Raw genomic sequence first — 288358 nt, 5'->3', positions numbered from 1 at the left:
CCAGCTCCTGTCCCATAAACAAGAATCAGGAAGCAAGAGCTTTCTGGTTCCTGTACATGAGTGCACAGGCCTGAATGTGGGTGCTGAAATGTCCTGCTCCAGTCTGCTGTCTGTATGTGCAAGGAGGTGCAGGAGCAACACCACACATGAAGTTCCCCAGCCACCATTTCCAATGAGCTATGCAAGGCTGATGGAGCAACAAGCACCAGCCTTGCATGGCTCAGTGAGCATGTCTGTTTGGGTAACTGACTGTCAAAGGAAAACAGCGTTTCCCTTTGACAATTGAGCTAGCCCAATAGCACTCCCTCAGCTGAAGCAATCAGCTGAGGGAGCGCTCAGTGTTTCACTGGGCTGGCTCCTCAGCTCCTCCATAATGAGTGTGGGGGCAACTGGGTCCATGCCCCCTCGCCCATTAGGGATGAGCCACACCTAAAAGAAAAATGTAAACACAATTTTTTGTACATTTCAGGCTGGGGTCTCCCCCTCCCCCCACTGGTAATGCAGGCATGCCCCACAGTTTGAATAACTCTACCCTAGATCAACATATTTGGCCTCATTATAAGTTGGGTGGTGCAGTAATAGTTCAGTGGTAATACTGTTACCGTCACATTAGCACACTGCCCAAATTCGAGTTTGGATGTAAGGCAGAGGAAAATCTTCCAGCAAGAAGCTGGATGTAATTCTGGCACCTAACGAGCCAAAATCCTCCAATTCGGTGGTATTACCACCGGCAGTAATACCGCTGAATTCCCCCATGGGGTCCTATAGGCTCCAATTAATGGGGATTAACACTGCCTACCTCCACTTGTAATCCAGAAGTAATGCCGCCGGACTAAGTGGCAGTGCCGGTAATACAGTTTAGTAAGGATATTTGGCGTGTTACAGCACAGAGTACAGCACTACTGCACAGGTAGCAACATTTTTTTTATGCAGCACCAAATGCCTATGGTGCATTGCTATATGTGTTACCAGATTAACATGGAAAGACAAGCTATTGAGTCAAAAACGATTTTAACATATAAGATGCAAATCTATTTTTACAGTTAAAAGCACACGTGCACACTCAAAAATGCACACTATTTTTCACCTGAAATGCCTATGGTGCAAGAGACACATTTGAACATTAATAACTAACACTATTCATAACTAACCTGACTAATAAAACTGAATTTAACATAACCCACTAATAAAAATGTGTCTCCACTGCAGAATTAGGCCTATTCTGAAAGTGAACTTTTAAACGCACATCCTTTTTTTTTTCTGTTTTCTCTGCTGCCCTGTCCACATAACTACAGGAAGCAAATGGGCTCGAAAGAACAGGAAATCGGTTGGTTACAAAGTATTACTATAAAAATGAGCCATTGTGTAGAGAAGGAGGAGATGGCATGATTAATTCTGATTGGAGCAGCGTCATAGCAAGTATCAAGCTAGAGGGAGTGATTAGGGTTTTGCTGGGGGGAGTTTGAGGAGGAAGGAGGACAGTCAAGATTTGGCAGAGCTGGAAGAAGGACCTTTTTCCTGGCTGAGGCATTCCTATCTGCAAAAGCTGAGAATTCCAGATAATAACCCCGGTTTGAGAACGAAAGGCGTTCGTTTTCACTGGGGTTAATCTTCAAGGGAGCCACATTCAGAAAGAGAACAGCTGAAGAGATAAGGTAATTACAGAAGTGTGGGAGATGAGTGTGTACGAGAATATTCAGTCAGTGTAGGAAAGGAGATTCCTGTGCCTTAATCAAATGTTAATGTTGCAAATTGAGTTCTGTTCTCCGCCACTCTCTTTGCAGTGTGTCACAGACAATGCTTTTACTGTGCTATTTTATTTATTTCTGTAAAGAATGAGATCGTGTTTAAATGCAACTTTATAATACAGAAAAATATTTGAAAGCAGACGGGTGGTGTGTTTAATATTTACCAATACAGTGCTGATGATGTGGGGAGATTTTTAAACAGTGCAATTGTCATTTTAAGACAGATGTGTGCATGTCAGATTCAGTATGAACAGTTGTGAGTGACTGTAGCATAGCTCGTTGGAGGTACATGAGCCAACGGGAAGAGAGACTCTCTGGACATAGTTCCCTACCATATATAAGGTAGTGGAAATTACCACAAAATTACCACATATAGCTCTCTGTCGTAAATAAGTCAGTGAGATTGCCCATGGTGGCACACTAACACTAACACTGAAAATGTGGTATTCCTGAAATGTAGGCCTGAGGTCTCTCTAGTGATTACACGAAAAATCTAAGCAAAGATAAGGGATTCTGGACATTGGGGCCACCAACAAAACAAGGGAATAATGCTCACCAAAATACCACTAACAACGCCTACCAACCACGCATACCAAATATGCATGTCTGGGTGCTGAAATAATGCATGTCCACTGTATTAGTGTTGTACATGGCCAATCTGAATACAAGGAGTGATTGTTGCTAAGTTATATTTCGGCGGTAAGAAAATACCGTCAGGCCCCAAATCTCCACAAAATACCCTACATATTTATGGTGCGTTGCAGGCCGGGAAAGTGATCATAGAGTACCTACTGGGCGTGGCAAGCGTGTCTCACACTGCCATTTGCACATTAAAGGGAACCCATTTTATAATAGCAGTGTGCCACTAAAAACGAATTTCAGAATGTCACAAAGGGAAACCACATTCTCAGATCTAGTGCAATATTTAGAGGCAAAGTTGTTTGCACATGGGAATTGGTCGTCGAATAGCACGTTAGAATGGAGTAACCGCATTCAGGGTGAGGTGCAGAAAGAAAAACTAGACAATATTTTTGCAGAAGGCAGCATAATTCAGGTCTGCCTTACAAGATTATTGAATGCAGCCGATAAAAGTGCAGAGAAAGACTGTTTAATACGGCTATGCGGCAAAATATGGTTTATTTTAAACAAGTCCCTGCGGATGCAAGAGAATGATACTCAGCTAATTAACAGGTTAAAGACTGAATTAGATGGGGCAAGTAAAAATCAGGAAATGTTGAGAGCAGAATTGGATTTATGCCAAAAAGACATGCAATTAAAATGCAGAGACTTTGATACTCAGTTATCCAAAAGCAAGAAACAATTTGAAGATAGTGAGCAAGAATTGGCACACTTAAAAGCCTTTGTGGATCACATTAGACAGGATAAAGATGAGGTTGTTTCAGAGATGCAGATTTTACAAAAAGAACATTGTGAAAAAGACTGTGATCTCCAGAGTGCAGAACAAGAAATGATTAAAATGATTCAAGAAAGAGACAAGAGAAATAAAGAGTTCAATGAATGCCAAATGCAAATGTGCGACATGCAGGAGGTGATTAATAAGATGAGTGATGAAAATAACTATTTGCAAAATGAAGCAACCAGACTCCTTAAAAAGTGTAAGGACTTAGAACAGCAAATGTGCATTCCCAGGTCCCAGGAGAGGCGGCAGGGTACCACATTCAATGGAGTGGAGGTGAATTCTAGCTCTGCCCAAAGAGCTAGTGCTACAGTGGCTGGGCCGGTGACTGAACTTGGTTGCAGCGCCCTTGGGGGATTTGATACTCCCATTGGGGGCAGCCACCAATCTCATACACCTGAAAACAGGATTGAATCACAAAATAGTGCAATTCCATGCATTGCAACAAGTAGCCCCATAAAAATAATGAAATCCATTAAAGCCCTGATCAAACCATTTAAAAAGGGAGGTGAATGCTGCATTGAGGATCACTTAGAAGCGGTGCATGATATTTTTAAAGCACTCCAGATACCTAAGGAACAGTACAGACAATATTTTCATTTAACTTTAGATGCCCCGACGACCAGCATCATAAGGGGATTAAATGAACAGCAGAATATGACCTGGTTGGAGTTTGAAAAAGAAATTAGGCGTCATTTTTCTCCTTTTCAGTCATTGCAGGAGGCAAAGAAAGTCGCGTACACGATTACTGCTGGACCTAATACATCCCCTCACCAATTTTTACAAGACTTAAAAAGAGCATTTTCTCGCTTTGACGTATCTTTTGACTCAAATTCCAATGAGCTTAAAACTGCATACTTCTATGGGCTACAGAAAGACATCATATCCCAATTGGTCCGTGAATTTGACCGTGACAAGTCCCTTGAATGGATTGTACATCAAAGCACAAAACTATATGAGGTACTCTATTGTCAGGGTAGAGAAAGTGATAAAATGAAAGATACTAGACCTAAGTCTAAAGAACCCTCAGCCACAGTAATGGAAATCAGGTCAGCCAAAATGTCCCTTGAGTCTGCTCAAAGCCAAGGTAAAAGTAATGTGACACCTGAACAAAGGGGTAATCAACAAAGATCGCCATTTCCTGTACCAATGTTCCAATCACATGATCCTAGTAATAGAGAGAGCTACATCAGCCCTAGGTATTTAGGGGACAGAACCCGGGTAGGATATCGGCCTGATATGGCAGGTATGAACAATAACCAGAGACAAAATCAAGATCAAAGAAAGGATGGTCCCTACCAGTCATTGGGGACACAGAGCAGATTTGATCCCAACACCATGATATATGGTAATCAGGATAGGCCCTGATATGTGGATCGATTTACTGATAATGGAAATCAACATAGGGGCCAGTACCCACAATCTGAGAGACAGGACATGAGGCAAAACGTGAACTACAATCCACGCCAGTACAATGATTCCCCACCAGGGGACTATAATCAAAGGATGGGTGCAACCCGCTCCCCTCCACAAATGAATCAAGAGTTCAGAAACCATCCCAACCGACATCAATCACCTGAGACGTATCAGAATAGATCCAATCAGGGGGAAAACAACCAATATCGACCTAGGCCACAGAAAGAGGATCCTAGAGAGATGGAAAGGTTCCAGTGCCTTGAGGCCCAAGTGAAAATGTTATCTGAGCAAATAGGAAAGCTCTATACAGCGCAAAAACAACCTTCCAAAGAGGGGGCTGATGGCCATAGCAATGACCGGGGGGCTTCCGAAAAGTGACTAAGTACTCATGATAACTGCAGTGCCAAAATGACAGATTGCTCTGATATAACTTTGCATAACGACTCTGAGATGCCTAATGGATTAAAAATGAAAGTACCAGTAAATGAAATTGTGACAGAAAGTGCAAATACTTCTAAAAAAGAGGTACGGTTTAACTTAGAGCTAAATAAAACAGAAAAGATGTGTACAAATGAAAAGGAAACATTAGGAATTCCAAAAGAACAAAGGGACAGATTTAAGAAAAATGACTCATGCATGGGGAATACCAGTGAACAGGGAGTAAGTGGGGATGCTATAGCTCCTTCCCTGGGCAAGCATAACAATGACCAAACACAGGCAGAAAAAGGAAATACTCAAGAGGAGGGTACAAGTCAATCACCTGAAGAATTCTTTGAGCCACATATTTTTGAAGAGGCTCAAAGGGCTGGTATGACACTAAATGATTACAAATGCACAGAATTAAAAAATGACAAATTGCTGAATGATGTTGTTACACATGTTCAGTTGGAGGATTGTAATGTGGTCTCTGATGTTACCCAGATGGATGGGCGAACAGTGGCCACACTCCAAAAAACCTCTGATCATGGAGAAATGAATAAAGTCTCTCGCGCAGAAATGGGTAAGAAGGAGGGAAAAATGTCTTTCCATTTACCAATGTGCTTAGCCAGAAGTGAAAAGGATCTGAGAAAGGTGAGCCCTGAAATCAGTAAGAATTCACATTTCTTATGTGTATTAGAGGAAGTTGAGGACAGATATTATGCACCCATCACTGTAGAAGAAAAATGTCACACCTTTGCTATGATTGACACTGGCGCGCAGGCCACAATTATGTCCAAGGATCTAGTAAAAAGTATCAATGAAGGGAGACCCCCACAGAGTCAGATCACAGTGAAGGAAAATCAAGGCCCAGTGCATATCTTTAATGGGGAGGAGGTGCCCATCATAGGTGTAACTGAGGTTGACATAAAAATAGGAAAGCACAGAATGAAACAAGAGGTATTGATCACATCTATTTGTGAAATTCCATTTCTGATGGGGACAGATTGCCTGAAAAGATTGTCTCCTCTCATAGATGGGGTGAATGGAGTGCTGTGGTCCTTAACCAAAAAACCATTGAGGCCTAAGAAACTAAAATCACAAAACAGCAATATAAAAGAATGTCACACCGTTGCCAAAACAAATGATGCTGTGGAGGTATATCTCCAGAATAGCTGCATACCTAGTGTCACTGTTATATTAATATGTCAAGACAAAATGCAGAGCGACAATGAAAAACTACCTGTACAAATATACTTGGACCCAAGGAAAGATTGGCAGACTGCCATAGATGAGCACACATTACGTTTTTATTTGAAAGAGAAAACATGCAAACAGAATATTGCTCCTAAAACAGATTCAGAAAAACACATTACCACTCTGGCAGAAATACACATGGAAGATGAGCAACCATGGGTTCATGTTGGTATAAATGACTATTTTAAAACAATAAAAACCACTTTAGCGCTTGGACATGAAAGGAGCTTCATTAATGAGAAATTGTTGCAAAAAATAATGGAGAGGGAAGAAATCCCGAAATTTAGGATTAAAAACCAACATGTTTCTGGGTTGGACAATCCAGACTTTGAAAACCGAATTGCAGGCAGATGCATGCTTAAAATTAGCATTGGGCAGAAAACAATTTACCATAATGTATGGATAGTGAGTGGAGCACAAAATGAATTTTACATGGGCAATGACATCATGCACAGAATGTGTATGGTGTTAGATTTCCTTAATCAAAAAATATGGTCACGCCTAGGTGGTCCGGCACCTGAATTTGAAGACAAAAGAAGGGCTTATCATTGTGCACAACTGGTTCCTTATGCAATCGAATTACAAATGAGGAAATATACTATTATTCCTGCATTTACAAAACAGTTTGCAATAACACTGAAATGCAAAAATGGACAGTAGATGAAAGGCTCTGATGCATTTGTATGCCTGAATGAATCCATAAAACAGCAAGGCCTGTATTATGAATACATTCCATTGGTAGACATTGGTGAAGGATCTGTAAAAATCATGGTAAATAATAAAGGTTGTCAGGATATTCATTTAGAGGAAAACTCCCCATTAGGAATGGCCATACAAAAATCGCATTATACGGCAGATTTAACTAACATGGTGATTGGGAATATTCCTGAAAATTATGTAGATGCCAAGGGCGAGTTGCCAGAACACCTGGACTCTCAGCCCAAAGGAATATTTAAAATTCATTCTGTGTATCCTTATGATTCAAATGAGACAGTGTGCTGCCATCAAGAGGATTGCCTAATATTTAATTTAAATGAAAATGAAACAGAAAATCAGCCCATTGAAGTGGAAGCTGATATGCCAAAATATTTAAAAGTGGCAGCTTTACAAAAAGACACAGCCACACAGTTAGAGGAAAGCACCGAGATTCCCTTACCAGAAGATTTTCCAGAATTGTCCAAAATGGTAGAAGAGCAGATCTCCTTAGCGGATGCATGTGAAAGCAATAAGGATGGGGACAATTTGAGGGAGATATTTATGGAGTTTAAGGATGTATTTGCAAAAGATGCTTATGATTGTGGTTTAACTGATTTACATGTGGCCACACTACCAGAAGGTTGTAGCAGAAATCCAGTGTTTGTACGCCAGTATAGACTACCGCTGGCATGTTTAGAATCATTGGCAGAGATTATTAAAAATTTGGAATCGCGGGGAATCATCAGGCCCATTCATAGCACATCCAATACACCTATTTTAGGTGTGTTAAAGCCAAATGGTCAATGGCGGCTGTGTGCAGACTTGAGAGAGTTAAATAAAAGAGTACCAATATCTAGATGGCCACTGCCATTCATTGATCAGGGCCTAGCTCAGATACATGGTTCAAATGTATTTACCACATTAGATCTCACCTCTGGATATTGGTGCGTGCCATTGGCAGAGGAGATACAACATTTATTTTCCTTTACATTTGACAGGACTCAATATGCCTGGCTTAGAGCTCCGTTCGGGTACATCAATAGTGGGAGTGAATTTGGCATATTTTTGAGAAAGGCCATGCCGGATGCAGCGGAAAGAGGAACAATAGTTTATGTGGATGATGTCCTGATAAAAAATGAAAGCCTGAAAAGCCATTTTGATGAAATAAGACATGTACTTGGCCAATTGCAGAAAGCAGGCGCCAAAGTATCTTTGCAAAAAGCACAATGGTGCAAGAAAAAAGTGAACTTTCTAGGGCATGAAGTGACTGAACATGGGCTAAATCCACAAAAGAAGAAAATAGAGGCCATACAAAGATTAAAAGATCCTAAAAATGTGAAAGAAGTAAAAAGTTTATTAGGGATGACAGGCTATAACAGAAAGTTCATTGAGAATTATGCAGAAATCACTCAACCATTGACTAAACTGCTTAAACTGAATACTCCCTGGAAATGGGAAAAAGAGCAGTCTGATGCAGTGGCTAAATTAAAGGAATGTCTTGTAAAGGCACCATGTTTAGCATACCCCATAAAGGACAGGGATTTCTTTATAGAAATAGGCTTTTCTGAACATTGTATGTCAGCAGTGTTATCACAAAAACACGATTTGAATCACAAAACCATTGCCTATGCAAGTAAGGCATTTTCCCAAGTTGAAATGAAATTTAATGAATGTGAAAAGGCCCTATTAACCACTGTGTGGGTGCTACAACATTTCCGCCCCATTGTTCAGGGAGAAAAGGTGATTATTGAAACAAATCATCAACCTTTGCAATTTTTAGAGAGTAAAAGAATTAGATCAGGCAATCTAGCGCAATCCAGAATCACTTCATGGACGCTGGCATTAGAAGGTTTTCCTGTAGAAGTGAGATATGGACAAAATAAAAAGAGCCCAATTACTCAAGGGTTAGCTGACTTACATGACTGTGCAGCTGAACAACTACCAAATGAAATGGAAGTGGAAACTAGTTTGCAGGAATTTGAACAATCACCACACAAAGCTTTTGATGAAAAAACATGCAAGGATTTGCCAACTGTATATGTGGATGGTTGTGCTTTTCACATTGAAAATGACAGTAATAAACAGTTAGTGGCAGGAATAGGAAATGTCTGGTTGAAATGCGAAGGTGTCCCCAGTATAGGGATGAGGATTGGAGATAAGAGCAGTCAGGTGGCAGAATTGGCAGCCATTTATAAAGCAATTGCTAGTGCAGTTGATAAAAAGTTCAGTGAAATTGTCCTGGTGACTGATTCTGACTATGCACGGAATAGTTTGTGGAGTATTTGCCTGGCTGGAAAGCAAGAGGCATGGTTACATATAACAAAAAGCCACTTAAGCATGGAAAAATGATACAAGCCATAGACAAATTGGTGTCAGAGAATAAGTTAACAATATACTGGAGAAAAATTTGTGGGCATTTAAAAACACCAGGAGAGGATAAGGAGGGAAATGATAAGGCAGACCACCTGGCTAAGATTGGGGCTGTGATGGGAGAATTGCTACCTATTGATTATTTAATGGGTGAAATACAAATTGATGCAGTAACACGTTCTAAAGCACCAAAGGAGGTAGATCAACCGGTGGTGCAGTGGAGTCATGACACGCCAGACCAAGATTTGATTGAGGCACAAAAGAATGATCAAATTTTGGGAATCTATTATAATCATTTGATAAATCCTGAACAAAATCCTTTAACAGAAAAAGATTGTAGGGGAAAAGAAGAGTTGAGGGTGCTATTAAAGAACAAAACATGAATTAGATTACAGGATGGACTCATGGTTAGAGAGTCCATAACAGGGCAAATACAGTGGGTAGTACCCCTTTCATTCAGAGGGCTAATGCTACACCATGCACATGATGCCATAACTGCAGGCCATAGAGGTTCACAAAAAACATTAGAAATACTAAAAGATTATGCTTACTGGCCACATATGTCCCAAGATGTGGAATTATATATTAGAGGATGTCTAGTATGCGCCCAATTTAAACCTGCTTCACCAATGCATAGAGCACCATTGATGAAAAGAGGCCTAACTCTCCCATGGTCAGATTTACAAATAGACTATGTAGGTCCTTTAAAAAGGTCGAGCAGGGGACACCGTTATATTTTGAGTGTGGTATGTTTGATGTCGAAGTGGATTGAATGCATTCCTGCACCAGATTGTAGTGTGCAAACAGCAGCCACATTGCTGGTGAACCATGTGTTCTAAAGGTTTGGGTTGCCACAAAGAATTGAGTCAGACAGAGGAAGTCATTTCACAAGTACTCTAATGAGTAAGGTATGGCAAATACTAGGTGTGAAAAGGAAACTACATATCGCATAGCGGGCGGCGTCTTCAGGTACAGTTGAAAGAAGCAATAGGTCTGTTGTGGATATTTTAAAGAAATGTGTGGCAGAAGCAGGTTCCAGCTGGGATTTACGTTTACCGTTGGTTTTGATGGCAATCAGGTCGACTCCTGCCAAAGCAACAGGTGTTAGCCCCCATGAGGTCTTGACAGGTAGGAAAATGGTGTTACCACAACACCTACTATACAGAACACATGAGCAAACCCTTGTGAGTGCATCCACAGTTCATGAATATATTGATGAACTGAGGAGGCATTTGCAACATGCATTTGCTTTTGTGCAGAGAAATCTGGAAAGAGCTGCTGACAGTGCAAAATCTTATTATGACAAAAAGACATCAGTAAGGGAATACAGTGTAGGGGATCAGGTGTACAAGTTTCATTTTGGAAAAAGTAAACAGAAAAATTCTAAATTTCTAGCAGCCTGGCAGGGGCCATTTCGAATTATAGATAAGGTCTCTCCCGTAGTTTATAAAATTTTGAACAATGAAGGTGAAACGGCAATAGAGCAGTTTGCCCATCCCAGACATGAGATCAGGCAGCTTGAGCATGTAGAAACAGATAAAGTCCCTTAAACACAAAAAGAGAAAATAAATGGGTACAATCAGGAGGCAGTGACAAAGGAGTTAAAAAGTTGATTGTTATGATGGCACATAAACACTGTAATATATGTAAAAATATATAAATAAATAAATAAATAAATAAATGCACATATAATGGGAGCTCATGGTTGGTGTGCAGAGAGAAAATGTATTAAATATTGAATGCTGTTTTATATGTGCTTGTTTTCTTTTAACTTGTGTTTAATTTCAGAAAAAAATAAATATATATATATTTTTACCAAGCATGTTTTATTTTTGGCAAAAGGGTGAAGTTAGTATTGTGCTATGTACTTAATTTGTTTATTTTCTATTTGATTTAGAAAATTAACATTATTTGGTCGGAGGTTCCGGGATCAGAGCCCACGGGAGACGATGGAGTCCTGGAGTCCCCTGGATGAAGACCAAAAGATGCCTGCCTCCAGGTGGAGGTGAAGACAAGATAACCAGAATGCTGAAAAAAGATGACTCCTATGGATCTAAGATTGCCAAGATGAAAGTGTACTCGAATGAACCGAATAACATCGCTGGTCGGGACATATCAGCAGCAGACAAGAGTCCTGACATATGGAGTTCCACGTATTTATTATTTTAATTATTTATTTTGATTTGTTATATTAATTATTTGTTTTAGTTAGTTGTTTTATTTCATTGTTTTTAATTGAATTGTAAAATCTAAACTTACAGTAATGCCACTTCCACTGAGAAGGCAAAGGTAGAACATTTTGTAAACTATTGGACTCAGATGAATACTGTGTTGATTGCAAATTTTTCATTGATGCACATGAATATTCATTTTGTTGGATTGCTATATTGTAAAAGAAAAAAAGAGAGAACAAGTTGTTTTTAGGAATTGGCTTGGATCGTAGCCAAATTCTAAAAACAAAAGGAGGGTATGTAAGGATATTTGGCGTGTTACAGCACAGAGTACAGCACTACTGCACAGGTAGCAACATTTTTTTTTATGCAGCACCAAATGCCTATTGTGCATTGCTATATGTGTTACCAGATTAACATGGAAAGACAGGCTATTCAGTCAAAAACGATTTTAACATATAAGATGCAAATCTATTTTTACAGTTAAAAGCACACGTGCACACTCAAAAATGCACACTATTTTTCACCTGAAATGCCTATGGTGCAAGAGACACATTTGAACATTAATAATTAACACTATTCATAACTAACCTGACTAATAAAACTGAATTTAACATAACCCACTAATAGAAATGTGTCTCCACTGCAGAATTAGGCCTATTCTGAAAGTGAACTTTTAAACGCACATCCATTTTTTTTTTCTGTTTTCTCTGCTGCCCTGTCCACATAACTACAGGAAGCAAATGGGCTCGAAAGAACAGGAAATCGGTTGGTTACAAAGTATTACTATAAAAATGAGCCATTGTGTAGAGAAGGAGGAGATGGCATGATTAATTCTGATTGGAGCAGCGTCATAGCAAGTATCATGCTAGAGGGAGTGATTAGGGTTTTGCTGGGGGGAGTTTGAGGAGGAAGGAGGACAGTCAAGATTTGGCAGAGCTGGAAGAAGGACCTTTTTCCTGGCTGAGGCATTCCTATCTGCAAAAGCTGAGAATTCCAGATAATAACCCCGGTTTGAGAACGAAAGGTGTTCGTTTTCACTGGGGTTAATCTTCAAGGGAGCCACATTCAGAAAGAGAACAGCTGAAGAGATAAGGTAATTACAGAAGTGTGGGAGCTGAGTGTGTACGAGAATATTCAGTCAGTGTAGGAAAGGAGATTCCTGTGCCTTAATCAAATGTTAATGTTGCAAATTGAGTTCTGTTCTCCGCCACTCTCTTTGCAGTGTGTCACAGACAATGCTTTTACTGTGCTATTTTATTTATTTCTGTAAAGAATGAGATCGTGTTTAAATGCAACTTTATAATACAGAAAAATATTTGAAAGCAGACGGGTGGTGTGTTTAATATTTACCAATACAGTGCTGATGATGTGGGGAGATTTTTAAACAGTGCAATTGTCATTTTAAGACAGATGTGTGCATGTCAGATTCAGTATGAACAGTTGTGAGTGACTGTAGCATAGCTCGTTGGAGGTACATGAGCCAACGGGAAGAGAGACTCTCTGGACATAGTTCCCTACCATATATAAGGTAGTGGAAATTACCACAAAATTACCACATATAGCTCTCTGTCGTAAATAAGTCAGTGAGATTGCCCATGGTGGCACACTAACACTAACACTGAAAATGTGGTATTCCTGAAATGTAGGCCTGAGGTCTCTCTAGTGATTACACGAAAAATCTAAGCAAAGATAAGGGATTCTGGACATTGGGGCCACCAATAAAACAAGGGAATAATGCTCACCAAAATACCACCAACCACGCCTACCAACCACGCATACCAAATATGCATGTCTGGGTGCTGAAATAATGCATGTCCACTGTATTAGTGTTGTACATGGCCCAATCTGAATACAAGGAGTGATTGTTGCTAAGTTATATTTCGGCGGTAAGAAAATACCATCAGGCCCCAAATCTACACAAAATACCCTACACCACCGGCAGTAATACCGCTGAATTCCCCCATGGGGTCCTATAGGCTCCAATTAATGGGGATTAACACTGCCTACCTCCACTTGTAATCCAGAAGTAATGCCGCCGGACTAAGTGGCAGTGCCGGTAATACAGTTTAGTGGTATCTCAGCAGATTGTCTGCAAAGATACCACCAAATTTGTGATTAGGCTCATTGAAAACATAATATGTTTTGTGTGCCTCATCCAAGAAGAGTGAGAAGAAAAGGTTTTCTCTCCTTATGATTGGAATTTAAACAGTGTTCTGGGTTATAGAGAAATATATTTGTCACAAGCAGAGGCTCAGAGTACAGAGAGGATTATCTTGCCCTTCAAAGGGGAATTTGTAGTTCACCACTTTGATTTTTCTTTGAAACTAACATATTCTGCAGACAAAATATTTGTCCAGGCTTCTGTGAAGGAAAAGAAAACATGTTCCTTTGAAAAATAAAATACTCTAGGCCAACATACTAGTTGTGGGAGATTGTAATAATTGTATTCATCAGAAGTCCTCGACTGCCAGTGTTTGCAGCTTTTAGCCATGTTAATTCTCCATTTAAAAGATTCTCCTCAGTTAATATTTCTCAGTAGTAAGATGATAGCACAGTGGGCCTCATTGTAAGATTGGCAGTGTGGGAAGAAAGTGGTGGTAAATATGTTACTGTCAGTTTTTCTGGCAGTAAGGAATGATCTCCCCATTTACTTCACTATCAGACTAGGGGTTTGGCCTTGAAGCAGAGGATTTACTGCCAGCATCAGAGTGGGGATAAATCCCATACTTGCAAGTAAGAAAATCAGCTGAATTGCTGCAGCATATGGTCATTCCACTAAAATCCCCAAGAAGTCCAAAAAAGTGGATTAACTCTGCCCTTTCACCACTGGTGGTTCTATGGTAAACACACAAGTGGTGGTAACGTAAATCAGTTTGGCTGCAATTTAGCATATTTGCCACCAAATTAGCACAACACTCGTAGTCAGGCCCAGCTGTCTGATAATGAGTTTGGCAGCATTACCTCTGATTATGCGCCAAGCGGTATTCACAGGGATTTGTCGATCTTTCTGTTCTTCCCCATTTTGAAGTTAATGATTTGATAGGTTATTTATAACACGCTTAATACCCAGAGCTTTTTAAGCACGGACCCGGGGATCGAACCTGTGGTGCTCTGTGTCGTCTTGCTTCCAAGGCAAGCGCGTTGCCCCTGAGCTATCCTCCCAAGAAAATGGAGTCTGGTAATCATTGCAGGTGTAATTAACACAAATACAGGACTGCTTTTGTGTGGAGTCGAGTACCCTCACTCAAAAGCAGGTGGAAACATGAATTTCAAAAATCAAACTCAAACTTGGTGGAGTGGTAAAACACCCAATAATGGTAATTGCCAAATACTTCTACCTTTCCTCACCTTCCCTGAGAAGCTCAATGTGTCCAGAGTCCTGGTTCTCTCCAGGCAGGACTACTGCAATAGCCTCTTCCTCAACCTATCTCTTTCCTCCCTTCGTACCTTCAGCTAATCCAGAATAGGACTGCAAGACTTATCTTTGGCCTCATGCCCAGGGAATGCATCTGTCCAGCCCTAAAATCTTGCCACTGGCTCCGGGTGACAGCAAGGATCAAATTCAAGACCCTTTGCATCATCCTCAAGGCTACCTGGGACCTCTTAACATCCAGCTTTCCATCTCTAAATACCTCCCAGCCTTCGGTCTTCTGGCTCCAACTCTCTGCAGATCAAATGTTTCGAGAGTGGGAGGTAGATCCCTTTCCTCAGCTCGCTCCTCCCTCTGGAACGGCCTCCCTCACCTCACATTTAAGCCGGATCTTCTTAAGTTCTGGAAACTTCTCAAGACTTTCCTTTTCTCCTCTTTCTTCACTCAAACCCTCCCATGCTAACTCTCCATCTGCCAATGGGACTGGGGCCTGGTTCATTCAGAGTCATACAGGGGCCAGACCACCACTTACCAGTCCCCCTAGCATCCTCTCTCAGCACTTGCCCTTGGGCCCCTTTGCCAGACTACCCCATCTTGGTCCTCCCTGTCCACTGCACTCATCTTCCCTCCCCCTCGTTCCCAAGGCCCTTGCTGCCTTGACCGGCACGGCATTTGCCGGCCCCCACCCTTGGAGGTACCCCACTCCTGCACTTCTCTCTGCTACCCTCCCACCTTGTCATGCACTTGCACGGTAGGATTGTCACAAGGCCAATATAACAATTTTTGTTGTTCTACTTTTTTGATCCGCATGCCCTCCCCCCGTCCTCCTTCTTGTCTTGTGGCGACTGGAAAAAGCTGTGTATAGGTGCCATACAAATGCCCAATAAACACCTAAATAAATAAGTAAATAAATAAATACATACTTTGACACTACTGCTGTAGAAATGGTGCTCCGTTAGGGTGTCGTTCTTGGTGATCATTGACTCCGCCCCTCAGAGACCACGCTTCTTCTAACAATGCTGAACATCTGACAGTTTTTGCATTCACTTCGAGACATTGGGCCTCATTATAAGTTTGCCGGTCCAGTAACAAAGGTATCATTGCATATTATACAATTAACAGTGACGCTAACAGTGAATAGGTCTGACGACGATTCTACAGTTTTACCAAGTGCATGAATGCACCACCATGCAGGGCGTGAGGACAGGGTGGAACAGACAGATGATCTACGGGCATGGTGCAATCAGATCAAGTAAGTGCACAGACGTCTAGAGGGGAGTGTTAAGTGGAGGGCGGGAACAGGTTTTGTAGGGGTCTAAGGGTATCCAGTTGGTGGAGGCTGGGGTAAGTGCAGAGAGATGCAATTCTCTAGGGTCATTGACCAAGTGCAGTAATGATGAGGTGAGTGCATGGCCCGTAGGCAAGAGTACAAAACACTGCTGGGGGTGCCAGGGAGCGGTGCAACCCTGAGGTACATCAGGCAGCCAGTCAGCGAGCTGTACGGAAAAAAAGGAGGGAGAGAGAGATAGAGCATATGGATAGGTTAGCAGGGAAGATGGAGTGAGAAGGAAGAGTACAAGAGGAAAGTGTTGCAGAGGTTCTGGAATTTTAGGAGATCAGGCTCCAGACAGAGGGTGGCAGGGAGGCTATTCCACAGGGAGGCCCATGCTGAGGATAAAGATCTCCCTCAAAATCTCTGCTTAGGGAACTGGCTCGCTCGAAGAATGTTGGAGGTACATGAGGTGAGGGTTCGGGAGGGACAGTATTTAGGCAGGCATTGTTAGGTAGGTCCCAGGCCCCAGAAAGACTTGTGGACAATGCAGAGGGTCTTAAATTTGACCCTTGTCACCACAGGGAGCCAGTGGAGGGATTTCTGTGAAAGAGAGATGCGGTCCCTGTTCTTGAGGCCAAGGATACGTCTTGTGGTTATGTTCTGGATGAGTTATAGAGGGTGCAGATTAGAAACAGGGAGGCTGAGGAAGAGGCTGTTGAAGTAGTCCAGCCTATAGAGAACCAGGGCTCTGGAGACAGTGAGCTGCTGGGAGAAAGTGAGAAAAGGTAGAGTATCTCTGACGAGGTATAACTGATAGTTGTACTTTTTGATATGTCCAAAATGTAACATGAGAAGGAGAGAGTTGAGTAGAAGATGACCCCAAGGTTTTTTAGCCTTGTAGGTGGGTGCGGCTGCCGGGACAAGGGTGTCTGGCCAGGGTGAAAGTGGTAAAGCTGTAGCAGGGATCCCAATGCAAACGATCTCCTAATGAGGTACAGGAGGGACAGTGCCTGGGCACATGGGTAGTCCAGCACCGAAATGCTATGGCAATTCCTCTCTGAACAAGAGTACCAACAGCACCCCTCTACACGTGTTTCAGCCTTGTTGGGCCTCATCAGTGAGGTGAAGCTGTGCCTCTCTGATAGTTCCCATCTGTGAAAGGTACAGTGAGCAAATAGCGTGTGCTGCAAACTCTCATCTCAGAACAGGTTATCATGCCATTTTCTTTCTGGAGAGGAGCGCCTGCTACCTTTTTTGAAATATTTGCAAGGAACTTGGGCTTGGCCATCCTGAGTTACCTGGGGGCAACCAGACGTGGACTCCCTTCTCATTGTGCTCAGAGAGGCACAGCTTCACCTCACTGATGAGGCCCAACAAGGCTGAAACACTTGTATGGGGTTGCTGTTGGTACTCTTGTTCAGAGAGGAATTGCCATAGCATTTCGGTGCTGGACTTCCCATGTGGGCGGGACAAAAACTGATATGCAAATAGTTAGTTCCCATCTGTGAAAGGTACAGTGAGCAAAAGCGTGTGCTGCAAACTCTCATCTCAGAAAAGGTTATCATGCCATATTCTTTCTGGAGAGGAGCGCCTGCTACCTTTTTTGAAATATTTGCAAGGAACTTGGGGTTGGTCACCCTGAGTTACCTAGGGGCAACCAGACGTGGACTCCCTGCTCACTGTGCTCAGAGAGGCACAGCTTCACCTCACTGATGAGGCCCAACAAAGCTGAAACATGTGTATGGGTTTGCTGTTTGTACTCTTGTTCAGCGAGGAATTGCCATAGCATTTCAGTGCTGGACTGCCCATGTGGGCGGAACAAAGACTGATATGCAAATGGATAGTTCCCATCTGTGAAAGGTACAGTGAGCAAAAAGCGTGTGCTGCAAACTCTCATCTCAGAACAGGTTATCATGCCATGTTATTTCTGGAGAGGAGCGTCTGCTACCTTTTTTGAAATAGGTAGACACACATATTCAAATACAAGTACGCATCCATCACATGCCTCGTATTGAACTGGCACACAGACTGCACAAAATGGGCATATGCGGAAGTGTGGAAAAAGAGAAACAGTCCCAGTTGAAGTATGACTACTAATTAAGTGCAGTTGGAGATCGGAAGAAGGGACAGTGACCGAAAGGAGGGACAGGGGCATGGACCGATGGCGTTTGTGGTGAGTGTGGGAGGGGAACAGGGATCAGTCCTCACAACAATTTGACACCGGAGTCATTGCCATAGCTGCATAAGGGATGTCCACAGTCTAGAAATATGTGCTGTCACTCATGGCACGCTCTGAGGTGGGTTGGTAGTCTTCTTAAGTTCTCTGTAGCATGGAAACACCTACATACATTTGTGAATAGACAATCTACACCATGCAGTGCATGAAGTGTAACTTGTGCTTCAGACAAAAGCACATGTCTAGCAGAGCAGAGTCACTGACATCACTGATGCAACTAACTAGATGTCATGTTGTGGTAGCATGTTGCAGATTTTGGTTGGGTATGCTAGTGGATATGATATGATATTTTATTCATATTGCGCTAGTACACAAGTGTTTCAGAGCGCGACTGTACTAGGGGATGAGTACTGTCACACGGCCATGTGCAACGGATGTACAACACATAGGTTGTATCCACTCTTGAGGACACGAGTCAGTACACCATGACATTGTTCACCCAGGACAGTCATTAAAATACATGCAGAAGCACAACACAATCATACATCTTTGTTATATTTCCATACACGTACTCAGGATGCACAATCTTGGTCCCTCACCGGACGTGCCCTTGTAATCTGGCAGGCCTCCCACGCCTTGCACCTGATCCAGTAGAATTAATTGACTCATAGCCTGTTCATATGTGGTGAGCTCCTCCTCCTCTGGGGAACCCCTCTCAAGATGCCATAGCAGAGGCGAGGTTGGCACCCATCTTGGAATTGGTGCGATAGTTGAGGTCATTCCAACACTTCATGACCTGAGCAGCAGTGCGCTTCTCATATCCTAAGGCATTTATCTCATCCATGACATACTGCCAATGCACCATACGCTGAGCAGGTGTATGTGTGCTCCCCAATTGCAGGCACATGTCATGGTGGTTATCGGTCACGTAGTCCATGAGGATCTGGAGTTCTTCATCATTGAAGTTCCTCTTCCACAATGCTCCGGTGTCCTGAGCCATGCCATGGGGTTGAGCCTGTTCCTGCTGTGCAGCCTTTGCCTTCTTGGCACATGGTGTTGTTGTTGACCCTGTGTGGCTGGGACCACTCAGGGCCCCAGATGCCAGACCACTAGTGACCTGTGACATTTGATCACCCACTGGTGCCGGAACAGCAGCTTCCACTGCACATCTCTTACCCTTCGGGGCTGGGGCAGCAGCTTCCACTGCACGTCCCTTACCTGTAGAGAGCTAAATACCTGCACCTCAGCCACTTCGCCCATATTGCCTATATGGTAGGAACCAGAGTGTGAGACACGTGCGGTACCAGTGAAAATACTGATATCGAGGAGAATCCTGGAGACAAGGTTCCCATTGAGGAAACAAGATAGTATGATAGCCATTTGAATGAAATCCCGGAAGAAGTAGGACCAATGAAGTGCAAAGAAGAATGGTGATGTCATGCAGAGCTGAGCTGACATACATGGAAGAGATGCAGAGACTAGAGAATGCAGATATTCTATAAGGCATCAAGAAAGTGTCAAAGAGATCAAGATGAAGAAACTTATGCTGCAGAACTGATGAAGATGTTAAGTCAGTTTACCCCTGGACAGATGCAAAGAAACACAAGCAGATGAAGTATTCTTGAAGCTAGCTAAGTAGTGAATAGATTGAAGCATGCGCCAACAGATAGATTAAACGGCCTGCGGTAGCGGGCGTGTAGTTATGGTTAAGTTGTTAAACTCATAGGAAGACCACTTTTTCAGCAGCTTGTAACTTTGATCCCCCTGGAGGAATCCTCACCAAACTTTGCAAAAAAAAGTATATGGGCCGCTCTGAATTTTCCGGCAAGATTGGTGAGTGTTCGTGCAGGGGGGGAAAGTTATAGGAGGGATCCCACATTTGTTTTAGACTGAATGGGCGAAAAATGTATGCACGCCTGTAGGCCGAACGGATTTGCACCAAATTTGTGGCAGGAGCTTGGGTCAGAAAGCATGCTTTTGTTTGTTTGGTGGAAATGCGAACATGACTTTTGTTGCAAGAACTGAAATGTACATCTAAAAAAATGTGTGATATCTGGCTCCGCTCCGCACACCCATTTCCCTGTTCGCTCCACGGACAGAAGGCTTATTGGCTTGTAGTACACCGTGCAGTCGATGAACTTTGGATGCGGCCGGTAGTTGGCTGGAGAGAAACATGCTGTACATCAAAGTTTTTGGCAAACGCCACCATGGTGTATCAGAGGACAGTGCGCCACTGAAAGGGACTGACAAGCATAATGTACGGCATGTGGTGGTGGGAAGAGGGGATGGAAAGGGTGGGGGAGAGAGAAGTGGTACATCAGAGATATGTGATTATTAGGTGGACGAAAACAGTGGTGTGCCTGCAGTATCCGTGCATACTGTGCCAGACCCTGCACAGGCCCCAACCATGTGTGGTGAATGCAGGCAGCCTTTGTTACGACACGATAGCTTCTGCCGCAACCTCTTACCATGCTGACTGGTGGTACCCGAATAGCATACGGGGAGTGCATTGCAAAACATATATATTACGCCATGTGGTGGTAGGAAGAAGGAATGGAAAAGATGGGGGAGTGAGAAGTGAATCATCTGAGATGTGTCAATAGGTGGACAAAGACATTGATGGGCCTGCAGTGTCCTTGCGTACAGCACCAATTTGCGGGTCTCTGCACAGCTGCCTGGCAGGCAAAGATGTAGAGACACACTGTTTTGATAGTCAGCAATGCCTTTGTGGAAGATCTGTGTTCCAGTATGCTGTTGAAAAAAGGCTTTCATTGCAGTTTCGATTTGGAGGGAGTAGAGGCTGTGTGGTGCTGTGGCAATGTGGGCAGTTTTGGCGCTGTGCTTGCAGTATGTCGACGAGTGGCCACTTTAGCTACTGTACATGGTGTGGTTGTGCAGAAGTTGATGAAAGCAGTGAAGTGCATTTTTCCCACGGCCAAAGTGCTTTTCTCATGTATACCATTGAGAATAGTATGGGACTTTTCTAATGATTCCTGTCGCCAGCCAGAGGTCGGAAGGGGTCTCATCAACAGAAGCATGTGTGACTTCTTGAGTGCTGCCGGGATATTCTCCTGTTAGAATTAGAACATTGGTTCTCGATATATACACCTTTTCAAAGCAAATGGCATGTCTTTGCCGACCAGTGGCAATTATATTTTGTTTCACAATCTACAGGCTGCACTGACGATCCTATTGTAAGAATGTGAGCTGATGTACAAAACACAAAAATACTTCAGTGATATCACCAACAACATTTGAGATGCAATCTTTGATGTCATGGGTGTTAGTCTTAGCAGTGCACAGTGGTGGCGTGAGTTATGGTTGTTTGGCTTACCATAACTGGTGAATTTCTGGGGGTTTTCGGTTTTACTTACAATCATACTATGGATAGGTTGTTGTTAGTGCAAAGTAACTGTAACGTTCCAGTAACAAAAGTTTTTGCCCTGAATTTGCTAGATTGTTCTTAGGGCAACTGAAGCATAACGTCCCTTCACCAATGTTGTTTCACTGAATGTGATAGGTTTTTAGTAGGCCACTGTAACCAGACCCTTCCTTTAGCATAGTTTGTTCATTAAAGGGGATAGGTTTGTAGAAGTGCAACTTAACCATAATATTGCTTTAACAATGTTTTTTGTTAGTAATATACATATAAGTGAGTAAAGAATAGATGTGTCCACTAAGTGTTATAGCAGACCTGGGCTCAAGAATGAATGCTTATTTTCCAGTGTGTCGCAGTTGAAAAACAAGTGAATTACAAAGTGAATCTCAGAAAGGCGAGACTAGATGAGCCAAGAAGCCACGGTCTTATCAGGCTGGAGTGAGCAGACATCAGATAAAAATCGTGTGAAAGAACAGAGCTCCTGTTCAGAAGGCATGGACAAAAACAAGAAGATGTCAGAGATCTATTAGAAAATAGTATTTTAAATACACTAGGGCTCGATTGTGTGGTCTTCAGTCACGTGGAAGGATGAAGTTGGACGAACATGATGGTCACACCTACGCATAAGGGCAGAGCGTGCCTTCACTCCCCTGAATTCTCCAGAGCTAAGAACACTCCCAAGGACAAGTTCAATGCCCTAATTGACAGCAGACCACTGAGGTGATGATAGATGAATATGCTAATTGGTGGGAAGCTATGTTTGAAGACTAGTTCACCAGCACCTGGAAGCCCAGTCTGTGTGCTGCTAACATAGGTGGAAAAGTACTGACGGAGGTTAGAGTGCCCCCCAATGGCACGGGGCCGCATGATTATTAAGGGTCCTATCGTTTGTGTAGCCAATGGACGTTGTGTATTTAGTGACGTTCATAGTGACCTGTTTAAGGGGAGGTCTTAGTTGCCCCACCTGATGTTAAGAAGCCTATCACTATTCTTCACTCCTGTGGATGAGTATGGATCGTATACTTAGAGGTTCCTTAAGAACCAATCACTTTCTTCACTAGGTTTTTGTAGTTTGCCACACAGGATAACGTTAGTAATACGTAGGTTGACGTCACCTATGAAAATTGTTTGGTGTAAAAGAATGCTTTTTTAAGATGCATTGAAAGATCTTATGCTGAAATGTCCGTTAATGTCCGTTCTTCTCCCTGTTCTAGATAATTGATATTAAAACAGTTATGTTTTTGCCAACTACCTGAGTCATTTCGATTATTGATGTTTGAGTAACTTCTGCATCCCCATCCTTCTCAAGGGTATTGCTACCTCATCTTAAAGGGCGGGAAGACTCCAGTTCACGTGGTAGCTGAGAGGATGGTTAGATATCCATCCAGAGAGTAGGCTGTGCGTTCCCGGAAATATCGCACAACCGCTGCCATTTGGCTGAAAGGACGTGAAACTCCCTGTAGATAGAAGTATCCATTTTTAAAATTTAGAATTGCAAGCAAGGGCGAGAGGGGTCCCCTGGTTTCCACAGAATCCCCTCCCGGCCTCTACAGGAAGCTGAACACACAGAAGGTTGAGGAGGCGTATGATCCCGAGAGTCGGATTTTGAAACACGAACGGTGAGTAAAATTGAGTGAGATGGCAAAAGTGTGAATGGGCAGTGGGTGAAGAAAGTGATAAGGGGAAAACAAGTAAAGGAGTACGAACTCGGTTAAAGACGAGTTTAAAAAGGGCAATTTACATCCCATATCAGGGTATTTTTATGGGCAAGATAAGTATTAAAGAGAAGACTGTGTGATATATGTGGGCAGTCGAGTATGTCTGTTTGTTTGTTTTATGTGACTGTATATAGTGAAGAAAAAAAAAGAAAGAAAAAAAACAATAGAGGAATTGGTAGATGGAAAAAAGAAAACACGTGATTTGAGAATTAATTATTTATTTGTTGTTATTGAACTAATGGTGTTTAGTGACAACATAGAGTAAAGTCAAAAACATGATATAGAGGGTTTGGAGCCTGCAACGATTGGTGCACGCTCATATTGTTTTGTTTTTCTGAAATATACTTTTTAAATCTGCAAAGTGTAAAGGTGAGTATTGGCAGTCAATAGTGACGTGTCAAAATGGAGGATATTGCTCACACTTATACACCTCTGCAAGCAGTTACCAAGCATGCACCCAAGCTTAGACAGTACAGTGCAGAGTGGGTTAAGGGTACAGCAGACAACATTTTCATGCCATGGCCACAAGGGGGATCATTATCGAAGGAAGTTTTGCAGCATATGATGACATATTTGCATGCTGCATATACAGGAAAAAGGTTAGAAAAGCGACAAGCGAGCTTAGAGCTCTGGAAAATGTACCAGGAGGAGAGAGAAGAGCCACCTCCTGTAGATTGGATACTCAATGCATGCACAGAGGGGGGTGAGGAGCCTTTCACTCCACCCGCCTCTCCTGGAGCAGACAGCGATAGTAAAAAAGATGATGGGTTGTACCCACTGCGGGAACCTAAAGCAGCAGCAGAGTATAGCTACCCAGCATATGAGTTGCCTGCGCAAAGCAGCGACGAGGGCTCAGAGAAAATACTTAGAGAGATGTAATCTCTAGGGTCCCAAGGGACAAGGATATATGTGATAAAGAGAGCATTGAACAACCAAGTATTTCCTTAGATATAAGACGAGAAATAAGGAGATGAAAAGGAGAGAAAGATAATACTGATGAGTTAGCGTTTATACAGAACAAATGGGTGGGTGGTCAGATTTTGCTCAAACTTGATGGTTAGAGCATCGAGGACATAAGGAAAAGTGAAGATCGAGATGAGCAAGATAAAAAGGATACGGAAAGAAAGGAAAGATTGAAAGAAGATGGGACGAAAAGGATAGACAAAGACGGGAAACGTTTTATCAAGATGAGCAACTGAGAAAGCAAGAAAGAACAGAGAAACAAAGAAAATATTACAGCAGACAAAGGGTAATCGAAGAACAAGAAAGAATAGAAAGGAAAAGAATGGAAAAAGAGGGACAGAAATGAGGGGATAAGAGAATGCAAAGATGTAGAGATAAAGAAATACAAAGGGCAAATGATAGAAGGGACATGAAGAGAAAAGAGGAAGAAAGGATGAGAGAGGATGCAAGAAGGCAAAGAGAATTTGATGATGAGCTAGAACAAAAGAGAAGGGAAAGAGCATGCAACATTGATTTATGGAAAAAAAAGTAATGGATCCTAATCCAGTAGTATCATGCGAAGACATAAAAGAGTTCTTCCCAGCACATTAGCCGACTAGAGCAATTCTAGAGGATGAGTTTTACTCGAGAAGCATTGGGGACGCAATCGATAAAGTCTATCATGATATGAGGACTAAGAAAGTGTTGCAAGGGAAGGGCAAAAATTATCGACTCGAAAGAACGCAGCTGTATGACAAAGAGGGGGCCTCATGTAGTTTTGAGCCAAAGGAGCTGTCTTTAGATAGACTGACTCTGAATAGAGACAAAGAGGAGAGAAGTCACACGAGTTGGGGACAGGATATGTCAGATGAAGACAGAGCAACCTTCCGTGGGGAAGAGGAAGGTGACTCATGTGACCCTGAAGAGTGTTTTACAATGGATAAGGATGTAAAATGGTCAGATCTAGACCAATAATACACCAAAGAGGTAAGGGGAAACCACAGGTAGCGACACTAATTACTCTCTACTATGGATCTAGACCAACCCAAATCTCTGGCGTCAGAATCATCGACACGGCTGGGTCGAACTAAAGGGAAACCCCATGGTGAGAGGGGGGAACTCGCCACCTTATGTGAGTAGGTTAAGGTTGCTGCCAGGTAGAAGGTGGAGTGGAACCATTGTCCTTGCTATGGATAGACAACCGATGGGTGACAAATGTGAGTTTGGGGTTTCACAGTTTCCTTTGTTAGAAAAGGGAGGAGCTAGGCCACAGTATATACCTTGGCCACAGATGGATAAGGATAATTTAAGGTGTAAACTCCAGAGTTTAACTTCTGGTGCTGGGAAATTGATACATGAGTTAGAGAAAATGACAGGAGGAAGACGTTAGCTATAGGGGACATTAAAGGTCTCCTGATTGCTATCCTTGGGGAGAGGGCTGATGACGTTTGGCAAGAGCAGGGTATTCTGGTGTTACCATGATAAACACTGCTCACAATGGGCACCGTTCAATAACTGTAGGGCGGTAGGCTAGAAAGCGCTTAGAGTACTATATCGGGACATGTCAGATATGGGAGCTATATTGGCAAAAAGATTCAGGAAGGGGAGGATCCTCTTGTTCATATTAGAATTTCCAAGAGCAGTGGGCCTTGGAGACACAGGCATCTTGGGGGAAATGTATACATGTATTGTATCATATATTGTGCCAAGGGTTGCCAGAATCAGTACAGAAGCAGCTCAAGAAATTGGTGGGCATGGAAGCGAAGCAGTGGTCAGAAATACAGTTGATCATTGCACATTATTGCAAGCTGTTGCAAGAGAAGAATGAAAAGAAAGACGATGTTAGGAAAAGTGAAGAGGCAAAGTTAGTGCAAAAGAAACTGTCAAAGGACGCAATTGAAGGGGCGATATTGACTAGTGGAGATGGGTCAGGTTCACAGCAAGCAGCGAACATGAATAATCAAAGGCAGTTTGATCAAAATAATAGTGGATTTGCATTACGGGGAAGAGGAGGCTTTCGAGGTAGGGGCTTCCAGAATAATCAGTGAAACTTCTAGAATCAAAGTGGATTTCAAAACTCACAGAATGATAGGCAAGACATGCAGGAGAGGAAAATTAGGAGACCTCCTCCTGTATGCTGGACATGTGGTATGGCAGGGCACTTTTCTTGCATGTAGACGTCAAGGATTTGAGCAGAATGGGCAGTTCTCTAGAGGGGGGACTACATACCCGCCTGTATATTTTCAGCAGAGTGGAGATGGGTTTGCTCAGACACAAGTGCCGAGAGTGCAGCAAGATTTCCAAGCACAGCAGGCACTAATGAATCCACCACAAGTGCAGTCACAGCAGTCACCCATGCAGATAGAGCAGAGTACAAGTACGGGTCAATTAATGACTCCTAGAATAGGGGGTGTCACTGTTGATGGAGGGAATCATTTCACAGGTATGGGGATGAGAATGTATCCACAATAGGACAGCTCACTGATGTTTTCGATACTATCTGTGATGCCTAATCCTCAAGAGGAACAAAGGGTTGACGTTAATATAGAATGCAAATCTTTTTCGTTTTTAGTAGACACGGTTGCAACACGCTCATGTATACAAGAGGGGACATTTTCGATGTCTGTAAATGCCACAGAATACTCAAGGTTTCACAGGGGATATAACCAGAGTTCCTTTTACTGACGCATTGCCAGCCTCTATAGGAGCGTGTGACATGTCTGCACCATTGTTATGTTCAAGGCAGACTCCTGTCAATATATTAGGTTGAGGTTTAACGAGCAAGTGGAATGTGACAATTTTGTTCACTGATGAAGGCATAGTGTGTTCAACACCAGGAATGCATTATTTAAATGTGAGTGAATTGATTATGGCATTCGCAGGACAAGTGGTCATGCAAGGAGTACCATTAGAACCAGACGTTTTTCATTATAGGGTACGCTTACGGATAACATGGCTGCCAGGCTTAGTGGGCGGGGCTATGAGAATTTGTGATCAATATTTGTTTAGGCCAACAATACCTATGGATGAAGAGGAATAGCAAATCTTTCCTTTAGAATTACAAACAGCCATACTGCGAGGAGAAATGGTTTGGCTTGATGGAAATGATCATGACGGCACACAATGGTGCACAGTGATTGCCATTGGGGAAGGTTACAAATTGACTGATATTACTGATGAGGATATGTTTGGAGACCATCCATCAGATGACAAAGTAATATTTGAGATGAGTATTATTTATTGGGTGAGACCAATTAAACGTGAGGATCCTCAGGCAATGATGCTAGCATGAAAGTGTTCCGAATATTTTGATGACGACATGGCAAAGGTGCCAGTCTCATTATGGACAAAAGGCCCCTATGAGGTATGCCTATTGAAGGGAGCTGGAGAAGTGAAGATTAAATTGAAACCAGGAGCAATTTTACCTCAAGCACAACAGTATCCCATGTCTCGAGAGGCAGATGAAGGTATTTTTTTAAGATGATATCTGCTATGATGCAACATGGCATCCTAGTGACATCAGAGTCACTGTGTAATACCGCAATGTATCCGATTAAAAAAGGGAAAGGAGGGTTGTGGCTTTTAATTCAAGATTTAGGCACAAATAACATGGTTGTAAAGGCTGAGTTCTGTCTAGTTCCTAATCCGTTGACAATCTTACGTGATATTCCTGTTAAGGCACAATATTTCACTGTGATTGACTTGAAAAATGCGTTTTTCTCAATCCCATAGCATAAACACTTGCAATATTTGACGTCATTTACGTTCAGACAAAGTCGACTGAAAAGTACTCGTTTACCCCAGGGGTACTATGAGTCTCCATTGATTTTTAATAGAGTCCTGCATATGGACTTAAGCAATGTTGATTTAGAAAATGTTGTGTTACAGTACGTGGATGACATATTGGTCTATAGCACCTCAGCGGAAGAGTGCAGACACGATTCTCTCCAGCTAATGATCATTCTTGCAGAAAAGGGATATAAAGTAGACAAGAAGAAGTTGCAGTACTGTCAAGAGGAAGTTACTCCTTATAGGGCTGAGGCTATTTTTAAAACAACAAAGCCACTTACCATAAAGCACATGTAGAAATGTTTGGGTTTGTGTAACTATTTAAGAGCATGGGTCTTTGATTACAGTTCATACATAAGGCTCTTGTTGTAAGATCGGAAGAAAGCACAGGTAAATCAGGAAATAATAGTTTGGACTCAGGAAATGGAAGAAGGGTTTGATAAGTTGAAAAAAGGCGCAACATGGCATCCTAGTGACATCAGAGTCACTGTGTAATACCGCAATGTATCTGATTAAAAAAGGGAAAGGAGGGTTGTGGCTTTTAATTCAAGATTTAGGCACAAATAACATGGTTGTAAAGGCTGAGTTCTGTCTAGTTCCTAATCCGTTGACAATCTTACTTGATATTCCTGTTAAGGCACAATATTTCACTGTGATTGACTTGAAAAATGCGTTTTTCTCAATCCCATGGCATAAACACTTGCAATATTTGACGTCATTTACGTTCAGACAAAGTCGACTGAAAAGTACTCGTTTACCCCAGGGGTACTATGAGTCTCCATTGATTTTTAATAGAGTCCTGCATATGGACTTAAGCAATGCTGATTTAGAAAATGTTGTGTTACAGTACGTGGATAACATATTGGTCTATAGCACCTCAGCGGAAGAGTGCAGACACGATTCTCTCCAGCTAATGATCATTCTTGCAGAAAAGGGATATAAAGTAGACAAGAAGAAGTTGCAGTACTGTCAAGAGGAAGTTACTCTTTATAGGGCTGAGGCTATTTTTAAAACAACAAAGCCACTTACCATAAAGCACATGTAGAAATGTTTGGGTTTGTGTAACTATTTAAGAGCATGGGTCTTTGATTACAGTTCATACATAAGGCTCTTGTTGTAAGATCGGAAGAAAGCACAGGTAAATCAGGAAATAATAGTTTGGACTCAGGAAATGGAAGAAGGGTTTGATAAGTTGAAAAAAGGTAATTTGCACAGCTCCAGTTTTAGGGATTCTCAATTATGCTGAGGAATTCTATTTGATCTTGCAAATGAATGGCAGAGGACCACGTTGGGGTACAAGCCCCTTGCATATTAAAGTGGGATCCTACACCCAATGAGAGGTCACTTTCCGTGTGAACAGTCTTTGGCTGCCGCCTTGTTCGCCATTGAGAAGGCTGCTAGCATAGTGATGGGGTGTTCTATGACATTATTTGTTGAACATGCATTATTTGCCATTTTGGAAAAGTCTATAGGCACGTTGATATCTCAAAGGTCTTCTGCCTATAAGGGAGTCATATTGAATCCGACAATTAAAATAGTCAGATGCAGAAGGGTGAATCCTGCCATATTTGTAACAGAACCACTGGCAGAGGACGAGCATGGACATGATTGCTCGAATTATGAGGAATTCTAGGATGAACTCCCGAGGGTGAAGGAAAATGTGGTGGCAGCTGGGGATATTCTTTTTATTGATGGTTCTTCCAGAATCGATCAAAATGACAGACAAAGATATACAGGTGCCACTGTGGAGAAGCACATGGCCAATGGGGAGTTTGAAGTATTGATAAGTGCACGGCTAGCGTCTCACTTTTTGGCACAAGCTGCAGAATTAGTGGTGCTGATTATCGCACTTGAGAGACACGCAGACCAGGAAGTAACGGTGTACAGTGACTCCGCCTATGTGACGTCGACAGTGCACACAGGGCTAGCATGTTGGAAAAGGAGGGGCTACCTCTGAGCGGACGCCACTCCAGTGCAACGCTCAGCCTTATTGGACAGACTCATTAAAGCACTTCAACTCCCAGTAGCCATCACAGTAGTTAAATGTGCAGCGCACACTAAGAGAGCAGATTGTATCTCACATGAAAATAAAAAAGCAGTTGAGGAAGCCAAGCAAATTGCATGTTCAGAAACTACCATGTCATTTTGATATGCCTGATGTGAATGAAAGCATGGTGGTGATGATGAGTGTGTCTGAATGTTATAATAACTTGTCTATGACTCAACTACAGAGATCCAAGGGGAAACACCTCAAGATGAGAAAAACTTGTGGACGTGGAGAGGATGTTCTTTAAACTCCTCTGAAGCATTGTGGCGACAAGACAGCAGAGGTAAACCGGTGATGCCTGTAGCCTTATTAAGGGTGGCGTTGGACCAGAGCCTCACCACAACAATAGCAGAGAATTGGTTTGTTCCAAATATGGAACACGTTGCATTTTATGTAGTAAATTATATCATATGTCAAAGGTTTACTGCACGGCACACATTGCGTGCAATTAGAGGAGTTATTCCAAGACCCAGTGGACCCTTTCAGCATTTGCATATTTACATATGATTGTAGTGGTATGTGCTTTTTCGAGGTGGATTGAAGCTGGACCATGTACACACCCAGATTCCACCTGTGTTCCACCTGTGCAGCTACATTTTTAGTATGAGAAGTGTTTCCTCGATGGGGAGTATGTGAGGTATTGAGATCAGATAATGGCCCTCATTTTGTTAACGAAGTCTTTGAGCAAATAAGCATGTTGCTTAGTATAAAGCACAAGTTTTCACCGGCGTATCTCTGCAAGCGAATGGGGTCTGTTAGAGATTCAACGGCTTGCTTAAAGAGAGAATAGCCAAATTGAAGCTTACCCTGAAGAAAGGATGGTTGCATTGTCTACCACTGGCATTGTATGCATTGAGAAATAAGCCAGGTTCAGACCACAATCTTACCCCCCTTGAGATAGTGACAGGGAGGTGAATGAGGACACCTTTGACACCTCCGTCTATGAGTGATGCCCAGACAACAGCAGCATTGCTAGGAAAGGAATTATGTAATTATCTTACATGCATGACTTCAAGTATCTCTGTCATTTCAGATGAGCTCATGCGGAAGGGATGTGGGGCAACTCAGAGCACAGAAGGAGATGTTACAGCAAACAGAATTAAAGCACTATGTCTTCCCAAACGTTTTCCCAGAGATGCAGTCCTAATACACAACTTCACTATAAGGTGGCACAAGCCTCGTTTCATGGCCCCTTCATAGTGGAGGACGTGACACCATCTGCAGTCAAGGACAAGGCAGACGTGCTTGGATATTTCTGAAAGACGTGAAGATCTATGCTGGAGAACCCCCTTCAACCCCACCCCCATCAGAAGTAAGCATCGGGAAAGAACCACAGCAAATGCAGACTAGGTCTATGATGAGGAAGAAGGACGGCAAAACAGCTGAGTAAAGATAAAGAATATAATGGACTGTGGCTTATTTCAGGACACTCTTTTCAGTCACTAAAAAAGGAGTTAAGGGAATATATGTGTGCTTGAGCCACAGGAGTATGTTGACATTGGACTGTGGCATGCTTAAGCCTTGATTGAAAAACACAGACATGCCAGATCTGGAGTTTTTCGATGACTGAAAGAGGGAGCAGTTCCCCCGATTCCTTTCTCACTGAATTTCTTTTCGGAGGGGCCTATGGTGGTGCCCAATGACAACGTTTCATCGATCGTTCTTGCAGTTTTTCTGTTCATTTTGAGTACTTATCCTGCACTTGTGATGAGAACTACTAGCGTTCATCTGTTCTTGCAAGATCCTAAGAATGGTCCAATCGTGAGGAGACTGCTTGCAGCTATCATTGAGCAATTTATTCAGCTTCCTGAGTTCAGTGGGTCAAACGCAAATGCCCCTGTCACCGAATAATGTGCATAGACTGGTCAGTTTGGTCTTCTACTACCTGATTGAGGAATGCCTGCATCTTGTTGTGAGACAAACTTATGTCAGAACCTTCCTGAGATATCCGAGGAACAATGCAGCACTCAATGAAATATTGAGAGACATCATAATGCAAGTGAAAGGGTACTCTGATAGAACACTGAGAACTGAATGAGACTTTCAAGGGAGAAGATCCAAAAGTCTAATGATTGAGGAACTTTGTTTCATGCTGATGGAGAATCTTCATGTCGCCTGGTAAAAGGCCAATTCTTGGTCTCCACTGGGAAATTTTTATCATTATCGTATAAGCCAGCTGTAGCTGATCGAGGATCTTGTGGAGCCAATTCAGCATTTTCCAGAAGTAGTGAATGATGTTGCCTGATTAAATATTTGTTTTTCCTTCCTTGAACGTAAAATGGGCAGCATCAATAGAAACTTAATTATGGCAGATAACGAGAGATGTCCATGATGTGCAAACAGTTATTGCTGCCAATGTTCTTATCTGTATATAATTCACACTTGTATCCTGTTCATAGTAATACTGCTCTCATTTACAGTACGCACTGCTTACTATATAGATGCAAGTGGAGCAAAGACTCCTGTGTATCCTCCCATACAAGAGAAGGGTACAGATGTGGCAACTACTAGGCATCCAAGACCCTATGTACTCATTCCTATTCCAGTAGATGGTGTAAAATTGCCTGGGTCTATGACAAATGTTACCAGACATAGCAGGTTCAAATCCTGGCAAGGCCAACTCAGCCTTTCATCCTTCCGAGGTCGATAAATGAGTACCAATTTCGGTTGGGTGATATTGTGTGTAAATATGTGCTCTGTAAAGCGCTTTGGATAAAGGTACTATATAAATAACACATCATTAGCATTTAAAGCACCCAGTCCACTGACAAATGTTCCTATGATTGGTCAAATACGGAAGAGTTATGCTGACATACTTCATGAAATTATTATAGAGGCTGATAAGAAAATAACAAGATCTAAGAGAAGTGATAGGGAGAGGCTCATGAGCTGAATGATTTCCTCGATGGTACAGCACACTTGGGAATAACATATGGTATCAGCATATGAAAGAAGTGGGAAGGAGAACCTTAAAGGAGGTCTGCTTTGTATGTGCACTTCTGCCTTATAGCATTGGCAAGTCTAAGATATTCATAGTCATTGAAATACACATCCAAACAGCATGAACTGGAGACTTCTAGCACTTTAAGATGAGTAGCAATACCCTTGAGATGGATGGGGATGCACATTTTAATCAAACATCAATAATTCAGATGACACAAATAGCTTGGCAAAAAGTTCATCTGTGTTAATGTAAGTAAGTAAAACATGGAGTACACCAAACATCAGCAATCGCTCGATACTCAACTCTCTCCTTATTTAAGAAAAAACATATTTTTTATAGACCAAATGTGTCACTACTGACGTGAAGACCTGCGTCATTACCAACGACATCCTACGTGGCAAACTTCTAAAACCTATCGGGAAGTGGGACTGGCTCTAAGTGAACTACTAAGTATAGGTGTAATATCTGTATGGAGTAACAGGGAGAAATAATTGGATAGTCAACAACAAGTGGGACAACTAAGCCCTTCTTCAAAATGGCCGCTATGAATGTCACTAAATGTATGATGTCCCATTGGCTACACAAACTATAGGACCCCCAACTACGTGGTCCCCTACAATTAATTGGCTTCTAACTCCCGTCAATAACATTCCACCTGCGTGAGCAGCATGCAGACTGAACAACCAGGTGCTGGTGAGCTTGTCTTGATACCAGCTTCCCACCAATTAAAAAGGACACTCCATCATCCCCTCAATGTTTCAGTGTCAATTAGTGTCTGAAGATGGCCTTGAGTCTGTACTCTTCTCTGGATTTTTTAAGGCGTAAGGGTACTGTCTGGCTTCCGTGCGTAGGTGTGATCTCCTCGTGCATCCAACTTTCTTCCATCATGTGACTGGACACCATGAATTGAGCCTTTCTCTTGTATTTAACTGTATTTTCCAATAGTCCTCTGACGTCTTTGTTTATACTTGACCTTCTTGAACAGGAGCGTCTGTTCTTTCATGTTATTTGTATCTAATGTCAGCAAATTCCAGTTCTGATAAGACCTTGGCTTCCGTGGCTCATCCAACTCCTTAGCTGAAGTATATTCTGTTTAATTCAATTGCTTTTGTAACTGCAAGACTGAATGTGAGGCCTTCCTCATTGTTCAAGACTGCTATACATGTAGTGTAAACTTCATTCTTTATTCAATCCATATATATCAAAGAGGTATATATGTATATGTTGGCACTTGCCGCAATCTATTTACTATAAGCATTTGGCTAGCTTCTTGATTGCTTTGCTGCTTGTGTTTCATTGCATCTGTACATATTTAAAATATCTAAATATCTTCAACACATTTGTGCATAAGTTTCTTCATTGTGATCCCAATATGTCACTTATCCTTAGTACTACTCATTGCTTCATAAATCGTCAGCCTCTCAGGTCTGATTATCTTTTATCTATGGAATCGATTCAGTTTCGTATGACGTCACCATTCATCCTGGTCATTCAATGTCTTTGTTTCATCGGGAATCACATTCAAATGGATGTAGGTATGGTTTCCTTAATGGATACTTTACTTCCTATATTCTCTTAGGTATAGGCATTCTTATGGGTACTGCACAGAGACGTTGCTCTTCTTCTTACCTTCTGATTGGTGTAGTATATGTTACAAAATTTGGTTCATACTTCTCAGGTAATGTAGGCGGGGTAGGTGGAGTAGGGGTACATGGCTCCACCTCTACATTCCCCCCCTCTTGGCGATTTATTGACCACTCTCACATCTTCTTCCATATCCATACCTCCTAGTCTGAAAAAGTGGCTCTTAGGGATCCATATTTTTATGACTCCCTTCAGGCAACCAGCTGAATTCACATGCTCATCTTTTTTCCATGTCATGAGCGTTCATTGTCCACTTGGACTGCAGTAGATGTATCTTCCCACATATTTCTTCTGGTCCTTTGGATACAGGAACTTTGTTCCCTCAGGTGCATGGATGCTACACTTCACAAAGTTTCTGATCTCTTCATCAGTCAAGTCTTTAGGCTTCCATCCTGGTTCAACATCAATCATGAACTTCATCCATATGGCTTTCTTTGCTGTCTTTTTACATTGCGAGATTATTATCTTGATCACGCAGAACCCAAGCATCACTAGCAATAGCAACGGTCCAAAAAATTTGAACATATCTGCCATCCATTGTGGAACCCATGAGAAGAGATTTCCAAACCAGCTTTCATCTGCAATATCTTCTACTTCTTCTATCATCTGACCATGAAGTTTCGGCAGCATGTTTATGGCCTCTGTCAATGTTCCATTTTCGTCATCGTAAGAAGGTATAAATGTGCAACAAAATTCTTCGATTTTGGCACAAATACCTCTATCCATGGCTGTAATCATGTCCAGGACATATCTGTTCTGGTGAGCCATTAGTCTTACAGCTGTCAGTTCTTCTCTGATTGCATTGAATCCTTTTATAGTTGTGTTAATTGTCTGCAGCAATTCCCATCCGGTGATTTGTAACCACTTTGTTTTTGCTCCTATCTGGATTCTTGGCATAAAGATCATTGTGAACACTGATGAGGTCTGGCTGAACAGCCTGTGTTCATACGGAAAGGCATCAAATGCTTCTATTGATTTAGCAGAGAAATAGGTATTTCTCTTTGTTCGATTTATCAGCTCCACAGATCTCCTCCTCCTTAGATGAGCATCTGCTTTTGGAAAACTGTCAATGTTCAGGTCACCTTTAGGAATCACCAATGCAGGAACATGGATGTTCACCATTGTGCAAATTCCTCCCCAGTCTTTAGGCAGTCTGATGTAGGCTTTTGATCCACATTCCCAATAATGATAAATTATTACTGCTGTTGGTGCATCGAATATTCGTCTACAGTTCTGATACTCTCCCATTTTTCTTGTACCATTGTTCCTAAAGCAGAACTTAGAACTTTCTAATGGTACTATCCGCAATGGTCCTCCCCTGTCTTTGACCCATGTCAGTAGTTTTGCAATTCTTGACCATAATGGCTTGCATTCCTTCTGCACTATGTCAATAGTAGGGTGATAACAGCCAATAACTGCCCATGCTCTGCAGAACACCACTCCTTTTTCCCATCTGTCTGGTGATAATACTGTCCCCAAATGTTCATTTGTCCTCTGTTCTTCCATCTGCAAGCTTCTTCTGCAGTTTTTCCTTTGACATCACGTTTTTTTTATTGACTTCTGTTCGGATTTCTGCTCCTTTTACTCCAGGTTTCTCATATCTGATCACGATATACTTTGTTTTGGCATTGTTTCTTGTCCTTATATCTTGTATGTAGTCATCTTCATCTGGATCTGTCTTTTCAGTTGCCATTTAAGAGAAGCATCACTTCACATAAATTGACCTCTTGTCTTACAATGTGCTATGTGCGATAGGCAATGTGCTGTCTGGGCATCAATTTCAATTGCTATAAAGATCTTTGACTTCCCCATGCAGTATGGCAGGAGTGCACATACGAAGCAGCAGGGACGTAATTTCACCAAAATGCCAGGGGTAGCGGAAGTGACATCAGACGACCCTTGACCCCCTGATGACATCACAGGACGTGCCTTCTTTTAATTCTCAAAGTCTTTTTGTATTTTGCTATAACCACATCTCTGAACACATTGGTATAGCTTCTTCTGGCTGGTTGATTTGCAGGAACATCCATCCAGGTTTCCTGAGTAGTAGAAAGTTCAACAGGTCTTTCTTTATCCCTCTGTCTCTTTCTGGCAGTGACTATTAACGGCCATATTGATTCTGCTATTATCTCTGCAAGTGATTGTCTTGTGAGACTTGTGCTTAGGCTTTTTGTCAATGGATCAGGTGTGTCTGCATGCATTATCTGTGTGGGCCCAACCGTTGTCAATCCCTTATTTTTCTAGGGATGTACATGTCTACAAATTGCCTGGGTTGTGTTGTAGTTGCCAGGTTTACTTTTTCTTTCTGCTCAGACACTTATATAGGAACTTTTGCATCATTTGCTCCTGTGTAGAAAGCAGTTCTAACTGTCAGTGAAAGTAGTATTAGTATGAATACAATACATATGTAAACAATACAATGATATGTTAGCTTGCAGCACCTTCTTCTAGGGCAGTGCGACCATCTGTCCTCTTGTGGCAGCATGCAGTTGCTGCTCTGGTTGCCCATCTCGATCATTTGATGCTAAGGAAGGAACAATATTTTTACTGACACTGCCTTTTTAGATTTGTTTCTGGAACCTTGTTGTCTTCAATAATATTTGTCCTCTATTAGCTCTGCTGCTTTCTAGAACCAATTTTTTCAACAGTTGTGGTGTAATGTTCCTGTATCATGAAAAAAGATGATTCATACCTGATGACATTGTATCTTCTCTGTCAGCATGAACAAGGTTTTTGAAGTTTTTTTTTTTACTTTCTCGATCTGTCCCTCGGGAGAAAAGTTTTTATACAGCACTGTGGTTTCTTTCAGAATAGATCGCCACCTGGATTATTATGCCCTCCAGGATCACGTTCAAATTTGTAGTATTCCTTGGGTCCTTTAGAAATGACACCAAATCTGTGTGCCTTCCAACGAGATGCAGGTAGTCTTCAATTAAATGAAAGAACACCACACTGACCAACCTATGTGCTGCGTCGGGTGATAGGGGAATTTGTGTTCTCTTCACTGAACTCAGGCAATTTCACGAATTCTTCTGTGATGATTATAAGCAGTCGTCTAACAATTTTTTTGTTGTCAGTATTACCAAGAAAATCTGGTATGCAACAGGTTCTCCCCACCAGTCACGGATGAATACACAATGCCAACTAAAGGTACATAAGTATGTGCGTAGAAAGGTCATCACTGGGTAACCCCATGAGTAATTTCGAACAAGAGCTCTGTATGGAAAGAATCTGGATACTGTATTCTTTTCCAATTGCTGTGTCCAAAATCAAAGTTTGGGAAATCCTTATTCTTTATGAAGGCTTAAATGTTCCTCAGTACAAAGTTAATAACCTTTTTCACTCTTCTTTTCAAGGCTTTAAGCATGCCTCAGTCCAAAATTAATAATCTACTGTGGCTCTCAATAAAGCAGATCTTCCCTTAACCTTGCAACTAAGATGCACAGAGTATTCAAATGTGTCCTTTTACCCTTTTATTTTTAGCTACAAAGGGAGTGTCCAAATTAAGCCACCGTCCAACTAAAAGTTCTTCTTTCTTTCCACTTGATAGGTTATGCGTCCTTCTTCCTCGTCATGGATCTCGTCTGCACCTACTGTGGTTCTTCCCCGATGATTGTAGCTTCTTCAAGGTGGGGTGCAAGCAGAGGTGTCCATCCGGTGTAGATCTTTGCATCGCCCAGGAAGATCCAAGCTCGCCTACCCTGCACTTGGATAGCAGATGGCATGACGTCGTCGACAATGAAAGGACTGTGAAAGCAGGGCTTGTCCCACTTTTTCCTTGTATGATTATGGATCAGTATTTTGTCACCTGGGTAAATTCTTGGATGTAGAAATTCGGGAGATTGGATTGTTGAAGCATCTCCTTCTGTGTTCTCTACTGCTGTACAGCCTTGTCTCTGCAACTTTCCTGAAATAACAGAAAAAATAGATGATAAACAGTTCAAGTAGTTTTGCAATTGTAGTCCTCACACTCTGATGTTGGCTGAAAATCACTTCTAACTCGGGATGGAGGCATAAAAGGAGTTATCATTCTCCTGGCAGTCATAATCTCGTTCGGCGTAAAATGGTGGTCAGAACCTGGTTGGTTCCTTAATGTATACAAAGCCAGTGGTAGGCAGTGCAACCAACCTTTTTTCAAAGTAAGCTTCAATTTAGCTATTCTTTCTTTTAACAGGCCATTAAGCTTTTCACAGATACCATTTCCTAGCGGATGATAAGCCGAAGAAAACTTATGTTTTATTCGGAGCCGCGTAGTGATCTGCTCGAAAACTGTATTAACAAAATGTGGTCCATTATCCGATCACATTACTTCACAAACACCCCATCTGGGAAACTCTTCCCGTACCAAAAACATGGCTGCACAGGTAGAGTCTGGGTGTGTACATGGACCTGCCTCTATCCATCTGAAGAAAGGACATACTACAACTAAAAGGTATCTGTGTCCATTACAAACTTGTATCATGTCAACATAGTCGATATGCAAGTGCTGAAAAGCACCATTGGGTCTTGGGATCACCCCCCTCACTATGCGTAGGGTATGCCCAGATGTGAACTGCTGGCAAATAATACCTTTACCATAAACAATGCAATATGTTCCATTAGGTGTGTCACAAACCAAACCTCAGCAATGGTTACAGCAAGATTCTCCCTTGTTGTATGTGCTGTATAGTGTAATTGTTCTAGCACTATTTTTAATAAGGTTATAGGCAATACTGGTTTACCAGTGCTGTCTTTTCACCACAATGCTTCAGAGGGGTTTAAAGAACACCTTCTTCACTTCCATATTTTCTTTTCTTCTTGCAGTACCTCCCTTTGGAGTTCTACTATTTGTGTTGTAGGCATGTGATCATATCTTCTGTCCATGTTTAATAATACAGTCATTCTTTCATTTACATCACTGGTTTGAACATTCATCATTTCTATATCTGTATTTGCTACGTGTTTGGCTTCAGCGACTGCTGCTTGATTTCTGCGCAAGATAAGATCTGTCCCTTTTGTGGAAGCTGTGCATTTAATGACTGCTATGCCCACTGGGAGTTGTAGTGCCTTAATAAGCCTATCCAATAAGTCTGCGTGCTGCAATGGCGTGCCGTCTGCTCGGAGGTAGTCCCTCCTTTTCCAGCGTGCTAATCCTGCGTGCACCATCTGTGAAAACAGAAAAAGAATATCGAGGCTGAGTACCCCAAAAGGAAATACACCAGACACGGGTTACAAAGGAACATACAAAGTACTTTATTCTATACTGAATCCAATTACAAAAACAGAGCAAAATCAGATAGCTATCGGCCCTCAGTACAACACAACAAACTCCAGCATGGTTCAGTGTGTTCAGTGAGAGACACTGTACATTAGAATGCATTTGCTTTTTATACATTTTGTGGGCGCGATGTCCAGCCCCACTTTGGGTTAATATTCCTTTTTAATATATCATCAATGTAGGGTGTGTGCCAAGTCTCAAATAACCGCATGTAACTGGTTTGCCTTTAATACATGTATCAACAAGCGTATGCAATAGGTATGTATTTTAAAGTTTTCCATGCAGGCCTTCTTAAACATTAATCCAATGTAGTTAAACAGATGTTCTTTGTTCAGTATTTGAATACATTGTCTCGACATATGCTCGTGGATTAGTTTTCATTGCACAAGTAATCCATCTACACATAGGTCAGTGAAGGACAAGGTCTCAGTTCATGACCTCAACAAGTGGCCTGCAGGCAGATTACACATTAGCTATGTACAGAGGTCAAGATGGCCATGTTGTATTTTGCAATGACATTGTCCACCATTTTAGCTTACAGGGTGACTTTTACACAACGAATCCTAAAATGGTGGTTTGACCTAAAATGGCGGCCTACATGGATTTAAGGTCAGGACCTTGCAACACAGATTTCTTTCGCAAGCGCCTTTTGAGCAGCTTGGCGTAGGCCAATATTAAATATATTTATTACAATAGGAGGCACGATATACTTTCTATTTCGACACATCAACGTCACATAGGCAGAGTCATTGTATACTGTCACTTCCTGGTCTGCATGATTCTCGACTGCGAGTATCAACCCAATAATTCTGCAGCTTGCGCTCAATAATGAGATGGTAATTGACTACTCACAAGCACTTGTAATTCGCCATATCCCAAATGTTTCACTACCTCGGTGCCTGTATATTTGCTTGTCATTTTGATCGATTCTGGAAGACTGTCAGTGAAGAAGACTGTCAAGTGCATTCTCTTTTACTCTAGGGAGTTCATCACATAACTCTTCATAAGTTGCACAATCATGTATAAGCTCTCCTTCTGTGATTGGCTCAGCTATAAATATAGCTGGATTCACTATTTTACATCAGACTATTTTAATTGTTGATATGATTACCTCATAGGCATAAGCCCTTTGAGTAGTCAACATGCCTTTTGGTTTTTCTAAAATTGCGAATAATGCATGTTCAACAAATAACATCATGGAACATCCAATCACTATGTTTGTTGATTTCTCTATAGCGAACGCGGCAGCTCCTAAACTTTGTTTGCATGGAAAGTGACCTCTCATTACTGGGTCCAAAATTCCACTGTAATATGCAAGGGGTTTGTATCCCAATGTAGTTATCTGTGTATGCACTACAGTCATGAAAGTACCATCCGTGTGCGAGAATAAAAATAATTCTTTTGCATAATTAGGAATCCCTAAAACTGGAACCATGCAAATGGCTTTTTTCAGTTTGTCAAACCCTTTCTCCATTGCCTCAGTCCACACAATTTTTTCTTTCGTAGCCTGTGCTTTCTTTAATGCCTGCAAAAGGGGCCTAGTGTAGGCGCTGTAGTCAAAGATCCATGCTCAAACATAATCGCATTTGTTTTATTGTGTGTGGCTTGGCTGTTTTTAAAATGGCCTCAGCTCTTTCAGGAGTACTTTCTTTCCCTCATGTGAAATCAATTGGCCTATGTACAACACTTCTTGTTGACAATATTGTAACTTTTTCTTGTCAACCTTATATCCTTTGTCAGCAAGTATAATCATCAGCTGAATAGAATCATGTCTGCACTCTTCCTCTGTGGTGCTGCAAACTAAAATGTCATCTACGTATTGTAGCACAATGTCCTCTAAAGCAATATTGCTCAAGTCCATCTGGTGGACTCTGTTAAAAATCGCTGGGGACTCTCAGTACCTCTGGGGCAGCCTTGTGCTTTTGAATCATAATTGTCTGAAAGTGAACAATGTCAAATCGTGTGAGTCTTTATGCAATGGGATTGAGAAAAATGCATTTTTCAAGTCAATCACTGTGAAATATTGTGCATCAACCATTATATTACATAGATTCATAGACGGGTTAGGGACTAGAGGGAACTCTGCCTCTACAATCTTGTTTATTGGTTGAAGGTCTTGGATTAAACGCCACAACCACCCCTTTCATTTTTTCTTAGGATAAACTGACGTATTACATGGTGACTCTGACATCACTAAGATAGCTTGGTCCATCATGGCGGAAATTGTCTTGAAAATTCCTTCATCTGCCTCTCGAGACATGGGATATTATCGTGCTCAAGGTAAAATTGCTCCTGATTTCAATTTAATCTTCACTTCCCCCAACTCCTTTCAGAAAGCCTACATCAGAGGGTCCTGTAGTCCACAATGAGATTGCCACTTTCACCATATTTCATCAAAATATTCAGGACGCTTCTTTGCTAGCATCATTCTCTGCGGGACCTTTCTCTTAATTGCTTTGACACAATAATGAATGCACATTTCAAATATCATGAAATCTTCAGATTTGTTATCTCCAAACAAATCTTCACCAGCGACGTCAGTCACTCTGTGACCTTCCTCAATGTCAATTACTGTGCACCATCGTCTACATTTTTTATCAGTTGAATCAAGCAAAGCCATATTTCCTCGGACTATTCTCTTGGTTGTGCCTACTTAACCTGGCAGCCATGATAACAAAATGTGTACCCATAATGTAATCATTTGGGTTCCAATGGTATTATTCTAGGTGCTATTTGTCCTGCGTATGCCCTGATCATTTTGCACCCGTTTAAATAATGCATTCTTGGTGTTGAGCATACTATGCCATCTTCTGTAAACAAAATGGTCATATTAATTTTTGTCATTAAACCTCGTCCTAATATGTTGACAGGCGTTTGCTTTAAATAAAGCAGGGGCACCTTCATATCACACTCTCCTATGGAGACTGGTAATTCTTCTGTAAAAGGATCATGACTCATAGTTCCTGAAAAGCCCTGAGTATTCATCGCATCGATATTGATAATTACGTCTATTCTCGGCTCCTCATGAGGATTCAGCATAAAAGATAGGACTGAACACATCAGGTCCACCAGTGAGCTGTCCTTTTGTAGGTATAGCCTCACTCCATCACTCATGAATGGATTTCCTCCATCAATAGTGACACTTCCAATTCTACGCGTCATAGGCTGCTTTGTGTTTGTGTTTTGCTGAAGTTGCATAGGAGATTGCTGCGATTATCCTTGCGGTTGATTACCTGTCACTTGCTGTAGTTGCAAGTCTTGCTGCACTCTTAGCCTTTGCTGCTGCACTGCTTGATCTTGCGCAAGTCCATTTCCACTCTGCTGTGAATATGCAGGTAGATTTGGCATTCCCTGTCTTATAAACTGAGCATTCTGTACCATCCTTTGGCTTCTGCTCATACAAGCTATATGCCCTGTCATTCCACACGTCCAACACACAAGCGGTTGTCTTCTCATCTGCCCATTTTGCATGTTTTGATTACCATTTCGAAAATTCTGAAACCTTTGTTGGTTGTTCCCGAAAACGCCCTTAATTATTCTGCCAATATCCTTGATTACCTTGCCAACCTCTCCCTTGATATCCCCTTCCTCTTGGAGCATTCCCATTATTTGTCTTATCAAACTGTCTTTGTTTATTTATTTGCACCATAGGTACTGCTTCCTGTGGGTTTGATCTGCCCACGTTAGTTAACATTGCTTCTTTAAGAGCATGTTTGGATAACTTTTTCGGCACTAACTTTGCTTCTTCACCTTTTCGTGCATCGTCCTTTTTGCGATTTTTATCCTGTAAGTGTCTGCAATAATGTGAGATGGTCAACTGAATTTCCAACCATGGTTTAGCTTCTATCCCCACTAATTTCTTGAGCTGTTTCTGCACTTGCTCTGGCAGTCCTTGGCATAATATATGGTAAAACACAGGTATAGACTTCCCCGAAGAATCCCTTGTTTCAAGCGCCCACGCGTCTTGAAAATTTTGAATATAAAGCAACGGATCCTCTCCTTCTTTCATCTTTCTTGTCAGTATAGCTCCCATATCAGACGTGTCTGGATATAGCACTCAAAGCGCTTTCCAAATCGCTGCTCTACAGTTATTAAACGACGCTCCATCATGGGCAGTGTTGACTGTAGTTACACCAGGGTAACCTGCTCGTGTCCATACGTCATCAGCTCTTTCACCAAGTATGGCGATTAGAAGATCTTTAATATCTCCTATAGCTAATGTATTCCCTGCCGTCATTTTTTCTAACACATGTATCCATTTTCCCGCTCCAGAAGTTAATTTCAGAAGCTTACATTTTATGTTTTCTCTGTCCGTTTGGGGCCATGGTATATACTGTGATCTGGCTCCTCCTTTTTCTAGCAAGGGGAACTGCGATGTTCCAAACTCATTCACATCTCTCATCATTTGTCTATCTACCGCTGAAGTAATATTCCCACATCGCTGTCTATCTGGCAATGACCTTAGCCTGCTTACATAGGGTGGAGATTCCCCCCTCTGACCATGGGGTTGACCCTTATGTCGGTCTGACTGTGTCAGTGGCTCTAATGCTTTAGACATAGATCATTTTTAATCTGACCATCTTACTTCTTTATCCAAAGGCCGATGTTCTTATAGCTCACATTTAAAACTCCTAACTTCCCTCGAGCAGTTATCCCTTTCTTTGTCTGATACTTATTTTGCCCAACTTGTGCAACTCCTCTCATCATTATCTGTATTTATTGTTAACCTGTCTAAAGACAGCTCCTTTTGTTTCGTACTACAGGAGGCTTCCTCTGTGTCATACAACTGTGCACTCTCAAGACGCTCATTTTTTCCCTTCCATTGTGCTTCTTTCTGGGCTTGCATTTCGTGATATACGTTATCGATCTCATCAGTTTGATCTTTATTTCCCTTCCATCTCTTTATTTCTCCCCTTATGTCAAGAGATGTACTTGCTTGATCACTTCTCTCCTTATCGCATCTCTCCTTGTCCCTCGGGACTTTGGAGGTGATATCTTTGGAGGTGATATCTTTCTTCGTGTCTTTCTCTGGGCCCTCGTCAGTACTTTGCGTAGGTGATTCGTATGGCGGATTGCTATATCCCGTTGCTGCTTTAAGTTCTCTTAATGGGTATAATCCTTCATCTTTCTTAGTCTTGTCTTTCATTTCAGAGGGGGCGGGCAGAGCAGAAAGATCTTCACCCCCCTCCTGACATATGTTGAGTATCCAATCTAAAGGAGGCTCCTCCTCCTTCTCATGTTCATTCATTTTCCAAAGATCTATATTCGCTAGGCACTTTCCAAACTTTTTTCCTGTGTATGCAGCATGCAAATATGACATCATATGCTGTCGAACTGTTCTTGATAACGACCCGCCTTGGGGCCACAGCATAAATATGTTATCTGTGGTCCCTTTAACCCATTCTGCATTGTACTGTTTAAATTTAAGCGTGTGCTTTGGTAGCTGTTTGCAAAGATGCACTAATGGCGTAACTTCTTCCATTTCTAACTTTTACTTTTCCTTTTATTACCACGTCACTTATGTTGTAGTTACAGTTTTCAATTTTATATTTCGATCAACATACACTCATGAGTGAGCACCAACCGTCGCAAGCTCCAATCCCGTCACAATGCAATAATTTGTTACTTTAATCTTGCTAAAAACCAACCATCAAAGTTTAATCTTAAAACAATCTCTTTTCCCATCGTAACCTTCACGTTTCTTTATCACTAAAAACATTTATTTTTCTAAACAGTGACGTCACCACACTTCACAGCTACATAAAAAAAAAACAGACAGACTTGACAGGTCACATATACATGCTGCTCACGATACTTTCCTTAGTACTCGTCTTACACTCTACAATTCTTGTTCTGACTGAAACTTAATCCAATTCCCTTAAGAAAGTCTTTAAACTTGTCTTGTCTCCTATATGTTCCTCACAAAAGTGGGCTCTGAAGTAAGGCTTCTGCTAGCATTCTTTAAAATCTAGTAACAGGGTGTATCCTTATAGCGTGGCTACACCTCCCGACTATTTTCCTCAAATATTACTTGCCAACGCTCAAGTCAATGGGCCTCATTACGACTCCGGCGGTAGCATGCCAGAAAAACCGGTAGGCTGCAGCCGGACTGGTAATACCATTCCGCCGCTATGATTGCCGAAATCACTGGGGCATTACAACCCGGTGACCCGGTAATTCTGGAGGCGTAATTCTGGAAATCCACATTCCCACGGAGTCCCATAGGACTCCATGGGATGGGGACAATGGAAACTCTGGTTACGTCTATGACAGGGGGGGTTTTTCCATGTTCGCACTGCAGGCGGGTGGTGTTACTCCTGCCAGGTCAGACCTGGCGGGAGTGGCACCTCCCGCCTGCAGGACTCGGAATCAGCCGGTCCGGAAACAACGGTGGTGGCGGATTTACCGCCACCATTGTTTCCAGACCGGCTGACTTGTAATGAGGCCCAATATCTCTGCCCATATACAAATATTTGATGCTCTTACTTTTGCATTATATTTTATCCCACCTCCCTCCATTACTCTCCATTATTTATTACACATGCATCTCTTTTGCCACACTCTTTGATCTTTCACTCACCATTCATCTTATCAATCCCTCTATGTCTCCTGGCTCACCTCTGTAAAACGCTCCTACTACTCAAACCGTCTTCATTCCCAAGCTTCCCACCCCCGTCGTATCTTCCAAACTCTCTCTCGTCTTCTCTCTCCCCCAACCCCTGATCCCTCAACCTCCTCCCCCTTTCTCCCTCTGACTTCGCAAACTTCTTCTCCTCCAAGATTCTTGCCCTATGAAAAAAAATCTATTCCTCTTCATTCCCATCCTGCGAATATCTCCTCGTTAAACTTTCCCTCTCCCCATCGCTCTCTCACAGCTTCCTAATAATCTACAGGCCCCCTGGCTACGATAGACAATTTGCAAACAACCTTTGTGACTCAATCGCCACCCTCCAACTAAACCATCCCAACCTCACCCTCCTTGGTGACTTCAACACATGGCTCGACATCCCCACCAACCCTATGACACACTCCCTGGTTGACGGTTTAGATGCAATTAATCTCCAACCCCACATAAACGGCCCGACTCACCACAAAGGACACACTCTTGATGCCATCTTTAGGTCCAACACCCTGATTCATTTAAAGCCCCCACCCCAATCATCTGGTCCGATCACTTTATTCTCTTGTTCGCCATCCACTTACCCGACCCCCTTCCCGTACTTGCATCTGAACCTCCGAATTTACGCAAATGCTGGAAAAAACTAATGATCACCCCGGACCTAGCCGAGGCACTCCTCCGATTTCCACCACCCACCTGCCATCCCAACAACCAACTAACCACTGAGGCCTTAGACTCATGGCTCAACGCATCTCTCCTGCGACTCACCCCCCCATGCAATCCATCAACCCGCCGGGGCCCTTTCCCCAGATTGTTCACTCCTGAGTTGAAGACCACTAAACGACTTTACAAATACCTAGAACGCAAATAGCAGAAAGAGAAAACCCACAAGAGCAGGACCACTTTGGCCCGACACCTATATCAATACAAGGCCGAAATCCGGAAAGCAAAAAAAAAGCCCACTACAACACCCGAATCCTAAACTGCAAAAACCCAGCAAAGAACTCCACAAAATCATCTCAGAATTCACCAATCCAACTTGTAATACAACCGTCCCGACTGCCTCACAATCACTGTGCGACTCACTCTCCCTCCACTTTTACAACACGGCTATTGAAAGAACAAAAACTCTCAAACTTCTATCTGCCCGCAAACCATCTGGATCACCACTGGACCCCTGCCCAGCCACAACCCTTAAAGAAATGTTTTGCTTCCACCTGCGCAGGAGAACACGCAAGATCTATCATAAATTCCTCCCTCTCCTCCGGTATCTTTCCCGACGCATTCAAAATGGTGCACGTCAAACCTCTAATTAAAAAACTTTCGCTCGACCCTCTCGAGCCCAAAAACTACCACCCAATCTCAAACACCAGGTTCCTTGCCAAACTCATTGACCGAACCGCCTACTCCCAACTAAATGCCTTTGTCGAAACCAACAACCTCCTAGACCCCGCCCAATCAGGTTTCAGATCACGTCACAGAACTGAAACCACCCTAACCTCGATCTGGGATGACCTTAAAATGACAGCAGACTCCGAGGGATGCGACGCACTAATCCTCCTCGACCTATCGGCCGCCTTTGAGACGATCAATCACTCAATTCTCCTAGACCGACTCCACTCCCTAGGAATTCATGGAACCGCCCTTAAATGGATAGCTTCATTCCTCAAAGACAGGCACCAAATAACGACACTCTCCAGCTTTGCCTCACAAGCCTGACCAGTCGACACAGGAGTCCCTCAAGGAGCATGTCTATCCACCCTCCTGTTCAATCTCTACCTGATCACCCTCCCACCAATAATTTGTTCACACAACATCCTGTGTTACATCTACGCCGACGACACTCAACTAATTCTAAAATTCCTGAACTCAAAACCTGACTCCCGACCTGACCTGGCATCCTGCCTCCATAACATAAAACTCTGGATGACCCAAAGCCACCTCCTATTAAACCCATCCAAAACAGAAATCATGGTCTGCGGCAACTCCGATCTTCTTCCGCACTCACTACTCTGGCCACCCGCCATGGGCAACTTACCGACACCCTCCAACACAGTGAAAAATCTTGGATGCACCCTGGACACCGACCAAAATCCTGCCACTACGACCTCAAAAACCTGAGGCGCATCCTTCCATACCTCTCATTTCCCAACAGAGTCTCCGCGGTCCAATCAATCGTCATATCAAGACTGGACTACGGAAACCCCCTATACCTCGGAATTCATGCTTACCAACTAAACAAACTCCAAAGAGCACAAAACGCGGCAGCCAAAATGCTACTTGTGCTCGGTCCAAGAGACCATGTATCCCCAGCCCTTAAGACACTGCACTGGCTTCCAGTAGCCCGTAGGGTGGCTTTCAAAACCTTATGCCTCTCCCATCGAGCACTGCATAAAACTGGACCGCAATATCTTCAAGACAAGCTAATACCTTATCACCCCACTCGCACCCTAAGATCAAGCTCAGCCGGCCTCCTAGTAATTCCTAAAACAAACTCAGTCAGGTTAGGCGGATCATCATTCTCAGCCCAGGCCCCAACCCTGTGGAACTCGCTCCGACCCCACATCCGCCTAACTGAAGACTTAACGGCCTTCCGCAAACTACTGAAAACCTGGCTCTTCCCCTAAAACTAACCAGTTCCAAACTAGCTTCATCACAATAACACCGACCCAGCAATCAACCTGAAGCAAGATATTACAACTCCCAACCACCTTGCCAACACCTGTCACATATGCCTCAAAAACACTATTGATATGGTTTCCCCACTAAACTCAAATGTAAACTATAAAGACAAACAGTACTAAACGAGTAATGTAGATCAAAACAGTGAAGTGGATAATAGGAATAAATCATCGGGAAACTAGGAGATCTGAATCAATGAAATGGACAAAATGAATGAGGAGGGAACGTAATGAATGACATAGATGAAATATTTAGAATGGATGAAGCGTATAGAACAGATGAACACACTAAGTGAAAGGGTGCGAGAGTGGAAGAACAGACAACTAGAAAGATCAAATGAATATAGAAATCAGAGGAAATAGATGAACATACTAGAGCCAATGAGTATGCAGAGTGGTTGTGTGTGTAGAGTGGACAAGCGTGTATAGTTGACGAGTACGTGTAGAGTTGACGAGAACGCAAAAACAGAAAAGCGAACAGAACACAGGAGGGTGTAGAACAGTCGACTAATCTGAACGGACAAACGTATAGACTGGATGGACATCTGACCAGACAAACGTGTAAGAGCAAACGAGCATGTAGAGAGGATGAGCGTGGAGAGCGGATGAGCACTTAGAGCGGATGAGCGCGGAGAGCAGATGAGCATGGAGAGCAGATGAGCGTGGAGAGCGGATGAGTATGGAGAGCGGATGGGTGTGGAGCGTGGAGAGTGGATGAGCATGGAGAGCGGATGAGTATGGAGAGCGGATTGGTATGGAGAGCGGATAAGTCTGGAAAACGTATGAGTGTAGAGAGCGGATGAGTGTGGAGAGCGGATGAGTGTGGAGAGTGGATGAGTGTGGAGAGCGGAGGAGTGTGGAGAGCGGAGGAGTGTGGAGAGCGGAGGAGTGTGGAGCGGATGAGTGTGGAGAGCGGATGAGCGTGGAGAGCGGATGAGTATTGGAGAGCGGATGGGTGTGGAGCGTGGAGAGCGGATGAGTATGGAGAGCGGATGGGTGTGGAGACCGGATGAGTCTGGAAAACTTATGAGTGTGGAGAGCGGATGAGTGTGGAGAGCGGATGAGTGTGGAGAGCGGATGAGTGTGGAGAGCTGATGAGTGTGGAGAGCGGATGAGTGTGGAGAGCGGAGGAGTGTGGAGAGCAGATGAGTGTGGAAAGCGGATGAATATGGAAGGAGGATGAGTGTGGAGAGCGAGAACGGATGAGTGTGGAGAGCGAATGACTGTGGACGAGTGTCGAGGATGAATGCAGTTAGCGGATGAGTGTGGGGGGCCGATAAGTGTGGAGGGCGGATGAGTGTGGAGGGCGGATGAGTGTGGAGGAGCAGCTGAGTGTGGAGGAGCGGCTGAGTACATAGAGCAGATGAGTATGTGAAGCGTATGAATGCGTGGAGCGTATGAGTAGGTGGAGCAGATGATTATGCGGAAAAAAATAAAATAATACAAAATAGATACGTCTTTGGTGCGGATGAATGTTCGGAGCGAATGAGTGTGTGAAGCGGACGAGTGAGTGGTGCGGATGAGTATGTGAATCGGACGAGTGTCTGGTGCGGATGTGTATGTGAAATAGATGAATGTATGGAGCGGATAAATACATAGAACTGATGAGTGTGTGGAAAGGATAGATACGTAGAGCAGACGAGTAGTATTGTCAGGGTGGACCGGTTGAGTGTTATTGACCGCATGAGTGGGTAGACTAGACGAGTGGGTAGACTGGACGAATGAGCAGATTGGACGAGTTTGTAGATTGGACGGGTGTGTAGATTGGACGAGTGTGTAGATTGGACGTATGTGTGGAGCGGACGTATGTGTGGAGCGGACGAGTGTGTGGAACGGACGAGTTTGTGGAGCGAACGATTGTTCACGGAACGGACAAGTGTACGTGGAGCAGATGAGTATAAGTGGAGCGGATGATTGTATATGGAGCAAATGATTGTATATGGAGCGAATGATTATATATGGAGCGGACGAGTGTGTGGAGCGGATGAAAACAGAGCAGATGAGTGGCAGATGAGTGTGTGGAGCAGATGAACACATGGAACGAACGAGTGTATGGAGCGAATGGGTATGTAGAGCAGATGAGTCTGACGAACGGATGAGTACGTAGAGTGAAAAAATAGTGCATAAAGCGGATGAGTATGTTGACCGGATGTGTGTAGACCGGATGAGTGTGTAGATCAGAGTGCATGCGTATGGAATACCGGAGAACACACGCGGAGCACACTAGAGAATGAAGCATAGACTTGAACACGCATGGTGAACCAGAGCGCGTGAGTGTGTAGTGCAATCTTGAATGCCTGAAATGACCAAAAATGCATAGAACGGACCTGACCGCTCAGAATTGCGTGACGTACATAGTATGCCTTGGAATGCATGGAACCTTTGAAAGAACATACTTCATATCACACCCAACGCTTACTCTCTCCTTACACCACCACTCAACTAGAACACAGAGATACTATGACACCATTCAGTATAACTGTTCTCATATCAACATCTGCCGCTCACTCCCCATCACTCTAAGTAAACATTGCTGGTATCACACCCCCAGCCAGGCGTTCTCCTCAGGCCTAACGCTGCCACACTCGGTCTGGATAATTCCGGCCAGAGCGAACACATACTCCTGATCTCTCAACCACCACACCTACCGCTAAGAAGCAGCTACCACATGAACTCCGCACCAGCTGCACACATACCAGGTGCGCACACGCACCTTTGGACTCTCTCTAATCTCTCTACTGACCCGAACTTCGGTTCCCAAGGGCGTTCAACCTACGAGCACCTTCAGACCATACCAACGGTATATAAGGCGCTATATAAATGCAAAATAACATAACATAACATTCTCCACCCCTCCCCCTTCTCCCTCCTCACCCTCTACTTGCATGACTGTATTCTTCCCAGTCTCCCCTTCTGACGTTTCTATCCTCCTCTCCAAAGCCCCTCCCTCGTCTGCCCCATCTCTCCCTGTGCCCTCCCTTCTTATTCCTAAGATCTTCCCTCTTCTTATTCCCTACCTAACCTCCTTCTTCAATATCTTTCTTTCCACTGCCTCCTTCCCTTCTGCTTTCAAGCATGCCACCATCATTCCGATTCTGAAAAAACCTACTGCTGATCCCCTGCTCACCTCTAACTTCCGCCCTATCTCACTTCTCCCTTTTCTCTCTAAAATTCTTGAGCGCCTTGCCTGCTCACAGTTCTCATCCTTTGTCACAAATCTCTTTCTCCTTCCCCCCCTCTCAATCTGGATTTCACCCCAAACACTCTCCTGAAACTGCCTGCACGTACATCCTTAACTCCTCCTCTATGCCCGACACTCTAAGCAATCCTCTGTCCTTATTCTTCTTGATCTCTCGGCTGCTTTCGACACTGTCGATCACCCCCTTCTTCTCAACACTCTCTCCTCCTTTGGTTTCAAAAGCTCTTTACTCAACTGGCTATCCTCTTACCTATCCTCCTGCTCTTTTACTGTTTCCTGGGGAGGCCGCTCCTCTCACTCCGACCCTCTTGAATACGGAGTTCCCCAAGGCTCAGTGCTTGGTCCTGTCCTACTCTCACTATACACCTCCCTCCTTGCCCCTGTGATCTCCTCTTTTGGCATCTCTCACCATTTCTATGCCGATGACACGCAGTTCTTTCTTTCCTTCTCTTCCTTCTCTCTTGACCTCCACCTTAAACTTTCCTCCTGTCATACTGCTATTAACAACTGGATGGCTTCTCGCTTTCTTTCCCTTAACTCTGACAAAACTGAAGTAGTTTTCTTCCCTTCCAACTCCCTTCCCCCTCTCTCTCCTCCCCCTTTCATTTATTTTCCTCCCTCTAATCTTACTTTCTCCCCCCGTGCTCGTAACCTAGGCTTTCACTTCGACTCTTCTCTCACTTTTTCCCACCATATCTCACTCACCTCTCCTGCCTGTCGCTACCACTCTACAATATTTGCAAAGATCGCCCCTCCCTTATTTTCCATGCTACTAAACTCTTAATCTCCTCCCTTATCTTTTCTCGCCTCTTCTACTGCTCCTCCTTACTTTTTGGTCTTCCCACTTCACATCTTGCCCCCCTCAAATCTATCTATCACTCTGCCATCCGTACCTTCTGTCTCCTCTCCCCCCGAGATTCCATCTCTGCTTCCCTATCCTCCATTGGCTGGCTCCCCTTTCACTCCTAACTTAAATTTCACTTCCTCTGCCTGGTCTTCAAATCTCTCCACAACACAATCTTGCTCCCCCTATCTCTTTTCCCATCTCTCTTTCTACACTCCCTCTCATCCCCTTTGTTCTGCAGACCACTTCCTCCTCACTGTTCCTCCCTCACCTTTGCCTCCTCCCATTTCCGCTCCTTCCAACTCCTGGCCCCCTCCACTGGAACTCCTTGCCTCTTTCTATCCGCTCAACTCCTACTTTTTCCTCTTTCCGCACGTCCCTTAAATCTCTCCTTTTCCATTCCCCGCCATCACACCCCCCACCTCTCACTCCCCCTCTCCCACCCCTTTTCCTTCTTCCCCCCTTAGCCTCTCCCCACACTTTCCCCCACCCCATCCTCACCCCACCCCTTCCTTTCCCTCCTCCTCCTACCCTCCCTCCCTCTTCCACCTAGCCCTCCCCCTCCTCTCCCGTTGCCCCTCTGTCTAATTGCTCTACATACTGTTTTTTGGTGACTGATTCATGATTGTAATTTGCTTCGGTTGTTACTGTTTTTTGTTATGTTAAATGTACCCTGTTGTTGTGAATGTGCAGTGCTTTGGTATAAAGCGCTATATGAGACTAATAAATACAAATACAAAATACAAATTTGCGTATTTTCATCTTCAGACCCTTGGCATCACCACCTTTGTTACCACCTCTTAGAGCTGCTTTCCGATTCGCTTCTCGTCGATGTGGGTGGGGGGTTCTATACAAACTAGGGATCCCATCACTCCCAACTTGCAAGTTTTGGGTCCTATTTCTAACCTCAATCTACGGGGAGCTTCACATTCTCTCAGCCGAATGGCTAAGGTTGTGCGATATTTACTTATGTAGACTGCCGATGATATCTTATCAAACCATCAATCTCTGCTACCAAGTGAACTGGAGACTTCCAGCCTTTTAAGATGAGCAGCAATACCCTTGAGATGGATGGGGATGCAGATTTTAATCAATCATCAATAATTCAGATGACACAAATAACTTGGCAAAAAGTTAATCTGTATTAATGTAAGTAAGTAAAACAGGGAGTGCAACGAACATCAACAATCACTCGATACTCATCTCTCTCCTCATTTAAGAAAAAAAATATTTTTTATAGACCAAATTTGTCACTACTGACGTGTAGACCTGTGTCATTACCAATGTCATCCTACGTGGCAAGCTTCTAAAACCTATCGAAAAGCGGGATTGGTTCTAAGTGAACTACTAAGTATAGGTGTAATATCTGTATGGAGTACCAGAGAGAAATAATTGGATAGTCAACAACAGGTGGGACAACTAAGCCCTTCCTTCAAAATGCCCGCTATAAATGTCACTAAATGTACAATGTCCCATTGGCTACACAAACTATAGGACCCCCAACTACTTGTTACCCTACAATTGGTTGGCTTCTTACCCCCGTCAATAACTTTCCACCTACGTGAGCAGCATGCAGATTGAACAACCAAGTGCGGGTGAGCTTGTCTCGATACCATCTTCCCACCAATTAAAAAGGACACTCCATTATCACCTCAATGTTTCAGTGTCAATTAGTGTCTGAAGTTGGCTTTGAGTCTGTACTCTTCTCTGGGATTTTTTAAGTATGGGTACTGTCTGGCTGCCGTGCGTAGGTGAGATCTCCTTGTGTGTACAACTTTCTCCCATCAAGTAACTGGACACCATGAATTGAGCCTTTCTCGTGTATTTAACTGTATTTTCCAATAGTCCTCTGACATCTTGGTTTATACTTGACCTTCTTGAACAGGAGCGTCTGTTCTTTCACATTAATTGTATCTAATGTCAGCCAATTCCAGTTCTGATAAGACCTTGGCTTCTGTGGCTCATCCAACTCCTTAGATGAAGTATATTCTGTTTAATTCAATTGCTTTTGTAACTGCAACACTGATTTAAGGCCTTCTTCGTTGTTCGAGACTGCTATATACGTAGTGGAAACTTAATTCTTCATTCAATATATTTGTATCTATGAGGTATATAGGTATATGTTGGTGCTTGCCGCGATCTATTTACTATAAGTATTTGGCTAGCTTTGAGATTGCTTTGCTGCTTGCGTTCCATTGCATCTGTACACATTTAAACTATCTGAATATCTTCATCACATGTGTGGCATACGTTTCTTCATCTTGATCCCAAAATGTAACTTATTCTTAGTACTACTTCATTCTTCATAAATCATCTGCCTCTCAGGTCTGATTATCTTTTATCTATGGAATCGATTCAGTTTAGTATGACATCACCATTCATCCTGGTCACTCAATTTCTTTGTATCATCAAGAATCACATTCAAATGACCATCATATTGTCTTGGATGTAGGTATGGTTTCTTTAATGGATACTTTACTTCCCATATTCTCTTAGGGATAGGCATTCTTATAGGTATTGCACAGAGTCGTTGCTCTTCTTCTTGCCTTATGATTGGTGTAGTATACGTCACATACTGCCTCATAGTGCCCAGTTAATGTAGTCGGGGTAGGAGGAGTAGAGATGCTTGGCTCCTCCTCTACAAGCACATTGTCTTTCACACAAAGCTTTCTGACGTACAAGAGGTCAGTTCATGGGCCGAGATGCCTATTTCAAATGGGTAATTGAATGGACAGGTCCAGATGAAGATGACTATGTCCAGGATACAAAGACAAGGCTAAAAGATCATACGAAGAATCATGTGATCAGATACAAACAGCCTGGAGTAAAAGGAGCTGGAATCAGACGGGAAGTAGACAGAAGACTTGAGAGTCCAGGAAAATCTGCTGAAGAAATTCGAATTTGGAAAAACAGAGGCCAGATGGAGATTTGGGGATCAGTGTTATCACCAGATGGCTGGGAAGAAGGAGTGGTTATCTGCAGAGCCTGGATGGTAATTGATCATCCTGAGCCAACTATTTGGAATGCACAAGTGCTGTGCAAGCCATTATGGCCAAAACATGCTAAACTACTGACCTGGGTATAAGACAGAGAAGGACCTTTGCAGATAGTGCCTTTGGAGAGTGCAAAGCTGTGTTTCAGAAACAATGGCACAAGAAAAGTTGGAGAGAATCAGAACTGTGATCGAATCTTTGAGGTATTAGCAATGAACATTGGGACAGCAGCGATCAAGGATCACTATTAGGTATGTGGATCTAAAGCTTATATAAAGTTACTCAAAGATTGGGGAGGAATATGCACACTGGTGAATGTTCATATTCCAGCATTGCTGATTCCTAAAAGTGATTTGAACCTTGACAGTTTCCCGAAAGCAAATGCTCACCTGAGGAAGAAGAGATCTGTGGAGCTGATTAATCGAATGAAGAGGGAGACATATTTATCTGCCAAGTCAATAGAGGCTTTTGACTCCATTCCTTATGAGCATGGACTGTTCAGCCAGATTTCATCAGTATTTACGTTGATCTTCATGCCAAGAATCCAGGTTGGAGCAAATACCAATTGGCTGCAGATTACCAGATGGGAATTGCTGCAGGCGATCAACACAACCATAAAGGGATTCAATGCTATCAGAGAAGAGATGAGAGCCATACGACTGATGACTCTGCAGAATAGATACGTTCTGGGCATGATCTCAGCTATGGATGGAAGTGTTTGTTCAAAAATCAGAGAATCATGTTTCATGTTCATACCTTCTCATGACAATGAGAATGGCACCTTGATAGAGGCCATAGAGATACTAATGAAGCTACATGTCCAGATGATAGAGGAAGTGGAAGATATTGCTGATGACAACTGGTTTGGATCACTCTTTACTTGGGTTCCACAATGGATGGAAGACATGTTCAAGTTCTGTGGAGCCCTGATCATGTTGATGTTGCTACGATTTTGTGTGATCAAGATAATATTCACACAATGAAGAAGAGAGCAAAGAAAGCAATAGGGATGAAAATCATGATCGATGTTGAGTCAGAGTGGAAGGCCAGAGCAACATTCCTGTATCCAACGAATCATAAGAAGTATGTGGGAATATGGATCCTTTAGAGTCCAAGGTGACAGTGCATGCTCATGACTTGGAACAAGGATGAACATGTGAAATCAGCTGGATGCCTGAAGGGGGTCATAAAGATATGGATCCCAAAGAAGCATCTCTGCAGACAAGGATGTCTAGATATGAAGTCTAGAATACTGTGTCACCTCGGGCCGCCTCACACATACACACACGCATGCATTCAAAGAAGAACTCGGAGACACGTCAGGTGCTGTTGAGGTCCCGGTGGCAACTGCCATTCCAGGCGGCACATGCATGAGCCCAACCGAGGCTTGTGCATGTGTACACGCTTATCCCACTGTAACATCTCTCCTTTTCTTTAAACAGTTTTCAGTGAAAATACTGTTATCGAGGAGAATCCTGGAGGCAAGGTTCCCATTGAGGAAACAATACTTGCATAGGAGACAGTACAATGGCCATTTGAATAAAATCTTGGAAGAAGCAGGACCAATGAATAGCAAAGAAGAATGGTGATGTCATGCAGAGCCAAGCTGACGTACATGGAAGAGATGCAGAGACTGCAGAGACTAGAGAATGCAGATATTCTCTAGTCTCTGCATCTCTTTTCCACCTACGTTAGCAGCACATTCTTCTTTGCCATTCATTGGTTCTGCTTCGTCCAAGATTTTATTCAAATGGCCATTGTACTGTCTCCTATGCAAGTATTGTTTCCTCAATGGGAACCTTGCCTCCAGGATTCTCCTTGATATCAGTATTTTCACTGGTACCACATGTGTCTCACACTCTGGTCTATAAGGCATCAGGAAAGTGTCAAAGATAAGTGACATATTGGAATCCAGATGAAGAAACTTATGCTACATGATTGATGAAGATGTTATGTCAGTTTACACATGTACAGATGCAAGGAAATGCAACCAGATGAAGTATTCTTGTGGCTACCTAAGTTGTAAATAGATTGTGGCATGCACCAACATATACATATACATACAAGTGAGTAAAGAATGGATGTTTCCACTACGTATTATAGCAGAGTTGGGTTAAAGAAGGAAGGCCTCTTTTCCAGTGTGTGAAGGTTGAAAAACAAGTGAATTACAAAGTGAATCTCAGAAAGGTGAGACTGGATGAGTCAAGAAGCCAAGGTCTTATCAGGCTGGAGTGAGCAGACATTGGATACAAATCGTGTGAAAGAACAGAGCTCCTGTTCAGAAGGCATGGACAAAAACAAGAAGACATCAGAGGTCTATTAGAAAATAGTATATTAAATACACTAGGGCTTGATTTTGTGATCTTCAGTCACGTGGAAGGATGAAGTTGGACGAACATGATGTTCACACCTACGCATGAGGGCAGAGAGTGCCTTCACTCCCCTGAATCTCCAGAGCTAAGAACACTCCCAAGGACAAGTTCAAAGCCCTACTTGACAGGAGACCACTGAGGTGATGATAGATGAATATGCTAATTGGAAGCCCAGTCTGTGTGCTGCTAACGTAGGTGGAAAAGTACTGACAGAGGTTAGAGTGCCACCCAATGGTAGGGGGTTGTGTGATTAAGGGTCCTATAGTTTGTGTAGCCAATGAGACATTGTGTATTTGTTGACGTTCTAAGTGACATGTTTAAGGGGAAGCCCTAGTTGCCCCACCTGATGTTATGCAGCCTATCACTATTCTTCAGTACTGTAGACGAGTATGGATCATATACTTAGAGGTTCCTTAAGAACCAATCGCTTTCTTCAGTAGGTTTTTGTAGTTTGCTACGTAGGATGACATTAGTAATATGTAGATTGACATCACCTATGACGATTTGTTGCTATAAAAGAATGCATTTTTTAAGATGCATTGAGAGATCTTATGGTGAGACGTAAGTTGATGGCCGTTATACTCCCTGGCGGTAGCCGTGCCGGTAAATACTGGAGTAATTAATTTACCGGCACACAGCAATGGGGACTTACCAGGGCATTACAGCCCCGGCGGATCTGGTAAATCCTCATTGCCAGGTGTCAGAAATTATTATTCCCTATTCCCATTTGAGTCCCATTGGACTCAATGGGAATGCGGAGGCAGGATGCACCGGCACCATTCATCAATGGTGCCGGTGCATCCGTCGAGGTCTGCTCGCGGCTGTCGGTCCACCTGCCACCTGCTTCCACTGCAGATCCTGGAACCCTTTGGGCTGGGACAGCTGCGTCCACTGCACGTCCCTAACCCTTCGGGCTGGGACAGCTGCTTCCAAAGCATGTCCCGGGACACTTGGGGCTGGGACAGCAGCTTCCACTGCAGGTCCTGGAACCTTTTGGGCTGGAACAGAAACTTCCACTGCACTACCCTGATCCCGACCCCGGCCACCTCTGCCACCTTTCCCTCTTGTGGCCTTTCCACTCATGTTACAGGTGTAATTGAACAATGGAAGGCACACCAAGCAATTGTCTTGGGCAATTCTTGTGAGGGGGCAGTGTACGTGATGGAAACTGTACTTCTGTGGTCCACCAAGGCTCAAAAGTACCTCAGGTGACAACAATGCAGAATGCGTAACACACAGGCACCCAAAAATAAAAAAATAAAATGCGTCCATGAGACCTTGATAGCTTTCGTGAGAAGAAAAAGTGTTACACAATATGCAGTGGCACCCAGCAACACAAAAAATGTGTACGCGAACCACAGAAAGCTACTGCAAAGGTAAGAATAGAGGTACACGATACACAGGGGCACCCACAGCATGTAAAATGCATGCGCAACTCACCGTTAGCCTCTGAAAATTCTAAAGTTGACGTGCGTATGCACAGAGGCAAATCTCCCACCAAAATAAGAAGTTTGTACGGTCCCTGAAGTGAACAAATTGTGTGGCACCACAAAATCGCAGTATTCCACTCGTCCGTCTACTCCCATTGGCATGCACAGTCGGATTTGCTTCTATGCATACTTATGAATCCCTGATTCTGGCGTGCTCAACGACACTCAGTTTCTGACTGCCCATGCATTAATACACGGAAGACAGATGCTCCTGCTTCTGAGCCATTTAACATTCCTCCTACTGCCCTGAGGTGCCTCCTACCGAACTATCTGCTGCTGCCTGCCCAGTGTGTGTGCCTGCTGCCCACCTGCTCTGCGTTTTGAGTGCCTGCTGTCCAGCCAGTGGTCCTGTCCTTTGCCCTCTGACCACCTCAGCTGCTTCACGGTACACCCAGTGTGCCATATCACCACCACCGCTCCACAGCCCATCTCCAGGACCACCTTGCCCATCCACACTTGCCTCGGGGTTTGCCATATGAGCACCATCATCCTCAGACCAAAGTGGCAACCTGATGGCAGCGAGGCAGAGGGCTGCCAACTTCACTGCCAGGGAAGTTGCTATCCTGGTGGAGAGGTCCTGGAGAATTTTGATGCCCTCTTCAACCCACCACTGCAATGCATCAAGGAAGGACATCAGCGGATCTGGGATGGGTTAATGGATGCCATCAATGTGGAGGGGGTGGCATCCTGGACCTTCATGACCATGCAAAAGTGTTTGGAGGACCTGAACTCCAGGACCAACAGCAAGGCCCTGCGCTTCCTCGAGGCCGGTGCCACCACAGGTGCCGGCTGTCGATTACCAACATGCGGGTCCTTGAGAAGATTTACCCGGCCCTGCAGACCCAGGTCTGCAAGTTGATTCAATGTCTGGAGTCAAATGGTGAGTATCCTTGTGTTGCTATGCTCTACGGTGCATGTGCATGTTGCTGCATGTTGGTAGTGAGCCCATTAGACTTTCAGCAAATATACATCTGAGATGGATGTCTACGTGCATGCCTCAGTGATTGCTATCCATGTGTGCATTGGACCATATACAATTTGAATGAGATATCACTTGCATTGTGTGTTGTACTGCTGCTTTTCAGAACGTGCACATGTTTTGCTACTTGTGTCTGAGACGTGCCGGTGTGACAAGTGTGACAGTTGAGGTAGTGTTGCCCTCATTATGTGCATGCATGATGTTCATGTGTATGTGGCAAAGATGGGAATGTGTGACTGGCCATCACTCACGCCTGGATGTAAAACATGCAATTCAATGTCTGACATAGTCATGTAGCGGGATTACATTTAATGGGACTCTGATGTGATTGCTCATCACACTGTTTGTGGACTCTTTGTTGCTGTGTGTGCATGACCTGTGTATGTGCACATTTTGCATGTGTGTGTAGCATACACAATTTACTGGTCGTGAGAGTGGCAGATAGCCTGATGTGAATGTCTGCAGTGATGGGCTCGCATTTATCTGCATGGATGTGGATTGCATATTCACGTGCGTGGGGGTGCAGGATGATGGTTGTTCCCTTGACTAATCACATTCATGTGAATATTGGTATTGCCACACACACATTGGTGCATACACTGATGTTTCTGTTCTGTGTCTCCTTTTTCACAGTTGCATCTGATGAAGAGGGCAGAAGCAGTGCTGTGGAACATGGCAGCAGAGATGCCTCCACCAGGCAGAGACGCAGGGCCCAGCCACGCTCCCATGAGAGCACATCTTCAGGGAGTGAGGTGGCTCAGGCTGCGCGGGTACTATCGGGCAATGCTGCTGGGGGTAGGTACAAGAAGGCAAAGTTAGGAGTGGACTCCTCAGCAGCGGGGGGGACAGGTGATGCCACACAGGGCTTATCCATTGCGGAAGACGCCCCAGAGTCATCCATATTGGCGGGGGAGGTGGAGAAGCTTTCCATTGAAGCACAAGCCCATGGGGTCAGGTGGAGGTGTTGAGGCGGGCATGCCTACTGCAGTCCTGTCCCTGGAGGTGCCTGTGCAAATTCTTGTCCACGGGCCAGCGGATGCAGTTGTATGCACCTGCCAGGAGGCCTCAAACTAGACCAAGACCCTGGTGTTGGCTGTGTACACACAGACTGACACCCCTTGACCATATGCTGTTGCCATTCAGGGCTATGTGCTACTCCTGCAGGCCGGGGTGGTGAGGCGTATAGCGGTCATGCATGATGATATGCAGGCTACACGTAGACTGCTCGCACATCATCACAAGGAGGTATGCCGCCTCATCAGTTGGCTTGCAACATGCCTGTTCCGGTTTGTGCTGCATGGGCTGTTCACTAATAGGACCTCCTCCTCGTCTTCCTCCTCTTTGTGCCAGTCATCGGGGTGCCTTCCAGCCCCCTGTGTACCAGTCCCACCCACATTGCCCAGTGTGGTGCAGCCAACATTCCTGTCTGAGTTGGGAGTAGAAGGTTAATTGGCTGAGGTGGTAACTGTGCCTACCCAGGCACCGACAGGGTCACCAGCATTGGAGGGACCGCAGGCTCCCAGAAGCAGGGCATAGGCCGTACATCCCTAGGTATCATCATCAGCTCAGAGGACGTACACACAAAGCAGGCACCGGGCACAATGGCAGCAGCTGGCATTAAGGTGGAGGCTACATTTCTCACGCACAACATCGAAAGGGGGCAAGTGCAAGATGTGAGGAGGCAGGAACACGTGGTCCTCAGGCAAAGGATGTCTTCCGTGTTCCAGCAATATGGGCAGCAAATCGGAGCAGAGACAGCAGGCTCAGGAAGCAATTACTATGATGGCCAAGGCTGCAATCCTGGAAGCCACTTGCAGAGAAGCCGAGGTGATAGAGACACATATGCTGGAGGCCCTGCAATCCCTCCAGGCAACAACACAGGCCTGCCTGGGGGATGAGGACATGGCGCTGGACTCAGCCCTGGTGTTTTGTTATGTTACATATATTTGGAAAGCTCACATATGTTGAGGGCATCTTGGCGTTAAGCAGCAGAGGTGAGGCGGTATAAAGAAAAGGGGGAGCCTAGAACAGAAAGTTTTCAAGGAATGTTGAAAAGCAAGATGGTCAACAGTAGCTCGGAGAGCCCAAGGTAAATCATTCCATGCCCTAGCAGCTGCCAAAGAAAAGGCGTGACCACCAATCCGCGACAATCAAACACGGGGAGCATACAGCAGAAGGGCAGACTGTGAGCGGAGGTTGCGAGCAGGCACATAATGAGAAAATATATCCTGTAAATATACCACCCCCAGTTTGTAGAATGGCCCGACGAACAAGGCACATTGATTTGAATAGGATCCGTTTCTCAATCGGGAGCCAATTAAATTGTCTTAGAAGTGGCGATAAGTGTGCTCGGGGTGGCAGGCACAGGATTTCTCAGACGGCCGCACACTGGAGCATCTGGAACGGATTTATAAGGTATCACAGCTGACCAAAAAAAGTGAGTTGCAGTAGTTGGTCGTGCTAAGAACAAGAGCCACTACCACGGGGGCGTGGAATTGGCAAGGGTTGAAAGTAAGAACTTTCCGCAAAGTATGCAGTTTGAAATGGCTCAATTTAAACACCACAACCACCTGCTCTGCCATCGATAGAGAGGACAAGAACTTCATTCCCAGGTTTTTAACTGAAGGAATGGCAGGGCAAAAGGGCCCAAAGAAAAAGGCCAGAAATCAGGGGCTCAGAAGGAGAGTGAAATGGCCGTGCCGACAATAAGAACCTCTGTCTTATTGCAATTTAGTTTTAACCAGTTGACAGACATCCATGCTCTCAGATCCTCAAGGCACCTCCTAACCCGGGACGCAGTGTCGGGGCGAGCAAGATCCAGACGAAACCAGGATCTGCAAGTTGTCAGAATAGGAATAGCACCTGAAACCGTGTGACAAAATAAGAAGAAGAGACTGGATATAAATATTAAACAAAATAGGCGAGAGATCGGATCCCTGAGGAACCCTGCAAGACAGTAACACAGATTTCGAGCAAAAAGGGGGCCAGAGACTGACGGAGACCGATCAGCCAGGAAGGCAGAGAACCCGTTAAGAACTTGGCCCCCGATGCCCACGTCCGATAACTGGGTGATCAGAGTGGAATGATCAACCATGTTGAACGTGGTTGACAGATATAATAAGAGAAGTGCTCCCACCACACCCTGTTCGACTAGGCGTTTCAAGACGTCCAGCACAGAGTTAAGCATGCATTCAGTGCCCATTCCTTGCTGAAAGACAGACTGAAAGACATCAAAAAACCCAGAATATTCTAGGAAAGACAAGAGAAGGGGGACACAAGAGCTTCCAAAACCTTCATTGAAAATTGGGCCTATAACCTGAACAATTGAGGGTCCAGATGACTCCGTCAGCCAGGTCTCCATTAAGAACAAGAGATCAAGCTGAGAATTGGCCACAAGATTGTAGCAGTCCAGGGCATGCACCACCAACGAGCGAGTATTAAGTAAGCCACACTGAAGGGATACAGTGGCAGGTGTAATAGCCAGTATGGAAGCGTTATCAAAGCCAAATGGCCGGATGGTCTCAGCGGGGGCAGAAGGGAACAGAAAGCATTGAGCGAGGATGCCAGCATGCAGCCCATGCACGGACGGGCACAGACAGGCTTGCCTTAAGCGCACCTTTGCTGCGCTAACAGTGCACCTGCTGCGCCCGTCTTCTGTGCGGGCGGTTGAACCAGCACATATGATGTCGTAGAAGAATGTGAGTGAGGCAGAGACTGTTCACTCAGGAAGTAGAAAAGGGAGTGACCGCAACCACAGTGTCCTCAATGGATAATTAGGAGAAAGCACCCGCAATGTTTAAAAAGCAACAATTCATAATCATAGGCACACAGTAAATGCAAGCAAGTTAAAATAAAGTCCTAAAATGAATGCTACAAGGGGCTTTAAACTGACAGTCCCAAGAAGGACAAACCTCACCTCTCCTATGAGGTGCAGAGCCTGAGTGACATTGGGGATGAGGAGATGGACTAGCCCGTTACCTGTGTAAATAGTTATTTAGATGTAGGTTTCCTTTCTTTCTTTATTATTTTCTCCAGGCTTTTCTAACATTCCTTCCCCTTTTTTACTGTATATAGTTATTTAGGTGTAAGGATTGTATTGTTTTTACAGATTGTACCAGGACAACTTTAAGCTTCATTTGAACATTTTTCCTGTACATATTTATTAAATATGTATCTTTGTCTTTTTAAACTTCAATGCTTGGTGCAGTTCATGTGTGTGTCGGCCTGTTTGCTAGTTCCATTTTGAGCCAGTGCATCTCTCTATTGCAAGGCATGTGTCCTGTTGCGTGTATGCTTGTGTATTTTTGTTGCTAGGATGGTTGCAGATGGCAGGGTACACATGTGCCTGATATGTGGTGGTGTGTCAATCAAATGATTGTGCTCTTTCAATTTGGATTTGCATTGACCTGTGCTACATCACTCTGTGTTTGGCATCACTGTGGTTGGGGTGGAGGGAAGTGGGCTCACTGTGGGGGTGTTCCATGGGCACTGTCATAGCACTTTACTTTGTTATTGCTGTGTAAAACACATGTTGTGCATACAACTTCACCTGCATGTATCACACAATGCCTTCCATCATGTGTTGGTCGACCTCTGCCACTGGAATGCAGTAGTGGCACATATTTGATATTCCAGAGTGGATGCACAATTCACTAGTCTCTGTGACTCATGCTCTCTCTCACTGGCCTACTATTACCCCTGCATAGACCCGTCATGTGATAGTTCCCTGACAGGTATTTTGGCACCCAGCTCACACATGCTCAGGCTGGGACATGTCTGCCCATTGTTTGTGGATCTTGCAACAAGTTTGGGTATGTTTGCTTCTAATGTGGGCGCACATTCTAACACTGTGATTTGAAGCCATGGCAATGTGGCATGGGCAGCACGCACATGTTTTTGCACTCACTTGTCAAATGTGTATGTTGAAGGATGATTAAGGGCTGGAAGGGTGTGTGAGCAGATGCTCCACTCATGGATGGTACGGCGGTGCTGCAGTTATTTGGATTTGCAGGGTACATGGTCATGTAAAACTCATGGTGCTGTCACACCACATAAGTTCAGGTGAGCAACAGACATGCATTGCACTGGTGATGTGTGAGACTGTCAGGGTACTGCCTGTGGGTGGTCTCTCCTTGTGGAGGGGGCTCTCTGTGGGGGTTGTCCCTTTTGAATTGGGCTGCCTCTGGGGGGTTTTCTGTCTGGAGGGGGCTGTCTGTGGGGGGGTGTCCCATCTGGAGGGGGCTGCCTGCGGTGGTGTAACAGGTGAGGGGGTCTTTGGGTGGTGTCCCGACAGGAGGGGGCTGCCTGTGGGGGGTTTAACAGGTGAGGGGGCTGCGAGGTGGTGTCCCATCTGAAGGTGGCTACCTTTGGGTGTTGTCCCTTCTGGAGGGGGCTGCCTGTCAGGGTTGCCCTGTTAAGAGGTGGCCGCCTTTGGGTGAGGTCACATCTGTAGGGGGCTGCCTGTGAGGGGTGTCCTTCTGGAGGGGGGTGTTTCATTTGAGGGGGGCTGGGGGTCGTGTCTAGTTTGAAGGGGGCTGCCTGTGGGGGGTGGCCCATCTGGAGGGAGCTGTCTGTGGGGGCTGTCATAGGTGAGGGGGGCTGGGTGGTGTCCTGTCTGGAGGGGGCTGCCGGTGGGGGTGTTCCATCTGGAGGGGGCTGCCTGTAGGAGGTGTCACAGGTGAGGGGCTCTGGGGGTTGATGTCCCAGCTGGAGGCAGCTGCCTGTGGGGGGTGTCACAGATGAGGGGTCATAGGGGGCGTCCTGTCTGGAGGTGTCTGTCTGTGGGGGGGTGTCACAGGTGAGGGGGATGGGGGTGTTCGGTCTGGTGGGGCCTGTCTGTGAGGGGTGTCTTTTTGGAGGGGGCTGTCTGTGGGGGTGTCACAAGTGAGGGGAGCTGGGGTAGTGTCCCGTCTGGAGGGGGCTGCTTGTAGGGTGTGCCCCTTCTGGAGGGGGCTGCCTGTAGGGGGTGTCCCATCTGGAGGGGGCTACCTGTGGGGGGTGGCCCATCTAGAGGGGGCTTCCTGTGGGGGGTGGCCCATCTAGAGGGGGCTGTCTGTGGGGGCTGTCACAGCTGAGGGGGGTTGGGGGTGGTGTCCCGTTTGAAGGGGCTGCCTGTGGGGGGTGGCCCATCTGGAGGGGGCTGTCTGTGGGGGTTATCATAGGTGAGGGGGGCTGGGGTGGTGTCCTGTCTGGAGGGGGCTGCCGGTGGGGGTGTCCCTTCTGGAGGGGGCTGCCTGTAGGAGGTGTCACAGGTGAGGGGGTCTGGGGGTTGGTGTCCCATCTGGAGGGGGCTGTCTGTGGGGGTAGTCATAGTCGAGGGGGTCTGGGGTGGTGTCCTATCTGGAGGGGGCTGCCCGTGGGGTGTCCCTTCTGGAGGGGGCCACCTGTAGGAGGTGTCACAGGTGAGGGGGTCTGGGGGTTGGCATCCCATCTGGAGACAGCTGCCTGTGGGGGGGTGTCACAGGTGAGGGGGGATGGAGGTGTTCTGTCTGGAGGGGGCTGTCTGTGGGGGGTGTCTTTCTGGAGGGGGCTGCCTGTGGGGGGTGTAACAGGTGAGGGGGCAGGGAGGTGGTGTCCCGTCTGAAGGTGGCTGCCTGTGGGGGTTGTCCCTTCTGGAGGGGGCTGCGTGTCAGGGTTGCCCTGTTTAGAGGGGGCTGCCTTTGGGTGGGGTCACATCTGTAGTGGGCTGCCTGTGGGGGGTGTCCTTCTGGAGGGGGCTGTCTGTGGGGGGTGTCTTTCTGGAGGGGGCTGTCTGTGGGGGTGTCACAAGTGAGGGGAGCTGGGGTAGTGTCCCATCTGGAGGGGGCTGCTTGTAGGGTGTGTCTCTTCTGGAGGGGGCTGCCTGTGGGGGGTGTAACAGGTGAGGGGGCAGGGAGGTGGTGTCCAGTCTGAAGGTGGCTGCCTGTGGGGGTTGTCCCTTCTGGAGGGGGCTGCGTGTCAGGGTTGCCCTGTTTAGAGGGGGCTGCCTTTGGGTGGGGTCACATCTGTAGTGGGCTGCCTGTGGGGGGTGTCCTTCTGGAGGGGGCTGTCTGTGGGGGGTGTCTTTCTGGAGGGGGCTGTCTGTTGGGGTGTCACAAGTGAGGGGAGCTGGGGTAGTGTCCCATCTGGAGGGGGCTGCTTGTAGGGTGTGTCTCTTCTGGAGGGGGGCTGCCTGTGCGGGGTGTCACAGGTGATGTGGGCTGGGAGTGGTGTCCCGTCTGAAGGGGCCGGTCTGTGGGGGGTGTCCCTTCTGGGGGGGCTGCCTGTGGGGGGTGTCCCATCTGGAGGGGGCTGCCTGTGGGGGGTGTCACAGTTGCGGGCGGCTGGGTGTGGTGTCCCGTTTGAAGGGGGCTGCCTGTGGGGGTGGCCCATCTGGAGGGGTCTGTCTGTGGGGGCTGTCACAGGTGAGGGCGGCTGGGTTGGTGTCCTGTCTGGAGGGGGCTGCCTGTAGGAGGTGTCACAAGTGAGGGGGTCTGGTGGTTGGTGTACCATCTGGAGGCAGCTACCTGTGGGGGGTGTCACAGATGAGGGGGGATGGGGGTGTCCTGTCAGGAGGTGGCTGCCTGTGGGTGGTGTCACAGGTGAGGAGGTTTGGGGGTGGTGTCCTGTCTGGCGGGGGCTGCCAGTGGGGGTGTCCCTTCTGGAGGGGGCTTCTTGTGGGGGGTGTCCCGTCTGGAGGGGCTGCCTGTGGGGGGTGTCCTTTCTGGAAGGGGGCTTCCTGTGGGGGGTGTCACAGGTGAGGGGGGCAGGAGGTGGTGTCCACTTTGGAGGTGGCTGCCTATGGGGGGTGTCACAGGTGAGGGGGCTGGAGGGTGGTGTCCCATCTGTAGGGGGCTGCTTGTGGCGGTGTCCCTTCTGGAGGGGGCTTCTTGTGGGGGTGTCTCGTCTGGAGGGGGCTGCCTGTGGGGTGGTCTCACAGGTGAGGGAGGCTAGTGTGTGGACTACAGTGGTTCTTGTGCAGTAGGGGGATATGTGGACAGGATGGGTGCAGAGGGTGTAGAGGGGTCTCACGTTTTTGTAAGGGGTGTAGCCTACACTCAAGAGGGGGTGTGCGGTTTATCTGGGGTACGGGCTGTGCTTGCGAGGGAGGGCACGTGTTTTCTCTGGGGTGCGGACTGGTATTGCGAGGTTTTGTCGCACGATTTTGCTGGGGTACTTCCTGGGTTTGAGAGGATTTGTCGTGTAATTTTGCTGGGGTACGGTCTGGGCTTGCGAGGGAAGGCACCCGTTTTGTCTGGGGTGCGGCCAGGGAGTGCAATATTTTGTCACATGTTTTTTCTGGGGTGCGGCCTGGCATTGTATGCTTTTGTCGCGTGATTTTGCTGGGGTATGGCCTGGGATTGAAAGGTGTGGTTACGCGTTTTCTCTGCGGTGCTGGATGCTGGGCCACGGATGGCACAGAGGCTTGCAACGTGTTAGTCCTTTAACTTGCTGTTTGGCCTGCGAGGGGGCGTGTTGGGGGCATTACTCAAGCAGCTTGTTGTTACTTGCGCGATGGATAGTAATGTTTCTTGAAATCCATGAATACGCGTGGTGCATATTTTTTTTCAGCGCCACAGCTCGCACAGGGTCCTTCTCGCCGCGCACCCATTGTGCCATTTCTGCGCCCCATTCAATGAATCGGCCCCTTTGTATTTTATTAGGTTTTTAAGTAGTACAAATTGCACAGTAAGCTGGTACAATAGTGGTTGAAACGATGAACATATGAAAACGCTGCATATTGGAGCATGTAGGAAGGGTCACTTCCCAGCAGATGGATTTGCCAGGGTTAAGGGAGGCTGACAATGAGACAATTATACCACCTGCCCATGCACAGCGGGGTGACACCCACTTGGGCATGTCCTAGGCGCTATTACCAGCGGGCATGATTACAGTTCACCAAGGGAGGCGGGACATATTAGAAGCGCGGGCCATACATGTTTTAAACATCAGCTTTAAACATGTTCATTTTCAAAAGGTTTTACAGCACCTTACACCATGTTTGGGTTTAGGGCGGCATGCCAGGAATTCGCTTGCAGCTATTCGACATTCTGCCAATCAATTCCTAGTGATGAACAGTGCCAACATACTGGAACGCTTCCCCGGCCGACTCCATCATCAGAAGTGAGAGTCACATCACGCGCACTGCAGAAAACAAGAAAAATATGTCTTTCCTGAGCAATGAAGGGTTTCAGCCCCCACTTGCTCTCCGAGGACCATGCTGCGCGCGAATACAAAACAAAAAAAAGAAAAAGAAAAAGGGTCCAGAATGTTCTGGATAATTCAGCGTAGCTGCTCCGCTCTCCATAGGCAGCTGATAGATGGCTTTAATGCGGGGCCTCCCTGCTGGGGGGTCTAATGATCGCTGCGCTCACGACATCTGCAGTCTGGTGCGCTGGCGCAACGCGGCGCGCCTCTGCGGGGGGCGGGGAGGAGGGGCGCGCAAGCCGCTGAACGGAACATCTCAGAAAGTACAGAGGGGAGGCCTCCATTTTATTATAAGATTAATAGTGTATCTGCAACGCAATTAATGCATTTCAGTAACGAGCTGACTTCAAACTGTTCCAATAATGCAGAGTAATAAACCTAATTATATCAGGGGAGAAGTTATTTTTTAATACAGCCATTAGGCCTGGTGCATAAGCACATTCAATAGTTCATGTACAGTTGTCAGGAAAAGGCATAGGACAATCTGGAGAGTGCTGTCTTCGAGTGCCCATTGATTTTCACTGACCTGGAGGAAGCACATAGAATTGTGTCCAGTGGTGCAAGGGGTGGCGTCAACGCGCTGCCCTCACTGTCAAAGTTTAATCGCAATGCATTCTGGTCATTGTAGTCGTACAATTTGGGTTGGCCTTGCACCAATGCATGTTGACTGGATGCCACTGGTGGGCTTGGATTCTACCTTTGATCCTAGGGCACACCATAACATGTTTGCATTGTATGTTTTATATGTAAATGAGCATGCATACAATTACGTGACTTGGACCGAAAATGAAATGACATAGGTCATATAGACGTAGGACACCGAATGATGCTAGAAATCTCATCTGTGGCACTCCTTACCCAGCCAGTCAGGGGGGCACAGAGGGGACAGAGACGGGGACTAGTGGGATGAGCCAAGGCAGTTGGCGTGACGGGGATGCAGAAGAACCAGGAGTAGCGAGGGAGGGTGGGGGGGGAGGAAGATGTGGGGACATACAGAACCAGCCAGGAAGGATCAGCGCCCGAGGGTGCAAACAGGACCAGCCAAGTCTTAGGGTTGATGCCCCTTAATAGGGAGGCTGGCATAGCACAAGGGGTGGGAGAGAGAAGCACACAGGTGGTACCCTTCTTTGATGCTGGAAATGCATTGGAGGGACAGGGCCTCTGTATTCTTGTCCTTTACTGTTTTTTATTGTGTGTTCTGTCATGTTTTCCACGCAGGAGTTCATGTGGGACTCTTGGTGGTGCAGGTCACTCTTTTGGTTTGGTGTACAGACCCATGGGATACCCTTATGGCACCCATTGGTGGGGGTACAACCCTGTGCCCCTAGTGTATGTTTAGGGCACCTGTGAGTGGCCCACAGAGCAGGGTACGGGCTGGTGGCAGCTCTGTGCTGAATTGACTAGTGCCCTGAGCGTCTTCCATTTTGGGATGCCCAGGCCCTGTCATTGGAATCAATAGATTCCTGATTGAAACATGATGGCCCCTGTGGTCTCTTGCCTTCCATCACCTGTTACCTTGGTTTTCCCGAAGTCCCGGGAAGCCCTGCCTCTGTCCCTTCCCCCTGACTGGCTCTTGGGTGGAAGTTCCATAAATGGTAGTGTGGGGAAGTGCTGACCAGACTGGCTGGAGCCTTCCCAACAACCGTATGTTGTGGATACAACTGTGGGTGGGACCTGGGTGAATGGAGTGTGTGACAAATATACACTTCTTTTTGCGGATGTCTGGTATCTTGTGTTTGACAGAATGACTGAGACAGCCCTGCCCGAAACGGGTATGAATGCAGTGTGTAGTGTTGAATGGCGTAGTACTTGTCCCAATACACATTCTGTGTTATGAGTGTCTGAATGAAGAATGGCCTGAATGCACTGTGCGCCTAATTGGCTGACTGACTGCTGAATGCCCTTCTGAGTGATTGGTTGCTTGTGTGTGACCATGCAGAATGAATGGGAGATCAACTAGTACATCTGGGGGCCTCTCACTGCTAGAAATCGTTCAGAAGCTGAAGAGAAACTGGAGTTGAAACTGAAGCTTGACCTTGAAGCCCTGCTGGAAGAGAAGAATCGTTGTTGATCTACTTCACCGATCTAAAAGCAGTGTGTCTCTAAGAACTGATCCAAGAGAGGACCTGGTAAGGAGACCTCTCCCCGAGCTACGAGGAACCATTGTGCACCAGCTGATCTTTGCCAAAGCTCCTGGTAGACAGACCTACGAAAGGCTGCCGACCAGAGACGGGGACTGCTGCGGAATCCCAAGGAGAAGCATCAGGACCGTTGTCCTTCACCGTTGACGACCGCCATCGCCGACCGGAGTCGCAGTGCTCACATTGCCTAAGAAACTTTTTGATCCAAGGACGCTCTCGTCTGCACCGTCGACCACTTTGTCCCACCGGAGAAAGTTGAGGCAGTCGACGCGCCGAGGAGCATCCGCCAGTGGGTTTCCTGCCACATAAAGACCACAGAGACGCCGGACGACTCGACACCCTTGCTGGGCTACAGTTCTACAAACTTTTTGCGGTCCTGCACTAGCGTCGTTGAGGTGCCCCGCACAGCTCTTCCTTCCAGGATGTCTACGCTCCGTCATCGACGAGCACTGTTAGTAACGAAGCTGCCACTTCCCTGCCGTAGTTCACCCTGTTCATCGCCGGACGTTCGACGACCCGTGGCACCTGCCTTAAACGGAGTGCACTCAAGAAGGGCTGTCGATTTCCCCATGAGGAAATCTACAACACCAGGTACTTTGGAGTTGCCGAACTATTGGAAAGACTATTGTGAACAATATATGGACTGGGCTTGTGATATAGCTTTATTCTACAGGTTGCCCAGTTGGGGGGATCTCCACACAAAACTAGCGGTAGGGGCCAGTATTCTGCCAATTGTTCTAAACCAACTGCTTTCCTCTTATATCTATTGTTGGTTTCCTTTACAAACTGATTTGTATGACATTTAACCATACATTTGATGCACTTTAAAGAGATCGAATAGTGATTGTGGTACCACGAAGAACTGTATAGATTTGCCATTGTAGATAACCGAGTACAGAGTGAGTTATCGTGATATTGTACATAACCGTGAACTTAATTATATAAGGACTGTGTTTTAACTAATACAGTGTGCGGACATTCCTTTGTGGGTGCTTGGGGACTACACTGTACTTAAGAACCAGCCCGCATCACCTCCTGAGAAGCTAGGCCCTGATTGCTCGTCCATTGCTACGAACAATAGAGAATCCTGGCTGGGGTCCTCTGTGCCTCTCCTCTACCATATAGAGAGCAGAAGTACAGACCACCCTCCAGTCTTTACACCTTGAACACGCGCCCAATTTCAAGCTGCTTGCTATAGACACGTTGAGGCTGTGATATACCCCATGGAGGAGGCCAACATGGGATGCAACCCCTTCCTGCAGTAGGTATTACAGGGTGCACTCCAGAGTCACATCTGGGCCTCGAGACTTTTCGGAAAATGAACATAAAGGAATGTGTTACCCTCGAAAATGTTCTTTTGTCTTATAGGGCAGCGCTTCATTATACATTGTGTCATAAACCCAAGACATACACCTCTCAAAGATGCAGACAACCACATAAACATGTCTCTCTTACTAGAGATCATAGGTTCCTTCATGGTTACACCTGCTTCGATCTATAGTGGTCTCCTATTTTTGGGCGACCATAACCCCGGATCATAGAAGTGGTCCAATCTGACATCCTTTTGATTGGAGGATAGGGGCATGTTTAGCAAACATCAACACTGTTATTGTGGGTTTAAAAACGTGTGAAAAAAATAATAATTTCAGGAGCAAAGGTACGGGTTTGAGCAAATGTGCAAACACACAATGCACTGCACAGTGGCTCTTAATGGACAATTCTGCTTGGACAAGTGGTTCTCAACGTACAACTCAAATTACAACATTGTAAACTTCATTAAAACAAGCATTTAACTAATGTCAACATTCTTCAAAGGACAAAGAACTTTTGTAATGACCAAGTTCAACTTTAATTAATTATTAGATGTATCCCACTTTATTTTACACAATCCGCGTCTTTCAAACATACTAAAATAGTTTGAGAACATTTCAAGAAAAAACTCCAACCTTTTTGAAATACATTTAAAAAAAAAATAGTTTTAGTAAGAAATTATTATTAAAAAAAATGGTCAATGCATCATGAAGCATAAAATAAGCTGTTAAAATGAGCATTGAGGCGTGAGCTGCATTGCATAGCTTTTTACGGTATGCCGTTGTTTCCATGAAGTAAACTACTTCGTTGTAATATAGTTGGTGGCTATTATTTCAAACTTCTTAGAATTTGTATATGTATTTGTGCGTTAAGTGGAAAAGGGGGTGTGGAGGGGGTTGGAGTGGGAGTGGTAGCGAAGGGAAAGAGGTACATGGGGGAGATCCCCACACAAATCAAAATAACATTTCATAGTAATAGCCACGAAGTAAATTACAATGAAGTAATTGAATTTGTTTAAATGACATGGAACTCTTTTAACAACGTTGCAGAACAGATGTGGTAAGGTGAGTATGCATTTTTCTTCCCCAACTCCACTTTTTTTCTGCAAGGTAATTACAATCGTTGTTGTGGCATTGTAGCTTACACTTTTGTTCTAATTGTAACCACATTTTAACCAAACTTAACATAAACATCGTGAAATTATAGCCCGAAAAAAACGATTGAAAAAAGTCCCAAATTATTAATTGGTGGGACATTGATTTTGGTCTAAACTATGTTTAAGAACTCACATATTTCAGGAAAATATAGCGCTTCATCAGGACTCCTATGTATAGTTGTCTGTGATTACAATTGTTGTCAGTTTACTTTTTGATGTTCCTTTTAATACAAGGTGCAGAATGACACTTTAGGAAAGTACAGGGATTCATTTGAAGGTGCAGTATACTACTGTCTGCACGCTGATACTGCAGCATAAAGGTTGAAATGGAAATATATTTTAGGAGGGGAGAGTGTGCTGCAGAAGGACAGCCTGTGCTCTATTGATGTGGTGCGTCTTAAGTGTTTTAGGAAGGTAATACATTCGAAGGGAGGATGTGTTATGTAGGCGGGCAGCACTGTAACAGAGGGGCTAAATTGTGGGGTGGGAGAGTATGGTACGTTGACAACATTTTTGGTGATGAAGTTACAATTTAAAGGTTTAAATGATTAGCGACTGATTACATTGCCAGGGAAGTGGTGGATGGCGGCGGACACACAGCAGGGGGATCTCATTTAGGATGAGGGGTAGAGTGTGTGGCGTGGAACATTTAGGTGGGAAAATGCACTGGTGCAGAGAGGGTGCATTACAGGATGGTAAGTGCATGCTGGAGGGAGATGCATTAAAAGAGGAGAGAGCACATTGCAGCAAGTTGATGTAACCTATTGAACTGATGTGGTGAAGTAAAATGAGAAGTAGCTTGTAAATATTGGAGTACACAGTAGAGTAGAAAGACGCATTGGATAAGCGGGGCTTCCCTGTGGGGGTAAGTATTGTAAAAAATAGAGTATCTTATATAAAGTGTAGTACAAAGAAGAAAGCCACATTGGATAAGCGGCGTTTCCCAGTGGGGGTGGGCACTGTAAACATGTGGAGTATCTTTTATCAAGTGGAAATGACAGTAGACAGCACCATTGAGAAGTGGGGCTTCCTTGTGGGGGTGGGCACTGTGAAATGTGTCTTGTAGAAAGTGGAGTACACAGTATACAGACACATTGGAGAAGCCAAGATTCCCTGTGGGGGTGGGCACTGTGAAAAGTATCTTGCTGCAAGTGGAGTACACAGTAGACAGACACATTGGAGAAACAGGTTTCCCTGTGAGGTTGGGCAATGTGAAATGCATCTTGTAGCAAGTGGAGAACACAATAAACAGGCACATTGGAGAAGCCAAGCTACGCTGTCGGGGTGGGAACTGTGAAATGCAACTTTTTGCAAGTGGCGTACACATTAGACAGATACATTAGAGACACAGGGTTTCCCTGTGAGGGTGAGCAATGTGAAAAGTATATTGTAGCAAGTGGAGTACAAAATAGAAAGACACATTGGAGAAGCGGGGCTTCTCTGTGGGGGGTGGGTCCTGTAAACATTTGGAATATCTTTTATCAAATGGAGATCACAGTACATTGGAAAAGTGGGGCTTCTAATTGGGGGGTGGGCACTGTGAAATGTTTCTTGTAGCAAGTGGAGTACACAGTAGACAGACACAATGGAGAAACATGGTTTACCTGATGGGGTGGGAAATGTGAAATGTATCTTGTAGCAAGTGGAGTACACAGTAGACAGACACATTGGAGAGGTGGGGTTTCCCTGTGGGGGTGAAAAATGTGAAATATGTCTTATAGAAAGTGGAGTACACAGTAGAAAGACACAATGGAGAAGCAGGGCTTCCCTGTGGGGGTGGACATTGTGAAATTGTGTGTATTTTATAATAAGTGGAGATCACCGTATACAGCACATTGGAGAAGCGGGGCTTACCTGTGCGGGTGGGCACTGTGAAATGTATCTTGTAGCAAGTGGAGTACACAGTAGACAGACACATTGGAGAAGTGTTTTTTTTGTGGGTGTGGGCACTGTGAAATGTGAATAATCTTGTAGTAAGCAGAGTACACAGTAGACAGACACATTAGAGAAGCAGGGTGTTTCCTGTGGGGGTGGTCAGTGTGAAATGTGGAGTATCTTGTAGCAAGTGGAGTACACAGTAGACAGAAACATTGGAGAAGCAGGGTTTCCCTGTGGGGGCGAGTACTGTGAAATGTATCTTTTAGCAAGTGAAGTACATAGTAGCCAGACACATTGGAGAAGCAGGGCTTCCCTGTGTGGATGGGCAATGTGAAATGTGGATCATCTCGTAGCAAGTGGAGTACATAGTAGAAAGACACATTGGAGAAACGGGGCTTCCCTGTGTGGGTGGGCAATGTGAAATGTGTATCATCTTGTAACAAATGGAGTACATTATATACACAGTATACAGTATACAGTTACATGGGAGAAGCTGGGTTTCCCTGTGGGGTGGCCAATGTGTAATGTGGAGTATCTTGTAGTCAACCAAGTACATAGTAGACAGAAACATTGGACAAGCAGGGTTTCTCTGTGAGGGTGGGCAATGTGAAATGTATCTTGTTGCAAGTGGAGTACACAAATGAAAGACACATTGGAGAAGCGGGTTTTCCCTATGGCGGTGGGCAATGTGAAAAGTATCTTGTAGCAAGTGGAGTACACAGTAGAAAAACATATTGGAGATGTGGGGCTACCCTGTGGGGGTGGGTACTGTGGAATGTATCTTGTAGCAAGTGGAGTACACTGTAGACAGACACATTGGAGAAGCAGGGTATCCCTGTAGGGACGGATAATGTGAAATGTGAATAATCTCGTAGCAAGTGGAATACACAGTAGAAAGACACCTTGGAGTTGTAGGCTTTCCCTGTGGGGGTGGCCAATGTGAAATGTGGATCATCTTGTAGCAAGTGGAATAGAAGCAGGTGGAGACCTTTGGGGGTGGGCAATGTGAAATGTATCTTGTAGCAAGTGGAGTACACAGTAGACCGGCACATCAGAGAAGCAGGGTTTCCCTGTGGGGGTGGGCACTGTAAAATGTGGAGTATCTTGTTGCAAGTTGAGTGCACACCAGACAGACACATTGGAGAAGCAAAGGTTTGCCTGTGGAGGTGGGCACTGTGAAATGTGGGGTATCTTGTAGCAAATGGATTACAGAGTAGCCAGACACATTGGAGAATCAGGTTTTTTTTTGTGGTGGTGGGCAATGTGAAATGTGGATAATCTCATAGCAAGTGGAGTAGAAGCAGGGGGTGACCTAAGGGGGTGGGCAATGTGAAAGGTATCTTGTAGCAAGTGGAGTACACAGTAGACAGACACATTGGAGAAGCAGGGTTCCCCTGTGGGGGTAGGCAATGTGAAATGTGGATCATCTTGTAGCAAGTGGAGCATACATCAGACAAACATATTGGAGAAGCTGGGTTTCTCTGTGGGTGTGGCCAACGTGAAATGTGGAGTATATTGTAGTCAACCGAGTACATAGTAGACATACACATTGGACAAGCAGGGTTTCTCTGTGTGGTTGGGCAATGCAAAATATATCTTGTTGCAAGTGGATTACATAGTAGAAAGACACACACATTAGAGAAGTCGGGCATCCCTGTGGGGTTGGGCATAGTAAAACGCGTGAAGTATCGTATATCAAGTGGAGATCACAGTAGACAGCACTTTGGAGAACCAGGGCTTCCCTCTGGGGGTGGGCGCTGTGAAATGTATCTTGTAGCAAGTGGAGTACCCAGTAGACAGGCACATTGGAAAGCAGGGTTTCCCTATGGGGGTGGGCAATGTTTATTTGTTTTTATTATTTATATTGCACACCAGACTCAAGGGTATTAGGGTGCAAAAGCATAAAGAGGGTTGCTAAGCTTATGTTACATTGGTACACAGGATTAAAGTACAGCTATGGTTACAACGCTGTATGCATGAACAACAGGCAGAACGAAAGTTATACAGAGGTAAGTATGCACTGCTGTAGGACAAATATATACAATAAATGCAGAGAATTACTGCAAGACACATATATACAATAAATGCAGAGGTGGACACATTCATACAATAAATGCTAGAAGGTTGCAAGTGATGTAGGGTCAGATGTCTTGTTCCTTAAGCCAGTGGATGAGATTAGATCTAAATTGCGGGTAAGGTAGATCTTCCTTTAAGGAAGGGGCAGGGAGTACCAGTATTGTGCCGCTTTAACAGGGAAGCTGCCCCCGTACTTAGTACGTTTAAATCTAGGTGCTAATCGAAGGTTAGAATTGACTTTTCTTAGAGGGCGAGTGGCTACTTGTCTAGGAAATCTGGCTGTGAGGTATTGTGGGGCAGGTTGGTTAAGACATTTGTGTGTCAAAGATGCAGTTTTAAGGAGAATCATGTCTTTCATAGAAAGCCAATTGACAGATCTTCTAAGGTCAGATATGTGAGCATTTTTTGGGAAGCTTAGGGCGGTTCTTAAGGCATTTTTTGAAGGGTCTGAATCTTGGACGTAATGTATTTATTGCTGCCTACATAGAGGGCATTGCAATAGTCCAATTTGGACAAGATCAGGGCTCTCACTAAAATAATGCAGTTGTTAGGTGAAAGGAAGGGCTTAGCTGCTCTGATTAGCTTGCAGGTGTAGGAGGTGGCCGAGGCCATAGCATTTAACTGTTTACCGAAGGTCAGCGTGGAGTCTATGTAGAAGCCAAGGGTTTTGACTGTACAGTAATGTTGTTGTTGTCAATTTTGAAGGATGAATAGTTTTGGCCTAATTTATTAATATTGGATGGGGTGCCTAGAATGAGGAGATCTGTTTTGTCATCATTCAGGCATAGCCCGTGAGATACCACCCATGGCTGGATGATGAGGTAAACTCTGTTCACAAAGGCCAAATCCTTGTCATAATCCCCCGTCAACGGGATGAGGATCTGTGTATCATCAGCGTAATTTGTGTAGGTGATACCTAGACCATCTAGATCATCGAAAATAGGCTTTGTGAAGATGTTGGACAGAAGGAGATACACAGGAGCCCTGAGGCACACCTCAAGATATGGGTGCAGGGTCAGCGGCTGCTAGAGGAGAGAAAACTCGCATTGTCCTGTTATCAAGGAAGGACTGGATCCAGGCGACTGCCTCCTGAGAGAAGTGAGCCGCGGAATCCAAGTGGTTGCAGAGAATCTTGTGATCTACCAAATCAAATGCAGCTAAGAGATCAAGGAGTAGCAGGAGTGCCGTGTTGCCTTCGTGCCTTGAGGTCTATGAGCGCAGTCTCAGTACCGTGTTGAGGTCTGAAACCAGACTGTCAAACTCCTAGAAGGTGGTTTTGTTCCAGGTGATGCTGGATTTGCAGATACGCTATTTTATCAAGGATATTGAGTAGGAATGGCACTGTGGTGATTGGGCGGTAGTTAGTCGGGATGGATGGGTCAAGGGTTTGTTTTTAGAGGAGGGGGAGGACCCAGGAGTTTTTCAGGTTGTTCGGTATGGTTCCTGATGTGAAGGAAGCGTTTATAAGTTTAGTGATGAAAAGGGAAAGTTCACGGGCAGCATCTTTTATGATTTGAGCTGGGCATGGATCACCATGACAACTGGACGGTTTGTGGGTGAGGATCACTTTTTCAACTTCTTTGATTGATACTTTGTGAAAGTAGAAAAAGGGAATCGGTTGTGTGGGTGGAATCTGGATGGTCTGAGGTTCTGGTGTGGCATTAGTGCAAGTCTAAGAGGCAGTGAGAGTGCCTGTTTTGTTGTTAATCTTGGCCTGAAGAGTTGTTATCCTGTTGGCCAGGGCATTTTGTATGCTCGTGCACCAATTCTTGTCCTTGGGACAAGAGTCAGGAACTTGAATTGGTGATTCTATCTCTTTGAAGATAGTGAACAGTTCTTTAGTATTCGATTTGGCTTGGTTGATTCGGAGGTTGTAAGATGTTTGTTTGGCTAGGATGATTTATTTTTTATAAAGAACGCCTACTTTATTCAGGTTATTCTTATTGAGATCAGAGGGGTCTAATCTCCAGATTTTTCGCTTAGACCTTTCTCTTGTCTAATTGCTTTTAGATGGGGCAAAAACCATGTGTTTAAATGTTGACGGGGTTTACTCTTTCTAATTTTCAGTGGTGCTATAATGTCTAGAGATGCAAGCATCACTTTATTGTACATGTCTGCCATGGTAGAAGAGTCGGTCTGGTCTGAGATAGAATTTAGTGTGGGAAGAATAAGGGGGGATACGTTTTTCGGGAGTAATATTTCTTTTATTTCTGGTAGGAACAGCGGGTGCTATGCTACCGGTATTGGTTGGAGATGTGGCCTCTAGCGTAAAGTATATCAGGTAATGGTCAGACCAGGGCTGAGGCAGTATAGAAGTGACAGTAGTTGGGCAATTATGTTCATCAATCCAATCAAGGGTCCTTCCTTTAAAGTGGTGTGACTTTTTGGGTGAATCCTAATTCCTCTAAGGAGTTGTTAATCTGTGAGGTGTTGGGATCTAGGGGGACACTGAAACCAAGGTTGAAGCCTCCTAAAATGAGGCATTGTGATGAGTTCTTGACGTTGTCCGATAGTATGTTCATAAGGTCTTCCTCAAAGGAACCCAGAGGGTCTGGCGGTCTATATATCAAGTGAATGGTGATAGTCTGAATATTGGAGATGGTAAATTTGGCGGTGAGGGATTCACAGGAGTTTGTATTATGGGGTGTGGAGAGTCTGAGGGTTAGATTGTTCTTAACAATTATGGCAAGACCTCCACCTCTGGAGGTGGTGCGATCTAGTCTTATAAGAGTGTAATTGTCCGGGATGGCTAGCATAATTGCGGGACCTGCTGCAGAGTGAAGCCAAGATTCAGCAATGGCCAGGAGGTTGATGTTTTCATTATGGATTAGGTCAGCTATATCTGTGGCATGGGCCACCATGGAGCGGGCGTTTATTAGTGCGCCTTTTATGCCAATTTGAGTGGGTTGAACAGATAAGAGTCGGCAGTTGAGCTGAAGTGGGTGTTGGCCGTTGGTATCTTTGTAGGAGGAGTTGTTGGTAGTGGGCTGAGCGTCCCATGGAAGTTTAGTGGTGAGGTGGACATTAGTTAGGGGATCATAAATTCCTGGGAGTCTAGCGCAGAGTTTGAGGTTTCTCTGTTAGAGGCAGCAGGGTTTGGTGGTCATGTCAGCCTGCTTAGGAGGTGTGAGCACATGCATTAGTTGGACTGTGGGATGGGGCATGTTTTGGTCTTGTAAGGTGATTATGTAGAGGATGGTTCTTATTAGAACAGTGTAGAATGGTGGCAGATACATAGTGTGCACGTGTGGGCAGGTACGTAGTAGTGGCCTGAGTGATTAAAGGGCATCTGGCTAAGGTGACTGTGAGTGCAAGTGGGTTAGCGAGATTGGGTAGCTTGCTAAAAAGGTTGGGCATAGATCACCATACATTCATAGGAAATGCAGTAGGGCACCTGATCACATTGCATGCACGTAGTTGGTCTAGAGTAGAGATGCAGAATACATTCAGTAATGCCTTACAGGACAAATCAGGCTAACCAAGACAGAGCAAGGCTAATCAGGGCAAAGCAAGCTAGTCAGGACAAAGCAAGGCTAATCAGGACAAAGCAGGCTATCAGAACAGATACCAGATTCTTGTATAGGCATAGGCTCACATAAAAGTTGGATATGCTGTGCAATAATTGTGAAATGCTGCGACACAAATGCAATAAGAGGATGCAGTGTACATATATGGTAGTACGCGTTATATAGAGCAACGGTAGTTTTCATTACAAAGCAAAATCGATGCCAAAAAAAAGCTTGTGTTTTATAGCTTTGCTAGGGCCAGTTCGCATAGTAAGAGGCACATGCGGCACCAAGGAGGGCATAGCGGGAGTCCCAGGCGAGTCCGCAAAAGTTAGGCATATGGCGTTCGGAAGGTGGGAGGCGCTTGTGTTACGGGAGCGGGCATACGGAAATGCTAAAGCAGGTTCATGTGTGACTGATCTCTGGGCAATGCTAGTTTCGGCTGAATGGGCAGGATCAGTGTTACCTTTGGGTGGAGGTCGTAGGGAGTTGCTCACAGTTCGCAGCGCGATGAGGTGAAGTCAGACTGTCCTACCAGTGGCTTTGCGACTTTCAACGCCGGCACGCTCGGTCAGCTCAGCCAGAGGTGGGCCTTCTCTCTAGGCCTTACCGCGTTGGCTGGCTCTCACCTGCCGGCGATTCGTGGAGGGAAAGATAGGGTGCCTCAGCCAATCGGTTGGCTTCTCCAGGCACATGCAGACAGGCACACGATGCGGACAGGGTCAGGCACGGAGTACCCATGGTGCAGCGGCCATCTTAAAATCATACACCTCAATGGAAATTCAAACGTGACAATAATTCACGGCCAGAATAATGTAGACCAGCAGCAGCTCTGTACTTGGGCTGATCTCAGGGTGGTACAGTTAGGATGAATCAAAATAATTTCTAAATTACGAGGCTGAGTGCGGGGATGCTCGGAGGGGCTCTTAGGCAGCTGCAAATATGCCTAAGGCTTACCTCGGCATCTCGGCTCGGGAAGGGAGTACTGCTCCTGCAGCACACAACAGGGCTATTGAATGTGAAATGTATCTTGTAGCAAGTAAAGTACACAGTAGAAAGACACATTAGAGAAGAGGGGTTCCCAGTTGGGGTTGGTAATGTGAAATGTATCTTGTAGCAAGTGGAGTACACAGTAGAAAGACACACTGGAGAAGCGGGGCCTCCCTGTGGGGGTGGGCAATGTGAAATGTGCAGTATTTTATATCAAGTGGAGATCACAGGTGTAGAGCACATTGGAGAAGCTGGGCTTCCCTGTGGTGGTGGGCACTGTGAAATGTATTTTATATCAAGTGGATATAACAGTAGACAGCACATTGGAGAATTGGGGCTTACCTGGGGGGTGTGCACTGTTTGTTTGTTTGTGTGTTTGTTTATTTGTATAGCGCTCTTGACCCAGGGGTATATGTGCGCTTTGAGCATCAGGTTACAGGCAACAGTAGGGAACAATAGTACAACAGTAATGAGGCAAAAGTAAAGGTTGTCAAGCAGACATTTAGTGCATAGATGATAATAGGCAAAACATAATAAACATTTGTACATTAGGTATGCATACATACATGGTTGGTTATTTGTTGAGTAACCAAGTGATGACCTTAGTTCTGAAGGGTTGGAAGGTGGGTGTGGATTTGATATCCAGTGGAACAGTGTTCCAAAGTTGTGAGGCCAGAGTTGAGAAGCTCGATCCACCCGCTCTTTTGAGGGAGTATTTGGGCACCGTCAGTTGTAGTGTGTTAGAGTATCTAGTGGTTCTGGTGTTCTGTCTTAATGTAAATTTGTTAGTGAGATAGGGTGGGGCTAGATGGTTAAGAGCTTTGTATGTGAGGCATAAGGTTTTTAGGTCTATTTTTTGTTGGATGGAGAGCCAATTGCATGCTATTCTTGTAGCGGAAATATGTTCTCTTCTGGGAATATTTAGGGCGGCACGGAGTGCGTTATTTTGTAAAACTTGCAATTTGTTGATTACTGTTTTGTTGGCACCTACATAGAGGCTGTTACAGTAGTCCAATTTGGATTGAATGAGTGCTCTGGCTAAAGTGAGGCAGTTGTTAGGGGAGATCAATGGTCTGCAGGCCCTGATTAATTTACCAGTGTAGGCAGTGGCTGAGGCAGTCATATTAATTTGTTTGGCTAGGTTGGTATTTGTGTCTAAATAGAAACTGAGGGTTTTTACACTCTTGGCGATGGGTATGGTGTTACCGTCAATGGTAAAGCTGGTGTAGCTGGGACAGCGTATCCGGATGGTATTGGGTGAGCCGACAAGAAGCAATTCGGTCTTATCATCATTTAGGCAGAGGCCATGTGTGGCCATCCATGCCTGAATGATGGAGAAGACTTCATTGATCCATTTGGCGTCCGCGTTGTAATTACCGGATAGGGTGAGGAATGTGAAATGTATCTTGTAGCAAGTGGAGTACACAGTCAGACAGACACATTTGAATAACAGGGATTTCCCTGTGGGAGTGGGCAATGTGAAATGTGGAACATCTTGTAGTAAGCAGAGTACCCAGTAGACAGACACATTGGAGAAGCAGGGGGTTCGCTGTGGGGGTGAGCAATGTTAAATATATTGTGTAGCAAGTGGGAGTACACGGTAGAAAGATACATTGGATATGTGGGGCTTCCCTGTGTGGGTGGGCACTGTAAACATGTGGACCATCTTATATGAAGTGGAGATCACACTAGACAGCACATTGCAGAAGCAGGATTTCCCTGTGGGGGAGGGTAATCTTGTAGCAAGTGGAGTACACAGTAGAAAGACAAATTGGAGAACTGGGGCTTCCATGTGCGGGTGGGCACTGTAAAAATGTGGAGTATCTTCAAGTGGAGATCAGAGTAGACAGACACATTGGAGAAGCAGGGTTTCCCTGTGGGGGTGGACATTGTGAAATGTATCTTGTAGCAAGAGGAGCACACAGTAGAAAGACACATTGGATAAGTAGGGTTCGCTGTTGGGGTGGGCAATGTGACATTTTCTTGTAGCATGTGGAGTACACAGTAGAAAGACACATTGGAGAAGCAGGGCTTCCCTGTGGGGGTGGCAATGTGAAATGTGCAGTATCTTATATCAAGTGGAGACAACAGTAGACAGCACATTGGAGAATTGGGGCTTACCTGGGGGCGGGAGGTGGGCACTGTGAAACGTATCTTGTAGCAAGTGGAGTACACAGTAGACAGAGGCATTGGAGAAACAGGGATTTCCCTGTGGGAGTGGGACATGTTAAATGTGGATCATCTTGTAGTAAGTGGTGTACACAGTAGATAGAAACATTGGAGAAGCAGGGGGTTCGCTGTGGGGGTGGGCAATGTAAAATGTATTGTGTAGCAAGTGGAGTACACAGTAGACAGACACATTTGTGAAGTGGGGTGTCCCTGTGGGGGTGGGCACTGTAAAATGTGGAGTATCTTGTTGCAAGTCGAGTGCACACCAGACAGACACATTGGAGAAGCAAAGGTTTGCCTGTGGAGGTGGGCACTGTGAAATGTGGGGTATCTTGTAGCAAGTGGAGTACACAGTAGACAGACACATTGGAGAAGCAGGGTTTCCTTGTGGGGGTGGGCACTGTGAAATGTATCTTATAGCAAGTGGATTACACACTAGCCAGACACATTGGAGAATCAGGGTTTTTTGTGGTGGTGGGCAATGTGAAATGTGGATAATCTCATAGCAAGTGGAGTACACAGTAGAAAGACACATTGGAGAAACAGAGTTTCCCTGTGGGGTTGGCCAATGAGAAATGTGCATCATCTTGTAGCAAGTGGAGTAGAATCAGGCGGTGACCTATGGGGGTGGGCAATGTGAAATGTATCTTGTAGCAGGTGGAGTACACAGTAGAAAGACAGATTAGAGAAGCGCGGCTTCCCTGTGTGGGTGGGCAATGTGAAATGTGGATCGTCTTGTAGCAAGTGCAGCATACATCAGACAAAAACATTGGAGAAGCTGGGTTTCCCTGTGGGGGTGGCCAATGTGAAATGTGGTGTATATTGTAGTCAACCGAGTACATAGTAGACAGACACATTGGACAAGCAGGGTTTCTCTGTGTGGGTGGGCAATGCAAAATGTATCTTGTTGCAAGTGTATTACACAGTAGAAAGACACACTCATTAGAGAAGTGGGGCTTACCTGTGCGGTTGGGCATAGTAAAAATGTGAAGTATCTTATGCCAAGTGGAGATCACAGTAGACAGCACATTGGAGAAGCAGGGCTTCCCTCTGGGGGGCGGGCACTGTGAAATGTATCTTGAAGCAAGTGGACAGATATACAGCAGAAGCAGGATTTCCCTGTGGGGGTGGGCAATCTTGCTGCAAGTGGAGTACACAGAAGAACAACACATTGGAGAAGTAGGGCTTCCCTTTGCGGGTGGGTCTGTAAAAATGTGTAGTATCGTATATCCAGTGGAGATCACAGTGTACAGCACTTTGGAGAAGTAGGGCTTCCCTGTGGGGGTGGGCACTGTGAAATGTATCTTGTAGCAAGTGGAGTACCCAGTAGACAGACACATTGGAGAAGCAGGGTTTCCACACGGGGGTGGGCATTGTGAAGTGTATCTTGTAGCAAGTGGACTACACTGTAGAAAGACACACTGGAGAAGCAGGGCTTCCCTGTGGGGATGGGCAATGTGAAATGTGGAGTATCTTATATCAAGTGGAGATCACAGTGTACAGCACATTGGAGAAGTTGGGTGTCCCTGTGGTGGGGGGCACTGTGAAATGTATCATATATCAAGTGGAGATAACAGTAGACAGCACATTGGAGAATTGGGGCTTACCTGTGGGGAGGGCATTGTGAAATGTATCTTGCAGCAAGTGGAGTACACAGTCCGAAGACACATTTGAGAAACAGGGATTTCCCTGGGGGAGTGGGCAATGTGAAATGTGGAACATCTTGTAGTAAGCGGAGTACACAGTAGACAGACACATTGGAGAAGCAGGGGGTTCGCTGTGGGGGTGGGTAATGTGAAATGTTTTGTGTAGCAAGTGAAATACACATTAGAAAGACACATTGGATATGTGGGGCTTCCCTGTGCAGGTGTGCACTGTAAACATGTGGACTATCTTATATGAAGTGAAGATCACACTAGACAGCACATTGCAGAAGCAGGATTTCCCTGTGGGGGAGGGCAATCTTGTAGCAAGTGGAGTACACAGTAGAAAGATACATTGGAGACGTGGGGCTTCCCTGTGCGGGTGGGCACTGTAGCAATGTGGAGTATCTTATATAAAGTGGAGATCACTTTAGACAGACACATTGGAGAAGCAGGGTTTCCCTGTGGGGGCGGACAATGTGAAATGTATCTTGTAGCAAGAGGAGTACACAGTAGAAATACACATCGGATAAGTAGGGTTCCCTGTTGGGGTGGGCAATGTGAAATTGTCTTGTAGCATGTGGAGTACACAGTAGAAAGACACATTGGAGAAGCTGGGCTTCCCTGTGGGGGTGGGCACTTCGAAATGTATCTTATATCAAGTGGAGATAACAGTAGACAGCACATTGGAGAATTGGGGCTTACTTGTGGGCGGGGGGTGGGCACTGTGAAACGTATCTTGTAGCAAGTGGAGTACACAGTAGACAGACGCATTGGAGAAACAGGGATTTCCCTGTGGGAGTGGGCAATGTGAAATGTGGATCATCTTATAGTAAGTGGCATACACAGTAGACAGACACATTGGAGAATCAGGGGGTTCACTGTGGTTGTGGGCAATGTGAAATGTATTGTGTAGCAAGGTGAGTACACAGTAGAAAGACACATTTGAGAAGTGGGGTTTCCCTGTGGGTGTGGGCACTGTGAAATGTGGAGTATCTTGTAGCAAGCGGAGTACACAGTAGACAGACACATTGGAAAAAAGGGGTTTCCTTGTGGGGGTGGGCATTGTGAAATGTATCTTATAGCAGGTGTATTACACAGTAGCCAGACACATTGTAGAATCAGGGTTTTGTTGTGGTGGTGGGCAATGTGAAATGTGGATAATCTCGTAGCAAGTGGAGTCCAGAGTAGAAAGACAAATTGGAGAAGCAGGGTTTCCCTGTGGGGTTGGCCAATGTGAAATGTGAATCATCTTGTAGCAAGTGGAGTACACAGTAGCCAGACTCACGGGAGAAGCAGGGGATTCCCTGTTGGTGTGGCCAATGGTAAATGTGGAGTATCTTCTAATAGGCAGAGTACACAATAGACAGACAAATCGTAGAAACAGGGCTTCCCTTTGGGGGTGGGCAATATGAAATGAGGAGTATCTTTGTAGCGAGTTGAGTACACTGTAGACTAGATGTAGATTGAAGAAGCTGGGCATTCCTTTGGGGTTGGGTGTAGTAGGTTGTTCCATGAAGCGTGTATATTAAGAGTGGGAAGCCTGTGCTTCTGAGGACTTGTCCGACAATGGGAGGTTGGCCTTTCATTTCTGGCATGTGATCAGAGGAGTTGAAATGAGAGAGCCGGCACACTAAAAGAAGAGGACAAGGAAAGATATATTGGAGAAGCTGAGGATGAAATCTCACAGGCGAGTGTGTGCTGGTCGTTTGGAAGAAGGAGTAGGCTGAGGCTGGAGGACAGAGAGACCTGTAGGCAAAGGAGTGCGACAGTGAGCGATGTGGTAGGGTAGGGAGAGTCACAGGAGAGTTTGCAAGTGTGTCCTTCAATGTTGGATAGTTATTCGTGGAATAAGGGGTCAAGTCCTCAGCCTAATGAGCAGAGTGAGTTGAAAGGGTCATTGTTTGTATTCTTGATTGATTGGCTGAACACTCTTCTAAATCGGATTGCATGTTGCATTATGAATTACTTTCCATTCGTCTCCCGTTAGCAAGCTACAGGGCTGCTTGTTGTGCATCCATAACTGGCCTTCCTCTGTGCAACCCTGGTTATGCACCAGCGACTGATGGACCTGAGCCCTGCTTCGGCCACGTTTGCCCTCATTCACTCTGCATGAGTACCTAACATGTGTATCTCATGCTTCTTGCATCTGAATGCCTGTCAACTTTAGTTGTTTCTGAAATAATAGCACAGGCTCCGTCTTTCCTTGCCACCTAGGGTATACCCAACTTTTCAGGGAGCAACTGGACTAATGTTACCCATAATTTATCTTACATGCTTCTGTTTCATTTGAGAAGGCACCAATGCCAGCATGCCTTCTCCTCTTTCAAAGCACTCCTTCACTTACCTAGATCAAAGCCCCCTGCGCTGCTGACACCCTCGCATGATATTAGATTGGACGAAAATGAGGCTAAACTCCCCCTGTTGGAACTCTATGCTCTACTGTGGCTGGACACGTTTAGACACAAGCAGGTTGCCCCCATTGACAAATTCACTCCATTAAGGAGGGTTTGGCCAAAGGCTACCAGGGTTTGCACCCAGGCTGGATTCTTTCCAATGAACCTGGAGTAGTTCCAGAACCTGCCATCATGAGCCATATTTGGGCTTGTTGACAAGTTGGCTGAGGTGAAGGATATGGTTGGCAATCCCAGGCCAACATGACAAATGAGTGCTCTGTGCAGTCATTGGATAGAAACGTTATTTACATTGCAGAGACAGCTTTTAAGTTGTACAGATCCACACACTGTGAAGTAACTACAACTCACCAAGTCTTATATATGCTAATATATGTTGCCTTCAATGGATCACCATAGTTGCCTCAGAAAAGGCTGCAATATGCTTGGATACACAGCAGGGGGGTGTAACACTCCTAAAGCAGCAGCCCCAACCCTGGCCCCGGGTAGTATCATCATCGTCATTATGCAAGATCACCTTACCCCATTGATTGCCAAAACCACAGGCCTGGCGTGCAAGAATTCTGAACCAACCCCTCACGGTGGCTTTCCTTGAAGCAGTACAGGACGTGTTGTTGCCCATCTTTCCTCAAAATACAAGAAATAGCTGAATGTAATTGAATGCACAGTTAACGTTTACTCTTTCTCGCGCACATTAAAAGGCAAATCATTGGGGAACCTTCAAGAACAGTCTGTGGTCAGACTTGCCCTCGAGGAAAGAGTGCCTTTGATGGACGGGAACAATCACTTCTCAAACAGCTCTCATGCAAATTCAAATGAAATGCACCCTTCAAATGCAAGACGAAGGACGGCGTGAAGGAAGAAAGGCATCCAGTCTCTTAACCAGAAGGCGACTAGATTTCTGGGACTAACAGGAGCTAGACAGTCACACACTCTTAGCCACGGACTTATCAGAATTATGATTTATTTATTTATGTTGACACTTATATAGCGCACCGAACCCTGAGGCATCTGGGCGCTTATCTTGCTAAAACACACTGGGGGCCTCATTACGACCCTGGCGGTAAGGGGTTTGCGCCAGCGTTAACTGTGCCGACCCCTTCCGCCTTACTACGAGTTCCCTTAGCGCCATGGTGATTTTAACGCCTGCTTTTTGCAGGCGTTAAAATCCATGGCGCTAAGGGACCTTGGTGTTAATTACGCCACCGTAATTTACAGTGGCGTAATTAACGCCTTCCCCACTCCCATTATGCCCTATGGGGCAAGAATGGGAATGGGGAAGGGTAAAATGGGGATTGGGTACTTACCGCCCCGCCAACCTCGGAATGGGGCGGTAAGTCCGCAATCCGCCATGGCGGAATTGCACCCTTTGCGGCAAGGACCATGGTGCTGATAGCACCATGGTCCTCCGCCAAGGTCGTAATGAGGGCCACTGGCTTCATCGCAAATTCGGCGGTGCGGGGAAAATGTGGTAATAATTCTGTTGCTGTCACTTTTTCGGCCGCTAACAGAATTGCCGCCACTTTTACCACGTTGGCAGTTAATACATTTCAAGGTAACATGGAGGAGCAACACGCTGGAGGTTAATTCACCATTTGACCTCCAAAAATCAGCTGCAATAAATCCTCTGGCGGTGACTCCACTAAAAATCCCTATATAGACCACAAATGGGGAATTACGATGCCCTGCCACCAATAGAATTGTGGTAAACCCATCGGATCAAATGGTGGTAACAGTATTCAAGTTTGCAAGTAATGCAGATTATTAACTGCTGAATTACCACCAAGCTCATAATGAGGCCCATGGGTTTGTAAATGTGTTATAAAAAAAAAAGGTGGAGGCAATGGGATTACTATCACGCTTGCCGCACCACAAAAAGGTAGAATTTCAAATTGAAAATCAGCAAAAACAGCCTGTTTATTTTTGGAGGAAATTTCCTCCACAGAAAGAATGATGACATATGGTAATTGACTCAGGGCGTAATTACTGTATGGAGTAATACATAATCCCCAAGGAATCCTAAGGGATACCAACATGTGAAATACTTAAGGGAGGAGTTGACTCTTGATGTGCACCTTTCCCCTTACAGCATGTGGTAATCGTATTTGAGTTGAGTGGCAGTATTTCCAATACTTTTCTGTGTGGATTATTGTAAAGACTTTTCCTCGGTACGTTTTCATTGCCTGAAATCAGCCATGTTATTGTAAATGAGTTAACACAGTTCCCATCAGAAGTGTTTGCTCACTCGGGGTAGGTGTTAAAGTTGGCAGGGCACACCACTTTGGAGGGGCGCAGGGTGATCAAAATACAAGTGTAGCCTTTGGACTGCATTATTAGTTTGGCATTAATTTGGGTGTAAATCCATCGAATTACCGCCAAACTCAATTACCGTTACCACCACAAGTGGTGGTAGTTCCCCATGTTTGGAGTCCTTATGGAGATTTTTGGTAGATTTACCGATGGCGGAATTACAGTGCAGTAAATCCACTCAAAATGATTATTTGGCAGTGCGAGAAAAGTGGTAGTAATGGAATTAGCACCACTTCTTGCCCATACCCCCAAACTCGGTATGAAGTCCTTTGTCACTTTCAATAAAAAATCCACACACAGATATATTAACAATAACTTTCTATATGTTTCACGGGTACATGAAAACAAATGCACAACAGCAGTTAAGTAAATGCACCTGAGCAGTCTCCAGTGTATAGTGGGGAGCAGTCTTTCCCGGTTAATTAGGGACAAGCTTAAAACAAAGTTCCAACGGGGCCTTAAGACAAAATAATACAGTCATGTTTATGGTCTGCAGGGACAGCTCTTAACCAAGCTGTGTTCAGTCCCAGTACCCTGCATCATTTGAAATGTGGAGAAGCTGGCTCTCTGATTGGTCTTGCAGGATACAGGTACTGATGCTGAGGTCCCCCAAATGTTATGGATGGGCCAGATGTAAGAGATCTGCCCATTGTTATTGATAGAGAACTCACGGTTGGGTCGAGATTCTTTCTCCATTTCTGTCCACATGTAGACAGCACTCAGATCCCCAGAAGGCATAGCCAGGTATTCTGTGCTGGGGTTCCTGGTCTTCCAGTGGCCAGTGTAGGGCCTGTCAGGGTTAGGAGAAGATACTGGACAACTGAGAGCATACAGAAGATGGAAGATTTTGGAAGTAAAGCAGAAGATTGACCTCCAGCTATCTTTGAATTAGTTGTAGTGATGCTGAGTATCTTGGAAAATAGATGTCTGCTTCATAATCTAGGTTATAGTTAACATGAGAGTGGATGTTTCCCAATTCGAGCATCACCATTGAGAGGAGCAGGTGGAGGCCTCTTCTCTATCCCCCGCCCCTTCACCACCGGCCTATTGCAGTAGCAGACAAAGGGCTACCATGTGATGTCATACACAAGTTTGTGTGACATGTCCATATCAAGGTGAATGTACGAAGGATGATATGCACTCAGACAGCCATTCAGAAGATATCCTCATGTTGACTCAATGGAGTGAAGATATCAAGAAGGATGTTAATTGCCTAAATACAAGAAAGCAGCTCTAAGAATCTTGGATGGACGCTAAACAAAATTCTGATGATGGTGATATGATGTCATTAAGAAGACATATAAGCCTAAACCGTAACTATATGAAAACACTTAAGACTGACGATGTAACAGAAGCACTAAATGAAACATATACAAAAAAATAAAGTAATGTGCTGACCAACAACTGTAAATGTACTGTAACTCAAGGTAGAATAAGCATAAAGAAGCATGCTAAAAAGAGGTATATATATATATATATATATATATATATATATATAATGTTTAGGACGACCATTGGAAGAAAATGGATGACGTCTCGTGATAAAGAATAAACCCTGCTACCTCAAAAACAAGTTTAGTATCACAAATTGAAGCGTTGATGATGCCATTTGTATAGGGGTGCTAGACCCCTCTCCCCCATCAACTGAGTACAGCTAACATGATATGGAGATCAATGGTTCTAATATTGCAGAGATCAGAATTATAGTGCCTTTATTTTTAGGTAGAAAAGTGCACGTGGCGTGACACATATTTGAGTTAGAATGACCCAGCAAGTGAAGAGTGCTTCAAGTATTACACACATATCATACATATGTAAAAATATATCATGGAACAGATATACAAATGTAAGAAATGAAATATTGACTCACAGTTGGGTAGCACAGTAGGCAGATTGGGATACTTTTTAGAATGGATGATCGAACACAAAATTGTGTCTTAAGGGCTGGTGTGGAATTCCTGACTCATGCTGATAAATGAATGATTTTTGGCAACATCTCACTGTGAAATAATTATATCTGGGAGGTTAATCTTGAAATGTGGCAGGAAAAACCAGACAAGAGTCATAATGGGGAGGGCATGGCATACTTTTGAAGACCAGTTTGACAGAACCAGATGAATTACTTGGCATCAAACAAATGAACTTATTTGTTTTTTCCAAGGTATGAGACACTGACTAAACTTGTCAGAACCTCGAAGAGTAGGTAAGAATTGACAAGTGAGGTGACTATAATTGTATTTGGCAGAAGATGAAGAATATGTAATTGTGTCCAGTCAGGTTTAAAATAGACTATCAGTCTGTGTGTCAGACAGCAAGTGTTTGCCAACTATGAACTAATGTGGGCTTGGTGAGTAACAGATAACCCACCCAATCACAAGATAGGGATGGCTTTTCTCTGGCTAAAAGGAACTATCCGATATATGATCAGACAAGGTAGTAATTTGCATGAGGGGCTGCATCATTCAACTAGGCCTATGTAAGCAAGGGAAGGCAGAAGGATTGTGTGTGTTTTCCAGAGTATCTTGTAACCTGTAATAATGATGGCTGTGAAACTCACGCGGGTGTCCGTTCCTTGATTCCTGTCTCTGAGTCAGAATTCACAGATGCCAGAGAGCTTGATGGGATGGAAAAGGACCCTCCCGTACACGTTGTTTTTATGTGCAGAATAGGGGAGTACATTGACCTGACGTCAAGGAGGCTATTTTGAGAGATGGGCGCAAGGCACAGAGAGTGGCGAAAGAAAAGACCATGTGTAGGAGTCATATTTCTGCTAAGATTAGGATGGCAAGGATATTTGCTGATGCCAAGTATTGAAGAACACAAAGGAAAAATCTTATGTGAGGTGGAGTGAGCAAGTCTCTGAAGGCCAGAGAGGGCAATGAAACCCTGGCTAATTAAATCAAATATAATGAAATAAGACACAGAAAAGGACCCAATCGTGGTCTTCTGACACGTGATGAAGAATGCAAAAAAAGGCTATTCATTGGTGCTTCGAGTAAAGATAGTGGTGTGCTCACAATCCCTCAAATGTCCCAGAACACTGAGCAGACTACGAGGTCAATTACAAATGATAGACCTTGGCTAAGGATCAGGTAGATGACATATAATGGATGAATTGGGAAAACAAGAACAAGTTGATACAGCTTGAACACCTAGGTTTCACTTTGTTCACATGCTGCAAAATGATCCAAAAGTCCAAGGTTGGATAGGGTTGACAACCAATCAAAAGGCCTATCAAGCACATTCATATACAATGTTGCAGTTATTAGCCCTCTGCCATATTCTCTTCTATAATCAGTATGTGACATGTGTAGAAAAAGCTCAGGGCGTGTCCTACAGACAAGGGACAGCCAATGAGATATTAACACTTATTTTATTCGATAAGTAGATATGTTCTCCTAATCCAATCCATCCCAGTGTTAGGTTTTTCTGATATTCCACATAGTGACATATGCAAAGATATTTAAACTCTGAGCAAGCAAACTTTAGTGTGAAAAATGGAGCATCTACTTTAATAGCTGTATTTCTCCCTGCTTTTTTCACTGAGATTAAAGCAGCGTTTTCCCATCTTCCTTTGGTCTGTCCGATTATTTTGTCTGTGATCATTATTGGCAATCCCATCTAGCACAAATAATATGCTTCAAGGTGCTAGAGCACACCTGTGTCCGGGTAGATGGTGGGATTAAAGGGCTGTTTGCTTTAGTGACAACATTTCTGTGTTTTAATTTTTTTGTATTATTTTGATTTTTTTCTTTATTAGTGCTTCCTTTGTTGAGCATTTCCTAAACTCAACAAATGAGCAACTAATTCAGAAAGCAAACCAAACAAATGACTGACCATTACTGCTACCATCTACCCATATGTGTGCAAACTGGGACTCACCCAGCCTAGAGTGAGCATTTGGGCTTGTGAACACCATGCATCTTACAAGACCCTTCATATTAAGTTTTACAACTTAATAGAGGATCACATTCCTTCCCAGCTTACAGACACATAAAGTAGCGACCAGTTGGAGGTTCATACCAAGACATGAGTATTGCAGTAGCAATGTCAGGAAGGATTAACATTTTAAACATGCCCAGATGCATGGGGGCAGAGTTTACTTGCTTGTATATTTTTTTTTTCATTTCAAACTTATGTGCAGTGCTGGCCCTATCCAGAGATTTTTGAAGCATCTTCCATGATAGTATAATATCGTTGTCATCGATGCTGTTGATTGAATTGTGCTTTAAAGGCAATGGGTAGTCATTGCCAATTCCCCTCCTGCATATCACAGTTACTATATTTTTGTTGTATATGGTCAGGTTTCCTTAAATCTCCTTCTTTCTTATTTGTAGCCATATTGGCTTTTTCATTATTTGTTTGCTCTTACTGCTACTTTGTGTTTTTATTCTAAGTTATTTCACATGTTTCCACATTACTGGGTTGAAAGATCTATTCTAATATCGACACATTAGCAAACCACACTTTCGCGGTCACTATTGCAGTGGATACCAATTGGTCGACTATTCTCAGGTCATTCATTAGTCGTTATCATTCTCAATGGTGCAATTGCGTGGCATAGATGAAGTATGCATGATCTGTTAAAGAGAATATTACTTTTGTTCTGATCACTTATTTGGAATAGCAATGCTCGTGTTTGGGGTTTGTTCTTTATGCCTAATTGCATTATCTCTGTTGATGCCAAAACCAAAATGACCTTGTGCATTCTATTTTTAGACACCCTAAACATTTGAGTGCTTCTAAGAGGCACTTTACATTTTATCTTAATAAGGATAACTTTATAGTTTCAGTCTCCAGGATGTGAATATTGACTGCTTCTCAAAAATACAGATAAACTTAATCCAACATATAGAGAAAATAATAGATGCACGCGACACAGAATGGCAGCACCATCAATGGTTTTCCCTAATCACACTATGGGCCTCATCACGAGTTGGGCGGTATCCCAGGTGGGATACCGCCCAACTTTATTTGCATTCACGGCCACCCGTCCGGCTTAATTACTGCTGTATCACAGGTTGGGCGGTAAATGGTATTCCATAATGGACTCAATGGGTAGTTTTCGGTGCAGTTACCGGCGGCAGTATTATGATGCGGTAATTGCACTGAAAACCAACATTTTCCCAACGTGTTTACCCCCAGCTGTGAGCTGGTGGTAAACACGCCATACTCATGATTGGGCGGACCCTTAGATGTGGTGGTGACCCCGTTGCCACCGCATTTCAGGGCTCCTGCCCAACTCGTGATGAGGGCCATTGTGCGGTGCGTTCCATGCCACAGCATCCTTATGATTTTTGAGGGCGCCTAAAAGCAACGAGGGAAGACTGCATGTAAAATATCTAATGCAATTTAGCTTTCTCCACCCAAATTGCAGTTCCTCATTAATACTGTGAACATTTGCATAACAACTCAATTTGTGTTGCATATAAATCCAGAGCAATCTGGCTTCCTGGTCCCGGTAGATTTCTCTGTCCTTCAGATGGTGACTCTACATTAGTTTTACAATAACACATTATGTTTCTGATGAAAAAGAACAAGCTGGGTTTGAAGCACAATTCAAGAGTTGAGACTAAAGCTTTTCAATTAAGGCCTGGCCTCATTGTCCATTAAATACCATTAACACAGTATCCCCCGGTGGAATTATGTGTGTGGTATCGTCTGAAAGGACCTTAGTCACTCAAATCCTGATGTAGTGTATATTGTACACAACATGCAATATCACACGAAGTGCATTGAACGTGCACAGACCATCCAGCCATCTGCTTAACCTGGGTTAGGGCCGCCTGTAAGTGTTTGCATTGTCTGTGTTTTTCTTTTGGGACTGACGTTCTGGCATTCAGAGAGTTAATCGCTTCCCTTCTCCTGACTTTTAGGGGTAGCATGTCAGTAGTGAAGCTTATTGGTCAGTTGTATCACCTGCTATGTGGCATTCATTTCTGTAGGGGGCGGTACTAGTCGCTGTAGTGTTATGCAACATGGGAGGTGTAATGTGCACTGTCAGGTGATAGTTTTTTACAGTGCTTTTGAAAGGTTTTTGGGCCTCATTACAAGTTTGGTGGTATTTCAGCAGAAAATCAGCTGAAATACCACCAAACATATTTTTCATTACCGCCACTTGGTCCGGAGGAATTACTACCGGATTACAAATGGTGGTAGGTGGTGTTAGCTCCCAGTTATTGGAGTTTTAAGACTCACTTTGAATTTTATGTAATTCCACGAGTAGTAATTCAGCTGAAATTGACTGTTTTGGAGTGTACAGCAGAGGAATTACCTCTAGCATTCTGATGGAAGTCTGTACTCAACCCATAGTTTGGCGGTGCAGTAATGCAGCGATAATGCACTGCATTACCACGGTTTATTTGCCATACCGCAGAACTCATATTGAGGCATTTGTTTGTGAGGATTAGTCGAAAGGTGCTCTGCACAGTGGGTCCCAACAAAATCAGAACGACTCAGGACTGGAACATTTAAATTCTAAAAATCCTATTGGATCCCCCCTCATACGTAAGAGGAACGAGTCCCGCCACATGCAAAAGAAGGCACAACCAGTATCTCGCATTGTACGGCTCACTGATGATTAGGATACTCCTTCAAGGTGAAGAATGCTCCTGTAATAAAGCACTGAGCACTGCCCTCACCCTAGTGATCTTCAGGTGGTTAGAAGGATGACTAGCGACTGCGTAGCACCTGTTTAAAATGTAAAATGCAGGTGTTATGAGGTAAAGACGCTACCTGTGGCATAATTTCCTAGCCTTTACCTGCTGAGGAACATCCTTGTGCATTGGCTTTAAGGATGCCTTAGCCAGCTCCTGTTTTGACGGTTCACCCTCCAATGAAGTAAGCAAGGCCAGGAAGTCTAGCAAAGGCCCACAGTTGGTCTCTTAGGTGTGACTTGCTTAAGAGATTCAGGGCATGATTTACAAAACGTTTTTCAATGGGATTGCACCAAAAATGCACATGTAAATCAGGCCCTGTATGTCCTGTTTCAGGGTTTGCACCAATGGTACGTGGAGGGCTTCCTTTCATATGCTCGCATGTCTTTATCTTTCCCCCTCTGAGAAAACACAACATTAGGTGTTTTAACTGGAAAAATAGTGATATGACTAGGAGTGAAACTGCATAGCACTGGGTGAGCCCTACAAGTTCACCTGCAGGGTGATGGTGGTGAGTATTTCAGCATGTACGCGTGCTCCACACATGTGGGAAGTAAGAGATTAGCATTTTTAGTATGGCAATTTCATGATCTCTGGACCCCTGATGTAACTGCAGTGTAGTGTTTCTTATGCCTCATGCTCATCTTGTAAACTGGTGTGGGAGTCATTTTGGCACCAGCAGCCTTTGCCATGTCTTTTTGTGTTTGTGCATCTCTACATCTGTTTGAAAAATAAATGTCATAGGGGCCCATCACGAGTTGGGCGGTATCTGGGCTGTAATACCACCCAACTTTATTGCCGTTACCGGTCCAGCGGTATTAGCGCCAGATCACGGGTTGAGCGCTAACTGTGAGTCGCAAAATTTTCAGTGCAATTACCGCGCTCATAACCGCTGGCAGTAATTGTTCCGAAAAATAGACATTTTTTCAGCATGTTGCGGGTAAACACACCAGACTCGTGATATGGGCAGCCCTTAAATATGGTGGTAATACCGTTACCACCACGTTTAAGTGCTACCACCCAACTCGTTATGTGGCCCAGAGTCTGACATGGAACATTAGCACTCACAGACCTCTGGGAGGTTTGAGGGCAGGGCGTTTAAAGCGCTGGAAAGTCTTGGGTTGGGATGAGTCTGGTAACAGAACATTGTCTCAGAGATGCTGGTGGGATTGAGGATGTGTCAGTCAGCTGTCAGTGAGGCGCTACTTGAAATATTACAGGAAATCACAGGTCTATCTGTTCTGACCTTTGGTTCTCTATAGGTGCAAAGAGTGGGAATTTGTCAAGTTAGTGACTCATGAAGCTGCAGTGATTGTTCAAACCATCTTGCAGTTATCAAAAATCTACATGCATTTGCATCCATATGTGTTTCTAAACCTCCTTTCAGCACTGGGATTTTAAAGTTATTAAGAGGGTGATTGTGTTCCAAAAAAGTGATCATTGATGGATGTGACTGTCCTCCTCATCTAACACTTTGCCTGTGGAGATTCATTCCCTTATGTAGTTGCTGGTCAGGTTCCCCAAAATAGTAGCCTCCCCGGGGCATTTCAAACATATCCCCCATCAATATTCAAGAGAAGAAATAGAAATAGTCTATGCAGATTTGTGTCATGAATAATAATGAGGAGTATCCTGAAAACCTGACATGTTTCCGGCTCTCGAGGCCGGAGTTTTACAACTCTGTTCTAGAGGTAGAAGTCCAACAGGTAGATATTGTTGCCTCTACCAGTCTCACTATGGGATCAACCAGACAAATAACTTGCTCTCTTTCAGTCTGACAAGCCTTTTAAAGGCAATGCTGACATTGTGACCAACAGCCTGAAAAACATTTGAAACAAACACAATTGCCCAACATATGAATGAATGTGTTGCCTCTCCCCAGCTCAATAGTCAATAGGCATGGTGGACAACAGGCTATGCCGAATGGACACACCACCTGGTGCAGTAGCTTTGCACAAGCCATGCTGCCACTAACCAATGCCTTCACACCAATCTGAGAGTAGCCCAGCAACTCTCATGTTGCTGGAGCCTAGCGCCACGGCAGTCCCTCATGTCCTGAGCAAGCTAGGCCATTGTACAGACATGATTTGTACCAAAAGGGGGTTGGAAGCATTGCACTAGATCAGAGGTCTGCAACATTTGGCTCTGCAGAGGTTTTGGACTAGAAATCCCATCAGCCCTAGCCAGTATAGTCAATGGTGAGGGATCACGGGAACTGTAGTCTAAATAATCTGTAGAGATCGGCACTAGATGTAAACTAAGAGTTCCTGGGAGAGAGACCTAGAAGTCGCGTGAATGGAGTGCTTGGTTCCCATGGCTAAATGGGAATGGTGACCGCATTCCTGATGCCGATGATAACAGACACTTTTTCTGCTATGCCTGCACCCCGACTTGCAACACTGCTGGTTCAAAATTCACTATGTACTTTTGAAATCGCATACATACATACATACATACACAACTATGTAATGATTGTTTACACATGGAGCTAATTGCCTTAAGCTCCCAGCGAACAGGTCGTGATGATATCAAATATCAATCGCAGTCATTACTATTAACGGTTATTTTTCATTGAAGTGAAGCAGGAACAAGACATACAAGAGTATCAAGGTTCTAAACAACAGTGAAACATACGAGCAAAATGTTGATAGTAACTTCATTAAGGCAACTAAAAACCCAGCATAGTCAGAGATTCTCCTACACTTGATGCAGATTAAGAGACATAGGGCCTCCTTAGAAGTCCAGCAGTAACCTTGCCGGAGCTACCAGCGGGTTGCCGACAGACTTGCAATATTTACCGCCGCCTGGCTTGCCGGTAACTCCATGGTATTACAACCCCGGCATTCTGGGAAATCAGGCGCCGGTAAAGTGTAAATCCCTATTCCCATTGAGTCGCATAGGGCTCAAAGGGAATAGCGACCACGGAAGCACCTGCAGCATTAATAACGGTGCCGGTGCTTCCGTGAAACTCTGAATATTTAGTGGATTTGTTACCAGACCGGCACAGTCGTAATGAGGCCCCTACGTCGGTTCAAAGTAATTGTATTACATGAATCAAGGCAGGAACCCAAAAGAACCTACATGATATTCTGGACGTAGTAATTGTTTATTCATAACACGCTAAATACCCAGAGGTTTCTAAGCGCAGACCCAGGAAGAGAACCTGTGTTGCTCTGCGTCGTCTTGCTTCCAAGGCGAGCGCATTGCCCCTGAGCTATCCTCCCAAGCTGTTGGTAAATGGAATATGTGGCTTGATGGGATATATAGAGTGAAACTGATAGCTAGAGTCTACCAGACACGCACTCTGCTGATGACGCACACCATCCTCATTGCCTAGCCATGTAAAATATAACCGGACCATGAGCCATGACTCAAATGATACCATCTGGAGGACACCTACAAGCCAGTGGGATTATGTAGCATAGAGCTGTGGGCCACAGTTCGTATCATAATGGTTTCAATAAAGATTTCCCATGAGACAAGCCTTCATTTCTGAATGTGATCTTGCATTTTGGGATAACACATGTGATCTGACAGGTTATGACTTATATCCCAGAAACACCTAATCATTAACAGAGCGTGTCTGTGTCTGAGGACTCAGAAGTGAAGTCGTCTGAGGCAAGCAATTGCAGGAGCGAGGAGGTGGGGAAGAAGCTATCATCATTGAATAGGGACTCAGTCCTCTATGCACCTGCTTGAAACAAACCCTTAGGGTCATGTACATGCTAATGGGAGGATAGTCACCTCTGTGTGTGAGCAGGCAATGGTGACCCAAGAACCTTAGAGGGTAGCATGTACCCATTCTATGCCTTTTTTTGACAAACCATCATGAAAGTGGTGGTTACTTCCCATTTCATCCAAGAACACCCACACATGTCAACTCTTTGGGCCCCATTGCAAATGTGCCGGTCTGGTAACAATCCCACTAAATATTCTGGTCATTCCATCTCTGGCATTTTTACCAGACCAGCACACTTCAAGATTGCCGGTCGAGGCCACGGATCTCCCAGCACGCCTGACCTGCCGGGAGTTCAGGCACCTACCGGCAAACAAATATCCAAATCACCGGCACCGCAACTAACGGTTCAAATGATTCAGTAAATCCTGTCTTATGGGACTCCATGCGAAAGGGAACTTACTGTCACTCTGCTGTCTGTAATATCCCAGTAGCACCAGGATATCGGGCGACGGAGACAGTAATGCAGGGTTGCCGATATCCCGCCAGAATTACCGGCGGGAAACCTGCATTCCTGCAATGAGCCTATTTATCTCGTTATTCCTGAACTGTAAAATCTTCTTCCCAAGATATCTATTCTTGCACTTCTGACATCTTTGTATGTTCCTCTAAGGCAGAGGTTTGCAACCTTTGGCACGCTGCATTTTTTTGGACTGTAACTCCCATCAACCCTCCCCAGCAGAGTCAATGGTGAGGGATCATGGGAGTCATAGCGGAAAACCTCTGCAGAGATACAGGTTGCAGACCCCTTAATCTCTTGTCAAAGATATGCATGATCACTGCCCTGCTTCACTTAGTCAATTCCTCTACCAATATTTCGTAAGCTTCTTTTAACTGCATGTTGTGCATGGCTGTTTTGGAATTGCAATAGATTGAAATAAATGAATGCAAAGGGTTAAGACTACCTGTACTCGAAGGGCCCCCAAGAAAGGTTATTTACTCCAGGGGCTGCTTTAGCCCCCATCTCAAAAGCGTTGGTTAAGAAGGCACGCGCCTACACTGCATACACTCGCAAGCAGAATGGAATGTATTTAATTGAAATATTTAATTTGATGAGACTTTTTTTTAAAACACAGATTCCACTGATAGTGAAGGCCAGCGGGTGAATGGAGACAGGCTAATTGTACCTTTTGCAGGATGTGAATGCTGAAATAACTCTGTTGCAAATCTCATGGCAAAATACATCTGAATTTAATCATCTTGAAGATTGTATCACTCAAAGGTAGGCCTAGAGAAGTATGTGGATACTGTGGGGGAGGGGCTACCATTCAGCTCTGAAATCTACTCAATTAAAGCCAAATGTTTCTGGGGTCAGGAAGACCAGTGCGTACTCTGTGTGTCTTTTTCTCTTAGAATGGAACACTCTATGCCGAATGGAGGACCGTGGCAAAGTATATTCTGTACTCATGTTTTTACTGAGTGGACCCACCTACACAATAACAGACCGGCGGGAACAGGCCGGCCTATCTGAGAACCGCTGAAGGACATGGGAGGCGGTGTGGTGTAGCCCAGGCTTCATCTTCCATATACCATTAGAATTTCTTTTCAAACAAGGGCTTTTTCAAAAACCCAGCATGGCATATTTTGAGAGACACGGCTTGTGAGCACATCCATTGCCCTGGCTCGAGCAAGAATCCTTCAAACCACATCTCAAACCTCAACTAGAGCCACCTGCCTCTTCACCACCCACCCCTGTTTAATGGCTAAATTCAGGGACGTCATTTCACCAAAATGCCATGGATAGCGGAAGTGACATTACACGGCCCTTGACCTCTGATGACATCACAGGAAGTGATGTCATTTGACCCCACCCCGAAGGGATATCGCGGGAAGCGATGGAACACAACCTTTCACCCATTGACAAAACAGGAAGTTGCATCACATAGCATTGTTCACTACGAAAAATATGTTTACGATATCACTATAATGCGATGTACCTTTCATACAAGAATGTATCGCCATAGTTGAGATCAGTTTGTATAGGCCCATATTACCAAATTACTGTGAATGCAAGCAGACGTCCATGACCAAAGGATAATGATGTGTTATCATATAACACTTAAGCTTAAGCGCTTTATATAAAAAAAATATACACCCAATATCACCCAACCTGTGTTGGTACTCACTTATCGACCTCAGAAGGATGAAAGGCTGAGTTGAGGCATTTAAGACCAGGCTAAATCAGTGACTCACCCCCTCAAGTGTGCCTGAAATAAACCGTTAATGAGTCTAGCAATTATTGTATAGAATTCCAGAAAGACACATTATTTGGTATTCATATTCCTTCTTATTTAGGCTCAGTGTTGAAAGTGTTAGACGTCTGGCACTCCTTTTCTTATTTTTCTTCTTTTTTTTTAAGGGCCTGAATAAGAAAGCCAGACAGTCCAGAAGTAAAGAGCCACATGGTGCTGGCCACAGCCCAGGAGATTGCATTACAAACATTTTTCTAGTGGTCACAAGGGAGACCACAGAGGTCGCAAGGGAGACCTCAGAGGTCGCAGTTGCTACCTCTGGTGACCCCTAAATGACGTCCCTGGGTAAATTGAAACTGGTGGCAAATGTAACGGCTGGGAGAAAAAACAAATATTCTCTCTCTCAACCCACCCACATAGGGTCAGAAATATAAAGCAGAAAACCATAGGATTTACATAATTACAAAAAATCACCATTTCATAAAACTCTAACATAGTCATTGGCTACTGTAATCAATACCCTATAGTACCCTATACATTGCAATCTACCATTGGCTAATCCACTATCTTCAGAACCACTCAAGGTCAAGCCACCAGCTATACAGGGTAATTCATGAAATAAATGTGCGCCAAAATGTGTGGCGAAAGCGTGAAAAAGCCAGCAAACACATGCAATACACACGCAAGCGAATCATGGGAGACTGTGCGCGTGGCTTTCCCGGGAGCTGTTCCAAATCCATGCTTAACCTACACATCACTGCGACTATCCAAACGCTGTGCTTGAGACGCACAGCGAAAGTGCACAACTCCTAGAGCACACACCTAAAAAGGATGCGGAACACGCAGAATGGGGAACAGCGCATGAAAATGTGGGTGTAACGGGAGAAGTACCGCTGGGAAATACACACAACGGCCTCACGCTCGCAAACAACACCTATTCATGCAATCGAATAGGGAAAACCCACGCACGCCAAAAGACACGCACACGCGTAAATACATCTGCCACACAAAAGCAGGCGGAAGTGCCCCCTCCCGTGCAGTATAAAAGTGCGTGCAAACAACAAACAAGCATATACAGCTACAATGAATGTCCTATTTCTCGCAGCAGTGATCGTGGGACACCGCAGGAGGAGGAGAATAGCCAGGCACCACATTTTTTTGCCCAGGACCAGCCTTTTTGGGATGACTGATGATCAGGCCTATGGCAGGTATAGGTTCCCACCTCATATCATCCTAGACCTGGTCACTGAGTGGGAGGATGACCTCACATCACCCACCTTGTGCTCCCAAGCACTGAGCCCCTTGGAAAAGGGGCTCAATGTACCGCATTTTTTGGCCACTGGGTCATTTCAACAGACAATTGCCATAGTCAGGAGTGTCTCACAGCCCATGCAGTCACGCTGCCTACACCAGGTGTTGGCAATCATGACTGCGCGACCCTCAGTGCGCAAGCACATATACATGCCCAGAACACCTGCAGAAAGGCAGGCCATGGTCCAGGACTTCTACAGGGTGGCACACTTCCCCAAAGTGCTCAGTGCCATAGGTTGCACCCATGTGGCCCTACGTCCACCTAGGGCCACTGAGAACATATACCGCAACCGCAAGCATTGGAATTCCATCAACGTGCAGGTTGTATGCGATGCCAAGGGAATCATCATCTCTGTCTATGGAAACTATCCAGGGTCCACCCATGACAGTTTCATATACAGAATGTCCACCCTGAGCCCTGACCTAGAAGCTGGGAAGCATGGCAACACATGTACTGTGGTGAGTACAAATGCCTGTGCACATGCACGCATGTCACACACAGACAAATACACCAGCCCAACTAATGACAACCATTATCACCTCCCCAGGGGACAGTGCCAACCCTCGGAGCACCTACATGATGATGCCAATACGGAACGCCACCACACCAGGTAAGACAAAATGCAGACCATATTGCAACCAGGGCCATAGTGGAGCGCACATTCGGAGTGCTCAAGTCATTCTTCCGCTCCCTTGATCACTCTGGCGGCCAGCTACTATATGCACCCCCAGTAGTGTGCAGGATAATTGTGGCAGCATGTATCCTGCACAATGTTACAACATGGCGGGTGTACCGGTGTACATAGTGGTGCCCCCACATCCCCAACCACATGCACAGGCGCTGTGCATGGGAGGAGAAAGGGCACGTGGAGAGGCAGACCATACCTAGCTTGTGGCCACATTCTTCCCGTAAACTCCAACCCCAGTGGAGTGCACACACGCCTGGCACATACCAGGTGACAATTGATGATGTCAAAGGGACAGTCAGCTGTCACAACCTTACCACCCTGAGAATGTGTCCACAGAAGTGCTACATTGTGTGCATCCCTAGCTACTTAAACATAACCAATCATGTGTGACCAAAAGGAACACATGCAAGGTGCATATCCCACCACCCCCCTGCAAACAGGGCATGACAATACTGGTATGCCACCTAAACCCTCCCAACCCCCATGATCCCCCGTCCGCCACACCATGCCACGGCGTGCAACGGCAAAACAGCAAACCAAATGCACAACACATGACACATTTAGCATGAAGTGCCATGTGAGAAAAGTAAACAGGCAGTAGACAATTACACCTGACATGGAATATGAGGAAATGAAAGACCAAAACCTCCCACCCATAATAAGTGTGGCACAAATGCATACCACCAGCGGTACTAGCAACAAAAGTCAAAATGCCTGTTGCCATGCACATTGGCCAATATAAATTTGCCAATAGAAACACTGTGTGCTGTTTTTGTGTCTCCTGCAACACACCGCTCACCAGACAGCACAGTGAGTCTGCTGCGCGTTGGTGAAAGCCCTTGAGCATCATGAAAAATAAGTACAATCAACCAAAATTGCCCTGTGATGCAAGTACACGATCAAGGAATTGAAAGTGATCATGCACTGCATGGAAACAGCATACCTGAGAAGGCAATATGGGTGCATGTGTGTGCATGTAGTTGTTGTTGGTGGGGGGGTGTGTTGTCTAAGTGTATGTGACAGTAGGAACATGCACTGAATACATGCATGTTAAAAGAAGTGATCCTCAGTGTTCTGTACACAGCACATGTGAACATTGCCACCGTGGACACCCCAATGTGTTAAACCACACCAATCCCCTGACACCTCAAAAGCAAACACAACACAGGATCATCCATTGACCAGCAGAACACATCATGTACAGAGTACTCCACATCGACAATGTCAGACCGTGACCAATCACTGTAGCCCAAGTGTCCCAATGTGACATTGTCACCACACAAACACTTCCCATCATCAGTGTGTGTTGCACAGCCAAAGGGTGCACGGTACCGCCTACATCAGGAAGTGTATCAACAACATAGACAGGCAAGTCATAAAAAACATTGCAAGCAACATGATGAAATGCATAGTCAACAAAATAATCACCAAAAGTGCTGACATGCATTGGAGAAACTATCTGGAATACCCACTAGGGGTGTATACACAAGTAGGACTGCAGACTGGCCACAGATATGGCGGAAGCCCAATGCCCCTGTGTAAGGTGCTGTCACACCGAGCCATCCTTGCAATCTCATGGAAAGGGGAAGCAGGAGTGGCATATGTGTCAGGACCCCGAGCCACAAACACATACATGAGACAAGTCTGTATGGGCCCAGCTGGAACACACAGTGGATGTTTCAAATGCCACAAAGCACCACACTGTCACATGAATGCACAATAGACAAACAATAGAACACCAAAATAAAAATGGGCACATACGACCCAGTGGAGTGTGGAGGGCACCCAGGAGGGTGAGGTACAGTGTGCACCTCTACACCCACATATGTTGATGTTGAGATTACAAAAATAAAATCCTCCATGGGCTGAACGCCTGCACGGCCGACCTGTGTGAGAGTTAAGTCATCATTGTCGTCACCCTCTGGATGTAAATCAGAAGGTGGACATGGCACAGTTGCCTCAACACACCTATCTGCAGCAAGCATGCAGGTCTGGTAAACCCGGTCCTGCATGGCTATGGCACGTAGGTCTGCATACATCACATCACGTGATACACGTGCTTCCCCCTGCAAGGTCTCACGTGTATGACAGAGTTCTGCCTGCATGGCCTCACATGACATACGGAGCTCCTCCCGGGTTGCATGGAGTTCAGTTGAGATGGTGTTTTCAAGCAGCTCCATCCTCTCTTCTGACCGCATCCTCTGGGTCATCATGAGCACACCCAGAGTACATCTGAGGGATTGGTGTTCTTCCCTCAGGGCCTCCCTGTGTGCCTCTGCCTGATCAGCAATTACTTGGCACAGAGCCACGATTTCAGCCCGGCATGCCCTGTCGGATGCCGCCATGACCAGCCTGAGTGAGCAGCACGTGGACCATGTTGCCAGCTGCTGGAGCTGCACCTGCCTCGCAGGGGTGAGAATGGAACGGGCCACACTTTCCATGCCTTGAGTCATCATCTCAACTGCTCCCCCTGTTGCTGCGTGATGGCATATATGGAATTCACCCACTCAGTGGTCCCCGGTGGCACACGGCCACCGTGTTGCTGCCGTGCCCAAGGAGCCATGGTATTTGCTTGGTTGGCTCTGCCCGCGGCTGCAGGACTGCATCCCTCGGTCAACCTGATGCCCCAGGAACATGAGCAACTGGTGTGTGACCGTGCACCCGTAACCACCACAGGTGGACGTTCCAACACTGCCTCACCCCTCACTGCAGGTTTTGCGGACAGAAGATCATCCACTGCAGGATCACTTACCGGAGATGACACATCATGATGCACATCCAACTGAACATTGTGGTCAGAGAGTTCATAAGAGCTTGACTCATGGTCAGCCCTGGACACGATGGCCTGGAGCAAAAATGGGTTTTCATGGTCTACCACCCCACGACCACCACTGGTGCTAGGTTGGTGACTTAAACCCACCCTTGTGTCTGGAATCACATCCAAATCCTCTGCCTCCAGTGCCTCATCACCTGTAACGTAAACAAAAGAAAGATGAGCACACATGTCAGCAGCACATACCACACACATAGACATCACAACACATGAAGCAGACATGTCACTCAAACTCTGACATGCATCCAGTGGCATTGCAATGCAAGGGTATCCCAAAAGCAGAAATGGATGTGTGTAAAATGTGAAGCCTACACATGTACTGCATGTTGCATCTCACCTGCATCACACACAACCTCTGGCAGGCACAGATCCAAGCCAGAAATGAGAGATGGCAACAAAGAGATGGCACGTAGCATAAGCATGGCAGAGCACCCAAAAATCCACAGCTGCAAGTGAAACCAAACACATCATGACACATGTAATATGCATGTTGACATGCAGCACTCAACAACCATCACCAATACAGAGTACATGTGTCACAGGATGCACCTACACAAGTGTGTTTCAATACAGTCAAGGGATGAACATGGGAACATACATGCCAGGTCACTTTGACATATCAGCATTGCGTAGGCATGTTGAAGGCCGGAACATGGTACAAAAGTGGGTGGGGGCAGTGCAGTGCATGTGTACCGCCTCAACTTCCAACATCAACAAGTATATATTGATGTCAGTCTCTAAACATGACGGCAGTGTAAGGGCAAGTGCAGCCATCATGTGCAAAGTGCATGCACTGGGTTGCATGGATATAGTGAACCCCCCACTCTTTGGGAATTGCAGGGAGGCAGTGCATGGCAATGAAAGGTTGACCAGAGAAAAGTGCATAGGTAGACAGTGTTGGCATGTGTCAATTGCATATCGTCAGTCAAATTACACTACAGCAGATGAGAAGTGGACATGAAGCAGGACACATGAGGAACCATCAGTAGTACACCCATGCAGGCAAAAGCCACGACACCAGTTGAACAGAGGCAGGGGTCCTGTAACAGGGTGAGGCCTGTGCACGACACTGACAAGGAGACCCTAAACATGTGCATGATGAGGAACTGAACAAGAGTGAGCATCAAATGGATGACCAAATACCATGACACCTAAATAATCCTGGAGACGTACCACGATGACCAGCCTGTCAAGGACCCATAAGGGCATACAAGGAATGCACATGGAGCATGAATTGGCACTCATGTCCACGGGGAGCCACTGCCATCTGCACAGTCTGAGTGATACACACTGCACCAAGGAAAAAGTATGTACACCACAGTATGTGTTTTGCTGGTCTGCAGAGGGAAGTGTGCATGTACACAGGAATGGAGAACAGGCAATGGCAGTAGTCCAAAATGTAACTCACCAGTGCCATGTTGAAATTGAGCGGCAGGGGGTTTGAGAGGCAAGGAAGCGTGCCCGTGAGAAGGACCACCTTGCAGGCTGTCCACACATAAACGGCATCATGTGGTCAGATAGGCTGAGTGCTGAATGCAACAACACCACAGGCCACATGCAGACATGTGAGTGAGCAGGAACATGATATGACATGAAATAATAATTAATTCATATCGCTCTCGTACACAGGTGTTTCAGAGCTCAACCAGGCAAAGGGACGGGAACAGGGGAGAAAACAGAAACAACGATCTTACTGGGTCCAGTGACATTGAGAACGCGCAAATGCGTTGGGTCGTGAAAGGGGGGAATGTGCATGGGAGGGGGGACACATTGGAGAGTACAAAGCATAAGAGAGGACAAGATAAATAATGAGTAATTAAACAATTACATATGGTGATCCAAAACAGTCAAAGTACAGACTGTGAGTGGCAAAAGTGCAAGGTTAGTCAGAAAGGGAGTTTCTGATAAGTGCAGAAGAAGAGGGGGGCTGTATTGGTACAGATACATGCCCCAGTGTGAGGGGTGGCCAGGAGGCAGTGCAGGAGGGTGGCAGGGTGAGCAGGTACCCAGGTCTGAAGGGCAGAAGGTGGCCAGGTGCAGCATTTCTAAGAGAGAAAGCAGATCAGCAGGGGAGAAGAGGGGCAGTGAAAAGGGTTTTAAATGTAATCCTTGCAACCACAGGGAGACAATGAAGGGATTACAGAGGCAGAGCGATACAATGCCAAGGCTTGAGGCCCAGGACAAGTCTCCCAGTCCTGTTCTGGATTAGTTGTAAAGGGCGGTGAGTGGAGAAAGGTAGATTTAGAATGAGGCTGTTAGTGCAGTCCAACCTCGAGAGAAACTGAGCTTGGGAGACAAGGAGTTTATGTGGGAAAGAGAGGAAAGGAAGAGTGCCTTTAAGGAGGTGCAGTAAGAAGTTTGACTTTTTGGTGACATCCTAGATGGTTGCGGATAAGGAAAGTGTGGAGTCAAAGAAGATCATGAGGTCCTTAGCTTCGCTGTTAGGGGCAGAAGGAGGGCCAAGGTAGGCCGGCCAGAGAGTGATGGGAAAGAATGGAGGTGGTGTACCAATGAGGGGGATCTCAGTCTTGTTGGCGTTTAAACAAGGATCATTTGTGGAACACCAATTATGAATGTCGATTAAGCAGTCATAGATGACGGAAGGAAAGGAGGTGGCTGAGGGAAACCTGAACATGATTTGGGTGTCATCAGCATAGTACTGGAAATTTGAGCAGAAAATGGAAATGCAGTAGGCGAGAGTTGCCCTTTATTGAGTGAAAAGTCAGAGTGAGAGGTTAGACCCCTGGGGAACACTGCAGGTAAGGAGGGAGATAGAGGATAGGATGGACCCAAGTTGTACCTGGGAGGTTCGATCAGAGTGAAAAGAGGTCAGCCAGGCCAGAGCCTGATCGGTGATGCCCAAGTTGTCACAGAGACGATTTAGCAGGGTAGAATGGTTGACCATGTCAAAAGCAGAGGATAGAACAAGTAGGATGAGGACAGAGGGAGTGTAAAAGTCAAGGTTGGAGAGCAGAACATGTACCAGAGGTACAGCCGAGTGACTTGCATGTGAGTAGGGTGCATGTGTGGTCATGAGGACAGTCCCTGTGTGCATCACATATTCAGCATGCATCAAAACAGGAACGCATCAGTGAAGCATTGCAAGACTCACACATGACAACCATGTATATATATCATGTAGTGGCAGTCAAGCACAACACATCACACAAGCCAAACACACATGTTCTGGACAAACACACATCGACACTCACCGGACGATGCATCATAATCCATCCTCTCTCCCACTCTCCGGATTAGTTCTGCCTCGATGAACTCTGCAGCGATCTTCTCGTACTGAGTGAGTGCATCCTCCTCTGCTGCTGGCCCACTGCCAGTCACCTGATTCATGGCATAATTGGAGGCACGCTTTTGTTTTGCACAGCGTCGGAGGTCATTCCAATGCTTTTAGTAGTCTTGAGCTGCACGCACCTAAAATCCCATGGCATTCACACCATCCGCTGTATACTGCCAGTGGACCCAACGCTGGGCAGGCGTAGTATGGCACCGTGGGCCCACCGGTATATTGCGTTTGTGTGCCAAAACGTAGCCCATAAGGAAGTCCAGTTCCTGCTTGTTGAAAGACTTCTTCCTCGATGCACCGGAGGCTGGAGCTGTGGCTGAGGTCTCAGCCTCTTACGCAGGCGTACGCTTCCTCCTCTTGAGTGGTGGTTCAGACCCCGAGTGTCCAATGTCACCCTGATCAGTAGGGGCAGTGGCGCTGGTGGACTGGACCAAGGGAGTGGATGGTGGAACCAGGACGAAAGGCCTGGCTTGAGTCACTAGCTGATGGGTGCTGTTGCCAGGACCCAGTGCCACATCTGGCAGAGTGCCAAGGTCTGTGACCGACACAGTCCTGGGTGGCATACTCACAGCCGGGGTGGTGTTGGCTGCATCTGCCCCTATAGTTACCATCACCTGGCTGCTTGGGGCAGCAGATATCACCACTCCCCTAGATATGTGTGCCTCAGTCACAGCAAACCTAGACACACGTGGCCTGTGCTTCCTGGCCACCTGGGATTCTGTCTGGGAGTCCTCAGGTTCCAACGCATCATGCACTGGCCGTCCCTGAGCCTGGGTGGTGGTCGCTACAGCTGCACCTGCAGCTACCACAACCGGTGGCCCCATGACAGCAGATCTTACTAACTGTCAGGTCATATGGGCACCTGGGTTGGATGCAACTGCTGCATCTCCCGGAGCCACAGGGGGTGGTGGCATGGCTGCACCAACACGTGGCTGGACATCCTGCCCCAGTGGTGCACCCCTGCCTCTTCCCCCTCTGCGGCCACCTTGGACTCCCTGTACCCCCTGGTCAGCCCGGCCACATCCCTGACCACACACAACACTGAGAGGACGCCCGAATTTTCCACCCTGTACCTTTGGTAGCCTCCCAACCATGGCACAGGTGGTATATTGCCAATGGGAGGTCCACTCAACAATTGTCCTGGGCAATTGGGGTATAGGGGACAGGGTATGTGATGTTAGACGCACCCATGTGCTCCTGCAAGGCTGTTTGTGATCCCTGGTGATAAATGACGGGTCACGCAATGCTCAGGCACCCCAAAAATGATGACAAACGTGCATGCAACCCCTGGTAGCCCACATTTGTGGAATAAACCTCCTGCAGTACGCTGTGGCACCCAGGTACACAAAAAACGTGTATGCGTGGAACGCGCAGGCTACTATGACCTCGAAAATGGGTACGCAATACACAGGGGCACCAGCAGGGGGGAAAAATAGCATGCGCGACTGACCGTCTGCCTTGCGTGGAAAATAAAAACACACGCACTTCTGCACCTAGTCAACACCCTCGCAAAAAGAAGAAGTACAAACTATATCCGCTGTGAAGTAATCGCGTGTGCAACCACAAGAAGTGTAAACACATGCGTTGGTCTCCACGAAAAGCATGTACAGCAAACTGCTGCCCGTGCTCACCTTTAACCCGTGCCGAGGGAATCACCCACGTGCGTAACATCACTCGCACGCTTACACGCAAAGAGCCTTTCCTCGGTTTTCATGCAATCTCACGCTGACGTGCTGTTTTTGCATGTGCTGATTTACTTTACATCAAGCTGGCCACGCGACAACACACGGAAGACCACACTCCTGCCCAGAAGGCCATTTACCTTCCCTCCAGAGCCCCGGAGAGCCTCCTACGAGCCATATGCTGCTGCCTGCCTGCTGCCAATGTTCCCTGCTATTTGCTGCCTGCATGTCAGACATCACCAGGGGTCCTGTTGCTGTGACCACCCCTGCTGGAACAGAAGACTCCCGATTGGTGTTCCACTGCTCCACAGCCCAGCCCCAGGACCCAGTTGCCCACCCACACTTGCCTCAGGTGTTGCCATGTCGGGCCAAACACCATCTGGGACCAGTGGCGACCCACAGGCAGGGAGGCAGAGGGCTGCCAGCTTCACTGGAAAAGAAGTTGGCATCCTGGTGGACCAAGTCCTGGGGTATTATGATGCCCTCTTGGACAAGCATGCGGCGACAAGGATGGATGGGAGAGGGTCTGGTTGAACATTGTGGGTGCCATCAACGCAGAGGGGGTGGCACCACACGTCTTCAAACACATCTGTAAGCACTCGGAGGACTTCAAGTCCAGGAACCTCAGGAAGGCCCGGCGCCTCTTGGATGCAGCGGATGCAGTGGGGCACCGGGTCCTGCTTAACACTGACCAGATGAGGGTCTTGGAGCGCATTCGCCCAGTGCTTCTCCTCCAGGTCCTCGAGAGACAGACCCGTCTGGAGTCGAGCGGTAAGTGTCCATGCGTACTCAATCGATACAGTGCATGTTAAGGTGTGGCAGGAGTGTGCAGCTTGGACATATGTCTGACATGGTGCATGTATGGATGTGTATGTGCAGGGACATGATCGTGCTGCATGTGATGTGTGCTGCACATCAATGGTGTATGTCTTCTGATGCATGATGCACAACTGAATGTGAAGATGCACACGTTTGCATGCCTGTGTGTGGACTCAGCCATGTTTGTGGCATATGGATGCTCATCCCTCCTTCATGTACATGCACGGTGTACATGTGCGTGTGTCTGTTTGGTCTGTGTGTGTGACTGTGAGATGCCATGGATGCATGTGACATGGACATGTAGGTACCCGATTGGCAGATGTGACATAGTGGACCATGATTACACTGTGACAGGAGGTAGAGATGGCCAGATGCATGTCTGTCTGGTGGCGTGTGTGCACATGAATGGCATGTTCCATGATGCTTGTGATGTTATGCCACCCTTAGGATGTTCATGCAGTTCCTTGTGAAGGGATGCAGATGCCTGTTGCACGTTACCTGCTTGTTTGTGCATGTGTGTGGGTTCAATTGACCTGAGTGATGGGGAGTGTGATGCCGTCTGTGATGTTTGACACTCCCACTCATGTGCTATAGTCATGTGTCTAGCAGACCATTGTACGGTGTCCTGATGCCTGTGTTCTGTGTCTCCCTGTCTGCAGCATCGACTGATGAAGAGGGCAGAGACGGCACTGTGGAGCCCAGCGGCAGGGATGCCACCGCCATTCGGAGACGCAAGGCCCTGCCTCCCTCTCAGGTAATAATATCTTCTGGGAGTGAGGGGACTGGTGCCGCATCCATGGCCTCAGCTGCTGAGGGGAGGTCCAAGAGGCCAAGGTTGGATGTGGACTCCTCGGCAGATGAAGGAGCAGGTGAGCACACACAGGGGCATACTACGGAAGGTGGCACAGAGTCATCCAGGTTGGTTGGGGGTGTGGTTGAGGAGGAGGCCGTATCAGACCCACGCATGGGACCTTGAGGGGGTGGTTTCACTGGTGCAAGTGGTGCAGTCCAGGGGCAGGAGGCAGCACAGGTTGCCGTGGAGGTGCCTGTGTGTAATCCTGTCCCTGATCCTGTGACTGCATCATCTTGCACCAGCAGGGATGCCTCTTTCCAGGCCTGTTCGCAGGTAGGGGATGTGTCTGCATCAACAGACCGTCCTCTACCTGTAGACGAGGCAATCCGTGACAGGGTTGAGCCTGTCCTAGTCGGTGTTGTGTTGCGCCCACAGGTAATTCGGGATGATGTTTGTTGTTCCAGGCAGGACAACGCACATCATTTCCGACACCTGTGTGGCCACATCGACTTGCTAGGACAGGTCATTGGCACAGGGTTCCTCCGTGTGCTGGACGCTCTTGCAACCCCCTCCTCATCTGCACACTCTATGCGCCAGTCGTCCTCCGTGTCATCTTCCTGCCCATGTCTGACCTGGGCACCCTGTGGACCTGCCCCATCCACCATGGCCAGGTTGGTGGAGAACACATCCCTGCCACAGTCGGGAGTCGGAGGACCAGCAGAGGGGGTCACCCCAACAACTGGACCCCTGCCAATGGAGGATGTGCAGGCACCTCCGATCAGGGCACGAGCACGGCAGCACCATGGGATTCCATTGTCCCGGAGGGCGTCGTGGTTGCAGAGGCAGTTGGCATTAAGACGGTGCAGGCTCGAGGTGGGAGGCGTCAGGCCACGGGGCCATCTACATCACAGGGGCAGGCATCGGCCGATGGGCAGGAGGACCCTGGACTACTTGTGTCTTACGTGTGGCAGCGGTTGGGCCAGCAGATAGATGTAGAGCAGCGGCGGGCAGAGAGGGCATGGCTCATGATTGTCAGGGCAGAGAACTCCATGCACCGGGCATTGAGGCAGGCAGCATTCCTTGAGGAGACTCGCAGAGAGTTGGTGGAGACCATGGCGACGTCCCTGCGAGCCCTCGAGGACACATCCCAGGCCTGCCTACGGGACATCAACATGGAGTTCAATGATGCCCTGGCCAAAGACATTAACATCAAGAAGTGAGCCATAGGACTAGCCCCCACCACTGCAAATAGTTCCTTAGTGTTAAGTTTCATTTCTATTTTCTTTAATTTTTTTGGGAGGTCATGGACATTGCTCCACTCTTGTGTACATAGTGCATTTTAGTAGGTAGTTTTTTGGAGAGGGCTGCAGTTTGGGATCATGGACCCTTTTAAATGTTTTGTACATAGTTGGACTTGTGTGGATTGTTTTTAAAAAAAAAAATGTATTTTATCTTTCCGATGGAGTAATGGGTTTCCTTTTATTTTATTACTATTTGGAACTGACTGCATTTATTTTGTGGAAGTGCATTTTCATCATTTACTTGGATACTTTTGATTTTCTACTTCACTTGGATTTGCCATTTCATTTGATTTCAGTTCAATGCATTCTTATTTGCATTTTTGATTTTTGTAAGGTGTAGTTTCTGATTTCATAATACATTTTTATTTGGTCCAATCAAAGTGTTGTGTGCTTACATTTGTTTGTTGCATGTGTCCTTCGACACTAGCTCAGGCATGTGTCAGTGTTGTTTGACTATGTTGTGCATTTATATGCATGAATGCATGTCTGCTTTTGGTTATGGCATGCCAAGGGGCCAGCACTGTGAGGTGGGGGCAATGGATGGGTATGGAGTAGCATGGGCGGCAGTGGGTGGAGCCATTTTTGGGGATAATTGATACATGGTTTTATGTAAATATGGGTTTGGTGGGGGGCATCAGTCGGGGCCTGCCTTCAGGTTGCTGTCACTGGGGGTGGGGGCCACATGAGTCAGGGCCTGCTGACAGGTTGCTGTCACTGGGGGTGGAAGCCACATGAGTCGGGGCATGCTGCTAGGTTGCCGTCACTGGGGTGGGGTGGGGGCCACAAATTGGGTCCTGCTGGCAGGTTGCTGTCACTGGGGGTGGGGTGAGGGCCACATGAGTCGGCGCCTGCTGGCAGGTTGCCATCACTGAGGGTGGTTGGTGGCCACATGAGTCGGGGCCTGCTGGCAGGTTGCCGTTGCTGGGGGGGGATTCTTCGAGGTATGCCTGCTGCCATGGTCACGGGTGGTTGGGGGTGTCCATTGTGGTGTGGGCTGCCTTCTGCCATGGTCACAGGTGTTGGGAGGGTCCGTTGTCATGTGGGCTGCCTGCTGGCATGTCCACAGGTGTTGGGGGTGTCTGTTGTGTTGTGGGCTGCCTGCTGGCATGTGCACGGGTACTTGGGGGGTTCTGTTGTGGTGTAGGCTGCCTGCTGGCATGTACACGGGTGGTTGGGGTGGTCTGTTGTGGTGTGGGCTGCCTGCTGCCATGGTCATGGGTGTTGGGGGTGTCTGTTGTGTTGTGGGATGCCTGCTGGCATGTGCAAGTGGTGGTTGGGGGGATCCGTTGTAGTGTGGGCTGGGCTGCTGCCATGTACACTGGTGGTTGGGGTGGTCCGTTGTTGGCTGGTGCGAGCGGGGAATGCGTATTCCGAGGGGTGCGCGAAGAATACCTACCCCACTTGTGCCAGCCAAATCGCATGTAAAACTTCTCGTGCACCCCTCGGAATACGCGTACCCCACTCGTGCCAGCTAAATCACGTGTACAACTTCTCGCACACCCCTTAGAATACGCGTACCCCGCTTGCGGCAGCCAAATTGCATGTAAAACTCCTCGCGCAGCCCTTGGAATACGCATATCCCACTCATGCCAGCCAAATCCTGTATAAAAATTCTTTGCGCCCACCTCGGAATACGTGTACCCCACTCATGTCAGCCAAATCCTGTATAAAAATTCCTTGGGCACCCCTCGGAATACGCGTCCCTGTATTCTGAGGGGTGCGCAAGGAGTTTTACACGCGATTTGGCTGGCGCGAGCGAGTCGCAAGCTTTTTTAGCGCAATTTCGTTGTTGAGGTCTGTATGCTGGTCTACTGGCCTTTGTGCCATATTCTGGATGTGTTTGGCTGTTTTTGGCACAAGGGCCGGTGTTAGGGGTGTAACTGACACTGCTGGATGTTCACTGCGCCACGGCTGTAAATGGCTTGGGAAATCCATGAATACGGGGTGCGTGTAAATGGGATTTAGCGCACGTGACTGGCGCACGCTGGCGCATGATCCCTCTCTGCGCTAGCCACGTGCGCTACTTCTACACCAGAATCTATGAATTACTCCGATAATGTCATCACCATGAGCATCATTAACTCACAATTTGTTTGGCTCGCAGGTTTCATACTGACAGTGATATTTGAAGTTATTGGTTGGCACTCTTTGGGGTGGCCTTGGATGTTGATTCCCTCCGAGACAGCCACATTAGCAATGAATGTGAACAGAGAGATTGCAACTTAGCTTCAGGAAAAAACAGATACTCCTATGTTTGGGACCCAATGATCCCAGACTGTTCCCTAACCTTAAATGGTCAATTCTGCAATTACAGTCTTGATACATGATGCCATGGCAAGTGGACAGTCTTCTAATTAGGTAATGGGATAAATAGCTGTTTTAGAAAAAACATAGTGATGGCTCAGTGTGACGAAAATAATTTCTCCTATTTATTGGTCTCACCAATGCATTCTACCACAGGTGCAATAGCACCAACTTGTCATTGGGACCACTGTGTATACAGCTTAACTTTGTATCTTTGGCAATGTTACTACGTGGATCCTCCTTTACCTGGGTATCAAAGCGTGGTGTATACATCTAGTTATTGTTGAGATGTACGCGCCGTTTCCATGCATGGCCAAATAATTCAACCGAAGGTAAATCTATTAGCGGGTGAGAAAGTGAGGGTGCACGTCAGCAAACGCGTGGGGAGCGCAATTGGGAGCTGGTAATATGATTAGGTTGCATATGAAAATATTGAATTAGCAACACATGCATCTTTAATGGAGTTATACAGACTTAGGTAGGCCCGGGTAAAGGGCATGAGTGATATTTTGTAGCAGTAGTGAAATGTGCAATGATGATGGTGCAGATACAGGGCCGGGCTGTGGCAAATAGTGAAGCATTGCCATATTGGAAGTGAAGCTTAGCATTTTGCATTCCCTGCTGGAAGCGCAATAGTATTGCATAATGAAGAGTTCACATTATTTTTCCTTTCCCAAGCCCCAAGAGTGAAGGTGAGAATAGTGGCACTCATGTTGTAGAGATAATGGCTGTATTGTATACAGCTGTAGGCCGTGGAACAAGATTGGAATGTGAATGGCAGAGCGAGGGTAGGGCTGTGGGCTGATAGTCATGTTGGAAGTCACCGGCAGCCAACATGCTTGGTTTGGATTTAGGGCACTAGCATCTCTGGGAAAATGGCTGTCCTATTTGAACTACCAGACGGCTGGAAAATATAGTACATACATTAATCAGAATTGGGCTGATTAATTTGCTCTTCGAGCAAGGAGATGTACCACAAGTGGGCAACTGAGAAGAGGGGAGCGAGGAGCAGAACATCCTGTGATTTGTGATACAAAGAGCAAGAGGTGATGTCAACAAATCTAGGCCAGAGCTGGGCAGGCATTTCTAGGGCACCTGCGTGTCTGCTATCAAGAGGAGTGCACTATTATTTCAAAGGGCCAATCTGACCTCAACATTGTCCAATGAGCTCATGCTAACGACCAGGTGCACACTACATGACAAGGCTGATGGGGCGGGTAATATCCCAGGTAACTCGCCAATCCAGTAGCTAGGAATTATAGTGACAGTATAGGGGGTCCATGTGTTAGAGGGTAGGGGTATATTACGATGTGGACAATCGGTCAAGGGACTATAGGGGACTGGTAGTACATGCTTTGAACTAACAGAGAGCTCTGTGTCAGTTTGGTTCTATGGAACCTTCTGATACGTTTTACTTTTTGAATTCAAATTAAATATTTTCCTGGCAATGAGTCTAGCAGAATTAGCAGGGTCAAATGCGCATACGGCCCACATGCCTAGCCTGCAAGACGAAGGGACAAGCGAAGAGAGGTGGGGACCCATCGAGGACTATAATTTATGATGCAGAAACACAACCCACAGCCCAAAGACCAAGCGGCGTAACTCACTAGCAATAGCCGACCAAGTAATCAAAGATCTTGTGGCACTAAATGCAAAGAGGGCATTGACAACGATGACAAGCAGACCATCACAAGAGGAGGCCTTAGAGGCACTTTTGAAGAAAACCCGACCGGACATCAGTGTCTCATTGAGCCTAGGCAATTCAACCATGAGCGATCCACCTAGAAGATCACCGGAAGGAGGAGGAAAGCTAACGCACACACGGCAAAGAAACGAAAAAAGCTCAGAGAGCGAATTTTGCATCTCTCAAAACGGACTTCAAAGTACACGTTTGCGTGAAAGGCTTGACCCCAATGACTCTGAAGAGAGAAGGCCTTTCCCCATAATGATACTGAACCAGCGCTTAGGCGAGGAGTCATCCTCAATATCTCATTCCGAATTAAGCAGCCCAATATCCCCAAAATGGATACCTCAAGCCAAAAAATTCCAGAAAGGAAGAACTGAAGGGACTACCTCCAATCGCAGTAATAATCGAAAAAGTGATTAATGAACTGCGTCCAAATTGTATGTCAGCCACATCAATTGCAGTTGCACCTCTAACGAAACTGTTTGAACAAATGAATGAGAATTACAGGGAACAGAATACCCTGCTAGCACTACTGAACTCGAAAATAGTAAAACTTGAATCCGACTTGGTTGACATGACGGCGCATCACAGTGTCACGCAGAGGGCACGACAAGTCGTTGTCAGTGCTGAAAGAAGCACTAAAAAACAACTTAGAGGACAAAAGATTACTGCCCGAAGTAACCAAACAGGCCCTCACAATATTACAAAGGAAACATGAAGGATGAGACCTGCTTAATAGAGCACAAGAAGGCTCGGAGACAAATCAAAAAGTACATCAATACACTCATTGGGGGTCTAAATGCCAAAGCCAAAGTGATTTGCAGAGCCGTTCCTATCACGACATAGAATACGACCAGGTGAAATCACCTACACAAAATAAAAAATAAAAACTACAGGACTGAGCAGTGTCCTTAGCCCAGTAAAGAAAGGCAAGACCACTGAGCCTGTTCTCATTGGCGGCCAAAATTCAAGTGATGACGTGACCCACATAAGATCAACAGTAACCTCTCCTGTGGCCAATGACTTACAGATGAGTCCCCTCCAGGAGAAAGAAGTTCACCTGACACAAATGCTGACATCAATTGCCTCAACCTCAGAGGGGCCGAAGGAGGGGCAAAACCCTGAAACTATGAAAGAGGTGACCCCTTCAGTATCAACCAATCAAAAAGAAACAGAATGGTTCGAATTATTCTATAAGACACAGATGTAAAAGAAAAACACTGAGACAACAGGGTGAACGACGTTGAGTCGAACCACAAGAAATGCACACAAAAAAAAAACATGCCGCTTCAAAAGAATAGAAATGCAAAAAATGCATAAAACTTTATCAGAAACATCAAGGCCTTGAACGTCACGATTAATAACGCAGAAATAAATAATGAAGCAATACAGACAAATGGAGCTGAAAGAATAAAAACCTCCAGATCCTCTAATAAGACCAAGACAATTGAGTTTGATGGAACAAAAAATGTTACCATTGAAAGCAGCGAGGAGGTGAGCTCCAACAAGGATCTGGTGAACATATCCACATAAAGTATCTCAGAGGATGAAAGCGAGGTCAAGGTCACTAACGAAAAAGACGTACAGCCAGTCACAAAGATCCCACGAGTCAATGTAGGTGAGCCACCTGAAGAGAGGAAAGGACCACAGACCAAGAATCAGAAAAGATCCGACCAAGATGTGCCGACCCGAAAACGGGTGATAACCATGATGCTATCACCCGAAAAACTTAATGAAACAAAAACAGGAGCTGACTTGGAGAATAGTAGTTCAAAGACATTTCTTACCATTGAAGAGAAATGAAAGCGAAGCATTCATCTGAACTACCTGGCACAACTCGTGGTCAAGACCAAATTGAAATCGAAAATAAACTCAGGCAAAAGCCCCTTAAGAATGACAATGACAAACAAGAGCCAAAGTCCACCCAAGTAAAATAGTTGAAAGCTCTTGGGCAAGGTGAGTTGAGCCAAGCTCAGCCACAACAAAGTAAACAAAACAAACCAGACCCTCGCTTCCAGGAGCAGTCGTGCATGAAAAAAATGTATAGAATATTGGTCGAACACCAGGAGGCAGGAAAAGGCGATTTGCCATTAAACATAAATCTAGTTCTACAGCTCTTCCACTTCATTCCAGCATATTGCTTCAGAGCAATAAAAAGTGGAGAAATAAAACACATGGAATTCCTGGATGACCCTAAGCACGATAGGATCCTCTTACACACCGATGACATAAAACTAGTACAGCTTGTAATGATGTGCAAGAGACAGCTGATGGAGGCTGGATTTCAAGTCTATGACGTTGACAACGCACTACCTAGCCCCGGAGAAATTGAAGGACCTCAATCAACTGTAAAACCAAAGGACCCGAGTTTAAACAAGTCCTCAAACATTAACTCCACAGCTAAGGCCACAACCTGCAGTCTTAGTCAAGAAGCCGTGGATGAGGTAAACAATTCACCAGACCAAGTAGCCGAGTTGCAGGCCGAATTGAAAAGGAAAAAAAATGTAAATCACAGTCGAGAATGAAAGAGAGAAGCATGCCACCACTGGTGGGACAGTAAATCCCGACCCACAGACAAACAAAGTGAGTAGTTGGGCCTAGGTAGCAAAATCATTGAATCAAACACATGAAAGCTAATGCCAAGACTGCCCTAAGTAGATAGGGCTGGCCACCTGGAATACTCGAGGCTTCATGCATTTAGTAACATTGCCACCAAAAGAATTAAGGATGCTCGACATAATATGCCTCCAAGAATCCTGGCTGACCAAATGCCCTTGCATTGAGGGCTTTGAAGTCGCCTTCAACCCAGCCATCATTCAAACAAAAGGGAGGCCGATGTCAGGCCAACTCATTCTGGTGAACCGAAAAAGCAGGTTTACCATAAAAACAACACAAAATGACTCAGCATATATACCATATGTGTGCTTAGAGGCAATAGATAGCAGGACACAAAACAAAAGAACAGTTTGCGTTATAAACGTATACTGGAATCACCAAGCAGTAGAGCAACAAAAGATTGAGGAAGATCTGCCAGACTTTATTCACAACATTATGGTCGAAGACACCGGTCCACACATAGTACTGTGCAGTGATCTGAATATAAAACTCATTGAACCATTGTCACATAAGAATAAAAGGAAGAAAGGAGTAGATCAAATCGAGATTCAAAATAATAAAATTTGGCTAGATGAGATGAACGATCAAAACAATGTTGAATGGGATCAGAGACGGAGACATGCTCACGGTAGAAACATGGGAAAGAGGAAATCAAAAGTCAATATTAGACTACTTCTTTATATCAGAAGACATGGCACAAGAGATGGTGTCTCTAAAGGTAATAAAGACCCCCAAAGTGACCACAACATGGTGACTATAGTATGGAAACAAAGAAACCTGATCTCAAATGAGAAATGGCAACAAGAGATATGTCTCGAACCCGGGCGCAATCGCCCTCGAATGAAGAACAGTGATATAAATGCTCTAGCCGAGCATATAAGACCGAAAAATGTAAAACAAAAGAAAGATTTGATAGAATATCAAGACTTCATGGAAGTATATAAAACCAAAATAATTGAACACAAGAAATCAGTACATCGGAAACATAACTTCGACCAGCAAGTCTGACTAAGAAAAAAATTATTGAGAAAAGGAACAAGAAGAATTAACATAGCAAATAATCAGAATCAAAAAGAGGAGAAAAGGAAACTAACAAATTCCTACAAAAATTGGCTAAAAGCCCATAAACCTGTAATAGAACAAAGAGATGCAGAAGCCATATTGAAATCTCTGACACAAAGAAATTCAAGAGACTTCTGGTCACTATTAAATAAGTTAGAGAACCCCCAGAAGGCATCACTAATGAACATGTTTAACGAAAACCAATAGATGGATCACTACAGTCAATTTTTTGGGGAAAAAAAGAACAGAACTGGCCAACAACTTATGTCAATCCATCCATGGGAGTTAATCACGGAGTGTGAAGACATTTGGAAATGTATCCAAAGAATTAGCTCATCAAGAGCAGCTAGCCCTGTTCAAAGCAAATGTTAAAAAATAATTATTAAGAGTGGACAGACTTTTGCGATATGATATTCCAAAACATCATAAAGGAAGGCAGAATCCCCTCCACACGGAAACCAGGAATTATTGTCCCGATTTACAAAAAGGGCTGTCGCACAAATCCATCAAACTACCGGCCAATAGCCCTTTTGGACGTCATAGGTAAAATCTTTGCAAGTCTTCTACTAAGCCAACTATCAAAATGGATAAGCAAAATCAAAGTCCTCGACGTAAGACAAACGGGATTCGTTAAAGGAGTAGGGTGTAGCTTAAACCTACTCATCCTGATCTGGCTGCAAAGTATATCTGGCATTCAGTGTTTTAGCCCACGCATTTGATGGTGTCGACTGTGAAACATTATGGTCCAAAGTAAAAGTCAGAGGATGTCCCCACAGTTTGATACACACCATAAAAGAACTCTATTCAGACACATATGTTCAGATACGTCTAGATAATGAAGGAAATCTGTCAAAGCCCATATAAACAGCCCAGGGAGTCAAACAAGGGTGCCCACTGGGAGCAACACTCTTTAACTTTTACATCTTGGAGGTGGGGACAGCATTAGATGGAGTAAAGTTGTTTCCCCAAAGCTGAATGGGAACCACATCAGTTGAATTCTATATGCCGACGATATGGTCCTTTTAGACTTAACACCCATCGGACTACAACGAAAGTTGAACGCTATGAACACCTATATAGAGGACATTGACCAGAGATAAACGCAGCCAAATCGTAAATATTGGTACTAGAAAATCAAAAAGGACAGCAAGCTAAAAATCTGAACTACAAATGGACATTGGGAGTGGACCACCTGAAACAAGTACCATGCAGTCAATACCTCAGAACCCTGATAAACCGAAGTATGAATGACGATCCGATGGAAAGAATAATTGCAAGTAAATGCAAGCAACTGACGGCTCAAGGGACCATCATACAAAGAAAGTATGGAAAAGGTTCATATAAACCTATCATAAACTTTTATAAGAGCAAGGTGGTCCCATCTCTAGTCTTCAGAGCTGAGAACATGTTTGGCTGTTCAAGTCAGATTTGGTCCAGGTGCAAAAGCATCTTTTGGAGAAAAAAATTTACCGCAAGGATTCCCTACCACATGTGTACTGTATGAAATAATGTGACACATGTTCACTCTATGCAGTAAGACGATGGAAGATGCCAACTTGCCCCAATTTGAAGTAATGATTGAACAGAGAAAGCAGGAGAACAAGACACTACTTCAAAATTGGAGACAAAAATGCAAAGGCACATTGAAACAACTTAACACGGATGAAAAAACCTTGAGAAGTAATCTGAATGCTGTAAAAAGAAATGTTCCAACTATATTGGATCGAAACAACAGAGAAGAGATCTATGCACAAATGCATGAAAAACACCCCCATAGAAGCCAAGAGCCTTAACAGCATACAATCCTACATGGAAATATTCCTGTGTGAACGTCCAAGGAAGGTCTTCTTGAAATTCAGACTGAACTTATTCTAAACCAAAGAAATCCAAAAACAAAGATAAAAAATAGGTGTCAAAGACTTGAAATGATGATTTTGGCACGATTAAGAGGAAATCTTAAAACATCTGGTCCTCTTCTGTTCGCACTTAAGAACTTTAAGAACAAACTACCTAGGAAAGGAGCTGAGCTATGGCACGTCCTACAGCGCAGAAGACTGGTGGAGGAGAATGCATAGCAGCGACCTAAAAAGATTGCCATTGGCACTCATCTTGTTTCTTGAACAAATGCAAATGAAGATGAAAGAAGCAGAGTGGACAACACTGAAAACAAAATGACTGAATTGAAATAGCAGGACACGTTACAGTAATAGAAAATGGAGCAGTGAATCCTTCTATTCAGTAGAATTGTAAATAATATGAGTCCGGAATAGTATGGTGTTTCTGTTTTCAAACGTTTGTAATAAACTACCTTAAAAAAAATTAAAAAAAATATTTTTCTTGCAATGCGGTGTGCCAAGCCTTTTTCCCTAGAGGAGTTTTTTTTTTATTGCCGGGTTGTCTGGAGGTCTTGCTTTAGAAATGTGTTGATCCTGATTTGTTCCCAGACCCTCTGCGGTGCCAGGGGATTCCTGGCTGCTAATCCAGAGAAGCCACACCCACCTGCAGAGACCAGTCCCCTGTGCACAAACTGAAGAGATTTACAGGAGCTGTGTTGTCTGAATTCCTGTCTGCTCTTTGGAGTGGGGCTCTGCTCCTGGATTGTGCTGGCCATTGATGGATCCCCATGACGGAGGACCTCGGGAGAGCACATAGATATAAGTGCACCTTTGCGGGATTAAACAATAAGGGGAAGGGGTGTGGGATTGTTGAAGACTGAGTGTTTGTGTGTGCTGATGGTGAAGTGTATGTGGAGTGTAAAGGACACATTGCATTATATATGTATTTTTTTATATGGATTATGTCATGATATATAAGAAGTAAAAGGATGATACGTGTGTATTGGAATGCTCTTTGATTGGGCAATTGGGGGTAGAAGGTAGCCCTGCAGAAACAAGGAGAGGACTAATGGTAAGAGTTCCTGTATAAATAGAGGGCCTGCAATCCCTCCACCCGATATAAAGGGGGTGTGAGAATGAATAGTAGTTCCTTTGGTGTTTTTGTTGTGTCGGTAAGGACTGAGGAGGTGTCCATCTTTGTTGTATATAATTCATAATTGGTTATTTATAATGTGCTTAATACCCAGACATTTCTAAGCACAGAGCTGGCGCTGGAACCTGTGTTGCTCCACATCGTCTTGCTTCCCAGACAAGCACGTTGCCCGTGAGCTATTCTCCCGAGGCAATATATATATGTATTTGTGTAATGGCAGTAAAATGTGCATAGTTGGTGTTAGAGTATGTGTATTAGTGTAGCGAAATGAGGTCTGAGTTTGAAGAGTGACGAGTTTGGTGCAGAAACAGGAAGGGGTAAGGAAGGGGTGTTAAGGCTCCGCTGAATTGGTGCCTCGGTTGATTAAAGACATTACGAGCAAGTAGGTGCCCCCAAAATCGAGCTGTTAGAGTATAAGTGTACAGCCTTTGTTTCAGGAGAGAATTATGAAATATCATAAGGAATGGGTGGCCAAGAAGAGAGGAGACATGTATAAACCATGGCCACAGCAGGGAACACATAATACGGTTTTGGCCATATGTACACATTCATTTGTGGCGAAGTAAATGAAGAAAATAAATTAAAGAACAAGAAGGGGGTTCAGGAACTGTGGTGTGGGTGGCACATTTGGAGGATACACCGCCAGGCTCCATGAAAGTAGAGATGCCACCATCATCTCCTTTTGCCTCTAGCATCCAGGGGTGTCCTGTCCATCCGTGCACAGTACACACAGTGCTGCTTCCCCCAGTAGGGTGTTATCCCACATGTGCAGTGGAAGGGCACACACATCCTTTGTATGTACCACTGCCCACACTGCCCCCCTTCAGCACCTGCTACTGGTATGTATATGCACACACCAAAATATATTGGGATTAATAAATGTATAGCCTAGGTTGAAGTACAAAATCACTTAGGGTGCAGTGGAGGAAAACAGACTCTGACACAGGGTCTGTAATACACAATGCACAAACATAGTGTCCAAAACTTGAGACACTCCCATCCTCTGTACATCATATAAACTGAATTAAGCAGTAAAACTATTTATATCAAGTATTGAATTTTAACTTTTACTTGTGATATGTTGTGGTATACAGAATCACATAATAATAATCATCATACAAATTCATGCAAAGCCAATCAACAAACATAATTTTATAACATAAACAAGTTTTTATCGCATAACAATTTGACGCCTATAACTGGTGAAGTAAATCTTGATATCACAGATTTTGAAGCTCAACGCATTATGGGGTGATTACCCCTTCTTCAGGAGAAAATTGTTCTGTAAAAATGCATACAAGAAAGATGAATCAGGTTGCTGTTTACATCAAATTAATCACAGAATATCCGACAGTGTCAGAGACATATATGCCACATTGCATACATTTAGACATTTCTGCCCATATATCTGGTATGGAAATAAAAATCCTAACATTCATCAAAAATGGATAAAGCATGTTCACTTGGCCACGGTAAATACCCCAGTAAATCCAGTAAATTTACTGAACATGGTGCACAGGCCAGTGGACCAGCATACAGCCCCCCAACCACGAAAATGCGTGTAAAACTCCCCACGCACCCCTCGAAATACACGTACCCCGCTCACGCTAGGCCAATCGCGTGTATAACTCCCCGCGCACCCCTCGGAATACACGTACCCCGCTCGCGCTAGGCCAATTCATTGTAAAACTCCCCGCGCACCTCTCACAATACACGTACCCCGCTCGCTATACGCCAATCGCATGTAAATCTCCCCGCGCACCCCTCGGAATACACGTACCCCGCTTGCGCTAGGCCAATCGCGTGTAAAACTGCACGCGCACCCCTCGGAATACACGTACCCCGCTCATTCGCGGGAAGTTTCAAACGTGATAGGCCTAGTGCGAGCGGGGCACGTGTATTTCTGGAGTTCGCGGGGAGTTTCACACGCGGTAGGCCCTGTGTGAGCGGGGTACGTGTATTACTGGGGTTCGTGGGGAGTTTCACACACGGTAGGCCCTGTGCGAGCGGGACACGTGTATTTCTGGGGTTCGCAGGGAGTTTCACACGCGGTAGGCCCTGTGCGAGCGGGGTACATGTATTACTGGGGTTCGTGGGAAGTTACGCACGCGATAGGCCTTGGGCGAGCGGGGCACGTGTATTTCTGGGGTTCGCAAAGAGTTTCACACGCGGTAGGCCCTTTGCAAGCAGGACACGTGTATTTCTGGGGTTCGCTGGGAGTTTAACACGCGGTAGACGCTCTGCGAGCAGGGTACGTGTATTACTGGGGTTCGCAGGAAGTTTCACACGCGATAGGCCTTGGGCGAGTGGGGCACATGTATTACTGGGATTCGCAGGGAGTTTCACACGCGGGGCACGTGTATTTCTGGGGTGCCCAAACAAATTGGCAGTGTGTGTCCTCCCAGGTGTGCCCTCACACCCCTACCCAGGGCCTGCAGGCAGATCACAACACAGGTGAACACACTGCACCCCTGGCCATGCCCCACAGGCAGCCCATCCACCCTGGCAAAGCTCCCCAGCCAGCCCACATGTTTCCACGCACAAGTGAGCACCGACTCATGTCCCCCCCAAACAGCAGTGAAGGGCACCTGCCAGCAGGTCCCCACTCATGTCCCCCCACCCAAACACCCACCCACCCGTGAAGTGCACCTGCCAGCAGGCCCCTACTCATGTCCCCCCACCCACCCAGCAATGAAGGGCACCTGCCAGCAGGCCCCCACTCATGTCCCCCCACCCATCCACCGACCCAGCAGTGAAGGGCACCTGCCAGCATGCCACCACTAGTGTCCCAACACCCAGACCCGTGAAGGGCACCTGCCAGCAGGCCCCCACTCATGTCCCCCCACCCACCCATCCATCCGTGAAGGGCACCGGCCAGCAGGCCCCCACTAATGTCCCCCCACCCACTCACCCACCCAACAGTGAAGGGCACCTGCCAGCATGCCCCCACTCATGTCCCCCCACCCACCCACCCACCCGTGAAGGGCACCTGCCAGCAGGCCCCCACTCATGTCACCCCACCCACCCACCCACCCACCCAGCTGTGAAGGGCACCTGCCAGCAGGCCCCACTCATGTAAATCTCCCCGCGCACCCCTCGGAATACACGTACCCCGCTTGCGCTAGGCCAATCGCGTGTAAAACTGCACGCGCACCCCTCGGAATACACGTACCCCGCTCATTCGCGGGAAGTTTCAAACGTGATAGGCCTAGTGCGAGCGGGGCACGTGTATTTCTGGAGTTCGCGGGGAGTTTCACACGCGGTAGGCCCTGTGTGAGCGGGGTACGTGTATTACTGGGGTTCGTGGGGAGTTTCACACACGGTAGGCCCTGTGCGAGCGGGACACGTGTATTTCTGGGGTTCGCAGGGAGTTTCACACGCGGTAGGCCCTGTGCGAGCAGGGTACATGTATTACTGGGGTTCGTGGGAAGTTACGCACGCGATAGGCCTTGGGCGAGCGGGGCACGTGTATTTCTGGGGTTCGCAAAGAGTTTCACACGCGGTAGGCCCTTTGCAAGCAGGACACGTGTATTTCTGGGGTTCGCTGGGGAGTTTAACACGCGGTAGACGCTCTGCGAGCAGGGTACGTGTATTACTGGGGTTCGCAGGAAGTTTCACACGCGATAGGCCTTGGGCGAGTGGGGCACATGTATTACTGGGATTCGCAGGGAGTTTCACACGCGGGGCACGTGTATTTCTGGGGTGCCCAAACAAATTGGCAGTGTGTGTCCTCCCAGGTGTGCCCTCACACCCCTACCCAGGGCCTGCAGGCAGATCACAACACAGGTGAACACACTGCACCCCTGGCCATGCCCCACAGGCAGCCCATCCACCCTGGCAAAGCTCCCCAGCCAGCCCACATGTTTCCACGCACAAGTGAGCACCGACTCATGTCCCCCCCAAACAGCAGTGAAGGGCACCTGCCAGCAGGTCCCCACTCATGTCCCCCCACCCAAACACCCACCCACCCGTGAAGTGCACCTGCCAGCAGGCCCCTACTCATGTCCCCCCACCCACCCAGCAATGAAGGGCACCTGCCATCAGGCCCCCACTCATGTCCCCCCACCCACCCAGCAGTAAAGGGCACCTGCCAGCAGGCCCCCACTCATGCCCCCCCCAACACATCAACATGACCCACAATCATGGCCTTCATGGCCACCCAAATCCCACCGCACGCCACCCCTGCCCAAATAACCAACCAAGCATAACATACCCCCCACATTGAAATGGACATTACATGAAACAACCCAATTGGCATGTATGTACATCAACACATGTCCGTCACACACACACAATGGGTGCCAGTGAATGTGAAAACCCACATTGTGACATGCATGAAACCAATGAGAGAATATCAAACATTGAAGTACGGGAAAAAATGTATTGAACAAAAAATGTGGTGAAACAAATTTAAACACCAAACAATGGACATAAGGAAAAAAATGCAGACTGTCACATAATGATAAAAAAAGGAAATCAGAATCCAAAATATATGAAATCAAAAATGTCTCCAAAGTTTCCCTCCAACAAATCAAATCCAAACAGAAATGAAAAAGTAAAATCCATTGCTCCATGGAAAAATCCCAAAAGAAAATGCCAACAAATCCACACTCCAACTATTTACAAGGATGAAATTCTTGGTCCATGAGCCCAATTGTCCAAATGAAACCTACAAAAATACACTAACTAATGAAGAACTATATACAAAAATGTGGGGTATTGTCCAAGCGCCCCAAAAAAAATGAAAACAGAAATGAAACCTAACACTAACTAACTAACTAACTAACTAACTATTTACAATGGCAGCTGGCTAGTCCGACGGCTCACTTTTTTATGTCCCGGGACAGGGTATCATCGAACTCCTGCTCAATGTCCTGGAGGCGGTCCTCTTCGATGGCCCGAGGGTTCGCAGGGATGATGACATGTTGACCTCCAACTCCCTGCGAATTGCCTCGAGGCACTCGGCCTGCCTCAGTGCCCTCCGCATGGAGTTCTCCGCCCTGACCATTGTGAGCCGTGCCTCTTCCGCCCGCTACCGCTCCGCATCTCTGGCGTGGCCCAACCGCTGCCACACGGAAGACACTTGTAATCCTGGGTCCTACTGCCCTCTGGCCGATGCCTGCCCCTCCGATGTTGAAGGCCCTGAGCCATCATTGCTCCCACCATGTTGCTGCTGCTACTGTGCCTGTGCCTGCGCCCTGGCTCTTGCTGCCTGCACGTCCTCCTCCGGCTGGGGTGCAGTTGTCGTGGTGGCCACCCCTGCTGGACGTCCAACTCCCGACTGTGGCAGGGATGTGTCCTCCACCAGCCTGGCCGCAGGGTCAGAGGCAGCTCCACAGGGTACCCAGGTGATACATGGGTGGGAAGATGGCATGGAGGACGACTGGCGTGTAGGGGGTTTAGGTGAGGAGGGGGTTGCAAGAAGGTCCAGTACACGATCCCAGTAGGTCAACCCGGTCAAAGAGGCATTCGAGATGACGTGCAGTGCCTTCACAAAAACACTGCAGGTCACCTCGCATGCCCCCTTGACGTAACGCTATCCCAGCCAGGACAAGCTCAACCCGGTCCCGGATAGCGACGTCCGCAGGGAGAGGAAGGCCATTTGTTGTGTGCCCATCCCCTCCCTGAAAACTGGTCTGGACGCAGGCATCCCTGCTGGTGCCGGATGATGCAGTACAGGATCAGGGACAGGATTACACACAGGCACCTCCATGGTGGTCTGTGCTGTCTCCTGTCCCTGCCCCTGCACTGCACCACTAGGACCAGTGGAATCCCCACCTCCAGACCCCGTGTGTGTCCCTTCCACAGCCTCCTCCTCCACCAAACCCCCCACCAACCTGGATGACTCCATGCCATCTTCCTCCGTCGGACCCTGTGGGGTCTCAGCTGCCCCTTCTGCTGCTGAGGAGTCCATCTCCGGCCTCCGCCTCTTGGACCTACCCTTGGCAGCTGCGGCCTGGGACGCGGCACCAGACTCCTCATTCCCTGAAGAGATGACAATCTGGGAGGGGAGCCGGGTCTTGCATCTCCAGCTGGTGGTGTGATCCCTGCCGCTTAGCACCCTCTCTGCCCTCTTCATCAGTTGACGCTGCACACAGGGAGAGATAGAACACAGGAATCAGGGCACTGTACAATGGACTGATACACACATGACAGTTGTACATGAGTGGCAGTGTCAAACTTCAGACATGGCATCACACTCCCTAACACACATGTCATTTCTACTCACACACATGAGCAATTCCACAGCAATATTGCACCAGGCAGCACCATCCATACACATACAACAGCATCAGCATCCGAAGGTGAGCCTGACGTCACATGAAACACGGGGAGTGCACAACACATGCACACACACCAACACACTTACATGCATGTGTACATGTCCACCAACTGTCACAGTGATAAGATCGCCATCCATATCACATCTGGCATTCAGCCTTCTACATGTCAGTGCCACATGCATCCATGTTGCATCACAGTTGCACACTTGTCAAATACACACACATGCACACAGTGCAGATACATGCAGCTCGAACCACCATCCATGTGTGACACCACAACCATGCCAACATACATACACAGCAATGCAAACTTGTGTGCTCCCACACCTGCATTTGGCCTGCATGCTTGCCAACACATACACCATCCATGTGTCTCACACATGAGAGGACTCACATGTGTCAGCCTCACTGCACACTACTGGCACACCACAACACGCACAGCGTCCAATCAGTATGCATGTACACTTACTGCTCGACTCCAGACGGGTCTGCCTCTCAAGGACCTGGACGTGGAGCGCTGGGCGTATGCATTCCAGGACCCTCATTTGGTGGTCTGACAGCTGGCCCCGGCACCCCTTGGCATCTGCTGCCTTCAAGAGGTGCTGGGCCTTGTCGAGGGTCCTGGACCTGAAGTCCTCCCAGCGCTTCCGGAAATGTTTGATGTCGCGGACTGCCACCCCCTCCTCGTTGATGGCAGTCACGATGTCCATCCAGATCCTGGTCTGTCCTTCATTGTCGGCGCGCAAACTTCCAAAGAGGGCATCATACTGCCCCAGGACTTGCTCCACCAGGACACCAACTTCCCTGGCACTGAAGCTGGTGGCCCTCTGCCTCTCTGGCTGGGGGTTGCCAATGGTGCCAGATGGTGTTGGGCCCGACATGGCAACCCCAGAGGCAGGTGTGTGTGGGCAACTGGGTCCTGGGGCTTGGCTGTGGAGCGATGTATTCCAATCGGGAGTCTTCGGTTCCAGCAGGGGTGGTCACAGCAACTGCACCCCTGGCTGATGTGCAGGCAGCAAATAGCAGGGCACGTGGGCAGCAGGCAGGTAGGCTGCAGCAGATGGCAGGTGGGTGCGTGCTCGGGGCTCTTGGGGGCAGTAATTCGGCCTTCTGGGCAGGAGCGTGGTCTTCTGTGTGTTGTGGCATGGCCAGCTTGATACAGAGTGATTTGGCATGTGAAAAAATTGCACGTCAGCGTGTAATTCGAGGAAAGGCCCTTAGCACGTAAGCGCATCTGTGACGTTACATGCGAGGGTGTTTCCCTCGTGACGGGTGCATAGTGAATCAGCACGTGAAGACACAGCACCTACACAAATTCATTGGACCAAAGGCCCTAAGCGCGTAAGTGCATCTGTGACGTGATGCGCAAGGGCATTTCCCTCAACACGGGTGCAAGTTCATTGTAGACGTGCAAAAACTGCACATCCAAGTGTCAGCTCGTGTAATTGGAGGAAAGGGCCTTAGCGCGTACACGCGTAAGTGACGTTGTATGTGTGGGCCGGTTGAAAAGGTATGTGTAGGACGGCATTTTCTGATACGTTCTTTTCGTGGAGAGCGAGTGGGTGACTTTTGTACTTCTAGTCGGTTCACACGTGATTACTTCACAACGGTTCAAGTTTGTACTCCCTGTTACCTCTGACAGCATTCAATTATTATTTTGGCCTGTTTCCTCAAACAGCGTTCACTTCTTCTTTTGTCCTGTTTCCTCAGACAGCGTACACTTCTTCTTTTGGCGGGGGTGTTGCCAGCGCGCACACGCGCGTCTTTTTCACGTTCTTTTTCCAGGCATATGGTGAGTCGTGCACGTATTTACCAACTGTGCTTGCCCCGTGTGTCGCGTACCCCTTCAGAGGTCATTGTAGGCTGCCTTTATTACGCATACGCTTATTTTTGTGTTTCTGGGTGGCACAGCGTAGTGCGGGTTCATTTTTCCACGCACGTGGTCTACGAGGGGTTGAGTGCACGTTAATTTTTGTTTTCGGGGTGCCTGTGCGTTGCGTGACCCGTCATCTTCCCCCAGGGGTCACAGAGAGCCTTGCTAGAGAACTAGGGTACGAATTCCATCTAGTACCCTACCCCTTTCAACCCCAATAGCCCAAGACAATAGCTTACTGCTACTCCCATACGCACAACAACATCAGTGCCATGGTTGGGAGGAGACCAAGCGGTAAGGGAGGCAAAGGTGGCCGACCTTCAAAATGTGGGCGTGGTGGGCACGGTAGGGGACGTGGCCAAGATTTGTAGGGTGCCCCTAGACCCCCGTGTGTGGAGGACCAATCAGGGACACCCATGCCCCCCCCCATGGTTGTGGGAAATGTAGCTGACACCATCCCAGCTCAGCCCTTGTTGGACCAACCCATTTTGGCACCTGAACCAGCACAGGATGACTCCCAGGCTGACTTCCAGGTCAGCAAGTCTAAGCCACGTGTGGCAGTGCAAGTTGCTGTCACCAGGACACGTGGATCTGGGGCAGCAATGTCATCTGCTGCCCCAAGTAGGCAGGGTGGGGAGGTTGCAGGGGCAGCTGCAGCTCTATCCACCCCATCTCTGAGTCTCCCAGCCGGGACAGTGTCGGTCCAGGTCCATCAAACCGACATTGGCCCTGCCAACATCACCCTGCAGCCAATGCCTGCACCAAGACCTATGGTCATTGTGCATTTGCACACTCCTATTACCCAGTCCACCTGTGCTTCGGCCCCTACTGACCAGAGCGGTGTAAGCCACTCAGGATCCAAACCACCTTTGAAAAAGAAGAAGGAGGGTGCTCTGGCACTACAGGCTGAGACCCCAGACACGGCTACACACTCCGGCACATCAAGAAAGCCTAGCTTTAATGACGCCGATCTTGATGCACTTGTGGCCTATGTGTCGGCACATAGCAGCGAAATGGTGGTGACTGCAGGGTGCAAGACCACACCTGGTCAACGTAAGGCACACTCGCAGTCCATCGCGGACATCATTAGTGCCCTTGGATTTGTGAGGCGCACAGCTGATGAATGCTACAAGCGGTGGAATTACTTTAAACGCACAGCAAAGAACAAGCTGGCCTCAAATCATGCCTCTACTCTGGTGACTGGCATTGGGTCTCCAGCAGAGGACAACCAACTCACTGAAGATGAGTCTGTTGCTGGAACCTTCATCACAGAGGAACAGATCCAAGGCATGGGAGACCTACCAGATTACGACGCATTGTCCGGTGAGTGCCCATGCATGTGTGTGTAATCCATGTGTATGTTCTTTGGGTGATGGGTTCTGATTGAGTGCCAGGTGAGGGTGTGTACTCCTGAGTGGTATGGGTCACCCATGTGCTTCCTCCAAAACATTCGCCGGCCTTGAATTTGGGTGTGACAGTATCCTTTCTGCCCACAGTAGCCAATTAGCGCAACATTACTGCAGTTGCCCTTGAACTGTCATCTTGCAACAACATTGTTCAGAATTTTTCAGGGTTCATTCAGGCTGATTGTTTCAATTCTCCCATTTTGCAAAACATTTATCAGCCCTAATGCCACATATGTGACATGCTTCTGTCTGTTACGCTCACCTGGTTCCCACAGGGGTGTCGAGCGGAACTGCACAGCCACGGTCTCCACCAACGTGATGCGTAGTGCAGAGATGACTGACTGGACTGGTCCACCTAGCTTTGTCTGCTTGACCCATAGAAGTAGTCTCCTAAAGATGGGGAAAGGGAATTAGCCACCTATGGATTTGAGTAGTAACACCTCACTGTGTCCCCACTTATCACTTCTGACATTCCCTTTCAACAAGCTCACTTTATAGTTTTGTATGATGAGGTCTCCATCCTGCGAAGAATGCAGGGGCGCGTTGATGACCAGTTACTTCACTGGCTTGAGGGTATTGGAATAGTTCTGGACAAATCTTGGCTCCAAACCTCCAGGCGAAAGGCCGTAAGTATATAGTTCTAAAGAGTTCAAAATGTCAGAATAATCACTCTTTTCCAATTCCTTGTTTCTTTTGCAGCTTAGACCCAAAAGATGATCATCTTGTGGCAGCTGAAAGCGTTCAGGTAAGAGTCTGTGTTTTGTAACACGGAAAATGATGCCAAGGTTTAACTCGCTGCTTTCTCTTTTCTTGCAGGTGCAGCGTAGGAAGATTTGGCATGCTGGTGGATAATACCTGCGGTAAAATCAGGTAAGCATATGGTGGCAAGAGATTGTCCTTGTTTGTTCCCTTGGCTCACCATGTTGTTTTCTTGTCCCCCTTAGGTGCTGGAATGCGGCAACCTGGTGATGGAGACAGCACCGGATAGTAGAGACGCTGCGAGGAACGGTGACTACGGCGCGGCGCTGCTGCTGGCGATGCAACGCTTTTAAAATGAAGTCTGTTTCTGGTTCGAAGATGCGCTGAATCCGAAATCAGGTAAGAAATCCAGTTAAGTTCTTGTTCTAACCTTTCTTCTTCTTTCCCTTCTTTTTAGGCACTCTGGACTCGAGGCGGGCGTGGCAGGATGCTGGATGCTGACTGCAGACACGGTGAGCGTTACGCTGCTGGATGCAGAATAACGCAAAGCATGTGCTGCTCTTCGGGCGTGGTTAAAATAGCCTTCAAAGTAGTCCCAGGTAAGTATTTCTCCACAACCACACCCGAGTAACAAAATAGTTCCTAAGATAAAATAGTCCCTTCAAGCCTGGTCGAGGAGATGGTGCAGACCCAGGAGGAATCTCAGGCATGACTGGGCACCAGTGGGGGACGTGGTGTGGTGGTGGGTGAAAACCCAATCTTACTGCAGACCATACTGTCCAGGGGTGTCTCTGGGTGCACCTCACCAGACCTCTATTCAGGTGCTGAATCGGATGATGAGACTTATGTGCAGTTGCAGGTGAGTATTTCTGGCAGGGATTCTGCTCTGTCCAACCCACCTGCACCAGGGATAGAACCCTCTATGGGGATGTCAGTGTTGGTAAGTCCGCCTTTGGCGGTTACGGATGCAGGATCACACTCCACAACATCTGATCCTGTTCCAGGGCCAGCAGATCAGAGGGGGAATGCAGTCCTGCGGCCTCAGGAAGTGCCAGCACAGCAAGGTGCAGATCTCCTTGCCCCGAACAGGTGTGGTGCCCGCCAACGCGGTGGTCGTACGCCACCAGGCAATACTGTATGGGAAAACTCCATTTACAGTATAGCAGCCCAACAGGGAGCATCGGCTGAAATGATGGCTCAGGCAATGGAGAGGGTGGCCACTTCCATTCTCTCCCCTGAAAGGCAGATGGAGCAACAACAGCAGGCAACAGACTCCATTTGCCAATCACATAGAGAAGACATGTTGGCGTACAACAGGGACCGACGGGCGGCACTGGAGACTCTGCGCAAAGCCATATCTATAGAGTCACAGAGCCACAGGGAAGCCCTGAGGATAGAACTCCATAACCTCAGGGAGACTCTGGGTGAACTTGAGGCTTCCTGGAATTTAAGGTCAGAACAGCAGCTGGAGCAGCTCACACGTTCGCTCTCAGCTGAGCTGCAGGAAACTCGGGAGGAGATCCGGGCATCACAGGAGGCCATGCGTGCAGAAAGGCAGGCAACCCGTCAGGTGCTGCATGGGGATCTCCGTACTATCATCCTCCAGAACAAGACCTTCCACACCTGCATGCTTGCTGCCATGGAGGACCATACCAGGGCTTTGCATGTGCTGCCTCCCATAGAACCACCACCTCCTGATGCAGCAGCGGAGGGTGATGAGAGCGACAGCAGTACTCCTCCCACACTAGCGTAGACGTGCAGGCCATGAGCCCATGGAGGTATTATTTTTTTCGCAACATCCACGGTGGTGGCTGTTGGTGTGCACCCTGTTCTCAAACCTCCTGGGTGCCCCCCCCCCCTTGGGTTAGATGCTTGGGTTCCTGACACACACACCCCTCCTGCTTCCCGTTTCCATGGGCTTGCAAAGTGTGTGACCAAGTGACAGTGACTTACACAGTGACATTGGTCTCCCATGAGCTGTGTGAGCAATCTGTAGTCATAACTGTGTGGACATCCCTAGTGGGGTTTGTTTTTGTATTGAACACTGAATGGTGTATTGATATGTGCTTGTGCATCCATGTCTTTCTCCTTATTTGCAGGTACCTTCTTCATGTCTTCACAAGGCCGTCTCCTTTGCAGATGCAGTTCATGATATATGCAGTACACTGACACATTTGCCTGACAGCAACACTCTGCAGTTGGAAGGGGTGGATGTGCTGGATTATTCAGGTTGTCAGACTTGCACTACTTTGAGTTTGCACTGTCATATTTGGGCAATGTTTCATGCTGTGTTGCTGTATTGTTTTGCTGGTAAGTATTTGGTCATGTGTGCTGTTTGTTATTGATTACTGGGAGCATATTGTCTGTGGCCTCTTTCCATTTGGGACAGTGCACTTTGTGACACTTGTGTCATCTGTTGTGCATTCCTTTGTTTGCTTTCACATTGCATGACATGCCATGGTGTGTTGGGTGGCGGACATGGGGAGGGGTTGGGTGACATGACACTATTTTCATGTTGTATTTTGCAAGGGGGTAGTCATTCATGCAGCATAAATGTGTGTCTTTTTGTGACACAGCATTGGTTGTCTTTCGGTAGGTAGGGATGCACACAATGTAACACTTTCAGGTGACCAGTCTCAGGCTGGTATGGTTGTGACAGTTGACTGTCCCTTATGTCATCATCATTGATTGTCAACTGGTATCTGCCAGGGCTGTGTGTACTCCACAGGGGTGTGATTTTAGGTGAAGTAATTAGCCACCAGCTGCGTACGGGCTGCCTCACCACACGCCCTTTCCCCTCCCATGCGCAGCAGCTGTGCATGTGGTTGGGGATGTGGGGGGACCACCCTGTCCACCTGCAGGCCCCAGCGGGTTGCAACATTGTGCAGGACACATGCTGCCACGATGATCCTGCACACTACTGAGGGCGCGTATAGCGCTGCCCACCAGAGCAGTCAAGGGAGCGGAAGCATGACTTGAGCACTCCGAATGTGCGCTCCACTATGCCCCGGGTTGCAATTTGGGCTGTGTTGTATCTTACCTCGGGTGGTGTGGTGGGGTTCCGAATTGGCGTCATCATGTGGGTGCTCAGAGGGTAGGCACTGTCCCCTGGGGAGGTGATGATGGGTATCATTAGTGGGATTGTGACATTACTCAGTATCTGACATGCATGCATGTGCAGCAGCATTTATACTCACCAAGCAGCCATGTTTTGCATGCCGCCCAGCTTCTAGGTCCCGGTTTAGGGTTGACATTCTGTAGATGAAACTGTCATGGGTCGACCCTGGATAGTTGGCATATACTGAGGTGATGATTCCCTTGGCATCACATGCTACCTGCACGTTGATGGAATGCCAGTGCTTGTGGTTTCTATAGATATGCTCAGTTGCCCTGGGAGGACGTAGCACCACATGGGAGCAATCAATGGCACCTAGCACTTTGGGGAAGTGTGACACTCCGTAAAAATCCTGGATGGCAGTCTGCCTTTCTGCAGGTGTTCTGGGCAGGTATATGTGCCTGCGGACTGATGGGCATGCAGTCATGATGGCCAACACCTGGTGCAGGCAGCGTGACTGCGTGGCCTGTGACACACACCCCCCCCACTATGGCACTTGTCCGCTAAAATGAACCAGTGGCCAAGAAGTGCAGTACATTGAGCACCTTTTCCAAGGGGCTCAGTGCTTGGGAGCACGGAGTGGGTGATGTGAGGTCATCCTCCCACTCACTCACAAGGTTGAGTATTATGTGAGGTGGAAACCTGTACCTCCCATACACCTGGTCATCAGGCATCCCAAAAAGGCTGGTCCTGGGTGTAAAAATTCTGGCCCTGACTATCCTCCTCCTCCTGCGGTGTCCCACGACCACTGCTGCGAGGAACGTTATATTCATCGTAGCGTCTGAGCTTGTTTGTTGTTTGCGCGCACTTTTATGGTGCGCGGGTCTGCGTACGCCTGCTTCCTGCTGGCGTACGTGTTTCCGGATTAGCGCATCTTTTTTGGCACACGCGTTTGCCCTGTTCGATTCCATGAATACGTGTTGTAGGTGCACGTGTGGGCGTTCCGCGCATCTGCCTCCTGTACTTCCCCGTAATGCCCACAATTTCACACGTTGTTCCCTATTCCACGTGTTACACCCCGTGTTACGCCTACTTTTGTTGTGTGCGCCACGCTATGTGTGCTTTCGCTGTGCGTGCAGCGCACGCTGTTTGATGACATGTGCACCCACGTGCGCCACGCAGAATTTTAGAGCACATCCCAGAATTTACACGCGCACAGACTTCCATGAATCGATGTGCGTGGATTTCGCACGCTTGCACTGGGATTTTCGCACTTGCGCTGCGATTCGCCCGATTTCACACGCTTGCACAGAGATTTTCGGTGCACATTTGTTCCATGAATTGGCCTGTGAATATCTAGAATGCAAAGAGCAATAGTAGAACTGGATGCCCCCCTCACTCATTGCATAGGGAAATTTGGGTGCACCGCTGATCTCCCTAGCGTATTCCCATATCACCCCAATATTCCGTTCCTAAGTAGCATGATTGTCTCTATTAGACATACCCCCAGGTGGACACCAGGCGTGTTGCATACAGTCCTGTGCCACACAGGGACCGCGCAATGCTACCCCTACATGTGTTCCAGGCAGAGACCGATTAATTTTGCACTCGCTGCAAAAGCCTATACAATCCCGTCGCCAAGGGTGGCACACATCACATAGCCGCAGCGAGCCTTTGAGGGAAAATGGAAATCTTTTCATTTAAAACAATTTGCACTTCAGTGGCTGAATAATCCAGGCTCGGTAATATATTTTTTTTTTTGTGTGTGTGCCTGCTGGCCGAAAATAAATCAAACCCCGTATTTCAGAAGAGGCAATTTAAAGCTGGGAGGACTCCACTTTCAAAATGCTGAAAGTCACCGAGTAATGTGTCCATGTATCTTTGGCATTTCAAGTTGCATATTTCAATTTTTGGAACTTTTTCTTAGAGGATTGAGCACAGGGCTTATCTGACTTCATTCAAATTGTCCTTTAAAGCGACTTCCTGCTGGGCTGCTTGATGGTTCGAATTGTGTGTCAGAGAGTTGGCATTCAGCGTTTTACCTCTGTGCCCTAGATTCAGTTTCCGCTCAGGGTGGCAAGACTTACAATCCCTGGGATCCCGAGAGCTCTGCAGCACCAGCGAGGGACTGGATTGTGGGGGTAAGCATTGCGGTAACAAACAAAGGAAAGGTGTTTCTATCCCTGCTCCTCTGCAACACTGCAGTAACTACCAAGACAACATGTGTCCATGCCCACCGTTCTGCAGCACTGCAGCAACTACCCAAGGCACAGTGATTTCATGCCAGCCCTTCTACAACACTGTGTTAACAACCAAAGAAAAGGTGTTTCTATCCCTTCTCCTCTGCAACACTGCACTAACTACCCAAGGCAAGGTGTTTCTACCCCTGCACCTCTGCAACACTGCAGTAACTACCCAAGGCAAGGCTGTGTCCATGCCCACCACTCTGCAGCACTGCAGTAACTACCCAAGGCAAAGTGTTTCTATCCCTGCTCCTCTGCAACACTGCAGTAACTACCAAAGTCAAGGTGTCTCTATCCCTGCTCCTCTGCAACACTGCACTAACTACCCTAGGCACGTTGTTTCTATCCCGGCTCCTCTGCAACACTGCAGTAACTACCCAAGACAAGATGTGCCCATGTCCACCGCTCTGCCCAACTACAGCAACTACCCAAGGCAAGGTGATTTCATACCATCCCTTCTACAGCACTGCAGTAACAACCAAAGAAAATGTGTTTCCATCCCTGCTCTTCTGCAACACTGCACTAACTACCCAAGGTAAGGTGTTTCTATCCCAGCTCCTCTACAACACTGCACTAACTACCCAAGGCAAAGTGTTTCTATCCCTGCTCCTCTGCAACATTGAAGTAACTACCAACGTCAAAGTGTTTCTAGCCCTGCTCCTCTGCAACACTGCACTAACTACCCAAGGCAAAGTGTTTCTATCCCTGCTCCTCTGTACATTGCAGTAACTCCCCAAGACAAGATGTGCCCATGCCCACGCTCTGCCCCACTGCAGCAACTACCCAAGGCAAGGTGATTGCATACCATCCCTTCTACAACACTGCACTAACAACCAAAGAGAAGGTGTTTCTATCCCTGCTCCTCTGCAACACTGCAGTAACTACCAAAGTCAAGGTGTTTCTATCCCTGCTCCTCTGTAACACTGCACTAACTACCCAAGGCAAGTTCTTTCTATCCCTGCTCCCCTGCAACACTGCAGTAACTGCCCAAGACAAGATGTGTCCATGGCCACCACTGTGGAGCACTGCAGCAACTACCCAAGGCAAGGTGATTTCATACCAACCCTTCTACAGCACTGCAGTAACAACCAAAGAAAAGGTGCTTCTATCCCTTCTCCTCTGCAACACTGCACTAACTACCCAAGGCAAGGTGTTTCTATCCCTGCTCCTCTGCAACACTGCAGTAACTACCCAAGGCAAGGTGTTTCCATGCCCACCGATATGCAGCACTGCAGTACTGCAGTAACTACCCATGGTTAGGTGTTCCATGCCACCCCTCTGCAACACTGCAGTAACAAACCAAGGAAAGGTGTTTCTATTGCTGCTACTCTGCAACACTGCAGTACTAGCCAAGGCAAGGTGTGTCCATGCCCACCACTTTGCAGCACTGCTTAAACTACCCAAGGCAAGGTGATTTCATACCAACCCTTCTACAGCACTGCAGTAACAACCAAATAAAAGGTTGGTCTATCCCTGCTCCTCTGCAACACTGCAGTAACTACCCAGGGCAAGGTGTTTCTAACCCTGCGCCTCTGCAACATTGCAGTAACTACCCAAGGCAAGGTGTGTCCATGTGCACTGCTCTGCAGCACTGCTTTAACTACCCAAGCAAGGTGATTTCAAACCAACCCTTCTACAGCACTGCACTAACAACCAAAGAAAAGGTGTTTCTATCCCTGCTCCTCTGCAACACTGCAGTAACTGCTCATGGCAAGGTGTTTCTATCCCTGCTCCTCTGCAGCACTGCAGTAACTGCCCAAGACAAGGCAATTTCATACCAACCCTTCAACGGCACTGCAGTAACAACCAAAGGAAAGGAGATTCTATCCCTGCTCCTCTGCAACAATGCACTAACTACCCAGAGCAAGGTGTTTGTATCCCTGATCCTCCGAAACACTGCAGTAACTACCCAGGGCAAGGTGTGTCAATGTGCACTGCTCTGCAGCACTGCTTTAACTACCCAAGCAAGGGGATTTCATACCAACCCTTCTACAGCACTGCATTAACAACCAAAGAAAATGTGTTTCTATCCCAGCTCCTCTGCAACACTGCAGTAACTGTCCAAGACAAGATGCGTCCATGGCCACCACTGTGGAGCACTGCAACAACTACCCAAGGCAAGGTGATTTCATACCAACCCTTCTACAGCACTGCAGTATCAACCAAAGAAAAGGTGTTTCTATCCCTTCTCCTCTGCAACACTGCACTAACTACCCAAGGCAAGGTGTTTCTATCCCTGCTCCTCTGCAACACTGCAGTAACTACCCAAGGCAAGGTGTTTCCATGCTCACCGATATGCAGCACTGCAGTGCTGCAGTAACTACCCATGGTTAGGTGTTTCCATGCCACCCCTCTGCAACACAGCAGTAACAAACAAAGGAAGGTGTTTCTATCCCTGCTCCTCTGCAACACTGCAGTAACTACCCAAGGCAAGTTTTTTCTCTTCCTGATCCTCTGCAACACTGTAGTAACTACCCAAGACAAGATGTGTCCATGCCCACTGCTCTGCAGCACTGCAGCAACTACCCAAGGCAAGGTGATTTCATACCAACCCTTCTACAACACTGCAGCAACAACCAAAGGAAAGGTGTTTCTATCCCTGCTCCTCTGCAATACTGCAGTAATTACCCAAGGCAAGGTGTTTCTATTCCTGCTACTCTGCAACACTGGAGTACTACCCAAGGCAAGGTGTGTCCATGCCCACCACTTTGCGGCACTGCTTTAACTACCCAAGGCAATGTGATTTCATACCAAACCTTCTAAAGCACTGCAGTAACAACCAAATAAAACGTTTTTCTATCCCTGCTCCTCTGCAACACTGCAGTAACTACCCAGGGCAAGTTGTTTATAACCCTGCGCCTCTGCAACATTGCAGTAACTACCCAATGCAAGGTGTGTCAATGCGCACTGGTCTGCAGCACTGCTTTAACGACCCAAGCAAGGTGATTTCATACCAACCCTTCTACAGCACTGCATTAACAACCAAAGAAAAGGTGTTTCTATCCCTGCTCCTCTGCAACACTGCAGTAACTGCCCATGGCAAAGTGTTTCTATCCCTGCTCCTCTGCAGCACTGCAGTAACTGCCCAAGACAAGGTGTGTCCATAAGGGGGCGTGTCTTGAAGGCCATGTGAAGAGACGTGCCATTGGGAGAGCTCCCAGAGATCCTTAATTCATCCTAAGAAAAAGTGCAGTTGCAGGAACCTTTAGAAGCTAGGCACATAAGCATCTGCTTATGAAGACACTGGGAACATTTACTGAAGACACGGGACCCACGCAGCCCAGGGAAAGGCAGATGTAAGAGGGTGAGGCCCCCGGGGCCACGGATTGGTGTAGGCAAAATGGTGGCTGCGTGGAACAAAGGAGCTTGATTGCTGCCGGCGCTCTGTGGGCGGATGGCCACGAGCGGGCCGGGTGGGCACCCGCGAGCCTCTGGGGAGACATTGCTGTGTAGGGCTGTGCCTCCGGTAGCCTCCGCTGTCTTGTGCGGGCTCGGAGAGCAGCCCGTGAGACTGAGCGGCTGGCCCTGGGCCTCGGCCGTGCTGGCGAGTGCGGCGGCCCTTGCAACGAAACCCGCAGAACTGTAAATTGATGCGGAGCGGGCCGTGTGGGTGCCCACGTCCCTCTGGGGAGACATCGCCGGGAGGGCTGCATCTCCGGTGGCCTCCGCTGTCTTGTGCGGGCTAGGAGAACAGCCCGTGAGGCTGAGAGGCCGGCACTAGGGCCCGGCCGTGCTAGTGAGCGGGGCAGACCTAGCAGCGACATCAAGGTAACGCCTCACTTTCTTCGGGCTGGCAGGAGCGGGCGGTGAGCGCTGGGCCTGAGCGGGCGCTGAGGAAGGTGAACTGCAGAGTAGCAGCAGCTGCTCTGCATATGAATCTCTAAGCCTGCGGAAGCGGGTGCACAGAAGAGGCCCGGAGGAGAGGTGTACAAAGCCATGGTCCGCAACTGGAAACAAGACGATTCAGTTAAATAAAGACTAACATTACATTGTAGCAACCCGCTACACTCATCACTTATGGAATAAACAGCACAGACTATTGTGCTGAGGCACTGCAAGCATTCAAGCACCGCCTCTAACAGGAGGAAGGAGAAAGTGGACTGGCAGGCTACTGCAGACTGCCTCTGAGAGTATAAGGAAATAGTGGATGGGACAGTGAATTGATAGTGCCCCCTTGCCTGGGTATCACGATAAGCGGCTGTGCCAAACAAATAAGCAGAGTGCCCTATACAGCTTGCGAGGAAGCGTGGAGAAGAGGCTCACGCGGCTACGTGAGTGGACACAATCCATTCTTGCACCCAGGGGGTAGCTTTGGGGTGCTCCTGGGCGGCCCCCCTGGTCCAGGGCAATAGCAAAAGTTTGCCTCCCGCTGGGGTCGGAAGCCACAGGTTTTGGGGCCACCTCAGAGAATCCTGGTTGCAGCGCCATGTCAAACAAACTTCCAAGACTGAAGGGCAAGCAGCCCACGCTAGATGAGTATGCCAGGACACCCCCCGGCCCGGAAGGGGCCAGGAGCAAGGACAGGGCCCCCGTTGGGAGCGTGGCCACCATGAGCATGAACCAGGAGGTCCTTGCTGCAATCGCTGACCTGAAGATAGCCTGGGAGACCAAGCTTGAACTGGCTGTGACAGAACTTAAAACAGCACTGGAGCTCAAAGTCGGGGCGGTGCAAGAGGACGTGAATCTTCTCCGACAAGATGTCAGGTCTTTTGCGGAGCGTACTGAGAGCCTGGAGAAGGAAGTGGGCCCGAACACAGCGGACTGTGTTACACATAAATCGGAACTTCACGCCCTAGTGCAGCACGTGGGCAAATTAGAGAACAGGGCGGAGGAAGCGGAAGGACGTGCCCGGAAGAACAATATCCGCATCGTCGTCTTGCCGGAGGGAGCAGAGGGACACAATCCAACAGAGTTTATCGAATCGATGCTGCTGCAGGAGATAGCTGGAGGAGTCTTGTCCCAGGGATTCTCAGTGGAAAGGGCGCATAGGGCTTTAAGGAGGAAGCCGCTGCCGGGCAACCCATCCAGGCCGGTGATTGCTAAGATCCTCAACTATCGGGATCGAGATAGAATCCTGGAACATTTCCGGAAGGGTGGAAGGATACAAAGAGGGACAGCAAAGATAACTGCATACCCGGATTATACCCTGATGGTACAGCGGAGTCGTATGAACTTTGGGACGGTCAAGTCAAGAGGAGACTACGAGAGGCGGGCCACAAGTACATTTTGCTATACCCGGCGAAGCTGAAGATTTTCCACAAGAACAGGACCTTCTTCTTTGAAACTCCGGAAGACGCTATGGGATGGCTCGACACGCAGGGTTGCCCCCAAGAGATGGACACCCGGAAGGGAGAAGGAGGAGGAGAAGATAAGTGGCGAACAAGGGGGGTACCGGGGGGTGTCAGAACTTAAGACTATGGGACTCGATTATAGTGACTGCAGTAGCCAGTTGATTGGTATTGCCAGACCGGGGGGAAGACATGATCCGTGAGCACTGAGACTATTGCTTCGTTAGGGAGCCTTGCAGGGCCAATCTTCATACCCCCATATAGAATTTAGTTAGGTCGCCGATAGTGTGGTGACACCCTGCTGAGGTCTTAGCCTGGGAATCCAGGGTAGGCCCAAACGCGGGGGAGCCTGAGATCCAGGGATGGAGCTGGGCCGTTGTTGGGGTTGGGGAAGGGTGGGGAGGGGGAGGGAAGGGGTTGTGTACAGTGGTGTGTTGTAGTTGGGTTAAGTTTGAACATGAGCCTATATAGAAGAGTTGGATGGTTGAATCTGTATCACGCGGGAGGGTGGGATCTGTTAGAGGTGGAGAAGAGGGGTGGTAATGAGCCATGGGGGATCTTAAAATAATCACGTGAAATGTCAGGGGACTTAACAGCTATTTGAAAAGGAATAAGGTCATGCTGTATCTAAGAAGGCAAAAGATAGATATTGTGCTATTGCAGGAAACGCATCTGACACGGGAAAAGATGAGTTGGTTGTTAAGAAATGGAAAGGGGTGGTGGTGGGCTCGACATACTCTGCCTAGGCCAGAGTAGTACTAATCTGGGTGGCGCCGCACGTCCCGTTTCAAATATTACGGGAGGTAGCATAGACGGATGGGAGGATGGTCATGCTGAGAGGGCTGGTGGAGAATAAGGAGATAAGCATTGTAAATACATATGCCCCCAATCAGAACACGGCAGCATATTTCAGGACTCTGTGTGCCAACCTCAGCATATGTGTGGGTAGCGTGGTGATCTGGGGAGGAGACTTTAATTGTGTACTGAACCCCAACGTAGATAGGTCAGATGGCAAGATTGATAGCCCTACCCCAGCGGCGAAAGCATTACAGACACTGCTAGATGACTTTCGTCTGGCGGATGTGTGGAGAACGAAACACCCCCAAGAGAGGCAATAGTCGCACTATTCCACCCCGCAGCAGCTACATACGATATGTCTTTGCCATGTTGGATGTGATAACAGAGATCACTCAGGTAGAATATAAGGCGAGGGTCCTCTCGGATCACTCGCCACTGGTTCTCGGGTGGCAATACCATCCCCCGAGGGCACGGATTCCGACATGCCGCCTCCGAGCAGAGGCGCTCAAGGACCCAGTGTTTAGAGAAGATATAAGGGAGGAGATTGCTAATTACTTTCAGGAGAATACGGGTAGCATTGACTCGGCAAGTACATTATGGGAAGCCTTTAAGGTAATAATGCGAGGGGTTGCCATAGCACAATCAAAAGGCCTGCAGGGCGGGGTCCTGGCTGACCTACAAAGAACAGAAGAGGAACTAGAGGGAGCATTAAAGGGTGGATGCGAAGACATGGAGCGGGTACTTAGGCTGCAGCAGAAATGTGCGGAACACTGGGAAAGGCTCTGCAACCTCAGCTACAAAAAGTACATTGAGAGACAGCATGCGGGAGGGGATACAACAGGACGGCTTTTAGCATGGCTATACAAGAACGAGGCTCCCAGACCCACGATTAGAACGATAATGAGAGAAGATGGCAGTGTAGTGGACACCCAAGAAGGGGTCAACAAAGAGTTTGCAGAATATTACAAGGTTCTATATACAGACGAGAAGGGAGGCAGCCAAGAGGAAATAATAGAAACGCTAGAAGACATAGGACTACCCATGATAAGCAAGGAGCAAAGGGGGGAGCTAGATGCACCAATCACCCTGGAGGAGTTAGAAGAAGTGGTGAGGCAGATGGGTTGTTGAATGGGGTAGTAAGACTGAAGGCAAAATGGCGATTGTGTCCTTAGATGCGGTCAAAGCTTTCTACTCGGTCAAGTGGCCATGGCTGCCGGCGGCCTTGGAGAGGTATGGTATGGGGCCTAGTTACATGAGGTGGGCGAAGATGCTATATAGTGAACCACTGGCCAGGGTTAGAACGGGATCAGTAATTTCGGAGAGGTGGCAACTTAGTAGAGGCACTAGGCAAGGGTGCCTTTGGTCCCCGATGCTTTATATATTAGCCCTGGAGCCCCTAGCAATATACCTCAGACAACAATATGATACGATAGGTATTGAGGTGGGCGGAGATGACACCTGATATCCTTATATGCAGATGATTTGTTGCTATAGTTAAGGTATCCAGAGGAAAATCTCCAGTACACACTGGAGGTGATGGCGAGGTATGCAGGGCTGTCTGGGATAGCGGTGAATCCGCAAAAATCTAATATGTTTCCACTAGGCAGCTATAAAGGAACCCCTGAGAGATGGCTACCGGTGTTACAAATACCATGGGCGGTGATTTCTTTCCGGTACCTTGGGATAGACGTGTACCACACGATGGAGGAGGAGCATAGGCACAACACCGAGGTGGCAATTGTGAAAATTGAGAAGTGTATGCAATTCTGGGTGAAGTTGCCCCTAGCAATGATGGGCCGGGGTGCAATGGTAAAAATGGTGGTCCTGCCTAGGCTCCTGCATTATTTTAGTAATATTCCATACATGATACCTAAGAAGTTCTTTGCCAAACTGAACAGTATGTGTAGGGATTTCTTGTGGCATGGTACCCGAAACAGAGTGGCGCTATGGAAGCTGCAAAACTTTTATGAAAAAGGAGGGATAAAACTGCCCAATTTTGAGGTTTATTATGTAGCAAGCCAGCTGCAATATGTGGCTAAGTGGCTCTCAGATGAAGCGACCCCTGAACTTAGGCTATTTGGACATGATTGCGCCCCATTTCACTTAAGAGAGATCATCTGGCTGCCCAAGTCCGAAATGACAGAGCGCCCTAGCATGATGATGCTTCGGTGGCAGATGTGGCGTTGGGCATGCCGGATGATGGAGAACCCATTCCCATGCTCCCCGCAGGTACCGCTGGTCGCATTGTCAGGGGAAGATATGCAGTTAAGGGCAATAATCAGGACCCACTGGGAATCGGTGGGGTTGGTAACGTTAGGAGACGTCTGGCAAGAGGGGACCATTTTGGATTTTGAAGTTCTTGGGGAGGAAACGGGATTGCATATGGGCCAGTACATCACATATCACAGAATGGTGCAGAGAATTCGGAAAACATGGCGTGAAACAGTATTGGAAGAAGAACCAGATGCTATCATAGAGGCAATATATGATATATCAGATGGGGGGCATGAGATTTCTAGACTGTATGAGATGATGATGTCTAAGTTCGGGAAGGACTTGACACAATTGAGACTAGATTGGGAAGCAGAAGTAGGAACCCCGATAGAGGATGGGGTGTGGGAACGTTCCCTGGGATACCACAAGAAGGTGTCAAGAAATGCGAGACTAAAACAGATACAACTATATATAACACACAGAGCATATATGACACCTATGAGGATATCCAGGTTTGAAAACGCTGGACAACAAGCGTGTCCCAAGTGTCACGAGGAAAAAGCTGACATGACACACATGTTTTGGTCATGCTCAGTAATTGAGCGTTTCTGGGGAGAAGTGGCACAAAAACTAGCGGAAAAGGGGGTCACGATAATCATAGATACAGCATGGGCCTGCTTGCGGGGAGGGTTCCCCAGATCATCAAAACTTAAACATGTTGGTAAATTGAAAGCTTTAGCATATGTGCTTGCTAAATGAAGGATTGCCATGGGATGGAAGACTTGTCACAGGCCACGGGTGGAGGTGTGGTGGAAAGAGTTACAGAAATGGGCAGAGGCAGAAACAATGGTATGGCAAGAGGCAAGCACTGTAGGGGGGGAGGAAGAGACAGGTACCATGATGGCATGGAAATCATTAATAGCGGAATTGTTTGGAGCAATACAAGATCGGACAGAATCTACGGGAAGCGAGACCCCGCCACGTGCGGCAGATACAAAGAACCAACAGGCTCATGAAGGGGGGTAGGAGAGGGGGAGCAGTGACCAAGATTGATTATTGAACAATTGTATTGTTGTAAAATGCACTGCGTGTTTGGGTGTATTGTTGTTTGGTTTGATTAAAATTAATAAATCCTTTAAAAAAAAAAGGTGTGTCCATGCCCACCGCTCTGCAGCACTGCAGTAACTACCCAAGGCAAGGCAATTTCATACCAATCCTTCAACGGCACTGCAGTAACAACCAAAGGAAAGCTGATTCTATCCCTGCTCCTCTGCAACAATGCACTAACTACACAGAGCAAGGTGTTTCTATCCCTGATCCTCTGAGACACTGCAGTAACTACCCAGGGCAAGGTGCGTCCATGCCCACCGCTCTGCAACACTGCAGCATCTGCCCAACGCAAGGTGATTTCATACTAACCCTTCTACAGAACTGCAGTAATTACCAAAGAAAAGGTGTTTCTATCCCTGCTCCTCTTCAACACTGCACTAACTACCCAAAGCAAGGTGTTTCTATCCCTGCTTCTCTGAAACACTGCAGTAACTACCCAAGGCAAGGTGTGCCCATGCCCACCGCTCTGCAGCACTGCAGTAACTACCCAAGGCAAGGTGTTTCCATGCCACCCATCTGCAAAACTGCAGTAACAACCCAAGAAAAGAGGTTTCGATCCCTGCTCCTCTGCAACACTGCACCCCCAGATATAATGGCTGTCGTTGCATTTGCTGTTGAGCTTGTACCATAGCAAGTACAAAAATGTTAGGAATGGTGCCCAATCCCTTGACAAAGCCCGACTGGAATGGGTCTAGTAATGATTTCCCTTCAACCCAAGCATTTAGTTCCTTAAGTAGAATTCTGCAAAAGATGATCCCAGGGGCGTCCAGTAGCGAAATTTTTATAGATCGGGACCGTTATTGCTTGAGTCCATGTTGGCGGGAGTCTTTGGCTGTGATTGATTGCAGTGAAGATGTTGAACAATATAGAAGCCCATAGTTCTGGGTGCCTTTGCATAACAAAGTTGGACAAGCCATCGGGCCGACTGCTTTCGACTTACAAGCAGTTTTTATAAGTTGAAGAATTTCGGTCTCATCAAATGACAAGTTAAAGGGAGTCAAAGCGTTTGATATGTGTCAGAGCAAACTGCTTACCGGGGCAGCATAGAGTTCAAATGTATGTGTGTCAACAGCAGAAGACTGAGCACAAATCTGATGTTGACCCAAAAGCTTGGTTCAGTGCAGCCCACATCTTAGAAATATTCCCGCTAGCAAGTCTGTTTAACATTTCTGCTCCATCTTTCTGATAGAGCAGTACCCGGTGTCCCTTTACCCAGTTTGTATAGGTGTTGTGTAGCTTTCTTGACAGAGTCGTTCTAACAGCAGGAGGATGCATAGCGAGTTTCCTTAATTCCGCCCGATAGGCAGTTTTTCTTAGACGTACCAAGTTGTCAAAAATGTGCAAATGACGTTGCGTGTTGGCAATTATTTTAGTTTGCCGGAATGCTTGAAGTGTGTTGCTATATATGATGCCAACATTATCTGGCACATTACCATTTCTCGAATTTGACTCTTTAAGGAGTTTGTTGAAGTGTATCAAAGCATCCGCCGACCATCAGAGACGACACCTGCCTGAGTTCACCACCAAACAACCCTTAACAGGTTCCCTTCCGTCAGAGTCACATTTCATCTGGACACCAAGTTCGGTCAGCAGCATGTTATGATCACTGGCCTCAGAAGTGATAACAGTACATTTTTGCACAGTTGGCCACAGAGCTGCATTTACATAAATATAATCAATAACTGATGGCATAGTGCCTTTGTGCCAAGTCGGAGCCGGTGGTATGTCAGTTGCAAATGCACCATTCAAAACATGCAGACCTCTATGTTGGACTAGGGCTCTCCAGCATAGATGCCTTTGGCTAGTTTGCCTATTCACGCTCTCTATACACCTTAGATTTAAGTCGCCAGCGAGAATTAAGAATCTAGTATGTTGATCATTAGTCATCATATCCAATAGGCTGTTTAGATCTCTAAAGAAACAATCATCGCTTATTGCAGTGGGATTCCAATATAAGTTTAACACAGCATAAACATCAACAGAAGTGCTAACTCTAACCAGCATCATGAATTCATTAGGTATGGCCCACAGCTGCAAAGAAAGATCATTACTCTTCTTGACTGTCATGATAAGTTCCTATTGTGCAAAAATTCCACCAATGCTAAATCCGCAGATACAATATCTCCTAGCTGTTGGATGTCAGAAAATATTGCCATCTCAGCCCTTCGGTTTAGATCATATTGGATAGATGGGAAAGGTTTACAGGCCAGAATTAAAGAATGTGGAGCTGGTTTCACCTTAATGGAGATGTTTTTCTCTGTCAAAGCCTTTTTACTAGGTTTTTTAACTTCTGCTGCCTCTTTCACCGAAATGGAGGTGGGTTGCAGATTCCCCAGTGCACTCTCAAGTAGGCGAATGATAGCACCAGACAGGTCATTCATGGGGGGCAAGTCACTCACTCGTATGTCAGCTGAACGTGCTGAAGAGCATTCATTCGGGCAGGGCTCACCATTTCCTATTTTCGGTGTCTCATGAGCTACTTTAGAGAGATGTGTAGGTGTGCTCATCTTGTCTATCATTAAAGGTGGATCCTGTTCATATATTGGATCAATGTTTACCGGGTCTCGAGTGCCTGTTTTATTCTGGGCACATTCAAAAGCTTTCTTGGGCATCTCTATTTGAGGCCGAGTGTGATCAGACATGTATGCATGGACCGCCTTTCTTATTTCGGTTCTATCGTTATCAACACTTAGGGCCTCATCACGAGTTTGGCGGTAACCCTTAAATGCGGCGGTAGTGCTATTACCGCCAAATCACGGGTTTGGCAGATTTCCCCTCAGCTCTGAGCTGGGGAAATCCGCCAAAATTTCATGCTATTACCGCCGACGGGAAATCCGCCGGCGGTAAGAGCGTGAAAATTCCCCATTGAGCCCAATGGGCCATGGGGAATTCCCGAATGGGCTCAGTGGGGAATGGGCAATACCCGTTCCACCAAACCCATGATACCGCGCTATTAGCGGTGGGGGGTTTGGCGGTAGGGCTATTAACGCCGGCGCTAATAGCGCCAGCGTTTCCGCCCAACTCGTGATGAGTCCCTTAGTGCTTTCTCTGTTTTCGAATTCTTGCCCGAATTTGGTTCTTGTCTATTGGAGTCTACAGAGCCGCAAGGTATGGAGGAGCAGGTTGTTTTTTGTGATCTTATCACCTGTAGAAGCTCATTCAGGGGAGGATAATTTAATGCATGTGCAGGTTGGAAGTTTGGTACATCCATTATCTCCTTGATATACATTTGCTGGGCATACTTTTTTTTGATAGCCTGAGAGGCAAGCATATGTTTCTTTTTTGGGAGCGAGATTGCTTTCAAAAACTGTTTGGTTGAGGAGCCTCCCGTATGTTTTGCAGAGGCTTTGTTTTCGGATAATTTTAGGTATGGTTTTCTAGTATTCTTGATTCCCTTACCCAAAGATTGTTGTGCTATCACGGCACTGGGAGTAATTGTTTTTGTATTTTGTTTTGTTTTTGGGAGCCGGGGACCACCTGAGAGAACATGGGATACAGTGCAACTTGAGGAGTTGCAGTTGGTTTGATGGATGGTGTCACGTTCGTCTCTTTAGACAAGCGGAGAGAATTTGCTGATAGATCCTATATGATAGAGTCAATATGTGGAAGAGCACAAAGTGTTCCTCCGCTTTCACCATTAGCTAGAAAGGCGACACTGAGGGTCCCTTGTTCATGGGCAGAGTCAGTCTGGCATGCTATTGAATGGACAGCTGCCTTCAGTGACAAAGCAGGGGTATTGAGGGCCAAGTGCTGCTGAGCCTCGTGCTTTGGTAGCTCGAGTAGCACCAGGATTTTCTGCATAGACACTTCTTGCATTGCCAGTCGATTATCTATGGAATGGTATATTTTCCATAGTGCTTGAATGGCTAGGTTCATGGCTTGTAGTGTAACATCTAATGACGACTCCATTTTCTGTGTACAGAATGACGTGTTTATACCCTGCAAATTAGTCTGTATGCCGCTAGCCTCCGATATAGAAATAGAGGAAACGGTTTCTATTGAGGTGTGAGTCACTTCAGAGAACAATATGGAGGACTTGGACAAGTTTTCAGACAGCATCTTATTATAGAAAACAGAATCGTTAGGATCCAAGCGAATCACGGCTTCATCTTTCGCTGACGGGGTTAAATTAATAGATGCAATTGGTTGAGCAGTGGCGGGTATGTTATCAAGTATGGCCGTGTCAGAAATGGAATGGCAAGACAGGGGTTTCGAAGACTGCTCCTGTTGCATGCTTTCCAGAGCAGTTGGAAACATAAACACTTTTTTGGGCATAGAATCAGATGATACTCTACCGGGTATCTCCTTTTCCTCTACGGGCTGACCTCTCTCCAGCCTGGACTTCGCCCTATGCGCTGAGAGTGATCCGCTGCAAAACAAACGTATGTCCATATTGGACGTCCCCCATTTAATACCTTTGCTTTTGATTGGCGTGGAGTTCAGATGCATAGAAGCTTGCGGTAGACCTGCAAGATATTCTGTGGTGGTTGTTGTGCTGAGGGACGGCGGCATTCCCGTTTTTAAAGTGAGCACCCTCATGATAGTGGCGTGTCAACTATTTGCTAAACTGCGCCACACACACTCATTTACAACGGGCCACGCTGAAGGAACAGAGTTCACAGGAAGTACCTCCCGCCTCAGCGACGAAACGAAGAGGTACTTCCTGGTACTTTGCTCGGTGCACGTGTGCTGGTGCGCGCGAGAAGCCAATTATATGGGCGGTGACAATTGGCGGGCATGGATTCAGCATTGCAACGCGTTAGTCCACACAATAGTCTAGTCCAACAGAATATGCCAGGAAGTCCAGGGTCCACACAATGGGAGATGCAGGATTCCAAGGTTCAACAACGAGCGTGCCGAGGCAAAGAGGTACCTCCTGGTACTTCGCTCGGTGCGCCACCTTATTCCAGATTGGATCAAGTCAATTAAGAACCATGTTCATGATCTGAATTCATACATCAATTTTCATGCTTGTAACTCATACATTTGTTGTCCTATCCACTAATAAGACTAGTACCCTTTGTCCAAAACATACGTTGGTCATTTATGAAACATTTATCATGCTTATAACTAATACATGTTTTGTTCAATCTATTAATATGCCTAGCAGAAATGTTCTAAACCACTAGTTAGGCAACACATGTTTCGCCTGTTGAAGTCTTTTTCAAGGCTATAGTTATTGGAGTGCAATCTGATTTGATTATGGTTCATTATATGTACTTTAGTAAGCGTATGAATACAGGTATGTGTTAGGTGCTTCACCACTGCAGATAGGCAATATGTAATCATGATTCAGTAGATGTGTAACATTTCTGATTGTTACATGTGCCCTCAATCCAATCTATTTATATAGCTGAAAAACCTCATATTGTGTTCTAATAAACACATACATTGTGAACATGGTTAGATGGGCACAATGCAAAATGTGATGTTTAGGACACATCGGAGGAATTCAATCCCCCAAACTTGTATCAATACTCCAAATAACCAAGATCACATCTAATTTGTTAATTAGGGCACATTAGGAAGTTTTACAAATACATAAAAAAATTGGATTGAGAGCAACAATTCTCTTTCCTGGAAGCTAATTACACAGCCTTTTCAGGAAATTTCACTACGCTACCACAGCCACTCAGATTTTCTAGTGAATCGAGCACGAGCTACAGAAATGAACCATTACGAAAGGTTTCTGCATTTTAATCCAGGGATAGACACTTCAACCTTTTATCCATCATGGTGCACCATTAAGACGGGCAGTAATAACTACTAGTATTCACCAATGTCATGCATCACACCAATTTCCGATGACTTCCAAACACTGTGTGTTACTATTAGTAACTCAAATGTACTCGGTTTATAAAACTCTGAAGGACGAAGACTGTATGGGATTCAGATCGGTGGTGTACAAAAGATTAAAAGGGATGTTTAAAGCAAAAAACAAAAAAAAATATGGCTGCAAGCGATAAAAAGAAACCATGGCGACAGAAAGAGGAGGAACACTTCCTATGTCCATGAGCATGCTGGAGTAGTCAACAAAAGAGAGGTTCAGCTGCTCACTGCTTAGGACAAACTGACGTGTGAGGCGGTACCGGAAATGATATGGCTACAAACAGGTGAGGCGTGACAGCGGCTACACGGGCGCATATTACATGGAAGCAGTAGCTCCTGATTGGCTGTAAAGATCTAAACATTCCACAGTCTGTCTTGAGGAGATGTTTTCCACACCTGGGACACAAGGGACTGTGAGTTCATTATATTGTGATGCATGTATGCACGTGGGATATTGAGCAGATTACTTACCATAATCTGCATTACTTCTAGTCCTACTCTTCTTCATCACAGTACATACACGTGAGATCCCGACCTCCATCTCAGGAATCCATTAATCTTTTTATTATAACATATATTCCCCACCTCTCCACTGAGAGTAACACTCCCAGTCCCCGGCAACATGCCAGATCAATACCGCCTAACTGTAATGAGAAAGAGCAGGACTAGCGACAAGGAAGATGACGTGTAAGTACCCAGCTCCTTACCTACACGTCCCTCTTCCCCGTCCCAGTACTTACTTGTGATGCATACCAAATACATTGGTGAAAAACGTTGCTCCATTAAGAACAACGCAGACCAAGCAGAGTGAAGCTTAACTATCCCATCAGCAAATTATTACCCTTGAAACTAGTGCTCCACATCCCCTCCCTGAAAGAGGTAGATCCCTGCTATATGCAAGTTGTGGCCACATTATCTGGTAAAGGTATTCAGGCCCGCCCAAGTTGCCACTCTGCAAATGTCCTGACTATGCACCCCCTGAACCTCAGCCCCAGAGAACGCCATGCATCTAGTCAAGTGACCCTGAATAGAGACCAGCAATTAAACCTGTGCTGCTGAATAGGCCGAAGGAATTGCTTGGCTAATCATTGCCTTCATGCTTGATTTCGGCCCACCAAATGTGACAAACAAACTGTCTGACGAAAGCAAGATGTCCTGTCCACGTACGCCAAGAGCGACCTCTTGCCATCCAACGTGTGCCACTGCTCCTCCTCCAGAGAAGTCGCTCTTTGGAAGACGGATGGATGGAAGCACTATGTCCTGTGCTTGGTGGAATTTAGAAATGTCCTTTGTAAGGAATCCTGGATCACACTGGAGAATAAGTGAACCCGACAGAACACGCGGGAATGGAGCAGTACATAGCAACACCCCGATATTCCCTAGTCTCCGAGCCGAGTTGATAGCCATCAGGAACACAGTTTTTCAAGTGGGAAAAACGTAAATCCTGCAAAACATTTGGATAGTCGCAGGGAGGCCCCCCTACAAATATGACAGGTCTAGACAGCAGGAAAGGACGAGCAACCAGTGGCTTACCTCCAATACTTAGAAACCAAGGCTCCCTGAAAGCTCGGATTACCACCCAGTGAGCCCTAAGAGACGACACATCCATCCTATATCCCAGCCTTTTTTCAGCAACTGCAATATCATAGGCACAGGCACAGAGCAGTCCACTGCCAGCCGAGACTACCTGGAGCAACACTGTTTCTCCCATGTGTAATGTAGACCTTAAGCGTTTAAATCGATCTGGACGTTTGTACTTCCATAGCAAGCTCTGGGGTCAAGACCTGTCAGCACAACTACTGCCTCTCAACTTCCACACCCCAACTCAGGACTCAGGAGACAGGAGTCCCCAGAGCCTTCCTGAAAGGGCACAGAGAAGAGGGCAGTAACCACACTTCAGGTACCGCTAGATTGAGTAGAAGATGATACCAGGAGCATCTCGGCCACACCGGCACCACCAGAACCATCTCTGACCCAGTGTCCTGAATCTTGAGCAGTACTTTGGGAAGCTGAGGAATCATAGCAAAGGCATAGAAAAGAGCCTGCGCCCAGTCCATCGTCATGACACCCACCACCCAAGCCCCCTGCGATGGGAACCTGGAGCAAACCAGGGGCAGCTTGGCATCAAAGGAGAGTTTACAGATCCAGTACAGCCTCCCCCAATCTCTGGCAGAGCAGACAACACTGACCTACCCAAGGTCTACCCGGATGAAGGAAACACCCTGCTCAGGCTGTCGGCATCAATATTGTCCACCCCCCTGACATGAATCGCCTGCAAAGACAACAGGTTGTGCTCCACCCATCAACCTAAATCAAACATCAGTGACTACAGCTGACGGGACCTCATACCACTCTGTCGTTTCACATATGGCATTGCCGACGTGTTTTCCATCTGCACCAGAACAGCCAACCCCATGGATATAGCCATAACACGTTTTAAGTGCCTGGAAAAACACGACTAGCACCCTCCAATTGTAAGAATGAGAGGCTTGCACAGTTGTCCAAAGCACCTGACCACTCAGGATCCCCAATGCACCCCACTTGAGGCCACTGGCATATGGTAAATGGCAATCTGTGCCTTGTAAACCTGAGATTCCGTCCTCCAGGAGCAGTTCCAGTGTGACGCCAAGGGACGCATGTGAAGCTTGGCCAATCAAAACACAAACAACATGCAGCATTTTGCCCCTAAACCCAGAACACCTCTCTGGCCATAAAACCGTCCCTGGCCAGACTCTGCCGCTGGACTGCCAATATCATTTTCTTTCTACTTTCCCGCTCCTCGCCGACATCCAAGGAGACTTCCTCTTATCGCTGCTGCCTGCTGCAGAGCCTCTTCATGACGAGGAACACAGAGCGGCTGGGCATCAGAGCCCGACCTCACCAACAAGGTAAGCCCTTTCTGGGCTTATTGCAGTGTGTGGGGTGCTTTCTGCATCACGGACAGCGCTCTATGGCTATTTTTAAAGTGGCATAATTTCCGAGATGCAATGACCTGAAAAGCAGAAATCCTGTGGGTTCTAACTACGCTATACTTTACTTGTGGAAAACCGCCTTAAAAAATGACCGCTCCGTTGGCAACACTGGAGTGCTTCTTTCTTCCCAGAGCATCAGTTCTAATTGGCTACAGTGCCATTCATACCACCCAATCGGGCGCTGGCAGGCAAACGCTGGCCCCCACCTAAAACTCACAGTTAAGGCTCCTGTCTGTGTCTGTCCGGGCCTAGGTTGGCTCGCTGGGTCCCCTCTTTTTTCCCCAAACAAAGCATGTAGCAAACCCCAGGTGGACAGCCCATTACCACATGAACCTCGGCCCCTGCAACTCTATGCACCCTCAAAATACTGGTGAGTGATGATTGAGCGCCTCTCCACTAATATCTAACAACTGTTGAACCAAGGTGTGCCTACACTACTCTGACTTCCTTGCCTTACTTAATCTCGCTCATTCCTTCTTACATTACTTTTTGTCCTTTGAAAATTCGAAGGCTGGCGTATGTTTCTTTTAGAACATCTCTGCTACATGTCTGACATTTTGGCATGTCCCTAATAGAACATTCTCCCTCCTACTCCCACAGAGCAAGTATCATAAACACCTTGTATCACATGTCTTTGAATACCTACCTAGCCAAAAGATTTCTTCAAATTCACACTTCACCTGTTCTGCCTTGCATCAAAAATCAAATGTAGGTGCCCTTACTTCTGTGCTGCCAATTTTGTTCTGTGTTTTTACAGTGCCTTGCATCAATAATCAACTTAAGGTGCCCTTACACCTGTGCTCTTGATTTTCTTTTGTGTGCTTACAGTGACTTGCATCAAAAATCGAAGTTGGGTGCCCTTCATCCATGCTGCCAATTTCGTGTTTGTGTTTAGAGTGCCTTGCATAAAAAATCAAATGTAGGTGCCCTACATATGTTGTGTGTGCTTTGATTGATATTCCAGTGCATCTGCTTCCTGCTTTCCTTGGATACCAGGCCACCTTGTGGGTTTGTGCATGTACTGTGTGGTGCAGCCCTTCCTCTTTCTTCCTCGTTCCTCCACCACTATGGCACTCTTCATCTCCATTATTGTCTCTAACTGCTATACTATCACTTATCCTCCCTCTCTCATAAAGTCTGGAAGAAAAAAGCTTAAAAAAATATCCTGACCACTAACCCTGGCCTACCTATCGCAGACACCTATATCAGCGCAACATCCAGACAGATCTTTACTGATATCGGGCCTCATTCCGAGTAGGGCGATAAGGATTAACGGTCACCGGTAACAAGACCGGTGCCGTTAGACCCTTACCGCCCTACTACGAGTTCCCTTTGCAGGTCCTTCCTTAACGCCTGCTTTTAGCAAAGTCGGAATGAGGCCCATCCTCTTTTCGGTCCCCTCGCCAGATCTATGGAATCATTGGGCCTCATTCCGACTTTGGAGGTAACCACGCCGCTATTTGCGGCATGGCTGCCTCCAAAATCGTTCCGACTCCGCCCTGGTGAATGGAGTAATTACCGGTCCATTCCAAGGTTGGAGGGACCGGTAATTCCCTATTCACCAGGGCCCTTCCCCATTCCCATTTCAGCCCCCATAGGGCTCAATGGGAATGGGGAAAGTGCTAGTAATTTACGGTACCGTTATTAGCACTAAAGTCCCTTTACGGGTCCCGTCCTTAACGCCTGCTAAAAGTAGGTGTTAAGGAAGGACCCGCAAAGGGAACTCGTAGTATGGCGGTAAGGGTTTAACGGCACCAGTCTCGTTACCGGTGACCGTTAACCCTTACCGCCCTACTCAGAATGAGGCCCATTATCTCATCTCTACTCTCTCTCCTCTCACATCCACACCCATTAATGGTGGCACTAAATGTGAAGATCTCTTGGCGGGCTTCGCATCATCCTGGTGTATCATTAATGTCTATCACACTGGCACTATCCTGGTGGTGGGTTCTCAACCCAACCTCCTCCTCTTTGACCAGCGTCTGCCATCCTCATTAACTTTCTCCCCACTCCTCCTACTCCTTCTTCCTCTCTCTCTCTGTTCCCCCCATCCGACTGGTGTACCATTCCCCTTTACCCCTCCTTTAAAGTTGGAGATCTCTTGCAACTAGCCACACTTAATGCTCGTTCTGCCATCAAACACTCTGCCGACATCTGCCTCCTTATTGAAGACATTGACCACACTATCCTTGCTCTTACCGAGACCTGGTTCAAGGCTGGCTCAGTCACTGCTTTTGACTCCCTTCTCCCTAATGGCTACAAGTTCATCTCCAAACCTCACCCTAAACATGCAGGTGTTGGGGTTGCTCTTATCTTCCTTATCTCTTCTGAGTGGGTCCCGTCTTTCCTCATACCCACCCAGCCTTACTCTTCCTTAGAGAGCCTAGTATAGAAGTTGGTCATCTCTCCCACCTTCTCACTGACAATTGTCACCATCTACAGGACACCTGGCACTACCACCATTTTCCTCTCTGAATGGGTTGATTTCTCCTCCTCGCTCGTCACCACCACCACTAAACTCCTTCTCATGGTCGATTTTAACATCCACCTTGACTCCCCATTCACGGCCTCCACTCTCTTCCATGACCTCTGCACCTCACACTCCCTCTCCATTCTCCATGCTGGTCCTACCCTCTCGGCCTGTCATACTCTTGACACACTATAGTTTCCTATGGAACCCTATTTTGCTCCATTTTTTATTCTGCCCATACCTTTTGAAGGCAAGCCTTCTGCTTAATTTCCATTGCATTTTGCTCATGAGTTATGGGGAAATTGAACAGTCCTTCAGCTTATCAGTACTGGTATGATATGATATGGCATGTATAACGTGCATGTACACAAGTGTTTCTAGGCAACACAAGACAAGGGATGGAAGACATAAGGAGGACAAGACAAACAATCTTTCTAGGCCTTGTGTCATTCAGATCGTGCAAGGGGAGTGCAAGGGGAAGAAGGAGGGGAAGTGCCAGTTGTAGGAAAGGGGGGAAGTGCAAACAGGGCAGCATGGCTATGAGTAAGTGCAGGAGGAAGAGGGGCTGTAGGCGTTACAATTGCAGCCCCATTAAGTGCATAAAAGGCAAGGAGACAGTTCAAAGGAGGACTGTTCATGGAGGAGCCTGGTACCCAGTGAGACTCTGAGGGGAACAAGCAACCAGTCCATGCAGGAGACAGATAAGTTAGCAAGGGAGCGAAAGAAAGAAGGCAGAGGGGAAAAGGAGGGTCTTGAGCTGCTTCCAGAATTTAAAGTGGTTCAGCTCAAGTCTCAGAGGGGCAGGGAGGCAGTTCCAGAGGGAGGCGCCTGCAGAGGAAAGAGAGCTACCCTCCACTCTCTGCATGGAGAAGCGCCTGACCCTCAGAGAGCTGGAGGTAGCTGAGCAAAGGGCTATGCAAGGAAGGTATTTTTATAAGATAGAGTTGGATGTAGTGCGGGCCCCAGACCCAGCAAGCCTTGTGGATGATGCAGATGGTCTTGAACTTGATACTTGCATCCACCGGGAGCAAGAGGGGAGATTCCGGGCTGCAGAGATACAGACCTTGGTTCTGAGGCCAAGGATAAGTCTTGCAGTCCTGTTCTGGATTAGTTAGAGGGGGCGAAGAGTAGAGGTAGGCAGGTTGAGAAAGAGGCTGTTGCAGTAGTCCAGCCTGGAGATAACCAGGGCTCTGGAGACAGTGAACATCTGGGGGAAAGTGAGGAAAGGTAGAATAGCTCTGAGGCGGTGCAGCTGAAAGTGGGCCTTTTTGGCAAGGTCCGAGATGTGAGGATAGAAGGAGAGAGTGGAGTCAAAGATGACACCAAGATTTTTTGCCTCACAGGAAGATGAGAGTAACAGGCCCAAGGTGGGCAGCCAGAGTGAGAGTGGGAAAGTGGGATCAGGGTTCCCAATGAGAAGGATCTCTGTCTTACTGGCATTAAGGCAAAGATCATTGGAGGTGCAACAATCCTTAATCGTGGATAGACAGTAAGGAATGAGCGATGGACTCCTTCAGACTCCTCTCAGCTGAACGAAGCCTGAAATAGAGCTGAGTGTCGTCCGCATAACACTGAAAGTTAGAAGAGACGGTGGTGATCAGGTGGGCCAGATAGACATTGAATAGAGGATAGAGCCCTGGAGGACACCACATGTGGAGAGATGGTGGTGAAGAGAAAGGACCCAAGTTAGACCAGGGAGGGACGGTCCAGGAGGAAAGATGTCAGCCACGCCAGGGCCTGATTCATAATGCACAGGTCTACACAGAGTCGGTTGATCAGGGTGGCGTGATTGACTGTGTTGAAGGCAGAGAAAAGGTTAAGGAGGATGAGGAAAGAGGGAGAAGAGAAGGTGGAGATCAGGTGGTTAACATTGTTTCCCTTTTGAATGTTTGTATTTGTAACAGCTTACAGTTCCAGGGATATACCTTTATATCACTCTTGCTTTTTGCACAGATTATTTTTGTATAACTCTATATGTGCCTAAAGACAGGCTGGTGGCAGCAGTTATATTTTTACAACTTGTGCATTCTTTTTGGTGTGCACAATCGTGTTTACCATCTATGCCTACTAAACGTGGCTAGTGCCCTAAAGTGACTGTGACATGAGATTTTTCATTTTTCCTTTGCCATATAGTAGTTTGGCCTTCTTCCTGCCCTCTCGGGTAATGAAAGTCCTTATAAGGTCATGCCCTTGCCCAGGAAAGCTGCGGCTATGGCAGGCTAGTGAGCCTATGCAAGTGTGTGTGTAGCTCAGGAAGGGGGCTGGGACTGTCTGGTCTCAGTCTTCATCCTTGGTGCCAGAAAGTCTGCTTCTGTCCTTGTTTGAATGGTGTAAATCCTTGGTGGTTTTAGGCTTGTTTCCAGCTGGAATCTTGGATAAAAGGTGGCCCTCTGAAGTTATTCTTCAGATCTACATTGGAGCTCAGAATCCCTCAATGAAGAGCAACCGGCTGAAGATCTGAAGATGACTCCTGAAGTGGCCCAGCGTCCCTTCCTGCCTGGTGAAGCCCCGTTCATCTGCCTGATCTAAGAAGGCCCTGAGCGGTGCTTACGCCCCCAGACTAGTGGGACCAACTAGTCTTAATGCCTTTGCAAGGATGCAATCCGTCAGAGCCTTCAGAACATTCCTGGACTGCCTGCTGGACTGACCAACTGTCTCGTGGGTAGTGGCGTACCGAATAGTACAGTTAGTATGTGCCCGAACACCAAATAGTTGGCGACGGTATTCAGCAGGAGCCGAATAGAGAGCCCAATAGTTGCCTTGCTAATACATAAAGATGCAGACACAAAAAATACACTTTATAAATCAAAAGCAAATTATTGAATACTTATTGCTGTTCTTTGTTTTATTTATCTTTATGTCATCTAAATAGTTGTTTGTGTGAAGTATAAAAATAACACATAATCAGAAAACAAATAGTTCAGTAGCAGGTCAGTGTATCCGCTTGTGCATTCATATGTGTCACGTGTTGAGCAGGGCCGAAGTAACTAAGACTTGCCCAAAGGTAGAGATTGCATGTGACATGGATGTGCCCACTCCTACTTTAAAAGCTTTCCTTTGCTCATGCCCATCTTTTGACTGCTGGCACTGACACACAAAACAATAGATTCCATCAGTTAGACCGATGCTGACTGCTCAAGAGCTACTGAACACATACATTTGTGACACTAAATCTATGCTTTTTATGTATTTATTTGGTTAATTTAATGTTATTAGCAGATAGTACATTTCTGGTTGCTGAGTGCAGATTAGCACTTGTAGTGTATTACGGTATGAAAAAAGATAAGCGGACAAAACAAGATGGGATATGATATGATATTTTATTGGTCATTATCCCACTAAGCTGCTTCAACACCTCCGAATGAAGGATGAGCAGGGATCTCCAGCAATACTTAGCAAACATCTGCCGGAGAAGCAAGGGAAGCAAACGTTGATGTGCTTAGAAAAAGCAGAGCAGACTTTTTACAACACTGAGACAAACACCCGGAATATCATAGCTGTCACGGGCGAGTACCGGTCTGAGTACCGCTTACCCGCACTACCTGCTGTTCCTGTTTCTGTTTTTGCTGCACCTGCTCCTGCTCCTTGAGGACTTTTGAAGTTGGACTGCTTTATTATCAGGAGTTAATCTCTGTTTGTTTTGGCGTTTGCACCGCCATTTCTGCCTATTTCCAGCTGTTTCCACCAACTCTGCCCCCTATCACGGCGATTGGTTGTGCGAGGAGTCACTCACCTTTACGGGCGAGTACCGGTCTGAGTACCGCTTACCCGCTTTGCCGCTTTTACGGTGGAGGTGGCCCTTCCCATTAACCCTGTAGAAAAGTAAGTGCCCAAAAGAGACCATTCCTTTTTTTTCCCTTTCACTGTTGTCCAGTGGTCCAAGATCTCATCTCTTGGCTGTTGCTCTAACATAGGACCGTTCGTCTGTGAGCCATGTCAAAGCGTAGACAGGTTTATTCATTAAAGTCTGGCATGCCTCCTTTGATAACTACTAACAATAGCCCTAATGGCAACTCGAACACTGCACACAAAAATCTGCTCCCTTATAAGTCCATCGTGCTGACTCCATGTCCTAGAACCGCGAAAGGCCCTGGCACACCATTATTTAATCCGACCTCCCTATCTACACCGAAATCAAATGCTCAGTTGAATTTACAGGCCCTTCAGTCACACAAATCAAGCGCCAGCTCTGGCTTACCAATACAACGACCATTTATCAAGGCCATCACAGGATTAACGGCACTTGGCGAACTATCTGACAACACCATGTTAAACTCACCATGCCAACAATTCCCGCAATTGGTTGTAAATACTTCTGACTCCTCTATGTCAACTGACTATACTTCCGATTCACCAGATAATCAAGAGGTTTCTCTTTATGCAAGCCAGTGCGAGTCACCAATACCGATTCGCATTCCTCACGACTCACTTCATAGTCCATACTCTGACCCCCCATCCTCAGACCACTCTATATCCGCAATTTCTTATGTACACCCAACCCCGCGGCGTCCTGTAACACAGCCAAAGTGCGATTCTGGTGAAATACACCCACAATTGCTACAAACCACCCTGACAGCAATTAACACAACCTTATTATCTATGTTCAAACTCTTTGAAGTATTGGATGCTAAAATAACGAAACAAGAATCAAAGCTAGATGATTTATTATTATGGACACAAAAAGTCAACCTGGCCCCTCAAGCTTCTTTCTCTTTAGGACCAGGCATATCGTGCATCGACTTAACCAATAAGACGATTGCACCGAGGTCACCTCCACCGAGCATTACAATTCATTCCGTATTGCCTGCTGTACCTTACATAATTACAACAAGCCCTCCAAAACAGTCCCTTGTTCACATGAACCCACTAAATAACTCATCGGTCAGTGTACAAGAATCAATAGAGCACGATCCTGTGATGGACATTATGCCTCCCCCTGTGTCTGTACCAATTATTACTCATGGCACCGTCCCTGGACTTGAACCAAAAATTAAGAAGATCAACATATCTACTGCTAAACAACAACCACAAAAAAAAAGGAAAACCAAAAGCATGCCTGTTCCACGCGTCACTAAAGCATCTTTAAATGCTTTTTTCAAGAAAATTTCCATTCCATGTGCTGACGCTTTAGTTGTTCCAAAAACCATTTCAGCTGCTCCAATTAGCCCGCCATTGCATTCCAATGACCAAGCCCCCCCTGCTACCATTGAAGCTTACGAACCACTGGACGCTCTGGTCAACGCTTTTAGTTCTGGCTCCAATGCCAAACACCATGCTCTAGCGATAACAGAGCCACCAATCCCCCAAACGGACAGCGGGTTACCTGTGCCCAAACCCACTGAATCCGATTGTCAAAGATCACTGATTTTGAAGGAAATGCTCAAGGCGCTGGATGCCTATATGGACGAGCGTAATCATGGTCAACCCCAACAACTAACGAAGTTATCCACTGATATTTCATCAAAATCAGTATCCTGGACCTCCCCGGTGGCACAACAGGCAAAATTACCAAACCCGGCAACCCATGGCGAAGCGCATGCTTTCACACGCCCTTCGTGCCTGATACCAGTGACTCCAAAATACACTTCGGAACGACACACACATTCACGCCATGGTAATGGCTTGAAGCCCTCCAAAAATACCCTTTCCCGGCACTCTATTCCTATGGCTTCTGCATGTCATACACTGATTCTGAAATGCCGTGAAGGTTCCCATCCAACCTATAATCTAAACAGACAAAGGGCCTCATTACACGGTAGGCGGTAAGGGTTTACCGGTACCGGTATTTTACCGGTACCGGTAAATCCTTACCGCCTTACTACGAGGTCCCTTTGCGGGTTGGGGATTTTAACGCCTGCTTTTTGCAGGCGTTAAAAAACAACCCGCAAAGGGACCCAGGGAGCTAATTACGGTACCGCAATTTGCGGTGCCGTAATTAGCGCCTTACCCATTCCCATTATGCCCTATGGGGCAAAAATGGGAATGGGGAAGGGCAATGGTGGAAGGGGGAATTACCGCCCCTCCAACCTTGGAATGGGGCGGTAATTCCCCTTTCCACCAAGGCGGTGCCGGTATTTTACCGGCATGAACCATGGCGCTAATTGCGCCATGGTTCACCGCCTACCGTGTAATGAGGCCCACAGTGTACTTAATATTTTCAGTGATGTCCTAGAATTAGAAGATTTGACATCCCATGATATAGCCCAAGTGGAATATTTGAATGATGATTCTACAGCAATTGTGAGGCTTTGGATCCCTTCAGGCATTGTTCTGAATACGATATGGTTAGCCAAGAGGACCCTTTTTAACATGGGATTCTTATTGACGCAATACCCGGATCGCTTAGAGGAACGTGTAGAGGCCCCTCCCCACCATCTATCACAAATATACTACAGTTCTTGTGATGCCCTCCAAGCACCTAATAATTAACCATCAATTGCACCTCAGTCTTATGTTATCAAAATAGCCTCTTGGAATACCCGAGGCTATACTCATTTGCATACTTCTGTACAATCCTTGACTGACTATGCTATAATTGCACTTCAGGAGACTTGGTATTTGGTCCCTCCTACTTGGGACAATTTTGATGTTATTTTGTTACCAGCAAAGATGGGATTACGTGGTCGCCCTTCATCAGGTTTAATGGTTGCAGCTAATAAGAAACTTGGGTTCAAAATTGAGGCGTGATTACATGTCAGTGGGCCTCATTACAACCTTGGTGCTAAGTGCACCAACTTTACCACCATGGTGTAAACTCTGTTTACACCATGGTGGATGGCGGATTTACCGCCCCATTCCAAGGTGAGTGGGGCGGTAAATCCCCATTTCCCATTTTCCCTTCCCCATTCCCATTTTTGCCCCATAGGGCATAATGGGAGTGGGGAAGGCGCTAATTACGCCGCCGTAAATTACGGCGGCGTAATTAGCACCATGGCGGGTTAGCGCCATGGATTTTAACGCCTGCTAAAAGCAGGCGTTAAAATCAGAATCAGGCGTTAAGGGTTAACGGTGGCGTTAACCCTTAACGCCTGAGTTGTAATGAGGCCCAGTATCTTTTTGCAGCTAGTAAAGATCACCCACAGTGACCATATAATAGCCCTCATTAACATCAATCGCAATCCGACAGGACTATCCGACATAGCCTTTTTTGCAGGGTTAACGGACCTGTTAGATGAAATTTCGGCTACACCTGGTATCACTGACACCCTGATTATGGGTGACTTAAATATGGACTGCATATCCTCCGTTAACCAAAACAAGACAAGGGCCTTATCCACCTGGTCCCATCTTATGTATGAGCGTAATATGCGAATAATAAATGGCTCAGTGGAACGTGATATCCCCCCGAAACCCACATGGCAGTGTGGCAAGAGTCAAAGTATTATTGACCATATGTACATTGACCGATCTATGTATAGTAGTGTTATTTCATTTGAGATAATTGCACAATCTACAAGTGATCACCATCTTCTTTCATTACAACTTAGCTGGTCAGGTACCCCCTCTATCAAACAATGGTCGACCCAACATCTAACGGTTAATAATGCAAAAAAACGCCTAAAATCGTCCAAGGGAACCCTTACGCAGTTCTCAAATGCATTGTTTGCATTAGACAACTCATATAAATTGATTGAGTATACTGATCTTCTAGAACCATTCCGGAATACAATTGTACCAACCCCAAATATTAAAAAACATAAACACCTTTATGACCCTGTAATCAAAGCACGCAGGGCCGAATATTGCAAAGAAAAGAGACTCATCCTCAAGTTAAATAACACCAATACTCACAGTGCACTAAGAACTATTAAATGTAAATACTCAAACTGGATTTGCGGACGTCGAGCATGGATGTTTCAACAAGATAGCGAAGCCATGCTGTGCTCAATCTGGTCCAAGAATTCGGCTGAAATATGGCGCCTCCGAATTCTAATTTATCACAGGCTCATGTTCAAACTGGTGCGGTAACCGAAGCTGCTTGGATTGCACATTTCTCAGACTTATATCGTGACCCGCTCTTCCACCATAATGAATATAAGATTCAATCCAAAACTCAGTGGAAAATTACCTGCTCCCCCGCCCTACTCGAAGAGCTGATCGCAAAGTTGAGCCCCTCCCGAGCCGCTGGTCCCGACGGCCTACACAACGCCATCCTGAAAGAAAACCCGAGGCTATGGGCAAAAAATCTCCATGCCATTTTTGCAGAAATCATGAAACGTCGTATCTTGCCAGCTTCATGGCTTTGCTCGGTCATAGTACCGATCTATAAGAAGGGTGATCGTGCTGATCCTTGTAATTACCGTCCAATTGCCCTCCTGGATGTCCCGGGAAAATGTTTTGCTAAATTAGTTCTAATCGAATTCAATCTTTGGACGGACCTCACTGCCAAACGAGATCGGCAGCAAACGGGATTTGTCTCAGGTATGGGTACCTGTATAAACCGGTTAACTTTAAATGCAATAAAAGCTCACAGTCAGTCTCACAAACAATCCATTTATTTTGCGTTTATTGATCTACATGCTGCCTTTGACTCTGTCTCACGTGCCCTGCTTATGATGAAACTAACAAGAGACAAATGCCCCCCCAGTTCTCCATGATATCATCCACGCATTCCATGCAGCCACATCGATTCGTGTAAGGCTCACTTTAGATGGCTTGTTGTCCGCCCCAATCAAGACAGACCGGGGCCTAAAGCAAGGGTGTTTATTGGCCGCAGCAATTTTTAATTATTTCATCCACGACCTAACCCCAATTTTTCTACAGATCGCCTCTGATGCTCCAGTCCTTAAAGGACAAAAAGTTACCAACTTAAACTATGCAGACGATATAGTCCTTATTTCAAAAACGCCGAAGGGCTTACAGAACCTCATTGATGCATTTAATGTGTATTTAATCGAGAATCAATTGATAATCAACACTAAAAAAAACAGATTGTAGTCTATAAGGCAAATCGGCTGCATAAATTTAAAACTAAATGGACATTCAATTATACTCCACTGGAAGTTGTGCAATCATATACTTATCTGGGCTGTGAATTTAGTGGCTCGGTCAAACCGCACAGTCAAATTGACCGCATGGAGGCAAAATTGACTACAGCAATTTCGCAATCTAAAATCATATTGCACAAATTTGGGAAATGTACAATCCAACCGGTAGTAACTTACTGGTCCATGAAAGCAATCCCTTCCATCCTGTATGGGGCTGAAACCCTATTGAATTTTAATCACTTGCATCTTGAGAGACTCGAGGGAAAGTTTTGGAGGGCCGTGCTCAACCTACCCCATTGTGTTCCAAGCGCCTGGTTGCGATACGAAGTAGGCCTTATTTCCATACATGCGGTCTATATTTGGCGATGTTGTATGTTATTCCGTAAATGTCTCATGGCAAATCAAAAAATGAATATGCTATCTGTAATAGGTGACTACATGTTAACAACTGACAAGAACTTTGTAAAACTATGGATTAATCTTTGTTTGGAAGCCTTAGCATCTGTAAATATTTCAATTTATAAGTTAATAGCCAATCCTGTGGGTTCCAAAAAAACATTCTATAACTTAGATTGGTCCAATACCATCGATAAATGCCAAAAGTATTGTCAACCATGTAAGTTTCGCTTCTGGCCCAAACCAATGAAATGCCCTGAATCTTATCTTTTAAAATTTCCTTCTGCTAAATTAAGAGCAGGCTTCCTTAGAGCACGATTTGATTTATGGCCCACTTATCAGGTTCAGGCAAGGCGAAATCTGCGATCACGAGCACTACAAGCATGTCGATTCTGTATGCAAGATAATAACACAGAATCATTGGAACATCTAGTCTGTTATTGTACCAAATTGAGTGCTCAAAGGTTAATGCATTTTTTAAAAGTACTACCCATCATAGAAACTGTTGACCAAGAAATGCGATGGACCTTTTTACTGTGCTCCAATACTTACTTTTTGCAGATTGCATTAACCAACTTTTTATTATCTTTAAATTTGGATAAAGTTAATTGAGAAGAAGTCTAAGTCTCAAGCAGTCTGAAAACGAAAAAAAGAGGAAACCCCTCCTTTCTTTTATTTTTTATCTTATTTTTCATAATGTTAGTGAATTATTTATTTGTGAAGTGTATTTGTTTTATTTCTATCATGCATCAGCTAAATGTCTGTATATTTACTAGATGAAGGACAATAACAACTATGCTGCTTGAGTCTGTATATTCTAACATGAATTTTTCTTAAAACCTGCTGCTATTTTTATGATTATATCAAAAATAAATGTGTGTTTGTTTAAAAGTTGTTTTTAACAGCTAAATCAATAAATAAAAAAATAAAAAAAATATGATCTTTTATTTACAGAGCGCCTATACACAAGTGTTTCAAGGCGCAATGAGGCATGGGAGGGGAACAGGGGGAACAAGAAACAGGGCCTCATTACGAGTTTGGAGGCAGCCATGCCCTTAATAAGGGCATGGCTGCCTCCAAACTCGGGTCCGGGTTCGTTGAATGAGGAGTTACCGGGCCATTCCAACCTTGGAGGACCCGGTAATTCCTCATTCAATATACCCATTCCCATTCCCATTTGAGCCCCATAGGGCTCAAATGGGAAGGGAGCTAACAACGGGCCCGTTAATAACAGGCCCATTGTTAGCTCCCTGGTCCCCTTACAGAACCCTCAAAGGATGTCTGGTGCCTCATTAGGACCCTGGCGGTAGCCATGCCCTTATTAAGGGCACGGCTGCCGCCGGTAATTAATCTTTACCGGGTCCATGGAATGGGCAATTACCGGGTCATGCCAACCTTGGCGGATCCGGTAATTGCCCATTCCAAGGACCCAGTAAAAATTCATCCCCATTCCCATTTGAGCCCCATAGGGCTTAATGGGAATGGGGATGATGCTGACAACGGGCCCGTTAATAATGAGCCTGTTGTTAGCATGCTTGTCCCCTCGAGGGACCCGCAAAGGACGTCTGGTAAAACCATACGTCCAGAGCGGGTCCCACTAGGGGACCTCGTAATAGGGTGGAATGGGTTTAACGGCATCGGCACCTTTACCGGTGCCGTTAAACCCATTCCGCCAGGGTCTTAATGAGGTCCCTGGTCTGACCAGACATCCAGAGCGGGTCCCGCAAGGGGACCTCGTAATAGGGCGGAATGGGTTTAATAGCACGGGCACCTTTACCAGCACCGTTAAACCCATTCCGCCAGGGTCATAATGAGGCCCACAATCTTACTAGGCCCAGTGACATTGTGATCGTGCAAGTGCAGGGAGGGGAAAGGGGGAGAAGTTCCAGGGGAAGAAGTGCAGGACATGATATAATATGATATAATAGTTTATATATTGCCTATAACTAATGGACCTCATTATGAGGTTGGCACCGGTAAAGGTGCCGGAGCAGTTAACCCCTTACCGCCCTATTACGAGCTCCACTCGCAGGACCCGCTCAGGACGCCTGGTTTTACCAGACATCCTTAGCGGGTCCCGCGAGCAGCCCAGCATGCTAACAATGGGCCCGTCATTAACGGGACCGTTGTTAGCATGCTCCCCATTCCCCTTTAGCCCTGTGGGGGCTCAAATGTGAATGGGGATGGACCGGGTCAGGGTTCCCTGAATGGGGAAATACTGGGCCCTCCAAGGTCGGAATGGCCCAGTATTTTCCCATTCAGGGAACCTGGACCTGGACCAAATTTTGGGGTTAGCTATTCCCTTATTAAGGGCATGGCTACCTCCAAACTCGTAATGAGGCCCAATGTGTTTCAAAGCGCTTCAGGGCAAGGGAGGGAACAAGGGAAAATATAATGGGCCTCATTACGAGGTGGGCGGAATGGGTTTAACGGCGCCGGTAATGGTGCCCGTGCTGGTAAACCCATTCCGCCCTATTACGAGGTTCCCTTGCGGGACCCGCTCAGAACGTCTGGTCAGACGAGGCGTCCTTTACGGGTCCCGTGAGGGGACCAGGGAGCTAATAACGGGCCTGTTATTAACGGGCCCATTATTAGCTCCCTCCTCATTCCCATTGAGCCCTATGGGGGCTCAAATGTGAATGGGGATGGGTTTTTTGAATGAGGCATTACCAGGTCCTCCAAGGTTGGAATGACCCGGTAATTCCTCATTCAAGGAACCCGGACCCGAGTTTGGAGGCAACCATGGCGCTAATAGCACCATGGCTACCTCCAAACCCGTAATGAGGCCCGCAGGCCTCATTACGAGTTTTGATGTAGCCATGTCCTTAATAAGGGCATGGCTGCCTCCAAACTCAGGTCCGTGTCCATGGTCCCTGAATGGGGAAATACCGGGCCATTCCGACTTTGGAGGGCCAGGTATTTCCACATTCAGGGAACCCAGACCATCTCCATTCCCATTTGACCCCCCATAGGGCTCAATGTGAATGGGGAGCATGCTAACAACGGGCCCGTTAATGACGGGCCCGTTGTTAGCATGCTTGTCCCCTAGCGGTAAAATCAGACGTCCAGAGCGGGTTCCGAGAGGGGACCTTGTAATAGGGTGGAATGGGGTTAACGGCTCCGGCGCCGTTAATCCCTCAGCGTCCTCCTTGTAACGAGGCCCATTATGTTGCAAGCCTGGGTACAAGATGAAGATGGGAACAGTATGATTCAGGGCCACCATGGGAAAGGGTGACACACCGTGAATCAATGAAGTCCATAAAAGTCAAATCCAGCATTTACCACAAGACGGTGATGGTGAAACCAGAATGTATCAGGACAGACTCCTGCAGAAGTAGGCTGGAGGAGGTGAGGGGGAGCATGGTAGAAGAATCAAGAAAAACAGGCAACACCTGTATGCGAGAAGGGGGGGAACAAGGGAACATCACGGGGGGACCAGAGGGGTGGGGATGGCCTGTGGGGACAGAGGGAGTAAACACATGACATAGGATCAACAAGCACAGTCAAAACAAGAAAAAGGAAGTGCGACCAGCAGGTGGCAGTGCAGGGGTTGAGTGCAGGCAGCCAGTGATTAGGAAGTGCAGCTAAGGGGACTGTAAGGTAACAGATACAGCCCCTAGTGCAGGGTTGCCGGACGGCAGTGCAGGTGTGCAATTGGGGGGGGCAGAGATTCGGAGGGTAGCCAGGTAAACAGTGCAGTGACAGACAGGAAACCAGCAGTGAAGAGGAACAGAGAATTCAGAAGTAAAGAGGAAAGTTGTGAGCAGTTTCCAGAACCGGAGATGGTTCTGCTCAAGTTTCAGAGATGCAGGGAGGCAGTTCCGGAGGGAGGCACCAACTAAAGAGAGAGATCTGCCTCCAGCTCTTTGCTTGAAAAAGTGATTTCCCCTCAAGGAGTTGGAGGTGGAAGAGCAAAGAGCTTGAGTAGGGAGATACTTCAGAAGAGAAGGCTGGAGACATTTTGGTCCCATGCCCCAGAAGGCCTTGAGGCCAATGCAAAGGGTCTTGAATTTGATCCTTGACCCCTGGGCTTGAGGCCAAGGACAAGTTTTGCAGCCATGTTCTGGATGAGATGGAGAGGGCGGAGAGTAGAGGCAGGCAGATTTAAAAAGAGGCTGTTACAGTAGTCAAGCCTAGAGAGAACAAGATCCCTAGAGACAGTGAGCATCTACGGGAAGGAGAGGAAAGGAACAATACCTCTGAGGAGGTGAAGTTGGTAGTTTGACTTCTTAGAGACATCAGAGATGTGAGGAGAGAAGGAGATAGTGGAGTCGAAGATAACCCTGAGGTTCTTAGCCATGCAAGCGGGAGCAGGAAGAGGGCCAAGGGAGGCCAGTCAGAGAGTGCAGGGAAAGAGAGGTGTAGGTGTACCAATAAGGAGCATCTATGCCTTGCTGGCATTCAGGCAGAGATCATTGGTGGTGCACCATCCTCGGATTGCAGACAGACAATGAGGGATGAGAGGAGAGGAGGCGGCAGAGGAGATCCTGATAACATGCTGGGTGTTGTCCGCATAGCATTGGAAGTTGGAGCAGAGTTCAGCAATGCGGTGGGCAAGAGGTGCCAAGAATTGGCTGACCAACCAGGGACAAATGCTAGCCCCCCGGGGGACACTGCAGGTGGAGAGAGAGAATGAGGAGAAGAAAGACTCAAGTTGGACCTGGGAGGGTCGGTCAGACATGAAAGAAGTCAGGTTATCACAGAGATGTTTGAAAAGGATGGCATGGTTGACCGTGACAGAGGCAGAGGAGAGATCAGGTAGGATGAGGAAAGAGTGGAGATTAGAATCAAGGTTAGAGAGAAACTCTTCATGGATGTTCAGGAGAGCAGTTTCCATGCTTCAGGCTGCTCTGAAGCCAGACTGATGGTTATGGAGACAACCAACAGATTCAGTTTGAAGATTAAGCTGGGAGATGGCCAACTTTTCCAGAAGTTTGACCAATAAAAGAATTGATAGAGATCGGGCGGTAATTAGCCGGAAGGGAGGGGTCAGCTGAGGGTTTCATGAGAAGAGGGATCACAGGAGAGTACTTCACGGGTGAGGGGAAGGTTCCAGAAGCGAAAGAGTGGTTGCAGAAGTCGGCCAAGGCTGGAGTGTGGGGTGTCAATGTGGTCCTTGATGGTTTTGGAAGAACAAGGAAGAACCTGTTTTGATTAGGTTTTCATAGATCAAACTTGTCTAGAGATCTTGTCAGGGGAGAAGAAACGAAAGGCAGAGAAGGGAGTGTGGGTGGTCACAAGGGGGCCGGAGGAAGAGGAGAAACTGGAGGGAGAAGCAGGAGAAGCTGAGAGGGTAGACAGGATGTCCTGGGTTTTGGAAATGAAGTGTGAAACCAGGGCTGTATAGAGGGCCTGGTACAGAACAGGAGTGGTAGAGACTGGGGCAGGATTGTCAAGCTCCTTGCAGATTTTAAAGAATTTGGCCACGTTGTTAGATGCTGCAGTGACGCAGGCTTGTATGTGAGCTCTCTTCCTAGAGAGGACAGAGAGTTGATATTGCCTTTGAGGCAGGCAGCAGGCCAGTTTGTCAGTGCATGTACAAGATGCCAACCATTTCCTCTCAGCCACCCCACACTTGCGTTTAAGGGTGACGAACGAGATCTGAGTCGTACCAGGAGTTGCTTTTGGCCTTAGGCTTCATGTGGATTCTCATGACAAGGGCAAGTGCAATCGAGAGTATCATGGAACGCAGAGTTTAGCATGGAAAGGGTTGTGTTGGAGTGTGAGTCAGCCAGAGGTGAGGGAGGGGAAGAGAAAGAGGTGGCGAAAGCCTCAACCTACACATGCTTCATGGGTCAAATAACTGAGTAGGTGGGTGGAAGTGTGGGGGGTCAGCTTGGCATAGGGGGTGGTGAGAGTGAGATGAGAGGAGAGGAGAAAGTGGTCAATCCAGGATAGAAGCGTGGTAAGAGGGTTACAGAGGGGGAGGTCTGAGGAGCTCAGAACATCAAGATTGTGCCCTGCAGAGTGAGTTGGGCACAGAGAAGAAAAGAGATCGTGAGAGAATCGCAAAGGTCACGAAAGACACCTGTGGGGGGACAGGAAGCTTCCAGGCGTATCTTGAAGTCTCCAAGGAGGAGTTGAGTGGTTGACGCCAGGATGGAGGAAGAGAGGTTTACCCACTCTGAGAGGAAGGAGGAGATCTAACCCGGTGGCCATTAGATAGTAGCCACTGTGAGTGGCCAGGAGAGAGAGAAAGCCTACAGACCAGGCATTCAAAGGAGGAGTTGGACTGCAAAGGAATAATAGATGCAGAAATCCCCTCTGGGAAGATCAGGGCTACACCCCCACCGGCACAGTTGGATCTTGGCACAGAGAGGCTCTTGTAGCCATCAGGAAGAAGAGTTTCAAAGCTTGTGACAGAGCAGGCCGTGAACCATGTCTCAGTGAGACTAAGGACATCAAGATCGAGTTCTTCCAGGAGACGGCAGATGTCAGAGGAGTGTTTGAAGGCTGAGCAAGATTAAGAGTGGCGAGGTGGAGAAGGTTGCCATCCTTCAAAGACTTCCGGGAGGGGTACAAATCAGAGGTATTCCCAGCGGAGGTGTAGAAGGAGCCAGAGGGAGGTTAGAGGAGGTAGGAGGAGAGGGTAAGGCATCTGAGTAGGAGGAAGAGTGTGCCAGAGTAGTGGCAGAGGCTGGAGGCAAGGAAGCCGAAGAAGGGAGAGAATGGATAGCGGGAGAGGAAAGGAAATTGTTGAGGCACTATCAAAGAGCAGGAGGTTGGCTGGAGGGCCTGAGGGAATGTTTATCCTCTGTGTTTCTTGGATGGCCCTATTTGTATGCAACAGTGATCATTTTTAAATCAACAATGGGCATGTGAATGTGTATTTTACTCATTTGCTTCAATTGAACATCCATTTGGCATAATGGGTCTCATTATAAGTACGGTTGTACAGGAAACACAATGGCAGGAAAATGCCAGTATGGAATTACTTCTTTCTTACCACCACTTTCCAAAACCACTGTACCACAAGTTTGGAGGTGAAGTGAAGAATTTAACTCCAGAATCACTGCTACGGGTAAATCCCAAAAAATCCCCATGGAGTCCTATAGACTTGATAAATGGCGATTAACACCCTATTACCACCACTCGTCATCCTGTGGTAAATCCACTGGACTGAGTGGTGGCAACCGTAAGCGAGTTTGGCGATCATTTCATATAGTTACCACCGAACATAATCCCTTTTTGAGCTGTCTAATGTTGTAAGTGGTGTGTTCTGCGGTTTCATACCTGGTCTTTTGGTTAAAAACAATTAGATATTTTTGGTAACACTTGCAAACTATCTGATAGGCAAGTCTTTTAGAAACAGCTGATATTGTTACCCAAGTCAAAGAGGCTAATTTTCGCAACATGGAAAGGGCGATTTAGGCCTTACATGAAGTGGACTCTTGCTCACTGAACTGCTATACTTTATTTGACCCGTTGGCCTGCAGGCTGCATACAGTACCTTGCTGCAGGCACTTTACAGTAAAGCAAGCGTGTTGAGCTGAAAAAGTCCTCTTTTTTAGGGGGCTGTGTGGCTGAGGACCGAATGTAGGAGTATATAACAAGAATGCCACTGAAAACAGCTACCCGCCTCTACACATGCTGGGTGTACCTGGTTGCACTAAGTGTTTACAGTCATATTGGTCAAAATGATCCAAATAGGACAAGGGAAAGAAATAGAGATCAACATATTTTAATTAATCCGTAGAAAACTGACATGTTAAAAAAACCTAATGCTTTCTGTTTACAAAACATAAAAACAATTAGTGAAAAAACACCATTTTTCTAATCGAAAAAAACAACAACTACAACCGTCATCATTTTTTTATAAAACAAACAGTTGAGTGAGGTTAGTATAGGTGTGATGTTGACATTGCATATATACTCAGTTTATATTTTATTGGTCCTTGGCTCTGTCAAAACTAACCTCACTCAACTGTAATTTATCGGGTAGGCATCAAATTTAAACGGAAGTGCAGAAATTGGCTCCTAAGAAGTGAGCTGGGGAATTTTTCAAGATATCTTAATGGTTTTCCTCTGGGTCTGTGTCCCAGCCCTTTATGACCATAAAGTTTCAATTTTCTCATAGATTCCCGGGTATTAATCCAGTCTTGATCAAATAGTTTGTGTTTCACCTTTCCTGGAATTCTCATCAAGGTATCCTCAGAAGGGCTTAGGTTGTGTGGGATGGTTAAGCAAGCTGTGTTCCATGCCACAAGGACTGCATCAGTATTATTCTGTAGGGCTTTATTCGGCACTTGGAAGCCACCCTCTGGCGGTCCCAACAGGCACTTTCGGAAAAAGCCAGGGTTTTCCATTGGGTAATAGAATATAAGGAAATTAGACCCAGTTCTTCTCTAATTAACTGGAAGGGTAAACATGATGGCAGTGCGAGAACCGATCTCCAAAATATACCCTCCAGTTTGGCCCATATAGACACTGGTAAAGTAAATGAGGCCTCTGCTCTACTATTGGTGCCACTTTCATTCTGTAAAAGTCGATCACGCGGGAGAGCGAGAACTTTCTGTGTTTGGATTGAATTAATTGTGCTTGAGAGGCCAAATTTCTGATCTTACTTCTCAAGCTGGCCTCTCTTGGTGCGTCCACTGCACTATTATTTACGCACATGTCTAAATAGATAATACTAGGGACTTCAATAAGAGTCACAATTCTTGATTTAGCAACATTTACTTTTAAGCCATTTGCATCAACATAGGTGGCCAGGGCGTTCAGTGGTCTTTGCAGCCCCACTTGTGTCTGATCCAAAAGGATCAGATTGTCCGGGTAGAGCAAATAGCCCAGCGTTTCTCTTGCAATTCTTGGGGGAAAGCTTCTGATTTCCTCAAATGCAACAGAGATATCCGAAATAAATTGTTTAAACATAGCCGGAGCTAGGATACACCCCTGTTTTAGCCCTTTAGATGTTTTTATGGGCTCTGACAGGTGTCCACTTTTGGCCAGCCTAACTTGTAGGTTAGTGTTCGAGTACAGCACAATCAATGCTTCTCTAATGTCCCCCGGACAGTCTTATTATCTCAACTTCCTCCAGAGTTTCTCTCTTTCGACAGTGTCACATGCATGTGCGAGATCCATTGAGGCTAGATATACCTTGCCCTTTTCCTTCGCCATAACACTTGTTTTATAAGGTTAATTAGGACCAGATTTAATGATGTCCGATACCTTTGACGAATCCCGCCTGCCATTTGTCACACCGTCCCATGCTCTGGTTCCAGTCATTTAGGGCCCTCAATACTAGAGCACCAAAAACTTTACCCATAACATCAAGAAGGGTGATAGGCATATAATTACATGGATTAAACCTATTGCCCTTCTTAAATATGGAAACAGCAATGGAAGAGGGCCAAAAGTCCAGAATCCTCTTTGTTTTCTTGATTTCCATGAACAGATCGTACATCACCATAGACCATTTATCCGGACCTTCCTTTAGCAAACAGTTTGTAATGCCGTCAGGGCCAGCCGCCCTAGATTTGTTCAGCAATTTCTCCTTCATTTCTTCTTCTTCCTTCATGCCATTATCTATATTGAATCGGGCATCAAAGTGTTTAAAACCAGACCTCTGCTGGCACTACATTTGAAATTAGAGAGACATCGGGGGCATTTAAATCATTCAACACCCTCCTTATTTCAGAACTGTTTTTTGTGGATACCATACACAACATTATTTCCACATCTTGTTGGTGTAAAATCCAGTTATGACCTTTTAACCAATTTTTATATTGTTGATTTAGCTTTTTTTTACAGAAAGAATGTCTTTGGAGTCTTTTTTTAAAATATCTCTTAGTTTCCTTTTCAGCTTTTTCTTTTTTTTTTCAGCGCAACTACCTCATTAATGGAGTGATGTTTAACGAAGCCACGTCGTCGACCCATCCCCCGACTCTTTGAATGCTGTACGATTTAGACCTGTGTCCACTTGACTCACTAAATCGTCAGAAGATTTGAGTCTATTGCGTCCTGTTTTGATTTGAAGGTCTCATTAATATTTGTGGACTTCACCCTCGCCCAGCTCTTTTTTATCACAGACAAAATGTCATGGTCACTTTCATTGGTCCACTCTATCTGAAAATTAAACAAGTCTGCATATTCATTTTCTGAGGCAAATATATAGTCAAAGGTATTTCCCTCCTTTCCTCTCCTCCACGTCACCTGGGCCGGAATGTCACTTTCAATATGTCCATTAACAATGTGAATATATTTCCCCAATTCTGCTCTCCAAGAAAGCCCTCTAGCAACCTGTGGGGTTGCATTATTAAAATGATCTGTTATCAGAGAGGCTCTATCATCGAAACAATGGATATTCAGATCTCCACAAATTAGTATATCCAAATTGCTCCTTGTCTCCATTGTTTCCTCAACTAGGTCAAGAACCACTTTTACAAAGTCGTCGGATGCTGGCAAGTCTACATTCCAATATAAATTTAGAATAAGACATTTCTTGTGCACTTTATGTTTAATGGGACAAGAACAAACTAACAGTGCCTGTATTAGATGGATGGACAGGTCGCGCTGATTACGTAAAAATGTATCTTATTTTTTAGGGCATTAAATAGACCCGCCATGGGTCATCCGCTAAAACCCTTGGTTGCAGGATTTATATAGACTGAATAACCCTCTAAAAGAGGTGAGTCCCACAGCCATGTTTCCTGGATACATATTATATCATGCTCTTCAAACTTTAGGTCTCCCACTCTAAAAAGGTGGGCAAAGCCTTGCGTGTCCATTAAGCCAGAGAAACATCCAATTGAGCTTCTGTCCTTGATTTTGATTGCTATGCTGCAGAGTTCTCCCCGGCTAATGCTCCAGCCAGCCAAGTCCAATTTTCTGCATTACTTCCCACTATCGTAGGATCTTCAGACTGGATTTTCTGCTATGATTGTCTCACTGAAATTCAAAAATTCAAATTTTTATTCCCATTTTCTGGGATCCACTGTTTTTGAGATCTCTGATCCTCCTGTTTGTTTTTCAAAGCTTTTGGCCTGGCTCTCTCAGATCTTCTTGACCTTCTTTCCACAGGACTATCTCTATATCTTGCCCTAGGAGTATCCCAGATCTTGTCATCAGAATCATAGTTAGATAATGCAAAACCCATTGGAAGTAATCTCCTCGCTGCTTACAACAGCATGTTTTTCTTTTCTCAGGTCACCACATACATAATTACTTTATCCAATCTAGCCTCTTCTGGGAACTCAACTAGATGGAAGTATCTCAATTCTATGCCTCTAAACACTGGGATACAATGTAACAAGTGAAGAATGTTCATCTTATTCAAAACCAGATAATCATATACCAATAAGATTAGTTCCAGCAGCAGATGATATGTCTAGTTATCCCTTTCTTCTCAGCACTTGTGCCCTCCTATGTGTGTATTCTGCCCCTGGATATACGGAAGTCTGGGCCAGTCTATGTCCGTTTTGAACAGGCTATGGATCTTGGCTCTTTTCTCCTCCAAGTTCCGAAAGGGACAGATATTACTTTTTAATCCCTTTGTTACTTTTAGAGGGACAAATTGAGTAGACTGTTTGTCTACCTCTTCATCCCTCACGAGTTGCCCCTGATATCTTTTTTTGGACGGTTTAAGTGGCAGACATTGAGTCTGGATGATTTTTCTTTTACTGGGTCTTTCCTCTGGACATATTACTACGGCGGGGATCCGGACTCCCTCTCCATTGGTTACTTTTTCCAAATCACTGGGGTCTTAGTTCTTCTCATCCCCAGCTTTCTGATCCCCTGTTATCTTCCTCTAAAGTACTTTCTTCGTCATCTGTGATTGTATAAGTAGAGAGATTCATGAGGTCCTCCGTCTGATCCATCTACTTTATTTCCTCTTTCGGGTCGTTAGAGTAATGGTGGCTTCCATCCTGTTCTCTTGACTGGATCTCCTCCCTTAGACTTACTAAAGGGGTTAGCTCTAAGGTGTTAACTTGCCTTGATGGTTCTCTCTCTGGCAATCTTGTGTTTTTTGTTAAGTATATTAGACTCTGCTCTTTAGATGGATGTCGCAACTTCTGGGGTGAAGACATTTCTTTTTGCTGTTCTTCTGTTTAGTCAGATTTGCTCTTAGTAATGCTATGTTTGTGTGGGGGGATTGTGATTTTTGCCCTATCTATCCTCCTCCGACACCCACTCTCCTTTTCTTTTTTACTGGACCATAACAGTTGTAACCTGTGTTCTTCCTTCAACATCTGGGGCATCCCCTTCCAACTGAGAAATATCATGATTTACACAAGCTGGTTCCTTTAATTAATCTAATACTGAAGCAACCAACCAGCTCTTATGTATTGCAGTCTTTTGTCTCAGGTTGCCACCCTTCACCTCCTCATCTATCTCAATTATGTCTAGGAAGGCTCTTATGTCTCTTCCTTAAGCTTGACACATACTTATGTCTTTCAATCTATCCATATCGGCTCTTCATTTATTCTTCTCTTGGATAATAGGATCTATTATACTATGCAAAATACCAGTGATCTTCTCTGTATTCTTATCCAGATTGGTTTGGATTGCTGTCACAAAACCTTCCAGAAACATAATTTTAGAATGTAGCATAGCTAGAATTGTAAATTGGTCCCTTATCTGGTCATTTAATGTTTCATGTAATTTCATGTAAGGCATTATGGTTAGAGTGAGGGCCGCTATCAACTCAGCATCTACTAGGTCTTAGGCTGTTCTGTTTGAACCTCTTCCATGACCATTAGGAGGTCCTCATCCGAGGGCGACACATCTACTTCTTGTTGACGTTCCTCCGAGGTGGTTTTATTAAAGCTGGTACGCTACCCTCGGGGTAAAATATGTTCGGGCTGCTCTTCAGTTCTTACTGCTGCAGCTCCCAAACACCATAAACAACTCCTAGGTGCCAACTCTGGCGAATCGTCTTGTCGGTGCACAGCCACTTTATTGTTTAGGCTGACCCAAGATTCTATGACCTGAGTTTCTTTGGGACCAACTTGAGGCTGTGATGGTGACTGTGGGCTCCTAATGTCTGCTTTCCGAAAGAAAAATCTTGTTTTGAGAGTAACATTTCAGATGTGAGGGTAGGTGGTTTCCACATTGATTTTCCTGTTGGGGCTGCTGTTTTTTTTGTAATTGAGCGCGAATACAAGTTCCCAAATCTGTAGACCATGGGAGGGGACTCTGTGGGTATTGCTGGCCATACCTCAACACGTGTTCCACTAGCTTTGCCCCCCGGAATATTTGTTTCTACTGGATTAGGGAGTCCTACCCTGTCTCCCTAAATCTCCTCGACTTGATTATAGTGGCCCTCATTACAACCCTGGCGTTAAGGGGTTAACGGCGCCGTAAAAGGTGGCGGCGCCGTTAACCCCTTAACGCCTGATTAAGAGGTCCCTTTGCGGGTTGACGATTTTAACGCCTGCTTTTTGCAGGCGTTAAAAACCAACCCGCAAAGGGACCTTGGTGCTAAGTACGGTGCTGCAATGTGCGGCACCGTACTTAGCACCTTCCCCATTCCCATTGAGCCCTATGGGGCAAAAATGGGAATGGGGAAGGGCCATGGCGGCATGGGAAATTACCGCCCCGCCAACCTCGGAATGGGGCGGTAATTCCCCATTCCGCCATGGCGGAGTCAGTAAGTTACCGGCATGGACCATGGTGCTATTAGCACCATGGTCCAACGCCAGGGTCGTAATGAGGGCCATTGTGTCTTAATAGTGACTGTATCCTGTATATCACTAGCTGGTGTTCTTTCATTGTCCAGCCCTTAATCCAAGGCTTTTTGAAGAATGTTCGCAGGGGAGGCCGTTACACTGACTATTTCCACCCTCATGTCAATCGAGCAGTGCCCTTGCAGTGTGGGCCCCCTCGTGGCTTCCAACACTGGCACCTCCAGCGGCGCCTCCACTCCCTCCACCCTCTCTTAAACCCCACTTTTTGCCTGATCCACCACAGGGGATATTGTGTGACTGCCCAGCAAGTCTTCGGCACCACCAATCCTCCTGCAATCTCTCTCTGCATACAGGATGAGATTTTAAGTGTGGGAGTTCTGATTTCAGACCGCAGAATGATTTACCTGCGATCTCACTTCCACGGGTATCTTCAATTCAATCCTCCCTGTCTGATCAAAGAAGTCAGGTGAGTCGCAGATGAGCATCAACTATGGGTTTAAGTAGAGCCCCCACAATCTCCCAATGGTGCCCATCTAGCACTCGTGCCACAGGTTCCCTCCTTAGGACAGAGTCACAATTTCAAATTTCCAGTTTCAAATTTCCAGTCACCCTTTTCATCCAGTACTCGTCATTATGGTGAGCACCGAAGCCCGCTGCTGAGATCAAAGAGTATGATCCCCACAGTCTCCCAGCAGCGCTCGGTGACTCCCAAAGGCAATGAAACTGGCTGATTTTGATTGCAGGCTTCTAACTTGCCTCGGCACGCTGCCTGTGTGAAGTTACAACTCGTTCACAAATGACTAAGATTTACGGTTGCTCCGTGCATGGAGCTTAGTACTTACAGTTTTGTCCTCCTACTGGGACTCTAGACTGAGAAAAGTTTCTTTGGAGGCAGTCGGCGTTGGTGATCGCTGCAAGCCCACAAACTGCAAACTGCTTTCACTCAGCTTCCACTTTGCGTCCGATCGCGGAGCGGAAGTGGTTTTAACTGGTGTCGGAGGAGTGTCAGGGGGGTGGAGCCCTTCCACTCTCATAGCGTCCCCAGTGGTATTGGAAGCAAACACTCCTTATTATTACCACACCATAAATGCAGTTATTGGGGCTCATTACAACGAAGGCGACCATGTTATGAACGGTGCCGGTAAGGGACAGGCACCGTTCATACCGGGCCGCCACCTTACGAGTTCTGCAGCGGGTCCCGCTCTGTATGCCTGGCCAGACCAGACATGCAGAGCGGGACCCGCTAGCAGTACATTATGCTAACAACAGGCCCGTTACCAACGGGCCCGTTGTTAGCATCCTCCCCATTCCCATTGAGCCCTGTGGGGGCTCAAATGGGAATGGGGATGTACCGGGTCCGTGTCCCGCAAAAGGGAATTATCGGGCCCTCCAAGGTCGGAATGGCCCTGTAAGTCCCCTTTTGCGAGACCCGGACCCGAGTTTGGGGGTAGCCATGATGCTAAAAACGTCATGGCTACCTCCAAACCCGTAATGATGCCCATTGTCTCAACACGTTTCAAGAAACCAAAGGAACACACTCCAGAGGGAAAACACAGCGGGCCACTGCCAACTGCTTTCACATAACCTCCACTTCCTACATATTTCTCACACAGTTCTTTAGAAAGTGAACTAGACCATGTAGAAAATACATGTATTCCTGTACTGATTGGCTAACCTATTGCCACAACTTAATTATTTTCAATTGCAAAATAAGAGTTGGGGAGAACGCTCTTTTCACGGTTAAAATATAGTTTCACTTCACCTTGCCCCTCCAAACCAATCCACAGATGAAAGCTTTGGCTATCCTGCGCATGAAGGACAGAGACACTTGCACTCTCATACCTACTCTGGTTGCTTTAAATCACAGAACTGACTGCAGAGTTTATTTACTTACCCTTTTAATAACCATCTGAAAATGGCCTGTCTGAATGATTACAGGCATATAGTCAAAGAATTAAATTAAAAATAATGAAGTATTCAGCTAAAGATGAAAACTTGTTTTTCAGTCGTAATACGGACAAATACTCAAAGCCCAATTTTGGTACACTCCTGCTTGTTGGCTAGCTCTCCAGAATCTTCACCGTTCCTAGTTGAAGCCTGAAACTGTTGTAGTTGTCAGTGTGTGCCACAATTTCAGCTTTGCACCTTCAAGAAAACCTGCCCTAGAGCAAATACTGGGATTGTGAATGGAAGGGCACCTGTCGCCTCCTGCAAACACTGATCATTGCTGGAGCTCACTGTCTTTTACCCCATGAGGTGCCCTAAGGAGGACTGCATTGTTGGCTTAAGCATCCCTTCACCGGCAGGGGTTGCATCTTGCTTTATCAGCCAACCAGAAGAATTATCGAACCCACAACTCCTGGTCACCTGTCACTGTCGCAAATGGCGGACGATCGAGCCCCCAGCGACCCCAGAAAATAGACAAAGACATCTGGGAAAATTGGAGTCCGGGGGTCAGTAAGCATCAGTGTTGCTGTCCTCCATAGGATAACAGTGGGGACAAGTCTCTTTGTCTTCTATCTCCATTCCACTCTCCTTCTGGTCTTCAAACCTGTGCTGGGTATCCTCCCCCTGTGTTAGCTTTTTGTCTGGAAGAAAGGAGAACACTTACCATTTTGTTGGTAAATTGTTGTAGATTGTTTAATAGCGTTTGAATCAAATCAGCACCTTGAGGCCAGTGAATCCTTTATAAAGAGATCTCATACTGGTGAGAAACCCTGTGACTTTTGGGGATAAGACCCCATTCATCTTAGTGGCTGGACTTCTCAAGTTAGCATATTGTTCTTTTGATTGGTTCCCATCATGTACTGCATCCAGCATACTTCCTAGTTTGCTTAAGTTAACTGATGTTTAATAAGTAAACCTATGGCAAATGTATATATATATTTATCTGTGATATTTTGTGACAATACTACTTTTTAAATCATTTTCCCGTGTGTTCATAAGGCCTAAAATAAGTGACTTTCATTTTATAACCAACTTTCTACATTGAAGTATTGTGCGCTATCTTGTCTGGACTCATTGAGGACCCCTGATTCCACTCACACTCTCCTGACTCTAAGCCTTGACCGCTCTCTACTCCACCTTTACTGGGTGCCGGATAACCTTTCAGAGCTCCCTGTGCATAATAACTTGGGTGGCACCCTAAAATCTTTCTGCCAGGCCAGATTCTAGAAATATATCTTAACAAGAAGCCACCCGAAACAGCAAGTGTTTCCCATCGTATGAAAACTTTAAAGCAGAATCTCCTTTTGTGTATACCTGATCTCGCACATCCACCTCATCAGCCACCATAGAAGAGTGACCTACTAGACATGACAAGATAGTAATCACCTGTAGAGCCTGACGGAATGCCACTGTAAAGACTGGGGGGGTGTCTGTACTCGTGCTCTCTATATGGTAGAGGAGAGGCACAGAGGATCCCAGCCAAGATTCTCTATTTGGTAGCTATGGTCGAGCAATCAAAGCCTAGCTTCTCCGGAGGTGATGCGGGGTGGTTCTTAAGTACAGTGTAGTCCCCAAGCACTTACAAAAGAATGTCCACTCACTGTATTAGTGAAAACACAGTCTTTGTATATTGAAGGTTCAAGGCTATATACACAATCACAATAACTCAATTTGTGCTCAGATAATCTACAATGGAAAATATGTACAGTTCTAAGTGGTACCACAATTATTAAAAGATTTCCTTAATGTGCATCAACTGTACTCTGGTCAAATGTCACACAAATAAATTAATAAAGGTAATCAATAATAGACATAGGAGGAATGTAGTTGGTTAGATAAAATTGGCAGAATACTGGCCCCTACCACTAGACACAGTTCTGTGTGGAGATCCCCCCACCTGGGCAACCTGTAAAATAAAGATATACTACAAGCCCAGTCCATGTATTGTTAAATTAGTCTTATTTCCTTCTAAAGTGTTTCTACCACCCCAATGTACCTGGAATAGCAGAGTTCCTCGAGGAGGCGCCAATGGATCTTTCTTGAATGACTCCCTTTAAAGCATGAGCCACGGATCATCGACGGGCCTTGAAGAAAGTGAACTTGGCATTGAGGCAGCAGCATCGGTCCTGCTGGTGCTCGTCGACGACACATCAAAGACTTCCTGCAAGGATGAGGCGTGCAGGGCACCTCAATGTCGATAGTTCAGGACCGCAAAGAGTTTATGAAAAACTTTGGCCCAGCAAGGGAATTGAGTCATCTGGCATCTCTATGGTCTTTGGGTGGTGGGAAACCCACCAGCAGAAGGTCTTCGGCGCGTCAACGGCCTGGCCTTCTCCGGCGGGATAAGGCGGTCGGTGGTGCGGACGAGCGCGTCCGGGAATCAAATGTCTTAGGCAAAGGAGCGTTGCGGCTCAAGTCGTTGATGGCACAGCTTCAAGCAGTCCCCATTTCTGGGCAACTTACTTCGACGGGCATCCAGCAGTAATAGCAAACCTGTGAACCCTGGTCGACAACGGTGGATGGCTGTCCGGTACTTCTCTTTGTTTCTCATCAGCGGTCCCCATCTGCGGCTGACAGTCTTTCGTAGGCTTTCGGGTCGCGACACAGATAATTACTTTATCCAATCTAGCCTCCTCTGGGAACTCAACTAGATGGAAGTCTCTTGATTCTATCTCTCTTAACACAGGGATACCGTGTAACATGCAAAGAATGTTCACCCTATTTAAAACCAGATCATCATTTACCAATAAGATTTGTTCCAGTGGCAGACAATATGTGTAGTTATCCCTTTCTTCTCAGCACTTGTCCCCTCCTATGTGTGTTTTCTGTCCCTTGATATACAGAAGTCTGGGCCAATCTATGTCCGGTTTGAGCAGGCTATGGATCTTGGCTCTTTTCTCCTCCAAGGTCCAAAAGAGACAGAATTTACTTTTTAATCCCTTTGTTACTTTTAGAGGGACAAATTGAGTAGACTGTTCGTCCACCTCTTCATCCCTCACGAGTACCCCTGTTTTCTTTTTTTTGCCGGGTAAGTAGCAGAAGTTGGATGATTTTTCTTTCTCTGGGTCTTTCCACCGGATTTATTACTATGGCAGGGATCCAGACTCCCTCGCCATCGGTTAATTCTTCCAAGTCACTGGGGTCTTCATATAGTTCTTCCCATCCCTGGCTTTTTGATCCCCTTGTATCTTCCTCTAATCTACTTCATCCTCTGTGATTGTATAAGTAGAGAGATTCATGAGGTCCTCCGTCTGATCTATCTCCTTTATTTCCTCTGTTGTGTCATTAGAGTTATGGTGGCTTCCATCCTGTTCTCTTGACTGGATCTCCTCCCTTTGTCTTACCAAAGGGGTTAGTTCTAAGGTGTTAACTTGTCTTGATGGTTCTCTCTCCAGCAATCTTGTGTTTTTTGTTAAATATATCAGAATTTGCTCTTTAGATGGATCTCACAACATCTGGGGTGACAACATTTCTTTTTGCTGATTCTTCTGTTTAGCCAGATTTGCTTTTAGTTGTGCTCTCTTTATGTGTGGGGATTGTGACTTTTGCCCTGCCTCTCCTAGTTTGGTAAATGTCTCATATTTTATTTTTGGGTGCTCTTGTGGCGGAGTCTCTATCCTCCTCTGACACCCACTCTCCTTTTCTTTTTAACTGAACCATAACAGGTGTAACCTGTGTTCTTCCATCAATATCGGGGGCGTCCCCTTCCGACTGTGGAACATCATGAATTACACAAGCTGGTTCCTATACTGAATCTAATACTGGAGCAACCAACTGGTTCTTATTTATTGCAGTATTTTGTCTCAGGTTGCCGTCCTTCACCGCCTGATTTTTCTCAATTATGTCTGGGAAGGCTCGTATGTCTTTTCCTTTAGCTTCACACATACTTATGTCTTTCAATCTATACATATCAGCTCTTTTCTTCTCTTGGATAACAGGATCTATTATACTATGCAAAATACCAGTGATCGGCTCCATATTCTTATTGGTGGTGGTTTCAATTGCTGTGACAAAACCCTTCCAGGAACACCATTTTAGAATGGAGCACAGCTAGAATTGTAGATTGGTCCCTTATCTGATCATTTAATGTTTCATGTAATTTCATGTAAGGCATTAGGATTAGAGTGAGGGCTGCTATCAACTCAGCTTCTATTGAGGACTTGGTCTTATGCCGTTCTGTTTGAACCTCTTCCATGACCATTAGGAGGTCCTCATCCGAGGGCGACACATCAACTTCTCGTTAAGGTTCCTCTGAGGAGGTTTTATTCAAGCTGGTACGCTCTCCTCCAGGTAAAACATGTTTGGGCTGCTCTTCAATTCTTACTCCTACAGGACCCAAACACCACCAACTACTCCTACATGCCAACTCTGGAGAATCATCTTGTCGGTGCACAGCCGCTTTATTGTTTAGGCTGACCCAAGATTCTATGACCTGAGTTTCTTTTGGACCAACTTCAGGCTGTGGTGGTGACTGTGGGCTCCTTTTGCCTGCTTTCCGAAAGACTATCTCATTTTGAGAGTAACATTTCTGGTGGAAGGGTAGGCGGTTTCCAAATTGATTTTCCTGTTGGGGCTGCTGTTTTTTGTGTATGTGGGTGCAAATAGGACTTCCCAAATCTGGGTATTGATGGCCAGACCTCATCAGGTGTTCCACTAGCTTTGCCCCCCTCCCCCGAGTATTTGTTTCTACTGGATTAGGGACTCCTCCCTGTCTCCCAGAATCTCCTCAGCTTGATTAGATTGTGCCTTAATAGTGACTGTATCCTGGACATCACTAGCTGGTGTTGTTTCATTGTCCGGCCCTTGATACCTTGATCCAAGGCTTGTTGAAGAATGTTCTCAGGGGAGGCCATTACACAGACTATTCTCACCCTGATGTTGATCGGGCAGTGCCCTGGCAATATGGGGGCCCTCGTGGCTTCCAACACTGCCACCTCCAGTGGCGCCTTCACTCCCTCCACCCTCTCCTTATCCCCACCTTTTACCTTATCCGCCACAGGGGATATTACTTGACTGCCCAGCTACTCTTCAGCATTACCGATCCTTCCTGCAATGTCTCTCTGCATACTGGATGAGATTTTAAGGGTGGGAGCTCTGATTTCAGAATAACTTTCCTGCGATCTCACTTCCACAGTATCTTCAATTCAATCCTCCCTGACTGTTCAAACACGTCAGGTGAGTCGCAGATGAGCATCAACTATGGGTTTAAGTAGAGCCCCCACAATCTCCCAATGGCGCCCAATTGCTCCCATCTAGCACTCGTGCCACGTGTTCCCTCCCTAGGGCAGAGTCACAATTTCAAATTTCCAGTTTCAAATTTCCAGTCACCCTTTTCATCCAGTACTCGTCACTATGGTGAGCACGGAAGGCCGCTGCTCAGATCAAGGGGAATGATCCCCACAGTCTCCTAGCAGTGCTCAATGACTCCCAAAGCCAAGGAAACTGGCTGATTGTAATTGCAGGCTTCTAACTTGCTGCGGCATGCTGCCTGTGTGAAGTTACAACTAGTTCAAAAATGACTAAGATTTACGGTCATTCCGTGAACTGAGCTTAGTACTTACAGTTTTGTCCTCCTACCGGGAATCTAGACTGAGAAAAGGTTCTTTTGAGGCAGTCGGCATTGGTACACCCTGCAAGCCTGCAAACTGCTTTCACTTAGCCTCCACTTCGCGGAACGGAAGTGTTTTTAACTGTTGTCAGAGGAGTGTCAGCGGGTGGGGCCCTTCCGCTCTGACAGCGTCCCCAGTGGCGTTGGAAGCAAACACTCCTTATTATTTCCACACCATAAATGCAGTTATCGTCTCAACACGTTTCAAGAAACCAAAGGCACACAATCAAGAGGGAAAACACAGCGGGCCACTGGCAACTGCTTTCACGTATCCTCCGCTTCCTACATATTTCTCACACAGTTCTTTAGAAAGTGAACTAGACCATGAAGAAAATACATCTTTTCCTGTTCTGATTGGCTAACCTATTGCCAAAATTCAATTATTTTCAATTGCAAAATACGAGTTGGGGAGACCGCTCTTTTCAGAGTTAAAATATAGTTCTACTTCACCTTGCCCCTCCCACCAATCCACAAGATGAAAGCTGTGTCTATCCTGCGCATGAAGGACAGAGACACTTGCACTCTCATCCCTACTCTGGCTGCTTTAAATCACAGAACTGACTGCAGGCTTTATTTACTTTCCCTTTTAATAACTATCTTAAAATAGCCTGTCTGAATGATTACAAACACACAGTCAAAGAAGCACTTCACGTCTTTTGAAGAGGACATCATTTGGCTTCCAGGGAAAAAATAATGAATTCAATTCAAAATAATGAAGTATTCAGCTAAAGATGAATACTTGTTTTTCAGTCAGAATACGGACAAATACTCAAAGCCGAATTTTGGTACACGCCTGCTTGTTGGCTACCTCTCCAGAATCTTCACCGTTCCTAGTTGAAGTCTGAAACTTTGGTAGTTGTCAGTGTGTGCCACAATTTCAGCTTTTCACCTTCTAGAAAACCTGCCCTAGAGCAGAAACTGGGAATGTGAATGGAAGGGCGCCTGTTGTCTCCTGCAAACAGTGATCATTGCTGGAGCTCACTGTCTTTTACCCCATGAATTGCCCTAAGGAGGACTGCATTGTTGGATTATGCATCCCTTCACCAGGAGGGGTTGCCTCTTGCTTCATCAGCCAACCGGAAGAATCATGGAACCCGCAACTCCTGGTCACCTGTCACTGTCGCAAATGGCGGATGATCGAGCCCCAGCGACCCCAGAAAATAGACAAAGACATCTGGGAAAATCTGAGTCCGGCAGTAAGTAAGCATCAGTGTTGCTGTCCTCCATAGGATAACAGTGGGGACAAGTCCCTTTGTCTTCTATATCCATTCCACTCTCCTTCTGGTCTTCAAAACTGTGCTGGGTATCCTCCCGCAGGGTTAGCCTTTGGTCTGGAAGAAAGGAGAACACTTACCGTTTTGTTGGTAAATTGTTGTAGATTTTTTTAAAGCGTTTGAATCAAATCAGCACCTCAAGGCCACTGAATCCTTTATAAAGAGACATCATACTGGTGAGAAACCCTATGGCTTTTGTGGATAAGACCCCATTCATCTCAGTGTTTGGACTTCTCAAGTTTGAAGATTGTTCTTTTGATTGGTTCCCATCATTTACTGCATCTAACATACTTATCTAGTTTGCTTAAGTTATCTGATGTTTAATAAGTGAACTTATTGTGTCTGTATATATATTTATCTGTGATAGAGTATTGTGTGATAATACTACTTTTTAGATATATTTTTCCATGTGTTCATAAGGCCTACAATAAGTGACTTTCATTTTATTACTGACTGTCTACATTTAATTATTGTGTGCTATATTGTGTGGACTCATTGAGGACCCCTGACTCCACTCACACTCTCCTGAGACTAAGCCTTGACCGGTCTCTACTCCGCCATGATTGGGTGGTGGATAACCTTTCAGAGCTCCCAGTGCATAATAACTTGGGTGGCATCCTAAAATCTTTCTTCCAGGCCAGATTCTAGAAATATACCTTAACAAGAAGCCACCCGAAACAGCAAGTGTGTCCCATCGTATGACCACATTAATGCCGAATCAGCTTTTGTGTACACCTCATCTTGCACATTAACCTCATCAGCCACCATAGAAGAGTGACCTACTAGACTTGACAAGATAGTAATCACCTGTAGAGCCTGAGGAAGTGCCACCTCCTCCGCCTACAAACAATAGAGTTTGGACAGGAAACGAGAATCTGCCACCTTCTCTGACCCCCACCAATCTTTCATCGCCTCCTCGTTAATCTACGGATGCAAAGGCAGCCTGACCTTTATCATATGCTTAAACTGCTGAGGAGGGGGCTGGGTCCCATAGGCCACAGCAGCAACAGGTGGATCCTGCCGAGACCCCATGTAGACTGCCCCTGCACGAGGACCGGTGCCAGCACTTCCTTGCCCATATGCTTCCCCTTGAGCTCCTCGGAATCACAACGTTCTGCATTCAAAGAACAAGATGACGCCACCTCCAAAGAAGACGAAGAGGGCAGTACCAGTGCCTGGACCCCTTGGATATCTTCGGCAGCTCGGCCTCCTAAATCAAGGCCTTCGTGCCCATGTCGACCAACAGAGGCGTTGCTGCGGGATGCTGAGGGGGCTATAGCCCCGGGTCTTTTGGTTGTAGCCACGGGTAGAAGTTCAGGGGCTAAAACCAAAAGGCTAGAGCTAGCCCCGAGTCCGGCCAGTCGTGACATTAGCTTAGCCTCTGACCTTTTCCAGACCTAGCAACACCCCTGCCAACTAACCTCATATCAGACACTGCAGGAGCCTTCTTTTGCTTGAAAGAGTTCTCCTGGATGGAATCCAGAGAGGAAGACAGATAAATCGCCATGCCATTCTCCGAAAAGACATGCTTCTGCTTATACAACCTCTTACATGCAGCCATGGCCTTCTCCAGAGAGCCCAAGCAAGATGTGGACAGCAAAAGACGACAGCAGGCCAAGAGCCAAAAATGAACCAAGAAGACAGCAGCATGATTCCAGCAGGACCCCAGCAGAGCAATAGAACACAGGGTGGGCTCCCACAACACCAAAGCAGTAGAAGAAAAAGGACTCCAGTACCTGCTCTCAATTATAGGGCATGCCACACGAAGCAGGTGAACTGCAAAGCCTCGGCCCCGCCGGCCTGAAGCCGCCCAGCCCATAAGCAGCCAAACAAAAATCAGGGCCCAAGGAGGAAAGCAATGGCTAGATACATCTGGACAATACATCACATCGCAGTCCAACATGCACGTGGAGCATGTCGCATATTGCTCATTGTCATGTTTTCTTTGTTTTATCAAACAATAGCCCCACTCCCGGTCACCCAGCCTGCTCCCTGGTACCACTGTTAGTCCCCACCTCCCGTGGCCACTGTCACCAACGCATAGAAGGGGCATCGAAGCTTTGCCCCCAAGAACAACTGGAGGTGGGAGTTGACCAAGAGGAATCCACCTCTAGGGCTTCCACCAATGCCAGGACCCGGCCAAGCCGGAAATTTGAGCCAAAGGCACTGTCAACTGCCTGCTACCTACAGCCGGGAGTGGAGTGGGTCTCTATTTTGGGCAGAAGGGAGGCCAGGTTACCTGGCCAAAACCACCATGCCAGGTCGCTCGGGTGACAAGAATATCCTCAACCAGGGCCCCTACCCAGCAGAAGGGCCTATAGAGGCAAAAAGCCCAACCCCCAAGTACCATCCAAGCCAGAAGTGATAAGAGGTTTATCCCCATCCTATTTCCGTAGGACACTTTGGGGGGTTGCATACCCCCCTTCATCCCATGTCTCCCTCTCTTACTTCCAAGCAGACTATTTTTTATAAGGCCCGGGGCCATGCGAGGTCAGTGGGGCACGTCAGTTCACCCGGTTTGGAGTGGCAGCAGCCAACCTTCCATCTTAAGGTCCTCATTGGTTTCTCCCTGGTTACCTTCAAATGTTTCCGCACGAATCTCTGAAAAATGTGAGCCCAGGGGACTCGAATACACCTAAATTCGAGTGGTACGAGCTTCCCCTGAGCTTAATTAACTCACCCTCTGCTACAAGAAAGGGCAGGAAAGAATACAATGGGAATGATAACTGCAGAAAATGAGAATATGATTTCTAAAGAATTTTCAGAACAGGGATTTGGGAGGAGGATGAGACTATGTAGTAATGCAATCACCTCATTGGACCACAGAGTGGGAAGATAGCTTCCGGGCAAGGCTCTTGCCTTGATCCCCAGTCCAGCAGTTAGAGGCTGGTGAAGTATTGCATTACACACAATCTAAATCCCTAATTAAATGCAAATACATATGATAACTTCAAGAAATCTTTAGTGATGTGTATGGTCCATGGCTTTGTAATGACAGGAGGTCTTGGTCATGGAGCTCCTCAGTGATGTCAAAAACCTTATAACGTGTAGTTAATATTGTGTCCTCCATATTACAGACTGCAACCCTGGCATAGGCCACAGATGTGCCAGTGTTGGTCACCCTGACACCCTGAGTGGCTGTTTCCTCTTCTGCCACCAGCCACGATAAATGCAGACAACGCTCAGCTCCAAGATGGGGAAGTTTGGAAAGAAAGTTGTGCCAAATGATGCGTCCCAGGCATTAATCAGGTGTGATGTCTGGAAGCCTCAGCAAGCCTGGCTTCACACACGTACAGGAGCCGTAAAAAAGACAACAGACACACTAACGGCGTAAATTTAGCATATACTAATTAAAATTTCCAAGTTCAGCGATAAATCTGAATTGATGGTGTGTTAAGAGCAGCTGCTCAGACACCTCTGAAGTGTGTGGCTGGAAACAGAGCAGCAAGCACCTTGAAAGTGCCTTTCTCTGCCGATGCCAGTCAGTGGCGGTGACGCCCCCCGAGTCAGCAAGAGTAGCACCCCCTCACTAAGGCGCAGCAGCATCTCAGACTCTGCTCCGCACTCCGGTGGCCTTGACAAACCTTGACAAATGACTTTTGATGGGATTCTGGAGCATGCTGCTGGGTAAGGGAACCATGTCACCAAATATTCAATAGCATTTTCTAATAACCCCAAATTGTGGCACACTCCATAAAGAAGCAGTACTACCTTGAATTGGTGGCATCCATATCAGAACCTGCCTAAATGCAGGACAGCATAAATGTGACCACCTTACCCCCCAGGTTTAAGGAACTTCATTAGTTCCCCCTTCAATCCTGCATCACCTACAGAGCAGTGGTGATCGATACCCCATCAGCCCGGCTGAGGAGCTCATTATCTCAGGAGGCCCTTACAACACTAGGAGGCACACATATATATAGGGCTTCATTACACGGAATGCGGTAAGGGTTTACCGGTACCGGTAAGGGCACCGGTACCGGTAAACCCTTACCGCCTTACTACGAGGTCCCTTTGCGGGACCCGATCTCAACGGCTGGTTTTACCAGCCATTAAGGCACGGGCCCGGAAAGGGACCTTGGTGCAAATTATGATACCGCAATTTGCGGTACCATAATTAGCTCGTTCCCCATTCCAATTGAGCCCTATGGGGGCAAAAATTGAATGGGGAAGTGCCTTGGTGAATGGGGAATTACCACCCCCGCTCACCTTGGAGTAGGGCGGTAATTCCGCCATCCACCAAGGCGGACACAGTAAAATACCGGCGGCAACCATGCGCTAATAGCCCCATGGTTACCGCATACCGTGTAAGGGGCCCTTAGTAAAGGGAAGGTTGGGCTCTAGATGTGAACACTCCTGTGCTGTGGTCGTTGTTTAGGTTTGATGTTCTGGACATATCTATGCAAGGTCACAGGTGGGTAGAGGTGAACCCACACCTCTAGTGGGGAAATCGTAGACAGTCCTGGCTACCCTGCCATTCTCGGTATTCAGTGAATCTTATGCATCACTAAGATTATTTATTTTAAGTAGTGTAGACACATGGTCTAATGGTGGTCAGCCATTAGACCAGGGTGCACAACTGATTTTGACAGAGGGCCGAAAGTACCTTACATGAGGGCTATAGTGGGCCGAAAAGTAAATGTGGGCGGGGCAGTAGGCGGGCGTGGCAGGAGGCTTTTTAAACCCCCAAGTTGTACTAAATGTTTTTGAGGGGTAACGATTTTTATTTGCATTTCAAACTTACATTTTGTACTACACATTTTCCATTGTTATAATTTATTTCTATTTAGTTATTGTATCTCGCCTGTTTAATTAACTTATATATATTTTATTGACCCTAGATTGGACATGCCGTTATTTTGGACTGCTACAGTTTGCTATTTGGGTTGCCCAAGAGGAGTATGGCCTTCGTTGAGTCAGGTTTCCTCAAAAAGCCAAAGATGAACATCTCCTAACTGTGCCTGTTTTAGCTTTATTATTGGGTTCACTCTTGGAGTGCAACACTATGCCCCATGGCCCCCTCACCCCCAACCAAACACTATGCCCCAGGGTCCCCTTACCCCCAACCAAACACTATGCCCCATGGCCCCCTCACCCCAACCAAACACTATGCCCCATGTCACTCACCCCCAACCAAACACTATGCCCCATGTCCCCCTCACCCCCAACCAAACACTATGCCCCATGTCACTCACCCCCAACCAAACACTATGCCCCATGTCCCCCTCACCCCCAACCAAACACTATGGCCCATGGCCTCCTCACCCCCAACCAAACACCCCACCCCATGGCCCCCTCACCCCCAACCAAACCCCCACCCCCCAAATCAGCACACACAAACCAGCACCAATACAGACCCGAACCCCCACCCCCAACTCAGCACACACACAAACATGCACCCATAAAGACCCGAACCCCCCACCCCCCCAACTCCAAACCCCCCACCCCCCAACTCAGCACACACTCTCAAGCATGCACCCATACAGACCCGAACCCCCCACCCCCCAACTCAGCACACACACAAACATGCACCCATACAGACCTGAACCTCCCACCCCCCAACTCAGCACACACACTCTCAAGCATGCACCCATACAGACACCAACCCCCCACCCCCAACTCAGCACACACACAAACATTCAAATCAAAACATTCATACACATCCGACACACCCCCCACCCCCGCATCTCAACATACACACAAAATACATTCAAATACAAACATTCATACACATCCGACACACACCCCCACCCCCGCATCTCAACATACACACAAAATACATTCAAATACAGACATTCATACACATCCGACACACACCCCCACCCCCGCATCTCAACATACACTCAAAATACATTCAAACACAAACATTCATACACATCCGACACACCCCCCCACCCCCGCATCTCAACTTACACACAAAGTACATTCAAACACAAACATTCATACACATCCGACACCCCCCCCACCCCCGCATCTCAACATACACACATAATACATTCAAATACAAACATTCATTCACATCCGACACACCCCTCCACCCCCGCATCTCAACATACACACACAAACATAAAGCAAAACAAACCCGACACACAAACACAAACATAGCACTTACCAGAGACGTGCTGGAAGGCTGGAAGGCAGGTAAACTGGATCGCGGGAATCATACTACGGCTGGCGTGGTCCAAGGCTGAAATGCCTTCCGGCATCAAGCCTTATGGCTCGTAGGAGCGATGTGGTGCGTGTGTGTGCTGAGCCAATGAGGGCCGCGGGCCGCCCTCCATTAGGAAAGTCTTTGTGCCTCGCGGGCCGGACAAAAGAGCATGGCGGGCCGCATTAGACCATGGGCCTCATTATGACTTTGCCGATAAAACCGCCACGGCTGCCACCCGGGATTGGGCAATTACCGGGTCATTACGCCCCTGCCAGACCCGGTAATTGCCCATTTCCGGGCCCTGGGTAAAAATGATCTCCATTCGCATTCGAGCCCCACAAGGCTCAATGGGAATGGGGAGTCTGGATGCACCGGCACCATTCTGAATGGTACCGGTGTATCCGGCATGGTCTGCTCGTGGGTGCCGGTACGCCCGTGAGGTCAGACCTGGCGGGCGAAAAGGCACACACAAGCAGAACTCGTAGTTTGCGAATTCCGTTAACAACGGTACCGGCAAGCTTACCGGTACCATTGTTACTGTACTGGCAAACTTGGAATGAGTCCCCATGTGTCTACACTACTTAAATAATCTTACTGATAAACACCACACCTAGCGTGAGAATCTGTGTATGCATAAGATTCACTGAATACCGAGAATTGCAAGGTAACCAGGACTGTGTACAATGTACTCATATATTTAGACTTGAATCCAAGACGTGCCTGAACGAGAAGGCCAGAAGACAAGCATTCTCCTGCTACTCTCCCACACTCTGGAACATCATCCCTACACACCTTAGGCATATCACTCCCTCCTACACTTTAGGAAACAACTGAAGGCCCTCCCCTTCAAGCAGAATAAGACTGCTAATTCCAGGATACTGGTGATGAAGCTCCCTTGCCCGCCCTTCCCCCATGCCCCATCCTCTTCTACTATGCACCACACTCATTCTGCTTTTCATTAGATAGTCTCATTCCATATGTCACTTATATTCATACATGCCAGCCTACCCACAAGGATGTATCACTTGCCACCTGCGTGCCAGTCTCATCAGCACCTAATGCAATACTGTAAAGTATCAGTAAGCGCGGGTCTTCTTTCTCAGTGGCTTTGCAAAATGATAAACTGTACACAGCTCTGCAGCCACGGCTGTGCCATAGTAGTCAAATACTACAGCAACCCCAGTGACTTGCCTTGTGAGCTATTTACCCAGACTAAGTGCTCACCTCATGCATGAGGCCAGCCTGCAATCTGAAGAATTAAATTCTAGAAAGGGTGACTCCACCTTTCATCATTCCGTGGTTGATAAGATTGGGTAATAGCTCCTATTACTACTCCCCTTCTAGTTCTGAGTAACCAAACATGAAGTGCTACATCAAAATATGATATCATTATTGTTAGTTACCTCATGAAATTAAGATACCATTGGATAGTAATCAGGGAAAAAGGTGTGTGGTACAGAATGCACACTGCAGAACATCAGTGCAGGCGACTAGAGACCTCTGTCAGTGGGAAATTGCTTGTTGGAAATGACTATAACACATTTTGGCCAAATGGCGAAAGTCAATCTTTAACGAGGTTATAACAAGGGGGTTATCCTACCCTCTATGAATCTAAGAGGTGTACGAGGGGAATTCAGTGTACACTGATTTTTAGACCCTAATGGGAGCACATACATTATGGGCAACCATTATAGAAAGCAACAGGCTTGCTGATGCCAAACACATGACTCCAAATGATATAAAAATAATTTTTTAATGTAGCTTTGTATTATTAGTGCGCTAATAGTTTTTTCTTTGTGCAGCATATTTAAGTTATTTCTTTGCATAACAATACATGATATCCATTGATGAAAACAAACACATAGTTGAAAATTCACTATGGCAAAATTGCAAATGGCATGGGATATGGATCAATCATTTATACATGTGACTAACAGCTTGTAAATAAAGTGTCCCATGTCATTGGATGTGAAGAACACACTGTGAGAGTGCAAGTAGAGGAGACGGTGAAGATAGGTCTCCTATGCCTGGCTAAAGTCTGACCTTATATTTGGTCAATCTTTAATGAGGAGCATGCCTCTGCCAATACGATTTAGGGCTCCTGGCACTGTAACACCACCAAACAATAAGAGTTCCATCAGGACGTTTGCCATGTTGACAGTGTTTTGAGGGAAAGAGGAGGGATCACCCAGAACATTCTAACAACTACGGGCAGAAGCCAGATAAACCTTTCCAATGGAGGATTGGGTGGGAATGGGTATAGAGATGGATTACATTTGTGAAAATCCTACTATCTGCCTTCAGTACTAGTTGGTAAAAATAATACTCAAAGGTAATGTATCCTCTTAGGGGAACACCTTGGGTGTTCTGATTTCCTCAGACCTCCTCCTCTCTAGCCCTCTCACAACTCATCTCTCTTGGAGTGACCACTTTCTCCTGTCCTCCCACCTCTCTCTCTGACCCGCAGACCAAACTGACCCCAGCACTGCCACCTACCTTCTCTGTCTTCTGGCCCACGAAGAGTGTGTCAGTTGAGGCTTGCGCTGCTACCTTCTCTCTTCCCCCTACACCTTTGACAGCCCTCTCTAATCTTCATCTTTTTATCTCTAACACTCTTGATGTCTTTGCCCCTGTCATGTGGATCCATTTGAACCCCACAGCCAAGTGCAACTCTTTGTACGATTCCAACCTCACCACCCTTAAATTCAGGTGTAGGGTGGCTGAGTGGAAGTGAAGGGCAACAGGAACACCCTTTGAAAAACTGGCCTGCCACCTGCACCAAAGGCCGTACTGACTCTCTGTCCTCTTTAAGAAAAGAGTCTACATCCAAGCCTGTGTCTCTGTGGCATCTAACAACTCGGCAAACATTTGAAAATCACCAAGGAACTAGCCAATCCTGCTGCAGTCTCTACCTCTCCCTTTTCCTCCCAGGCCCTGTGCATGGCCCTGGGTGGTCATTTCACCTCTAAAACTCAGGACATCCTGTCCACCCTTTCTGCTTCCTCCTTTTCCTCCTTCTCTACGAGCCTGTGCCCGTCTGCGGCCATCCCTCATTGTTAAGGCGGATTTCTAAACTCTGACCTGGTGGGCAGAAGTTCAGAAGGCCAGCCTAGTTTCTTGGAACAGGGTAACCTCTGGACAAGCCAGACCAATCAAGGTAGCTATGGCAGGCGGACAAGACTATCTCAGGAGGGGTGAGGGTGACTTAAAGACCTCAATTAGCACACAAAGCAAGGACACTTACAAATTACTCCAGACAGTTATTATATCAATAATATAGACACATTTATCACAAGGCCTTTGTAACATAGACCATAGCAAAAGAATCACAGTAACACTAAATAAACGAGCAATACAATATATCTACAAGAGAATTGGGGTCTAAAGGGGAAAATGCACAAAATATGTCGACAACCTAGATGGGAAGGAAACAGGCAGTGCAGATATTCTTTAGGCCCAGTTCAACATTGAAAATACACCTAACTAAGAGGCAGTCCAAGCCCTAAGAAGAGAGGAGCCTTGTGCTCAAGAGTACATGCAATGCAAATGCATGTGGTTGTTCCAATGGGCAGAACAGGGTCTCCTCGGGGGTCTCTAGCAGCTCGGGAAGGTGGATGAGCTGAGGCAGAACAAGTTCCCACTATTCAAGGAGGACCTGCACTTGAAGGCAGAGGCAGTTCAAGAGTTTGGGATGGAGTTGCTATTTCGCAATATCAGTGGAAAGGAGAGGGTCCCTCATCTCCACTCGTGCGTAAAAATGGGCCCTTGCGCTAGGGACCACCCGTTGGTATATGGAGTACTCACCGATTCCCAACACAAGCGGACCCAAACTTCAGCAGGTCAGTCCACTTCACTTGCAGGTTCCAATGCAGCAAAAAGGACGTCTCGGCACCTTTTAGTTCCTGAGATACAGCGATGATTCCCAAATGGGAAAATGGCGATTTCTCCGCTCTGGGTGGATGAATTGATCCAGTTACATTGCATCAGGCTTCAGGGACAAGAGGATCACAAATGCAGCAGACTTGCAAAGGACGTTGCCACGGCAGGGCAACACGGTAACCACGTTCACTCCGGTCCAGGCGCACTCGTCTCACTTCAGATCTGGGAACGCCAAGTGTACGGAATTCGGTGTGAGAGTGCTGTGGACACAGAGCTAGCGGTATTCCAAGTTTTGAGGGCCTCCTCGAAACAGCAGCCGAGACAGAGCAGAGCAACTGGGTAAGCTGGTCAGTCCACTGGTTGGCCCAGGGACACTTCCGAGAAAGTTTACTTGCAGGGTTTGATGAAGGTGCCGAGAATAGTTGGTCCAACTATTCCAATGGGTCAAAGCATCTTCGCAGACCTTCTGGGATGACCAGATGCAGAGGGGTCCCACGGGACGACAGCAGGCTCAGGGTGCCAATCCTTCCAGCGGGTCTCTAGTGGTTCCTCGACTCGGCTTCTTAGTTGTAGGATACTTGGATCCTTTCCTTTGTTCAGTGTGAACTCTAGAGATCGACATGGTATGGGTGTTTTTGGCCTCCTCTTATCCAAAGTTCCCTTCGCGCTAAAACGGTGGGGACGGAATGGGAGATCTGCTCACAAACACACACTCCACACGTGGACCAATCATGGACCACGGGGGTCCCAAGCATTCATGGCACTCCAGACTCTCTGGCACCCAGGATGTGTATTGGAATCAGACATTCCAGCCCACATCCTGGAGGCACACACACAAGGCATGAAGAAGTCGCGAAAGCATTGGGATTTGTGGGAAAATGCCTGACCAAATAAGGGCTGACCCGGGTCGACTCGACCTGGGGAAGGTGAAGGGGCAAGATGGCCAAAGGACAGGACAAAGAACCTCATGGCATGGCCATTTTGTAGCCAGGCCACCTATTTGTGCCAAACACGGTTAACGTGGTTAACATGGCAGGAAAAGATAGTTGCCACCAGTCCTGTCCATGACACATCTGCACAGTTCATAAAAAGTCCAGCGAGAGTATCTGGGGCCTTTGGAAATTACTAAAGACCCAAGTGTGCTGTATGGTAAGATAAATTGCACACTTGTTACATGTTGCACAAAAGTTGCAACATGAGGAAAGGACTAAGGGAAACAAAGTCTCCCAGTACTCACTGTCTTAACGGCATGTCAGTTTCCCCATAAAAAGTGAGAAAAAGTCCAGAGGAGTGCAGCTGAAGGCTGTGCTTCTCTGGCGAAGTCAGTCAATGGTGTCTAAAACAGCAGCAAAATGTTTGGGGGTTGACACATGGAGGGAAAATGACATACAATTATGAAATCTTTCCTAACACTAATTTTACTACTTTCTCCCCCTTTCCCCGTTCACCCCTGACGAGGTTTCTAGACAAGTCGGATCTATGAAAGTCTCGTCAAAGCAGGTTCTTCCCAGCTCATCCAGAACCATCAAGGACCACATCAACATCCTTGCCCCAGCCTTCGCTGATTTCTGCAGTCATTTCTTTGCCACTGGAACCCCCCATTAAGCACTCCCTTGTGTACGCCCTGCTAAAGAAGCCCTCTGCTGATCCTTCCTCTCCTTCTAACTATTGCCCGATCTTCATCACTTCTTTCTTGGGCAAACTCTTGGAAAAGCTGGCCATCTCCCAGCTTAATCTGCATACTGTATCTGTTGGTTGTCTCCACCACAACCACTCTGGCTTCAGAGCCACCTGAAGAATCATCAATGCTCTCCTGATCACTGGTGAAGACGTGCTCTCTAACCTTGACTCAAATCGTCCTTCTGTCCTCATTCTCCTCGATCTATCCTCTGCTTTTGACACGGTCACCCATGCCATCCTGCTCAATCGACTTCCATGACAACCTGGGTATCACTGGTCATGCCCTGGCCTGGTTGTCCTCCTTTCTCACTAACCGAACCTCTGATGTCCAACTGGGATCTTTCCACTCTTCTATCTATATCTCTCTACTTATGGTGTTCCCCAGGGGTCTAACCTTTATCCCAGGCTTTTTTTAAAACCACTACCTGGCACCTCTTTCCCACTGCATCGCTACATTCTGCTCTAACTGTGTTATGCGGATGACACCCAGCTCTTCTTCAGCTCCTGCTCCTTCTCTTATACCAGACCGTCTGGCTGCAATTCAGGAATGGTGTGCCACGAATGATCTCTGTCTTAATGCCAGTGAGACTGAGATCTTCCTCATCATGACATGTGCTCTCTCCTTTCTACTCTCTTTGGCTGCCCACCCTGGGCCGTCTTCCTACCCCTTCCTGTGAGTCTAAGATCCTTGTTGTCATTTTCAACTCCACCCTCTCCTTCTCTCCTCACATCTCCAAAGTCTCTAAGAAGGCAGCTGCACCTCCTCAGAGGTGTTCTGCCTTTTCTCACCTTCGCCCAGAAGCTAATTGTCTCTAGAGCTCTGTCCCTCTCTAGGCTGGACTACTGCAACAGCCTCTTTCTAAATCTCCACCCTTCGACTGTTACAACTTTGCCAGAACAGGACTGCGAGACTTGTCCTTTGCTTCAAGCCCAAGGATTGTTTCTCTCCAGCTCTGATATCTCTTCACTGGATCCCTTTGACTGCAAAGATCAAGTTCAGGACCCTTTGCATCATCCACAAGGCTTTCTGGGACCTGGGACTGCACTACCTCCATCTTTCTTTTCCTAAACATCTTCCTTCTTGAGCTCTCTGCACATCCACTTCTAACTCTCTGAGGGTCAGTCACTTCTACAAGCAGAGAGTTGGGGGTAAAGCTCTTTCTTTGACTGGGGCCTCCCTTTGAACAGCCTCCCTGCCTCTCTCAAATTTGAGCAGAACCTCCTCTGGTTGCAGGAGCAACACAATACTTACCTTTTTGCTTCGGCTTGCTCTCTTCCTCTTCCTTGCGATGTCCCTGCCTGCTCTGCACTCTGGTCACCTGGCCTCCCACTGAACTCGGGCCCCGGCTTCTGCATGTCCCGTTGCCCTTGCACTGCCTCTGGGCTCCCCCAGCACTTAAGGGTCTGTATATGCAACCCTACAGTCCCCTCTCTCTCTGCACTTACGAGCCACTCTCCGGGTGCACTTATTGAATATCGGCACTTCTCCCCTCCAGGCACATTCCTCACCTTCACCCCTGCACTTGCGCAATCTGAATGACACACGGCCTAGTAAGAATGTTGTTTCGTCCGTCTACTGTTTCCCCCTCATTGTCTTGTCACGCCTATAAACAAGTGTGTACAGGTTTTAGACCAGGTCAAGGTACAGAGATGCTTCTGGTCTGAGTGCTTGATGACTGTATGAGGATATCTGATCAGGGTGGAGTGGTGGCCTTAATCCTTTTGGATCTCTCTGCTGCTTTTGATACGGTCGATCACTCTACCCCCGCCCATCTTGTGCCTTCCTGGTTTCCGCTCTTTTTCCCTACTTAAGGATCTCTCCAGCACCATTTCCTTTGCAGATGGGGAGCAGGTGTATGTTGATCTAGGTCACCTGGCATAAGCCCCGCCCACCTGGTGCCTTCCTGGTTGCCGTTTTTTTCCCTACTAAAGGAGCCCTCCAGCCTCGTTTTCTTTGCAGATGGGGAGCAGGTACAAGTGGATGTAGGTCACCAGGCCTAAGCCCCGCCCACCTTCTTAGCTGTGCCTCTTCCTTCCTGCTCTGAACTCTTAGATTAAGGGTGTATCTCACCCGGGCGTCTGAAGCGAAGGGCAGTCGAAGAAAAGGGCAATTCCTGTTTGGACCTGTTCAGACCAGGAGGACCCAGGGCCCGAACCCCTGTTCAGACAGCAGGTAAGCATGCACCAACATGTGTTACTCCCTCTGTCCCCACAGGCCAACCCCATCCCATCTGGTCCCCTCGTGATGTTCACTTGTGCCCCCCTTCCCATTTTGCTTGATTCTTCTACCCTGCTGTCCCCCCCTCCAGCCTACTTCTGCAGGAGTCTGTCCTGATACACTCTGGTTTCACCATCACCCTCTTGTGGCCAATGCTGGATTTCACTTTTATGGACTTCATTGATTCACGGTGCGTCACCCTTTCTCAACTCTCATGCTGGACTACATTTGCATCTTGTACTCATGGTGACACTGAATCATGCTATTCCCATCTTCATCTTGTATCCTGGCTTGCAAAACTATGTGTTACTACCGACTTCTTATATTGTATTCGCTCACCACTCTTGCTTCTCCACTCTTTTGACTGCTTACTCTCGGTTCTCTCCTCCTCTCCCTTTCTCCCTTTTCATATCTCTTCCCCCTACATTCTGCTATGCACTTACTCTATCAGAATTGTCCCTGGACCTAGTATGATAGCAACCTCGTCTGTTTGCTCCCCACTCCCCTTACTTGTCCCCACCTGCCTCCCTCAAGCACTATCTGAAATGTCGTCAGGCCTAGTACGATAGTCACTTGTTTTGTTCCTCCCCTCTCTTTCTGCACCCCTCTCCCTCACCTTTTGTTTTTCTCTGGCTCTACCAGAAATGTCATCAGGCCTAATATGGTAGTCGCTTGTCTGTTTCCATTTCCTTCCCACCTTTCCCCTCCCTTCCTCATGTATGTGTTAGCTCTTGCACTATCTGAAATGTCGTCAGGATGAGTATGATAGTTAATTTCAGATCCTTCCTTTTCATGGCCTGTAAGAACATCATTGTATTTTCCCATGTTCCCTCCCTTGCCTTGAGGCACTTCGAAACACATTGTGTACTTGCGCTATATGAAAATACTATCATATCATATCTATTCGGATCAGTCGTCTCTCTGCTGCGGGGATCTCTGGCATTGTCCTCTCGTGGTTTCACTCTTTTCTTTCTGATCGTTCACAGCTGCTTTCTCTGCAACCTTTTCTCTCTGCTGTCTCACCCTTGGTTTGTGGGGTTCTTCTGGGGTCTGCTCTCTCCCCCACCCTATTCAATATTTACATTCAGCCTCTTGCTGCTCTTATCTGCTCCCTCAGCTTTAGATGTTATTCTTATCTGGACGACACGTAAATTCTGGTTCGTTTGGATCTCCTCCATCTTGTCCATGTAACTCAGCTGAGCGATTGCCGGCAGGATATGGAAAATTGGATGGGAGACAACTAGCTGAAATTGAAAGAGGATAAAACCGAGGTATTGGTTGCAGGCTCTGCTCATGCTACACCCCCCTGGGTCCCGTTGTGCTGGCCTTCATCGTTTGGTTCTTTCCCTGCTGCTGTACCTGTGGTTAAGAATCTTGGAGTAAATCTGTCTGCTTCCCTGTCTATGTCATACCAGATTAGCTCAGTGTGTCAAGCTGGTCATTTTCAGCTGATGATTCTCATGAAGGTATTGAAGTGTATTCCTTTCCATCTTCGCGTTCCGGTGGTTGGTGCTTGGTTCTTAGCCAGATCGAATCCTGTAACTCTCTCTATTTGGCGCAACCTGATTATCTGTTGCATCGTCTCCAGATTCTTCTGAATTTTGTTGCCTGGTTTGCTACCAGTGCTTCCTTCAGGGATCATGTTTCTCCAGTTTTGTGTGCTCTCCATTGGCTTCCAGTGATCAAATGTCTTGTGCACAGGGTGCTCCATGCCGTGGGCCCTGAGTATCTGCAGTGGACATTTCGGCCTTATGTTCCCACCAGTTTACTGTGGTCTAAGGATCGTTTTCAACTTTCTGTGCCCAGATTTTGTTGTAATGGATTGGTGGCCGCTCCTTTTCTGTGAGGGTGCCCGAATTATGGAATGCCATGCCTATTGCTCTTCGTTCCATGGCTGTCCATCGCCAATTTAGAATAGAAATGCCTTATAGACCCTGCTTTTTTAATTCTCTTCTACTTAGGGTTTGCCTCAGTCATTAGCACCAGGTTGCCTTTTTGGTGTCAGTTGAACTGCACCTTGGTATGCTACATTGGTACGAAATGGATAACATAACTTAACATACATGCTCGTTATAAATAACATATCATATCATATCTATGTTCCTGGTGGCCAGTACACCTCTAAATCATGCTCCCTTGTTTCTACAAAACACTGATGCTCTAAAGCAGAACTCTTGTGACACAAGTGGGTATGCTGGCAAAGCCTGCACTGCACTGGGCCTCATTATGAGAAGTATGGTAGACATATATTGGAATGCAATTGCAGGTACCCACTTACAGTCTTGTATAAGGGTGCCAGACCCATGCCCCCTCAACTAAGAACAGGTAACATGATAGGCAGATCAATGTTTCCAGTATTACAGAAATCAGAATTATAGTTTCTTTATTTTTAGATAAACAAGTGCACGTGGAATGGCACAAATTTGGGTTACAATGACCTAGGAAGTGAAGAGTGCTTCAAGTATTACACACATATCATGAATATGTAAAAATGATTATGAAAAAGAAGTAAAAAGTAAGAAATGAAATATTGACTCACCGTTGGGTAGCAGAGTAGGCAGGCTGGGATATATTTCAAAATGGATGTCAAGGCACACAATGGTGTCTAGCTTTGGGGCAGGTGTGAGAGAAGCCTGACTCGTGCCAATACAGTAGAAGATCTTTGGCAGCATCTCGCTGTGAAATAATTATGTCTGGAAGGTTAAATTTGCCCCTTGGCAGGTAAACCAGACAAGAGTCATAATGAGAAGGCATGATGTACTTTTGAAGACCAATATGACAAGATCAGCTGTATTACTTGGCACCAAATAAATGAACACATTAGTTTTTCCACTGTATGAGACACTGACTAAACTTGGCAGCACCTTGAAGAGTAGATAAGAATTAACAAGTGATGTGATTGTAATTGTTTTGGCAGAAGATGAAGAATGATGTAATGATGTCCAGTTGGGTTTAAAATAGCCTATCGTCTATGTGATAGACAGCAAGTGTTTGCCAACTATGAGCTAATGTGGGCTTAGTGAGTAACAAATAAGCCACCCAGTCAAAAGATAGGGAGGGCTTTTCGCTGGCTAAAATGACCTATCAGATATATGTTGTGACAAGGTAGTAATTTGCATGTGGGCGTTGCATCATACAAACAGCTCTATAAGAGAGCTAGAAAACAAAGTGAGTGTGTGTGCTTTTCCAGAAGTGTCTTGTAACCTCAGCTACATAAAAGACTGCTGTGAAAATCCATATGGGCATCCATTCCTTTGTTCCTGCCTGTGAGTCAGAGTTTGCAGATCACAGAAAGCTTGATGCGATGGAAAAGGACCCTCCTGTACACTCTCATTATGATCCCCCTGGTGAATCATGTGGATCTGCCCACACCTGCAACTGCACCTGAGTCCTGCTCTGCCTGAGGCAGTAAATGGCATGGGCATCTGGGCATTACACATGTTTCCATCCCTTTACCCTCAAAAGGCTGGAAATGCATTTGTATTGCTGCAGCTGGCATATGAACAGGCGGCTGTGATACATATCGGTGGCTTCTATGAGCAAGCATGGAGAGCGTCATTACAGAGATGAATTAGGACTGTTCCTGCTTATCCTAGAACAAAGAACCAGGCACAAACCACAGGTGTTGGTGATTCTTCAGTGACAACGGTGTGTTCAGTTTCCATTCATGGAGCAGGAACTTGTGTGGAGTGGATTGCCTGCTCAGCACCACACTCTATTCAGAGACACCAGAGGTGTTCAAATGTGTTGAAACATCATCTATGCATGTTTCACCACCATCCATTTTAAGCCCTTACACAGATGAAGGCTTTCGTTATAAGCTAGTGCTGTGCTGTAAATATAGCCACTGCCAATAGTGATCTTTACCTTTGTGAGGAATTGCCATCTTTTAAGGATGCAAAGCCCTGGCTTTTTGATTTATATTAATACATAACATTATATGGGTGATTCCTTCTCCAAAGTGGTAATCTGTTTACCAGATCCCCCTTGGCCACAACTCCATTCCAGAAGCATAGTGAACTTGTGCCCTGCTGCATCAGCAGCCTGATCCACAGCACCCGTTCTGCTCATGTTGCAGTGCAGGTTCTAAGGTCACAAGATGCCCACTCAACTGCTTCAGCAACAGCCAGTCCCTGCAGCACAGGGGTAACAGTTAAGATTTGTCCCTTATACCCAAACTACATGATCCTGAGTACCCCATGCTAGTGGTAGGGTAATCTCTGAGAATAAGCTAAGCCTGAGCTTAGGCATAGTGAATGGCGCTACTAATGATCGTAGGCTGCTCATCCCAACTGATATTGCACATGTGTCAGCTACTGTGAGTCAGCTCTGTTGTGGAAGGGAATGTGTATTGGGGTTAGATGGTCCGATACTGACAAACAGCAAGACAGAAACCCTAAAGACCCAGCCTCTCTTTGATTCTCTTTGGAAGAGCCGGTATCCCCTTCCCCTAGCAGTCAGCTGTCCTCGGCCCAGGAATCAAAGGAAAATGACCCTCCAGGAGGAGTAGCCTTACAGCAGGGTGCTGCATGTTTAAAGGTCTTTGTTGTCAGTAAGAGGGACGGGGAAAGGAACAGGATAGGCAGGAGTGCACTGGACACTGAAAGGAGTCTTCCACTATCTTGTTTCTCAATGCCTCTCTTTCCCTTTCCTGTACACGCTATTTCCTCTGGAGAAAAACAATTTAGGTGTGACATCCAAAGGGCTAGATCCACTCCTGCCAGAAGCAGGTATTGGACCTCTAAAGCAGGTTAGATTTAGACCAATCAGCTTGGGACGTGTGCCCTTAAAAGAATGGGTGTTGTACCTCGTCAGAATAATTTCCTCAGTTCCTCAAGGATCCTTTAAGGCTGAAGATACGTTCTCAGCATTCTCACTTATACTTCCTATGGGAAAGTTACACTATCCAAAGCCCTCATCCTGAGGTGAAGAATGAGCTGTCCAAGACAGAAGGAAGATTTGTGCCCTAACCACCCCCAAGGAACATTGCCAGTGACCAGTGCTGTGGACCAGGACCAACCAATCTGAAATGTATCTTCTGTGCCAGAAGAGCAGACCCTGAACTGGAGCATCATGTCTTAAAGTCATTTATGAAGGCCTCACAGCAACTGGAGGGCCCGACCAGCTGAAGCTTCCTTATCTATCACAACAAACTGGTTGCTCTGTGTTCCACGCACCTAAACCTGTGCAAAATTGCATGAAGGCCTACCAAAGAATTTCACTTGTTTGGTCCGAAGTGTCTGCTAAACGCCGGATCCCAAACCAAATCTCTGCATGGTCACTATCTGACTATAACTGGGGGGTTTCAACCATGGCTTGACCCAACCAGCCGAGAACTGCTGCCTAATTGACTGCATTTAGACACACCTGCAATCACCACTTCGACGACCGTCAGCCGCTGTCTCGAACCACTTCATTGTCACTCTCCTACCTCTCCCAGTGGATAAAGCCCGTCTCGGCTGGCAAGCTCTGAAGGGTTCTTTGGACCCCCCTGACCTGCATCACTTGAGCCGCCACCTATAGGCTGCACAAAGTACCTACATTCAACCATACTTGATGCCCCTTTGCTGCCAGGATCTCCAGGTTCCACCATGCCCGAACTGAGCCTAATCAGCTTGCATCATCGCTCGACACCAGGCCTGATGTGTCAGCCCACCAAGTACTGAATCCATGTACTGTGACCCTGAACTTCCCCCTTGGTCCACTAGGACCCTAGAGACTGGTCACGGTTGCTCCTGTTTTCAACCCAATATACGTTTTATGATAGTACCTTACATACCACCCCAGAAACTACACTCAAAGTGCTTCTTTCTTTGGTCTTTTGCATTTCCAGAGTCTTTCCTTTGGGGTGGGTTTTTGTATAGTATTCTCTTTTCATTCTACATGGCGATGGTGTGTTTTATTAAAGTGTTCATACGTGTTCACCTTTACACCCCTCTTAAGAGTATATTGGTCCCTCGGCCCGAGTTACCACAAAAAGTGAAGGGGGTATGTCTCCTGATTGTCCCTGTTTTACCATTATGATTGCATTGCATTTTGGTTTGTAGAAGTGTGAGGGCAGAGTGGGCCAGTTTACCCCTACTCATCCTAGCACTGCCGCGAGGCAGAATCCAGTTCGTCACAAGGGCTAATTTCACATGCAGGAGCCTACTCGCGGGATCATCTCATGAGCTTGCTCTGCTTGCTGAGGTCCCTGCTCCGCTAGAATTGGATTTGCTGACCTGATTTTGAATGGATAATCACCAGGAAATAAATCACTACAATTTAGCCAATATAAAGTTGGTGGTGGCAAGGGTATCATAAATCAGACTAGTTTCGGCCATTTCCTAATCTTAACATGGACATCTTCAGTTGTCCATATCCAGATCTCCCCAACATACTCAATAGTGTATAAGCATCCTAGGATACCTATTTCCTAGAGGACCCAGCACCTGAAAGGTCATTCAAGAACAGGCTAAATAAGTGGCAAATGTTCTCCCTTTGCTACTGAACATTCAAAGACATGTTCCTTCAACCTTTTCCTCTGAGTTTCATGCTTGTGAAGGCAATGAAGTAGAATACGAAATTGAAGGTACACCCAGGGAATCAACATTGCATTCAGGGAGGCATACATAAGTTGGGCAGAACTAATTACAGCCTGCCACCCTGAGGCCTATCAATCTGTTCGCACCCTTGGCTCCCTTTGGGATGCTTATAGTTTAAAATGTTCTTTTTGTTTCATGGGAGTGGTGCTCTGTAATATGTGTGATAAATTTGATGGTTTCATCGCTCCCTTCCTGGCACAACCTTCCCCATGTGGCCAGGGGACAGCAGTCACTACCTGATCCTGACCCTGTGGATGTCTATATGAGGGAGGAGACAGCCTCTGGGTGAGTAGTAGAGCACCATTGGATGAGACATGTTATTCCCCCTCTTCATTTGTGGAGACCCCATCCATGACCAACACCTTGATGGCATTTTGTTACACCTCCCCTCATTCACCCAGGCAGGGTAGGGAAAACCGTACAACAAGTACTGTGTACAAATCATCAATAGCTAACTTGATTTCAAACACCTCTAAATACACTTATACAGATTCAACATCAAGAGTGGACTTTTGTTCCCATAACTGCACGAGTAGTGGGATGAAGAAGATGAGCCAAGTAATACAGAGCAGAAATTACCAAGAGTGCAAGCTGTGCTCTAGTTGTTGTGAGTACAGCCCTATAGCCAGGAGATTTAAAACCCAGCCACAGCTGACCAGCACACACCACTGCAATGAGGAAGCTGCTTCTCTTCAGAAGTACAGAGAGACTGGGGAGCCATCCGATCAGGAAGACAGATGTGGAAAGCTGACCACGAGACCAGACATGCTGTAAGAATGCCAGAAGCCAGCACAGGGCTCCTGTGCATTTGCAGGGGCATAGCAAAAAGCAGAAGAGCCCAACAGGAGCTGCAGCGAGTGTACTGGCTGAGGAATAAGGAGGAAAAGTGGAGAGAAGGCCATCAACAGCCAGTGAGTTCCCTAAAGGGAAACAGGGACACACGTGCATACCAGCAGACGTGCCGATAGCAAATAGATGTGAAACGTGTGGATGAAAGACTTGAAAGAGAAGGAAATAGTGAACGCTTTATAAAAAGAGAAAGCAAACAAGAAGTAAGAGACCTTTTGCAAGTGTATATTGCACATACTGAAGAAAATATACAGCAGGCTCAAGATATGTATACAATTGAAGGAGTGTGCAGAGCACACAGGAAAGAAAATCCCACTAGTATACCAGGCACTTGCATGTGTGTTAAAGGAAGCCCTGGCAGGACAGTATAAAAGGCAAGTGCAAGAGTTTTTACTTGGGACAGCCCTGGTAGAGAAATACATCAGGCAAAGATAACTTGAACAGTGTACTAGAAGTATATCAGCAATACAGGGTCCTGAGAAAGCTCTATCAGGACCAGCCAGACACTGTGTGAAACCAAGGAATTAAGAAGTGAAAACCTGGCTGGAGAGTACATCAGGTGCCCTAATGAGATAAGGCTAAGGAACCAAGTTGTTTTTGTGGATCAGCTGCATTGTGAATTAAGAGAAATTCAAGAAACTGATTTCTTTGAACTGTAAGGAAGGCATGGTATCACAAGTATGATGGATACAAATGATGTAGGTCAAGGGTGTTCATTGAAATATGATTGATTGGAAAAGTACCTATCTAAACCGAAGTTCTAACGATGGGTGAAAGCTATGCCCATCAAATCAAAAGAAAACACTGTCCAAGTCATGTATTGTACTAAAAAACTAATTTCCAAACCTTACTCTAAAGAAAAAAAGGTGTTGGGTTCAGGATTGCTCGACCATAGCTTCCCCTTCCCCACACTTCAGCATGGTACAAGGAGGTACAATATGGCAATTGGAGCACACTACCTTCTTTGGTAGGAGGAGGCAGTCTTTAGGATACTTCAGAGTCTTTCAGCATAGCATCTCTCTATACTTTCTCAAGTCTCTTTCTTCTGGAGTGCCTGGATCAACACAACAAAAATAAAAAAATCTCAGATTCACTTCTTTTGGTCTCCCTCAACTGGGCTCGGACTGTTTCTTCCATTTCTGTTTCACTTCCTTTTCGATCACGTTAGGACCCCCTCAATCTGGCTCAGACTTGACACTTCAACAACTTCTGTCTTCCCATATGACATAACAGAAGTCTTTCGACTGGGCAAGGGATTTGACTGTTAACCTTGCCTGACCACTTTGTTCGTTTTCATCCGATCTCAAAAGTTCAATCATAACACAAAGTGCAATCCAGTCTCAAAGGTTCAGTTCACAAGATACTTTTGGGCAGAGATCTTTCGAATGGGCACCCACATGTTAACGGATCTCTCTGCTACTTAGAATTGAACGTTCACATCTTAAAAATTAAAAGAAAACATTTATTGGCTTGCACCTTTATCTCATGTCTTTGATCAAAACGCCTTATATAACACTTTGTTGCCACTGCAACCTTTGCTCATACGCAGCCCAGTTCACACAGCTGCCTTCAACTCACCGGCTGTGTTCAAGGATCAGCTTGTGGTTTTGATTGTGAAGTCGAGGGCAATACCACAGCTGCTGCACTTCTCCCTGGCTGGTCCAGTCAGGGAGGCGAGCTCCTGGTATCCCAGAGGCACCTTACAGGATTTGAAGACTTTTCTTCTTCGCCACACATGCTCTATGTCCAAGTCTTCAACAGTCCAGTTATTCTTTGTCAAACAGGCCAACCTCTCACCTTGGTTTCTCCCTGTGACTTTTTGTCTGGCTACCTCAATGCAGCAGCGGCCTCGAATAGAGTTCTCCTTCTCTGGCTCTGCTTCGATCCTCACCTCTCTCGCTGCCCTGCTGCTCATAGTGTGCTCTCATGGTCCACCTTTTATCCATGCGGGGAAGGGTAACGGCAATCAGGTGTGAGTTGCTATGGTTAATTGCCTGACTCTGCCATACTCTGATGTTATGACATGCTGCACGGAAGGGCTAGGTGTAAGTCTGTCTTCTCTCAGAACACTCAGACCCTGTAGTCATGCTTGTGTCAGAAAGGGATCTGTGGGTAAGGTCAAATAACAGATGGAATGAGAAGGTGTGAAGGGATAAATGGGAAGGGGATACCGCGTCTCTCCATCGGTTCCCACCCTTACTCTCCAGGGGCCGTTAATCCAGGTGATCCTCCTGCACTGGTCCACCCCCAAGGAACTGGACCAAAAGCGATTCCCATGCCCTGTCCACCCGGATGACAGATCACAAGAGATTAGTCTGTGAGACACCCTTTGGTTTCTCATAGAACATACACAGAGGGAACAGAAAGCCAGGGAAAGGGAATCACCCTCTGGAACAAAGAACGCTCTCTTTGTGGAACTTTTGTTTTGGTGTTACACATTCTACTTTTGAACATTTATAAACCACTCAAAGCCAAAGACATTACCCTTTTCACCGTAGGGTTTATTTTGTTACAGGTGAAGGCCAGAATAGTACTTTGGTTCACAGAACAGTTTTACTTAGGCCATTCTGACATTGGCCCTACAGTTTGGTTTTAAGTAGGGAGACACCTCAAGTGCACGGAGAGAGGGCCTCAATACGATGTAGGAGGTAAGGGATTACCAGCACCGGTAAGGGTGCCGGTGCTGGTAATCCCTTACCTCCATATTCCGAGGTCCCTTAGCGGGTCGCTTCCTTAACGCCTGGTCTGACCAGGTGTTAAGGACGGGACCCGCTAAGGGACTTCAGAGCTAATAACGTTACTGCAAATTGCGGTACCGTTATTAGCTACTTCCCCATTCCTATTGAGCCCTATGGGGGCTCAAATGGGAATGGGGAATGGTTCTCAGAATGGGGACTTACCGGGTCCTCCAAGGTTGGAATGACCCGGTAAGTACCCATTCCAAGAATCCGGACCCGGTATGCGGTAAGGGGGTAGCCATGGTGCTAATAGCACCATGGCTACCTCCTACCTCGTAATGAGGCCCAGAGACACATTTTGGAAGCCCCTGTTACTTTTATAAAAGTCTTTGATCAAAATAATAAATTCCCTGTGTCCGAGTCTCATTCCTTCATATATGGTGTTAGAGTGGGATGGGGCTCAGTTGACAGAAACTGGGGGACCCTCAGGTTTGAAAAATTTAGCAACAGAGCTTCCGATCTATCAGTAGCTACTAGCTACAGAACTGTCCATCAGCCGTGACTTATGTAATAGCCTGGGGAGTTAATACAACCTAGAAACTGAGTCTTAACACCAACTGACTTGGTCTTAACACCTGTGTCAGGCACTTACATCAGACTTGCCTCTAAGTCAGGCCTGGCTTGGCGATATGGTCTAGACGTATTAGCTGGCGTCATAGAGTTGACATACAAACTTTGATTCAGAACAGCGGGAAGGAGGCCCATCAAGTAAAGGCAAGAGAAACAAAATCTCAGGGGCTCCAAGGAGAGGGCTTTATTTAGCAAAGCAGAGGAGGCTAAGGCCACTAATAAAACGGAGAGAGGGAGTAAAGGCTTTGGGGAGGCAGATGCAGATTCCCCAGACATCTAAAGTCCTTTGGGAGGAAGTTAAAATAATCCCAGACCTTGCATTCATCAAAGGAATGATCCCTTACTTGCAGAAGCTTTTCTTCACGTGTTACCCAAACAAGAGGGCAGAGAGAAAGTTAGCCATTTATTTTCGTCTAAGAACTGGACTATTCTATAGGGGTGACCTTAGTCCTGATGATACTCCCAGATCTCAAATATTGGTTCCTAAGAGCCACATGAGGGTAGTATTGGAAAATGCACTCCCATTCGACAGATGGACACCTAGGAACAACAAAAATACAGGCACCAATATTAAGCCATTCTATTGGCCAGGAACCTATGCCAAACTGAAAAATGTTGTTGTTACTTGTACCATGTGTCAAAAGACAAGTTCTAAGATGCCCCCTCCAGCTCCCTTACAACCTCTACCAATAATTGGTGTCCTTTGTTGCCCAAATAGGTATGGACATATTTGGGCCACTTGAACCATCAAAGTTCGGCAATAAGTAGATATTTGTAATAATGGACTATGGTGTGGTGTACCACCAATTAACTCTGCCTTCACGCCAGTAAGACTGAGATCCTCCTCATTGGGACACCTGCTCTCCCCCTTTCCTCTCTCTCTCTCTGGCCGCCCATCCTGGGCCCTCTTCCTTCTCCTTCCTGTGAGGCTAAGAACCTTGGTGTCATTTTCGACTCCACCCTCTCCTTCTCTACTAACATCTCTGATGTCTCAGAGGTATTCTTCCTTTCACACTTTCCCCCAGAATTTCACTGTCTCCATAGTCCTGGTCCTCTTGAGCAGGGACGTAATTTGGGGGTCGCCGGAGGTCGCCCTTGCGACCTCTGTGGTCACCCTTGCGACCTCTAGAAAAAAAAAAAAGAGAAAACAAAATGTTTTCTTTTTTTTTTGTATTGTAAGCTCATGGGCTGTGGCCAGCAACATGTGGCTCTTTAGTTCTGGAGTGGCTGGCTTTCTTGATAAAGCCCCTTAAAAAAAAGAAGAAAAAGAAGTAAAGGTGTGGCACAAGTCTAACACTTTCAGCACTGACCCTAAATAAGAAAGATTAGGAATACCAAATAATGTGTCTTTCTGGAATTCTATACTAATCGCTAGACTCATTAAAGGTTTATTTCAGGCACACTTCAGGGGGTGAGTCACTGAATAAGTCTGTTCTTAAACGCCTCAACTCAGCCTTTCACCCTTCTGAGGTCGATAAATGAGTACCAACACAGGTTGGGTGATATTGGGTGTATTTTCTTTCTATATAAAGCGCTTAGGCGTAAGTGCTATATAATAACACATCATTATCATTTGGTCATGGACGTCTGCTTGCACTTACAGTAATTTGGTAATATGGGCCTATATACACTGATCTTAATGATACATATGGCGATCCATTCTTGTATGAAATGTACATCACATTATAGCGATATTATAACCATATTTTTTGTAGTATACAATGCTATGTGATAGCACTTCCTGTTTTGTCAACGGGTGAAAGTCGCGTTCCATCGCATCCCGCGATATCACTTTGGGGTGGGGTCAAATGACATCACTTCCTGTGATGTCACCAGGGGTCAAGGGTCATGTGATGTCACTTCCGCTACCCCTGGCATTTTGGTGAAATGACGTCCCTGCTCTTGAGGCTGGACTACTGCAACAGCCTCTTTCTAAATCTTCCTGCCTGTATGCTTCGACTTCTACAACTTATTCAGAACAGGACTGCATGATGGTTCCTTGGCCTCAAGCCCAGGGATCATATCTCTCCAGCTCTGAAATCGCTCCTATGGCCCGCTGTGGCTTAAAGAATCAAGTTTGAATCATCCAAAAGTCGTTCTGGGGCCTGTGACCTCTCTACCTCCAATTTTCTCTTCCTTGACATCTTCTTTCTCGAGCTCTCCGCTCTACTACCTCCAACTCTATTATGGTCAGACACTTCTCCATGCAGAGAGTGGGGGGTAGACCTCTCTCCTCACTCAGCTGGGGCCTCCCTTTGGAACAGAGCCCCTGCCACTCTCAAACTTGAGCAGAACCACCTCTGGTTCCAGAAGCAACTCAAGACCTTCCTTTTCCCTTCAGCTTTCTCTTTTCCTCTCTGATCCTGATGTCCCTGACTGCTCCACACACTGGTCACCAGGCTGCCCTCTGAACTTGGCCCAGGTTCCTTTTTGTCCAGTTATCCTCACACTACCTCCGGCCTGCCCCAGTGCCCATGCTTGCACGATCAGATTGACACAAGGCCGAGTTAGATTGTTGTTTTGTGTTCCTCTTGTGCTCACTCCTTGTCTTGTCACACCTTGAAACACGTGTGTATAGGTACTTTATGAATGCCATATCATATCATAACATATGCAACTTCCATTTCCCATAAGACTCCATGGGATGGGGATGCCACAATCACTGGCACTCGTAATACCGGTGACGGTGATTGCAGTAATTGTTTGTGGGTCAAGGCCTAAACTACTGACAGGTCAGAGGGTCACAGCCCATACCAGCAGACGTGGACCTTATTTCCAGATCGGCAAACTCCTAACTAGCCTGAAAATGTGGTTATTCGCCAATGCCATGATCACATCCTCCCCAATAAGACTTACCTAGTTCACTATTCTCCCTCCCCACGAGAACAATTAAAGACAAAACCTTCTGTCTCATGCCACCCCCTCATACCACACTCATGCCTGCTCAGATACAGTAATATTAGGTGTCTTGTTTCTTGGCACCTCTGTCCAGATGTCGCATGTCTTCCACATACTCCCCCGCCTAATATCCTGTACATGCCACTCTTCCGAGACAAGAGTGTGGGAAAGGTCTGTCCTCAGCTGTGTGACTGATGCCTGCTCTTGTGTGACCTCCACTTTCCCGCAAGCTGTCAGCACTGTGGTAGGGTCTTGGATACGTCAGATGAGTCGACATTAGGCTATGTGGTGACATCCTCTTTTGAATGGAGGCGGCAGGGGAACATGTGTTGGAAATTCAAGGACTGCACTACTAGCAACATGTCATGCCCTGCCTCTGGTTCTGGGCATAATATCCATTTTCTGGCTTCAAGGGATATCATCACATCCAGAACAACCCACTGATATGTGCTCCTTTGCTGGGGGTTGATAGCTTCTATGAACAGCATGGCGTCCTCAAGGAAAGCTAATAGCTTTACATTTGTTGATCAGAATTTATAAGCTATTTATTCTTAGTATGGCAAACACAGCATTGACATGTTTCTCTTGCTTATACCCGAGGGTATGAACATGTTTGTCTTACAGCAACACTGAGCTGCTTTTGAGGCATGGGCTGCCCATCCCTGGTCACCATAATTGATCCGACTCCATGGCGTAAGGAGACTATTCTCTCAAATAGGTCTCTGCGCAGATAACACAGGAACAGCTACACAGCATTTTAAAGCCTCATTCTGGGCCAGAATATAGGGCCAATTTCAATGCTATTCAGTCGGTATTCTACCATATTGTATTAGCGGATATGTACCCAAAGGTGGGGACATGAGATGACTCTCTGTCACTGAAGATACCATTTTTCAAGACCACGATTTATTTTGCACTTACCCTTTTAATCTCACTCTACAGTTTATTGTTTCAATGACAGTGAGTCAAGACTACAACCAACAAAGTTGTGTAGGTTGTTAATTCAATAAAGTTGCCTGTGGCCAGATCACAGACACTCTGCACTAGGGAATGGTTTGACCTAATTAAAAAAAAAAAAAAAAACACCATGATATATTATAAATGCAGTTTTTCATGGTATATGCACCAGGGCAACCATTTCCCTGATTTCAAAAAAGATATATTTTCACTGCATTTTTGCACCAGGGCAAAGTTTTCCCTAGTGCTAATATCGTGCAACTTCACACTTGCACTGGAGCACATTTTCTGCAATCTGGCACCAGAAGAATATATGTCAAAAAGGACAGTAAGCCCCAGTCCTGGGCCTACAGTTTTGTATCAATTACATTCTGGGAATTGCAGTCTTGGGTCACTTTGATTGATGTTAATGGAGCAAAGTAAAACTAAAGCAGGAGCAAAGCCTAGGACAAGAATAGGGTTTCTCTGGTGACGTGGATTCATATGAAAGCAAACCCAGCGATGAAAAGTCAACTGCATGGCCATCCTACAGAGGCTACATCGATAGATTTGGAATCTCAAACATTCAATTCATGCTTGGGCACAGGGCCGGGTTCATGGAATTATCTGTATGGAAAATCGGGTCTTTGCACGGCAAACTGGGCATGAAATCCCATTTATCGATTCATGGAATCGACTGCACAGTCCTTTTTCCTACTTTGCGGGGACTTCACGCAGGCTTGGCATATCACTGCAAGAGGCCGAGTGCCTTGCTCGAGACACCATGCAGAGCGTGCGCATGGTTTGCACAGAGGGCAAGGTAGGGGGCAGAACTTGGAAAATGAGGAAGAACAAGGGGAAATGTGGACCGTTATGAGGGACAGCCCGCAGGCAGTCCATTGCATGCCCATTATTTGTTGGAATGATACGTATTCATGGTTCCGAGTGTGCAAATTCTCAGTGGGGAAATGACCAGGCAAAGCCCTCATACTATCGGCCACCTGAAGGTAAGCGTACAAACACCTGCACATAGGATTCATAGCGCAGAGGTAAGATTGGGTGTTGGATTACGGGGTGAATGTATGCAACCGGGGTCCCGATCTGACTTAGGGGTGCATGTATGCAGTGTAGCGGGGTGCAGTAATGGGTTACGGGTGTTCGCATGCAGACTTTCCATGTTTTACCCGAGTTACGATAAATCGTTTGCTTGTTGCTGCAGTGCCAGTAACTGTTAAGGGGGACCCCCCGCAGCGTCACCGAGATGTAGCCCTGCTTGCGGGGGACTCCACTCACTGTTTGACGGGCTCATGTGTCTGCACCCAGGAGAGCACGCAAAGGTAGCTGTTCTGGCTGTTTTTGCTTTGCGTGGGGGCATTTTGGGGGTGATCCGGCCACGACTTGCATATACGGTTACTTTGCACAAACAATTCCATGAATCCACAGAGTGCACTGAAAAACATCTGCGTGCAGGCTCGCACAGTCATTCTCGGCGAGCGGGCTTTGTGAGATCTCTTTGCACTTTTCCATGAATCAGGCCCGCAGAGTTTAACCAAAAGTTGATTTTAGGAAGGCAAATATCTTGATCTTGCTTTGGCGTTAGTGAATTTACTACCCTAAAATAAGGAAAATGGGGAAGAGCTTCCAAGTGTTACCAATTCACAAATATTAAGAAAACTGCATAAAACAAACATACCAGATTCTTCAAGTTCTGAAGTTGAATAGTCCTTATACTGACCACAGGCCATGAAGATCTTAATGGGAACAACAGCGAGTCTGATAAAACAGACATAAAGGTCTGACACAGACCGACATACACTTGCTGTGGCGCCTAGTGGCCGGTGTTCAACGTCTATTATATGTCTGTGTCTGTGCCACTGAAAAGACGCTGTAATTGAGTGCGTGCCCCAGGATAATCTCGTCTTCCGGCTGCGATGAAGAATTATTCATCGGTTTTGTAACAAACTGGACAGCAGTACTCTGCCAGTATTCGGTGGACGATTTGGGTAGCGTGTCCTAATAACAAGTGCCTGCACTGGACTGTGCCTGCCTGTCAGACATGTCTGGGCATTGATAGACGCTTCCTGCTATGACCCAGCAGCCAATTAGGACTGGACGGTGGAGCAAATTAAATGGACTGTCTTATCATGCCAGTGCAGTCAGTACAGTTCAGTAACTGATACCCATGAAGGAGCCTTGTCTGCCAATTACCACAGTTACAATGCGCAAGGGTTTGCTGATTTAAATCGACCCAGCAAAAAGAAAGGTGAGCCAGCCCAGCTACAGAAAAGGCAAACAAGGGGTGATGCCAGAATAGTATATATATGTTCATGGACTTCAGGGGTATAAAACACTTGTTTTTAGGCTTCTTACGGCTATATGTCATCCCATCCTCATCACTCCTCACCTCCCCAGAAATTGTATGATAAGTTTGATAAATGTAATGTTATGTTTTTTAATATGTTTCTATTGCGATGTCCACGTACACCGGCCGATGTCCGTGAATCCAGCATGGCGGGCATTTCCAAAAATCTGACGCACTTCACGCTTTTCACCATCCAATAATTGGGCACATTCTTGGACATCACAGCACCCTCTAGGCCAATCGGAGGCGGGTCCATGGACCGAACAGGGAAATGGGTCTGCTGACCGAACCCAGATATCACTTATTTTTTTAGACCTACTGCTTGGTCGTTTTTAAAAGAAACTACTGGACGGATTTACACCAAATTTACAAAAGCACACTTTCGAGACCAAGCCGCTGCTCCTGGTGCAAATCCATCCACCGGTTTGGTGTGTACGAGTGAGCCATTTTTTTTTCTCCGCTATGTCTATGGAAAAAAAAAAACATTTTTGGGACCAACCCTATAACTTTGCCCCTTTGACGAAACCTCACCAAACTTGCCAAAAACATTCAGACTGAGCCATATGCTTTTTTGCAAAGTTTGGTAGAGATTAGTCCAGGGGGAGTGAAGTTATAAGCTGCCCAAAAAGTGCTCTTCATATGAGTTGAGCAACTTAACCATAACTACACGGCCGCTACTGCAGGCCGTGTAATTAGTTTCACTGAAATATATATATATTTTAAATTAAAATATTTGTTAAGAGAGGGTTAAGGTGATCAGGGCAGGCACGCATCTCATAGAGGAGCTGTGTGAGAGAGAAGCGCATCATGACTTTCTGTAAGTAGCAGTAGCTCATAGATACAAACAGTACTCTCCGTTTTCACATCAGAATAGTTCCGATGTACTTCACTCTTAATAACTAGAATCGTAATTTTAAAACACATATATTGAGAGATTCAGCGCATTAGACAAGTTACCAGATACAGCGCTCGTGGAAACTCTAGAACGCGCTGAGACGAGGAATACATTGGCCACCTTTAACAACATGAATGCCGGTGTACTTAAGCCACCAGAGGTAAGATTTAACACCTATAAGACTAGAAAACTAAACAATAAAGATAACATTGACACCTTGAATATATAAACTATACCACTCACTCAACAAGTTACTGACTCAAGCACTTAATTTATCAATGACAGGTATTCAGCCTGTAAGATGAGCATACTATCAGACCAACGTCTCCTATAAGGACCAGAACAATAGGATAGAAACACGACCTACAACACCGATTATACTTATAAGAACGCAATCTACCTTAAGAGGTATGTTACAGAACGCATTAAGATAGTCATTAATGTTACAATAGACAACCATTTAAGTATCACAGATAATTACAGTCTGAATAAGTATATTTTCAGCAAATACAACAGTACGTCCAATGATTCGTACAACTCATTTAAGACATCTGAGAAATTCAAGTCTACGTGTACTCGACTCACACAGCAAATGCTAGGGAGTGCACATATATTAATGAACACCTATCGAAAGAGTTTATTTGAATGTAGGTGGCCTCCTAGTCGGACACAGCGCTACTTCAGCAACTTGTCCCACAGGAGACCACATTTTATGCGATATTCAACACTGTAGTAATTAAGTTCTTTTATTCACAGAGATTGCAATTGATTACAATTAGAAGATAGAAGGACCCCGTCAGCAGACAGGCCCACTTACAGATTAGTGCAGAAATACACACAAGTCCTTTCCAAATATGTAAATGAATCCTACTTAAATTCATCTGATTAAAACACTATTCATCTCTATTGAATTTACAGAATCAAACTTCTCCAGATAGCTATACCTGAAGAAGGGCTAATGACCCGACTGCATTGTAGTGGATAGGTGAACAATTAGTCCTCTCAAACTTGTATAACTACTATCAAGATATCAGGATGTTTATTGTTTAAAATATACACACTATTGAAAATTCAAATGTACCGATAAGAGAATCTATTACGTTTGAATGTTATCATGAGATTCACTCATCAATTGTTTAAAGAGTAATGTTGTGTATTTTGAAAAATGCTTGTATAACTCATTTGAGAAAAAATAACTTATTTTGGTGTCATTTATGTCAACATTTTATATATATATATATATATATATATATATATATATATATATATATATATATATGTATATATATATACATATATATATATATATATATATATATATATATATATAAAGTTTTATGAAAAACAAATTAATCGGGTGAATATCTAAGAATTCTAAACTACTTGTCAGTTGCAGAGTGTGCCCTTGTTTGTACCTCGTTTTCTTTGAGATGCCTACTTCTTTTTCATTGTGTGCTCATGGGCTGTTCAATGGGGGTTTATAGTTAAGGCGGTGTAGTTGCAAGGTGTTTTGCATTAAAATCACCACCTTAATGTGTCCTCGATTCATGTTTTTTCACTGAATTTGAAATGTTGGACTGTTCCAAGTTAATTGTAGATTAACTTGTGGTTTTTCACTAAATTATATGTAGGATATAGGAATATAATGATACATAGAGACATACATATATACAGATTGAATAACAAAAATGTTGATAAAGGGACGTTATGGTTAAATTGCACTAATAAAAACCTATGACATTCAGTCGAAAAACGTTGTTAAAAGGACGTTATGGTTACAAGTAAAATCCAAAAACCCTTGAAATTCGCCAGTTATGGTAAGCTAAGCAAACATAACTTGTGCCACCACCGTGCCCTGCTAAGACTAACACCCATGACATCAATGATGACATGACAAATATCATTGATGACATCACTGATTACATCACATGTGCATTTACTTTTCATACAAGGGGTTGTGAATGTAATGTTGGCAAAAATAATGCAGGGATTATCGGGAGATGTGAAATACACTACATTCTTCATTACGCAATATAGTGTCCTAAAGAACATTACATTTCAGTGTTCTTTCTGGCATAGGAACCTACTCATACAGAAATGTAGACATGGACTGCAGCATACACCACAGAGGTGCTATAGTTGTAATTTTCTAAAGTTATATAATAAAACGGTGAATGCTTCTGTATTAGACTTTTCCGTACTTTCAAACATGTACTAAGTAGCTAATAATGCATCACTTATTACATATTTATACTAATGCACGCAAAACATAAATATAGTACAATGCATACAAATATGGGGCTTATATATGGACAGTAAAGTAAGCAAAGAAGAGGCAGTATCATTTGCAACTGTGCATAATCTACATAATTGTATGCATGCACAAAAATGATTGCTGTATTTCAAGCCTGCTTCTTCCCCTATATATGTACATCATAAGATGAGATAAAATTGTAAGTAAAGTAGTTTAAGAACATGTGAAAATAGCAATATCTGTAAATGTAATACCTTTTGATAAGTTTCTTACTGTCAGTAAATAAATCCACCTGGCCTAGATATGGCAGTGAACAAAAAGAAGGGCCTAGTCATGTGATGTCATCAGTGATGTCATCAGTGATATTTGTCATGTCATCATTGATGTCCTGTGTGTTAGTCTTAGCAGGTCACGGTGGTGGCATGAGTTATGGTTGCTTAGCTTACCATAATTGGGCCCTGTTCGCTTTCCATGGCAGCCTGCAAAAAGCAAAACTACATGCCGTGACGCACAACCTGAAAATGAACATACAGCGACGTACAACATAGCATGTTGCATTTTGAAATAATACACTGTTTTTTAAAATAAAACATTACCATTTTAGAATTTGTAAAGTAGTTTTATTTCACAAGAAACTGTCCAAGACCATTGGAATATACCCATTTTCAAATAAATTGTACCAATGTTAAATGTGCGTCAGCGAAAATATTAATGGTGAGTCACACGTTGTTGTTTTCCAATACAAAATGTATTCGTTTTCAATAAAGCAACTGCTTTGTTCGCACAGTGATTTCCAACACATCGCCATGACCTTTCACCTACACCACCATAACACATGTAATGTTACTCCTTATCGCGACTTCAGCGTACGGACAAAAGGGTCCGGGGCTATCATCCCACAAAATTGTAACTGAAAGGCAGCCGCTGACGATCAGTTGCATCTGCCGTCCAAAAAAAACACCACTCAGCATCTGGAATCCATGAAAAACGTAAGAGAAAGAACGTATCAATACCCAGCTTTCAGCAAACAATTTCAAAACAGAAGACAATACGGTGGAAACTAATACACAAATCGAAGTGGGCATAGAGGACATTGTAATGAAACATTAGCGCTGGACATGGCTAAATCTAGTGACAGGCTACAAACGCCAAAAATATGCACTCTCCATAAATAAAAAAAAAATGCCATCTACACAGAAAGATATTACTTCAGGTACAAAGGCAAAAGTAATGTCCAAGTAACAAAAAATTACATCTCGTCATTACAAAAAAGACCAAAAGAACATGCAAAGTGCTACACATAGCGATGTGGTCAAACATGACACTTTAAAGCAGAAATAGTAGCGTTGAACAAGTGTAAGTCTAGTCATAGCCTGCAAACACGGACAATCTGCACTCTTCGTAAGTGAAAAATGAGAACTGCACAGTCCGATAATACTTCAGTTACATTATCAAAATTATTGTTCTGCTAATAACAAATTTAAAGTCGGTCCTGTGTAGAGTCGTCAAAATTAAACTTACATGATATTTACCGTCTCCATTGGTTTTAGAAAAAGCCAGACAGCAATGTATTTCCACCAAGGATTCTGTGTGAACTGATATTTCATGTGCCTTACAAACGTTTTTAAAACATAACCTTATCAAATAGTATTTTTTTGCAAACTCTCACTCCCTGCAATGTTGCTTATTTTTCCCTTTTGCTCAAGGTCAAAAAACTATTGACCCTTATGGGTTTAGTGGAATGCGTGGGCCTACCGAGATCGCAACGAAAAAAGCACATCAAGTGACCAACACTCAGAATCCAAATAAATTCTCTCTTCGCAACAACATATGAGAATCCATTCATGAGAACCGCCACTCCCATACACGTGCAGCACCCCTGTTTCCATCAAACGGTGCAGGTGGCTAGCTCAGATTTCAAACTGTAGGACGCCAGTATGACTGCAATAGTATTCTAAATACATTTTAACACAGACGCAGTAAGTCTTGGCCGAATATTGTGCATGAACTTCCAATTTACCGTATGGCTTTGTTGACACTAAAACACCACTGTTTGACTTCCCGCTTCCGCATTCAATTCCACCCTCATTAACGCTCACCTTCCGAAACAGTATTATATAAGTGAAAGTGCAATACTCTCTTGTTTTATATGTGCGCCGATATCGACGAACAAAAAATGGCGGATGCAGCAAAAGAATCTGACGCACTTGACGCTGTTCCACAACCAATGAGTGAATGCGTCACATGTCCGCGGACATGACGCTACAGAGTAGCCAATCCATTTCTTGTCCGCGGAGCGAACAGGGAAGTGTGACCGCGGAGCGGACATAGATATCACTAATTTTTTCAGACATACTTTTTGGTTTTAAAGGAAACTACTGGACGGATCGTCACCAAATTTACAAAAGCACGCTTTCGGGACCAAACTCCTGCCCCTGCCGCAAATTTGGTGAAAATCCGTCCAGTGGTTTGGCCTGTAGCCGCACGCAAAGTTTTCCCCCATTCAGTCTATGGGAAAAAAAGACATTTTGGGACCCCCCCCTTATAACTTTTCCCCCCCTGGACCAAACCTCACCAAAAATTCAGAGTGGCCCATATACTTTTTTTGCAGAGTTTGGTGAGGATTGGTCCAGAGAGAGAGGAGTTATAAGCCGCCCAAAAAGTTATCTTCCTATGGAAACAGCAACTTAACCTTAACTACACAGCCACTACTGTGGCTGTGTAATAATATTTACTATTGTGCTGTGCATAGAACAGCCCAGCTAGCACAACTACCTACCACACTTGGCTCCCCCGATCCAACGAACACGGCACTCCATGCACATCCTACCCTTTGGCAATCACACCCCCTCAATACCATTGTCATTCTCCTTTTTCCCGCCCCACGGGCACCAAACGACTAACCTGCCGCCCAACCACACTATTGGCTATTCCTCAGACACTTGCCATTGAGACCTACTCTGCTCACTGCCCCCGTCAACCACTGCCCGCCAACTATAGTGTGCCAGCTTGCAAACCTGCACTGTCATACATCCCTACGTCTCAAGACCATACCGAAACATCACTCTGGCTCTCTGCTACAAACCCAGCCACCTCAACTCTGAACCTGACTATTGCTATTCCTACTCTCCCCCACAGATGCTAACCAGCTCCTTAAACATGGACCCACTTCGTTGCCCGATACTCCATTGGTAAGAGACCCTCCAATTCCTTTTACTTATTGTAAGTAACATTCCTTTCTCTTACTAACAATCTCATCCTTCTCTCTCTCTCCTCTGGTGCATTTCCTCCTCCATAAATACCCACTTGGGTCATGTTTATAATGGCTAATAATATCAACTTGTATTATGTACACGTAATTGTATGTATATATCACATCACTACCAACACCACTGACAAATGCTCATGACAAATGCATGTACCAATGTAATGTGATCACCTATGACTATCATAAACAATCATGTTTTTACCATCACCTAATCACCCATGGCAAATCACCACAACAATGGCACCCTCACCCCCACACATACTCACAGCCTCGACAAAGACCCATTGGTCAAAACATGTGTTGGCTTTTTCTCATGTTACTGGCAATCACGTTGCTCAGTAAACACAGCAACTATGTGCCAATTAAAAACTGTACCACGCACACCCGACTCGCTCAGGACTCATCTTTTAACTACCTTGAAGGAAATATCATGAACCAGTGAAAACCACTATACCCAGCGCCTATTACACAACGGGGTTCCGCCACCCCCCTCATTATGTCTTAGAATAATACCACTAAAGTGTACCTTACAACAAAAACTCATACAACAAAAACAACTCAGAAATCCCAGTCCCACACACTATGACATACAAACATACATTAGTTTGACCCTTTATAGGTGAAACATACCTCTTACCAAGGAAATAATTAAAAATAAACTACTTACTCTGAAAGACAGCATTCCGGAGTGACTTTGGAGAGAAGAAGAGTAACAACAGTAGCCATTTTGAAATATTTAATTACTCCTTAGAGAAACACGCCAAGGGGATCCAGCTTCTCCTAGAAAAGGGTTGAGAAAACGTAACAGCAAGGAACGAAAGAGCGGCGGATTCTGCAGGAGTTCATCTATTCCTTACCCTCGCAGTTAAAGGGACTGGTTTGGCAGCTACATAAACAACGCCAGAGCTGGCCATCGAAAATGCCAACTGGTGTGTAGAGGGCCTAGCAGTGAAGGCTAGGAAAACTGAACCCACCAATAAGAAGGCCAGGAAAGATGACCAATGAGAATGAGATGGAACATACCAGGAAACGTTGGTCCTCCTGTGAGGTGGACCCTGAAGTTGTCCATCACTCAAGTCCATTGTGGAAATCAAAAATGGACGTCTGTAAAGACTGAACAACGTGTGGTTATGTTTTATATCTGGCCATATAGCTTGTTCATGTCCAACAATATCCTCTCTAGAACTCATGGATTGGAAACTCTTAACCAACACTGCAGTTTGAGGTCTTCAAAACGTTATATGAAGTGGAAACGGTGGCCCAATTGAAGCCAGGCAGAAGCTAGTATCTCTCGATAAAGTTAGAGGGACTGGTGATTAAAGCACTCCTTGGTGTAGGAACGCATCACATTGTCATCTGTTCTTGGACCAAGTGGATTCCCACAGGCTGGTTGCTGTGTCCTATGTTTGTTTATTATTTGTAATGTGCCAGAATGGTATACCCTTCTTTTGCCGCAGGATTTATCGTTGCAGGACTTTTCATCGCCGTTTTTTTATCGAAAAAAAAATCATCGTATTCTTTTTTTGGGGGACGGGGTTACAAATTAAGTAAATATTTGTGGGTGAAAGGGAATAATAAAAATTTAAAAAAGGGGGGATTTCGGGGGGTCCAATAAAAAAACGGTGATGAAAAGTCCTGCGACGAAAAATCCTGCGGCAAAGTAACATAGAACCGCCAGAATACCCTAGGGTAACAGGGTGCAGCAGTTACATGAATTTGCGAGGCTTAGTTACAACAGCAGAAGTATGTACAAACACATACGCAGGAATTACAATAGCAGGATTATATACATATATACAGGTTAACACAAGTGGTACAATATATACAGAAGGCAAGAGTAAGCAGGACTCGATGTGTTTGGAGACTTACATCTTCAACCAAGAAGTAATCTTGGATCGGAAGTTTTGGTAAGGTAAGTCAATTCTGAGAGTTGGTGGTAGGGAGTTCCATAGTTTAGCCGCTTTCACTGGGAAACTGTTATAGAGGTGCGTTTGAAGTTGGGGACAGAGAGGCAGTCTCTATAAGCTGTCCTTGTGGGTCTTGAGGAGGTCTGTCTATGAAATATGTCAATCAGGTAGATAGGAGCAGCGTTATTAAGGGACTTGTGGGTGAGTGATGCAGTTTTTAGGAGAATTTTGTCTTTAATAGGGAGCCAATTGTTCTGTTGGCTATATACTATAATATGATCTCTGAGAGCGTTGTTCTGGAGAGTTTGTAATTTGCTATTGATAGCTTTGGTGGACCCAAGATGAAGAGCGTTGCAGTAGTCCAGATGGGACAATATGAGGGCTCTGGCAAGGGTCAAGCAGCTGGTGACGGATAGAAAGGGTTTGGCTGTGCGGATCAATTTGCACGTGTAGGCCGTGGATGAGGCTAGTGAGTTTACCTGTCTATTGAAGGAGAAGTTTGAATCCAAATAGAAGCCCAATGTTTTAACTTCATGTCCCACCCGGATATTGTTGCCGTCGATCATGAAGGATGAGTAGGCAGGGCTAAGTTTCTTTAAGCTAGCAGTGGTACCCAGGGTGATGAGTTCAGTTTTATCATCATTCAGGCATAGTCCATGTGTGGCCATCCATGCCTGGATGATGATGTACACTCTGTTCACCAAGGCCAAATCCTTCCCATAATCTCCAGAAAGCGGAAGGAGGATCTGGGTATCATCTGCATAGTTAGTGTAGGTGATACCGAGATGATCCAGATCATCGAAAAGGGGCTTGGTAAATATGTTGTACAGAGTAGGGGAGACACAGGATCCCTGTGGAACTCCGCAGGTGATGGGTATAGGGTCTGCTGCATCTGTGGGTGAAAAGATCCTTATGGTTCTGCCATTAAGGAATAGGTTCAGTCTCAGTGCCCTTGTGGCATGTATCTCATGCACTAACAATAGCAAAGCATCAGTCCATAATAGGGTGCTAATCACGCATTGGCTGAGCTATGCTGGCATGTGGGGTTGTCATAATTTCAAGAAGAAAGGGGATTGATGGGAGGGCACCCGGAAATAGACTAGGAACAAATGGCTAATAAGCAATAGTGAACCTCTGGGGCACATGTACATGCATCAATAGCAGGCAGAAATTGAGATATGGCAATGACTAGGAGCAGATGGCTAACAAGCAATGGTGAACCTCTGGGACACAGTGTACATATGTCATGAGAAGGCAAAAGTCGAAGTATGGCAATGACTAGGAGCAGATGGCTAACAAGCAATGGTGAACCTCTGGGGCACAGTGTACATGGATCAATAGCAGGCAGAAATCGAAATATGGCAGTGGCATGGGATGACAACAACTCGAATCGGGTGGTCGCAAGGATAGATATGCGGTGAACAAGTCAACACAGAAACAAGTCAGCAAACGTAAATTGTGTATAGCGCGGTCAATTAGGAAATATCGAGCAGGCCATGTAGGCGCTAGACAGGTCGGACACAGACCGTGATGAGCGAATGGTGGTCTTAGTCTGATGGGAGCAGAGCTACGGCGGCATACAATGGTGGTAGATAAATTAGGTAAGTGAACATTGGCGGGTAACAGACATTTATATTTACCGGTGCCATCCTTATCATTACAATAGCAGGCGTGGCAACTAAGCAGTATTTAGCAGTTAATACTGTGCCGTCATACATCTGAGAGTGCGCAGAGTGCGTTAGATAACTGATGGTGGCCGTGCATTTCGGGTGCAGTGGGCAGAGATAACAACTCAGTTAGCGAGAGGTGGGCAGGGGCTGAATGTACGTGAATTGACCAATAGGGTTACAATAGTGATTTAAGGGGCAGGGGCATCGTTGCAAAAGGTGATAGTTGTGGGATCTCACCGTAGGGTGCTACAGTGGAACAACAGGTGCACGTGAGCTCGATCATGCTCGGTCAGGCTCAGTCAGGAGGAGCCTTTGTTGGTTGCCTTCGTGGGGAGCCGGCTTACGCCTGCCGGTGCCTCCCATTAGGCAATGAAGCCACAGGCAACCAATCAGGGACACAGGGACTCCAGAAGGGGTTAGAGGCCTTGTGTTTTTGCTGTTTCGAATCTGGCTGAATTAAAATGTGTTTCTTACCCCAGGATCAGGAGGTGCTGGGCGTAATCAGCAAAGTAGTAAGAAGCAGCAACCTATTATCATGAGGGATTTGCGATTTAGTTTTAGTTTTTGCTCTCTTCTATGTACATGGGATAGAGCAGTGTATGATAAACCCTGCCTAAAGTCTTCCCTCCCTGGATGCCAGAAGAGGTACACCTCAGGACAGACCTCTCTAACTCTGACACCTGGTTTAGAGAAGAACACATAGAAGAATGCTTACATTAGATCAACGACCCGGTTGACTAGCTGGCATGCACAACACATTATGGGGTGGCTTTGGGATTTTTTCTGAACAGGGAATGACCCCAAACCGCCCAGGGAAATCAATCACCTTCATGCCTTTTGGAAGGTGGGTCACTAGAGGGTGGTTATATGATAATGTCTCATGCCGCCCCTTAAGTGCTATGGGCGTCTATGTTAGTCCTGAATCTCCTACAAAATCATTGCAGGATCCACCCACTCCTGCACTTAAATAATATGGGGATTTCTGGTGGGGTAACCCAGAGCCAGGGTCTTACCTAAGCTAGTGGATGTTGACCCCAGGGCAGGTATGGTCACCCTGGCTTAGCCCCCACGACGGGGCATGACCATCACATGCAGGGAAAATGTCCTGCATGCCCTATAAGTGATTACACCTACAATGCTTAACCGGAACACTGCACCCTCTTTCCAACCCATTGTTAACCAAACATCAACCAATGCTATCATACCAATATGGAGACTGTTGCGCATGCAGCGAGATGCGCAGAGAGGCAAAACTAAATTGTAGACCACCTTATTTAGCCCAAAAACCCATCACCATTCGGATAATAATTGGAAAAACATGCCAAACCCGAAAGGGGGAAGAAATAGTGAACTAATCAATCACTGAGCTGTGATATTAAGAGTAAACAAGGACGGGCCCTAAAACGTAGACTGGTCCCAGGGGTGGGCATACTAAGTATATACAAATATCCAAAGTAGAGAAGGTGTGGACATGCACGCCGTTAAGATAGCACAGTCTGTTGAGCGCTCACTGCTGAAATCTGTGTGTGATCTGCAGGTCACAGGTTCGAATTCTGGCAAGACCAACTCAGCCTTCCATCCTTCGGAGGAGAATACATCAGAACCAACTTTAATTGGGTGATACTTGTATGCAAATATGTTCTATGTTTAATGCTTTGACGAAAAGTGCTATGGACTAACACATTATCATTCAGACGAAGGGCTTGGGGGAGTTTGGATGAGTTGACAATTCAGGAAGAAGAAAGCAGAAGAAGCTTGGAGAGAGGTAAGTGAAAACAGAGATTCAGGAGGGAAACATAAGGAGGTGGTTGGTGAAGGACAATGGGATGTGGCAGGAGAGAAACATCATGAGGAGGGTAAAGGAGGACAAAAGGAGGGTAAATGAAGCAAGCAGTATCAGCCGTTTACTGCGCAGACAATTACTGCACGGCCGAAAATATTGCATTGTTTACAACGAATCGATATGAAAATATAGAGATGGGTGGTATGGAGTAATCATTAAAGTTGGGCGATTGGAGGGGCTGTAGGGAGTCGGCCCACGCATTCATTCTCACATTGATTTGATGTAAAAGATTCGACATTTTCGGCCGCGCAGTAATGGATGCGCAGTCATCACATAGATCCCAGGGAAGCATCATCAGGTGAAGATCGGGAGAAAAGACCAAGTGGTGGTTTGGATATAAAGGTCTTCATCATGAGTTTGGCCTGAGCCCTTCAATGCGGTGGTAACAGTATTACCGCTGCATTTAAGGGCTGGCCAAATCACAAGTTGGGCGGAAAATTGCATTTTTACCTACAGCTTTTTACTCGAGGTAAAAAGAAATCACAATTTTCGGGCCTTTTTCGCCAGTTTTCAGTGCTATTACTGCTGGCACAATTACCACCGGTGGCAATATCGCTCCCCTGCCCCGTTGGGTCCCATGCACCCAAACGGGAATGAGGATTTACCACCTCCCGCAACTCGTGATCCAGTGCAAATTGTGCCGGACCGAGTTGCGGTAGCATTATTAACATTGGGCGGTATCCCGCCAGTATTACCGCCAGGGTACCACTCAAATCGTGATGAGGCTGGTGGTTAGAGAAGGACAACAAGAGGCCAAAGGAAAGAAACATATAAATTATATGTTAATAGAGTTATACCACAAACTGCTACCAGAGAGTGGGTGGGATAGGTTAGTGGAGAGGAGATGTGAAACGTATAATTGTGGGGCTTTTGTGCTGTTTCTTGCAGACCCGGGGGCCAGATTACAGAAACGTATCAATGGTGCAAGTGAAAAGTTGCACGGTATTAGCCAAGCACAACATTTGCCCTATTTAAAAAAAAAAAAAACACTAGGACGTGTTAGAAAACCATTGCATCATGACAAGTGCAGTTTGGCATGGTATAAGCACAAGAGTCAAAATTGTCCTAGTGCAAAAAACATGCATGTTCAATACATTTTTGTACCAAGGCAACGTTTGCAGTAGAGCTAATAGCATTCCTTATTAGCATTAGGGCAAACGTGGCTCGGATCCCAAAATGAAGTGAAAATGTACCTTTTTGCACTAGGGCAATTTTTGCCCTGGTGCTTATACCATGACAGTGTTTTTTAAAAAAAATTGGGAAAACATTCCCCTATTGCTAATACCATGCAACTTTACACTTCCACCGGTGCAAAGTTTCTGTAATATGGCCCCAAAAGTGCAGGGAGCTCTGCCCGCATGCAAGCTTTCGACGTTTCTTGTGATTCAAAGCCTTCAAGACTTTATGTCCCAGAGAAGAGCTTGTGCACTTGTGGCGCAGGGATGTGTTGCCGAGGCTGCCATGCATTCGTTTGATTAGAGATGTGAAGCTAATTTCTTTCATGATCAGGTGTGTATCAGTGGCTATTGCAGGTTGCACGTGACCAGTTGGTCTGGTACTTGAGGATTAGTAGGTTGGGTTCATGGTAAATCCTATGTACTTGTTTTGAAGGTAACGAGGTTGCAGTGTCCACATCTGTTGCGTTGTGGAAGAGGGTGTTGGATGGCTTTTGTTTTGTCCTCACTGGGCTAGTTTGGGCCGTGCATTCCCGGCAGAGGACGGTCAGTGGAGGGGGCCACCATGGCATTACCTTAGAGTTTGTTTACTGTCCTAAAGGCGGTATTAGTTATGTGTCTGTGGTGATGTGGCGATTACTCTTTGGGCTGTCATTGGTGGGTGTTATCCTTGTGCCCTGTATTGATTTCCAAATGAACATTGGGATCCAGTATGGTGCTCCCGCTGAGAGCCATGCACAGTGATTTTGTTCATTCAATCACGTTGTCTGGTCAGCTTCTCCAACAATTACACATGTAACATCCCTATTGTAAAGCTTTTTCTGAATTTAAGGTCAGCCCGTACACTCCATACGCCCCTAGGCAGTGTGGTCCAATGTTTGGCAACCATGTTGTATGCATGGACATAATTCAACATTTGGGACTTCTGCTCTCTCATTTTATGAGACACCTGAATATTTGCTTTTTACATTTTGGTTTTCCAGGATCCATGACACGTATTTGTGACAGCAGGACTTCTACTGAGGTCTCTCTGCTACTTCTTTAATATTGTCCTCTGGTAACCATATCGTTTCTAAGGCAGTGGTGCGTTTTAAACAACCTGTTACCGGATTATAACCCCTTACACATATGTTAACGGTTTCAATATGTTTATCTTGGGTGCTGTGGCTTGGTTTTTGTCGTCTATTATTTTGTTCGTGTTCCCTTCCTCAGGGACACACTTATTGTCTGCTGTATGTTTTCCACTTTATGTTTTAAGTGATTGGTGATATTATATTTTGGTATTTATATAGCGCTCTTTCCCCATTTGTATGGCCTCAATGCGTTTTGTGGTTGGAACGCCCTTGGTGACCGTAGTCAATGTGGTGGAGGCTCTTACAGTTTTAGATTAAGAGATGCTTGTGTACATTTTCGCCAGCTTACTACTTGGGCGGTTGGCTAGGCTCCACTAAGCAGCCCAAAGGTCTGCACGTGTGTGGGCGATGTTGGTGGTTTGTGATAGATTGCTATTGTGGAAGATTCGATGTGTGGCCAGCTAGACCGAATTTTCTTTTCATTGGTAGTCCCTGGATGCTAGTGGCAGAGGTGGTAAGCTACATCAGGTGTTTCAGTGTGCACCTGACCGAGGTTCTTGTGTATTAGCCTATTTGACCTAAAGCATTTGACCTTTTGACCAAATTGACCTTTTCTGAGTGGTCCTAATTGACTTTTTTTTGTATCCCGTCCAAATTGAACTGTTTGTTTTAGGTCAAATAGGTTAATACCTACTTACCCGAACATGAGATGCAGGGATTGCTTGAGTGTCCCCTGCTCCTTGAAAAAAGAGGGTTGCGGGGGTGTCCCCTGCATCCTTAACAATGTAGGTCAGTTTGGTCAAAAGGTCAAATGTTCTTGCACACACAGTTCTTGCAATGGCGTTGGTGTTCAGCTGCAGGAAGTAACATGTTTCATTTCTATCAGTGATTTATTTTGTAGAGTTATTTTTCAATTAATGGGGCTATCAGAGTAGGGTATTTTTTATGTTTTATTTTTTTTTATTTTCCGGTTTTAGTTGCAGTTATCTCTTTGGTTTGTTGGTTTGTCAAGCTGGTTGTATTGATTCCTACATGTTGTTCCTACTATTTGTTTCCTTTTTGTAGTTATGTAGATGTTGACTGGACCATTGTCCTGCTTTCCTGCTTTTTCGAGGGGAGTGTATTGTTTTAGTTGGATAATGAGCTCAGGTGCCTCTATTATCCAGTTCCGGGTCATCTTTATATTATAATCCAGTAATCAAAGGTCCAAATTAGGTGGGTTTGGCTTCCTGTTTGCCATTAGTTTGTCAAGTTATTTTATTCATAGTGTTCTCCGGTTTATCTTGGCTGTGGTTGTTTGGTCTTTATATGTGTAGAGTATATACATCGCACCATTGATGCTGTAAGGTATCAGGACCTGGTCACTCCTGAGTACTGGGATGGAGGGTGATGTGGTTTCCAAACCTGCTTGACGAATGGTGGTGCCTTGTGTGGGACCTCCAGTATGTGCAGCACCCGTTTACCATTTCTTCGTGGTAGGAACTGCCCATGTAAGAGTTTAACATTCTGTGTGAGTATACAACCTTTTCTTCAAAACCAAATATTGAAGTCTCTAGTGGATGGTTGTTTTTGGATTTACCACAAGGCTCATTACCACATCCGAAAGATTTTCTGTGAATGCTGGAGCTTAGGATGGTCGTGTGTGTATGAGTAGAAAGTGTTAACTGGATTGGTGAAACCTGAGAGGTGAATTAACAGTCCTACAAAATCAGGGATGCGACCAGTTAGGCCCAAGCCAAGGCTTCTTCTTTGAAGTGGACCTTGCTGACTATTCTCCTCCTCAGAACTTTAAAGGGAGTGAAGGTACATTGGTATCTTTGTCTGGAGTGTTATGAATAGGCCTTGTCTCCCAGTCCTGGACCACTTGTGAGGAGACCATGATTTTGTCCATTCTGCCCTTCTATTTAATGCTATTTGATTCTATTATATTGGGTGCTATTAATGTCCTTGGCCTCTGGAAACTTGGTTGCTCCATCCTGCATGTGCTTTCCGTGTCTTTAATTATACAATACATGGCACTCACAAATGTTCACTCCTTTACTTTATCTAAGAGAAATATGTCCTGCGTACATAGATCATCCTCTTCGACCCATTTTAACTCTTGCAGTTGCTTCTCCTGTGGCATCCCCTATTCTGAGCGAAGCAAAAATCCGTTGTTCTTGCACAAAATTATCTTCCAGTGCTTGTCAGCTATGCATCCTTGGTCTTTCTCCTCGAGGCTTCTTGATTACTATTACACAATGTCGGCGTCCATTGTTTTACGCATCTTCTATTTCCTACTTTAGCAAGCTTCTACTTTGTCTTATCTACCTTGCATTTCTGAGTATATACATCTACTGCATCTCTAGTCACTTATCTTCTTAGTGTTCATGGTTTTTTGCATAAGTGTTTACTTTGTTACTTCAGTTACATCTTCGTTCTTTGGATATTTATATATCGTTTTCAGTGCGACCTCATAACTACTCTTCTTCATGACGTCACTTCACATCTCCCAAACTTTACTTATAGTTCTTCTATATCCAGTGGCATCTGCAGACTTCCGTTTACCACATCATTTTGAGGGTACATTCGGTATGGTTGTCTGAGCACATAACGTCTCTCATATTTCTGATGTGGTAATGGGATGATACTAGGCATCAGACACAGTGTCTTCTTGTTGTTCTTCCACTATGACAGAGGTGAGGGGGTGGGCTACATGAGTGGCATATACATCTGCCTCTCTACTTTAGTTATAATGGTCTGGAAAAGTGCCATCAAATGTTATTACCAGCACTTTTTTTCCAGACCAGCAAACTTATAATGAGCCACAATTATTTTTATCCCAGGGCAACTAGAAGTAAGATCATAGTTAAATAAGTTATATTATTATTTGCTAGGTGGGGTACCCGGTGTTGCCCGTGTCCTGATCGAGTGGTGTCTCATGTGCCCTGGAGGATGTTGCTCTTGTCCTCATGTCAGCAAGCCGTGCTTCAATTTGCTCTGGCATCTCATTTGTGCTGGAAAAGGTTTCTCTAGTTCTCTGATCGGCAAGTCCTGCTGATGTTTGTTGTGCTTCAGAAGCTCTTGCTATTGATTGTCGTTTTGCGTCAGATGGAGCTTTTCCAAGTGATGTCCAGTGGTCGAAGTGGGCGGGAGCAGTCGGGAGCAGTGCTCCTATACTTATTTTAATTAAGTTTTACCATTCCTATACTTTTATTTTAAAAAGGAACTGTTCCAGAATGGTTTAGATTTAAAATAAAAGAGTAGGAAGAAGTTGAAACTTGGCCTTTCCGTGCACCGCACAGGACGTTTCCTTAAAGAGCATGCACATGTTTTTTGGGGGTTTTATCGTGCATGGGGTCTGTGGGGAGCGGTGCAAAACAGTAGGGAACATAATTCCACTACTTCATTTCGTACACTTCATCCGCTGGTGTTGTTCATTTTTTGTGCGGCATGTTTCAGTCACTTGATGGCTTCAGCCCCTTTGAGAAAATGTCCAGGAAAGATTGATTGATTGTGCTCTCTTCACGTGAATGAACTTCAGTAAAATGTAAACTTGCCATTTCCCATATTTGGAGAGGTGTGATAAAACATTGTTTGACTTTTTTTTATTCCCTTTAAACATGCTTTAATAAACACTTTCAAACTGCATACAGTAGTAATTCATGTTCAAATGAATAACCATAACATAGAACATTTTGCTTCAGACACTTTTCCAAATGCTGCCTCTTTCTAGTACCTATTCTAGGAAATCGGGGTGAGGATCAGTAAATGGCAGTATCTACAGAGTGAATTTTTTGCTTCCAAACATAGACTACAATCTTGCCCCAGACACATGAGGAATTCATGCCAAATTTGGTAGCAGTGGGTTCAATGGTGTGGATTTGTAAAGCCGGACAAACATTCAAACACATACAAAGCTCGTTTTGCATACAGGATTGTTGCATCCAAACATAGACTATTATCTTGCCCCAGACAAATGAGAAATCCATGCCAAATTTGGTAGCAGTGGGTTCAACGGTGTGGATTTGTATAGCTGGAGAAACATGCACACACATCCAAAATTATTTTTGCATATAAGATTTTTGCATTGAGTATGATCTTGGCCCAGACAAAAGAGGAATCCATCCAAAATTTAGTAGACATGGGTTCAACGGTGCGGATTTGTAGCCGGACAAACATACACACATAAATACGTACATTCAGCTTTATCTATAAAGATGGTAGGGTACCTACAAGCATTTGACAGTGGGATACAGCATAGTATGTTTTATCCTTTGACACCTACACACGATTCACTCTGCATAGTAGTCTTTTCTTACAAGCAAGATTACAGCGGGGTGCAGTATAATATGTATTACCCTCGGAAACGTAGAAGAATGATAAAAGTTGGATGAGGTACAATAGAGATTACCATGGGAAAACTCGAAATAAACAAAACAGTGCAATATGGTGTAGTACGGTTTAGCGTAGGAAACCTAGAAACAAAAGAAAAAGGCTACAGATTAGTCTGCATTACCCTGTAGCGTACTGTTTAAATAAAGGCAAAATGATTGCATGAGCAAAACGTAGTGTCGTAATGTAGAGTACATTTTTCTCTCGGATGGCTAGAGTCAACGTTTCTTTGATGAGAAAATGGTACTATTTAGTAAGGCATTGCCCCTTATCTGGTCATCGATCAGTGTGGTCCTGTTGTCTTTGTGTGTCTGTTGAACACTCGCAGACCAGGCAAAGCTGCCCTGTGAAACTCAGATGTATGGTTAGTATTGGGCCACATGACTCATTGGAGGCCCAATCATCAGTTAGTTAGGATGGAGCAACAAAGTAAGTGGACAGAGGTACAAGGAGCAGAAAAGGGGCTGTAGATGTGTCAGTTAAAGATGTCCTTGCCTTATGGCAAATCTCCTCGTCCTTGTCTCTGTTATTCCATCAAGCAACCTGGGGTCCAACTCAGTAGATTTGAGTGCAATTGACTGAAATCCTGAAATATCACCAATTGTCAATCCTTTTCTTCATTATTGTACTCTTTTTAGTCTCTACTAGAACAAGCAAAAGCTAATTACTTTCATGATCTTATCCAGTCACAGAGTTGTTCTCCTAAGTGCCTTCACTCCACTTTCATCAATATTCTTACTTCTCACTGCATCCCTTTGTTTCTTCTTACCTTACCTCTGACTACTTTGCAAATTTCTTCTTGTCAAAAAATGATGCTATTAGGTATTCAATGAACCCTCAGTCTTACTCCGCTCCAGCGACTAATCCAACTAAATCCCTTACATGTGCCATTTCTGATTGCCCCCCTTTCTCCCTTAATTCTATCTCTGAGTCTGATATTGCTAACTCCATTTCCCAAACACACCTTACGTTAACTCCTTCTGATATTCTTCCAGTCTCTCGCATTAAACATATTCTTCCTGTTGGTTACTATCCCGCCTGCTTCAAATCTACCACTGTCGTTCCTCTCCATTAAACACATTCCTTGGATCCTGCTTAACCCTCTAATTTCCGCTCAATTTCCCTTCTCCTTTATCTCTCAAAACGTCTTGAGCGTCTTGGATTTTCCCAACTGAGATCCTATATTAATCTTTCTAATCTTCTCCCATCTCACCAATTTGGTTTTTGTTCTGGTTTCTCTATTGAAACCTCCCTTCTCTTAGTCTCTGACTGTGTTCTTCATGCATGTCACCTTAAACTTTCTTCTATTCTTGTTTTACTTGATCTTAGTCCAGCCTTTGACATGGTAGATGACTTTACACTTCTTTCCACTCTTTTAGCTCTTCTGTTCTCTGACCCTCCTCTTTTTTTGGCTCTCGTCCTATCTGTTTGACCGTTCATTTAAAGTTACCTGGAAAGGGTTCAATTCCCAGTCTCACTCCCATCTACATGGTGTACCCAAGGTTTGATGCTTGGCCATCTTCATTTCTTGTTTTATTCTTCACCCATCCTTGACTTTGGCTTCCAGATTCACGTACAAGTCGATGGCACATACTTTTTCTCTTCCTTCTCTTCCGTTGATGATTCTATTCACCAGTACCTCTCCTCTTTCCTCTCTGTTGTCATATACTAGATGGTCTCCCAGTTTCTCTATCTTAAACCCAAAAATGCCTGCCTCTCCTTCCATTCCCTCTCCTTTGTTTATTTATTTTACTCCTATCGTGCTCTCTACCAGAAACCAAGCATGAAATATTGGTTTTCTTTTTGATTCTTCATTCTCTTCTTACCAAGATTGTGGCTTTTGTTCGATCCTGTCGATTTCATCTATTTAATATTAGGAATATCCACCATCTCCTAACTTTTTCTTCTACCAAACTAATTCTTCAAACTATTGTTTTTTCTTTTCTTAGTTATTGCTGCTCGCTATATATTGGCCTCTCCAACTATGTTATTCTCCATATGCTTTCCTTTCTCCCTTCTGCAGTTTGAATTGTGTTTAACTTTCTATCGTCTTCTCAAATCTCTCCTTACTTGATTCATCTTAGTTGGCTTCCTATTAATCTCTAATTTGAGTTTCAGTTTCTTTGTTTAGTTATTAAGCCATTCCTGCTCTGTCGCCTCCATATCTCCGTTCCCTGATCATTCTATATGATCCCGTGTTGGAGCGTCAATCTTCCCCTCAGTTCCTCCATTATGTTCGTAACCCTCCCTGTGCTTCTTCGCATTTCTTTTCTTTCCAACTTCTTGCCCCCATCTGCGGAATGCTCTACCCCTTGAGCTCACCTCCTGCCCCTCTCTCAGTCAATTCAAGAAGCATATCTAATCTCATCTACTTCAATCTGTATCTTCTTAATCATATCTGATGGTATGCTTTGTCCTGTGAGTTGAGTTGTTACTTAGTTTATACTCTTGTCTTCTGTATTTTTATACCATTTATTATTTTGTCAGCACTTTGGATAAACATGCTATATAAGCTTTGCAAAATACATATATTAAATCACTAACGGTCGAGGGAGAAAGTCAGGAGAATCACCAGGATCCTGTAGTATCTTTAGAGGTGGCAGGGAAATGGGATCAATAAGTGGTTAGAGAAGAACACAATGAGTTAGGAGAGAAACATTAGGAGGTGGTTGGGAAAAGGAGCCTCAGTTGATTGGGACGAGAGATCAGGAGGTGAGTGGAGAAGATGGACAGGAGGCAGTAGGAGATATATACTAGGAGAGAAACAGTAGGCACTGTTTGTAAAAAGATATTATGAGGTGTTGGAGAAAGAAAACAGGAGATGGTTTGGAAAAGACACAAGGAGGTGGTAGGAGGAATACTTCAGGAGGTGGTTGAGCTAAGGGAAGGCTGTCCAACTCCAGGCCTCGAGAACCAGAATCCTGTCTGTGCTTCAGGAGAGCCCTCATTAATATTTAGGAGAACAATTTGCATACATGTAGAATCATTACATGCAAATATATTGCATGAATATTGATGATTGGTATCCTGAAAATCAAACATGTTTCCGGCCTTCAAGGCTTTGGGTGGGACAACCTTGACACAAGGCACCAGAATGAGTCTGCTAAAATATAGTAGGGATGCAATGAGGAGGACACCTGGAGGAAGGTGAGAACCAAATAAAGAAACATTAGTAAGGTTGGAGCTGGTGATAGTGGGAATGAAATGAAATTAAGCATAGACAGGTAGTAGGGTGAGATCCAGATATGAAGGGGTCAAACCCACAGTGGTTAGATGACCAAGCACATGATATGGCATTGAGGAGGAGCAGGATATGAATAAACAGGCACAGAGTGGCACAAACAGGGATTAGATATCACGACCCCAGTAGAAGGAGGTGATAAGAATTTTTTAACTCCCATGTTGGAATAAGGATAAGAAAACCATGTTCACTCTGTTATAAAGTCCGTGTTATGAGCAATGAGGTATATGATGCAAACTCTTTAAATGTTATAGTGGATTAAAAAAAAAAGCATAAACAAACTCTCCTACCTGAAATGTGAGCATGGAAGTGGTCACTTCACCCTATAAGCTTACAAGCTGCATGTGTCACAGCACTGACCATCGCATAGATCCTTTTGCAAAACATACTGCAAGGCTCCATTCACAGGAATGTCAGAACATACTGTACTGTTGATCCCTAATGAGGGTTAACAATGTGTGTTGTTGTCTATACTCTTGAGACCTATCAGGCTTGGGCTCATAACAATATATTTAAACAATGCAGCCCTATAAGATATAGTAAACTTTCAGGAGCTAATCTACAAACCCACAATGCATTGCTCAGTTATCCAAACTAGAGATGACTTCCAGCATTGGCTAATGGGTCACATTGTAGTATGTGTGGCTTGTAAGCGAACTTGGCCTTTTTCTCTTCGGACATTTCAGGAATGAGGTTTTATTTCATGTTTATCTTTTTTTAACTCACCATAACTTTAGTGATGTTTGCAAAACAATCCCCAGTTCTCTAGTCATAACACCATGTATAAAATAACACAGGCCTAAAAGACAAAGAAAAGGTTGTGCAGCAAAATTGCTGCATTTGAGCTAATTTGCAGACTAAAAACGCAATGCAGTGAACTGGAGCTTACAAAGTCCTCATGCCACAACACCACCCATTAGCCATCCCTGGAAGATCAACTCCAGTTCACAGCATTTCATTGTGAGTGTACACATCTGCATGAAACCATACTCAAAAGTATTGACCTTGCACTGGATTTGTGTGGCTTAGTGTATGTGGGCAAGGGGGAGCTATAGAGCGATTACGAAGCTTACATTTTCACATTCACACTCCATAGACATATTTGTGATGTGCCTAGTGCCCAAACCGCTGCCCATTTTTGTGTCGCACATTTGCGATGAGCAGACGTCTGGTGCAGAACGCTGCTTTCACAAATTAGGTGCAGACCTGTCCAGCAGTTTCTGTTAAAAGTGCCAAAAGCAAGCAAACATGAATTAGTGGCAAGTCATGCCCCAGGCAATATGACTGCATGGCCAGTTGCGCACAGGCCCACAATGGAGAAAAGTTGGCACTAGTAGTCGGCACAGGCAAGCCCCCAATGGCTGCTTCAGATATCCTTTTAGAACTCGAAGGATGACCCAGGCAAAGTGGTCAGTGGCTCATGGACCCACAATCGGGAATAAGGGCTATTGGGCAAGGCCACAGGCCAGCCCCTGTGGTTACTTTGGGTGGCTTGATTGGGACTGGGCTATCGCCAAATGACTTGTCCCAGGCAAGTGGACAAATCCCACAGACCGAAAATGGGCAAAAGTGTCCAGTAACCATGCACCAAAAATGGGCTTGGCCACAGGGCATATCCCAAGGCTATTTTGGGTTTCTTGGCAGAGCTGACAACATGACCAAAAGGCCCTTCCCAAGGCATTGTGGTCAATGTCATGCAAGTGCATTGGGGCAAAGTGTAAACAGGCCAGGCCCAGTGGTTACTTTTGGTGGCTTGATGCAGATAAGCAATGGCTGACCACAAGGGGCTGCGTGCCATGGCTGCATGTCTTCAAGGGTGGTAAAGTAACCAGGCCAAGACCAATGGACCTTTACCCCATCCAAAGTGCCCTTTTATGCTCCGAAATTCAGGAATAGCTTTCCTTCCTCTGCGTCTTCTGCTTCTACAATTTTTACATACCATTGTCCTGTTAGAGCCCATGTTCAGACTTCTTGTTGAATTAAATCTGTACTTCATGATGATAATTTTTCAATTACCTCTACCTTTTGTAACCGTTTGTGTACATTTGTACAGTTCTCTCTTGAAAGCACTTCATCCATTTAAATGAATACATAAATAAAACACAACACAAATAATTCACAGGTTAACATGTCTACAGCAACCATAACTGTGCCACTGACATTCTAAGCACCCATAACTCAGATCCCATCATCCACTGTTGTCAGTAATTACACAACCAAATGTTATTTCCAATGAAAAAATGAAGCACATTTATGGTTACTTTCATGTAGGGCGAGAAAGCATTCCCTGAAGGAGTTTGCTTTGTGTTGGATTTCACATTTTGCTCACAGCCATGGTGAATTGAAAAGGGCGCCTCCGTAAACATGAAATGCAACTGAAGGAATGCACCTTATAACGATCAACCCAAACCAATTGTCCTCTATCTAATCTAAAGACTGGCTTATCTGTGCTGAAAATAAAGCCAAGATCTGAACAAGAACTGAGCATGTGCAAATGGAGTGCATTTATTTCCCAAGGAATACAGGCCATAAAACGCAAGTAAATCATCTGCATGTTACATTGTGGCCCAAGCCTTGGAAATATGTCATCAACATAATAATCCAGCCTGGGACACAAAATGACAATTTTTGCAACTCTGAAGCTTCAAAAGTACTACATTTCTGAGAATGTCCTTATAATGTGTATAGCATGTACAGAGAAAATATATTTACAGTCAAAATGTGATTTGTATGCAAAGATGATGTTAACTTTATGCTTCGGAGAACAATATGATGGACATTGTAAAGCATACTTCAGCCATATTTGATTTCCTGTGCCCCAAGTATGCATTGGAGATACATAAAAGTGAACTGTCTGAGTTTTGGAATTGAAGGGGGGAGTTCTAAAGCTGCTTGTAGGGGAACTGGAAACTATTCATATATTCCACTGCTCAGGCCTAACCCAGGTCAGGAATTCACCCTAACAAAACATACAAAGGCCTTGGTTGTCTGTTCTGAAGAGTATACAAATAAATCCCCTGCCAGATGTCACTAATGGATGTGAGCTCTCGTCGTCAAAGGGCTTGTCGTAATTGTTATTAAAAGTCCAAGGTTTACATAAAATAAAACTCCATTAGCACTGCCACCTCTAGGAGCTCACAATAGAAATACCAATACACAGTAACACGAGGTACATCTTAAAACACATGTTTAATCATTATGGTAATCACTGCATTGTGTGACAAGCTTGGATCAACCTAAAACAAAGCATGTTGTTTTATAGCATGAAAGGATGTCTGCTCAATTATGGAAAACACATATACCATGCCATGTTCTGAATAGGTGGAAAATAGCAAAAACACCTAACCTTGCCAAATGTTATTTCACTGTGGTCATTCTAGTGTGCTATGTGTGCGCACTGAAATTTAGATACAGTGATACAGGTTTTATTAAGAAAGCATATTTTAATCAATACATTGGGGGGTCATTCTGAGTTTGGAGGTAAGGGAAAACGATGCCAGTAAAGGATTACCGGCATTGCTTACCGTTCTGGGCTATTCCGACCTGCCAACCCGTTATTAGCAGCACCGTAAATAATGGTGCCACTAATAGCGGCATAGGTGCGGGCACGCGGCCAATCATACCAGCAATAGCGGCATGCCGCTAAAGGGAGTAAATCACAAGTCAGGCGGACAAGCAAACACCTGCATCATGAAGGTGCAAATAGTGGATACCGGCATGCTGTAAATACCGGCATCAAGAACCAACCGTAAAATGATATGTGCAGTGTTCCCAAATGCCACAGGTGCACACTATCAGCACAGGTGGAGGCAATGAAGTCTGGGCCTGTACAAAAGGAGCACACCCACACACCACACCCCTTCCCACACCAAGATGATTCCAATAGTAGTAGCAAAACTGGAGCTAGAGGACATGCTTGCATTGCAACACCAGCAACAACAACAACAGCAACAGCAGGCACCACAGAGGAGACACAGCAGGAGAAGGAGGGTGAGACAGGCCCAGCATGCCCCACCAGTGCAGCCAGTGGTACCACGCAGGCAGCCCCCAATCCCTCTCATCATAGCCAGTCCTTTCAACCTAACCCCTGAGCAGATCCACACTCAGTACCGTCTGGACCGTGACACCATCACCACCATCGTGGACATGATACACAACAACATATTCAGCCTCATTGAAATACGCACCGCCATCCCACCTCTACTGAAGGTAGTGTCTGTGCTCCACTTCCTTGCCACAGTGGGGCACATGCATGGCATATCACAACCCTTATTTTCTTGCATTCTGAAGCAAGTGCTGGATGCCCTCCTCAAGCACACAAGGGACTACATATTCCTACCACGGACTCCCCAGGAGAATTTTGAAACAAAAGTTGGCTTCCATGCACTGGCAGGCATGCCAAATTGTATAGGTGCCCTCGACTGCACCCATGTGGAGTTGGTGGTCCCGCATGCCATGGAGGTGGTGTACCGCAACCGCAAGCCATACCACTCCATCAAAGTTGTGCCCAATATCCCAGATAAACTCATGACTCAATGGTCCTACGGAACTCCACGCTACCACGCTTCTCAGAGAGACATGCTGTATGACATGCCTGGCTGCTTGGTAAAATGCATGACAGGCACATGGCAGTGAAATGGGGGGAGAGATGCACACACCACCATGGTGTGAATGTTTATGTGACAGCACGATGTGCACATCACCAAACACTGTGCCCCAAAGCATCCCAAACAGAACATGACACCCAAATCCCATAGGAATGAAGTAAGGTTGACACCTATCACAACATGACTAACAGTAAACCACCCCACATCCCACAACACGTGCACCACTCATCAGCGGACCTCACCCTCCGTAACACCATCCAGCAACATGCAGTGTATATGCACTATGTTGCTTTCTCCAGCGAATCACCACACAGGACAAGCATCCATGGGAGAGCATTGCACTGAACCACCAAAGGAATCAACTGTCTATCAAAGGGCTGCCGCAACCACAGGAATGCTGCATGTCACCATGGGAAAAATCAGCACTGAATGTCTAATATTGCAGAGCCTACAGCCAATGCTCCCAATCAGAAAATCCTACAGAACACAACACATCACTAAATTGACACAGACACAGCTGTATGAGTACACAATGCATGAGCTACAAGACGGCATAGCACACCGTGTATCATCTTGAAGATGCAATATTGGAAATGGAAAAAGAAGGAAAAGAAACATTTATTTTAATAATTGTGTTACAAAAAGTCCAAATTCGACCGAAGAATCAATAAAAAATACATTCAAGAAACTTATGACACTTAGGGGCTCATTACACGGTAGGCGGAGGACCAAGGTGCTATTAGCACCTTGGTCCATGCCGGTAAAATACCGGCACCGCCTTGGAGGAAAGGGGAATTACCGCCCTATTCCAAGGTTGGCTCGGCGGTAATTCCCCTTTCTCCCATTGCCCTTCCCCATTCCCATTTTTGCCCCATAGGGCTCTATGGGAATGGGGAATGCGCTAATTATGGTGCCGCAAATTGCGGTACCATAATTAGCACCCTGGTCCCTTTGCGGGTTGGTTTTTAACGCCTGCTAAACAGCAGGCATTAAAGTACCAAACCGCAAAGGGACCTCGTAATAAGGCGGTAAGGGTTTACCGGTACCGGTGCCCTTACCGTTACCGGTAAACCCTTACCGCCGTCCGTGTAATGAGACCCTTAGTCTGGAATTAAGCAATAATATGACAAGGTATTTAAACAGAAAAACATAGAGCATTACCAAGACAAAATAAATAACTAAATCGTGTTTGATTTTGTTTGATTTGAAAAACAAAACAACAAAAATCAAAAGACTCATATATATCTCCACACTGATTGTGGTGAATCTTGTCAAATTGTTAACTTAAAACAGGTCTGCCAATATTGATTCTTCGGTCGATTGGACTTTTTGTAACACAATTATCAAAATAAATGTTTCTTTTCCTTCTTTTTCCATTTCCAATATTGTCTTGATTGCTTTTAAGGTTTGACACAGCCACCAATTTGTTTCTCAGTGATATCATTATTTGATACTCTTTATATCTAAATCAAAAATCCTTACAAAACATTTTGTTGAATTATTTAACCAGCAGTCTGGATCTTATTGTTATTGATACATTGCCGTCCAGTCCTACTGCTGTGTCTGGGACACTCCCCCAATTTTTTTTAGTTTATAGATTACTGGGCAGATTAAAGATCTGTACAAGGAGGGTAGGGTGGCCATTATGTATTTGGTTTCCAGAAAGCCACCTGAAATTAGTTTTTGCTGAAGTAACGATACCTGGATGACTGTGTACCCAGCTGACTCAACCCCAAAGTGTCCATATAGATTGACCAGGATAACTCTGGAAAGGTAAAGGGTATGGCATTTTGGGGAACAGGAAGTCAGGTGCTGATATCTGACATGCCCTATGTCTTCCCAGTTACATGGGACACAAAATGAGTCACTTCTTTAAAGGCAAAAGCCACTTCTTTAAAGACCGCTCCTTATGCAGCTTCACTCTCTGTCCATTGAGAAGAGGATCCTTTTCAAATATATGTGTATCGTGCACTGTGCTTTTTATAAGCAGGGTGCAGAATACATCCAAGAAAAGTCCCCCTGCTATGTTCCGTCCCGCCCTTTGCGTTCTCAGTCTGCTCTCTTGCTATCTGTCCCTCGCTTCGGTCTCTCTCACATAGGCGGAAGTGTTTTTTCGTAGACGGCTGCAAAAGCCTGGTACGATCTCCCACTCTCTCTTCAAGCTGTGGATGACCATCTGATCTTTCGTCAGTCTTTTAAAGACGTATCTGTACTAGGCTTCTCCCTACTGCCGCCACCCCTCTGCTCTACCCAGCGCCTTGATGCCCCTGGGCATAAGTGTGCTTTAGAAATACACATAACATAACAACATAACATAACAAAGTACTGTTTTGCGAAAGGAAAGTTAAAACTGAATGCATTGTGGTGCCATTTTAATGTGGAATTGCCTCCGTAAAATGAAGTCCCATTTAAAATATAATGAGTGGCTTAAGCCAGTCTGTAGTAATTCTGGACAATAGTCTCATTGCAAAAAACTGTCGCCTAGGGTGAAATTGTGCATAAATGCAGTCAGGGGAGGCCAAAGTCATAGATTATGTGTTGGTGCAACATAAATTAGTATAAGGAATGCATTCACTTTTATAAGAGTTGTGTGAATTGCTAAATCTGGGCAGCCCTTATCTTTAAATGCACAAATAGACTAATCTGTAATATGGGAGGGCAACAGGGGTTTTGACAATGTGCATGTTCCTGGCGGTTACAACTCCAGCCCAAAAACACATGCATGGTGAAATCCACATAGACTAAACACACTACACACACACAAGTGAATTTAAAGCTGCATACTTAACTGTATTTGCAGTCACTCACACATACGCATATAGACTGCTAGTGACACACTCATGCTTAGTGACAGTCTCACACACATATTCAAGTAAAAAGCTTCAGTCAAGTATTTTGAGAACCCAGCATACATGCATTCAGAATATAGTAATCAGATCCATGAGTGCATTACTTTAAATTCAAACCTACAGGAGACAAATGCAAGATGACCATTATCTACATTGAATCAACCTGTATATATTGAATACGTTCACAAGCCCACACTTGTACCTGGGAGTAAGGTTGATTGGGTGTCAAGCCCGGCAGAAATTCAACAACAGTTTAGGGTTGCAATGCGAAGTCAGAAGGCAGCCGGTGTTGATTTAATCAGTGTCAGTCATGCAACGAGTGCCATGTTGGTAAACACTAGACCATTGCCGAACCTTTCCTAGATAACGTCATGGTACAGGAGTGCTACTTATTCCATCTCCTCCGAAGCCGCAGCAACCACTGAGCAGCCCTTCCAAAATGGAAGGCCATGGTTTCCAAGGAAATCAGGCATGAAAGGCCTTGATCAATGGGGTGCATGAAGGTGCGGGGCAGATTCCCAGGACCATTCTAAAAGAGAATATCCTCTCCAATCAACTAGGTATTGCAAACATCCTCACCCGTATCGAGAAACGCACATCTTGGCATATGGCTTTGCCCTGGCATGCGCCTCTTTAAGCTGCTGTAGGCTTCCTTGTGAGCCTTGGTTATGTTTCCAGTAGAATCTCAGGAGATGGCATGTTGGCCGGATGTTCAACTACAAATTGAAAAATGCTTGAATGTACTCCAGTGGAACAATAAAAATGAGTCATTAATGTAGCTGAGTGTACAGAATTGTTATATGCAAATTGTGCAGCAGGGAATAATTCAATCCAGTTATTGTTAGCAGCAAAGGAGAAACAACATAGGTCTTGCTCGATTGTCTGATTATGTCTCTTGGTTTGACCATTGGTGTAAGGGTGGTACCCAAAACAGAGTGCCCTCTCGAACCAAAGACATTTGCAAATGGCAGCCCAGAAACGGGATGATCCTCCGGCAGCCAATGGAAGACTGCAAAGAAGAAAGAAGTCCATTAAAAAGACCTTAGCCTTCTACAGTGCTGTAGGAGGACCAGGTAACACAGAGACGTCTACCATCTATGGAGTTATTTCTAATCAATACACACATACACTGTGTTAAGCAATCACTTTTATATTTAAATACACAGCATGCATTTTATAAACCGTTGCAAACATGAGGGGTTTCCCTTCAGAAAAGTGAAGTTTAAAAAGGATGCATCATTTTGCAATACTAAATGTATGCCCATGCTTAAGTCAAGCACAGAGGTCCCCCAGGTCTCACTAAAATGATGTTCAGAAGCAAGCACTAATTTCCCTCCCCAGCCTCACATTTCAGATGTCTGAGGCCGCCGAAATGGTGCCAGCATGAAATAGATCAAAGGGAAGTAAAAATGGTGAAGAGTAAATCTGAATATATTTATTGTTTATTTATTGCAATTTTTATAAAGGGCCGCACGCCCATATGCCTCAGGGTGAACAAAGAACTGAGACAAGACAGACAACATGTCGGGGAGGGAGGAATGCGCAAATGCATCGAGACACCTGTGAAAGGATACCCAAAGCCATTGAAGGGGAATAACAAAAACTGTGCCAAATTGTACAAACTGAGTCACAGCTGTAAAGGTGTCCCATAAATCAGACCCAGGTACGAACATTGATGCAAGATGATCAGTCTCAGTCAGGCATATAGGATCGTGGAGGACCTGGCAGAAAGTGCAGCGTCGAGCAAGGGCGAATGTGGGTGCTTTGTGCGGTTGAACAGCAATGGTCCATTATGCAGGTGGAGGTGGTCCCATGAAGGCTTCACAGTTGGCCAGGCCGGGTCGAGCTTGGGCTGCTTCTAGAGGTCAGCGAGTGCTGTTCAAATGGTTCAATTCGGCCGGTGGCAGTTGTTGAAGTAATGATTGAGGGTGCATCAATATAGTCAGTGAGGAGGTGGTTCTTTGGCTAGCTGTGCCGAGCCATGTTTGTGTCCACTGGAGAAAAGAAATGAAAAATATTATTTAAAAAAAAAAAAAGGTTTTTTTTTATTTCACTTCGCATTCATATAGAAATTATTTCTGTAACAAAAATAATGTCTTTATGAAGGCAGAGTGACTACAAAAAGAAACTTTCCTTTTGAAGTCTGAGGAATCCCCCAACCCTATGCAATGGAAGACCCTAGGCTGGAGACCTCCATGTCATGGAGTGGGGAAGCCCTATGACTTAAAAAAGAAACAGTGGTCCTCATTCTGAGTTTGCAGGTCCAGAAACAATGGTACTGGTAAGCTTGCCGGTAAAGTTGTTTCTGGACCGGCAAACTACGAGTTCTGCAAACAGGTGCCTTTCAGCCCACCATGTCTGACCTGGTGGGCGGAACGGCACCAGAGGGCAGAACTCAACGGATGCACCAGCACCATTCATCAATGGTGCCGGTGCATCCGGCCTCCCTATTCCCATTGAATCCAATGGGACTCAATGGGAATAGGGAGTAATATTTTCTGGCCCCCAGGAATGGGCAATTACCGGGTCTGCCAGGGCTGTAATGCACAAGTAATTGCCCATTCCCGGGCACCGGAAAATTAATGACTCTGGCGGCAATACTGGCACAGCTACCACCAGGGTCATAATGACCCCCAGTATCTTTTTGAAGTCACTCTGAATTCATAAAGAAATTATTTCCGTTATGGTTCAGTCCTGAAAGGAAATCATTTCTTTATGAAGTCAACGTGACTTCAAAAAGAAATAATTTATTTTTGAAGTAATAGGGCTCCCCTTAACCCCATGACAGGTGCGTGTGTGAGTGTATGGTTAAAGGGTGCACACTTAAATGTATGGGTGGCTGCCTCGGTGTGCGTGCCTGTATGGTGAAAGGGTGCACACTTAAATGTATGGGTGGCTTCCTGGGTGTGCCTGTATGGTGATGGAGTACACACTTAAATGTATCGATGGCTGGGTGTGCATGTGTGTATATTGTGAATGGTGTGTGGGCTTGTGTTCAGGGTTGCAACAAAACCTACATTTTGGGGGATAACCCTTCAAATGTTGGGAGAGGTGTTTAACTTCACGGGCGGTGGGGGAAGGGCAAACTTATTTGTGTGGGGGCATCCAATTTCTTTATGCATTTTAATGAGACTATTCTAGTGCAGCTTCAATGTTACAAACAGTTAACTCTCTCCTTTAAGATTTAAAGCTCCCACTTATGGACTGCTGCGAAATTTGAGTGGTCTCCTGTTCCCTCTCTACCCTTCCAATCACTCCCCTGGCATGCAAGTACTAAACCCATATCACGATTTCAATTGGCTAAAAAATGTGGCATTTCAATGCAGGTACTAACAGTGAAATGCTTTATGGTAGTAATTGCTAGGCTCTTGTCAACAGCAAAACCCAGGTGCTGTTTAACATATTTGTCCTGTTCTGTCCGGCAACTGCTTTGAAGATCAGCCAGGTCGATTCAACACAGCCCAACATTTCGGGGGGGAGGAGTGCTGAATCCCAGTCAACTCAATGGTGTTGCACCACGACTTGTGTTTAATAATATTTTTTAATATGCAAACGGTAGACTGATAGTCTAGAAAGTGGTCAGCCGACATATGTTTCGAAACCCTAAAGTTCCTTCTCAAGGCAAGAAAAGTATCTGGATCTTGGAATGTAGAGTGAAAGAAAAGGCTGTGTGGTTGAGGTTGAATAACTGTTCAAATTTCAAGGCTGTTGCCTGCGCGAGCATGTCTGGATACTACAAGCCGAATGGAGTGTTGCACTCACTCCATTCGGCTCTTAGTATTTGTGTGACAAATCATAATGGTTGTATTTGTCCAATCTAAGCAGCCATGATATGTGGTATTAGTGACTAGAGAGGCATTTTGGTGCAGCCAGACTAGTCATTCCTCAGTTTGGTATGACATTTTTTATAACTGGGCATTTCTGATAAAACAGTCCTGCTAAGTGTAATTACCTGGCTAGACTGGCATTTGGGTGCTGCCAGACTAGTCGTTTCTTACTGGGGCATTGTATATTTTTCTGGGCATCTGTGATAAAATTATATAATATAAGTAATTTATAACGCGCCTATACACAAGTGTTTCTAGGCGCGACAAGACACGGGAGGGAAGCCTTGTGTCATTCAGATTGTGCAGGTGTCAGAACGAGAAGTGCAAGGGGAAAGGGAGGGGGGAGTGCAAGGGAGACGGGAGGGAAAAAACAGGGCAGCAATTCTCTGAGTAAGTGCAGCCAGGGCAGTGCAGCTCTGGGTAGTGCAAGGAGAACAAGGGACTGTAGGGTTATAGTTACAGCTCCTGAGTGCGTGGTAGGCCCAGAGGTAGTGCAGGGGTGATCAAGAAAGAGTCTGGACATAGTGACAGGGCAGAGAGTAGATGAAGGCAGGTTTAGAAAGAGGATGCAGCAGTAGTCCAGCCTAGAGAGAACCAGGGCTCTGGAGACAGTGAGCTTCTGGGGAAAAGTGAGAAAGGGAAGAGTCCCTTTGAGGAGGAGCAGCTGGTAGTGGGACTTCATGGCGATGTCCGAGATGTGAGGAGAGAAAGAGAGAGTGGAGTCAAAGATGACATTCAAGTTTTTTGCCTCGCAGGAAGGCGAAGGAAGAAGGCCCTAGGTGGGCAGAGAGAGTGCGAGAGGGAAAGCAGGGGCCGAATTCCCAATGAGAAGGATCTCCATTTTACTGGCATTAAGGGAGAGATCGGTGGATGAACACCAATCCTGAATCGCGGATAGACAGTCAGGAATGAGAGAGAGGAGAGGAGTCGGAGGGGAGCCTGAAGGAAAGCTGAGTTTCATCTGCATAAGAGAAGAAGGTAAAGATAAGGTGGGCCAAAGGTGCCAATAAGATGTTGAAAAACCAGGGTGAGAGGATGGAGCCCTGGGGAATGCCACATGTGAAGAGAGAGGTGGTGGAGAGAAAGGGACCAAGTTGCACTTGGGAGGGGCAGTACATGAGGAAGGAGGTCAGCCACTCATGGGCCTGATCCGTGCTGCCCAGATTCTCATGGAGTCGTTTAATCAGGATGGCGTGGTTGACTGTATTGAAAGCAGAGGAAATATCAAGGATGATGAGGACAAAAGGAATGCTGTAATGAAGGTCAGAGATCAGATCTTCACAGGTGTTCAGGAGAACAGTTTACATGCCTCTGGCAGCTCTGAAGCCACCTGATGGTCATGGCGACAACCAACAGATTCTGTGTGGAGAGTAAGTTGGAAGATGGGCAGTTTTTTCCAAGTTTGCCCAGGAAAGCAATGATGGATATTGGGCGATAGTTTGCCAGGCAGGCAGGAAAGGCAGACAGCTTCTTCAGGAGTGGGTGCACAAGGGAGTGCTTAGGGGCAGAGGGGAACATTCCAGTGGTGAAAGAGCGATTACAGAAATCGGCCAAGGCTGGAGCAAGGGTTTCAATATGGTCCTTGATGGTTCTGGAGGCGCAGGGGAGCACCTGTTTGGACAACACTTTCATTGATCAGACTTGTCTAGAAATCTCATCAGGTATTGTCAGAGAGAAAAGGAGAAAGGAGGAAGAGAAGCAGAGCTGGCTAATGGGGCCAATAGAGGAAGAGGGAGAGTAAGAGTAAGAGGAGATGGGGGACTAGATGTCCTAAGTTTTAGCAGAGAAGTGAGAAAACAGAGCCATACAGAGGGCCTGGGAGGGAACAGGAGAGGTAAAGACTGCAACAGGATTGATCAGTTACTTACAGATTTTAAAGAGTTTGGCTGTTTTGTTAGAGGCAACAGAATGTAGGCTTGAATGTGTGTTCTCTTCTTGATGAATGTTATTGCTTCGACTAGCATTTGGCGCAACCAGGTTAGGTTTGTTTAAATGAGGCCTGGCATGCTTTACTGTAATGTTATTACACTGGTCTACATCGTGCTGCCAGTCGGACATGTTTTCATTGTGGTATGGCATTTTTAATAGCAAAGCATTAATGTTCCTGTGCACTGTTGGTGACTTGCATGTATTGGATTGGTGTTACCATACAAAACCATTGCAAACACTTTGGCTTTTTAGCCAATTTTTCTCAGAAAGCGTGGTGTATAGTGCATTAAGACACATATTTGTATCTTTCCCCTAGTGCAGTGTGTGGCATATCCCTCCAAAAGCACATTTGTGCGTATTGTGCAAGCGTGATAATCTAGACCGACAAAGAGTGTGGCGCGACCCTTGATTTGTTGCTGAGTTGGGGGGGCCCCCTCAGCATGGCTCGCAGGGGGGTCCCCACATTTTGTGTTAAGCCACTTGTGGGATGTATTTACCCATGCATCTGAGCCCTACCTCAAAACTGTGCAGTACTGACATGGAAAACATCATGATGGCCAGAGCTTCCCAGAAAATGCCCAGGGAAGTGCATGAAGAATAGACTGCCACCCATTTTTGGCCAATGTTACGGGCACAGAAGGGCACTGCCTAAAACCACCATTGGACTACCCGCACAGTAGTCTGAAACCATTGGGAATGGCAATGCTGATTGCCAAATGCAACCTAGAATTGTGGGGAATTCATTTCTTAAATCCCAAAAATTGGTGCAGTACCAGTACTCACCACTATCCAAAAGCCGGCAATTTAAAACCACCCTGTGTTTCTCTGAAGGCAGGCTCAAAATGCCTATTTTCAAACATTGCAATATGTGCAAAATATTCACTGAACACCAGCAGACATTTGGCAGAATGAGGTTTTGTGTGCTTACAAAATCTGGGAAATGAAGAGCCCAAAACAATGCTTATAACAAAACTGCTATGGAGTCAGCAGTTTAAGTTGCACTGGATTTAAAGACACTAAAATCGAAAATGTTTAGATTAAATGAGTGACCTATGTTTGGTGTCACATGCCTTTGTAACTGTTGAAATGTCATAGTTTTGCACTTAGAATCAGCATTCTAGCTGCATGTGTAAAATTGCAAGTTAATTTAAAAAGCAACAAAAAACATGACAGTTAGCTGAAAGTCTGGCTTAAGGAACTTGATTTTGCTTGACAGCTACCCCCATCAGGAGTGAAACTTGAGTCACAGCTGTGTTCCCAGGCCTATCTGCCTTTTGCTGGCCACACTAAGGATATGCCATCTCTCTGATAATTGAATTAAGGGGAGCCCCAAGAATACAGGAGCTCTGAACAAAGCCTGTCTTGACTCAGGCAAAGGTTTTATTACAGTGGTCGTAAAATGTAGCTTCCTCCTGGAAGAAGCTGGGAGGGGCACTGCCTGTGAGAGCAAGCTGGCTTGGCAGAACTGGAAAAACCAGTATTTCCAACATGTGACCTGGGAAACCACACCCCTTTGTAGCCAGAATATTGTTTAGAAAAAGATGAATAACTCATGGTGCGGACATATGAAAATTTTATAAATGATACCATAATTCTTGTGATTTTTCTGCCCACAGTTTAAGAGGTTTTTAGAACCGGTGGTATGTTCAGGGGGGTTTTAGCGGAAAAGAGGATATTACTCTAAATGTGTGCATGTTAAAAATCTGAAACTTCATCAGTTAATGTCCATACTCCCTGCGCACATGTATGTAAAATTGGGTTAATGTCAGAAATTGCAAAGTCAGTTAAAAAGTGAAATATGTGCCATTTCTGAATGCAAGCTCCTAGAAACAGCAGATTTGGACAGAGACATGGCTAAATTCAGCCACACCATGTATATGTAATTTCAAGCAACTGCGTAACTGTGAAATATGTCTTTTGTTATCAAATATAGAATGTGTGCATTCTGACAGGGGAGTGTCCTCTCTGCAAGCCATAAAATGACATCACTCTGACACAACTTAGCTTCGCCAATCAAGTGAGAAATGGAAGCTTGACCAATGGCAAGTGGAGAGGGGCAAGTTTAGTTATGACCAACACACACACCCACTTGCAGAACATATAAATGGACCACTGAAACTTAGGTAGTGACCTTCAATTCCATTTGCTGCAACGCACTCTGCCGGACCATACAACATCCAGAGATCCAGACTTCAAATTCATCAACCTCCAGAAAGCCAAACTAGAGACTTCAATCTATCCAGAACTAGAGACCAGACCAGAGAGAAAGCAGTGCTGTACCCAGAGAGAAAGCAGTGCTGTCCCAGAGAGAGACCAGAGTCCAGTCTAACCCTGACCAGATCCGTGACGAGGCCCATTTAATTCAAGAATATAGTGTGAGTACCTAGCAAAACTGTACCAAACCAAAGCTCTTAGTTTAAATTCATCTAATTCAATCTATTTAACCTAAGTAGAACTGCCTCCTAGCCGTCACCTGTCATTCTAGCTGCAAAATCTGTCACTTGCCATTTTGAGCTTTTAAAATTTCAAATCTGAAAAACGACCTTCACAAAATCGCTCATATCTCCGTGACCGTTTGTCTTAGAGACTTGCAGTAACTTCCATCTGGAAGCTGAGATCCTAGGCTTTCGTAGGACCCCAAAACGATAGTGATAGTCCTTGTAGTTCTCCTGTAATAGCACCCGGCGCATCCGCAAATTTTACCGCGATTTGCAAATTTCTCCACGTGTGAAAACAGCAGTTTCATTGCCAGAAATTCATTTACCCTGCTAACTATCCCTGAATCATTGCTAGTGTGAGCCTGGACTAATATTAACTAGATACCACTCACCCTGAACCTCTACAGGGAATTAAAAGTATTTTAGCATATTTTTCAATTCATTGCCAGCACATATAGAAGCATTTTGCCTGTGTTTTAAACTTCTGTCGTGTAAGCTTGCTGGATTGAACTGAATTACATTGATTGCATTTCTGAGAACTGTGTGCTTTCCTCCCAATTCCTTGCATTGCATAAAGAGGAGGGGAGTGAATAGCCAGAGAAAAGTGATTACATTGTTTGGTTGAAATCATATTGAGTATTTTCTGTACTGCATTTCATTCCACATTGCATCCATTTGAACTCTATAAAGCATTCTCTACCACATTATACTTCTGTACCTATTTACCAGTGTGTTATCTTATCTATTTCATGTCAACTCATTAGTGATTATAAAGAAGTGTGCTAGTGCCAGATTCTCCGCTGTTAATATTTATCATATCAGATTAAGTGTGATGTTCAATTATTAATTTATTATAAAGTGTGATATATATATCTCTTGTTTAAATTATCAAATAAACCTTTTAACTTGCAAAACAGAACTACTTCTTGGCTCAGTGGGGTCAGGGGGATTTCAAGAGAGGGGTGTTATATAGGGGTAGTCATCCAGAACGCATGAACTGGACATAAAGATATATCAATAAGGGTTTTCATTCAGTATTCTAGACTAGGCGTTAACTTAGCTGTAGTGCTGAATTGAATCCTCTTACAAAGTGGGGGCTCGTATCCGGGATTCTGGGTTAGAATACCACTTGTGCAGCTTAATACAGTGTGCTAACTGACGGGATACATACATCCAGTCGGATCACCACGCTGCATTACGCTGTGAAGCATTCCTCAAAAGGGACACTCCAAGAAAAGTTCTGTTCTGCAAAAATAAAATACTAACTTCTGTAAATCAGGACAGAGACCAATCTCTAGAATGACGACCTTGGTAGATATGAAAATAGCCAGAGAGCACTTCTTACATAAACTATTTGTGAGAGGTGAATGGGCTGAGCAGGGCCAGGATGCCTGGTTGCAGGCCATCACGCGACAGGTCACTGAAACAGGGTCAGACTTATGGAGAGATCAGGGTCCATTACATGTGGCCCTGAGTGAACTATATATGGCTCCTAAGGCCAAAGATGAACACGACAAGATTGTTAGGATAGCGGCATATTTATATTTATATATGGGAGCCATACAGAATAAATGTGCTGAAAGCCAAAATCTGGCAAATAGGCAACAGGTGGCGTTAGAGAAGGTCCAATCTGACCTGGTCTCTTCTGAGCAGAGGCTGCAGAGGAGCCAGGAGTCAGAAGATGATAGTAGGCAGCACATCATTAAAATAAAGAAGGATATGGACGTGCTGCAACAGGAAAAGGTAGAACAGGATACCAGATTTCTGGCCTTGCAGAAGGAATACCAAGAAGGTTTGGACTCCCTACTGCAAAACCAGAAAAAGCTGGAGCAACAACTGGACTTCAACAGGGTATGTGCTGAGCAGGCAGTCACCCTGCAAGGCCACCTAGATAGAGTGAAGGCAGAGAGCAACAAACTAATTCTGAAAGACCTGGATATCCAGGCAGAGTTTGATCAGGAGCGCCGGAATGCTGGTGCCTTCCAAAGGCAAAGGGACGACCTGGCGGCACAGATGCAGGCTCTTAGTCAGGAAAGGGATACCTTAGGCCAGGAAGTCTGCCATTTAAAAAGAAAAATGGAAGAAAATCACCTGGCCCACCAGGGACTGGGTGACCTCCAAAAAGAACACCAGAACTTGCTAGAGCACACCAGGAGGGTGGAGGATGCTCTAGCAAGAAAGGAGCAGGCCAATAGGTACACAGCTCAGGAGGTAACCCTCCTGCAGCAAAGACTGGCCCAGTTCTCCAGGACCAACCAGGAAGCACAGAGGGAAAATGAGGCTCTCTGCCAGCACAATGAGAGGCTCCAGCAACAGGTAGCGATGCAGGAGAAACTGATAGAGTCGAGTAAGGCCTTAACAGAGGAACTGAAAGCACAAATGCAGGCTCTTGCATTGCAACAGGGAGCAGGGGCGGATAGAGATGAGAACCGCTGGGAAAGAGAGACTCCTGACCATAACCGCAGGAGCCCTAACACCAGGGGCCTTCATCTCCCCCAGTCCCTGGACTCTACCACCCCCATGTCCCCTGGCGCACATGAGCACAAGGCCGCAGGGATGGCAGATTACTATCCAGCTAAGAGTATGGGGCTCATAGGCCAGTACCACTCAGGAATGGAGGGGTGGGCATCCGGGTATGGGCACCCAAGTACAGTACAGTTCAATGGGGAACCCCAGGAGAGTAGGCCCATTAAGGGCATCCTGAAAACCTCTGCCCAGTTAGGTCAGTGGAGGGGGTACCCATAAAATCCTGGCAGCAAGGAGGAATCTGAAGACTCCTCTGAACTGCGCAGGACACAGGAGACCAGGTCCCCACATTCTGCCAGCCATTCCCAGGCTTGCAGAATCCGGGAAAACCTGGAAGAACAGACGGGAACCTCTGGGAGCAGTGCCTCTGAGTCCGAGGAAGAATGGACAAGGGTTACTCGAACCAAAAAGGCCAATAAGGCAAAAAGGGCCTTGCTTAAGGACCCCTTAAAGCAGATTAAGGCGATCAGGAGCGTCATCACGCCTTACCATAAGAACGCTAAGTATTCTGTTTGGGAGCACTTAGAGTTGTTTGAGCAAATGATGGAGACTTTCCATTTGAAGGACAGCCAAAGCTGTATTCAATATGTAAAGTGGACCTTCTCCCCGGAATACTCCAGTTTCTTTGCGGGGCTGGAGGACCAAAATCATTTAAGATGGTCCACCTATAAGGCGGCCATCTTGAAACATTTTTCTGTTCACAGAAATCCTCAAGAGGCTCGCAAGGCAGCCTACAATTTGCAATGTGGGGAGGATCAGGCCCCACAAGAATTTGTGCAGGAGTTAAAGCGTGCTTTTGCACAGACCACAAGAAGGGTGCGCACGGATAGCCGAGAATTTATTAATACGTTTTTCCATGCCTTGCCCAAATATATCATGACCCAGCTCGTGAGGGATTTTCACAAGAAAAGATCTTTAGACTGGGTCATTGAAAAGGCTACCCGGATCTATGAGGTGCAGAAACCGGTAGATAGCAAAAGTAATGCCCAGAAAAACCCCAAAGCCAACAGCACCCCTGCTGCTGCCAAGGTGGCAGAGGTAAAGGTCACCCCCGTTTTGGATTTGGAGATGGGGGGGCCTAAAAACCTACCTGCACCTAATAATGCTAGGCCCAGAAGGTCCTCGGGTCAGTCACAGACAGGGAGCCAGGGAGGCAGCCCCACAAATGGGGTCCCTCGCTCTCCTGATTATGTAAGTCCCCGTTACAAGGGAAATCGACCCATCCTGGGTTATGTGTGGACTCCTCCAGCCCAAGGGGGGGGATCCAGCCAAGCACCTAACCCAGGGAACTTCCCTCCAAACTTCCCACAGGAGGGCAGAAATTTACCAAACCCTGGGCAGAACTTTTTCCCCAGATATCCACCCGACTTTCAGCCCCAAAACCATCCATCCTTCTTTCCCCAATTCCCTGAGCCCAGACCACTGAATCCGGGAGAGGGGAGGCCAAGGGTGGAGGGGTACCCAAATCTTCCCAACCCGGGGTATTACCAGAGGAGGGACAGCTACCCTTCCCGGGATCAGCCCAGGGGAGAAAACAGGGCCCCGTATCAGCCTGAGCGGGTTTCCCAGTTAGAGCGCCAGGTTCAAAACATGGCGCGGGATCTGGGTCACATACTGAGGGCTCAGCAGAACCCTCAGATGGGCGTGCCGGCGCCGAACGCACCCAACTCTGGACCTGGTGCTCCAGAACAATGACGGGGGCAGCACCCCGATAACTCACCGGTTCCCAGGGAGGAGGCACGAGGGGAAGGGGGGTGTAAAGCCTTGGAGGAAGCTTCCTTCCTCACTTGTAAACAGCCCCTGGAAACCCAGGAACCGGAAACAAAATCTCGTTCCCCTGAAAGTCTGCCTCCTAAGGAGCAGAGGGGGGTAGGAGAAACAAAAGACCCAAACAGACTCAGTTTGAGGAGGAGGTACAGATCTTCCAATTTGAGGGAGAGGGATCCTCAGAGGATCCTGGGAAAAGGATCTTCTCCTTCAGAGAGGGGGGAACTCCTCCCAAAGAAAAATTGGTCCCTAGGGATGCAAATCCAGACTGGGGAGATGTGGAGACTGAGCTACCGCCGCCCCCCATCTCATCCCAGAACCAACAGCAAGAAAATCCCCTGGTTCAAACCCATCCTGGTGACTGCCTCCAAAAAGGGGGGGGCGGCCCAGAACCGGAGCCAGGGGAACCCACAATGGCTCTGATCTCCAGTTGCCAAATTTTTCTTTCAGATTCCCAAGGCTCTCCACAGAATTCTGCCCAAATCTCTTCGCTAGCGATGTCCAAAACCAGAAAATTAGCCCACCAGTTGTCCAAAAATGTACATTATCTGTGCCCCCTTGAGGAGAAGGAGGGAAGATATTATGCCCCGGTACAAGTACAGGGGCAGGGTACAATCTCAGCGCTGGTGGACACTGGATCTCAAGCTACCCTTCTGTCCAGAAGGGCCTTTGACGAACTGAATGCAGGAAGGGGAGAGAATTACCAAATTCCTCTCACCTCTCTTCCTGGACTACTCCAGAACTTTGACGGGAAGGAAATTCCCGTCGAGGGGACGGCAGATTTGGACATTAAAATTGGGCGACATAAGTTGAAACACCCGGTCATAGTTGTGACCCCAGAGGGCACCCCTTGTTTACTAGGGAATGACCTCCTGAGAAGGTTGTCACCCCTAATAGATTGCGTAAACAAGGTCCTCTGGACCCAGACTAGCCGACCGATAAAATTAAAGCAGAGTGTTAACCATGTTAGTTTAAACGGCACCTGCCACATGGTTGAACAAAAATCTGACCAAGTAGAATTTCACTTCCAGAACAACCAAATTCCAGACGTGACAGTAATAGCAGTAGGACAACAGACTGGTGATGGGGGGTCCTCTCTATTTCTGAAAATCAACCTTCCTTCCAGTCTAAAGTGGTATTCCACGCTGGAAGGAAACACCCTGAAATTCTATACTAATCCACAATCAGAAACTCCCACTCCTATAGTCCAGAAAGATGTGAAATCAGCTCAGAGCCTGGCTGATATTCAGCAAATTGGAGAGCAGTGGTTCATCCCTGTTCAGTTAAATGATGGGAAGGACTCTGTTCTCGCTCGAGTGTGTGTGAACAACGGTAAGAGCTTCATCAGCGAAGCCATGTTTCGCCAACTCCCAAAAGATCCAGCCATTCCCACCTTCAAACTGATAGACAAATGGGAAATGGACCTGGAAGCACCCAATTCAAAACATCTCCTGCCAAGCAGGTGTATGCTCAAAATCTCCATTGGCAACAAGAGCATAGTCCACAATTGTTGGGTCGTGCGAGACGTCCCTGCCGCCTTTTACTTAGGCAGTGACATTCTCAATCGCTTTGCCATTAGTTTGGACCTAATAAACTTCAAAGCTTGGTCCCGATTAGCGGATAATCCCATGGGCTTTGATGATCCAGAAAAAGCATTTAGGTCAGCTCAATTGCTACCTTATGCAGTTGAAATTCAGGTTAAAGAGGAAGTCACCATCCCAGAAAGGACCCGACAATTCTCCCTGGAAGTGAAAGTTAAAAGGGGACAAGAGTTGAAAAACCCTGATGCTTACATACATCTAAATGCTTCTCTCCAACAGCAAGGGTTGGGGGTAAACCCAACTCCATTAGTCAACATAGAACATGACACCATTCCAATAGAGGTGGATAACAGCGACTTAAAGAGTATTACTCTAGCCGCAGGCACCATTATTGGAATGGCGGTTGATGACCGACATTTCTCCATTGATCTTGTAAATGAACTGTTAGGACCAATCCCCAAGGACTGTTTTGACAGTGACAGTGATGACAACGCAACACCAGACAGGATTTTTACCCGGCATGGGGGGAACTTCCTGGTGTACACTTCCTGCCCGTATGGTAAGGAAGATGTGACGTGTGACTTCAGGAGGGATGAGGGGATTTTCCAGGTTCATGAAGTCTGCCTTTCCCACCTGAAGCCTCCGGTCCAAATCAGCATTCTGACCAGGGACTTCTCCACCCAGCTGGAGGAGGCCGCGGAGATAGCCAAACCAGAAGTCTTTCCAGGCTTCAGGCAGATGGTGGAAGAGAGAGTCAACCTAGCTGATGCCTGTGTGACTCTGGAACAAAAGCAAAAGTTGAAACAAGTTTTCTTGGATTTCCAAGATCTCTTTGCGGTAGACTCATATGACTGTGGTCGCACTGACATCCACACAACCACAATCCCCACGGACCCTGGCATGACTCCTGTGTTTGTGAAGCAATATCGCTTGCCTCTCGCATCAATGGAGTCCCTTACTGAAATAATTAAGAACCTTGAGTCCCGGGGAATAATCCGTCCAGTCCACAGCACCTTCAATAATCCGGTGCTGGGAATATTGAAGCCAAACGGCCAGTGGAGACTCTGCGCCGACCTCAGGGACACAACAAACGGGTCCATACTTCCCGATGGCCTCTTCCCTACATTGACCAAGGGCTGGCCCAGATTCAGGGGTCACAGGTATTCACTGCAATAGACCTGACCAATGGATACTGGACTGTGCCTGTCAGTAGGGAGGACCAATACAAACTGGCTTTTACCTTTGGGGGCCAGCAGTACACATGGACCCGGACTCCCTTCGGATACCTCAACTCCGGCAATGAATTCAACATTTTTCTACACAAGGCCATGCCCGACTTGGGTGCAAGGGGTAACCTGGCTTATGTAGATGATGTCCTCATCAAAAGTTCATCTGTGGAGGAACACATAGCGGAGATCCGTTATGTTCTGACACAGTTGAGGGCCGCCGGAGCAAAACTTTCCTTTCAGAAAGCACAGTGGTGTAGAACCCGTGTTAATTTCTTGGGGCATGAGATTACTCCTCAGGGTCTCTGTCCCCAGGAAAAGAAAGTGGAAGAACTTCAGAAACTGAAAGACCCCACAACTCTGCGGGAACTAAGGAGCCTCCTTGGACTGACTAATTACAGCAGAAAGTTCATTGAGGGCTACGCAGAGATCACCAGACCCCTGATTCATCTCCTGAAGGGGGGGGGTCAAGTGGGAATGGGGTCCAGAACAAGCCGAGGCGGTAAAACAACTCAAAAGAAGCCTCTCACAAGCGCCTTGCCTAGCTTACCCTGTCAGAAACAAGGAGTTCTTCATGGAGACAGGGTTCTCTAATATGTGCTTGACGGCAGTATTATATCAAAAGCATGACAAGGTCAATAAAGTAATCTCCTATGCGAGCAAAACTTTATCCTCTGTGGAGGAAAAATTCAACGATTGTGAGAAGGCACTCCTGGCAACGGTGTGGGCATTGAAGAATTACCGCCCGTTTATCCAGGGGGAACACATCATAGTGGAGACTCCACACCAGCCTCTGCAATATCTCCAAAGTGACAGAATCCGGGCCGGAAATGTGAGTAATTCCCGAATTACTTCCTGGATTCTGTCAATCCAAGGCTTTCCTGTGGAGGTCAGATATGGCCAAAACAAGAAGAGTCCCCTCGCGCAAGGTCTGGCTGACTTGCATGATTGTGCCAGAGAAAACTGTCTCGAGGACGAAAGTCTTAAAATCAAGGACAACATGGAGGCATACCTTAATTCCCCACACAAAGTCTTTGAAGAGGACAAGTGTGAAGGAATGCCCACTGTGTATGTGGATGGATGCTCTTACCATGTTGACAACAACGGGGAGAAAGAACTGGTGGCCGGCGTAGGGAATGCATGGGTGAATGAGTCCCCAGAACCCTCCGCTGGATACAAAATTGGTCCCCGAAGTAGTCAGGTGGCAGAATTGATGGCTGTTCATCAGGCCATCCTCACTGCTGTCCAGCATCAACTCCACGAACTGGTCATAATCACAGATTCGGATTATGTACGGAACGGGTTCGTGGAGCACCTGGTTAATTGGAAAACCAGAGGCATGTTATGTGCTAACAACAAACCCTTGAAACATGGGAAGTTGATCCAAAACATTGATGATCTGGTCACGTCGAATGGGATGACCATCTACTGGAAAAAGATCAAGGGTCATTCCAAAGTAGAGGGACCAGACAAAACTGGGAATGACTTAGCTGATCAGCTGGCCAAAACCGGGGCCATCCAAGGGGATCTAATTGAGATTGAGTCCCTGTTGGGGGAAATCCAGGTCACTGCCATCACTAGGTCCCAGACAAATGCTCACAACGACCTTTCAATTGCACAATGGAGTAAGGAGACCCCTGATGCTGATTTGATTACCGCTCAGAAGGGGGATCCAATAATTGGTAAATTTTACCAGCACCTTGAGGACCCTGAGAACTTTCCCCTGACGGATACCGATAACATTGGGAAAGAGGACCTAAGAGTGTTGATGAAATGTCCAAAAATGTTCCGGATCCAAGACGGTTTGTTGGTAAGGAAATCCAAAGCTGGCCACGATCAGTGTGTGGTTCCTACCTCATTCCGAAGCCTGATGTTAAGTCACGCCCATGATGCGGCCACCGCCGGTCATAGGGGGTTTCACACAACATTGGAAATCTTAAGAGAGGTTGCATACTGGCCACACATGGGGCAGGACCTCGACCAATACTTGAAGGGGTGTCTTATGTGTGCACAATTTCAGCCGACATCCCTCACACACCGGGCGCCTTTACAAAAGAGGGGAATGACACTCCCATGGTCAGGTTTACAAATCGACTTTGTAGGCCCTGTGATTCGCTCGGCTAGGGGGAATAAGTACATGTTGACTGTGACATGCTTGTTTACCAAGTGGGTGGAATGTCTCCCAGCCCCAAATTGCAAGGCAGAAACTGCAGCTGCCTTGATGATTAACCACATCTTTTCCCGTTTTGGTCTACCTCAAAGGATTGAGTCAGACAGAGGTAGCCACTTCACCAGTGAAGTAATGACAAAGATGTGGGAGATACTGGGGGTCAAGAGAAAGCTGCATATTGCTTATAGACCAGCTTCTTCTGGGGCAGTAGAGAGATATAACCGGACAATTGTGAGCATATTAAAGAAGTTTGTGGCAGATTCTGGGCCAAGTTGGGATATCCGATTACCTCTGGTCCTAATGGCTATCAGATCTACCCCTTCATCTGCAACCAAAATGTCACCATTTGAGTTGATGACTGGGCGCAAGATGGTGCTTCCGCAGCATTTGCTCTACAGGACTCAAGAGCAGACACTGTTAAATGCCTCCACTACTCATGAGTATGTGGAGAATTTAAGGAAACACCTCCAACATGCTTTTGCTTACGCTCAGCGGAATCTAGAAAGATCAGCTGATAGCATGAAGACCCACTATGACCTGAAAACTTCCAGGAAGGAATATCAGGTGGGAGACCGGGTCTATCTATACAACTTCCAAAGGAACCAGGCCAAGCAGCGCAAATTTTTGCCTACATGGAAGGGACCCTTTGAGATCATCGACAAGATCTCCCCTGTGGCCTACAAAATCCACATCCCCAAAGGTCCTTTGGCAGCGGGGGAAGATAAGTGGGTCCACATAAACCAGTTGAAATGTTGCCATCCCAGGCACGCTCTGCAACAACTGGAGGAATCCTCTGGAATCCTAGCGGGTACTGTATCAGACTAATTCAGTTCCAATCATAAAACATACCACATCTAGTCTCTAACATACTGTGATTTGTATGAAACTGTCTCTTAGTTATACTGTTTTTTTTTTCAAAATAAGAACGTAATGTTTCATTATGATGAAATGCATATGCTGCCCCACTATCTCAACAGTGGTGGAAAAACGTCTATGAGTAGGTATTGCCGCTCTTCCTTTGTCGTCCTAGGAGAATGAAGACCTGGAGACGGGCCAAGGAGGACGATCCGGAGACCGGGAATGAAGACACAATGGGCCCTGTGTACCGCCCAATACTCCCATCAGGACCGGCGAGGAGAACCGATCGATCAGTACCAGATGGAGGAAAAGATGCTGAACTGTGCCATCTACCGGAAGAAGATGAGAACTACATCGCAGATCTTGCGGGTCCCATCAGTGAAACCGAATGGCCATCGCAAGAGGGGGGCTTGTGGGATGTATTTACCCATGCATCTGAGCCCTACCTCAAAACTGTGCAGTACTGACATGGAAAACATCATGATGGCCAGAGCTTCCCAGAAAATGCCCAGGGAAGTGCATGAAGAATAGGCTGCCACCCATTTTTGGCCAATGTTACGGGCACAGAAGGGCACTGCCTAAAACCACCATTGGACTACCCGCACAGTAGTCTGAAACCATTGGGAATGGCAATGCTGATTGCCAAATGCAACCTAGAATTGTGGGGAATTCATTTCTTAAATCCCAAAAATGGGTGCAGTACCAGTACTCACCACTATCCAAAAGGCGGCGTTTTAAAACCACCCTGTGTTTCTCTGAAGGCAGGCTCAAAATGCCTATTTTCAAACATTGCAATATGTGCAAAATATTCACTGAACACCAGCAGACATTTGGCAGAATGAGGTTGTGTGTGCTTACAAAATCTGGGAAATGAAGAGCCCAAAACAATGCTTATAACAAAATTGCTATGGAGTCAGCAGTTTAAGTTGCACTGGATTTAAAGACACTAAAATCGAAAATGTTTAGATTAAATGAGTGACCTATGTTTGGTGTCACATGCCTTTGTAACTGTTGAAATGTCATAGTTTTGCACTTAGAATCAGCATTCTAGCTGCATGTGTAAAATTGCAAGTTAATTTAAAAAGCAACAAAAAACATGACAGTTAGCTGAAAGTCTGGCTTAAGGAACTTGATTTTGCTTGACAGCTACCCCCATCAGGAGTGAAACTTGAGTCACAGCTGTGTTCCCAGGCCTATCTGCCTTTTGCTGGCCACACTAAGGATATGCCATCTCTCTGATAATTGAATTAAGGGGAGCCCCACAGAATACAGGAGCTCTGAACAAAGCCTGTCTTGACTCAGGCAAAGGTTTTATTACAGCGGTCGTAAAATGTAGCTTCCACCTGGAAGAAGCTGGGAGGGGCACTGCCTGTGAGAGCAAGCTGGCTTGGCAGAACTGGAAAAACCAGTATTTCCAACATGTGACCTGGGAAACCACACCCCTTTGTAGCCAGAATATTGTTTAGAAAAAGATGAATAACTCATGGTGCGGACATGTGAACATTTTATAAATGATACCATCATTCTTGTGATTTTTCTGCCCACAGTTTAAGAGGTTTTTAGAACCGGTGGTATGTTCAGGGGGGTTTTAGCGGAAAAGAGGATATTACTCTAAATGTGTGCATGTTAAAAATCTGAAACTTCATCAGTTAATGTCCATACTCCCTGCGCACATGTATGTAAAATTGGGTTAATGTCAGAAATTGCAAAGTTAGTTAAAAAGTGAAATATGTGCCATTTCTGAATGCAAGCTCCTAGAAACAGCAGATTTGGACAGAGACATGGCTAAATTCAGCCACACCATGTATATGTAATTTCAAGCAACTGCGTAACTGTGAAATATGTCTTTTGTTATCAAATATAGAATGTGTGCAATCTGACAGGGGAGTGTCCTCTCTGCAAGCCATAAAATGACATCACTCTGACACAACTTAGCTTCGCCAATCAAGTGAGAAATGGAAGCTTGACCAATGGCAAGTGGAGAGGGGCAAGTTTAGTTATGACCAACACACACACCCACTTGCAGAACATATAAATGGACCACTGAAACTTAGGTAGAGACCTTCAATTCCATTTGCTGCAACGCACTCTGCCGGACCATACAACATCCAGAGATCCAGACTTCAAATTCATCAACCTCCAGAAAGCCAAACTAGAGACTTCAATCTATCCAGAACTAGAGACCAGACCAGAGAGAAAGCAGTGCTGTACCCAGAGAGAAAGCAGTGCTGTCCCAGAGAGAGACCAGAGTCCAGTCTAACCCTGACCAGATCCGTGACGAGGCCCATTTAATTCAAGAATATAGTGTGAGTACCTAGCAAAACTGTACCAAACCAAAGCTCTTAGTTTAAATTCATCTAATTCAATCTATTTAACCTAAGTAGAACTGCCTCCTAGCCGTCACCTGTCATTCTAGCTGCAAAATCTGTCACTTGCCATTTTGAGCTTTTAAAATTTCAAATCTGAAAAACGACCTTCACAAAATCGCTCATATCTCCGCGACCGTTTGTCTTAGAGACTTGCAGTAACTTTCATCTGGAAGCTGAGATCATAGGCTTTCCTAGGACCCCAAAACGATAGTGATAGTCCTTGTAGTTCTCCTGTAATAGCGTCCGGCGCATCCGCGAATTTTACCGCGATTTGCAAATTTCTCCACGTGTGAAAACAGCAGTTTCATTGCCAGAAATTCATTTACCCTGCTAACTATCCCTGAATCATTGCTAGTGTGAGCCTGGACTAATATTAACTAGATACCACTCACCCTGAACCTCTACAGGGAATTAAAAGTATTTTAGCATATTTTTCAATTCATTGCCAGCACATATAGAAGCATTTTGCCTGTGTTTTAAACTTCTGTCGTGTAAGCTTGCTGGATTGAACTGAATTACATTGATTGCATTTCTGAGAACTGTGTGCTTTCCTCCCAATTCCTTGCATTGCATAAAGAGGAGGGGAGTGAATAGCCAGAGAAAAGTGATTACATTGTTTGGTTGAAATCATATTGAGTATTTTCTGTACTGTATTTCATTCCACATTGCATCCATTTGAACTCTATAAAGCATTCTCTACCACATTATACTTCTGTACCTATTTACCAGTGTGTTATCTTATCCATTTCATGTCAACTCATTAGTGATTATAAAGAAGTGTGCTAGTGCCAGATTCTCCGCTGTTAATATTTATCATATCAGATTAAGTGTGATGTTCAATTATTAATTTATTATAAAGTGTGATATATATATCTCTTATTTAAATTATCAAATAAACCTTTTAACTTGCAAAACAGAACTACTTCTTGGCTCAGTGGGGTCAGGGGGATTCCAAGAGAGGGGTGTTATATAGGGGTAGTCATCCAGAACGCATGAACTGGACATAAAGATATATCAATAAGGGTTTTCATTCAGTATTCTAGACTAGGCGTTAACTTAGCTGTAGTGCTGAATTGAATCCTCTTACACACTGGTTGTGACACCTGGTTAGAGTCAGCAAGTGACCCTTCAGAGATTCAGTTCAGATTCTGGCATTGGGCAGATGCTTCCAGCCTAGCAGGTGACCAGATTTGCTAGGACTTGATGTAGTGTTGAGCTGGTTTAAATGCAGTGTGATAGTTGAGCTGCTTGTACAAATTTAGACACCAGCAACAGGGAATTCTCTATTGTTCAAGATGTGGGGAACATAGAGTGACCAGTTCCGTTCAATAGAGCAGTTAGCTTTGGCTAGTCCATTCTTCTGCTTGCTATGAGGCCTTTGCAAATTACTCAAGGATGAGATACTCCAAGTAAGGTGCTGTTCTTCATGCAGAATGGTTGGTCCTGGTGCACATCACTGGTCACTGCTGATGGTCCCGGAAGGGGACAGATCTTCCATCTGTCTTGGACGGCTCCTTCCACACCCCCGGCGTAGGGCTTTGGACAGTGCGACTGTCCCAAAGGAAGTCCAGGTCAGAATGGTCAGAACGTCTGTTCAGCCTTAAAGGATTCTTGTGAAATGGGGGAATTTTGCCAAAGGGGTGAGAGGCTCATTTCTTTGAAGATGCGAGTACTTAGGTGATTGGTCTAAAGCTACCCTGATTTAGAGGACCACTCCCAGCTCCTGGCTCGAGGGGACTTGGACCTGTTGATCTTGCACCCAAAGTGCTTTGCTACAGAGGAAGTTAAGGAGATAGGAAAGGGAAAGAGAGACAGTGATAAACAATATGGTGGAAGGCTTCTTCTAGTGTCCAGATCACTCCTGCCTATCCTACTCCCACCCCCACTCCTACTGAGAACAATGACCTTTGAGGGTCCAGGACAGTTGCCTGCTTTGCAGCTGTCTCTGGGAGAGGAGGTTACATGCCCTCCCAGAGAGAATCAAATGGAGGTTGTGTCCTCTGGGTTTCTGTCCTACAATGTGGCTGTATCGTCCCGTCTGACCCGAATATACATTTCCTTCCATAGCAGGGCTGACCCACAGAAGCTGACACATGTGCAATATCAATATGGAATGTGGCAGCCATGATCGTAAGTATTGTCATGCACAATGCCTAAACTCAGGCATAGCTTATTCCTAGAGATGACACTGCCATCATCACGGGGTACTCACAATCATCATAGTTTGGGCACTAAGGGCATATGTGAAATGTTGCCCCTATGCAGCAGTGACGTTGCTGCTGCTGCAGCGGCCGAGTGGACATCTTGTGACCTTTGAACCTGCACTGTGCCACGAGCATGGAAGGTGCTGCGATTCAGGCTACTGATGCTATAGGGCACAAGTACACTATGCTTGTGGCATGGAGTTGCGACAAAGGGGGATCTGGTTAGCAGATCACCTTTCTGGAGAAGGAATTGCTCGTAACATTTTACGTACAAAATCAAGGAATGCAGGGCTTTGCATCCTTTCCAGATGTCAATTCCTCTCAGTGTCGTATGAAATATCGCAAAACTAAGGCAGGCAAACCTCTGGCTGGCCGATCTCGCAGGTAGAATAGAATACCATGTCCTGGATATGGGGGAAATGCTAGCTAGTACTCAGATGACAACTCAGCAGACACACGTAGCCCCCAAACCCAGATGCGGGTTGAGTAGCAGGGTTTTCCTGTCATCAGACCAATCTCCTGCTGAATCTCTGTGGGAGAATGTGTGGGCTCGCTGTGGAGTTTCACTGGCCCAAGAGAAGGCCCATCTCACTCTCATTTTCCTTTTGTGCAATGTGTTCACCTTTAAGAAGAGACCTTCAAAGAGCTAGCTCACAAATGATGTTGAGGTTTGCTCACTTTTCCTTGGCAGGAATCCTCAAATCACTTAAAGGACCCCAGGTTTCCACACCCAGATAGGTCTTCACCTTGGAACTTGTGAGCTTCTCCCACCAACAGTTGTCTCCATTCGGGTTTTCTTCATTCCCTCACTCGGCACCCCTTGTACCTCTTCTCTCACCCCCTTTCATTAAATGCAGCCCAGTCCCCCTTTCACACACTCAGCTCCACACAAACCTACTCCCCATGCGCCCATGTTCAGGAACACCTGCAGTCACATTCACCCTCTCACCCTTGCAGGCATCCTGTCTCTCACCCTCATTCTCGCATACTCTCACAAATACCCTCTAACTCGAACAGACACCCATCACGCTGACCCACCCGTCCACTCTACATCCATACGGACAGTGCAGCCCAGCCCCCTATTTTAAAACACTCACTTTCCCTTGCGCCCACGGTCACAGGTACCCTCAGTCACATGCAACCTCTCACCTTTGCAGGCACCCCGTTCCTAACCCTCATTCTCGCATACACTCTCACAAATGCACTCCCACTCTCACAGACACCCATCACACTGACCTTCAATTCTACACTACGTCCAACTCCACAGTGCAGTCCAGCCCCCATTGCAAGCCCTCGGCTCCAGATAAATCTACTCCCCCATGCACCCACGATCACAGGCAACCTCAATGACATGCACCCTCTCACCTTTGCAGGCCTCCCATCTCTCTCACACTCATTCTCGCAGACCCTTAACCTCGCGCACACTCTCACAGATTCCTTCTCACCCATCACACACCATCCATCTAATGCGATCTCTGTCTAACGTGATCTCTGTCCCTGCAGTACAGTGTTGCCCACCCTCCCCCACCCCACTTAGCCCAGCCAGTACCATGTGCCACCAATGCCCTTTCTTGAATCACACCCACCCCATCCTGGCCCTGAATGTTGTGCCATCCCCATGGCACTCTATTGTGGATCCCGGCCGCTGTATTGTGGAACCACTGATCTAACTTCCCCAGGCTCTGCATTATTGGCCCCATTCCAGGCGTTGTGTTGCCTGCTGGCCCCAGTTGTGCAACGCCACACTCCATCATGTACCTCTGTGTGCATTCTCCCATTCCCCCCTACCCAAGTCTCCGAAGTGCTGTAGTGGCCTATAATCTGATTTTTAAAGAGGTCCATGCTGGAGTGCTCAGTTTATAAGCACTGTCAATTGTCAACATCTGCTTTATGTAGTGCTTAATGCTGCATTCCACAGCTTCTAGGTGCTGGAAATAGCTGTGAATTTCTGCTCTATGAGGCACTTCATGCTGAATTCCTGCTGCTTAAAAGCTCTGTAAATTGTTAGCATCTGCTCTACGTAGCGCTACATTATGCATTCCACAGCTTCTAAATGCTGTACATTGCTGTGAACCTCTGCTCTATGCGGCACGTCATGCTGAATTCCTGCTGCTTAAATGCACTGGAAATTGTTAGCATCTGCTTTACGTAGCGCTTCATGCTGTATTGCTCAGCTTCTATGTGCTGTAACTTGGTGTCATCTGATATGATTTTTATACTTCTTTATACTGGGGTTCTCATATTATAAACACTGTAAATGGTTGTCCTCATCTGCTTTATGTAGCACTTAATGCTGAACTCGTACTTATTTTAAAGTACAGTTGGGTAAACTGAAATGTATACATTTTTTGTTGTTGCAAAAATTGCAGTAGTGTTCGGCAAAATTTCCCTTTAAGTACCACAACATTGTAGATTTCTTGCCACAATATCATGGAGGGTTTGTTTAGAGCTCTGGCTATGTGTGGTATTGTCAATTGGGGTTGTGAGTGAGGGTAATAACTATTAAAATCGTTCATATTTTAAAGTGCCCCACCTTGAAACCAGCATAGATTGCTTCAGGCAGAGCGTTGAGTATCCCTTTAAATGTATACTTCACGTGTGACCCTTTGTGGGCTTCATTTGATCATATGCAGCTTTGAACACGTTCTCTGGCTTTCAGAGTTTATAGTTCAAGATGGAGAATGTGCTCCTAGTGTTCATGTATTACATGGTGTGTTTGCTGTGAGACAATATTTACTAATGCTGTCAGGGTGATGAATGCATTGCATTACAATATCCCTCTTACGGTTGCATTTTGCTCACTTTTACGTGCATAACACCGATTGATGGGTACGCTATTTATTTATTCTTTCTCTTTCCACTTTTCTCATTTATGCACTCGGCACATTGATAATGAGATGTGGGGGTCTATAGAGACACCCTTATTGTTGCTTTGCACAAGCGCAGTGTTTCCTTAAAAGCATGGTGTGCAATTGAATGGCGCCTGGATGCTTGTGGGCTTTGGCGCTTATAAATCCGAATAGCATAACATAACAATTAGCATTGTGCAGGATCTGATTCATAATGCAGTTTATTTTTTGTGCACAATAGAGTCAGATAAAATGGCGTTGACAGTTGAAGGAATAAGGCTCTTTCTCTTCACCGGGTTTGATGTTGTGGGATCAGGCAGACTGATGTCTTGAGGAGTAGTCTGTATGAGGACAGATGTTTCTGGGTTGTTGGGTGCCTCTGTGTGAAGGGAAGACTTTTAGAATATTGTGATAGGAAATGAAGCAATATGTTGTGTACTACATGAGAACTTATATACACTTAAATATATAGCATGGTCCATAAGGATATGCCTTCTGGGGGCTATGGGTAAAGTGTATGTTCACAGAGGACGATTTACGTTACACTGTTGTCGCCCTATGAGGCATATGAGATTATTACCAGCAGTTGTGTACCTTGGTAATCTACTTTAAAATGCATATACATCATGATATGATGAAAAATTGATGGCCAACAGATGGAGTAGACAGAGATGACCTTCCAGCAGAAGGGACAGTAGGATGGAAGGACTCTAAGCTCTGCACCGGTGTCTGTGCTTGAATAGAGGGCAAGGAAGTCACATATGTCCCATGTCAAGTTTAAGGTGGGACAGGGAATATCCCAAGTCATAAAAATAGAGGAAAGGGCTGGGCACCACTCAGGTAATTATATTTTATGCTGTTTGAATTCAAATAAGATTGGAATGTAAATGTGTCCTGCGGAAAACCTGGCATAAACTAAATAAGGAAAATTATATAGGCAAAATAGTGTCTTGCAAAACAGTCATTATACCTGGGATGATTGTTTAGTTAAGGAATTGTAAATATGGGTAATGACATGAAGAATGTAATTTGAATTTACTTCGTTTGGAAAATGCAGTTATCTGATGTTAAAAATTCGAACATAGACATTTCTAGAATGGTGTTAGTATGTGCAAACTGTTGAGTGGTAGGCTAATATGTCAAATGTTTTTTACATCCCATCATTTTTTACGCCGTTTTACACTGTTGCCGTGTCTCCTGGTGATTCATTCACTCGTGTTCATTGGCAGGTTTTACCTGTTCTCCCTTACCCAAGTTGGGTTTGGGTTTTGTTTTTGTCTGTTTGGCTGAACTCCAAAATATGCCTTCTTTGAAAACAACAAAAATGTACCACTTGAATGCTTTCTCCTGTTAAACGTGCAAAGGTATTGTCTTCTTTGAAATCAATTGGGGTCATTACGACTCAGGCGGTAAGTACACCAACTTTACCACCATGGTGTAAACTATGTTTACACCATGGTGTGTGGCGGATTTACCGCCCCATTCCAAGGTGAGTGGGGCGGTAAATCCCCATTTCCCATTTATCCTTCCCCATTCCCATTTTTGCCCCATAGGGCATAATGGGAGTGGGGAAGGCGCTAATTACGGCACCATAAATTACGGTGCCGTAATTAGCACCAAGGCAGTTTAGCGCCATGGATTTTAACGGCTGCTAAAAGCAGCTGTTAAAATTGGAATCAGGCGTTAAGGGTTAACGACGGCGTTAACCCTTAACGCCTGAGTTGTAATGAGGCCCAATGTCTTGTGATATAGCCATGCTTCAGGAAACTTGAAGATGCAAAAGCTATTAAATTTAGGCGAGGTTGGGTGGCCCAAACATACTTCTCGACTTACACAGCAAATAAGAGAGGGCTTTCAATATTGGTTAGGAAGAACTTGCCTCTACAGGTCCTCTCTAACATATCCGAAAGCAGAAGTTAAATTGTATTGGTGAAGGTTAAAATCCAGGACACGATATCTCGTATATGCTGTGTGTATGCTTTGTTTTCATGAAATGTCACAACTGATTCAAGACGGCCAGGTAAACTCTGTTTGTTTAGGGGGTGACTTCAATCTTGAAATGGATCCGATGCTTGACTGCTCAAATGGTGCAAGTTGTAGGATGCCAAGTAGGAGTCGGCAGGCATTGCGTAATCTGATCAACGAGTTCCACCTATCTGACATATGGCACCTTGAACATCCAACAGAAAAGGATTATAGTTTTCACTCCGCAAGCCATGATGTATATTCAAGAATTTATTTATTTCTTACTTCTAGGTGTATGACCCCAAGCTGTTATGAGTCAGACATTGGTCTAATTGGGATTACAGACCATGCACCGGTGTCGATGCGCCTCTCACTAAATTATACATTGGTTAAAACCTTCATGTGGAGTTTGAATATTTCGGTCTTACATACTGAGCAGACATTGGAAGAGATCGTAAAGGAAATTGACAGTTTTATCGACATAAATAAGACAGATGAAGTCTCTATTTTCTCTGTCTGGGAAGCACTGAAATACTATATGTGAGGATATCTGATATCTAAGACCAGTTGGTACAGAAAAGAAAAGGAGAAAGAGTTGAAGAGGCTTATTGAGGAGGCAAATCTTCTCGAACGTTGCTATGTTGACAACAAAGACCAAGAAGAAATACGAGTTGAATATAATCATTTCGGATAGAGCAGAGTATGCGTTGTTCAGCAGCAAGAGCAATTATTTTGAAAACAGACAAAAGGCTGGGATATTGCTTACTCACCGGTTGAAGATGGAGGAAAGCACGTGGACAATTGCAGCAGTGAGGGATTACAACGATAGGCTACTGTTATCGCACAAAGGCATTAATAATAGATTCAAATAATTTTATGAACACTTATATGAGTCCTAAACAAAGGTCGAACCAGTTGCCATTACAAACTTTTTGAGTCAGATTCAAGTTCCCAAACTATCAGAGGACCATGTAACCCTGTTAGAAGCTGAGATGTCTGTAGAGGACATCTAGTTCACAATCTCAAGTCTAAATGTCAACAAAACGCCTGGTGTAGACGGTTTCCCGGTTGAGTTCTACCAAATTTTTCCTGAAAATGGTCTCAAACTGCTGTACGATGTGAATTCTGCATCATTTGAGAAGAGAATGTTACCAGCCTCCATGAGACATGCACTAGTGACAGTTCTGTTGAAGAAGGATAAGTCACCAATGAGGTGTGAAAGCTGAAGACCAATTAGTCTAATTAACACCGATTGTAAGCTGTTATCTAAAATAATGGTCAAGAGGTTGGAGAATGTTGTACTGACATTGATACACGAGAATCAAGTTGGTTTTGTAACTGGGAGATCTGTGGCAGAGAATATGCAGAGGTTGTTTTTGACCAGTGATGAAGGTAGAAGGATGGAGGCACCAGTCGCAGATATCTCCCTTGATGCTGAGAAGGCCTTCGATAGAATTGAATGGCTGTACCTGTTTGAAAGCCTGAAGACAATGGGATTTGGACCATCATTTGTGGGCTGGTTGAGACTAATGTATTCTAATCCATCTGCAAGCGTCCTCACTAATGGATTAGCCTCTGAGTCATTTCAACTGAAAATAGGGACATGGCAGGGTTGCCCGCTTTCTCCATTATTGTTCATCTTAGCAATGGAACCACTGGCAATCATGCCGAGGGCCAACGTAAATATAAGCAGAATTGGTAGTGCTGAATGCTCTGGCAAGCTCTGGCTTTATGCAGATCTGTTGATGGTTGTGCGTGGCCCTGATTTGGGTATGCCCTATCTGATGGAAGACATCTGCATGTTCTCTGACATTTCTGGATACAAGGTCAATTGGAGCAAGTCTGAGAGTCTCCCGATCACTGGATCATGCATGCGTCATATGTTTGAGAACATGTAATTTATTGGGTGCGCAGAACGGATAAAGTACTTGGGAGTTTGGATGAGCCCTGAAGTGAAAAAAGGGCCTAAAATTAACTTTGATTGCCTAATATCAAAACTAAGAACGGACATTGACCGATGGTCACTCCTGAAACTTTCCATTTGGGGCAAATTTAATTGTATATAGATGAACATGGCACAGAGAGTAAACTATATCCTATCCATGTTTCTACTAAAAACATCTAAACAAATATTTAATGAGCTTGATGCACTAATTCAGACATTTCTGTGGGATGGCAAACATTCTAGACTTGCATTGAGGAAGATGCAGCTACCATCAAAGCAGGGTGGTATGAATTTACCAATTTTTATTTAATACAACTTAACATTCGTAATGAGACATTTGTGTCATATGGTGGAATCTGACCCAGACAAGTGGACTGAGTTCGAATCCAACCAGGTATTTCAAATGGAGCCTCGAGCACTGTTATCAATGACGTCCAAGAGGTGATGGTAGCTGAGCCCTCTTACTGTCTTTTTGCGTGAATGCTGTCACTCCTATTCTCGAGCATGGATTGACTGCAGCCTCAAGTGAATTGAAGTTGAATAGGGTCGTTATAAAAAATTTGCCCAAAAAGAAGTAAAATAGCCACCTGACACCTAAGTGAGTTTCCACATGATCCAGCTACAAAACGCAATAGGGGTGCGGTAAGCTAGCCATAAAGAAAAAATGTTCTCTCTCTTTTTTGTCTTGATTGGTAGCACTGAATACAGTGCTATGGCACTGAAGAAAGTGGTAACTCCACACACAACTGAAACCGGGAGTCTGCAACAGACCTCAACACAGGACCACTGGGATGGTCCCAAGTTCCATGCAAGGAAATAAACTAAGCACTTACTAAGATCAATATTACATTAGTAGGACACAACCATATATGATGTCATATTGGGAAAGTGACTAAAATATAGGTTCACTAACTAATGAGAGTTGTTCCACCTAGAAGGTTTTTTTATTTATTTGTTTGTCTTTTTTTAAATTGCTAAGCAAGGAAACAGAATAAAGCAATTAGATTTCACCTAAAAAGCTTTCGGCACATTATTTAGGTTTATATATCTAAAGTGTACTTTTTATAAAAATAGGAGTGACTGTGCTATATTAGTTATAGGACAAATCTCTGATCTATCCCCTCACCCTAGATAAGCGGCCCACAAGCGCTAGGGTCATCCACCTGACGAGGGAACAGAAAGAATTGTTGGAGGGCAAGTTATGTTATAGTTAGACAGAAGGTAACTTTAAAAGGGTAAATAATATAGAATCATTTTCCTGATGATCTATTGTGTGATGAAAAAAGAAATAATAATAATAATAATCCAATTCCAAACGCATGAAGTGTGACCCATTTCTTTTCCTGGTTACATCCATTTGGCTAAATCCATCAATAACAAAACAGGAGAAAATGTTGTTCTGGCCGTCCTGGTACCTGGCTGGAATCCGATACATCAACGACCTGCTTGAGAATGGAGTGTAAGAGGATTCAATTCAACACTACAGCTAAGTCAACGCCTAGTCTATAATACTGAATGAAAACCCTTATTGATATATCTTTATGTCCAGTTCATGCGTTCTGGATGACTACCCCGATATAACACCCCTCTCTTGGAATCCTCCTGACCCCACTGAGCCAAGAAGTAGTTCTGTTTTGCAAGTTTAAAAGGTTTATTTGATAATTTAAACAATATATATATATATATATATATATCACACTTTATAATAAATTAATAATTGAATCGCACACTTAATCTGATATTATAAAGATTAACAACGGAGAATCTGGCACTAGCACACTTCTTTATAATCACTAAGGAGTTGACATGAAATGAATAAGGTAGCACACTGGTAAATAGGTACAGAAGTATAATGTGGTAGAGAATGCTTTATAGGGTTCAAGGAAATGCAAGGTTGAATGAATGAAATGCAGTATAGAAAATACTCAATATGATTTCAACAAAACAATGTAATCACTTTCTTGGACAATTCACCCCCCCCTTTTATGCAATGCAAGGAAATGGAAGGAAGGCACACAGTTCTCAGAAATGCAATCAAATGTGATTCAGTTCACCCCAGCAAGCTTAGACAACAGAAGTGTGAAAACACAGGCCCAAAATGCTTTGATATGTGCTGGCAATGGAGTGAAAAATATATTCTAAAAATGCTTTTAATTCCCTCTAGAGGTTCAGGGTGAGTGGTATCTTGTTAATATTAGTTCAGGCTCACTCTAGCAGTGATGCAGGGATAGTTTTTATGAGGCAACGAATTTCTGGAAATGGAAGGCAAGCAGCAGCAGATTTTTACACGTGAAGAAATTTGCAAATCGCGGCAAAATTCGCAAATGCGTGTTCCGCGATTGCGGTAAAACTATAAGGGGTAATCTTGGTGTGATTAAAAGCTAAGATTCTAAGCTTTCAGATGAAAGTTATTGCAAGTCTCTAGCCCAAACGGTTACAGAGTTATGACCGATTTAGTAGAGGTCGTTTTTGGTTTTGCAAATTTTAAACGCAACACTTTTTCAGCTTTAAAAATGATGGCAGAATAACACAATTGCTAAGCTGCAGTTCTACTTAGATTAAAAATGGATTGAATTATATGATTTTAACTAAGAGATGTGTGCTGAGTTTTGCTGAGTACTCACAAGAGAATTTTTGAACCGGCAAGCGACTTGGTCACGGACTTCAGTCTGGTCAGGTCTTCCCGGGTTCCGCTCACGGTGCCT

This window comes from Ambystoma mexicanum, chromosome 11, assembly GCF_040938575.1.
Source record: "Ambystoma mexicanum isolate Mex_15411 chromosome 11, UKY_AmexF1_1, whole genome shotgun sequence".
Lineage (NCBI taxonomy): Eukaryota > Metazoa > Chordata > Amphibia > Caudata > Ambystomatidae > Ambystoma > Ambystoma mexicanum.
This window is presented reverse-complemented; position numbering follows the sequence as displayed.